The sequence below is a fragment of the Anopheles ziemanni genome, chromosome 3, assembly GCF_943734765.1.
Source record: "Anopheles ziemanni chromosome 3, idAnoZiCoDA_A2_x.2, whole genome shotgun sequence".
Lineage (NCBI taxonomy): Eukaryota > Metazoa > Arthropoda > Insecta > Diptera > Culicidae > Anopheles > Anopheles ziemanni.
The window spans coordinates 14,020,904-14,298,438 of NC_080706.1; the positions used below are offsets into that span (position 1 = coordinate 14,020,904).

General features: G+C 45.4%; 21 protein-coding genes across 22 annotated transcripts; 12 read left to right on the forward strand and 9 right to left on the reverse strand.

Annotated features, from left to right (window-relative positions):
- Positions 1-27,993: 27,993 nt before the first annotated feature.
- Positions 27,994-30,446, forward strand: LOC131284153 (uncharacterized). The gene is made up of 6 exons (XM_058313008.1): positions 27,994-28,240; positions 28,283-29,508; positions 29,568-29,634; positions 29,710-29,849; positions 29,926-30,200; positions 30,269-30,446. Exons 1-6 carry the CDS (start codon positions 27,994-27,996, stop codon positions 30,444-30,446), a joined length of 2,133 nt encoding a protein of 710 aa, XP_058168991.1.
- An 877-nt stretch (positions 30,447-31,323) lies between these two features.
- Positions 31,324-33,020, reverse strand: LOC131287238 (U3 small nucleolar RNA-associated protein 15 homolog). The gene is made up of 2 exons (XM_058316270.1): positions 32,931-33,020; positions 31,324-32,864 (listed from the first exon to the last, which is right to left on the reverse strand). The coding sequence occupies exons 1-2, from the start codon at positions 33,018-33,020 to the stop codon at positions 31,386-31,388; spliced, it is 1,569 nt and encodes a 522-aa protein (XP_058172253.1). The 3' UTR covers positions 31,324-31,385.
- A 1,211-nt stretch (positions 33,021-34,231) lies between these two features.
- On the forward strand, positions 34,232-41,442 carry LOC131288677 (bleomycin hydrolase). 2 transcript variants are annotated; one of them, XM_058317844.1, is made up of 6 exons: positions 34,232-35,171; positions 39,217-39,374; positions 39,459-39,842; positions 39,916-40,391; positions 40,459-40,579; positions 40,660-41,442. In XM_058317844.1, the coding sequence occupies exons 1-6, from the start codon at positions 34,292-34,294 to the stop codon at positions 40,876-40,878; spliced, it is 2,238 nt and encodes a 745-aa protein (XP_058173827.1). In that variant the 5' UTR covers positions 34,232-34,291; the 3' UTR covers positions 40,879-41,442. The 2 variants fall into 2 exon arrangements, with proteins under 2 accessions (XP_058173827.1, XP_058173828.1); XM_058317845.1 differs by lacking the exon at positions 34,232-35,171 and adding an exon at positions 36,233-36,795.
- Positions 41,436-42,316, reverse strand: LOC131288679 (uncharacterized protein F58A4.6). Its single transcript, XM_058317846.1, has 2 exons — positions 41,999-42,316; positions 41,436-41,929 (listed from the first exon to the last, which is right to left on the reverse strand). The coding sequence occupies exons 1-2, from the start codon at positions 42,283-42,285 to the stop codon at positions 41,536-41,538; spliced, it is 681 nt and encodes a 226-aa protein (XP_058173829.1). The 5' UTR covers positions 42,286-42,316; the 3' UTR covers positions 41,436-41,535.
- Positions 42,317-44,145: 1,829 nt separating this feature from the next.
- LOC131287632 (fatty acyl-CoA reductase 1-like) lies at positions 44,146-56,207 on the reverse strand. The gene is made up of 7 exons (XM_058316699.1): positions 56,113-56,207; positions 55,836-55,926; positions 45,859-46,107; positions 45,346-45,785; positions 45,196-45,260; positions 44,825-45,113; positions 44,146-44,374 (listed from the first exon to the last, which is right to left on the reverse strand). Exons 1-7 carry the CDS (start codon positions 56,205-56,207, stop codon positions 44,146-44,148), a joined length of 1,458 nt encoding a protein of 485 aa, XP_058172682.1.
- A 10,591-nt stretch (positions 56,208-66,798) lies between these two features.
- LOC131289514 (T-box transcription factor TBX5) lies at positions 66,799-85,450 on the reverse strand. Its single transcript, XM_058318789.1, has 8 exons — positions 85,216-85,450; positions 78,805-79,621; positions 78,214-78,370; positions 77,976-78,131; positions 76,359-76,426; positions 68,729-68,796; positions 67,080-67,691; positions 66,799-67,025 (listed from the first exon to the last, which is right to left on the reverse strand). The coding sequence occupies exons 1-8, from the start codon at positions 85,448-85,450 to the stop codon at positions 66,799-66,801; spliced, it is 2,340 nt and encodes a 779-aa protein (XP_058174772.1).
- LOC131289515 (hexamerin-1.1-like) lies at positions 71,723-73,849 on the forward strand. Its single transcript, XM_058318790.1, has one exon. It carries the CDS (start codon positions 71,723-71,725, stop codon positions 73,847-73,849), a length of 2,127 nt encoding a protein of 708 aa, XP_058174773.1.
- A 5,471-nt stretch (positions 85,451-90,921) lies between the features above and the next one.
- LOC131288860 (uncharacterized) lies at positions 90,922-92,060 on the forward strand. The gene is made up of 3 exons (XM_058318040.1): positions 90,922-90,985; positions 91,416-91,541; positions 91,612-92,060. Exons 1-3 carry the CDS (start codon positions 90,922-90,924, stop codon positions 92,058-92,060), a joined length of 639 nt encoding a protein of 212 aa, XP_058174023.1.
- A 481-nt stretch (positions 92,061-92,541) lies between these two features.
- LOC131287435 (splicing factor ESS-2 homolog) lies at positions 92,542-94,243 on the forward strand. The gene is made up of 3 exons (XM_058316482.1): positions 92,542-92,684; positions 92,759-92,915; positions 92,979-94,243. Exons 1-3 carry the CDS (start codon positions 92,550-92,552, stop codon positions 94,175-94,177), a joined length of 1,491 nt encoding a protein of 496 aa, XP_058172465.1. The 5' UTR covers positions 92,542-92,549; the 3' UTR covers positions 94,178-94,243.
- A 245-nt stretch (positions 94,244-94,488) lies between these two features.
- LOC131284154 (nuclear receptor subfamily 2 group E member 1-like) lies at positions 94,489-98,520 on the reverse strand. Its single transcript, XM_058313009.1, has 4 exons — positions 98,369-98,520; positions 98,131-98,246; positions 94,898-95,716; positions 94,489-94,832 (listed from the first exon to the last, which is right to left on the reverse strand). Exons 1-4 carry the CDS (start codon positions 98,518-98,520, stop codon positions 94,489-94,491), a joined length of 1,431 nt encoding a protein of 476 aa, XP_058168992.1.
- A 5,219-nt stretch (positions 98,521-103,739) lies between these two features.
- Positions 103,740-104,981, forward strand: LOC131284155 (uncharacterized). The gene is made up of 3 exons (XM_058313010.1): positions 103,740-103,926; positions 103,996-104,814; positions 104,897-104,981. The coding sequence occupies exons 1-3, from the start codon at positions 103,775-103,777 to the stop codon at positions 104,979-104,981; spliced, it is 1,056 nt and encodes a 351-aa protein (XP_058168993.1). The 5' UTR covers positions 103,740-103,774.
- Positions 104,982-107,682: 2,701 nt separating this feature from the next.
- LOC131284156 (uncharacterized) lies at positions 107,683-109,211 on the forward strand. Its single transcript, XM_058313011.1, has 3 exons — positions 107,683-107,782; positions 108,302-108,695; positions 108,971-109,211. The coding sequence occupies exons 1-3, from the start codon at positions 107,683-107,685 to the stop codon at positions 109,209-109,211; spliced, it is 735 nt and encodes a 244-aa protein (XP_058168994.1).
- A 2,693-nt stretch (positions 109,212-111,904) lies between these two features.
- LOC131288304 (uncharacterized) lies at positions 111,905-159,943 on the reverse strand. The gene is made up of 11 exons (XM_058317425.1): positions 158,209-159,943; positions 157,573-157,885; positions 157,173-157,492; positions 156,961-157,083; positions 146,991-147,030; positions 126,524-126,657; positions 118,733-118,781; positions 113,178-113,468; positions 112,927-113,105; positions 112,656-112,859; positions 111,905-112,586 (listed from the first exon to the last, which is right to left on the reverse strand). The coding sequence occupies exons 1-11, from the start codon at positions 159,769-159,771 to the stop codon at positions 111,915-111,917; spliced, it is 3,888 nt and encodes a 1,295-aa protein (XP_058173408.1). The 5' UTR covers positions 159,772-159,943; the 3' UTR covers positions 111,905-111,914.
- A 20,887-nt stretch (positions 159,944-180,830) lies between these two features.
- Positions 180,831-182,242, reverse strand: LOC131287111 (solute carrier family 35 member B1 homolog). The gene is made up of 2 exons (XM_058316130.1): positions 182,002-182,242; positions 180,831-181,931 (listed from the first exon to the last, which is right to left on the reverse strand). Exons 1-2 carry the CDS (start codon positions 182,198-182,200, stop codon positions 181,114-181,116), a joined length of 1,017 nt encoding a protein of 338 aa, XP_058172113.1. The 5' UTR covers positions 182,201-182,242; the 3' UTR covers positions 180,831-181,113.
- A 4,753-nt stretch (positions 182,243-186,995) lies between these two features.
- On the forward strand, positions 186,996-190,300 carry LOC131288420 (pancreas transcription factor 1 subunit alpha). Its single transcript, XM_058317551.1, has 3 exons — positions 186,996-187,420; positions 187,786-188,102; positions 190,137-190,300. Exons 1-3 carry the CDS (start codon positions 186,996-186,998, stop codon positions 190,298-190,300), a joined length of 906 nt encoding a protein of 301 aa, XP_058173534.1.
- A 2,456-nt stretch (positions 190,301-192,756) lies between these two features.
- LOC131284157 (uncharacterized) lies at positions 192,757-193,569 on the forward strand. Its single transcript, XM_058313012.1, has 2 exons — positions 192,757-193,014; positions 193,078-193,569. Exons 1-2 carry the CDS (start codon positions 192,757-192,759, stop codon positions 193,552-193,554), a joined length of 735 nt encoding a protein of 244 aa, XP_058168995.1. The 3' UTR covers positions 193,555-193,569.
- Positions 193,570-193,898: 329 nt separating this feature from the next.
- Positions 193,899-195,287, forward strand: LOC131287578 (ELMO domain-containing protein 2). Its single transcript, XM_058316641.1, has 2 exons — positions 193,899-194,598; positions 194,660-195,287. The coding sequence occupies exons 1-2, from the start codon at positions 194,053-194,055 to the stop codon at positions 195,080-195,082; spliced, it is 969 nt and encodes a 322-aa protein (XP_058172624.1). The 5' UTR covers positions 193,899-194,052; the 3' UTR covers positions 195,083-195,287.
- Positions 195,288-196,750: 1,463 nt separating this feature from the next.
- LOC131284158 (mucin-19) lies at positions 196,751-210,858 on the reverse strand. Its single transcript, XM_058313013.1, has 17 exons — positions 210,227-210,858; positions 209,953-210,149; positions 209,216-209,881; positions 208,380-209,152; positions 208,190-208,298; positions 206,638-206,859; positions 205,856-206,236; positions 205,162-205,673; positions 204,025-204,429; positions 202,401-203,907; positions 202,148-202,334; positions 201,463-201,723; positions 201,136-201,391; positions 198,451-198,877; positions 197,843-197,872; positions 197,161-197,727; positions 196,751-197,113 (listed from the first exon to the last, which is right to left on the reverse strand). The coding sequence occupies exons 1-17, from the start codon at positions 210,579-210,581 to the stop codon at positions 196,751-196,753; spliced, it is 7,218 nt and encodes a 2,405-aa protein (XP_058168996.1). The 5' UTR covers positions 210,582-210,858.
- Positions 210,859-213,038: 2,180 nt separating this feature from the next.
- Positions 213,039-214,229, forward strand: LOC131287643 (secernin-3). The gene has a single exon (XM_058316710.1). The coding sequence runs from the start codon at positions 213,040-213,042 to the stop codon at positions 214,153-214,155; it is 1,116 nt and encodes a 371-aa protein (XP_058172693.1). The 5' UTR covers position 213,039; the 3' UTR covers positions 214,156-214,229.
- Positions 214,230-231,268: 17,039 nt separating this feature from the next.
- On the reverse strand, positions 231,269-234,907 carry LOC131284159 (procathepsin L-like). Its single transcript, XM_058313014.1, has 5 exons — positions 234,497-234,907; positions 234,185-234,337; positions 232,558-232,848; positions 232,396-232,488; positions 231,269-231,283 (listed from the first exon to the last, which is right to left on the reverse strand). The coding sequence occupies exons 1-5, from the start codon at positions 234,905-234,907 to the stop codon at positions 231,269-231,271; spliced, it is 963 nt and encodes a 320-aa protein (XP_058168997.1).
- Positions 234,908-252,086: 17,179 nt separating this feature from the next.
- LOC131284161 (cardioacceleratory peptide receptor-like) lies at positions 252,087-275,948 on the forward strand. The gene is made up of 8 exons (XM_058313015.1): positions 252,087-252,236; positions 252,464-252,559; positions 272,510-272,645; positions 273,262-273,459; positions 273,620-273,715; positions 273,795-274,001; positions 275,331-275,628; positions 275,711-275,948. The coding sequence occupies exons 1-8, from the start codon at positions 252,087-252,089 to the stop codon at positions 275,946-275,948; spliced, it is 1,419 nt and encodes a 472-aa protein (XP_058168998.1).
- Positions 275,949-277,535: the final 1,587 nt, after the last annotated feature.

The window sequence follows — 277,535 nt, forward strand, 5'->3', positions numbered from 1 at the left end:
AGCCGTTATACTTGGCTTTCCGTGATTGGAACCATGTCGGGCACGGGGCGGAAAGTTGTTTTTCTATGTGCGCTTTTTTGTTCTGTTTTCGTTAGGATCAACTTTCCCCCCGACTGTTGCGGAGTCAAAAAAGTCAAAGCAAGATTGTGAAGTTAAACACATGTTTAACCCGAGCGAGGACAAAAGAAATCGTCCCGGCAGAAAGAAGAAAGCGGAGCAGTTGGAAAAAGAAACGAAGTTGCAAAAAAAAAACCGAATCCAGCCCCCGGAAAACCCGCCGGAACATTAATCTCCCGTCAGGCGCAAACCAAGAAACAGAGCAACTACAGGGGATGATGGACGCGGGGGGGCTTGGCACAAACCGTGGAAAAGTCGGAACGGCCCACCCGGTGCGTTGATCTTTTTCCTCTCGTAGGCCACGAGAAGCTGCCACGGCTTCGCGCCTCGTTAATGCGATGCGATGTGAATTGATCGATAATCAATTCCGGGAAGAAATCATTCGTTTCCATTTGCCTCCGACTCCCACTTGGATTGGTGTTCGTGTGTATGTGTGTGTTTTAACGAATGGAAAGAAATTAAAAAGCATCGACCCGCCAAAACCAAGCGCCTCATGGTGGCCTTCGTGGTGGTAGCCTCGTTTCGAGCGCTTTTGACTTGCTTCCCAAAGATAAGCCGCCTCGGGGAAGGCACATTACCATTCGCCCAACCACATGCCCCCCAAGCATCTAGATACCCTCTTCTTTCCCCCCCCCCCCCCACCGCGTGCCGACCCCCTTCGCTTCGTCTTCGAAGAGCCTTTCGGGCGAACAAATGTGTTTGCCTTTGCCACGCGCTGTCGAAACCAAAGTCTTAGTCGGGAACGGATAAATCAATTGCTCGGTAAGCGGAAACTGCGGAGTGCAAAGGGATGAATTTGCATATTCCTTCATTCAGTCACCTCCTCCTCCCAGCACGTTCATCCTGCTAAGGGGCCATGTGTTTTGCTGTCCCACGTGAATGGGAGAGAATAAAAGTGCAGCCCTAGGGCTTTGCGATACAGCTATCTACAAGAATACATCTCGAAGGCCGCGATTAAGAGTGTATTTTTGAACCCATGCGAGAATTATGGGATATTTATTTCAAAACACTCCGACCGTGACGCGTTTGATTATCACATACATGCATACATGTATTTTTGTACTTCGGAGGAGGAAAACCGTTCGGAAACGGTGCCCACAAAGATTAAAAAGGGATTCCAATATGGAAAAAGGGATGCTTGATGGAAAGGAAGCAAAATGGTTCCCTTTTTATTCGTCATATTTTAATGTAAAATTTCCAACCATTTTCCAACCCACGCCCCAAAAACCGTGGCACAACTACGTGGGGGGGAAATATTGAGCGCCACGCTGGCTGGCTGGCTCCCGAAGCCAATTTTCCATCCATTTCCCAGGCGACACTCCGAAGGGTGAAGCTTTCCATTTCGGTGCTTCCCTGTCCGCGCGCGCGCCAGGTTGCTTCCTAATCGGCGCCCCTGCCCAACCCAAACCCGGCGGTGTTATAAATATTTAAAATTGTTTCCTTTCCAATTTTCTTCATAATCTTTTTGTTTTATCGTACCGTGGCCGCTTGTCATGTCCGCTTCCCAGCTGCTTCCCGGCGAACGCTTCCATTTTTACTACATTTGATTCGTTTCGCTGTTTTGTTTTTCGATTGGGTGTGTGTGTGTATGTGTGAGTGCTTTTCGGTAGCCTTTAACGTAGCGTTTTCCCGAGCGTTTGCGTTATATCTTTTGCTGAAACGCAGGGCCTCGCGTTTTCCCCCATCACGCGCACCACAAAACCACATGCGCAAATGGGGAAACACGAGCCAGCGTTCCCCGGGCGAGTCCGTGGGATTATCAAAGAAAACGAAACAAAAAACTAGGAACCACGTTAAATGTGAAAGCAAACCAATAAGAGAAAAAAGGAGGGGAAAAGAAAAACAACATCATACACAAAACACCATCCAAATATAATCATAATCGAATCATCGTCCTTCTGCAACCATTCATAAATTCATGATGATTTTCCCGATGATTTGAAAATCCCACCGGGATTTGACCGGTCCCGGGAACGGGTGGGAGAACCTCAGGTGTGGAACTTGCCATGTAGAATAGTCGAAGCAAATATAGAGAAAAATAAAACATAAGCTGTTCGGGGGGAAGGGAAAAATCGTACCCGATCTCTGGCCATGGCTGGCAACGTCGGGGAAAACCCCGTTTTGCCGTTCGGAGGACGGTTTGTTTGGTTGGTTCACTTTTTGGCAGGCTGTTGCCCGAAAGCGTCCCAGAACGTGACTCCTGGGCCACCGTTCCAGCCTCTTTGTACCTCTAGACCGAGCTTTCATGGCAACGCGTTTGAATCTGTCGTCGTCCTCCTGCCATTCGTCTGACGTCGCTCGTTGTTACAAAATTTTCCGCAGGCACAAGAAACCCAAACCGAATCAAATAGCTGCGCTATCTGTGTGTTGGCCGGTGTTACGTTCTCTGCTATTTACTTTCTCCCCTCTCCGCGCAGGCACACCTGTTCCGCTTTGCGAGGAAAGCATGTCCTGGGAAGTGGTTGAAGGATTAGAGGTCGGTTGCTTGGCAAGCGGGAGTCCACCGAACGAAGGCACAGTGGGTCATCGGGTGGTAACTGCCTGTTTTATTTCATACGACATTTTGGACGGAGTTTTCATATACAATATCCTGCGTTTTAAATTTGCTATTATAAAAGAGCCGTGTTTTAAATGAGTTGTTTAAAAATTGAACGCTTTCCATCTCAAACGCTTTATTCAAGTGAAAACCAACCGCCATTGAAAGCCAATCGAGAAGTTACGTGTTACATTTTGTCTATATCTTCCTCGTGTTCTCGAGTACGCACCAATATTGTATAAGTCTGTATTTGTGTAAATGAAATAAAAAAATTGAAATAATTTGTAAAAATAAACGAAAGGGTACATACTTGACCTATTCCCTCTCCAACAAATAATAGTTTTGTTTATGAATGACAATGATTTTAGGGAATAGAAATAATGTCAAACAAATTGTAAACAGTATGGGGAAAGGAAACTTTATGACTTCCTTGACGCTTGATCGGTGAGCACACACATTTTGTGCAATTTTCGATCATTTTTTGCTCTTGTTTTCCAAACATTATTCGGTATAATCCCAAATGAAGCCCCCCCGTCGCCGCATCGTCGTCATTTTTTCCACATGTGCGCCTGAAAGTATGCAATAGGTGGCACATCAATTCAGTTTGAATATTTGAACAGTTGAATTTCCGTTAGAAGCTGTAATGACTTGAACTAATCAGTTAAACTGAGCAAGATGGAGATCATAAACCAATGAGTTGGACTGAAGAAATGAGTTTGAAACGGCGGCGCGCCCGCAGCGAGCGCAGCGAGCGGACTGCGCTAGGTCTACCGGAAAAGGGAGTTTGTTATAAATTTGTGAAATAAGGGGGGCCCGTGGGCCCCCCTCATACCGCACCCCTAGGTTGATGGCGTAGCCGAATTTTGATACACTCATGTAAGTAATGCATGAGGGAGTTTATGTTGTACATCCTTTCCAGTATAATCATCATGTTTAATTTAACGAGAATTCAATTCAAACGGTTCACACAACGGCATTTGTTTCACCAATTGCATACCTTTAAGGTGCATCCGCTCACAAATGGTGTAGCCACAACAGCGATTTCGGCTGGGGGGGCTTCATTTGGGATTTTACCAGAATTTCAGTTTTAAAAACTTAGGAAACTAAAAAAACATTATAATAAAAAGTTGTACAACTTTCAACTGTCAAAGGAAATACTTTTTGAGATTGTGTACTATTTTATCAACCGGTTCCCAAAATATACTCACTGTGCGCACGGCAAAAAATATACAAAGAAGTAAAATATGTGTACATGTACATACATATTTATGGTTTCGAAAAACGATTGTTCGAGTATGGAACGTGGTGATGGTTCACCGTGCTCGGATCCCCCAACCCGCAGCCTTCTGCCCAAAACGATGCAAGATTTGCATGATGTCGACAAACCGCCAATCAAATCAAAATACGCCCAACATAACTTCCGCCCTAATGTGTGGTTTCACTTCAAACGGAATCGTCGAGCGCCGAGTATTGCTGTGGGCCGGGGAGGGAGTTCCGGATACCACCAATTCCGAATCCGACACGGCGATGTAGATGTTGTTTCGCTTCTCCTCCGCCTCCTTTTCCACCGAAAACACACCACCCCTTTGGCTGTGAAGGGCCTCTTACGTCTGTTTTTCCGGCTGTTTCCATTTTGTTTCACTCCTTAACGCCCCGTCTTTCTCCGCCGGTGGTCACGAGAATCCTTGGTCTTGGCCTGGCCAACACTAATAGAGACATAAGCAGTTGCCCACATCGCCGCCCGCTCCCCGCAGTGCCCGGAGCACGGAGCGCAGGAAGAAAGAAAGAACAAAACTGGTCCGAAGTTCAAATTGTTCATAATTGTAATGGATGTTGTCGTGCGGCGCGCGGACGTGCAGAACCGGCCTCGTCCTGTTGTGGCCTTTGCTGTTGATTCTAATGCCACCGTCACCACAGCAACCCCCGCTGCTGTGCCTTCCGGCGAAAAACTCCGGCTCGGTCGTGTCGGTCGGGGTGTTAAAATATTAAAATTTGTGTACCTTTTCGCCTCGGGTGGGAGGGGGCGATGTGGTTTTTGTCGGTGTGTTTGTTCATATTTGCACACGTGCGTGCGTGGGAACGGGAGGATAAAGGGTGGCCGCGGGGAGAGACAGCGGCGAGAAAAAGTTTTCCCAGAACGCTAGAGATGGAACGGATCAGCGCTGAATGTTTTGACCAGAATTTCCCTTTATTTCCTAGGGCTCCCCACCCCCCACCGCAACTGTATGCATAGTATTAGGATGATTTTTATATGTTTATTCACCCACATCCACAACAAGAAACACCCCCACAAGATAACCTCCCGGCGCCGTGGACACGCTTCCCTTCTCCGCCCCGTGATCCGTCGTAGAGCTTTTGTCTGCTTTTCTTATCTGGTCTATGGGGATTGCCTTTTTATTTGATGCCATTTTCCTTTCGATTTATGCCTCGAGCCACCCGCTCCCACCGTGTATCTTCCCCTCGCTCCATGTATCGTGTCCATTTTCCCTCCGCAAATTGTTGCGATGGTTTTGCGCGCCTAAGTGGTTGTTGCTTTTTCGACGAATTTATTTCGATTTAGTTGGGCATCGCATTCAAGCTTCTGCACCACCGTCCGTCCGGCTGTCCAAGCTCAAAACCCAAACACATACGCACACACATACACACCACGCTTGTCGGGACGGGATTTGTGCGATGCTGCGTGAAATAAATCACGGAGGGATCGCTGTAGCATAAAAGTGCAAAATAAAAGAACGGCCAGCCCGAACACAGCGTTGTGAAGGGAGGCACTCTCAACCGCTTGCCGGCGAAAAACAGAAGTGATAATGCCTGACGCTTACACATACATACACCCACACACACACACATGTGTACATTTTTATCGCCAATCCATCACGCCATCGGTGTGTTTCAGGCCATTCGGGGGGTGTTTCTAGCCAATGTAATCCGGAGCAATATGGGTTTTCGGCTGGTGGTGGATCAGGAAACAGAAGGAAAACAAGTGGAAAAGCACGAAGGGAAAAATGAAAAAATTAAGTGAGTACAGCAACCTTCCACGAAAGGACTTTGCGGGTCGCCGAGCCAGGCAGCCGGTGGAAGGAGAGCTAACGGAATTGCTGCATGAAAAACAAAATAAAAACTTGCGGAAAAAATTAACTCTCCCATGCACGCGTACACAAACAGACACACATACACGGATATTGACTGTGAAAGAGTGATGGATCAGAACATGGGGCGAGGCTTGTATCAAATTATGCTTCGATTTTATCCGAATTCGGTGTTGATTTCAGCTCCGAAAGTCGTGCCCGGAATGTGGAACGAGTTCGATAAAAGGTGCTCAATTTTTTCTCCTAGTTATCCTTTTTGAATTTTTCTTTTTTTCCAGCAAAATGTAGCTTCACACGTGTTTAAGTTTTTTTTTCTGCCTCCCTTCCGATCTCACGTATGACGGGATGTTGTTTGGGCATGAATCATTTTTTGCTTTCTTCCTTGGTTCCGCAGCCCATGTAGCATGATCATCCGCTTACAGATACACACATACACACTAACGAATAGGTGATTCGTACGGGCGAACGAGATGAGAAATGAAATGGTGCGCAATTTTAATGAATTTATGATGAACATCGTCGATCGTTTGTTTCTTTTCATCCTTCGATTATGACGTTAATGTGTGTGTGTGTGTGTATGTTCCCTGTGTGTGCAGGGTAAGTGTCCCGCATCGGATAACTGATACACGGATGAAACATACCGCGTTGGACAATTTTTAAATTTATCTTCTTTGATGCCCTCGCAAGTCGCGTCGTTTTCGTTCATTTTCACCCGTTTACTCGCAATTTTCTTTTACATTACCTCGTTTTTTATTTTTATTTTTGGGAGGCCAAAGGGGAGCATATTTATTTGCATGTTGGTTGTTTTAATAGGCAAAGATAAAAAGAAACAAAAACGTCCGGAAATGCATTTACTTCGGCCTATCTGCGTTCGGCGTTCGCGGCGTTATTAATTATGCCTCTCAATTCGGTGCGGTTTGCGCGAATCGCTCCGGGAATTGGGCCGAAAACGATTCACGTTTCGCTTTTGGTCCTGATCGAGGGCGGTTAAAATGATAAAAAAAACACAACGAGAGTAGCTTATGTGTGACCGCAAAGTCCAGCTCACCCTCTTCGGATTCCGGCATCACTTACCCGAATGTGCCTTTTGGTTTGGGGTACTAAGAACGGGGCCCATGCGGGCAAGGAAAAAGGAAAACCAAAAAAGAAAACACGCAAGTTTAAGATTGAAATTTGTGACCTTCCGCAATTTGATCAAATTTTATTGCCCACAGTGTGTGGAAATTTATGGCACATTCTTTTGTGCGCTCCCTTCGCCCGTCAGTTCGTCTTTTTTCTTTTTGTCGAGTTTCCGAAAGCTTTGCATCTGAATTTAACCGGCGGATCGGGGAGTTCCCTCCAAAAGGGGGACGATATCCGTTCCGCTTAGCACACGGTTTATCTCGTCTGTCCGATAAAAATTTTATTACAGCCAACTTTGCTGCCCGACGGTGCGCCCAGCCTAAGAAACCCTTTCTTCTCTCAGCGCGTTTGACGACGGGAAGGTCGTGGAAAATGGCGTGCGGAGCTAGGGGGGACACAAAGAAAGGCATACAAAACATAAACCAAACCGGGAGCCGGCGCTGAGTTTGATGACGAAAGTTTGTGCAGGGTAAGTTCAGTCGCGCGCCATTTTAATGGTGCAGCAGCATAAATCGGTTAGAAACGGCTGTTTCGAGCGAGCGAAACAATAAAAAACAATCAGTTTCAATTCGACAACCGTAAAGGAAAGGATTTAGCTGTCGGCCGGAGTTTTCCGGACATTTCCTTTCAGCCGGCGGAGAAAAATGTGAACACGGAAGATTTGTATCGGCGAGATCCCTTTGCCGCACGGTGATTTCTTTTTCCCCCCTTTCGAAAGCTTGACATTAAGCTTTTTCATCTCAGTTTTCAAAGTATTACCATTTAATAATGATATATTGTTTTGATTGTTTTACAGGCAAATCAGCAGCCATTGTATTACAGGCAAATCAGCAGCCAGTTGCATTCAAAAGATTAATATCTAAGCTGTTTTGAAAGGCGAGAAATATATTTACGCTCCCGCAGAACGACAAGAACCGTGCGGAATGATTAATTATAGAACATTTGCTTTCTTGGGAGCAGAAAATCGTTATTTTATCTTTGATACCAAAGCAATGAATAAGATTCATGTTCGATGTTGTAGATTTTCAAATTTTAAAACTGACTGAAACTGCACTGAAGATACGTAGAGGGTGAAATAACGTAAACACTGTGATAAACTGTTACAGTATTTGACTAAATTTAAAAAAATAACAGCCCTTCTTAACTGAACAGTCATAACTAAGAGTCCTAATAACCAGTGGGGAAAAAGATACGCCCACAAAATCTAAGAAGTGCATGACAATAATTTATAAAAAATGAATAAGTTAATATTCATACATTGATCTCATCACAATAATCTACTAATTAAAAATGGATCATCTTTACTTTCCTCCTCACACTAATAGAAACTTATTGAGATATTATTCGCCAATCATTGCCAAAGATAATTGAGCGATAATTTTGCAACTCACATTGCGATCCCTTCGTGCAACATAAACACTCGATCGAGATTAAATTAATTAATTTTCTAAATGAATATACAGGCTGCTTCCACCGGAAAATAAAACTCCATGTTGATGACGGAACAAACAACAAGTTTAAGTTAATACAAAAACACCAAAACTCCACAAAGCCAACCAGGACATCCGTGCTGCTCCGACACCCACACCCACTTGCCTTTCTATCATCCACTTCCTCTGGGTCGGCCAAGAGTCCATTAAAATCAATTTCGTACGTAAAGTTGTGTCATGCATGTAAAAATTCAGCATACAACATAAGCCACCCCCGGGGCCACTTCCGTCCTTCCACCGTTGCTCCTCCTAATGCCCGCTTTATGCTGGCCCATAAAATTAGACTTCCCCCTACCGCCCACCGCACGGGGGTAACGATCCCAACTGAGGGCCAAAGTGCAAAAATATTGAAAAGCGGTTCCATACCGTTCAAAAGTTCCATTGTGTTGCTGCTCCCGGCTTGTCGAATTTGTTCATGCTAAGTACCTACTGGCCGACATCCGTCCCAAGCACCGGTTGCCAACCTTCCGCACTTGCCTCCTCAGCCGCTTCCCACACCCCATGGGACCCTCGGGCCAGACTCGAAGGGGAAAACTTTGATTTCATTATAGTTTCTCGGTAACTTTTTGTCATTCAAAAACAACCCCCCCTTCCCCCTTCGTTGGCCGGGGGTCAAAGCATCCTGCCGCACGGGAATCTCCACGGGAAAGCTAACGGGCCCTGCACCGAGGGGAGGTGGAAGAGGCGCAGTTGTATTCATTACCTGCGGGCTTTCTCGGGACTGTAGACTATTGACCAACCAAACCAAGCGCTCTTGGGGTAGATTTTGAGGCAAAATACGACTGAAGCTCGCTCGGCAACCGCCTTGTCTCCCCCACCCCATTAGCTTTCCATTGGGTGGGAGGAAAAAGTCGCCACCATGATTACGAATTCCCATCAAAATCAACGTCCACCGCGTGTCGCTTTCTACTGGAGCGACAGAGAGACGGCTATAGTCGAGGGAATTACCAAGCTCGTGGGCACCCAAAAATGGACTTCTCGAGCCAAACTCTTACCCCACGGCGCTTGGGAATGTTTCGTCCGGACCCAAACGTTCCTCAACCTTTGTTTGCTGGGGTATTTTTTCCCCATCTTTCCGGTTTACCTTCTCCGCCCGAGGAAATAGGTATGCCAAACAAAATCCTATCCACCCGGCGGACAGTTCTTCTTTCATCTACCGCCGCTCGCTCAAAAGGCACAAAGGGGGAAAAGAAAAGATCGAAGGAAACACAAAAAAAAAACACGTGACCAAAGAGGCATCTCGGAAAAGAGGAAATGTACATATAACAGAAGCATTTTTGAAAGAAAGAAAAAACCAAACTACGAGAAAATGTGAAACAACCGCCAAGAAATATCTTTGAATACCTCTGGGCGAAGGAGGCGCTCCCTTGAAACGGGGTCCAGACAACGAGGCAGGAGGCATCGAAGTCGCGAGATGCGGTGAAAATGATGCGGGAAAAAAGGAAAAGCCAAACAAAAATCATCAAGAAAACGAGACGCCAGCATCCAATCCTCTCGTAAAAGGACAATAAAGGAAATGGGAATAAAAATAAAATGGAACCAGCAGCATCCTTCGTCGACGCAGCTCGCAGAAGGCACTGGGGCACCGTCGGTCTTAGGAGACACACGGACACACATACACAGTCAATATCGGACAGGTGGGCCAAATGTTTCCCTCGGATTTTTTTCCCCGTTGTCCCAAAAGCGCGCTGAACTGTGTAGATTGGGAATGGGATTTAAATTTCGACTTCACTCGTACCCCGGCTACCTCCCCTCTACATCTAACCCAGACACACATACACACACACACACAACGGTTTTGCTCTGTCTTGCACCATCTTTTTCCCACCGTCAGCCACCATCGGCTTCGACAAAACACCTAATGGAGGCGCCCGGTGATCCACTCGGCGACCTCGGTGATAAGTGGAAATTTAATTCAATTCCTTTGTTGCCGTTTCGTTTCACGTTTTATCGTCCCGCAGATTCGCCCGAGCCGGCCTGGCGCTGCTCGCGTTTATCGGTCATCGGCTGCGAGGGCCCGGATCGCTCGTTTTGGGATCGCTTCCCGGGGCCCCGTTCGACGTTGAGGAATGTTTAAAGTTGAACCGGTGGGCAAAAGGTGAGTTATGAGCGCTGCGATTTGGGTGGAAGTTAAGTGTGAAGCGAAACGACCGTGGATGGGAGGCCGAAGGGCAATTGAAACGCTAAAGCATTTCCAGGTGACGGTTCAACCTGGAGACAATTCCCGTCCCATAGCAATCAGGCAAAGTATTTATGAAGTTGTAGATTATTTTTCAGGGGCGAATTCTTTCGTAATTCTCCAATGAAGCTACGAGAGGTTCAATGAAGAGTAAAAAAACTTCTCTGATGATTCTCTGTCTGTCTGGTTATGTCTTTCGAATCAGGGTGGAGATGAACAGAAAAGAAACACAAATTGTCCCCTCCATTAAGACTGACGTTTCAATTGAGAAATAAGCGAAAATGGAGTGCAAATGGTTTTGTCCCGCCGACGAGGGCAAACATTAATAAAGCTCGCGATAACAAGTCAAGCACTTTGCGTTTAGCGTCTAGACGAAGTGTAGCAAATTCGTGAACAATTATTTGTCGTCAAACAAACGGAAACGAAATTGAAGGCGAAGGTAAACAAGTTTATCGGCATGATACGTAAATCAAAGAGCAAATTTCTTATTCGCCGTACCGAAAACCGAAGCGAACGATTGTGCCAAAAAAGGGAGACACGCGTGCCAAAAACAAAATAACATATGGGGTAGGGAAACAACAGCAAAACAAAAAACACGGTAAACAAAAAACAAAAATACAAATATACATAGGTAGAGTCACGATTACTGTTCCGCAGCGTGCAGCAGAGGAAGTTGGACCGTTCGCTTAACGAACACGCAACGGACCATACCATGCCGGTGCCGTTCTGTCCGATTGAATCGACGTGAAGCCTTCCGACGACCTCGGACGACGACGACGACGACGGCGACAACGACGGCAACGATAGGGAAAATCCGTTTAGCGTTTATCCGTGTTTGTGTTTGCCTGTACCCCTCCACGTTGGTGCTGATTCGAATCGAGCCGGCACAAACTAAAACAGCAAAACACACACGGCGCACGTGTGTGTTTCTGTCTGTGCGCGCAGAAAGGGAGACGACATAGGAAAAAGTACAGATTTGGGAAACCAAAACGGATTGCTGCAGCAAAACATTGCAGCAACGCAACGGTCGACAATTAAACGGCCAACGCATACGTTTTGGGGCATGGGTTTGGGCGAACCCTGAAAGGATTGGTGAGATTCGGAAAATCAACTGAATTATTGTGTCAGCTGGTTTTGCGCGATACCGATTGAACGGCAAGCCACGTGCATTGAACACGCCAAAGATGGGACAGGAAATGCTGTTTGAATTTATTCCACACTTGTACAAGTTTTGGCAACACGAAGTGAGGGATGTTTTTTAAGTGAACCACCAGGCGTCTCCATCGGCATGCGTCTGAATCACCATGCGTCTCCATTGTAAATTCAATTGTTTGTTTCAAAATTGAACTACATTACAGGAAATAAGTGATATCGTCTGTTACGTGCACATTGAAATTTCACTTTCATGTTTTATATAAAACGAACAAATTATTATAAGCAAATAATCCTGTTTGGTTTGCTTCCTCCACGTGGCTCAATTTGTTTTTGAATTGTGTGTGCAAATTAAATGCCACAATGATTAACAATCAAATTCAATCACTGATCGCCCTTTCGCCTCGAGCATTGGCACAATGTGGCAAATAAAACCGCGTTTTAGCAAACAAATTAAACCGTGTTATGCCACGGTGATTTGATATGTTTCGATAGCCACGCAACGATGAATCCGGTAGGTTTCATTTACACCCCCCTTGACATCTCCCAATCACCACCACCACCACCACCGTCGGTCAAGGGGCAAAGTGCGGTCGGTAGCAGGCAACACCGGAAACCGCAGGATCATGCATTAGCATAGAGATGGAAAAATAAATAATAATTATGCAAAAAACGAACCCGCTGGACGAAAACAATTGTCGGCTCGCGGCAACAGGCTTGGCGGAAAGCTACGGGTGGACACGGGAGCGCAGGAAAAGTGCGAGTAGCGAGAAAAAAATGGGCGAAGTGAGAGAAATGGGACGCGCCCAACAACAGCAGCAGCACGCCGTGTGATTCGAGGGGCGGAGGGAAAATGTATGCAAACAAAACGGCTCGGGGGAAAGGTTGTAGGAAATAATGGTGGCAAGATCGTCGGCCAACAGATGTAGGCGGTGTGCGCCAGGACGTTTGCCGGCGGAAATAAATAGTCGACAACTATTCTTGAGCGATGTGAACATTCCTCCCCATTGCAATGTGCTCGTCGTTGTTGTTTCCGCTGTTTGCTGTGAGCACCGAAAGGCTCAAGACTTTTCGCAAACGGCGCGCGCGTCACCAAGCCACAAGCCAAGGGAGTGGCACAGCTTTGCAGAAAACGGACCGTACGGGAAAAAGAATAAACATAAAAATAGAAACAAAGAAAGAAAGTATAACACAAAGCGTCGGGAGAGAAAAAAAAGACTAGCAGCTGCTACCATGCGATGGCCGTGCTGAATAGCGAGACAAGCTGCTTCATTCTGCCGCTGCTAGTCCTTCGTGCTGCTGTTGCTTTTCATTAGCGCTGCACATTTATTATCTAAGCCCGTCAGCTGGAAGCCCCGGGAAATCGTGAAAAGCAGCGGAGCCCTCGATTCCGAAGCAAGGTTACACTCGGTGGGGGCTGCTTTTCCGCACCCATCCGGTATTACGCCACCCCCTCCCCTCCCCCGTATAACTCCTCCCCAGTGAGTTTCCTTCCCTTTCCTCCACCCAACACCCATGCTCGCTCGGAAGCGCTTTTATGCAAATGAACCGTGCAGAGTGCGTGTTTCGGGAGGGACGGAGGGGCGAAGTGGAAAGGTAATGGGTGTATTGTCGGAGCGGGAACAGGTTGTGCGGACACGCGGTCTGCCCAAGGTGCTGGAAGGAGGACGGAAAATTGCCGAGCCGCCGTTAGAGGAAACGTTCGAGCCGGAGCTTCCCTTGGAATGCTTCGTCAAAGTCGGCCCCGGAATCTGCGGTCGTTTCGCGCTGGGAGGATTTTCCCGAGGATTTGGGTTGTTGGAATAAAACAAAACCCAGCATCACGCCGCGCCAACCATTCCCAATGCCCGCTCTCCTCCCGGCGATCCGCGACCGTTTGATCGAGTGAAAGATAGGCGAAACGTGTGTCCATTTAGTTTTCGGGTTCGCCTTTTTTCCACCCATTCCACGCCAATTGCGTGCGTACATGTCCGTGTGTGTGTGTGTGTGTGTGTCTCTATAGCCATGAGGTAGGCTTATGTCTCTCCTGACAATCGACCGCGCATTCCAGCGCACGAAAAACGCACCCTTGGCAAAGTGGGTTTTTAAAGCCTGATCCCTTTTTTTTTCGTTGCCTCCACGCAACCACATCCTCCACCGGCGACGCTTCACGACCGAAAGGTTTCGTTTTATTTCTTTACGCACCCATTTGTAAGTGTTTCTTTGGGTAGGGTTTCTTTTCGACCGCCTTTTGTGTTGTTTTATTCTCAATTGTCGAAAAAAACAACAATGTTGCGAAAAAGGACCACTGGAGGTGCAGTAAAAAATAACAACCACTGACGGCACTTGAATCCTAAATGCCAAATTACTGTTTGATCGCTCCGGCCAAGCACGACGCAATTCTATGATTCCTGGCGTTTTCCCTTTTTTTTTATCTTGCAAAGCTATTCTTAAAAGCTTGATAAAATAACTACTAGTTTACGAAATTTTGAAACTCCCGCATTCATTGGACTGTATGTACACAACAAAGAAGCAATAACATGTCGTTTAGTGCTTTGTGGATGCTTTATTTGGTTTTATACATATTGTCGTAATGAAATCGGAAATAATGGATCATTATGAGCAAATTTCTAATACCATGGAAATGCTCAAAGTCAGAAAAATGAGAGATAAAATAACAATTAGAAATAAAAATAACGATGTATTCAAATCCATACCGTTAAGGGTGAAATGATTTGGCCATTTTTATTAGTATCAAAGATGTACTAAACATTTTTTGTTTCCCCTCGTTCAGGCATGCTGCGCATTTACGATGTGGTTAAAATTGCTAAGATAATTTTTCATGTTACGCCCGTCGTTGAGCGAAGCAATTGTAACACAAGAGTAGGGTTCTTTTTATTATCAAACATACTCTCGATGGTTTGCTAACGACACTTGGGATGACTGAGGAAGAAAGTCAACCCCGTAACGGGATCCGGGTGGGACCATATTTTATGAAAGCTCTTTGAAAAGTGTTGTGATACGGGAAACAACAACAGCCCGACCCCGCCCTCACCATCCTGCTGACAGCGAGGACTTTCGCTGGTCGGATGAAACGAAGCCGAAGCGAGTGCGTACAATGTAGAAATAATAAACATTCTGTACCAACCAAGGACACACCACGAACGTGAGTGAAATTAAATCACTCATCAGCGCAGTACGAGCAGGCAAAAGAAAAACACCACCCCGTTCGAGACAAATCTGTACTTGCAAGCGACCGGGACTAAAAGTAATTGCGTAATTCATTCACTCGGAGGCACTTTTCCTCTCGCTCTTTGCGCCTTTCTCTCTCGCTCACTCCTTTTCTCTATCTATGTTTTTCATTTACATCGACTAAACTGAACTCGATAGAGCAGTCCCTTCGGTAGTCGGTGTATTTTGATAAATGTCAAGGTGGCGGACTGCGGCGAAGCCAACCAAAGTCAACACGGGCTGGCGTCCCTGGCTGGATGCGATCATGTGGTTTTACACCAGTTTATCCAGTGTTTGCCGACTTCATGGCAACGGGTGGCGAAAAGAGAAGCGAAACCAAACGAAAGTCAGAGCGAGAGCCAGTGGTAGCGATGTCCTCCGGTATCATTCTAATTGAAAACCGGCCACCACTTGAATGAAAATTCATTTTCCCTTCTCAGGTTTCCCCTTTGCGCTTCGGTCTACGACGGTGGCTGTGGGCGGATGATGATGAAAATGCTCCGACGAAAAGCGTTGGTGTGAAAAATGGTAGTCCGAAACCGAAAAGGGATGCCTCGGAAAGGCTGTACGGTAGCGGTTTCATCGCCGGCACGCCGGAAAAGCGGATGTGTCACTAATCAGGCTCGTTCAGCATTTTCCCCATCCACCGAGTATTACTACTACTACCACTACTACTACTAATACACTAGTCCGGGCACAGCTGCTGGTCCAATCTCGTCGACACGGGACCGACGGCGGCGCTGGCCAAGCCGAATTGTACCGAAAATAACAAGCAGTCAGCGGAGAGGAAAAAAGAAAACATGCCCGCCTAAACCCCTCTCCCCGCCCGGCATTCGGCAACGCGACCTTTAAGCCACCGGATTGCTTTTAGGTTGTACCAACTGAGCTTTCGTTTTTTGTTGTAGCGTTCCCTTCTGTTGTGCTTTCTTCATTTTTCCCTTCTTTTGTATTGCTTTTTGCACCCTTGCCCTTCACTTTTGCCCACCCACTGCACCACCCTTGGCACGAGCGTGTTCGCGTGCGTGTGTGTGAGTACGTTCCCGGGGGGCGAAGAAAAATGATGATTAGATGCTGACGGGAAGATAGATGACATGTCCGGATCGTTGTGGCGTAGGTTGGTTCCGTCCAACGAGCGAGATCACCACCCTCTTGGCTTGTGGGGATATCTGTATGGTTCAGTTGTGTCGCTCTTGGCTAGCGAAGAAACAAGAAGGTGCAGAAAAAAGAAACAACAGACTGCCGGAGGGAAATTTGCGGCCCCAATCGTACAACCCGCAATACACACATCTCTCATCATGTGATCGCGAATCTCCGGCCAGCTTCAAGCTGCACGTGGGTCAGGGAGTGTGGTTGTGGGGGGGGGGGGGGGGGGGGGGAAGGGATGGGCGGTCCGTACCGTACCACTTCACCCTGGTGGAAAATTGAGTGGAGAGCACGCCACTCGAGGAAAACCCCCAAACAAAGCTCTGGTCGTGCTGTTGGGAAAGAAAGGCAAAGGCGAGTGTAGTGCAAACATTTTTCTCCCGCTCTATCCCGTTCTACCTCTCTCTCTCTCGCTATCCTTCTACCCCTTCGGTGGAGGGTTTTTTTTTGTGTCCGCTATCTCGTTAGCGCACGTTTCGGGCACATCGGAAGGCTATATGACGTTGACAGCCGGGCCCAAAACAGCACAGCAACAGCAAAAGCAATCACAATAGCCGCGTTTCATCTTGTACCGCGTTTGACGTTTACATTGACGGACACACACGCGCGCACACAAATACACACACACACACACACATATATGAGCACAAGTTTGCACCTACAGCAAATGGACGACCGTCGCGTCCTTTACGGTTCACATTCGACGTACAACGTAAGGACGTTTGCACGAACACGTACAACACGGTCGGCACGCACGCACGGCTGTACACAAATCACACATTGGCACTTACTTATCGCCCATGTTGTTCTTTTTTAATGTTTTTTTTTCCGACTCGCCCACTTTATCTCTTGCTCCTACCGTCTCGCTCATTATAACCTTTTTTTCTGCAGTGTCCTTTTTGCCCACTTTTCCATCCCCAACCCAAACGCTCCGTGGAAGGCGGTTCCAGCCGAGTGAAATGTGCACTACCGGGACTTACAGTCGTTTTAGGGTCAATTAAACCATGTTTCCCATAATTTCCACATCCGTTCTTCATTTCCGATAATGATACCCTTCTGTGGGCGTACAATACAACAGCGTTCGTGTTGAGCATAATGGACAGTTTAACGAGCTATAGGTACATTATGATGGTTTTCAAATTAATACACTTTATGTTTTTGCAAAAATATTTCGGGTGAAAAAACACAATATTTCGGGTGAAAAAACAACGCAACAGATTCCCAAATGGGATTTTGGATTCATGGAAAACTAAAATTGAATTATCAAGTGAACACGATAATTCTGAACACATATTGAATAAACTACAAAATAACTAGCCCAATTTAAATAAATACGTTATGCTGAATTATTTTTAAGCAAATCAATAGAATTTTGGTATTGTATCAACACTAAAGAGATTAAACAAGTTTTCAATATAAAATCGGGCACCATCAGCATTTGTTAAGGAAATTCGTTGTAAGACTTAAGGTCAACGTTTGCAATGATTTCACATTGTAAGCCTTACGGCAGACTAAACTCAACAAACACACATCACGCAAGACAAGATCAAGTATATGATAATACCTGTTTTACATTATTAGCTGCTAATCTGACTACAATAAACAATCAAATGAGGTGATTAGTGTGGAACAAGATGTAAAAGGTGCTTAGTGTGGAACTAGCATTTTTTTGGCTTGTGTTCTTAGTATACAGAGTGCAACGTTGGAGGACGTATTGTATTTAGTTTAACTTGAAAAAATACTTGGTACACAATTCCATTTATTTAAATAAAAGTAGTTTCCAAAGTTGATAGTTTACTAGAAATAATCTTTGATAAACATTGATAGCCTTGTGGAATTGTTGGAAATATGGTTGCATTGGCCCAATCTAAACTGTTCCACAAAAGACCAATTGAGATTCTGAAGGTTAACTGGCCAGAAGCGGAGGGCCATAGGAAAGGTCAGGCAAGGAAACGGGCATTTTTTTAGAGGTTGTCAAGAGCTGAACCATGCTTTCCGTTTTTTTATTTTCCTCCAACGTGCGATACGATATACGAAATCGAAATTATGAGGTCAAACATAGCATCTCAATTGGTTTGCGCTTATCGTGTTCACTTGTTTATGGGCCGGATCACCAGAAATGGCCCGAGATGACACATTAACTTCTCCGTCGCTCTCCGACGCATTCCCTTCTCCCTTCATCAACATCCCCAAGGATATTGATAGTCGATAAAGATAGTTCCAGCGCCCTCTCGTCGGTTGGAAAACTCGCCAAATATTCATCCCCACAACTCAAGTTAATGTCCTTGTACCTTACCGTCCTCGTTTTGTGTTTTTTCTTCTTCCCTCTTGGGGCGTTTGTTTGTTTGGACCCGAAACTGGAGCCGGAAAGATAACGAAAGATTCGCACACCCGCACCCCACCACGTGCGTGGCTGGAATTATGGCATTATGGTAGGAAAGTTTTTTCCGGAAGCCGGATCAAAGTTCCAACAGCCATCGGTTCACGACGCACATTGGGATAACGATATACCGGACCGGCGATAACCGACACGGAATACGAAATATCGCATTACCGCGAACATACTTGTCGTGTCCTGGCGCTCCTCACGTGTCGGGGAGGAATAAAAAAAAAATACAAGCTACAAAACAAAAACCAAACACAAGTCTCAATAATATTAAGCGAAGAAAAAAGATCCCAAAAACCCATTCATTCGGACCTTCCGAGTAAGGTCCTCGAACGGTATTATCGGGGAAAGGAGTGTAAATGAAGGCACCACACCAAACACCAGCGACCATCGGCAAGAAAAAGGGGCAGACAAAAAAGGAATCGACGATCTCAACATTACCAATACGAGACCATCTCATTAATGACGGGTTTTAGTGGGCGAGGTTCGGTTCGGATGGTTCGGGGCCACATTCTCTTTTATCCGCAAATGACTCACAAGTTTGTTCGGTTTATGTTTGTTTGCGCTCTCCTCGTGCCTCCGAAAAGGTTGGCCCCGTTGCTTCGTTTCTCCCGGTTCCGGTCCGGTTGGCGTTTGGCTTTTGGGGATTCGAGGAAAAGCAGCAAAGCGGTCGAGCTTTTCTTCGGCTGGGACAACAACACCCGGGCAGACGGAGATGAAACCCCCGCTCGCAAAGGGACGATCGAGTAAATCCCTTTTTCCCACGTACCGATAAAAAGACACCCAATGCAATGGGGAAAGGGAAAACTAGCTACGGAGGGACTAGGTGGAACACTGGTCGACGGAGGGGTGGGAAAAAGGTAAACAATTAATGGGCCGGCTCCGAAAAAGGCCGGTCGCTCGTGGCCGGGAGTGATGGACGATCTCAAAACCTTCCCGGGGCGTCTTCCGGGCGGTTAGGTGTTCGTCGTCAAGTACGTGAGTGAATGTGTATGTGTGTGTGTGTGTGGGGAGGGGGAGGTGAAATTGCCTAGGACCACTTGAACGCCCGCACAGTCCATTGCGAAAAGGGATCCTTTACACCGGTCCGGATCGGCGTTTGTTCGACGTATAAGTTTATTTAGTAGGGCCCTGTTCCTTGTTTGAGCTTTCTGATGACATTGCTTTATCGCTCAGTCGCCCATTGACAGCATCCCCTTCCCCGGGCCGAAAAGGAACAGCTCAACATTGGGAATGACCACAGCATTCAATTTGCTTTGCCCGTCCAGTTTGGTGCTCCGTCTCGCAGTGCGAATCTCGGCAATACCCGAACTATTGCGGCGGACCGAAAGCGAACCGACGACAAAGCGGGGAGCTGGAAAAGAAAAGACATCCTTAAACCGGATTAACGGGAACTGACTTCGGGCAGCGAAGGGGAACAAAAAAAAACCTTACCGTTCCTTCTTGGAACCTAGGACAAGTAATGGCGAGAGTCGGAAAATTGCACGCGACTACGGCGACAGCAAGAAAATGGACACTCCCAAACGCCCTCGGACTGTTTGTTTGCATAGTAATCTGTTTCTACCTATTCCTCCCTTCAGTCCCTTCATTCGCAATGGCCACAAATGTGTTAATTTTTTCCCCGGCCGCTTTTGTCCGGGGTGTTGCTTGCTTTATTTTTCGACCGATCCGATGGGTAATTTTGTCGGCCGGCTTCGTGTTGAAGGGATTTGGGCCCCGACTGTAGGCTTCTTTCTTTCCGATGGACTAGGTTCGCGCATTCGAGGCCACTTTGGGTAGAGGACAGAAAGAAAAACGCACGAAATAGATTAACACTTCATTTCCGGCGAAAAGGAAAACCGAAATCGCCACGGGCGAGCCTGAAGACGTTATCGCTTGGACCCGCGAAGCGGGGGGAGTTAATGAAAATAATGCCCAACACCCAGGCCATTTCTGCCACACTCTTACACATACACACGCACTTTAACTTGACTCTAATCTCTGCACGGCTCCGCTGGGATTGTCCGTTCTGGACAAACTTCTGACGCTCCGTCGAACGTCTGGCCGTGACGCGGCCCGTTCCTTTCCCTTGCGCCCCTCGATAAAAAAACCATAAGGCGAAAGCTTTCAGCACGGTCGCTTTCGCCAGCAACTCGTCAGCATGGCCATCGCAAAAGAGGGCCGTCACTCACGTTCCGTTACTGGCAAAGGGCCCCCGCAGGCACGCACTCACACTCGCCTGGCGGGGGGAAAACTCGAACGGATGCCTGCGTTCAATTTCATATCTGGTTCGCAAGGCATGCCGGGTCTTGTAGGAATTTTTCTCTGGAGGCACAAAACAGGGAGATGGTGGTAAACCTGGAGTGGAGAAACAGCCAGGATCGATACCTTATTTACAACACATAACGAGCTTCCGCTTCGCTTGGGACGAGAAGCCAGCATCCGCCTCTTGACGCGTAGTGGATTATGATGGAGGTGAAAACCCCTTTCTTTGGCTGAGCGGGTGGACAGGGGGGGACCTTCAACTGCATCGGAAGTGGAGCTGGCCGGAGAAGAGAGGCTTCACAAATACTTCAAGGTTCAAGGTTTCGTGGCTGAAGGGGCGCACGGGGAGCTCGGGCGAGAGGGGGGAAAAGAGAGATTTTCAGATTTTCAAACCACCATATCGAAATCCGCCTTAAAGTCGTCCGGGGCACGGAACGGAAGTGAACCTTCCCCGTCCTTCCCATCCCATGCTGAGAAGCATTCGACGCAAATCATACAGCCCAATCGACTCGATTACTCATCCATCAACGAGTGAAACCCACGTGACGTAGAGTCGCAGGACGCAAAACGACGCGAGGAAGCGGCGGAACGGTGGCGCGCCGTACGAACTCCGCTATCGATATCGAACCCGTTATGCGAATCAACGCCGCGAGTCAATCTCCGAATCGCATTATTTGACATCCCACCAACACCTCTCGACGGCGTGACGGCAAGGCAAGGCACCGAAGGGTAGACCGAACGGCGGCTGAGGTGAACATCGTACCGGAAATGAACCTTTTTATCCCTGGCGAGTGCGTGTTCCGAACGCCTGCTCCTTTCCACCGTTGCGTATCGTTGCTCTCGTCGGGTATCCTTTTGGTTTGTTTCCTTTGTTTAATCTTCTGTAATTAAACCGCAAGGGGACACACGCACAAAACTCGAGCCGCACACAAACACACACTTTTCGACACGGCAAAAGAAATCACCAAGCGGGACGGGTAACGCCACGTTTCGGACGGTTCTGACCGTGGTTCCCTAAGGTTTGGGGTAGCAGCTTTGGATGCTGGAAGTCAAGGCTTTTCATCCACTAAACACGCACGAACACATACACAAGCACATACACACACACGCGCGCGCAAGAGAGAGAAAGCTGGAGTAAAAAACGGGAAAAGCGCTGTCAACAAATGACGGACCAGCGCGATATGCGATGGGTCGACGAATCGTGTGCCCGCCAGGCCCGAGTGGACGTCCTGTGCCCGTGTGTGCCCGTGTTGCGAGTCCCCTGAACAGCACAGGCAACAGCAGCAGCAGCAGCAGTGGTGCGAGCCAAGCCGAAACTGGAGCCGGATGGTGCGCTCGCCTGCCGTTCGAGCCCGATTTCGAGTGCTTGACATTCGATAACGGACGTCCGATAGCGTGAGCGAAGTTGTGATGCTACGGATGCTGTGGATGCTGTGTGCTTGTGAGTGGTTGCAAGAGTGTCCCTTTGGTGATACGGCAGGAAATATTTGGGAGCGCTTGAACCTTCGATGGAAGAAATGGCGAGCGAGAGATAGAGCAAGTGAACGGAATGGGGATGGCCACGTTCATGAGATAACAATGAGATGAAGCCAGAAACAAATACCACAACATATATCCTTAGGCTCCCCGCTGTTGTTAATGGAGCCAAGCATCCGAAAGCTTCCCCACGGGAGCTTTCTCTCGGGGTGCTCGCGCTTTCTCCGGTCATCTCGTTGGCTGAATGCTCTCAGATCGCATGCGTTTTGGCAAACCGACGAAACCGACGAAGGGACAAGGGGGACGGTGGACAAGCTTGGCAATCGTCGTCGCGTGATGAATTGGGAATTCGTTTCGCTACGGCCTGCGGGTGACAGATGTCATGGAAACGTGCTGGTTATCCGTACAAATTGCTCGCCGACTAAAACGGATTAAATAAAGTAATGGTTGGATGGACCAATGTCTTTAACGGTCGTACGATGGAGGACTTTCAAAAATTAAGAGAAAGAGTACTTCCTAGCGACAAGAACAGCCCAAAAAATAAAAAAAGAGTGCCATTATTCTTCTACAAAAGCTAAAAGTTGAAGTACTACCACTAAGCAATACTACAGGCTAAATTAGAAATAACATTAAAAATTATTAGCTAAATTAGAAATAACTTTGCTAAGTTGTTTCAATCAATGTGCTACCTAAATGTAGCTTGACTTATGGTATGTCAGTTTCTACCAGACATGACACGTTAATAAACATTGTTCAAAAAATATTTCCTTCGTCAAAACACTGAACATCTTGATAGGGAAAATGATTTGTTAAACATATGTAGTTAGTGATTTGATTCGATTAGTTGAACTCGTTACTTACATTATTTTCTATTTGACTCCGCAAAGGACAGCACAAGGCACATTTGGCACGGAAAGGTTAGAAAAGCTGCATGTATAATGTTCCAAAACTCCTCACTCAGTCATGAATGAAAACCTTGGACCAAATGTGTCATTCCATACGCACGGCTTGGGCATCAGGAGCACGAGGAGCGGGTAGGTTTTGGACCACGAACGTCAGAATTGGCGCTCCAACGAGTTCTTCAGCGACAACAAGCTCAGGCAAGGGAAAGCTTTCGGTGGGCGACATGCGCACTGGGCCGTTCGGAAGCAAGAAGACTTGCTGCGAACCATCGGTATACGCCAACCAACCTGAACCACAGAGTCTTCGGCAGCACCACGAGTACCGCGTGGTAGGTGAGCAATTTTCTAGACGATTTTCCGTGCATAATGTGACACGGTTACGGATTTTTCCGCACAGATTGTGGTTCCTTTTTGGGGCGTGTTCCCGGTTCATCGAAGACCGAACGATCGGACGAGTTTTTTGGAAGAGAGCGGAAGATTCGGAAAGGCGGAAAGGTTGTTTGTGAGTGAAAACTTTCGGAAATCGACCCTTTGCAACTGTTGCCGGGCTGTGTGTAAAAGTCGTGTGTGTGTGTAAAATCATCGGAACAAGAAACCATTGGAGAATTCCGTGCTCAAAAGAAAAAGTTTGATGAAAACCTGTTCAAGTGACGCCGCACATCGTTCGATACCCGAGCGTGAGCAAAAGTGAACATAATTGTCCACTGATTTTCCACACTGTGGAGCTTTGCTAGAAGGTTATTGATCCGTTAATTCGGTAGATTTTTGAGAACGGCTTGCAAAACACCTGAAACTCTACAAGGGCAAACGTCTATCAGCAACTGCTAGTGCCCGTTCAGCCCACCATCGGCCAATATAACTGCCCCACAGGACAGTGGCATAGCTGGAAGAAACAACGCAACCCCCGAGGGATTAGAGGTAATGTAGAGTGTGGCATAATATATGAAGTAAGTGGGCTTTTCCACTTACCAGGGCACGCTTGAGGGAGGGGAGAGCCGGCAAAGGAAAAATGTTACCGAAACACGAGAAAACAAGAAAGATCAATTACGACAAACCAATTACGCCGAGCGGCTACAGTGTCAGGCAAAAGGTTCAATGGTGTGTTTGTGCTGCGGAATGACGCTCTCGGGCCGTTCGCGAGATGGACACCTTTCGTGTGAAGCGAGCAAAACGCGTCTATCAACACTTCCTGCCACGACAGCGGAAGCCGCGCATGGCCAGCGTACAGGAGAATTATTTTTATCACTATCATCATCATCAGTAGCACCGACATCATCGTGATCTTTCCCCCCCGCAAACACGGCACTTCCGGTAGCTGATGGCATTTTGACGATGCAATGACGAAGGCAAATTCTATTCCGAAGGCGCTTTTGCCCTACACCGACTCTCGTATCATCATGGCCTACTTCAAGGTCGCACGTAAAACCCTACATTTTGAAAAGCAACATCAAAATAAGACGTATTACAAAAAGATCGTTTGGAACAAATCATCCCACCGAATATTCCTGCCGAAGTAGCCGCTTTTTATGTCCATTCTTTCGGTCGAAAGCTAGATCAATGGCGGGCAGTTTATGCCCTTGCGTTATACCTTTGTTTCGTACGGGTGAACGAGGGCAATCCACGAAGAAGTACATGCCACAGGGTAGAAGAGGGTAAAAGGACGAAGGATAGTTTCCATTTGCGTCACCCGACGGAGCCGATTTGCGGTCGAACGCAACGCCGGTCATGACCGGTCACAATTATGGCCCATTTACATTGTTTCGTTGAAGCAACGACTCCCACACACACTCGCATAAGCAAAGGTTCCGAACGCACCAGCAAAACCTTGTCGGAAAATGGAGGCATTGATTTTCCGTTATGTTATTTCACCTTCATTTCCACCGCCCCTTCAAACACCCCGCAGGAGCCGACGGGGGTAGCATAATGCTCGCCTTGACGCAGAAGGGCGTTTTTCATTGCATGGCATGCGATATTTTTAAACTCCAACCAGCTTCGGCAATCGATAATTCCAGCACCCTTTCTCCCAAACTCGGCGTGCTCTATTTATCTCACCATGAATCAATTCAGTTCAGTGGTTGCTTTATAATCGTTTTTAATTTAATTTCATTTAATTTGTTTTTATGTTTTCTTTTTGCGCACTAACATGCTTTTGCGGCTTTTTTTCTGTCAAGGTCAGCGTAACCAAGGAGTTTCTCCACTCCTCTCTTTTTGCCACATGTTTCCTCTCTTTTTGCCGCAAAACGGCAACATAAATGGATGGAGTGAGGTGAGAGGGGGCTGGTATAGGGAGAAACCTCGAATGTTCCAATCGAAACTCCCAAACATTCGTCCCTTTTTATGTTTATTGCAGGAACAGCACGGTTTCGTTCTATTTTTACCTCCCCCGTGGAGAGTCCCACTTTCTTTTTGCCAACGTTCGAGTTCCAATTTTCTCACCGGACGCTATCGCGCCGTTTCGCTCCCTCGTGACATTGCAACGCACTTGCGAAAATGTTCTTCGGTATGGCGAGAAGAAAAACACTCGGAACTGCTTGGGGGAAAATCAAAAGCACTCGTTAGGACTTTTCATTTGCTTTTTTTTTTCTTACTCGCACTTTGGCCGAGAGAGTTGTCACTGCTGACGATGCTAGAAAAAGAAGCATGGCCCGTTCTCCCAAATTCCCCAATTTGCAATCCTTGCCGCCGAAGGTCGAGGGCACGAACTCCTATTTGCACCGAACGCATCGGCGCACAAACACAGAGAGAAACACAGAAGGAAAAGCGTGCTGATTCCGTGGGACAATATGAGTCAGCTTCAACATCTGGACGGGTTTCGGTGAGGATGTTCTGCGAAGGCTCGCAGTTTTTACATTTTATTTTTCTTATCCCCACTTTGGGTTTGTCGTGAAGGATGTTCGAAGGCAGCGAGAGCATTCTTTCTTATCGTTCCCACCGGGCGTAACGGAATTCATTCCACTTTGCGAGGGTAGAGGCAACTGGCACTCGTTGAATAATTCATTGACCCAGGATGGCACTGGTAATGGTATTATATTTCTGGTTTATTTCTTCTCCCACCTTGCCCTCCCTCCAAACCCGCGCACCTGTTCGCCGGAAAACGCAATTTGGAAGCGAAAAAAAATTGGTGCCGCCCGCTAATTTTCCGCCACCTTTAATCCCTTTAAAATGAAATGTCTTTGGCGCGGATTCGTGGAAAACACGGCACCAGGTAGGTCTGGTTGGATTTTTATATAAGTTTTCGGTACGCTTCGTCGTCGAGACGCAACCATTTATTGCCCCACACAAATCGTCCTCATGGCGGGTGAAGAAAAGCTGGAAAGTGGTTGAACCCGGCTTCTCGCTGTTACTCGCTTTTCGCAATGTGTTTCGGTCATAAAGTTTTTCCCGAATCTTTGGATTTGCATAGCATTACGGAGACACGGTCAGGAAGTTTGCTGACCAAGAAAAGCTCATGAAAAGGAAAGTAATTCGACTTGCTTCGCCACACGCCACCGATCTGCCACGAGCAGGTGTACGCAGGTCGATCTAATTAATAGCGACTCAAAAAGCACCTCCACGTACGCCACCGTATAAGAAACTCGAGTGTTCCGGGAAAAGCCCCTCCGCGCCTTCCAAGAACACGCTCACAATTCCTAGCGTCGATCGCTGGGCTTTTCCCCAGGAGAGTTCCTTTCTGCGAAGTGGTTTCCATTGCCATTGCGAAGGATAAAGCGACCGGGCACAACATATTAATTTTATGCGATGCCTTTGTCCGCCGCGATGCTTTTGTGCTGGGGCGAGATTTATGGCACGGGTCATACGTACGGGCCAGGCATTTTTCCATTATTTCACACCAGCGGCGGTTTTGTATTCTGGCGGCGACCGGAAAAAGTTACACGACAGCCCCTAGATCTCATCATTAGCATGGGTTGCGCGTGGGCAGCAATTTATGTTTTCTATGCGAAAAGTCACCGCTTTGCCAGGAAATTAAATTCTTTTACCATACGATCCAAGCCATATTTTTACCGACCGACTAATTTAAAACACTTGTCTCGTGAGACAAACGGTTGAAGTTTTGTGTTAATGGGGCCTTTCCATGCTTGATATTTACAGTAATAATGAGATTTTGCGTGAGATATGTATGATTTCAAGTGGTTGATACGAAGATACAAAATAAGGGAAGGAAATGTAACTTATCGGTCAAAGAGTAAATCTTGTTTTTATAAAGCAAAACCCTTTTGTGTTGATTATAATGCCTCACATTATTATTAGCACAAACTCTACTAATAATAAATAAAGGTAGATGATAAGATGGTACATAATGGTTTAAGAAAATTTGACTTTCGTCTACTTTCAATTTTACAAACAAATTTCGTTTCGTAAATTTGTCTCGTAAGTTTGATTTCATAAAAAAAATATTTTTATTATTTTGTATGCCTGAAATAGCCATGACAAACTCACGGAACAAAGAGAAAAGCTAGATTGTGAAAGACTCAGTAGATAGTTAGGCAATTTCCGCTTAGGCTGGTGTCATTGCTTTACCGCGTCAGGTATGGGATGTATGAGATTTAATTAAATTACTTAATTTTAAATGCATCTACCGCGTCAATACAGGCGAAAATGTATGGGATTTAATCAAATTACTTTATTTTAAATGCATTCACTTTCTGTTATATAATTTACCGTTCATATTATAAATCTTTGACCCAATCGGAGGTATTTTACCAATTCCAAAACAGATACATATATGAATTGAACCGTGAAATACTTTCTCTGAACGTTTTGCAATTAAATGCATTCCACCAGTGGTGGTCGAAGCCGCCAAGTAGCACGTGATGAAATATAATGTTTACCGAGTCACACTGTCATTCGGTTTGCGATATAGCCATTGCTTGCCATTGATTTTCCAACTCACTTGCTCTTTCGCTCTCCAAAAACGCAGGGAAAGGTTAATCGAATTCCGCCCGCATCGGGATGTGCACGAGAATTCGCAAGGGCATCATTAACCCCAACTATCCCGGCTTCCAGTCGCTGGCGTACACACTGAACGACGACCATTTCGACTACAGCTCGGAGAACCCGTCCGACGATGAGGAGGACTCGTACGTGTCGGAGTCGGACGATAACGAGATGAAGCGGCACGACCGGTGCGACGGTGTGGGCGATGAGAATGGCAATTCTTACGGCGGAAGCGACGATGGTGTGGAAAAGGAGCAACAGTGTAGGCAGCAGGCGGATGGCGTGGAAAATCCGTTCGTGGCAGTTTCAACTGGTGGGCACGAAACACCGTTCGTCTCGACACTCTACCCCGGCGCTACGACCGAGACGACAGGCGGGGAGAAAATGTTCGGAAATTTGCCCGTGCAACGGTCCCGGATGCGACTCATACCGAGCGGATGCCATTCGCCCACGTCGTTCACCACCGGCACCAGGATGATCGAGACAGAAGAAAAAATAGACTCGAGCGCAATCTACGCCTGTACACCCCCGGATATTGTCCTGCAGCATAGCTGCGAGCATCGACCGGCACCGTTCGGTACGCCGGACGAGCAGCTGATGGCATCGCTCGAGCAGTCGAACATTCAGCGACCGGATTTGATTCCGGAACAGCAGCAGCAAGAGCAGAAGAAGAATGAGCTCAACAGGCAAGAGTTCCAATTGAAACAGCTCTCCATCGAAGCGGACGATAATGTGCATGAGGAGTTGGATGTGGAGGAGGAGGAGGAGGATATGGAATGCCCCAACGTAGACGATGACATTAATGAGGAAGTGGAGGCAATCGAAAGAAATCTAACTCCGCCATCTCCAGCGATCGAGCGAGGCATCGGCACGATCTCGATCTCGAACAGCTCAAACAGCAGTAGCCATTTTCTTCGAAACGTTAGTCTCTCGCCCGATCCGATGCTGGAGGACGTGACACAATGTTACGGTTCGGCCAGTGATGCCACGCTGTCGGATGATTCGGATCACTCCGATCCGGAATCGGACGAGGGCGATGAGTTCGGTTATCGGCCATACGACGACGGTGCGACGGACGTAAGCTTCCGAAGGACACCGGACATGATTGATTCACCCGATCCGAGTGGGGGTGACAGTGCCGGTTCGAGCCCGGGAGAGGTCCAGTACCACCTGGTCGATGACTGCTCGAATCAGACCGTACAAATCACCCGATCGCGCCAGTCCAGCGAGCACTCGCCGACGAAACAATATCATGCCCTCCTGCAGCACTACTCGTCGCTCGGGCCAGCGGACTATTGCAACAATCAAGTGCACCTCGCCGAGCGTGAGATTAACTGTAACGACCGATACCCGTCGCTGGAAGAACTTGCTCAAACGTCCGAACCAACGGCACCGGTGGACTATCCGGTTTCGACCGACTACCCCAATGTTCGGGCACAAGCGTTCACAAGTAATCCCCGTAGGGAACCTGCGATGCCAACGCAAAAGCCACACACCATTCATCGGAGTGCACTAGAAGAGGCAAGAAATGTAAGTCAAGTAAAACGAGTACTCTTAAATTTTTTTCAACGCAATTATTTTATTTTTAGGTTATTGAAGAGACGATTCAGAGCAGCCCGGAGACGTTAGCCCCCGCCACAAAAATTTATCAGAAAGGTATCCCACATGATCCACTTACACCCTACGTTGTGCAGATTAATATGGAACATTTTAATGTATATTTGCCCACAGTTCCCAAAGTGAATCCTTTCTGCGAGCTGCTGCTACAAGAGAACGACACGTGCGATTTCTTCACCAAACAGGCAAAGTTGCAGATCGAGGCACGAATGGCACTGTGCCAGGCGAAGGATATGGCCCACATGCAGATGGAGGTACGTAGCAAAGGAAATTTAGTGTAAATAAAAAAAACGAATGAAGGCTGATAAACTCCGCACCTTAACTTTGCAGATCGAAAAACGCAGCCTTCCCCTGTCCCCCGTGACGCAGGTGATTCATACAGCCGTGGAAAAGGCAGGCCTTTGTCTCGCGGCAGACAAACGGCGCCTCTCCCGGTACTACCTAACCCGGTTGAATGTGGCCCAGCTACGTACGATCCTGCTCGAGCTGCAGGGCCACGCGGAAGTGCTGAACGAGGAGCTCGTGCAACTGCTGATGGAGCGGGATGACCTGCACATCAGCCAAGACGCGACGCTGGTCGACATCGAAGATCTTTCGAGATATCTGTAAGTTGAAAATCGAGAGCTTACCGTCTGTTTGAGAAGATATCACTAAACATTCCTGCTCTCCACAGTTGTGCCAAGGAACAGACGATTCTTCACGCCGAGCGGCAGCGAAAAAGCTATCACTGGAGCAGCAATAAGACCATTTATCACCCGATGCAGCACCAAATGCAGCCACATCCTCAATCGCAGCAGATGCGATCATCGTGTGGAGCGCAGTCCACAGTTCCTGCATATCGTTACCATTGAGAAAGGAAGAGAGGGAGAGTAAAAGAAACACAACCCGCAAATCAGTCCCGCATAAGCAACCCCCATCGCGCAGACAGATAGTTGTAGGATGTAAAGCTTAGCTAATACAGAGATGAAATTATACATTGAAAAAAAATTACATATAACCCAAACGAAACACTGCATACAAAACAAGTGGACCCAACAGCATGAACATTACATACAATATAACAAATAATACTCCCACACGCACCGGTGGTGGTTTATAAGTTGCACAAAACAGAAGAAACATTCCCCCTGCAAATTGCACCACACCCTTCCCTTTGCTGGACACGCATAGTTTAACATGGGTGTATGGTGGCACCTCCGGTAACCCGGAGTCTCTACCTGCAGTAGGTGTATGCATGCTGGAAAACCGCTCTAAACTCTAATCTTGAACGTCTAGAACAATCATACCATGGGGTCATTAATATGGGCATCAAACAAACTCTCAACCGTTTCCACTTTACATCACTACTAAACTTAACTAAATTAAACGAACTACAAAAAATACTAAAAAAGTTACAATCAATTCTCTGGTGATAAACGATAATACTGCAAATTGTTGTCTCTATTTTCAAAATCCAAACACAAAATCTCGTTGCTACTACAAAGAAGCAGACAACATTAACGAATTTCAACAAAGGAAAAAAACAACCAAACTATAATAAAATTTCATCCTGCATGCATGCTCTCGAATGTTGCTACTTTCTCCGTTGAACAAAAATTTGTTGCTAAAAGTGAAAGTTTAACAAAATAATAATTGACAAATTTTCGCCTTGATTGTCTTGTGTTGATGCATATTCTTTCTAGAACAGATATTTCTCTATTACTCCCTTACTCATTAGTCGATTGACCAATGGAACGTGGAGATTTTATTTAACCTTATTATTACAACTAAAATCGACTTTCCTTTGTCAATCAATCGACCGATATAGTAGTTTGATTTTTAGCTTTCATTGAAGCGTTATACGCTACGCTCGTATCGGTCGGGTCTTCCGGTTCGGTAGTATCGGCCGCAATTGAAATCATATCCAACATCCCCTGCACATTCAGGAACTCTTCGATTACGGTCTCCTCCTGCTGCAATCGGTCGACAAGCAAAACGAACCGCCTGCCCACTTCCGTATCAGCAAACTCTTTAAACTTTTCTTCGTACACGTCCAGCAGAATGTTGGCCGCATCCACCAGGGTCGGCGTGAACCTATAGTCCCCAATGTGCCGGGTGAGGAAGTGTAAGAATTTTACAAGAAAATCGTGATCACGGTCGACCACCGCGCGTTCCAGCCCATGTCGACGAATAAGCTCTTTGATGAGGGCGACCGTTTTCTCTGGCCACTTTCCTCTTACGCTGGTATGCATGACCGCATCGAGTGCCTTTTTATACTCGTACTTGCGCAACATCCGATCGTGGCCTTCATCACTCTGGTAGGTGAATTGTTTCACCTGTTCGTCGGTTGACTCGAAAATGTGACGGTAGCGGCTTTTGCGCATCTGCTTGCTCGACGGATCGTCCTTTTCCTGTGGATCAATTTCACGGCGATAGATTGCGATCAGCCCGTCCACCAATCCCGTGACCAGTGTGTCATCGTTTTTCGAAATGCCGAGGCTCAGAATTGCGTTCGAGCTGTCAATGGTGTGCACCACCTGGTAGGTGGCAATGTCGTACACCTTCACGTGCCGATCCAAGCTACCGGAGAGGAGGCGCTTCCCGTCGCTAGCCAGCTGCAAACAGGTGACCGTTTTATGATGTTGCGACAGCTGCGCCAACTTTTTGCCACCACCGAGGGCATCGTAAACGTTTACCGACGTACCACCGGCACTGATGAAAATGCCACCACTCGGAAGAAACACCAACGACTCGACCGGACTCCCATGATCGACCGACAAGACGCACTCTGCAACTCGCGTATCGTACATTCGAATTTTACGATCGTAACCTCCGGACATGATTATGTTTGGGCTGATGGGGCTTGTGCAACCGGCTCGCACATAGTCTTCATGCCCGGTGAAAGTGTGCAGATGCTTCTCGGTAGCTATGTCCCAGAAGCGCACGGTACGATCGTCTGAAAAACTTGCCACATGGTGCCCGTCCGCCGTGAAGAATGTTCTATACACGGGAGACGTATGCCCTTCGAAGAATCGGAGAATCGACTTTGTGGACACGTCGAAAAGCCTTACCTTTCCCAGGTCGTCACCCGCAACCAGCAGGTTGCCATCCTTACGAAACGACCCACCGTGAGCGCCTTCTTGGAACTTTCCTATATTTTTCACCACCAGCTTCGTGATGGGATTGTAGATCTGTACCCGAACCGAGGCAGTAACGGCGAACAGGTGCGGTTCAACCGGGCTGAAGTCAATGTAGTCTACTGCTCCGAATTCCTTCACCAATGTCGGTACCTGTTTACAAACATAACACGACCGTAAGATAACATTCACCCGGTGCAATCGTGCCTAAAGTCTTACCCCTAACCTTTTCCAATAAATTGTGTCAGGTGAGAAAACTGCAGCTGTTTTGGAATATATTTTACTTTCTGTTTTCTTAAATTGAGCCATGTTGAACCGTGTTGTTCCGCAGGACGATTGTTTTGCCGCGACTCGAACCAAAACGCACGTGTTCGTGATAGTGTTGGCAGAATCGTGAACCTGGAGATTCGAAGACTCGATCCCTAGACGGATTCTAAAGATTCCAATCCTTTTTGACGGATTCTAGAGATTTGATTCGATTGGGACTCGGAAATTTGATTTGAAATTTATTTTTTTTATTTAATTGGGATTAAATATGTATTTAATTTATTTAGGGACTCGTATTTGGGGGTTTGTTTTACCCACAACTAGAACGAAGCTACAGCGCACCAAACTGGCATTAAAAAGCTTCAAGCTTCCTTGGTCTAAACTTTAAAAATTGACTGAAATAGCTGATTTGATTTGATAACTTTTAAGTTGTAAACTCTCATAATTTGTATACAACTCTAGTATCGTTACCTTATGTAAACCATACCTTAGTTCTAAGCACCTTGAAATATGACATGTGTCAAATAAAGTCACGAGGAGGACTCTTTTCTGCAACCGACCTCCGACCAGAACGGTCAAACTTACGCTTCGGTCCGCGTTCCTTTTTGTGTGGCCGTGACTCTTTGTCTTAACCTTCTTTTAATAATTTGTCTCGGTCTACAAAGTGGCTCGGTAAATTTCAGCAACACATCCCTCAAGTGAAAGTTCTTTTGAAGACAGACAACTTTGCACAACAAAGATACTTCCGTAACTATTACTTTATGAAATACTTGAATGAGGGGCAGGTACATACACCTTGGTTGGTAGTTTCTGCTAGAATAATAGATTTGTTAATAACTCGCAAATGAAAGGTACTTTAACTCACAACTTTAACGAAAATGAGTTTTTCTAGGCCATATACTTAGTTTTTACGAATTTATACTGTATGCAAAATTGGCTGAAACAACCAATTTTTCAATAACTTTGAATTCCTGGAACCAATTTTTAAGGCAGACCCCTCAAACGAAAGGTCTTTTGTAGACCAACAACTTTATCGTGAAGATTTATCCATCGTTTCCAGTTTTAACAATATACAATACATAAATCGTTAGATTCGAATCTCTGTAGGGATTCAGTTTCCCCATCACTACTCCTGTGTTCTAAAAATTCCCTTGCACTAAAACACTTACCTGACGTAACGAAGTTGCTTTGTTTTGATGCAGTTTGTTTTCCACAGTCGCAGAAGAACAGAAGCGTAGTTTTCTATCAGCTGGACAAAGAAAAAGTTTTGTAAAAATGTGTTCCTCGTAGCGTAACTGCAAATCATAGAACGAATGTGGGACTGTATAGTAGTTGGCTGCCCTGTTGGTAGCATCAGCGCACAACGCAAAAATGGACCAGTATCTTTTCATGTGTTTCCGCACCCGTCCCGTGAGCCTCGACGCTTCCAGCAGTGGATGGCCATCATCAACAATCCGAAGCTGCATGCGATGAGCCCGATTAGTGTTTACAAAAGTATGCGCATCTGCCGAATACACTTTGCAGCAAACAGCTACAATGGCGAGTGCAAGCGATTGCAACCTGGCGCTGTTCCGACCATGTACTTGCGACCGATTGCGTTGGTCCAACCGATGGACAGCATGGGAGATGAGCTGGAGAGATTGCTCCGGGAGGAGAACAAGCATCAGCTCAAACGGCACACCTTGAGCAGTTCGATCGGAAGTGATCTGGACTGTGCGAGCAAAAGACCAAGGATCGATATTACGATGCTGTCCTCCGATGCAGAAGATGCAGAATGCTGTGCTGGTGATGAATTCGTGGATAGCATAATCGAATTCAATGAGGAGTATCTCGAAGAGGAAGATTACGAAGAGGGATCACTGGCTAGCGATTCGAGGCTTTCCTCCGTGTGCGGCGGAGAATACATGATGACCAGCTTCAGCGGGCTGATCCCGAGTGAGCTGGACACTTTAAAACAGGTGGAAATACTCAACGAACCGCCAGAAACGCTGTTGAACGAATCGGCGGCTCAAGAAACGTACAATCGGTTACCGATCGAGAAAGGATATGAGCTGCTCGTACGGGAATTCGCCAGTGAGGCTAGCAATGAGGAGGAGCAGTACGATGTGATTAATGAAACGCAGGAAAGCGCGACCAAAAATAGGAAATTAAAGCATGAAGTGATTGAAACAATCGCACAAGGATTCTCAAAAGGTTAGTATAATGCTGGATGGTTTGTGGAATTTAGATTTATTTGTGTGCCCCTTTTTACTTGTATCGAAGGTTTTTATCGTAGAAGGATTCTATACAAAAAAAACGTTAATTTTGTCAACCTGTTGCAGATTGCTCATGAAATCGTAAACAGAATATGCAAACTATCAATATCAAGTAGCTTTTCTTCTGAAATAGCCCTCCTTATACAAAACTCCTCTTTGTATTTATTAAATTATTCATATTCCACGAAAAGAAAACTCTCAAAACGCATGAGTAGATGATTTGAAATATGGACATCAGTGGAGACTTGTTTTAACCTTGCAGGCAATATCCAGTTTCAGTTCGGTAGTGCATCAGAGCGGATGTTAGCAGTGCATAAGTTTCCTGAAAGGGTTAGCGGAAAAGTAAGGTTACGGCACGACCGCGTGGTGACGCCGAGCTGGAGCTCAGGTCAGACAAATCCTAGCTGCCGCACATCTCGTTCTGTTTGAGCCAATCAAGCGGACCACGAGTTCTTGTGTCCTGACAACGGAAGGAATTATCCCTCCCGTGGCCGGCGGGTGGACATATGGCTATTATTAGCCGGTCCTAAAGGACGAGCCCCTTCATAGGAGTTCGGACAGAGTTGGTACGCCTCTGATTACGTGTAAGGGAACAAATTGTTCGACTTAGCGTAGGAGGATATACCCCGACTCGCATATCGAAAGAAGAAGAAGCAGGCAATATCAACTCGAATGCTACAAAACAATTATTTAAATTAAGATCAACAAGACGTCACCGAGTTTGGTAGATTGGTAGAAAGGCTTTTGGTAGAAAGCGAAAAAAAGTTTTTTTGTAAAGCAGTTTTCTACACTTTGTCCAACCACTGATAAAGGCAAAGGCTTTTACATTTACCCTACTTTTTTGTTTATTCGGTTTCGTTGACGGCAGTTTGACAGTTCCTTCTACCAACTGTCAAACGGCGACGGAGTCTGGTAGACCGAGATGTAGTGTTGACTAGTAAACTTGTATCCTTTCCGATTCTTCGTGGTTTAATACAAATTTAATACACCTTTAGTGCGGTTGGTTAAAGCTAGAACTTACGCGAGCTTGTAGAAAACGAATTGATATACAGTTTAATACTAGCTTTGAGTGGAGATAGCTGCAGCAATTGTCTCATCCGGGCAGTACCGCTTTCGAATCGCGGAGAAAGTGCCATCGCGAAATCGTGGCTGTTAGTGGTAGTGCGTATCGCGTTTTTATATTTATGCCTCTGAGATTCGCGCAAGAAGAAACAGGGAAGAGCTAGCAACGCGCCGAGTTTGCCTGCGTACTTCATATCGCCCATCGGTTCGGGTGCAGTAGACCACCGTTTTTGGTACAGTTCACAAGGGCACTCGAAGAAAAGTCGTGGCAACCAAGACGACGACGACGCTGCCGCCGCCCGCAGTGCACACTCCCGCCGCTACGTTTACAAAATAAAGTTACGGAAACAAAACGCAAACCGCATTTAAAATCCAGTTCCCTCGAAGTGCGGCACGAAGTGTGAAAAGACGTAGTGAAGAACGCTCGGAAAGGACACACTGAGCGAGAAAGCACGACACGCAGCAAACGAGCGAAAGCGAACCAGCAAGAATGTTGCCATGTAAGATAGATTTGTTTTGTAGAGCAGTTTCCTGTTAGTCACCATTACGGGGACTAGCCACCGACGTAGATACGTTTTTTCGCTTTTTTATTTTTGTTTGTTTGGCACCCGTATGGTGCGGGGTGTGTTTGATGCATGTAGTAGACTCGGTGGCTAATGGCTGCCAAATGGTTGGCCACCAGCCGGTGTGGTCAAAAAGAAGTAACAAATTATATAATGCGCTACTTTTTTTTACGGTAGCAGTACCGGATTTCTACAACGGGCTGTCAAAGTAGGTCTTACGGGCGCGGCTTCTTTATCCAAAACGTATCCTCATTTGGCGAATAAAAGAAGCCCGGAAGCAACGAACAAATTACAGTGAAATGGGGCGTACGGTACAGCTGTAGTAATATGATCTAATTAAAGATTGCGAAGCCATGGATTTTCGTTGCCTCCCAGAATGCCAAAATTCAGTGCAGCATGGAAAACCCACAAAACCTCTCCAACTATGCAAATCCTTCGTGTTTTTTTGCCCTAATCTCAGCTGCTACTGGTGTTAGCCGGTCATCGTTTCGACGGTGTGTCGTATGCGGTCAGCACCCATTTTTCATGGCCGCTTTGTGTTTCCCGTTATTTATTGATTCGCCCCGTAGATCGTTGCCCTTCTTTGTTACCGTTCGGGTGAGAAATTAGGACACGAGCAAGGGAAAGAGCAGGATTGGCAGGATCTAAAGGGAACGGAATCGTGTGGTATGAGGAAGGATCACCGTCAGAAGATGCCGGGAGATTTTGTTTCGCTCGGGGAGAGCGCAGTATCGGTACGTTTCGGCATATCGAAAGTGCGCCGAGACAGATCAGATGTCCTCGAGTTTGTGTGTTTGTGCATTGAGTTGTCCTCGCTGTGCCGTATCGAAATGCGTATTCATTTATGTTACAAAGACAGGTCCCTCGGGAGGCTATTTTAATACACTCGACTGGCGTACGAAGTTTTTAAAAAAGAATCCATAATTTATCGGTACTGAAGCATCGCTGGGCGTAAAATCGGTTTCATTGGCGTTCAAACGCTGCATTCTGTTTTTGTGTTAGAGCCCCGATCTGGTGCAGTGCGCGTCTGGAAATGCATTTGTTTACCTTACCCTGTAGTAAGTGCACGACGGGTAAACATGTTTACATGGATCAGTTGAACAGAACCTCATATACAGACAATACCTCGTATATATTTAAAAACCTGTATGTTTTTTAAAATTTTTAACATGTTATGGACACATTAAACGTTCAACAATATATGAGCAAAAAACTCCATATTTCATCGTCAATTCTAAGTATCGGAGGATGAAAACTGGCCTCGTCTTCGAGGAACTATTTTGCATCGGTTTAAAAAATATTTACCATTCGGGTACCTCGAGCGTCTCACAGAGAACCGTACCAAGAAAGACAGAACGTGTGTATGTAAGCCTTCTTTGATTAGCGATAAGAATGCACCGTAAAGTAACATTCAGTCAACGCCGAAAATGGCAACAACCATCCTAGGATTACGCGAGCGCGAGATAAGAAGCATGATTCGGGTGGTATATTTTTTCAAAAAATATAATTTACCGAACCATGGAACCAAGTCTTTTGAGGGATTAATCATACTGAAATAGGTACAAGTGTCTATCACGGTGGTTATTTTCTTCCTTTTTTGTGAGTTGATAAGAAACAAGAAGGTTTACACCAGATCATGGTCGCCTCATGCATATCACGAATCAATTAAAATTAGTTGCTAAAACGGTGTATTATGTTTTGCCTTCCGTAGGGTTTGGTTGCTTAGTCGTGCCGTGGCAGGAGCTTACCTTTTTCTCGCTTGATGCTTTATTTCACAACTATAACGAAGCGTTTATCACCGTCTGCTGATAAGATGAAAGGTTTTGATGGGATAGGAGTTACTTTTGTTTTGGATGCTGCGTTGAAGATTAGCCTGTTGGTTTTTCTTTCTTCATTTAATGACCTTGGTCTCGCGTAGAAATACTGTGAATCATTTGTATCAGTTGAACCTTGAAGGGGAGCCGAACCGAAATTGAGTTATTGGGAGCGGTTGTTGATCGCGTCCTGGTCGCTGCTTGGTGTGTTGCGCTTCTTATCGCCACCAGGAAGACATTGGATGGAGGTAGGGTAATGTGCTAGCCAGAGGGAAAACAAAACGAACAAGTAGGCCATGGGCGGCATTGTGGAATGGGAAAAGGGTATGGATGAAATCATCTGAGGATGATGTCTCTCCGTTGGGTTCCGATGTTTGAGAAGGAGGAGACCGTACGACAGTGCAGCGTTGGTCATGCTTTCGTTAATACTGAAAATGTGCTGTTACCGGGGTATACTTTAAATTTGTGCTCCATTTGCAGCGTTGTGAGTAAGGAGATAAATAATTTACGGTGTAATTTGTGTCTGTCCCTCTCCCATCTACAGCACCTCTGAATGAGGAGTTCTTCCAGAAGTGTCGTACCGATTTCTACGACTGCCCAAAGAATGTGCTCGCGCAGAACGTGTGCACCCGGATAGATCCGTTCGATGCGTGTCTGTCGCGGAAATCGTTGGAAAACACGCAGCATGTTTTCACGTACAAGGTGAGCATAGTAGGTGACGAACAATGGCAGTTGAAATTATGTTAATTTTCGTGTGTGTGTTTTTCCTTACGTGGCGTGTGAAAGATCGAGAACGAAGGCAAGCCGTTGACGAACCAGAAAAGCTCGGGACGCTGCTGGTTGTTCGCAGCACTGAACTGCATTCGCATTCCGTTCATCAAGCAGTACAATCTGGACGAGTTCGAGTTCTCACAGGCGTATCTGTTCTACTGGGATAAGATCGAGCGGGCAAACTACTTCCTGAACAATGTCGTCGATACGGCGAAGCGTGGCGAGGCGGTCGACGGAAGGCTTGTGTCATTCCTGCTGTCCGATCCTACGTGCGACGGTGGCCAGTGGGACATGCTGGTCAATCTGATCAACAAGCACGGTCTAATGCCGAAGAAGTGCTTCCCGGAAAGCTACAGCTGCGAGGCGAGCACGCGAATGAACTCGGTGGTAAAGAGTAAGGTATGGAATAATCACACATTAATATGTGTATGCAATAGACAGGATGGTCTTATTGATGATTGCCTATTTGCAGCTGCGTGAGTATGCTAAAGATCTGCGGAAGCTCATCGATGACGGAGCTTCCGATGACGAAGTGAAGGACCGTATCAAGAAGCAGATGAACGAGATCTACAACATTGTGGGTATCTGCCTCGGTATCCCGCCAGAGAAGTTCACCTGGGAGTACTATGACAAGTCGAAGAAGTACCTAACCATTGGCCCGATCCGGCCAATCGATTTCTACGAGAAGTACGTCAAACCGTATTTCAATGTGGACGATAAGGTGTGTCTAGTGACGGATCCGCGCTCGTCGAACCTGTACGGACGCTCGTACACAGTCGACTGCCTGGGGAACGTGGTTGGCGGAAGGCCGGTTCTGTACAACAATCAGCCTGTGGAGCTGCTGCTGGACCTTGTTACGAAGGCACTTAAGTTCGGCGAACCCGTCTGGTTTGGGTGTGAGGTGAATAAGCGCTTCGCTGGCAAGCAGGGTATCGAGGATTTGGATATGTAAGTCCATTATTGAAGCGGTAAACTTAATGAATGTTCAAGCTGAAATGGTTTTCTTTCCATGTAGCCATGATTTTAAACTAGTATTCGGTGTAGACATCCAGACCACGATGGAAAAGGCCGATCGATTGCTGTATGGCGAGTCTATGATGACGCACGCCATGGTATTTACCGGTGTTTCTGTTGATGTGAGTTGAATACCCCTTGGAGTTGCAGTAGTTTCTCACTTACGATCACGTGTCGCATCATTTAATTTTTTCTCTTCCAGCCGAATACCCAAAAACCGACCAAGTTTCGCGTGGAGAACTCCTGGGGAGAGGATCGTGGTGAGAAGGGTTACCTCATAATGACGGCCGAATGGTTCAAGGAGTTCGTGTTCGAGGTGGTTGTCGATCGCAGCATAGTCAGCCAGGACGTGCTGGATGTATTTGATCTCCCGCCCATCGTGCTGCCCGCCTGGGATCCCATGGGTACGCTGGCAAAGTAGGCGACAGAAGAATGCAGCATCCAACACACACCCTCATAAAAACAAACGATCAAACACGTGTCACGTATATGGAACTACAAACTAATCACGATAACCAGATGCGACTAGACTCTGGACCGCGTCTGGCTGTCTTGCTTTACCTTGTGTTGTTACGCTCTGGGTGCAACAGTGAATCTTTTGTTTTTCTCCAGCACAATCAGACCAGCGCCCATCAGGAATGTATTGAAACCATTTGCAAACAAAAGTGTACTACGCACGCAATCTCAGCTTATAGCGATGTTAGTTGCCGCTAAGGAGAAGATGATTTTCCCGCAGCAACTGCACGGAAACTGCTGATCTGCTGTGCCATGCCAGATTTTATTGCCCGAGCCACAGCGAGACCGCCGCGTCTTCACAAATCGAACTACCAGAATATACAATACTAACACTAAGCGAAGAAGCAAAGAAGTGAATTAAATTGCTTGCAATTGCATAGATGAAACGAACGAACAACATGTGAATATTAACAGGAATTATTACTTTTTATACGGAAGCGAGAGGAGAAATAGAACTTTGCGAAATATCTCAAAACACTAGCATTTTATTTGATCACGTGCACTGTTCAACAGTTTTTGATGGGGACCATAGTCCAAAGAAGGCACCGCACCGGTGTTCACTTTAAGTCTTCTTGCGCGCTTGCTGTCTTTGATGAAGTTCATACTCGTACCGAAGCTTCGCCCAGATTCCCTGACACATCTTTAGGAGGCGAGTGTCTGGATCGGTTTGCTTCGTTTCACTACGGTATACCCTCTGGATGATTCGCTTGGCGGCAGCAAACTCGGTTTTTTGCGTTAGCGAAATGGCAAGATACAGCTGGCAGCGTGCCACGAGCGAAGGGTCCCCCAGCCGGAAGGCAAGCTTCATCTGATGGATGGATATTTTGCCGGCGGTGTCGGCGCATGCATGCTGGTAGTCGCCAAGCGCTGAAAAGGCTCCTCCAAGTGTCGACAGCCAGGCCATCAGCTCAGTAAGCTCACGGAGCTCCCACAACATACGTATGGCACGTTCACCCCTGTTGAAAAGAAATGGGAAATATTTGAGAAAATTCTATTGGAATCGAAATAGAAATGGTCCCACTTACCAGTGGTAATCTAGAAAGTCTTTGGCAGGCGGGATGAGTTTTATGAAAACTGGGAAATTGCCCGTTCCGTAATTTGAAATTGCATTCGCAACTTGAAGCCTAAACCGTGGATAGTAGCGTAAATTGAGCAGAAAATCGATTAGCTCCACCGGATATGTGACGACAAGGGAATGTTTGCCATTTGGATTGCCGGCATCTATGTGAATGTTTCGTATCCGTGTACCATTTTTCTGTATCTTACAAGATTCCACGGATTCCAAGTAATCAATTACGAAAAAATACACCATTTTCACCTTTTTCGCGAAGTGAAAATACACACAATTTAACTCGTGATTAGCAGTGCAGGTAAATTTATTTTCTTTTACGATTTACGCACGATATACGGTGGAGACTGTTGTTTACTGTTGTTGTTATTTTCATCTGTCTTTTTAGCTGACAGTTGGTTCGAGAATCTTTGACAGCAAGGTTTCGAGTTTGTGACACTCGTTTGATTTGACGGTTGACTAAGTGTAGTAAACGATATTTTTTACGATTTTGACGATTTAATTATGCTTACCATTTTGTTTTCATTGAAGATCTTCGGCGGGAGATAGACCTCTTTAAAATCACATTTTGAATATTTTATCTCTTTCTGCTGCTGTTCATATGGCATTTACAGTATTCAAAAAACGAATTATGGAATGTTAAGAAGTGAGCACAAAAATGGATGTTATTGGTTCGTTCAGATACTCTCCCTTCTTAAGTGAGAAAGGCTTTGGACAAACACCTTGTCATGGATAAAGACATCGTTTCAACAGCATGCTATTGATTCGTTCCATGTCTCAAAAGCATGCACAATGCATAGTTCAACAAATAGAGCTTGGGAATCGCCAAGTCTACGATCAGATTATCTCGTTCGAGAGACTTTTGCTGCGTGTAAAGGTTTTGCTGTGTCATGTTTCAAGCAGGAGCTCTCGCTAAGAAAATCCACCAGTAGTATATTGTTCATCTCGTTGCGTAAGGGCGAACAATAAGTTATCACCGATCGGAGCACAACGAATCGATGAGATTGTTAATTTAAACACGAATCCGAACAATCTCCGCGGATGCAATGCCAATAAATTTGTCTAGTTTTGAAACATCAAAATCGGTTTGCATTCATCTCGTTCGCCCTTAACCTTTAAGCGCAATAGTGTTGAGCGACCCAAACTTGACGAATGCACTATTGGCGTTAGTGTATCGATGTTTTGTAAACTTTCATGATGATTCAGACGATCGTACCGGTTCACCAAACCTGCTAGCATTTTTTACACAGCGATGAAGAACTAGGGGAAACCATATCGTGGAGTAGATAATAATTTCGGATAAGTTATGACAATATACTACCGGAAAATTGAAACACAAACCATAGCTTTGAATGTTCCTTTCCACTTTATTACGGTCATATGCTATAAGGTAGTGTGCAATAACACATGGAAATCAATATAATAAATATCCATCAAATATCTCGGATTGCCTCAGTGTGGACGATTTCATTAGAAAAGGAGGCCCAGTATTGGAGGGACCGAACCCTTGAAACTGATACTTAGTTAAAGACCTTTGCAAGGCCAACGGCATCGTTCGGGTCGGCTGCCCTTTAAATCGGGGTCCACAAATTTCAGTGTCACAGGTTGGGCCAATTCCGAATGCTTAATTTGGAAGAAACGAGCTGTTACTAGGGATAGGATCGGAAAGAGGCTAGGCCCGGTTTTGTTTTTGCGGTTGCTAGTCGGGCAACTGGAATGAGAGAATATACAATATAACTATCCTAAATATGCTGTTAGGCTGCTGCGAAGGCCCCCGCCCTCCCCAAAGTGCATCCCAAACGGTGCCCTTCTACATATATTTTTGTATCGAACTATAAATCCCATTATGTTTTATTATCTAGCACGGTCAGTTGCCCACGCCTTGGGTGTGTGCCGCCCGCCTTATCTGAGCAACTAAGCTCCTAATCTCTTGATCGATCGATCTACGACGATCGAGTCGGTAACGCTTCCTTGCGCCATCGGAAGATGACGTCACCGACTCTGGCAATCGTGGGTGATCCCAAGACGAGTCGTCCCCGGAACGGTTTCTGTGGAATCCATTGCAGTAAAATGAGTGTTGTTTAAAAAGGGAAAACGGCGCGCCTAGAAGAGCAGATAGTACAGCTGCAGCAGTATAAGGCCAACAAACGCGAACAGCACCGTGTTCACGATCAGCTCCTTCTTTCGCATCGCCAGCCGGGCCTGCCGGACGTTGTTGAGGTCCTCCTTGAAGAAGTATTTCTTCAACCCGGGCACCGCCACCTCGAAGAACAGCCGCCAGGTGTAGTTTCGGTTGTCGCACGGATACAGCTGGAGGTCAACGGGGCACATTCTGTGGAGGAACGGGAATAGAGGTTTATGCATAGTTAGTAGACAAACCTAAGCCATGTTCGCGGCGCGTTGGGTAGCTGTATTAAGCTTGCTTTCTAAATTTGCCATTGAAGCAAAAGACATAAATCGTAATTAAAAGTTACTAGCATGAATTTGGAGCAATGAAACGAGTTGCTACGAAGGAAAAACTTTGGCTTTATGGGCTCTTGCCTGTAGTTCCAGCTTAGAATCATAGGCATAAAAAAGTACATAAAATTACAGCAGAGGCTATTAAGCCACAACGTTTAGGAGTTTTTTAAGCGTAAATAAAAATAAGTGAGCTATTCAAAACATGGTTCAAGTTGAATGTTTTTACTAACGTTTGCGTTAAGTCATACGCTATGGTTGCATCCAATATAGTCGCGATTGAAACAGGGAGAAATGTACTAAAATTTATCAACGAAATACTTACAGTAGATACAAATCCTTCATATTCTGATTGTCGAAGAAGTATGTTGTGTTGGAGAACTTTTTGACCGTCGCCACCACCTTGTCGATCTTGACGTAGGCATCGACTAGGCGCGGCTTCTCACCCCGAAGCCTCATGGCCGTGTCCATGATGTAGGCGGGCACATAGTGAAGCAGAATGGAGTACAGCCGGAACAAGAACTCGTTGCTGGACGTGAAGGTAATCGGTTTGTAGATGCCCGTCAGCAGGGGGTGCTTCTTGCAGGCTTTCTCGCATTCGCGCCTTCTTTCATCTGGTTGTTGGGAAATGACAATACACAGTACATGCTGGTAAGTGATGGGCGGAAATTGAGGGGTGCCTTGTGGGAAACCTACCAAAAGTCAATGGATTGTCGGTGGAGCTAACGCAATTGTATACCACTACCTCTGGTTCTTGGACTCTGATAGATAAAGGAATAAAGACAACGTTAAGGTAGTACAAACATTGCCGTAGGGGTGGCCGTACAAACATTGCCTTCAATTTACCTCTGGATGTACGTTTTCCAGCCGACGGCGATGATTGCATTGGACACGTAGTCCACCGGTACCGTGTCAATTGTCACATCCGGGTCGATGTGACTGGTGCGAATAAGCCCGTAGTACCAACCGATGAACGTTCCGTTCGTACCAAAGATCGAGTCACACCATCCCGGCATCGGTTCGTTCAGGCTGGACATCACGCAGGACGGACGTAGGATCGCGATCGGGAAGTGCTGCCGGTACTCGAGCGTCAGTGTTTCGGCGAGCGCCTTTGTGAAGGTGTACGTGTTTGGCCACTTTTGGGAGTACTTGATAACGTCCTGTATCAGCTTCTCGTCATCGAGATTGGCCAGGATCTTCTCCGGGTTGCAGTCGACCGGGTAGACGCGCTCCTGAATGTATTCGTCGTAGCTGTTCGAGTATGCCGTTGAAACGTACACGAAACTCTGTACGTGAAAGCGCATTCGGTTAGTTCATTCGGGTCGACATCTTCGAAAGCTCGTTTTAAGTTGGACGTACCTGTAGATTCTTGGCCTGACGTCCGATTTCCAAAGCGGTCCGTGTACCGCCGATGTTGATAGTGATTGCCTTGATCATCTCCTCGTCGAACTTCACGGTGGCCGCAATGTGCAGGATGACATTGGTGTGCTCCCTCAGATATTCCATGCTCTCCGGGCAGAGGTCAAAGTTGGGCTTCTCCAGATCACCCTCAATCACCTTGATCTGGTCCTGGTAGTTGGGATTCTTTTTCGCCAGTCGGTCAAAAACCTACGTCAGCCAATAAAACAGGGAGAGTGAAAAACTATCAAATTAGCAACGAAATTCTTATAAATGTTATCGTCTAACACTACGACACATAAGACTTGGACTAGACTATAAAAAAAACTTGCCAAAATGCACTGACCGACTGTTGTCGTGGTTACTGTTGTTTCAGTAGCAGCTTCGTCTTTTATTCCTACCTCATACTATCGGACTGTCGACAACTATTATCGCTAGGCAGCTCGCGTGATTACGCCATTAACACCGCTAGAAGTGCTTTTTTACGAATCGTTGGCTTTAAAGTTCATGGTTATGGGTGCCTCAGAGGCACCGGGACAACACTGGAGGGATGTAAAAAACATGTGGACACCACACCAAGCCAAAGCAAGGGGGAATGAAAACTTCGATCTTCAGCATTCATGGTAAAACAGTGTCTCTAACGACGAAATGAAAGGGAAACTGATCTCTTCTTTGGTACCATTTGGCGAGACATTTGTCTAAGTTGTACTGCCTTCTCTTTGTAGAGAAACGATATTCATATTCATACGCACAGCACCGGCTAAGTGACCTAACAACGTACCGTTGATTATTTTATCACTTCCAATTAAGGCGTGTGAGTTTGACATGTGCGATGTATTCATTGCAAACCGAAAATGCGTATCATGGACGTCAAGATACACATCACACCACCTTCACCGTACGATCGTGTAAGATGTGCTCCTATGTTGGCCAGTTCGAACTATATACATGATCTTTGATACTTACGCCTAAAACGACTGTGACTGTCGAATCAACATCACTCAACTTTTTACGGTTCATTCCTTTTGTGTTAATGTAAGTCCTAATGCCACCAATTGGCGTCGTGATCATGAACGAAGATCATTTTTCCAAATGGTTTTATAGTTCGGTGCAATTTTAAGGTAGGACGAGATGTTGGGTTTGAGATAAAATTTTCTCTTTAAAAGATGGAGGTAGACGTAGAAAAAGAATAGACAAAGTAGAAGAGGTATTTGATTGCCTCGTTTCCACTGCTATCATTTATTCGTTTTGTTTGAGTTTTTTGCTTTCGTGGGGATGAATGGGGCTTTTATAGATTTGAGAGCTTGAACGGTCCCAGTTGTAAACTTTATTGGTCGTAGTCTGTCCGTTATTGGAGCATTAAGGGGCATTGTAGATCGTAGTACATGCTTGTATTGAAATCTGCCTTGGATTTAATGCGTACCGCAAATAACAACATTTAAAGAACATTGAGACTATAGATATCATTTGCCTGTTCATTGTACATACCGAGTACTTGATCGACCATCCTTGGCCCTTAGGGTTCCAAATCGGTATCACTCACTCAAAGCTGTAGATACTATTAAATCATTTTCCGAGTCGGCATGTCGCGACAAAAAAGCAAAATGATATAACTCTCTAATGGATATCCATTAAAAAATATGTCTACCCCTAACCCAGATAAGCAGCTTGCGGCAAACACCCGCTTTTCCCGGCCGGGCGCTGACCCCATTTCGCACACTGTATTTGTCGATCGAACCCACTTTGTGCCAGTTGGTAGAGTTTGTGTGTGTGCTGTTTGTCACGCGAAATTGGCCAATCCATTGGTTTTGAATGTTTGTTTACTTGACGTTCTATCTTCGATATCTTCGACAGTTGTTGGTGGAGCAAAAGCGGCCGAGCTCCAAACCGTAGGAAAGTGTCACATTCCCCATGGCGAAGGACAACGAGGTGCCGCGAAATAGGTACATTTTGAGCTAACAAATTATGTAAATAAAGTAAAAAACTTTATTGTTGTCACTAAATTTAACATTTTGTAAGAGGGTTCCTTTTGGAACACACTCCGTTCACCGTAGACCAAACGGTGATAACGGACTTACAACGAATGGCGCGAAGAAGAAAAGTTCGGTGAGAGTGACCCTGCCAAAAGTGGGTGGCGTACACTGAAAAACCCCCCAAAAAATGTCTTATGATACACCCTAAAAATGTGCGTCCCCTTCCTTCTTTTCAAACTCTCTTTCAGGCGCAACGGATGCGCCTGTTCCGCGGAATTTCTAGGTGCCAGATATATGGACGCCGAGCGCGATACCCGTATGCTGGAGATGTGACACAATATGTTTTACGAAGTGCCCTGACGGTTTCATGCGCCGTCCCTTATGTAACCCTGCCGATGGTTGGCTGCTGGCAAACCGAATATATTTTCTCTCCGCCCGGACCAAGCGGATCAATCCGACGTAATGATGCCGTTACGTTTGGGAGTTTGTCTTAAGTACGGGAAATAGTATTTTCATGCTTTTATTTTCGCGCTCCAGTGAGTTCCTTTGGAGTAGATACATTTTGGACTTTTGGAAGTGCGTGCGTCGCTCTTCGTTGGAGCTTTGTAAGTACGGTTTTGGACTTCGCTGTAATCAACCGTATGGTTGAATCGCTAATTGGCTCTTCAATGTGTCTGACCAAAGTCTGTGGGCGCAGTATGTCAGGATCAGATACTTGATCAGACATCAGATCCTAAATTTATGCATTCCTTCGCTTCGCTGAACTCAACAAAGTATATTGAAAATGTTGGGAAACCGGCCTGGCATATGCATGCCGTAAGTGAAATGATTGCAGCCATTGCAACACCGAGGCACCCAGTTCTGCACGTTCTAAAAGACTCTGCAGTCATACGAGACATGCCAGGAGCGCATGCACGGTTAGGTTGTTGCCCGAAGTGGACCGAAACTCGACGCCGATTGAATCGTGTTCAACGATTAACACCTAAAAGCTGGCCGATTCGGGCAGGAAGAAGGGTCCGCCCGAAGGTTGACGGTCGCAGCAGGGGAGGTTGTTAGCCATACCCATGCCTCCCTCGATGCTCCCTTTTGTTTCCCTTTTAACCCGCCTGTGACCCCCGCGGAAACTGGTTTGACCGGCTACTATTTCCTCTCGAGCCAACGCAGGTGAGGTTCGAGAGTTAGCTAATATGATTGATTTTTAAGAAATGTGACTGCAGATAGCCCGGCACAGGGGTGATCTCAAACCCCCGGCGGCTGGTTCGGAACACAAACACACAAAATAATTTATCTCTCGCGGGTTATTGCAAAACTCAGCACCCGAGCCACCGGTTTGTGGTCTTTTTCAGATGTCTCTTATTTAGAAAACCGGGCTCATTAGATGTCGCAAAGTAGAACTGGCGCCTCAGGCGTCGTCGGCATGGGCTTGTGGAAGGGGTCGGTTTCTTCACGTATTCAAAGGTTCGTACACTGGTGGTTGAATATGAGTCATTTCCATCGCCGAACTTTAACATAACGGCACGCAAGTTGAACGACTCTAATGTGACCATTCAATGGCATTAACCCATTTGGACGCATTGATGGAGTTTCGGTTATCCTTGCTAAAATTTTACTTATGTCGCAAAATGGTGACAGTTGTGTACATTATGTTTTATTGGATTGGATAAACACCGGTTTGAAGATGGATTTTACTGCAGTTTTACAATCAAGAATACTACCGGTGTGTGTTCTGACATTCTTAACGAATTAATCGTTAAGATGGCGTGAAATGAAACGCGTATTTATTACTCTTTTTTAAACACATAAGGAAAGAAAGTTCATAAAGACTTATTTATGTCCTTTCATTCTCCGCATCTTCCATTTTCGTCGAAAGTTTTCAGTTACAAGCTAACTGTAAAACTTTCTTTTCTCACCTATAAGGGACACTCGTTTTGATATTAAATCCTCAAAGGTGTCGGACACAAATCATTCATACAATATTTTTTTATCTTTCAATGTCCATCGAAATATCTTAATACCAACATAAACGGCCCATCAATTAGTCTTTCGCCCAAACTTCCGAATCCGACCATTGCTGATAGAGATAAATTTTGCATTTCGGTATTCGTTTATTGTAACACACGCCAACGTTTGCGGTTCGGTAGCACAAATCGAATCGCGTCCAACAAAGGTTGATTAAATTATGTAAATTTATCCCTGGGTGCGAGACTTTTCGGAACAAAGTCGTAAAACGATACGCATATCGTGACAAACACGAGATTCATTCATGTTTGTTTGGTTTCATTAGCATGAAATATCGAGCTAGCCGCCAAACCGGAGTTGCAATCATTTTACGAGCGGCTTCTTATCGACTCCTTACATATTCTGTTGATAAAGTCATGAATATCTTCTGTTTTCAAAGTACTCAATTGCACCAAAAAAACCACCTGTTTGTAGCATTTTATTTCATCTCGCGTGATCCGTTATTAGCAAATTTAAGTTTCAAAATCTTGCTTGTTTGAAATACATTTCTTAGACTTTCTGAAGGCAAAGCATTAAAACCTGAATTTCAATTTCTTTTTTCCCCCGCTTCATGACGAAGCTCCTTCGGTCGATCGTTCCAGACTTTTCGAAACTCGCATTCTTTTTGGTCATCATCGGTTGGCGATTAGTTTTCAGGAAATGTGAAAAAATGCGTTAATATTTCTGCTATCCGGTACGAAACATAGCCTTTTCTTGTTGGATACCGTTGGAGGATTGGCAAAATTTTGCATTTTCGTGGTCAGACCGAGCGCTAACCTGTTATCATTAGCATAGCGATCGCCATAAAGCTGGTTTGACGAGTAGGTTTTTTGCTGTCGATGTATGTAAATTTTTTGCCAGAATCATCCAATCCAACACATTAATCTCGGGCTCTCACTATCAGCTGCCCGTTTGGATTGGGTAGATTTGGCATAACCTGTTTGTTCGGGAGGATTACATCTAACCATGGCTCGCGGTTCGAGCAGTGTTCGGTGTTCCTAAATTTGAAGTTCAAGTTTGCCGTGGACACTTCTAGAAATCTTTGTTTTGAATGTTTCCTCCGCTAGACAGGAAGTGCGAACTCGTTCCGAAAGTAGACTCCGGTTTGTTTTCCAATCTCATTAGAACAAATGAATCGTAGCTTATGTACGTTCAACGCGGCAACAGGTTAGGTTCGTTAGTGTACAAACACTTAAAGTATTGTTCCAGACTTCCCCCGAAGGACACAGCTCGAACCGGAGGAATCGGTTCAGACGTTGAAGACGTCATTTTTGTGGGGGAGCGTGGAGGAATTTGTATTCTCGAATGAAACGATTACGTCCGTAATTAGCATTCCGCCACTGTTTTCATCGAGTTTACGTTCGAAGCTTTATATTGGAATGACGGAAGAAGGAGTAGTTAATTTATTTCGTTACCCTACAAAGTTGTTCAGGTTTGCAAGCGACATGGGATGGCGTTGCGTAAACATTCTCATCCACAAAACTGGCTTAGAAACTACGGTGATTGATATATCTCAGATGATCACTGATTGAATTGAAGGCAATGAAGGCGCCGATATCTGCGGTAAGTTGATCTTTCTGAAATTATGCAGTTTTAGTCATGCATCTTAGTATCTGTATTAGTGAGTAGTAAAAATGGTCGTTAAAGTCGTCAGATGTAGGTGTAGAGACTCCAACTTGTTTAGTCTAGCAACGCCTAATCGACCTATATTAGGTTAAAACACTAATTCTTCACGTTCAGCATCTGAACAGTTTGACCTTCGCTTGACTTACGCTTGTCCCAAAATATCTATCGCTTCCATAAAGTGTTTCCAAAACACTCGGTGGTCCTCAGTATCGCGGTTCCGTTTCAACAAAACGATGTCACGACCGTCGTACGACAATCCACTTCCGGAGTGGCGCAAGCAAACCTCACCTGCCGTCTCACGGTGGCTCCCTTTACAGACACCGCCACCAGCGGTACGCCATTGCCGAGTCAAGGTCCAGACGCGATTACGTCCAGTTTTGGAACCAAGCCCTGCCGTAATGTTTCAAGCCACAGGTTGGTGCCGAGTAAGGAAGGGCCATATTGATGTCTGGCCAATGTGCACTAATACTAAGCTTGTGCGATTTCGTACTGTAATTCTTCGAGTCATAGAATAGTTTCATTGTGTTTGTTCGCAACCTCCTTGGATTGCTTTTTAAATATGCTTTCGAAGCCAAATTTCCCTTATAGGCACAATAAATTGAATACGTACAAAATATATGGAAGCAATCGAGACGAGGTTATATGGCATTATTTTAAAATTTTTCTTGTTTTTTTGATGAACTAACTTTCTCTCTCGCCACACCCATTTGACCTGGCTCGGTCTAAAGTTTAAGAGAAAGAGAGAGAAGTAGAAAGTATAATTTTCCGCTAGTAGCATTTGTTACATCGAGCCTTCGGAGGAGATTTGTTTTGCCAGCCGTCCACCAAATCCGGAGGATGGAAGGATGATTACCCAAGAGCTCGTTTTTTTTTCAAGCCAACAAACATACACACACAGTTTCTTTCGATAGTCACGAGAAGTGTCTTGCTCCGAAGCCCGATGAATGGTTGATTGATTTGTAAATGAGACAACAACAGTAAAATAAGTTTTCATAAAATGCATTCAACATATGGAAGTAAAACCGAATGATACGTCAAACTGATCAATAGATGAACATTTTAGAGAAACATAATTTAAATCAATGTTGTTAACTTCAGTGTACCAACAATCTTTTTCAATTTAGCTACATAAATACTATGAGTGCACTATGAATGGTCTGGTAAATGCAACCAGATGTCTAACATTCTGAACCTTTGTTCGAGCGTTCAAAACAAGTTTGACAACTTTTCTCAACAACGTTTTAACCCAATAGTTGTTCTCGTCAACGACCTGCGAGTTCGATTTAACCCAGCATCGATCGATCGATCTCATGCTGTCCTGCATCGGGTCACTAACTCATGCAACGATGACACTTTTCCACTCCGTAGATTATTTTGGCAAGTTGTTTTACTCCTTTCGACTTGTCTCAAAGTGAGGTAGGAATGCATTTGACTCACCCCCCGGCGGTGATTTATTTCTTCACACACAAACTAACTGCCTGGCACGATGCAATTATCCTCAACTTCCAGCTTGATGTGGGTGCCATATTTTAACGTTCGAAATGCCAATACCGCTGCGATATAACTGTGGTTCGAAATGGTCGTAAACGTTATAACGCACATGGCGTTCGTCGCCGAGGGTGGAGGTGGAGGGGAAACATTATAAAATTGCGTATGAGAGACGCTTCATAGCTGAAGATTTTCGTCATGTCGAGGGCTAGTTTGAACTGAAATCGCGCCACGTCAATTAATGGTGTGTTATAATTACACTTACGTCACTCTTACGCGCTGTTATAATTTGTCATCTTAAAAATGTATGATTTTATAATAAAATTTTCTTCGTTCGAAGATTGTTTTCTTTCGTAGATTGTTTACCTATTTGCGCTCATTCACAAATACCTTCCTTTATGTGGATTGAATTTTGTTTTATCTTCAGTTAACTGTTTTTTTCTTGGGTGATGAATTTGAAACAGGAAAAAAGCTCATTTACAATTTCCGGAAATTTCTGTTCAAACAATGACGAAGAGTAAACATTCGTCTGGATACCGTTTTTTTCTTTGCGCTATCGAAGTTCAATTGTGCGAAAAAGGAAAACAACGTGCGCTGATGGACTAGCGAATGTGTGCTTCGTCGGTGGCGTGCAGCAAACAAAAGACTTCGATGCCGGGGTTGACACGAACCTCTTCGTTTGCAATCGAAAATTATATTGAGAACACACTTGTTAAAGATGGTAATCTTCGAAACTTTGCGATGTCAACTGTTTGTGAGCACGTCTATGCTTTTTGCACTATCGAGGCACCCGTTCACGGGCAACGGGTTTTTATTTTGTATGTGTGTTTAATGTTGGTTCAAACCACCGACGCCATTGGTGAATGCCACATTCGTTAACCGTGCGCGTTCTCTTTATGTTGAACGATTCAATTGCTTGATTTGTTTTCCATCAGAACACGCAGCTTTAACATTCCACATTGCGTCACAACAGCGTCGAGATCGAGGTCCGATCGAGATTGTCTATGGAGTACGCTATTCGGTGGGATGCTACATGCTACTGATCTCGCGATTAGTGTCGACGTCAGGGTCTTAGAAGAGTGATTGGCCACTAGAACCAGATCTAGAGTGGCGTATGGCGTCGCACTTTTGCCACTGGCATTGCGCCGTTCGGAAAAAGAAACACACTCGCATGATCACGACGCGACTGGCGTTGAAGCCGTGTGGTCTCATTTTGCGTGTTTTTTCTAAGCGGCTTAAAATCGGTCACCATCAGCCGCAAGGTTACCTTGGTTGCTTGGGTCGGACCCCTTGGCTTGGGTCGGACCCGTTGGCAGAAGCTGTCAGACCGTTTTTGCTCGAGTGGCATTTGACGGTGGAAGACGATAAATATCATTGCGCAGGGTCAGCATGCCTAAACCTGAGTCAACCCTGCTGATGATGCTCGTAGGGTCAAGCGAACGTCTTTGAAGATGTATCAAACCGATGGAGAGGTACCGCTGTTTGAACTCCCCCGTATTTTGACCCTCAGCGGGAGTGGGACAAAACCCCTCTTCCTTTAATGACGCCTCACGTTGTCCCAATATTTGCCGTCCATCGATGTCGATTCCCCACACTGGGTGGCATGAGGGCCAACAGCGAGGTGTCAGGTCGCTTGCCCAACTGTCCCATTTTCTGTTTGACGCCCAGCTGATAGCGCCTCACGTTGATTGATGCCTTGCCTGGACCCGATGCCGATGTCAACATTTCGGTGGAACGTGAATCGATAGATGCTGCGGGCCAAGGGACAGGGTGACAGCTCTTCCCCGGGTTCATTAGTTCGCGGTGACCTCATCCTCCCCCTCGCAGCATCGCCATCATAATCGACGTTGTTGGCCGCGCATAATCAATAATTGTATAACATGTGTTAATTGTTTCGCGTTCACTTCACCTCCGGTGAAAAAGGCAGCACCTTAGAGACCGAAAGTTGCTCTCCTAACGTTGGGCTACCAAACGGCGGGGACTCAGTGCGAAACGAAAGCGAACAGCGAAGGGTGGCGTGTGTGAAAGTGTGTTTACGGTTCAAATTTGTAGGTTTCCAGAGGCGAGGATCGCGCGATCTAGCACTTCGTCGCTCGAGAGATGCCTCGAACACTGCACTACGTCTCGTTGTTGATGCGACTTGGTCGTAGCGAGACGTTATAAATATGAAACGATTTTGTCGACTAAAAAGAAAAGCTTTCAATCGCAGCCGATCGCATAGTATTTGGCCGTTTTTTTTGGCGATCCCAGCGTTCCGTAACGCTCGTATCACTTGAGGTTCCGCGCCTGCCTTTGATTGGCATTTGGATCGTTTCGTTTTCCACTCGAGAGGACTCAATCGTGGAGTAGGAGGGTTTTCCTCATTTTCCTCCTTTTCTCTTTTACTGTTCGTAAGCGTAGCGGCTCCCTTTTTCCATTTCTCCCAAATCGAGATACACTAAAGGGACATTCGAATGGTCGAGATATAAAACAAACCATCAAGCCTTTAGATGCTATCTCACACTTAAAACAGCTGAAGGTTCCCTCCCAATCTTCGGCATGGAAGATCCAAGATGTGTGTTGCATCGTTCGAACGCCAAAGGGCTTTCGCAATCCGCTTTGAGGAAGCCTAATCTCGGCCGATGCATACAAATCGGAACACACACGCACATGGTTCGTCCAAAAACCAATCACGCCACGCTTTTCCATGGACTCACTATCGTTATGCAACAATCCCTCAGATGGAATCCGAACTTCGCCTACGAAAGCTTTGCGTCGGAAGCGGCTTTAGGCTTAGGTAAAGACAAACCATGGAGGCGGGTTGTACAACCCTATTTAAAACACGATTCTTTTGGGGCAGGGTTTTCTACTCACCGGTGAAGAGCAAAGCGTTTTGATGCGCTGCTCCGGCTGCGTGTTCTTTTTCTCGCGCACCATAAGAATCACTTCCTTAACGCCGCATGAACTACAAGGTTTGGTAAGGTTTGGTCACCAGCAAAAAAAAAAAGGGTAGAGAAGAAGAAGTAGAAAAAGCATGATTATCCCATTTGGATGCGAATTCGTTGTTGGATGATGATGGACCACGTTGAGCCATGATGCCAAATGGGGGTTTGCGGATTGGCAGCACCAATGCGCGAAATCGGAAGCTTACCGCAGCAGTTTTTCCACCACAATCTTCCCGATGAACCCGGTACCACCGGTCACGAACACCACCTTGTCGCGATAGAACTCACTTATGTTCGACATCGTGTTAACCCTTTTTTTCTTGTTTCGCAAGAAGAAACACAAAAGCCAAGAAGGAATTTCCTCAGACGCACTTTATAGTTTCCCTTTTTCCCAGAACTTAGTCCGGATTCGCTATCACTGCGCTGCGTTTTCGATTCACTACAGTTGGTTCTTCTTCGATTCACCAATGAGCACACGTTTTGGACCTGAAATTCAGCCGGGGTTCGTCACTTCACACTCATTGAAGTCCACTGTTTGATTCGTTTGTTCTTTCGATTCGGAAACGTTCGAATTGGCTTCCACAAGGCCAACTGCAAACACTACCTGCCAGAGAGCAAACACCCCACACTGTAAGGAACACGACGCTGCTTTATCTCGCGGAGTTGACCACCCGTACAGGTCGACCGCTGGCACTGAACTGACGGACCCGTGGCACCGTTCGACCGTGCCCACCTTCAAGTGGACGTACCGCGTGGAGCGCACAGTATCGCCAATAGTCGCGCGCTACTTGATCGCTTATTGCTCCCCACGAAAGGCAAGCTTCTCTCGTGGGAATTTCCGACCGAGGGATGCTGGCGGTGATCTGATTGAGTTTGGAGTCTTTTTTTAAAACCGTTGAGTAGCTTATTTGGCTTGTGCTAGCTTACTGGCGCTGGTGCTAGCTCGACGTTTTCTACTATACTAGCTCCAGCACTATTGGTGAGCGTGGAAAACGACTGGTGGGAGGACCTACCACCGGCGGATGCACCGTTGATGACTTTCGGTGGCCTTGCAGGCGTGTGTAGTTTCAGGCCCCGAACCGGACACTCTAATCTACTGGGAACAGGTTTATCTTTTTTGTCCTACGAAAAATTAAACATGAACTACACCGTTTTGTCTTTCCCCAGTTTGCCAAACAGCAACAGATGATGGCAGAAATTTAAATTGAACTTAGGTGACGAAGGCTTTTTAGGTTCCCACCGTTTCAATGCAAATATGGATGCAGCAGACTTTAGTTCGCAACAGTATGAGCTTAAAATTCTATACGTATTGTTTCTTATCAGTAGTTTTACTAACTGCCGATATTAATGTATGCCAACAAGCATCAAAAGGATTTATCTATTATAAGTTGTTGTACCAGCTTTAATTCTGTTAGATGTTTCCTATCAGTCGTTTTGAAAACTGCAGAGCTCCTGCTGCTTAATCAAAAAAAGTATTAAAAATATATATCTTTCAGAACTTCTAAATTACTTAAGTATGAGGTTTAATGCGTAAGATGTTTCTTATCAGCAGTTTTGCATCGTGCAGAATTTATTTTATTGGAATAAATATCACAAGTGTTCATCTATCATAATTTATAATTTATGAAAACTTCTATCGAAAAGCATTACAAACAATGCAGCAAAGATACATAGTGAGCAATCCAAGTTGTTGGTTTTCCAGCACACGACTGTCGGGTAATTCACCACTCTAAAGTGTACTAATTGCACAAGACAAAGTCTCAAGGCCCTTGAACACCCAAAATCGGTCGTACACCTGTTCGCGATATGTTTCGCTTGCTTTTTCTCCATTACAGTGATCCACATTTGAATTTGCAAATTCTGTCGGGACGGTCGCGATGGCAACTGACCGGCCGGTGGTCGTGATGTCAAACATGTAGCCGCGACTGCCACCCGTCTCCTCCAGCGTGTGCAGTATTGTTGTTCTCAAGTGGCACCACTTTGTTTTTATAGACACGCTGTTCCTGTATTTCGTCGCGCCATCGGCCGCTTTCTCATCGTTACCAAAACATTCGCCAACAACACTGCTGTGTGCGGGGAGTTTCCCTGGCTTGCAAATTGTTTTTTTTTTTCCATTCGCTTGTGTCATCGCCATGGCTCAGGAAGTTTGTAACGGTGATTCAAAGGGCGCGACGAGTGTTAAAGGAAAATATTTTAAACACCAAAACCAGCTCGAGACGAACTGTTTCCGCGTTTCTACTGAGCTGCATTTTCTTCCACTTCATTTGCCTATAGCCTTCCGACCGGCAAACGCAATTTTCATTCCAACTGAAGATGTGTCTGAATTCGGTATGAATGATTTTTAATTCCATATGCATCATTATGCCTAGCTTTTCGTAAGCCGAAAACAAGACCTGCCTTAGGGTGGACGGTTATGCAGCGCAGATAAGTATAATAAAACATTGCAAATCCCTGTGAAAAATAAAAAAAGTGCAACATTTATGTGCGAAATTGCGGTGGTGCCAGTTTCAATGATTATTTTATTCTTCTATGTAACAGATACGGTTACGAAACTGAAGCCCCTGTGATGGCCGGCGGGCTTTTTCCGATCTTTCTTTCGCTCCGATGTGGTGGTCACAGACGTGCGACTTTCGACCGAGGGTTAGCAAAATTCACCCACATCCACCGGACCGTTACCCCGTGGATTCCGTCCCGAGACGAACTCTTCCGAGCGTATTACGGTGCACAATTAGAAATCTTTTTTCCTCGAGGCCGAATCTACGGTGATTTTGAAGGTTCGTTTGATTTCTTCTACTTCACGCCGTAGGGCCAAAAGACGAAAGGGGAGAAAATTCCGATCCGTTTTCCTCGGCAGCGTGCTAGCCTCGCACGTGCACTTTGCGTGTCATAATGTGAGTGCCGACGTGAGAAACGTGTGTTTTCCACCACGGTATGCTAATGGAAAAAATTAGCCAGTTAAAAGCGTTTGAAGGAAACTATTTATTGGTATTTAAAAAGGTCTTCAGCAAATGAAAACAGATTGGAAACATCAGGGAAGGCGAAGAGTTTTTGGTTTACCTCACAACCGCTTCTAGTTTGAGCAACAAAATGAATGGTAGATGCTTATTTTTCGTCATCCCGGTAATACGAATGGTACGTCAAAAGTTTGCTGCTCCACCATATGTTCGCTCTTTGTTCTTGGCTCGACCGATTGGCCACGGTTTTGCGATGTAGTTGTGTCTCGTACACGGTTCAACGGACAAATAGTGACGCGTACTTGCGTAGCTGCGTCACGTCCAGCGGGAGGACGAACGTCGAAGCATACCAACTAATTCCGTCCAGATATCCGATGGTGGAAAAAATCCGTCAGATAATAACGTCTACAATAGCGAACGGGGAAACACTGGTGGACATCATATTAGGTGCGTGCGACGATGGACAGGAAGAAATGGAATGTTAGAATGTTTCTCACACCACTCTGCGGTGTTAGAACTTAACCCTTATATTCAATGCGACTCCTTGCTTCTACTACTTTTAACACTTTTATTGTGAACCTATATGAGTAAGACATTATGAAGGGAATTATGATAAACGAAAAACCCTCGGTCATTTATGTTTATGTATTCCCATGTCCATAGACAAACAGGTCAATATTGGCGAAGTATGCAAGCCTTTGGAGTTCGGCAACTTCCTTCATCTCTCAGACTCATATGCACCATTTGTTCATTTTGCCATTGATTTTCGTCAATCTACAATTAGGCCAACCTGCTGATGTCCTCCTCTGGACGTTGTTGGTTCGAACAATTGTTGAATCGACTGACTTTCAAAAGTTCTCAACTTCCGTGTCGTTTAAGATTGAGAATCGAAATGCTGCGGGGAAAAAAAAGACTCCACTCAGCGTTCGATAAAAAGACGCGCAGCGCAAATAGGAAGCCCCGATCGCAAACACTGATGGAGGGACTTTGTCCTTCGGGTACCGTAACTCGCGCCTGCGTACCGCGAAATCACGTACCTAGAAAAATGTATAACCATCTTGCGCCGCTTCACCGGAGTGACGCTTTTTGGTGAGGGTTTTCGTCGGTTCACGGGCGCAACTAATGGGCAGCTTCGGGTCCAGACCGCGGTTGAAGATGGTTTTTTATCCACCAGGGTTTTTGGGCAGGTGATTTGTGGATGGCCAAGCGAATCCGTCGGTCGGTCAGTTTGGGACGTGGAGGATTAATTACTCCTCGCTGAAGCTGATTACGTAGCGCTGCCGTGGAGAGTTTTTGCTCACTTTATTTGACGTCCGTTTGTTATGTTCGTCGTATTTTCTTCGCGTTCGTAAATGCTGTCGAACGTATCGTTTCGCTCAACCCGACCTTTAATAGAAACAAAAGAGAGTGAAGGAGAGAAATAGATGAGTGTATGTAAAATTCTTCAATTTGCCGATCAAATTTATTTTGAAAAGTTGATTTGAGACGTCATGCAATGGCGTAAGTGGCCCAGGGCGCTAATTATTGAACTCAGTGTTTTTTTATGTTTATTGCTCTTTTTTCATGATGGTGTAAATTTAGCGCAGTTTGATTACAGGGATACGCTCCAATGGACCTTACAATGACATTATCGCTCGCGTGACGTTAGGAAAACCACAGAATAAGTTAAGAATGAAACCGCCATTTGACGAAATCCGGTAGAGAACGATCAGTCAAGTTCAAGAGAAGAAGAATGTTAGTTTGTAGGGTTGATTAATGGATGCGCAGATAATTGGTATATATTTTTGTCAAGTTTCACCGTGTTTTCCTTTTCCTGTTGCGTTGACGTTAGTCTAAATTGCGATCGTTTTGTTGATGACGCGCACGAGAACAAATATAATACAGTAAAGAAACATTTGTTCTTAATGGACCATATTGCCTGCCAGGCATATGAAATCAGTTCTGTTAATAGCTCAGTCTTATGTAACGCTTGATTATGATTTGAGAATTTGTGTCTATTCCGTCGACCAAAGGTTTTTTTTAAGGAAAAAGAAAAATGTTAATGTTTCTAGTCTTTAATATTTTCTTATTTTGGAATGTTTGGTCTTAATTTTAGTGTGATTAACTTAAGACTATAAGTTGTAAGTATTTGTTTAAAAGTTCAGCAATAGTTCTTAACCGTTATAGCTGTAGCTATTTTTTGGAAAGTGATTTTAAGTCATCAATATTAACTATTTTTCCGTCATTTAAACATTCCTTTTCAATTTATTTAATGATTATAACAGCGCCTGTCAGATAATAATGTAAATTGATAAAGAATGCTAATTGGTGCAATTGAACTCGTTCAACGGATGTCATCCGATGCTTCCTTTAAGTCACCTGCCAATCCTGGCGTCTTTGAAGGACAACTACTATCTCCTATCTGCACAAAAAGCATCATCCATTGCGTTCTTCCGGGCCCATGTTGAAGGGGCAACAACTTTTGGTTCATTCACCTTCTCTAAAGCTGGTACCCGTCCAATATAGTCCGGATCACTTGAATTCGCTCAGCAACTGGCGAAAAAATCGCCAATGGGAACCAAATCCCACATTATCCTAGGTTCCTATTCGATCCTAGTCTTCCTGTTCAGCGGGTAAAACCATTCGTGGTGCGGAAAAAAGAGGTTTTTCTGGTTCGGCAGCTTTTTTTTTCGACAATTTTGCGATCAAACCGTTGCCTGCCTTTTGTTTGGAAACGAGTTCTTTTTGCAATCGACAGGAATTATTTCGTAGAATGGTGTAGAAAAGATAACAAGATTTTTGCACGATCTAGTATTATCGCTTCGAAGGTGGTTTATAACATGTTGACATTTACAATCGAGCTACGCTGAAGATTTCATTTTAAGAGTCGAGAAGTAACTTCATCCGAAGTTAAGCAGCATACTCTTGCAAAGGTTTTATCCTCAAACAAAGAATCTTGGATTGCACAAAAGGTGAACAAAACGTTCGAGACTTGCATTTTGCTGGCAAAATTTTATTCTGGTTTCTGTACACATTAATTTGAATCTTTATTTGCTGCAACAGAAACTGAAACAAAGAATCAGGCAAACCTTTACAAACCTTTTACTTCAAAGATGCAACCGCCATTGGTCGAACTGATAATGGCATCGTAAAATATTCATTTTTCACTATCGATTCGTTGTGGCCAGATCTGTTTTGAACTCGAAAAACCGTTCGGTGAAGGTTGACAGGAGCTATAACGACAGCCCCAAGCGTCATTGCTCGAAGAACTGGAAATAAACATATATGGACTCCAGTGGGCCTGATTCATCATAAAGGGGCTCGAAATCTCAATACTCGAGGTGGTTTTCTTTGTTTCAAATTGAAGCCTTTTCCCAATGCAAGCCCGCAAGGCGACCTTCACCATGAAAAACGGGCTGGCCATTGAACATTGAAATCAAGTTTTCGCTTGGTGATGAAAACATAAACTTTTTCCTTCTCTCCGCCGGTTGGGTTTTAAGCTTTCCGGCCCGCTCCGCATTGATTAGTGGTCAAATTAAGTGAAGGGCTTCGGAGCCAAGGTTAGCAAGATGTTAGATGAAGTGCTCATGATGACTTCGGAGGAGGCTAGATGCGTGTTCGCCGATGCACATGCTCCTCCCGCTTTTTCACTTGCCCATTAAAAGGGCCCGCGGGCACGTTCGTTCATAAAACAATCCCCAAATCGAACGAAACCGTCCAAACCAAACGTTTAATCAAACAGGCTTTTTATTGTTTAACATCTGCGGGACCTTGCAAACCTTTTCGTATCGTAAAGTGGAACGCTCTGGAGCAGTTCGAGAGAAAGTTGATTTTACGTGGCCTTGAGTTCCATCTTGTGGTAGGAGTAACTGACCAGCAAATATTAATCGGCGGACGAGCCCAAGCGGTTTCCGTGAATGTTGGAGAAGTTTCGCGGAAACTGCTTAAAACAAATCAAAATTCAACTGCGTAGGCCGTTCGCCTCGTGACTCAGTGTGTGCAGCCAAGCGCTAGTTCAACTAGACAGGAAACAAATATGACATTGATTAGTAAAACAATGACATTGGTCGTATTTATCTGTTATTATGAACATGTCCTGTTTCCTATGATTATTATGTGGCACGACATCCTCTAGTGGGACAAGGCTTCTCTCCGAAGATAATTTCTGTGACCGAAAGATGGTATATTATACATCGGTGGTCAGCCGTTCATTATACCGGAGGTTGCCAGAGTGGAGATTCGATTCCACAACTTGTGGCGTGGTGTTTTCTCCCGCTGCCGCTGCCGCCATGGGCACCCCCAATGGGTTTCCTATGATTGGATTATGAATAATCAAAATGTTTGAAAAAACTAGAAGAAATAGAAAAATAGACGAACCAGAAGAAAAAGATCTCTTGCCTTAAGCAAATATTATTTAATGTGCACGTGATGAATTTGCCTAACAATTTTCTTCTCAATTGAAAATTTAAAAAATATCATTAACAATTTCAGCGTGTAACGGTACATTTAAAAGCTTTCAAAAAAGTGAGACTTTGAACAGCGCCATCTATAGGAATTTTTTGTAGTTTTCTGTAGGAGAAGTATGGGCAATATGTAGCCCTAGGGGCTCAAGAATATTTAAATTCACTTAAAAATATTTAAAATATTTCAAAATTCTCTATATCTATACTCTATGTTTCAGTTCTTCTAGTTCTTCCATTTCTTAATGTGAATAATTTATTTCAAAAGATTATTACAATCAGAAAATACTTACAAAAATAAATCAATTTTTTAAGTAGTTCAAGAGTGTATTCTTCCTCACCAAATTGGTTGAGTGAAAGTCCTATATGGTCAAGGCAAATAATATTTGATAAAATGTGTATTTAGTTTTTATAGTTTCTAATAAAATGGATTACAATTTTCTATTTAGTCAAATCTTAAGGCTTCGCACATCTTTGCTTAACGACGTGCAATTAAAATATTTAGAGTACTTGAAATTAACCCTTCACTTCCCATACTAACATGCTACTAATTAAAACAATACCACCATAAGCTATTGAACAAGTATAAGCCGACGAAGATCTTTAAGCCACAGCAATGACATAAAACTTGGTAGCCTGAACCTGATTGACATACGCTCCGCAGTTTGATGGACGTTGTCGCCGAAGGTTAACTCCTTCAATGTCCGCTGTCGCACGTTGTAAAGTGATACGGACGTAGAAGAATGGGAAGCCGGAGCACGCCCGTTTTCCCGGGGCGCCACAAGCTCGGTAACCTTTTCCACGTCACGTTAACGATGAATTTTCCACGGTTTCCATCCGAACCGTGCCCGCTAATTGTCGCTCGCCTTGTTTTGCGCGTATTTTCTCGTCGTTCTTTGATGAGGTTGTCTGTCAGACAAAACGGGGAAAACCTTCTCGGTGATCAAAGCCGCGTTGCGCACAGAAATAATCCTTTGCTCGTCCGTTGCAGAATCGTCGTCTTGATCAAATCTAGCTTGGTCGTTAGCTGTCGTGGGCACGTCAGTAGCATTCGATACGGGGAAAAGGAGATTTTCCACGTAAAGCCTACCACCTTGCGTCATCACTTAGGATGAGTGAAATTTCGTGTAACCTTTTTACACTGATAACGCATGTCACGAACCCTGTGAAGCTTGAAGTGCATCCATCGTAGGGTTGCCTACAGGATCAGTTCTCTAAGCTTTTCTCTATGCTTTACGATCACTTTCTCCTCCCGCCATATGTCTTCTCAAGTGGAAAGCGATCATTTTCACAAGCCCACAACCCGAAACCTCAGTCGAGCTATAAACGAACAGAAGCGAAGGCGAACGAGCAATAAACAGTTGCGTCCGAGGCCCACCTCGTCGATGGTCCTCTCGGATGTTTGTAACAATTTGTCACGGTGTGTTTGTGCATGTTCTGCTGTCGAAAAAGGGTTTCTTTCCCATTTCGGTTTTGTTTTCGAGTGGCATTTTCCCGAACCAGAAACTACTTCACTCCAACAGACCTACGTCCTGTGTGTTCTTCAGGTTGTAGCCGCAACACGACAAACATTTCCCAAAAGGGAAAAGAAAACGTGACACTCTCACGGCGGGAAACTTCCTCCAGCGTCAAGAGGCTGGGGAACAGATTCCTTTTCTACACTTCCACGCTCCGCAGGACGAGATTCGGTTGGTGTTGGTTTATGGGTGTGAGGTCGAACAAGGATCGGTGGTGTCACTTTCAACGACTTCACCGACAGCCAAGGGGAGGAAAGCGCGATGGGGAAAAAAGGGGCAGATGCAGGCACGTCCTTTCACTTCTCGTGTTTGCTCGATATTCTTTGTATCACATTTAACATTTGCATGCGATCGAGAGGCTATGATCATCGTTTTTCCGTGCGGATCGCTTTCCCAGGAAAGCGAAAACCCACTAATGGCGGGCACGAAGCGATCTGCCTTCCACATCTGCGCGGACCTTCGTGACAAATGGTCCGAATAAAAGTGTCAAAATAGAGCATAAATTATGCTGCCTTCAACGCGAGTTTTGTTTGTGTGTTTTTCCTCCGTTTCGTTTGCATCTTTATCTCTTCTTCTCGCTAGTCCTTTCCACTTTCTTCGAAACGGGATGCATTAACTTTGTAGGGCGTTAAGGGAAAACGCAGCATGTCACGACAAACGATCGTTAGGCGTTTGTGCATCTTCCGGGCATTGACGGATTGATCTTCTTTCTCCTTCTTTCCCCCCACTAGCGATTTCCATAACAAACACAGCGGCCTCGAGGTCGGGTTCGGGGATCGATTCCGGGTGACCTTTCTCCGCCACATCGGGGTCCCGCAAGGTGTCGACGGACATATCCCGGCGGCCCATCGGGGGTCCATCGTCCGGAAGCCCGCAACCGACGCAGAAGGCGTGCAGAAGAACCTTGAAATCGAACGAAAAAAAACCCCAGCTTGCTGCGACCCGCGGGAAGTGCGCCTGAATTTATTGGAAAATAAATTTCTATAATTATGACCCCGTTTTTCACACCTCCTTCATTGGGAGCGTTTTATCGGATTCCGGGTTTTAACGGTGACGATGTTGCACTTTCATGTTGTTTCGGTGTTGGGACGTTTTTCTAAAAATACTGTTGGCACTTTTCGAGGCAAACGCTGCTCAGGCAAGGCTTTTCCTCGACTCGTCCGAACGATCTTCTCTGATCATCCGTTGTTTGGGATGTCGCCTTTTTCGTTTGCGTCGAGCGAAATAAATAATACTTTTGCTTTTGGCTCGCTCGGTAATGTACTTCCCGGATGCTGGTGTAATAAATTTTAATGTGACGCTACCGGGTTTCAATGTTTTCGTTTCGCTCCTCTTTTCCTTTGAGACGATATCAGTGGAAAGTGGGACGATTTGGAAGGATATTTCTGCTTTTTATTATCATGTCAGACCGCCATGTGGTAAAATGTGTTTAAAATAAAAGACACATGTGGGACAATCATATCAACAGATATTCAGTAGTTCAATCATGTATTTTTCCTTTCGAATAAAATTTTATGATTATTGTCTGAAAACACGGAACATCTCCTTCTAAACCTTATCGTTCGGTTCATGTAGTAAGTAACATAACACACATTTCAATTGTTATGCTTTGCTGATGCTCGTTTTTAGATACTCGAACAGGTGATAACCGTGTTTTTTTAGTTAACATCCTTAATTTCATGCTGAATTTATTGGTGATATTTTCAGAATGGCTTAAAAATATTTCGTCCAGTAAATTAGATGTTTTTCGTTTGTTATATTACAGTAATGTTTATTTTCAAAATTTTTATTCGTTAATCGATGTACTTAATAAATATTCGTGACAATTTCCCCCAAACCCCTCTCGATTTCTTCCGTTTAATACCTTTTTCCTTACTTCCATCCTGTGCTTCGTCGTGTCCGCACTACAACTCCTTCCAATGACATCCTCAAAGTACAATTTATTTACAAACGGCCATCCTTTGATGGGGTGTGTGTAATTCTTACGGATACCAGGCGTGTTCCGGTCGGTCGCGGCAAGCGATGGCCCTCGCTCCGTGCGCCATGGCATGGTGGTGGCTTGTGGCGACCATTCCGGTTCCGGTGGCGTAGAATCCTTGGTAGTGGCCGGTGTAGGTTGGGGCGCCGGGAGGGGTGAGGGTGCTCGGGACAGCTGCCGGGGGAGGAGGAGGAGATCCGGAAAGTTGTTTGTACTTGTCGGCGAAAGAGGAAGCGGAGGCGGACGAAGAAGAGGTGCCCGAAGAGGAACCCGGTGGGGCCGGATGATGGCCCATGTAGGGCGCGGGGCTCGTCCCGAGCGGGTTGTGGTGGTGGTGATGGTGATGGTGGTGGTAGATTGGACCGAATCCACTCGCATCCGACGCGTACGGTTGGCCGAGCATGTTGCTTCCGGTGGTGGAACCCGAGGGGGTGGTGCCGTTGACGTGGTGGTGAGGGGAAAGACCGTACGGAGAAAGCGAGGAGGTGCCGCCGGAGGATGACGCTGGTGAGTTGAGCGGCGAATGGTGGCCCGGAACGAGTGAAGTTAATCCACTTCCGGTCAGCAGCCCCGAGGAGGGCACGCCTTGCTGGTGTTGGTGCAGATGCCCTTGCTGCTGTGCGTGAGGGTGGTGCGACGTTTGGTGGTGGTGGTGCAGGAGGTGGTGGTGTTGGCTTTCCGCCGACCCATTGCTCCCCCCGGAGGCTCCCGGAGGCTGATGGAGATGCTGCAGGTGGTGCTGGAGGTGGTGTAGCGAGGACTGGTGCGGGGGCTGGTGCAGCGACAAGACGGAGGCGGTGGTAGTGGGGGCGCTCAACGAGGACGAGGATGCGCACGATGTCCGGGGTGATGACGAAGCGGCGCCACCCGATGTCAGGGAAGTCATTTCACCATCCTCTGCAAGGGAAAAGGGGGGCAGAACAGAAGAGGGAAAGGAAGGCAGGAACGGCAAGTCGGTTAGTGTTGGTGTGAATGCAATTTGTGTTGAAAGGATCTTAAGTGGAGATGATCATGAAACCGGCGACATGAATGAATGAAACGAGAAAATGCACCAGACTGCAGCTTGCTCTCTCGGAAACCCGTTTGCCCGGTTTTAAGACTGCAATAAAAGTTGAAGCAATAAAAGTGCATCGTGGAAATGCCATTAAATGAAATGCACTACTTTTATGTGCAAGTTCAATCGAAACTGTGCAACGCAAAATGTAGAAGACAGCCCCAAGAATTCGCAACAAGCAGATTGCAAAGTTGATGTTTTTGGTTGGTTGCAAAGTCCACCATATGCAGGTTCGACTGTTCCTCAAGAGATACACGAAACCTCCGCTCTCTCGAGGCGTCAATTGGCACGTGCCCTCCCATCGCCTCCACCACCGAAAGCCGGTGACAAACGTCGTTTTGCTGCTCGGCGGCAAATTCTTAACACACCAAACCACAAAAAATAAACCCACAAGAGGTGTGAAGTAAAATGTGCACCATCTTTTCATCACTCGATGGAGTAATGGTCCGTACGAGCTGGCCGGGCTGTATTTCGTTGCATCCTTAGCTTTCTCTTCGGGGGATTTTCCTTTTTCTCCGGTGCTCTTTTGTTGTTCTCCTCCCAACCCACATGAGTTTCCCGTCTTGGAAGAAGTTGGAAGGAATAAAACCACGCCAGTTTTTACAACAACATCGCGAACGAACGAAACGAAACTGAAATAATTTTCCCCGTAGGAAACGATGCATCGACTGATGCGCATTCGGAGAGCAATAAAAATTGTCTCAAGTATGTTATGTTTGTGCGGAAATTTTTCCCTCCTGTCGACGCGCTCGCAATCGAGCCCGAGGACGAGCCGTGTATTTATAGGTAGTTCGTTCGTTCGTTTGTGAGGAAGCTGACTCGGGGAGGGATGGGAACGAAACAATAAGTATGCTTTCCATTACATTACGCGCCGACTTACTCTTGTAGCTGGAACTACGCTCATTTTTCAACCGATCGCCTATGGCCGGTGCTGATCGCTCCTGGGAGCTGCAATTGGGAAGAAAAAGATGGGAAAACAAAAGCGTAAGAAGAGCATTTTAATGCAACAGATGCACGAAGTACGATTATTATTTGTTAGGTTAGTTGGTTGCGGTTTCATAGATAATTAGTTCGGCTGATTTGGTATGATAATATTTATTTCACGGGCTTCTATTCTATAAATATTATGACTACTTCGTTTTTCAATTTTGATGTTGCTTTAAACATGATATTTTATTCCCAATTAGTAAAATAATAATTATTCTTTTCAACACCATTTCAATGGTTTCGATCGTTAATCGCAAGAATTATTATAGCAAGTAGTCTATTGATTAAAAGCGTGTTAAAGCTTCAAGCTATAGTTAGAAAAAAGCAATTAGTTGCTTAGAAACAGCCATTAGTTGCTTCATTTTATAGTTTTTGGTTCTGATGTTTACGTTAATAAAATTAGTTTGAATTTGGTGATTTAAGTGTCTTCCACTAAACTTTAGATTGACTTAAGCAAAACTTGACTATAACACAACAAAAAAGAGAACTTGGTGTTTTTAATTTTCTAGTTTCTGTCAATCTTATTTACTCATGGTTAAAATTCGGAGTCTGATCCTCTTAACATATGATGTTGCTCTTCATTCAAACTTCAAATTCATGTTTGAACGGCCTTTTTTCATGTTCTCCAATACCAAGTTAACAAACCATCTTCAAACGAACAATCACGATGAAATACGGCCAATATCGAACACGACCGGACGGATGCATCGTCTCTTTCGATTGATTGTAAAAGGCAAAACAACAAACACACATCGTCGAATGCGTCCATTTGGCGTGAAGATTTCCTCTCATGCTCACAACCCCTCTGGCGTCCATGCCGAACGCCGTTATCTCGTCTCAGACAGTCTGGCTAGCGCCGTGTGGAGCTTATCTGCCGAATGGAGCTGATTTTTGTTCGAAAAATAAATTCATCGCCCTGCCGTTGTTTACCGAAATCTTCGTCGGTCATTGCCTGGTGTAATGATGGTAGCTGTAAGTTCTTTCCTGAGGTGCCGTAGCAGCGCTTCAATTGATTCAATATGACCCGGTATCACTTCAATTCCGTTTATGCGAACGACGTGTTAGGCGAGCGCCAATCGATCGACGCTTTCCAAAACGTCCCAATGGGTCGCATGATCTTCCCGACGAACAATATGCGCCTCGTCCATGCACGCTGGATCGCAATCGAGAGCTCCGGATAGCATGGCCCTGATGTCTGACCAAAGCGAATCGAGTTCGCTCTTCTTGGGCAACCCCCGAAACGGGGCTTCGTCCATTTTTGGGGGAAAAAACGAGATCGTTGAAAATTATCTTATGGTGGTGAGTCCGCGATCGGATAGGCCATCGGTAAACAAACGATAGAACGAATTATGATTTATGGTTTGTTTAAAATGCTCACCCACGTACCGCCTACCACAGCCTGCACCGGAGTATCTTGTCTTCCATTAAAATACCTCCAATTTCGTGTGTTTTCCGAAAAGATGCTCCGATAAACCAGTAACCAAGTTCTTTTTGCTGCAGCCCACCTCTCTTATTAAACCCCTTTTTCCCGTCTCTGCCTACTGCGGTTCGTTCGGAAATGACGTTTGAAGATTGCAATATGTTTCCCACGAGAGCCTGACGAGGAATACAAAGGAGGCAAACCATTCTCTGCGCGGAGTCATTACTGGGAAAAAAGTGTAGAATTTCCCGAAAGCAGCATATTTCCCAAAACGCACGTGGTCTTTTCGGGAGGGCGCGAGATCGGAGGTTTTCCAGCGGAGGGTCGCGTGTTGACCAGCTGAGGCGAATCATAACTTATGGATTGTTTAAAATCCTCCCAACACTCGCGATGTACCTCTGCGCCCCTTGGATTCGTTCTGCCGAGCGTTCAGCGTTCCGGCGTTGTTTACTACTCCAAAACACTTCGCCTTCGCCTATAGTAGCAGGGCAAGAGGTGCGAGGTACCGGTGAATTAGGTGAAGGTATCTTGCTAATGGTTGCTGTTAATTTGTTTGAAATCTGTCAACCGCAATCAACCGTGATTAGCAACAGGCTTAGCATTCGATAGTTTCGAGATGTCTTTCGGACAAAATACGAGCCAGAGAATTTATTAGGTGCAAGTGAGGAGTTCCCTGACGGCAGGCAGGTGAGTTATAATGTTCGATTGCATGTTGTACTCTACGGTGGATGGTAAACACATCTCTGGAAGGAAGGAAAAGCAGGTATATCCTATTCCATTCTGGTGATTTCTATGCGATCAGGTGAAGTTAAACACATTATCGAAGAGAAAAAAGCAATCGAGTTTAAAATATTGCAACTTTCACATCAACATTCATGTTCTGCAAATTGCTTCGTCGATCAAACGATGCCAGACGATAATAATAAAAATGTAAAGGAAATGTCGTTGTTATTCAAGAAAATGACATATCTTGTTTGAGACGGTATATTCCAACAACATCGGAAAGTTAGATCCTCAACAGACGATCGTTTATGATACGAATGTAAGAGAACAAGCTCTAATTATTTTGAACCGTACTCTTGTGCTGATGTTTGGTCTTTTATTAATACCTGCAACGACTCGTGCATCTCCTGAAGCGATAGTAATGGTTCATTAGAGGGTATTCAACTCACCCCAACACTACTACGCGAAAGCGAACTAATCAAGACCTGGTAACACGCAACCGAAAGTACGAATGCAGCCAAAGGTGATAATGCATCCAAAAATGCAGCTGATTTGCTGAGCTACTGCTAGAGGTCATCTCTCGTGCGGGGTTCTAGAAGGCGGCGCTGGGGAGAATGCTGCGATAAACGGCGGGCCTACGTGGGAAGACCACTGGGACGTTATCAATGCAAATCCGCAGCCTTGGGTTGGCTATAAAAGAATGCACCGGGCGGAGGAGAAGGCATCAGTCTGACAGACGGAACGATGAGGACGCTAGCGGTGTTTGTTCTGGCGGCTACGTTGGCGCTCGCTTCGGCGGCGTTCGTGCCGAGCTCGAGCCAGGTGAAGTACGCCGAGAAGGATTTTCTACACAAGCAGGAGGATCTGCTGCTGCTGTTCCGCCATCTGTACGAGAAGGACTGGAACCCGCAGCTGGTGGCGTACGCCAAGAACTTCGCCTTCAAGGATAGCGCCGAGCTGTACAAGCACGAACCGACCGCACCGTTTGCAAAGAAGCTGTACGCGTACTACGAGCATGGTCTGCTTCCCAAGGGTGAAGTGTTCTCCGTGTACGACGAGGTGCACCGTGAGCAGGCCATCGCCCTGTTCAACGTGCTGTACCACGCCAAGGATTGGGAGACGTTCTACAAGGTGGCCGCCTGGGCTCGTTACCACGTCAACGAGGGTATGTTCGTGTACGCCCTGACCGTGGCTGTTACGCACCGACCTGATATGGCTGGGTATGTACTTCCGGCACCGTACGAGATCAGCCCGTACCACTTCATCAACACCGAAGTCGTGCAGAAGGCGCAGCAGTACAAGATGCAGGGCTACTTCGGCATGAAGAAGGTTGATGGCGTGTACACCGTCGTCATCCCGAGCAACTACACCGGGTGGTATGTGCATACCAACGCCGAGCAGAAGCTCTCTTACTTCACCGAGGATGTCGGACTGAACACCTACTACTACTACCTTCACACCGACTATCCGTTCTGGCTTGGAGGAGAGAAGTTTGGCCTACACAAGGACCGTCGCGGTGAGCTGTATCTGTTCGAGCACCAGCAGATCCTGGCCCGTTACTACCTGGAGCGCTTGTCGAACGAACTTGGCCACATTCCGGAGTTCTCGTATTTGGAACCGATCGCCACCGGTTACTACCCAGATCTGCAGTACTACAATGGACACAGCTTCCCGGCCCGTGACAACTACTACCATGTTGATCAGGAGGTGAACTTCCGTGCGATCCGTCAGGTTGTGGACTACGAGAAGCGTCTGCGTGACGTTATCGACCAGGGCTTCTTCGTACTGCCCGATGGCAAGACGGTGAACCTGAGCACTCCCGAGTCGGTTGATGTCCTCGGCAACCTGATCCAGGCGAACCCGGACAGCAGTGAGCACCGTTTCTACAAGTATGTCGCCATGTTTGCCCGCATCATCATGGGTGCGGCCATTGAGCCGGTGGATCCCCATCAGGCCATCCCGAGCGTACTCGAGCACTACGAATCGGCCATGCGTGATCCGGTGTTCTACCAGATCTACAAGCGCGTCGTAGGCTACTACTACCAGTTCAAGAACCACCTGCCAGCGTACACCTACGAGCAGCTGTACTTCCCGGGCGTGAAAGTCGAGGGTGTCGTTGTGGACAAACTGCAGACCTTCTTCGATCACTTCGACGTGGACATCACCAACGCCATCGACATCGAGCCGGAGCCGTACGTGGAAGGCAAGTACACCGGATTCGGCGAGATCGAGTATAAACCGGACCCGGTGGTCATCAAGGCGAGCACCGTGCGTCTCAACCACAAGCCGTTCACCTACAATATCAGTCTGACCGCGGAGAAGCCTGGTAAGTCGGTGGTTCGTGTGTTCCTTGGCCCCAAGTACGACGAGTACGGTGGACTCTACACGCTCAACGCTAACCGCGAGAACTTCTACGAGCTGGACTACTTCGTGCAGGAGTTGACCGCTGGCAAGAATGTGGTCACGCGTAGCTCGGTCAGCTTCAACGGCTACGTCAAGGATCGCACCAGCTTCTACGAGCTGTACCGCAAGGTGATGGCCGGCTACAAGGGTGACGAGAAGTTCCCGCTCGACATGTCCGAGGCGCACTGTGGCTTCCCGAACCGCCTGATGTTGCCCAAGGGCAAGAAGGGTGGCATGCCGTTCCAGCTGTTCGTGGTCGTGTCGCCGTTCGTCGAACCCAAGGTGCCACTGTTCACCGGTTTCGATCCGGTGCTGTCGTGTGGCGTTGGATCCGGCGCCCGCTATATGGACGGCTACGCCCTCGGATACCCACTGGATCGTCCGGTCGACGAGAAGGTGTTCTACACCGTGCCGAACGTGTACTTCCAGGATGTCGTCATCTACCACAAGTCGCAGGGTGACCTGTAAAGTAAGGCTCTCCCATACTCAAATGTAAATAAAACATGAGGTCGATCGCGATAACGCGAAAAACATACCAGCAACGACACACGGAAATGGGCCTCTTACACACTATTGGCTTTCCGAAATGTTCCCTCTACCCTCTGCTCGAGCGGGTGCTCGATTGTGATTGCGTGGTGTTTTTTGACCACCACGATCTTTCGATCATTTTCATTCCCTACCTCTCGACCCTGCCCTGCCGGTTTCCGCTTGTGTTCTCAAGGTTTTTCTCACTCAAAATTTGTTTACTCGATTTACCCTAAATTGGAGCAATCACCCAACGGAAAGAAAAGAGGCAAGGGATTTTTCCAACAACCTCCTCTTTTCGGGGGAAAATGATACACTTCGATACCCCTACGCACACACACCCACACTCACAAAGCGACCGCGCGTTCGATGGGCGGAAAAAAGTTTGATGCAATGATTAGGAGTGTTTATTTATGCTTCCAATAAAATATCGATGAAAGCCGCACTTGCCGTTTGCCGTTCGATCGTCTTTCTGCGGTTTCACTAACATGAGCCTTTTTCTTTTCTACCAGATCAGCCACATCTGGATGGCTGGGACGCATTTTCGTTCCCCATCATTAAAACGTGTCTGGCTTCGGGAGATCATATTGGGGGTGTGTTGATTGTTTTCGAAAAAAGCAAAACGATGTTCTTATGAATTTGGATACATTTAATCCCGGTGAAACCATCCTTCCCGAGCAGCATTAATCGAAGAGATTGGCGTTACATCATCGGTTAACTATAGTAACGTATTCTCGATCAAGAAACGTTACTATGGTTATCCCTTCGAATAATGCTTTAGGGGTATTTTTTTATAGAAAGAGTCGTAGAGTACGATTGGTTCATTTTCCAATACCAAACCAAACATTAACTTGGAAGTAATTGATTGATCCACAATTTCGTTACTCATCCGAAGTATCCAATAGGTACGGTCACACGAGACGAACCTTTGATGGCGAACCTTTCGCACACTATTACAAACGAATGCCAAAAAAAGGTTCGCCGAACCTTATAGCGTTCACACGTAACGAATCTTTGATGTAGTTTCATTGATAGTTGGTAAGAATAAATCAAAGTAAGCATTGTAAACAAATGGGGAAATCGAACGGAACGTCAAAAAGGTTCGCGGCAAAGGTTCGTGCTATCCACCAAAATCGGTGAACCTTTTCTGCTCGAAAAAGGTTCGCGAACTCTGCTCGATTCACTAACACATTCAAGAAAAGGTTCGCCGAGCGTCCAAATTCGAGCAGGGTTCGTCTCGTGTGACCGTACCTAATCGCATTCCTCAACTTCCACCAGCAAGATGGATTACCTAAACAAGTACGGGAGTTACGGAGACTGGATCATAAACCGGGAGCTCAGTGCTAGGTTGAGGTTGGGAAAATAAACATACGATAATCATTCGATTTAACGGTATCATTTGGAATAAATTTTGTTTTCCACCGTTCAGCCAGATCAGTTCGGAACGTGAAAAATGCTCTTGGACGTACTTCTTCTTTTACTTTTGGCAATAGAATTGAAGTGTAACGCCGGTTCGGTATGGTAGGAAGAGGATGGTACCATTTAGTAACCTTGTAAATGATGTAGTTTTTCGGTTGCATGGCCTTTGTGCCATCCGAATAGTAATAGTGCTGGCCTTCCGGTTTCATTCACTAAATGTATTAAGGTTCGTCACCTTGCGGAAACCCCGGTTTGCTTCAGTAAATGATCTTCGCTGAAGATCGCCCACACCGAGTGATGCAGCCCAAGTTGTTAAGGGCTATTTAAATGCTAATCAACTTAACACCCTTGGTTGCGTGCACGATTTTGCTGACAGGTTTTGGGTGTCTCGGAAAAATCGGCCCGTAACATAATGAAGTCAACAGAGACCGATAATAAACGCATCGTCCGTGATCGTCTATAATCGAGGCCACGACAGTACGGTTTTGTGGACATAAATAAATTTAATGAAATTAAGACAAATAATAAACTGCACGGCCCTTTTCGCTCCCTCCGAGGGAAAACGGGCGCAAAATTATTTTCTTCACGGAAAACACCCCCCTGGGAAGGTGCTGTAGCTAGACTTCTAGCCTTCCGAAGTAACGAACGGCTAGATTTTCCCGGGGACGTGGGAATGTGATGACGTACCGGTGGCACTTTTATTGCTCACCCAAAGAAACTTCTACCCTGCGCGTGAGGTGCAGATCGGAGTGGCTGATGTTTGTTTTCTGTTTCCCATGAAAACAATAACAGAAACTCCTAACGTCACCGTGTGGAAGTGGAGGCGTTCCGGTAGAAGAAGTGGCTGGCGTTTGCCGTAAAGGGGGACATTGTCGTGAAGTGAAGAAGATATTCTGAAGCGCGACAGTAAGCTGACATCTTTGAATACAGGTGTTAATTTATAGGCTAGTTCTTTGATGAATGATTTCGTAGGCGGGAAAAATAACAATCATTAAGTACGATCTAGTATCAATAAATTGTGTCTGTTACTTACTCTTCGTTGGTTTCATTATCCCGGAAGCCTTTGGCGAACGGATTGCTGACGATTTTGAGCTGCGTAACCTGTGTGTGGAATGCAGAAAAGAACACACGAAATTAAATAATATCCACCCGTCTTTTTCTCGTTCTCGAAATTAGTAACATACTTTTCAATCTCCACAAACCCACAACAGCTTCATTCAACCGGGTGGCACTTATTTATTTGTGCGGTTGGAAACCAATTATGACACTCCTCAGGGTACGATTTCCCCTCTCAAAAAAGAAAGAAAGGAAATTTATCGCCCTGACATGAAATTTTGACTCCCATTTCCAACGCGTTCTTGTACGCCTTCTCTCTCGACGTTTGATGCACGCACCAAACAATCCACTGCGACACTTTATAGCCCTCCTTCTCCTTCGTTTCACTTCAATATATCTTCTCTACTTTGTAATATCTGTCAAAATATTTAAACCCATTCATTACTTTTAATCGTTGAGGATTCTCGTCCGGATTGCTCCCGGCTACCGAATGCAGGTTTTAACTTTCGATTCGTTCTTCTTTCTTTCCCTCACGTTGTGACACGACGAACTCACCAAACCACAAGGGTTTGGTCTTCGCGGTTGCGCTTGTTTTCCGGCGCGATCTCTCGGCGTACAGGTTTTTATGATTTAGGCGTGTTTTAGAATTTACGATCACGATGATCACGGACCCGGTTTAACATGCCGCGGGTAGAACCGTTCCCAGTACACCCTCTGGGAACATTCGTCGGTGATTTACTGATCGTTTGCAATGCTACAAAGTTTTATAACCGAATAAACGCAGGATGATTGCGTGGCGTTCGCATGTTTTGCGCGCGAACGAGCTAATTTGAATTGTCAGGGTCTCCGTAATGAATGGGAGTAGCTATTTTTTTTCTATCTGCTGCAGAAATGGTTGCTGTATTGGTATGCAAGTAAACATCAATATTTTGCCTGGCCGTTCAAACTAAACTTAATAATAAACATCAATATTTGGATTATTTTATCTTTGAATTGACCGTTAATATAGAGTGTCTTTTTAACATTTGCATTTATTGGGATATAACTTTGATTCAATTTTTAACTTTACAAGTGAAGCCGAAGTATTTTCCTTCCAAACAAAAACAACACTATGCTTATGCTCCAGACCGAGTGACGTCCGTTCGGCCTTCGGGACCTCCTGAGCCGCCCAGTCTGTTCCGCGATGCAACAGTGTTTCACATCAATAATTACTCGATCATGCGCCACTCCGAGGCCTTCCTCTACGCAAACCTGTGGTGTTGGGAATCAACGAAAAAATGAAGGAGCACCAGGGCCAGGCGCAAAGATAAACATTAAACAGACCGATTCCCTAATCGTTTGTTTGCTCCAGCGTAATGGGAAAAGGAAGCTGGAATGCTTCCCAGTGTGCCGCACAGTGCCCTGGAATCTCCGCACGGTTGGAGCGTAAACATTCGCGCATGGCCATATGAATATACTACCGAGGGTCTTCGCTCCGCTGAGGCTGCACCCATATGAGCCCCTTTGGCACGCTGCGACATACTGAGACAAACCCGCGTGTTTATGCGCTAGAACGAGTACCCTGTCGGTGATCCTGCCGACTTGGAGTACCTACCCGCTGGTTCTGGTAGGCCGTGACGGCCGTGAAGGAGGTCTCCGGGAAGACGAACGTCCGGTGCGTTTGGCTATCCTTTTCGTCCTTAACACCGTTACGCGTGTAGTAGCAGACGTGCAGCCGTGGTTGATAGCGATGCATCGAGTTGAGGATGATCTGTTGGAGTTGGAGTAAACAACGTGCGCGTCACTTATCCACCGGCGGGTTTTATGTCCACACAAATATTCGCGTCACTTACGTGTCCGTTATCGTCTAGCTGGTTGTTGGTGAGCTTGAGCTTATCGAACGAAATTGTCTGCTTCATCCAGGTAGCGCCGGTGGCCGGAGAGTCGGGATGGACGCTGATGCGCGGCGGTGAGATGGGATCGGCTTTACCAGCTACGACCCAGCTCGAGCTGCAACATGGAAACGTTATCATTGATAAAGCAGGATAAATTTAACTCTGATCTATACTGAGTAAGATTACACAACATGCTGGTTATATTTGAATATCCAAAATTTTGAGGTTAGTCATCTCAGATATTTGTAACCCCTATATTTCAATCAAGCTCTTGCTGTTCGTTAGTTTTGTGGTTACTTCCAAATTAAATCTGATATACTTTGGCTTATATTCTAGCCTACAGTCAATGACCCAGTCGAAATGTTAACAGTTTCATGATGAAACCTATCCAGAACCGATATGTAATGAGGCACCGCCCAGCGATTATATCATAGCATCATGTGGTGATTAAAGGCGGGGTTAGTAATCCATGCCACATGCTCCCAACAACGAAGTGCATCCAGGGGGTGACGTTCGTTCCCAGTCCCCCTCCCCCAAGCGGCGCCTTACGTGTGGAACGCGTATCGATAGCGCTTATCGTCCAGCGGCACAAAGTCCATGATCATGAGGTACTCCGCCGCCAGGTCCAGTCCGACCACCTTCACCTGAAAGGTCGGAAACATGCGGCGGCCCGCCTTGGTGACTATCATCTCCGTGCCCTGCTCGTGGAACTTGTCCCACAAGTGCTTGCCCTCGAGGGTAACCACGGCCGATGCCAGCGACGCATGATAAGGCTTATCCGCCTCGGGCTGTCCCTTCTTGTTGTTGTTTCCGAGCGCCGCCGATGAGGGCGCCACGAGCGAGTGCTTCGTGGACGTCCTATGTCCGTTGCTACCATTTTGTATGATTGACTCTCTTCTACCACCACCGACACCACCACCACCACCACCACCGGTATCTTCATCACTTCCACCGACGTCCTCTTCGTCGGTCCTGGTGCACTCATCCTGATCCGTACCTGTCCGCTCATCGTTATCTTCCTCCGCAGGCGAACACTCATCCGCAGCATTACTGGTTACGACAGCCGTCCTCCTGGATCTGGTCACTCTGGATCTCGACTCGCCGGAGGCTCGTTGCTGTCCCTTCGCCTGGTTGCGCGATTCCAGCAGGTTTTTGTTGCTGCTGATCGTGTTGTTGTTGTTCAGTACGCCCAGATTGAGCCCGTTCAGTCCGTTGAGGGTCGCCGAACCCTGGACCGAGGCCTGCAGGCAGTGGTTACCGTTCTGCAATGGCGAGGCATTCTGGGACTCGCTGTCACAGCTGATACTGAGCTGTTCGACCTGCTCCAGCGGGTTGTACTGGCCCTTGTTGGCATTCTGGAGGCAAGCTGTACGAACGGCGAGAAAGAAACAAGAATTTAGGTGCTGTTGGTTAGTCGTCACTATTCTTAGAGGGCAAGTACATTCATGGGGGCAGGAATTTCTTGTGAGGCAAGCGATTCTTATCTTCTCGAGGTCGAGGCCAGTTGACGCTCGGATCAGTGGGGAATTAGATAAATAAAATGTTGGGGTAAAGTGTTCCATCCAACCGAAACCTTTTTGCGAAACGATTTTACGCATTCGGCCTGACTCAACCGCACACGGTTTAAAAATAACGATACCCACCTCCAGGAACTGCACATTACCCATTTATGACCCGACAAACATTTTCCGGATAAATCATAACGTTTTTTCGAAAGAGGTGGGGGACAAAGTGTTGCCGAAAAATCTCCTCAGCAATGTGCACGTGAGCACCTTTTACCAGGGGCCGTAAATTGTGCGCAAATCGAACAACGCGTCGGAACGGGTCTAGACGCAACCCCAAAAAGGCCCCCGCCGACGGAGGAAAAAAAGGGCAGGAATCGGGGGTCTGGTGGGAAACTTAAATAAAAGTGGAAAGAAAGCATGAGTCCCTCGTTGACGGAAAAGAACCCTCCCTCGACGTTTGGGTACGCGAAGGCGAAAAACTGCGCTCCAACATTAAGCAATCATCGAACATTTTTCACAGATCATAAAATTTTGACTCTTGAAAGCCATAAGTCGGCTTCCGCGATACGCGTCAAAAAAGCCGGTAGGAAAGAGCTGAACAGGGGCAGCGGGAAAAAATAAACCCACGAAAATCCCGTAATAGCTGGCCCGGTAATAATTTCTGCTTTGGCACACGAGGTAGCGGCTGAAGATGATCTTTCCGAGTATCGGGCTCGGAACCGGCGGAGACCTCAACGGCTCTACGGCGGCGAGGCAATTTTCGGCGCAATAGTTTATGGGTTTTCCCGGAATGTCGCTGCGCGCTTTTCGTGGGTCTTAAATTATTCTAAGAGTCTTGCACTTTTGCGGAAACATCGCGGAACACGGAACCATTCGGGAGCTTATGTAGGCGGCGTCTTTATTGTTTGGTTTGCAGAATTGTACAGCCGAAACATGTAGTGGGTTATTTTTGGAAGACAAAACAGACCACGAAATGCTAGTTAAAAAGTCAGAAAAATAAAATGATCTCATGTTAAATAACTAATCTGAGCTGTTGAACGAAGAAAATGTGTAAATTAAGATATTATAAAAATGGTTAAGTTGAAAACTGCTAATCTTTTATTGGTAGGTTCAAAATGCTGATTATTTTCTTTTCTTCTTTCTTTTTTTTCAAAGATTGGACACTAGATATAGATAAGATAAATTATGATTCGATTTCTAAGTTATGATTTCCCTTTACAAAATCATTATCACCCATCATTCGTTATATCTGAATCGTACTTCACACAGCTGACACAGATTTTCTTCGAATTATTTGATTTATTTCTGAAGAAATTATCATCATTAGAAAAGATAATATTTCAGTATTGAACATTCGCTTTTCCCTGACGATATTCTTGGTTTTCTTCAGTAAGTTTCCCACCCCGTCCAAAACACATGTTCTTATGCTGGGTTCAAACCAGCTTCTCCGTTCCTTTCAAAAGGTCTGGAACATAATACTGGAATGCAAACAATTTCATCGAATTAGTTGGGTACTGGCGCAGGGCGATCATCAATCAAACTGTTCGGGAAAGAATAGACCTCGTGACAAAGAAATGCTGGGTGCCTTTGAAGCTGTAGTTGGAAATGTCTTCAATTTCCATGCTCTTTTTCCCTGCTGTGTCAATGGTACCGATCGCAGCAGGTCTCGGAAGTGTTGCCTAGTAACCAAGCATCAAAGCAAGCACGCATCGCTTTGCGAATCGACCCAAAACACACACTCATAAATCTCGACGACGACGACGATGGTGACGGGTTGGCTTTTCCTTTTATTTTCATTGCTTTTTGTTGCCCCTTCCCAACGAGTGTCATGCACGGTGCAGTTTGCATCACGCCTCGATCGAAGTGTGAATGAAATGCGAACTCGTGCAACTCGATCGTGAATGACAACCCGCGCGCATGCAACCGATCCTCGGCCCCCTCCCCGGCCCTTTCACGTGCTCCCTGACTTGTGGCGGGTTTTCACTTTGAGTTTTCCAAATTGACAATTAGTTCTGCACGATTTATGTTCAAGTGTCGTTCGGTCGAGCGAATGCAATCATTTAAAATTAACAAGATATAAATCTCTTCCTCTTTCCATCCTGGGGATTGGTTTGCTGTTGATTGTTGAATATTATATAGGACTTATAAGTGAAACAATTAAGAACTAGTTAGAGCAAAACAGTATTACAAATTACGATTAGTACAGGTACCTGTAAACCGTTGAAAATAATTGAGCACTCGCTTGCAAAAGACTTATACTAAAAGAAGTATCTATAATTCTAGACTTATACTAAAAGAAGTATCTTCTTCTTCTTCTTGGCGTAACGACCTCTTGGTCATGCCTGCCTGTTAAGGGCTTACGAGACTTGTTTCCCTGTTGTACGTGGATAGTCAGTCCTCTCGTACAGGGGAGGGTCCGGTCTCGGTTGGGATTCGAACCAACGTCGTCGAGGTGGTGAGCCCCGGCGCTCATGGGCAGATTTTTCTAACCGGCGCTACCGCTCGGCTGTCGCGGACCCCCTAGAAGAAGCGGAGACTAAAAGAAGTATCTATCTTCTATTATAAAACATTTCCAACTATTCTTCCATTTTAGCCGAATATTCAATCTTTATAATGCACTATAAAGTCTCATAATATACAAGTAGTTTTTGTGGTTGAAAATGAAAGTGATAGCTACAAAGTGATACTCCATTGCTTCCTAAAATGGTGTATGAACTGCTGTAATAGGTTCCGGCTTCTTCATAATAACTATCGTCCAGACCTCTTACGATTTGTTGATTATTCTCTTAGCCAAAGGTTTCATCGCGGCGAGCAAATAAACGTGCAGTTTGTAGGTTTGGTGCGGAATTGAAACCTTCCGAGCGGAACACTCCTGAGCGCCAGGAGGACAGGTCGGCTTGGTTGATTATTTTCCTTGGTCTGCCTGGATCAATATTGATGCGCCCCCGGGGGTGGCAAGAAAAACGCTCCACATCATTCGGGCTACATTGTTTTCCCCCCAACTGCCGAAGATGATGACGTACACAGGCCCTCCAGGCCTTCCCTGGACGGATGGTGCGAGGCGCGTGCCTTGTGCCAAAAGATGTCAGCGTACCGATGATGGCGCAATTCAACCATCCCGTCCACCACCCCCGTGCCGGTGTTGATGATGTCCGAGGGCGAGTAAATGTTGTGTGTTATGGACACCTTTCAACACCGCGTCGTCCGGCGCAACCGGGAGCGCAACAAACGAGCGTGTAACGATTGCAATGCTCATCTTCGAGTCTGATTTGTGGCCAGAAACTCAGCAAAACGGTCATCCCTCGGTGGTCGACCGCCTGCCAAAGGTGGATGACCCTGCCTCAATGATCCGGCAGCGTTGAGCTGATCTCCACAGAAATCGCATCAAAATTGTTGCACTAAAGAACGAAGAACTTTTCTTCATTTTATTCAATTTTTTTTACATTTTGATTCTTTCTTTTGAAAATCGCTTCTGGATTCGGCTCTTGCAGATTCCAACTGTTTCGAAAACATAATTAAACGATTTTCCCGATCATCCAGCGATCTTCCAAGTTCGCAGCAAATTTCTTTTCCAGAACAACCCGATGCTGCGTTTTCACTTCGTTCTCCCGCGCGCTCTGGTTCGGGTTTTGGTAGGTCGAACCGGGGTCGTGTCGGGTCGCCTCATAATTTACAGTGTCATGTCCAAAGCAAATATTTATGTTGTAATTAGTTGTGTTGTTCCGTTGCCTCCGCGGGCTGCCCCGGGACTTTGTTATCGCCCTTTCTCTGTTCGTCTGCCGTCTGGAAGACGTTACTTCGATTCTTCGGTTCTGCTCTCCGGCGATCGTATTTCGTGCCGTGTCTTGCTAGCATAAGTACAGCATTGGTCGGACATTACTCTTTTTGGCTTTGTCGGGGATGAAAAGTAATGTACTCTTGGTACGTTTTTGTGTTTTAGGTTTATCTATTTCTCATAGAATGAGATGAAATGCCCTTTATGAGATTTTAGTATTAATTTTATTAATATTTCCATTAATGAACTCTTGAAAAAATTTCAAAGAAGGTTGCAGCAAAAAACTTTTCCCCCTTATGGGGTCTTTCTTGATCTCGATTGTTGAATTTTTGTTTTCACACGACGATACTGTTGGAAAACGGTAAACAAAGGCAAAGCAGGCTATAAGAACCCCTTGTCCAGTACATAGGTTAAATCCAAAGTCTCGATAAGCCAGTTATCATAAAAAAGTTATCAAAAAATTAATCAATTTCCCCGAAATTATGGATCGGACGGTCATCAATTCAGAGTTCTGGAAAATTTTAGCCAAACGTTTTTCAACAGTATTCAACAACGAAAAGGTAATCCCACCCGAAAAGTTGTTTTCCAATGGTCCAGTCTCTCTGAAGGAAATGGAAATGGAATATGGAAACAGACACATTTTATCCTGAAGTCACAACAGGATCTCTGGATATAAAGTTTGTAAACATGACCGATCGAGCGCGACGGAACAGGCCGAGACAACAAGGGTCAAATAAAACCGAAAAAAGGCAACCCTTTCGGACCCCCGGCATTCCGGCGCATACCCAAAGTTGACATCATAATTAATTCATACGCTAAATCATCGCCAACCGTCACCGCAGGGTTTTCCCGTGGCCGTTTTTCACCGCCGGCTTGATAAATCGTTCGCTTCTCGGGTGAGTTTTTCATTGGCATTCGTCTTCTCTTTTTTTCTGCGTTTTTTTAAATACGCTCTTGCTCTAATTAAGGAGATTATTAGATGTTAAGGGAACTAAACGCCGTGGGGAAATGTGGAAAAGGCACCCCACTCTGGCCCAAATGATGACTCTATTAATTAAATGCTGCAGCAAACGATGTTGCGCTGCTCGAAAGGAGAAAGAATCCTGATCGCTTCTGACGGTGGAATGTTGTGTTGGTCCTTTTCGCAATCCAACACGGTAGTGCGGTGTTACACGTCCATCATTTTTGCATATTTACATGACACTGTTGCATCACGGCTCAAGTTGGTGTATGGAACGGTGGTGTATAAACGATCTAATTAAAACCACTTAATCACAGCGTGACTTTGATTGGACTAGTTTGAACGTTTTTTGTTTTATAAAAGTGGTTTGAGAAAGTTGGGTGAAGACTAAATAATAAATGCTAGTATTGATATAGTTAACAGCAATTGGAATTATGGGATTTGTTATTACATTTGATAACTCATATCAACAATCAAATTTATCTAATTTTATTTTGTTCTTCTCTCTTTGGTTAACATAGTTCACAAAAGTTTGGGGAATCAATTATTTTCTCGTACTTCAACTCGGTAACTCAATTTTGAATGTGTCAATTGCGGTTTTATCGAAAATAAATTTAGATTAACTAAATGTTTCTTAGACACAATGGGGTGATACGCTCTTTACTAAAAATGAAACTATGTATAACATAGAAATGAATTCAATATATCCCTTTTATTACCTTCCATCGCCTTCATCGGGTTGGTGCCGTTCTTGTACGCCACCGGGTTCCAATAGTCGACCGTCGGCCCGTAGTGGTGCAGAAAGTCCGCCCCGTTCAGGTCGGCCGTCGTCGGAACCGTCCCGACCAGGCTCGAGAACGACTCGTGCAGCATCGCACCCGGCGGCCCACCGGACATGCCGACCATGCCGTCGCCGTGCCGGTGACCGTTGGAAAAATCCAGATGGTGCATCATGGTTCGATCGATGGAAAACGCACTTTCACTTCAGTTATTCAGCATCAACACATGCGCACACTTTCGTTAACACTATGCTCGTCAATTCGGCTTGCAGGATTCAAATGAAGGAAACACCACTTGAATATGAAACACTCAAAAATCATGTAAATTACTTAGACAAACTTGGTATTCGATCAACGAGACTCAGTTGTGGTACGGCTTTTCCGTTTGCTTGCTACGAAACAGCGTTTCCACAGACAATTTTCACACCTTCCACCATTTTCACTAATCGGCACCGTTCGCTGATAATTCACACCCCTTCATATCGCACTTCTTCTGTCACCAGCCGGCTCGCGACCAACGACAGACAAAGGTCGAGTGAAGCTTTATTCACACTCCCGCGGGGAGGAACCGGTTTCCTCTTTATTTTATTGCTTCGAGGACGTGCGCCTAAACAACAGTTTTCCCACCGGCAGAACGCCGTTGGCACTTGCGAAAAATTAGGAGATCTCGTGGTAGAAATAATCTCTTTTTCCAAAGAGCAAACGCTAGCTTTGTTTGTGCTTCGTCGTTTGACTCCAAAAACTACCTCCCAGGGTGCGTTATCCGGGCAAAGGTTTTTCCTTGTTTTTCCACTCCACCAGCAACCTCACCTCACCTAAAGAGCACAAGACACTGGCACGCAATACACAGCCGTCGTGGTGCGGCGCGATGGAAAATAATAATAATTAAACTTTCAACTGGCCGGGAAGATTTTCCGGCCGCGAAACGGTAGGGATCGTTCGGGAAATTGGCCGCAGCGCCGCGGGAAAGCGCCCGCCTGATGATGATCGCACAATAAAATTATAATAACCACCACTCGAGGCCCCGGGGAAAAATCGTCGGCTACCGTCGCGGAAAACTGGCCTCGGGAACTGGCGTGTTCGCGTGTGCGCGCGTTCGGGGGTTTTTCCTCGCGTTCGTACGGCGTCGAACTGCCGATCGGGATGCTGAAGCGATCGACTGCTAGCGCTTCTGTGGCATACCGTGTGTATGTAGGGGTAAGTGTGTGTGTGTGTGTGTGTGCTTCTTCGCTTGCTTCACTTGTGGACTCTTTCGCGCACGTCTTTAAAGAACATCCCTTTCGGGCACCAACCGAGCCGCGATCGTGCGAGGAAAACAGGCCGCTGTTGATTGGGAAAGATGCTGCGAGTTTTCTTCTCTTCACGATGCACTACGCAGATGCTAGAAGAAAGAAGATGGCATTTCCAAACATTGGTGCCTTTCTTCTTCATTCGCACACACACACGCGATAGATGAGAGATCGTCTCGATGCCACCGAGGAATCAGTGGAAAAGGATTGTGGTGGAGCTGGGAAAAGTCGATCGTAGGAACAGCGAAAGAGAGCTGTTTACGCCTCTAGTTTGATTATAGTTTACCTCAAAGGAGAATTGCAGATTCAAAAGTCGTTACGCCACCGGTTGGTGAAAGTGAAACTTTCTTATTTATCGGAACAAAACATTCTTGACCAACTGGAAACCGACATTGGTGGATATTTTTGTAAATAAATATTCTCTGCACAATGGTAATTAAAAATTTAACTTCAGATAAATCTGAAGAACTCTGTTTGATCAAAAAGGAAATAATGGTTTGGACATGATGTGGGGAATCTTTTATTTATCTACACTAGCCGAGCCAGATATTCCCTAAGTCTTTTCCTCAACGAATTCGAATTGAGAATCAATTCCCAAAACACGCTAAAGTGGGTGGAAATTTTAGTCCTGTTAAAGACTTTTTCCATGAAACGCTTAGGGTAAATTTGACCCTAGAGACCGGTTCTTTTATTTCAACTAAGAAAATCAGATTAGTCTAGGCCGATAACTGAACTATTATAACTATTTTCGCTCGGTTTTCCGTAATGCAGTGCCCGCAGAGAAAAATAAAAAAATGATTGGGGTTTTCCTACCAAGTAATAAAAATAAGGCTTTCGAATCGTAAAATAAAAAAGTGTATTTTTATTTATTTGAACAATGATTAGTTTTTAAATAATATTAAATAAACTGTAAGTAAAATAAAATCTCTGTACGAAAGAACACTACTTCAAGTGTCAGGTTGGTGCTTCCTTAGCTTTGGGCACCATTTTCCTTTCTCTCAGGGAGATCTTTTTGGCGACTCGTTAGCGTTCCGCCAGCCAAAGGTCGCCCGTCGAGGCCCGTCGGGTATCTCTAGATAAAATTAGTATACACTTCGCTTGCCACCGTATGACCCGAGGTTGAAATGACTGACTGATTGATTGATTGATTGATCGAACCCTGCCGCAGCTTTCCTTCGTGTTTGGTTTTGGTGGTTGATGGGAAAATTCTAAGGTCATATCTGATGGGTTTTTTGAAACTATTTTTTCTCGCATCCACCGGACGATCATCATCAATTTTGAGTGAAGTTCAGATAAATCATAAACGCACTGGCACTGGCTTTACCTTGCCCGACGTTAGCTAGCAAAAGTGTAAACGAAGGAAGATCTCAATTTCACTAATTACTTAACTTCCAGGGGAATCAAGTCAAGATGTGGGTCTTGGAAGGATAACTACAAAACCATAAAAATTAAGAAACCAGTAGTAGCAATGTATTTTAATTTGGTTGAGTTCGATCTTTAACCTGAACAAAATGCAATATTTTCCGAGATAAAAAGACTCCTTAATTAGAGAAATTTTTTTACTATGTACTTTATTTATTTGCCAGTTTTCCTTTAAATATTATAAATATTATAAACTACTTATAATATTTATATAAAATGTGGTTAAGTAAGTTCTCCTTTGCTTAGAAACCTTAAACCTTTTCTACGAACCTCTAGAGGAGGGTTGGAAAATTGTTTATCAGTCCTCCGATGGAACCTCTTTCTGGCATAAATAAACCGACACCGATCAAGCAGTGTCCACATCCGGAACTGTAGTACCACATGCTGGAACCTAAACGGTCAGAGTACTGCCCTCTGCTATATCTGGTGCTCGTTGAGTAGTTTTCAGAAAGTCCCCTTGAGAGCATCACGGAGTCATCACAGAAATTCCCTTAACATGAACATATTGGGCAGCTTCCAATGATTTAGCCTCTGAACTCTTAAATTACTAGGACAATCTGGACAAAAAGTGCAAGACTTATCTCGGGGAGTTGAACTCGTAGCTTAATACGACTAATTACATCACATTACTTACACCGGCTGCATTACATGCAGCTGCCTTCGTAAAGGTCGAAAAGTGGAGACTATTGGACGTCTGGCGTCCAAACCAAACCGGGATCGGTGGAAACTACGGCGTAGGCAAGCGATACGAAAATACATGCACCGAAAAGCGGCGGGTTTCTTGCATTCCCGCCAGCCACCGGTTCCCCGGGAACGGTCCGAGCTCGGGCCGGGTTTGCGTCGTGGCGTGGAAATGAAAAGTGTGAAAATACGCCATCTTTCGTCAGCTCGCACACTCGAAGGCAGTTCCTGTGACGTAGCCGAAGAGCTGTGCGCTTGTTCTTCGGGCCGAAACTCGGGGCTGCCTTTGGAGTCGTCGCTTTGGAGTGATGTCGAAAGACGGGCAGACGGGCCGTAGAAAAAGGGCACATCAGAAATGTAAACTTCTCCCCGCTCCGCACCGTTTGGCCTCCGTCCGCCAACTAACCAAACGGGGTCCGCTGAGCTCACTGAAGTTCACCGGTATTCGGATCGAAAGTTACGATACGGTAGCACCGATTTTCGATGTGTCACAGTGATAAACAACGCGGCCGTTACCAAAACTGGCTCGTTTTCCGGCCTGCTCGCGTACAGCCAAGTGCCCGCGGGTTAGTTAGTTTATCGTTTGATTTGTGAAGTGTTTTCCCGGGCTGGTTTATCTTAAGACAGAGTGCCGCTTCTGGTGGTCGGCGGCTTTTTTGGGAAACGCGTCCTCTGGAAACCAACCTGAGACCGAAGATTTACGGTACACCGTTTGGAGCGGGTTCTTTTTCCCAAAACGATGAATAATAAAAAGAGGTACCGAAAAGGTAGTTAAAGGTTGTAGTAGGAAATTTAACAAAAATCAGTGACCGAATTCGTGGATCAACCACTCCCAGAGTGTGTCTTGAGTGTATGTGAGTTTATTTGAACACGACTTTAATTTCCTTGCGAAAAAAGTGCTCAAAAATCCCCTCAATTGATCAACATTGCTTTTGACCTGATGAGAGTCTTTCGTAATGGTTGTTTTCGAATTGTTGGATAATTGCATGCTGCATGGACGTTTCCTCAGCCCTTCGTCTTTGTAGTTTTTCCCTCGCACATTTTTTCCTCGGTCCGGTATGACAAATCGGCGGTGCCAAACCCTTACCCAACCAAACCAAACCGTTCGACCGTCCGTCGGGGACTATTTTTATCCTCGGCACATTCACCATTCACACACGCGGCCAAGACGAATTCAATCTCCGCCGATCAGCCGCTTGCTTCGAAAACGGAAGCAAAACGAAACGGGATCTCGAGAAGGCGGAGTCCCATCGTGACAAACCCATCGCTCCGTGCCCTTGTGCCTTCTTTCGTGCGTGCACGGGCACGATCCGGCGTGGTCGGGATTTTTTCTCTTCTCGCTCACGCCGCTAGTATTTGTTTCGTCAGCATTTCTCGGCGTAGATGATGTACGAGCAGCCAATGAAGGCCTTGGTTCGATCCGGCTCCGCCGAGGAAACAATAAGTCTATGAGGAACACAGGAAAACTCCTCACACCAACAGAACAGCGTCTATTCTTGACGGTGGAAAATGGGATTGTGATAATATCTTCCAATTTGAGATATGGTTATCGAAAGCGGAGTGTGCATTCGTATCATTATGAAGTGAATCAGATGTACAACAAGATGCCTTGAATGGGGGTATAAATTAAATGACAAACTGAGAAGGAACACGCTTTTTTCTTATTTCAATGAAAGCAAAAAACATGGTGAAAAAAAATATCAAACGGGTTGTGTAATCCTCCCTAGATTAACCGTCACTACTTCCTGGGAAAAATACTTGAAATGAAAAATAAACTGTTGCTTATTCCAACTAACCGCCACAGGGAACAACAACAGCGATTGTTGGCTGAGTTTAAGCGACCGGAAAGCGTCTCGCACCACAAACATCCGCCAGCTTTATTTGCTTCTGATTTATCAACCTCGAATATGTAGATTCGATAACGTTCTGCAAAGTGTTGCCAAAAAAGATATGAAATTTCGGAGAACTCAACGGAAGCAAGTATCGCTTTCGCATACAAAGTATTCTACGCTGCGTGTGTTGAAAATGGCATATGTGTATAGGTGCAACTAATCTTATCTTATCAACAACAACTGCAGCCAACATCGACGCAACCCGGAATCGGGGTTCGATAAGGGGAACGTTTGAAAATCAGTTTATTTTCATCAGCGCATCGCAAAGGGTCTTTCCACGAGCCGTTCGGGAGAAGCCGTTTGGTTTAAAAGTTATAAGTTCCATTCCTCGAAGTACTGGCCGGTTTTCGGTTTTGCCAACAATGTACAAAAGTATTGCGATCGCAGCCGTGTTGTTGGCCTGCAGTGCCGGTAGCACATCGGCATGTAAGTGATCTGCATGCGAATGTTAGATGAATCAGAATCAGCCAAGGTGTCCGTTATCTTCGCATCACCACATGATTTTTAGGCGTGGCAAAGGCATTAAGGCTGTATGCTTGAAGAAGTGTCCTTCGCGTTTGCAAGTACATTAAAATAGTATCCTCCAGAAAGTGATCTATAACACAATAGTGATTTTCTTAAGTTTACATAACATTTACCTTAAAAGCTATACGCGATCTATTCGAAGCTTCCGAAATGTACTCCGGTGCCAGTGTGACATCACCCCGGTTTACACATTCCATGTGGGACCAGACCCTATGCAACTTTCGCTGCCAACCTTATCTTATCGTCATCTAACGATGTTACCAAATCCCACATACATTACATGCTCTAACCAACCTCTATGCTTTCCATGCCGAACGCTAATCTATTCTAGTGTCGTGCTTTACTTGCACTACATTCAACGCCACCAACTGCCTGCTGCCCATCGAGAGGCAACTAATTGTCCCGTGTCCACCAAGTCCTCAGGTGTCCGATGTATCGTGCTACACTCGAATCATCGGTAAGTGGTTGGTCGGTTGGAGAACTGAGCACCGGATGCACTTAACGGGACCATCGTTCTTTACCCTTAGGCCAGGATGTCGACCGAGGTTGTGCTAGCGAGCTGACGCAAGAGGAACGGAACAACTGTAACCTCGTGAACAACTGTCAGCTGTGCGTGAACGACGAAAACGCAACGTCCTGCAATGGGGAGGTGTTCCCGCGCGGTCGTCTGCACTGCCACCAGTGCACCGGAACCACCAACTCGACCTGCTCGGACGAGATCCAGAGCGAAGCCACCTCCTGCCTGCGCTTCGTGGCCGATGACCGGTGCTTCGTACAGGTGCGCGACAACGGCGTTACGCGAGGCTGTTTGTCGGAGAACCCGGGCTGCAACGATAGCCGCGATTGCCACGTGTGCTCCGGAAATGGATGCAACTTCAGACACTTCGAGCATAGCGCGGCCGGAAGCTTGGTTGCCCAGCTCCAGGTTCTTCTCGGCGCGGTGCTACTGAGTACCTTCGTTGCCAACAAGCTGTAGAATATTGGTGTCGAATTTGGAGCGGTTTGTAGCTCTCAGATTTGCACGCGTTTCGAAGATTGTAGTTTTTAATAAAATGTTTTCTTATCGAAACGGTTGTAATCGAAATTTGAATAAAATAAAACAATAGACACCCTAATTTCTGGAGTTAATTTATGACGATTGATTATGGAATTTAGTTATATGAATGAAATATTCTACCAGGTTATGAACTTGATCTGCATAGTTAAGAAATGTTAGAAAGTTTAGTTTTAATGTTCAACGGTTACATAAAAAGTTTTAAAATTTAGTTAGAGCTTGCTCAAAAACCCTCTAGGTGGCGCTTGTAGCAGTAATCGATCTTGTCGGAGAACTGTCGGAATTGATTGTCGGAGAACTGTCAAAGTCGGTTGTTTGACTCATTTGTTTACATTTTCCGACTGCGTAAAATTGCTTCAAGCATTTCTCAGCTTTAATTTGAACAAAACCAGTGTTTCAAAGTGAATAAAAATGTCGAAACCAGGAGAAAGAGCGCTTCAGGCAATCAAGGAACAAGACAAAACCGTTGCAGTATTCAAAACACCCGTTGTTACGAAGGCTAAGACCAAGGACAAAATCATCCTAACCGAGGAGGAATATCTACAGGTAGGTGTTGATAGTTCTCAAAAACAAATGGAACTCGTTTAATACTTCCTCTTTCTTCGTTCCCCCCGGTTTAGGAAATGGGTAAAATCATTCAGCGCGATTTCTTTCCGGATCTGCAAAAGCTGAAAGCACAGAATGAATACCTGGATGCCTTGGCGAGCAACGACGTTTTTAGGCTCAGACAGATCTTCTCCAAATACAGCTCAAAGAGGCCAAATTCGTCCAGAATTGGTAGGTATTCCGGCAGTAACTGTGTTGTGTGCATTTTTTCACAATGTAATCGTCTCTTTATAGCAAGTCCCGCTACGTTCGAAACACCTCTCCCGGATACCACACCAGCTTCGGAACTGCCCCCTTCGGTCCGATCCACATCGACCGTAAGCTCGAGCAAATCCACCAAATCCATCGGAGACAAGCACTCGTTGGACAGCTTCCTGCAGACGTACACAAGCGAAGACAATGATAGTTTTCAGGAGATTATCGAAACGGCGGATCGTAAGCTCCGGCAAAAGTTCGCCGTTCTCTACCAAGCGGAGGGATCTTCGGCGATTGAGATGAACAAATGTTTGGCCCTGCCGTCCATCGAGCAACAGTTCGATCAGCGAGAAAAGCCGAAGCAGCTGGACATGTGGACCTACACCAACAAAAACTTCATCATGTACACACCCGAAGGTGTGGAGCTGACCAAAGAGGAACAGCTGGAGATGGCCAAGCGGAAGCAAGAGATAAGCCACTCCTGTACGCGCCTTCACCGGAATCCGTTCAACGATCAGGACAGCAAACAGGCGATCGTGGAAGCGGCCAAAACGCAGGCGAAACATTTGCCTGAAAAGATCGGAGTCGATGGCAAAGTGGTGGACACGTCGAGCGACACGCCGAAGGTGCGTGGGTTTGGCTTCGTCAAGAGTCCCTCACCGTGCCCTGGTGTTACCGACAGTCCGCTTTTTACATGGGGCGAAATCGAGGGAACCCCCTTTCGTCTGGACGGTGGTGACACCCCGCTACACCCATCATCCGCCGGACCCTCTTTTCGCATAGTGGAGACATCAAAGCGCGAAAACTTGGCCCTCCAGCTGGCCGAAAAGGCGGCGGAAAAGTCACGCGAAAAGAAAGCAAAGGCAATCGAGGCAGCCCGGCGGAACATGGCGTCCCCGATGGTGCGCAGCTCGTTCGAGCGATTGGCCAGCATGTCCCCAGCGGCACGTCGATTAGCCACGAACAAGATAGGCTTTCTAAGCACACCGAGTCCTCTTCGGTCTCCGGCGCGATCGGTAGGTCTTAAAACACCTACCATGCGGGGACCGGGAAGTGCCAAAGCGCGCCATATCGTTGCTTCCCCGGTGGGAATGGTTCGCCGGAAGACACCGCTCGTGTCGGGAAGTGACCGACCGAACGTCATTTCGAAGGGTGCGGGTGCGGGTGCGGATCTCACTGACGATTTACTGGACATTCCCACCGGAGGGAAACGTCCGAAGGCCGCTGATTTCTTCTGAAAGTTTTACGCTTTCGTTGTTAAATTTAAAGTAAGAATATATAATTAAGACGAGTCTCATAACATACGTTTGTTTTGCGTTTGTTTCATCCTAAAAATAACGAAATTTTAAGAAAATTCAAATCCTATTTTAATACAGCCTTCTTGTACCTTTTCCTTATCATATGTTTTATTGCGTTTCAAACCGTTTCTACTTTACTAAACTAAAACCTACAGCGTTGAATGTTGGACGATACATTTAATGACGAAAGATTGATGTATTGACTAGAGAACAGGGGGTTTTAAATGTATAGATCGTGTTCATGATCCCCTCTATGTTTTCATCAGATCGAGCAGCAATCGCTCGATGGCCACCTCGCCGACCGTCTTCCGGAAAAGCATCTCCTGCAGCACCTTAGGGTTAGCCGCGGCCTTTATGGCCGGGAGGAGTAATAGAAGGTGACCTAGCCGGACTCCACCGCACTTTTCGTGCAACAGGGCGACGGTTTGATCCTGCAGCAGCAGCACCTCGTGGGCCGCATACAGCCGGGGTTGATCGGGCCGGAAAAGGACGAGTGCTTTCAGGCAGGCCGCCTCTCGGTAATCGATACGGGCGGCACCGAACTGTTGGATGGCACTCTGCAGCTTGACCGCCAATGGATTGCGTGCGATGAAATCTGCATTGTGGGGGAAGGAAAGTATTAGAAGAAAGGCTTTTTACCCTCATGGACTCAACACCTACCGCTGTCGATGGGAAGTCCCCATTGCGCGGCGGTGATGACAAACAACTCCGCCCAGGCCTCCTCCAAGAGGACCTTCTGATCGCTAGCAGGCAGTTGAAGAAACGAGGGTACCGTTTTGGCCCACTTGACCGCCAGGAAGAGTAGCTTGGCGGCCGATTCCAGCAGCATGTCGGTTTCACTTTTCACGAAGGCCTGCGTCGTCGGTTCCGTTCCCGCGCGAGCTCTGCCCGTCGGACTTCCACCCGGTTCCTCGCCGGTACTGCTGACTTCGTTCTCTTTGGCCGAACTGAGACTCAGGATTGAACTGATAGAGTGCATCGGAGGTGGTGCCGGTAGGACCAGCGAGTCCCCGGTGATACTGTTGAACATGGACTCGGACATGGACGTCGGTTTGCCGATGTGGTGCGACGTGGACTTCGGTGCCAGCGTGCCCGACGAGGTCGGTTGAAGTGGAACCGGAACCTGAATCGAGCCGGAAAGTGGCTGTGGCAAACTGATCGGTTGAAATGCGGTCGATGGCGGTGGGGAGAAGTGATCGAACACGTTGTTCGTTCCACCGCCGGAACTGGCGGCGGCAGCATTGGTAAGCGCCGCCGCTGATTGGGCCGCATATGGGGAAAAGAAACGGCCAGATTCGCCGAGTGGAGCGAAGCCTCCCGCTGCGGACGCCGTAATGTGCAGTGGAAGCGGAAAGAACAGATTCGTCTGGGGCAGCGAAAAGGATGCCCTCGATGCGTAGTAGTCACCGTGGGCGGACAGCGCATTGACCGCCGCCAGTGGGCCGGCGCAGTTCCGGGGAGCTCGCTCGTGTTGGACGGCTGGGTGAAGCAAAAGAATGAAAAAAGAGGAAGCCATGAAGCGAGAATGAAAAGAAACATCCATTAGAGTGTGGAAGGACCGAGGAGGGAAGAACACTAAAAGAAAGGACAAACAAGCGACACCAAGGACCAGCCGGTACGGTTCCCAGCAAGCTGATTATTACCGACGGAACGTGTCGGGTCGGGGTGAAGAGACGCTGGAGACCCTTTTGACCACTGTCTCGGTTCGATGGGTCAATGTTGTTTTGGCACGACGGGGGATGATTGTACCACAATAAGGGCCGTGGAAAGTCAACTAACTACTGATTGATTGCTAGGTTGGAAGCGGAAGTGTGGAAGCACCCTGAATGAAAAGAGAGAAATGATAACCAACACAAACCGTCTTCTGCGGAAGATTCTTGATTTACGGAAGAAACAATTTATGTGTTTAGTTTAGAGGAAATACGCTGTGAAGAATTATGTAAAAAAAGTTTTTGTATACTCGGCAAAATAATTCTAGAATGCAGCAAGATCAACTAACAATTGATATAATTTGGCATTCTATCAGAATATGCTAAGCGATGAAGATAAGCGCAATGTGTGTCAGAGTTAAGCACATTTTCTGAACTGGATAAAACACGTTTTTCTGCATTATCTACTTTCCATAAAAGCTAAAACAAATCAGTGTTAAACGTACTCGATAATATTATTTCAAGAATATTGCCCACTTTTACCATGAATATTGAGATGGAAAGTATAGCTTAAATCGACAAACTGGCCACCAACAATTGAAATTATCTTTTATTTCAAACATACCAATAAAGAACATTAAATATTTGGGATTTATTCGTATGTTAATCTTTTGATCGAACCAAGAAAAATGGTACACAACACACAAACAACAAAAATATTTCAACCAAGGATTTTAGGAGTCGTGTCGACTACATTAAAAAGTTACAAACCTCAAACTGTTAACTAAATGAATTTAATATCCATTATTTTGGTGAATAATCGATCGCCTTATGAAACATGTCAAAACCCATCATTTCCACCCGGGAAAAGTTTACCATCAGTTTGTTATCGTTAACCATCATCGTGCGTTGAGAGTGGAAACGAAATCAATTTTTACGATGTGAAGCAACCAACTGGCCAAACAGACCACGCGGATCAGAATATCCACTAACATACCGGGGGACAACTTAACAGCTTTTCGGAATGGGGTTGACAGAACTTTTTTTTCTGGTTGTGGAAAATTTGAAACCAGTCCGGGAAACCGAAACTTCCGCAGCAGAAAGTGAACACTCAAGAATTCCTTTCTGGGAGCTAACTTTCGATGCGTTCACCTTCTCAAGTAGCTTGCTTTTAAACAAATATCTCCCACTCGCCAGTAGAACCATTTTGAACCGGAGGAGGGGACAGTATTTCCGGGAAAATTGAAGAGGGTCGATTTTGGGTGAAAATTGATTGGTGAGGAAAATATGTCCTGTGTAATGTCGTTTAATTGATCACGTGAAGGGGAGTTTGTGAAATGGACATTATCTTTTTCAGTCTTTTTGTAATTATCAAGGATGACCGAAATGTGTGTCTCTTTTTCAACGTCTTTATTATTAATTCATAAATTTGCATTTGAAATGAAGATAAAATGAGACAGTAACATATGTATTATGGGAAATCTCAGCTTACTCTCTATTATCTCATCTTTTTCAGTGTCTCGCTATCGATAGCTTCGGGGATAAGATTACTTTTTGCGCTGATAAACGTTTTAAAAGCACTAACAAGGTTGTTTGTGTATATTATAAAAAACAAAATTCATTTTTGGTAATCGATAGTGGCGTTTTTCCTTGGTCGCCGGAAAGTTAAAGTTCTCTGGAGAAAGGAAAACCCATCGGACGGGTTTGTTGATTTAGCAATTAGACGAGTGTCTTATGGTAAATATTATTCCATCCACCGATGCTCTTCCCCCTGTTCCTCTCGGTGTCAATCACAGTCGGCCCGGCCAAAGAACAAAATCCTTTTTCAATTCCATCCCCCATCCGGCCGTCGGTTTCGGGGATCAGTTAGCGATCACCAGGCGGAAAACCGGAAGCGACGACAAAAGTTGTGACTCAAACAAACTGAACCTTCACCCCTACGGTGACCCTCTCCGTTTTTCCCTCCCTCGTGCGGTCGAGTGTAAACATATTTTTTCACTTCCATCCCGGAACACAGCCGCCCGCGGGGTCGTGTTTTCCCCCTTCGTGGTGGAAAAGCGGGCGCGTTCGATTTGGCGCTAATTGCGACCAGCGAACTGACGCCGGGCGGCGAGTGACAATAGAAAGAGAGAAAGGGAGAGGGGGAAAAGGAGAGATTTGTTCAAGTGATACGACAAGTGTTTGATTTCCGAGGCCACAATCGGCGCTAGGGGGAAAATCCCTTTCCCAGTTCCCTTTTCTTACCTTCCCGACGCATGTTCGCCTGGAGACACTTGGCGAAGCGACACGCCTGGCACTGGTTCCGCCGGGACACGTCCACCACACACTTGCCGCCCTCCTTGCACACGTACTCCAGGTTCCTGTGCGGGAAAGGAAGGAAGGAAGAAAGGAAAAGAATTGCCGAAACTGTTTCGAAACATCGGTAAACATCGGACACATCGGAGCGCTCCTTGATGTTCGCTGCAGAAGTTCACTTTCTCACCTTCGGATGCTGCGTTTGAAGAATCCACGGCAACCGTCGCAGGACGGAACGCCGTAGTGTTTGCCCGAAGCCCGATCTCCGCACACCTTGCACAGGACACCGGGGCCACCGCCGCCACCACCCATCTTCTGCATGCTGGAGATGTCGTTCATGTTCGAACGTTGCCACCAAGGGAAAAAGGGCTGAACGCAGGGAACGCTGTGAAAGACCGAGTTACTAATAGCTTTTCTCGATGCGTAAAATGTTTCTAGAGAGTTTTCTAAACTATACAACACTTTGCGAGTAGGAAAACCTGTCCATAAGGGGTAAGAAATCTGGGGCAAGAAAATCGAAGAACATATTAAAGATGATCACATCGTCGAGAAACTTCTTTATATTACACCAATTTTATTTTTACGAGTGGTTGGTGCACCTTTGTCACAAGACAAAACTAAGAAGTTAAGGATACCTTCAATTTCAAGAACAGTCTGATTCAGTTAGGAACCAATAAGATTGAATGATAATTTAGAAAAATTTAGCCTAAATATCTATCTTATCGAATTTTTCTAACACGTGGACATAGACTTAAAGTTTCTTCTAACAACGAAACTATTTTCATTTCAAACTCTTTAATTAGATGGGCTGTAATATGAACTCAAATTGAATATCTTCTTGTATTCATAGAAAAATTTAATTAGCTCCATTTATTTACATTTCCCACTGTTGAATCATTTCCGTTTTCATTTGTTTTTATTTGATTAGTTCCACATTATTGGAAACAATGATGTTGCGATTTATGTACATGTTTTTACATGTTCCCTGTAAAAGCGTTCTGTATGGAAAATCATGCTTTTGTTTTCTTGTCCAACATGTAAAATTGTTAAATAGAACGTGAGGAAAAACTGTTGTACAAGCGTAAATAAATACCGTTTTATAATAAAAAAATTTGTCGCAATACGTGATCAAATTCAATTTAAGCTTGCATTCATTGATGTTTTACGTTGAACTTGGGGAATAAAAGATTCTATGCACATATTTCTCTCTAAATTAGATAACCTTTGTCATTTACATGAATTGAATCCTATATTCCAATATCTATCAGTAAACAAGTCGTACCCGCAATTAACCACTTGTTTTAAATCGGAAGCGTTCCAACACACTTTTATCAGGGAATCGAAATTCGTATCACGCGATGTATAGATTTTGCTTTCATTGAAACCAGATGAAGATATCTAATCCGAACATACCATCACATTAGTCTCCGATTAATGGCACGTGGTTCATTTAACCTTCTATACCCTGAAATGTTACCTCATTATACGGCAATACACGACTCGGTTCCCTTATAAATATCATGGCCAAACAAAAAAAAAATAGACAGCTGTTGATAGTTACGAAACCAAAAACAAAAAAAATCCCTTTAACATAACCACATGCACTCATACCCGACCCTTGCCCCTGAGGGTCGTGAGGATAAAAATTCGACCCCATCCCGCACCGATTGCTTTCGCTCAATTCTTGTTTCCGGTAGATCCTTCCCGTATCGCTTGTGTGAAAGTGTCATTACCGGAGGCTAACACTTTCCCAGAGTATGAAAGGGAGAGAGAAGGAGAGAGAGGGGATAACCAATGGACAACACACAATCTAGCCGGGGACAAAAAGGGGTTGCCGTTTTCGTCGCCTTCGGACAAATCACTGGAAATTCAATAATAATGAACCGTGTTTAAATCGAACCGCCACGTGACCGAGGGAAGTACGGTTTCCCAACGGGGAAAGTTTTCCTGGAGCAACATATGTGACGAAATTTGTTGAACATTTTTTAAGCAGAAACAAAACACCATACATGAAGAATGTTGTTCTGGTTGGCCGATTCCGTGTGCAATGTGTGTGATGATGGATGAGAGATGGAAAATGCTTTTTTGATTAATTTTATAACCACATATTTTGGTAAAAGAAAAGTGGTTATAAAAAGCGAATGATGATTGATTTTCGATAGGACATTTAGAAAAATATATTCTCCAGAAATATTCAACGGAAAGGATTCACTTTTCTGAAAAGCTTTTCCTCAACTCACGGTAAAAGTCAAATTTCATATCCTTGCTTCCATCGACTCTAATTACGGAGGTGAATAATTGATATCTTCCTCAGGCGGAAGATATTAATTTCCCATCATTGCTCAGGTGCACGGACCGAGGTTGTTGGTCACCACCGGAACCAGGAAAATCCACCCCCTAACGTGCGGGGGTTGAAAATCGACAGCACACATGCCACGAACACGGACAATTATGATTACCTTCCGAGAATTCTTGTTTGGGGTCGAGTGGCACTGGACTGAACAGAAAACAAAAGGTTTTCCTCCCGCCCAGAAAGGGGAAAAACAATGGCGCGTGCGGGAAATTATTCGGTAAACGGTTTGACTTTTCACTTTCCGTGTCCTCCTAAAAGGTCTCCAGGTCTCAGCCCTTAGGGTGAAATGTGAGTAACTTTTAACCGCCGGAAGGAAGGACTTTCCATCGGTTTGTTGGAAAAACAGGGTGTAATCACGCACCGGGAACGTTATTTTTGACGGGCAAATTAAACGTTACGATTTGTGGTTAGAAGTGACTTTCAATATTTGTGCAAATATATAATTGAATATGAAATAATTGAAATTATCTTTAGCCGGCACACACGCAGGTGCAAAGAGACAGTAAAATTGAAAATTATTTTTCTCCTACTACATAAACCACTCCCGTTATCGAATAGCATAATGGATGAAAACCTTTGTACCCGATTTTTCGTTCAATTGTTATTCCTTTACGCCCAAGTAATCCCGGAATAGCGTCACCATTGAACCGGGATGACTTGTCGGAATAATATGGAAAACCATCGGCACTCGACGATACACGACGACGCGAAATCAATTGACTTTCCCTATTGAGCCTGATTGATGTTCATTGATGAGAGCGAGGAAAATTGAGAGTGTTAAAAAAATTAGCATTTTATCAACTCATGGAGAATTCCGGCAGCTGCTACCAAACTTTCGTCGGTTAAAAATCGTCGGAAGGATTTTGTGCACGATTGAATCAATATTAAAAATGAAATTCGAACAAACAGGAGAAATTTTACTGTCAGCCTCTTTACCAATAGATATCCTAGTTCAATTTTTAAATAGTTAAGACATAATACGCAAGTAATTGGAATTAACGTCGAATGGAAATTGGTTTTATTAGGCTTATGCCTGGATCCAAAGGCTAAAGGAAATCCTATCTTTTATACGATTTCTTTGTTTATAGTTAAAATTATACTTTTATTTATACACAGACACTTTTAAAATTTGCACAATCAGCGACAAATTTTGAAATAACTTTAGTTTCGACAACTTACCGGCGGCTTTTTTTTATGTTCCTTTCTGTTCCCGTATCCTTTTTTACTTGTTCTCTCACTTTTAGAATAAATTCCACTGAGAAAGTTAAAGTAATTCACATAACACACATCATGCACGAACAAAATACTGCTTTGAGGCCAATGGATGTCCTTTAAACTTCTGATGAACGGACGGACAGAACCAAGAAGACACTTGTCCAGAATGACGTCCCGTTTGCGATTGATTGTCGAACGTGTGTTTTGCGATGCTTGTTGCGAGCGATGGTGGCCTGGTTTTTGGGGTTTGACCTCCGACCTGCCCCGATCTGGCTGTGATCGGAATTCATCCTGCTGCCACTTGCATGTCCTTTTCCCGCTACGCTCCGGAACATGAATGTATTTCGCTTCCCTCCCGGGGATTGATTCCGTTGCCGCGCGGAAAAAGTAGGTGTGGTTTACAGTTCCACAGAGCGCATGAGTCCTGGACAAGGATAGCTTTCCCCTAAAGGACGAATGGAGGAAAGGGGTTGACTGAACGCGGACTGACTTTATGCCCGAACCGGTGTTGACCGGCAGCCACCATCTTCGCCGTCGTCCTCGTCGTCGAGGACATGCCAAACGGCCAAAAGGACACGGAACGGTCAGATCGCGTCAGTTGCCGGCACAAAAGGACAGCGATTGCTCATCCAAACAGTTTCCAAGGGGAGTTCGGTTGTGCCGTGTCCTGGAGGAACTGTGCGCCATCATGGAGGTGGATGACTCCTCCCACCGGGGATCCTTATTGTGGGGATGCATAATTTATCGCAGACCTTCCGCTCACCGGGATTAAGCGTGCACAGGACACTTATTGCGTGGAATATAAATAAGAATGAAAGAACTGTTTATTGCCGGATCGATCGATTGTCATTCAAGAGAATGAAGTTAATTATCATTAAAGAAAACTAATTGACTTTCAATAGCTATTGCTCGGTTGGGTCGGTATAGATGACAAAAGCAAAGATTGTGTGTTAAGATATATAAAAATAGATTACAAAATGTTGTTGACGCTATTTAAATTGTATATTATGAATGATATACGTAGGGGTACTGTAGAATGAATGAAACCTAGTTTGCTTTGTGAGGTTTCAATTTTTATTTTTACCTAAATTTTAGAACTTTTATGGATAGTCTTATACCTTTAACGAGGCTATTTCTTCTTTTCCACATATTTTCTTAAGCAAACAATGTGCGCATTTCATGATTACGTTTTCGTCGCTACGTACGCTACGTTTTGGTAATTATTACTATTTTTATCCAGGTCGTGTACCTTACTTTCAATGTTACCACCCTCCCATCGGTTTCATCTGCCCAAGAGTGGATCAATCGTCATTTAAAAACGTTTCGGCATGGTTCCGCGAAACAATTGATCCCAGGTCCAGCATGTGCGAGTGAAGGTCTGCGACTTCTTTTATGTTAACCACATCCTCCGACACTCTTTGGCGATTTTTAACTAAGTAATTAATGAATGGCTTATTATGACATATTTCAACAATTTCCATCCTTTTCACATTCACTAATTTTATATTTTTGTTTTTGATGATTTACAATCAATTGTTTTATTTGTATGATTTGTAGAATTGCACAATAAACATTTCCATGATTTAAAAAATATGGAAATCGATGACAAATTAACTGAAAACAACTGTAAAGAGGTTTGACATTCGCTGTCGACTGAAAAAGACTGTAACAGCTGATAGCGTCAAAGCAAGTGGTAAACAAAACAGGTGAGGAACAACTTGTGTAGCCATGGTTACGGGTCTTTAAACTAACATGGTCTATTTCCGATATTTAAAAGTATTTCGAAAAACATATTGGTTAGATTTATTTAAAAGCAAAACAAATAACTGATTATAATGTTTAGTTCAACTACTTGTGTGGTGTTTCTCAAGTGTTCACAAATACGTCTCCGCACCATTATCATTCGCAAGCAGACTGATAAGCGATGATGTTTACCATATGCCCATCAATTGCAACCGAATGAAGTGTTTTGCAATTCCGTTCTAGTTTTCTTCCTATCGTTGCTGCCAACGGATCGTTCAGAAAATGTCTTCTACCAACGCGCTTCCGGATACCTTCGTTGAAGGCTTTCACGATGAGCAGTTTGTGAAACGTATGGAATATGTTCCGTTCGGTCGAACGGGACTGAAAGTGTCGAAGATATCCCTTGGTACTGGAACACTTAGTCAACTGTACGGGTAAGTATATTTTCCTTTCACTCGAAGTTCTGTTTCATCTACTATGTTAATTTTGTTTTCGTTATTTAGGGATCTGGATGAAACGGAAGGTATAGCAGCGGTTCAGCTGGCGGTACGACGCGGTATAAACTACATCGATACGGCACCCTTCTACGGCCAGGGTCGCTCGGAAGAGGTTCTTGGCAAGGCGCTGAGAACGATTCCTCGTGGTGCTTACTACGTGGCCACGAAAGTCGCACGCTACGAACGGGACTTTGAGCGGATGTTTGATTATTCTGCGAAGAAAACCCGGGAAAGCGTTGACAAAAGTCTCAAGCTACTTGGAGTGGACTACATCGATGTAGTCCAAATCCACGACATCGAGTTTGCGCCCAACCTGGAGGTGGTACTGCAGGAAACGCTACCCACACTAGAAGCGCTACGCAAAGAGGGAAAAATAAAATACATCGGTGTGTCCGCCTATCCGATGGACATCCTGAAGCAGGCCATCTCGGAAGTACCCGGACGGTTCGACACCGTTCTATGCTATTCCCGAAACACTCTGTTCGATGATTCGTTGAAAGATTTTCTGCCTTTCTTTTTGGAAAATCGACTAGCTGTCATTTGTGCCTCCGGACATGCCATGGGTCTGCTGACGAACGCTGGCCCTCAACCGTGGCATCCGGCGCACGAGCAAACGAAAGTCGTCTGCCGGGAAGCGGCAGAGTACTGCCGACAGAATGGTGTAGAACTTGGTAAGCTGGCGATGCATCACTTCATCCAACTGGCTGGACCTTCGACATTCCTCAGTGGAATGCAAACGCAACAGCTAGTGACCATTAATCTGGACGCTTTCTTCTCCGGCCTAACGGTAAAGGAGGCGGAAGTGATAGCCTATCTGAAGGAAAGGTCAGTAAGAACTCACGTTAGGTTTCGGATGCAATTTACTAATTTCGTTTACTTTTTTCATCCTTGATTGTTGCGTCTTTAGCGTGTTTACGAAGATAGAGAAAACTCACTGGGAAGGCGTTGAGGTGGAAATTGTCCGAGCGGCTTTAAAAGGCGTCACAAAATGATCCAACTGTTCGTGTTTGATAATAAAAATACATTCATCAAAAACCACTCCCAAAGAAAAGTTTATCTGTAAAGACATGATGTACAAATGATTACTCCCTGTTACGGCCTTACTGGAACTGAAAGCATTACCCGGAAAGCATTACCATGGGAACACATTTTCCGAGCTCCACAACATCGTACAATCTGAACCAACGTCCGCGTGTTGCTTGGATGCTGCTTGACTTACTGACTTACTGGTCCGGTTGGCGAAAAGCTTTCCTATTTTTCCTCCCGAGAGAGAAAAACCGGTTATCCTGCCCTGATGTAACGACAAGTAATGTTGTTCACGTGCACAATCTTCCTGATCGGAGACCAGTTCCACGCCAAGTGCAGGGCTTGTTAAGCGGGGGACCACTTACGCACTAGTAGCCTACATCCGATGATCGGTTGCCCGTAGTAACCGGTCATTACATTTATCGTCCATGATCGATGGGAAACACCGGTTGCTGAGTATCGGGGGATCAGGGCGTACCATAATAAACCATTTCTTTATGATAGATGGTTAAGTTGATTGATTAATTTGTACGAAAATAACATACAATTTTTTAGGCCAGAGATGGATAGCTTAATTGAAAACTATTAATTTCTAAATTATACAGGTTAACACGTTTTCTTCACTCCAATGAATTTTTTTACAGGAAGTACAAATAAAAATGTTTCCGATCGGATCAGCTACTCCAAGTTGCCGACAAGTACGTCAAGCCCGAGTGTGACATAATCAACTCCAAAGAACCCCCCAAGGCTTGGCCCGTCGGGGGGCACATGTTGCGCAATCGAGGAAGATGTCCGCAGTACGGTCGCGTGTGGAGTACGGAATCCATTAGAGCGGCAATGAAACATAAATTATGGTTTGGTTTTATTTTCCCTTTCTACACAAACAAACTACTACATGCTGCTGAATGAGTCCATGAGAAGGTCCCATTATTCCTCCCGAACCTCCTCGATTGCTGGTACTTTGATCTTCGATGGGCCATTTCGTTTAGGAAAAACCATTTTTCGTTTAGGGAAACGGCATCAAGTGCTTCCTTGCCCTTCGTATTTGGACCTTTTTTATGAAAACCTGTTACATTGGAGCACCTGAGTGCCAAGGGCTTGCGCTTGGCCATGCTTTCGTTCTCACTTCACGATAAAAACGAACGAAGCGAGACGGAACCGTCGCTTGAAAAGCTCTTCATGTTTAGTGATCCGCGCTGAGGTTGCATGCGACAGGAATATTATATTGAAAAGTATATAAAACTATTGAAATGATAAGTTGTCCATTTTAAAAGCCATCGTTGTAGAAAATTAAAATTGATGCCTAAAATAAAACCGATCAGGAAATGGAACCAATCTTACCTTCACTTGAAAAAGCGACAAAACACACAAACACGTGTCGGCCCTTTGACTGATCGACGCTAACGTGGAGTGTAACAACCGCACGGGCCACATTGTGTGCCGCATTTGGTATGCACCATGCACCACTGAATCACTCACGGCAGGGTGTTGGAGATGATTGTTTAGCAGACAAATTATGCACCTCGACAGGTGTCCGCTTGGATGGCGGTGTTTGCGGTTTACCACTGTTTACAATTAGGAAATCATTATTGCAGGTCCCGGTGGCAGGAAATGGGTGGGTCAGGGCGGAAATCCGAAGGCTTCAGCGAGTTGGATCCAGTTTTTAGATAATGGAAAACGATAAGGGATTCAATCAAAATGGGCCATTTACGGAGAGGATTCGGGTGGTAAGAGTTGGATCAAAGAAGGTAGGAGACTTTTAAATATTATTTAAGTATAGTTAAACTTAAGTTTAAACGTGCCTAAGTGTGCCTACTCCTAAAAGGCACAGTTCCTGAAATTGGCGCCTTCCTTTGATTATACATTTTATGTCGATCGAATTTGACGGCCAGAAAATAAAGACGGAATCAAATTTGAACTATTCCAATTAAGGAATGGCCGTTGGGAAACGGTAAACATATCCTGACGCCGCGGCGTTACGTAAACCCGAATGCAATGTGGTTTATCATTTGGGCGAGTCAGTAAACCGATTCCGCAACTCCCACCGGATGACACGCGAAAGCCCTAGCGCGAAACGCCCAACGTACGGAAGTGTACGCATTTTCCGAAAGGGCCGACCGCACAGTTTCGCACAATCGCTATCACTTTTCTTTTTTTTTTTTTTAATCAAATGACGCTTCGATTGCGCCGATCGGCAACGCGAGCGAATGCATTTTCCTGCCAATTTTCCGCAAATAAAAAAAGGAAAGGACGTCGCTCACCGCGTGCCATCGATCGCCGATCGTGGTTTACCACTTTCCACGCTGGTCCGCACGTGGAGAGATGGAACATTTTGGCGCGCGCTCGTGTTTTGGAATCTGCGTGTTTCTCGCGGGAGCTCAACTCGGCCAACCGAGGGGGGATACCACGATCGTGGACTGATCGCGAGCCCTCTCCACTCCGCGCGTACACCACTACCATCACGCGGATATATAATATTGGCCGCGCCGGTCACGATCATGCTCAGTCAGCGGTACGCCGTGGAACTGCGAACATCAAACGGGTTTTTCGATCGTTAAACTTTTCTTCTCCACCGGAAACCCGTTATCGCATCGTGGTCTGTCCGTCGTGTCTGTGCTATACTCGATAGTGTTTTCAATCAGAAGAAATATTACATTCCAACCAACGATGGCCATCGAGAAGAGTGCCGTAGCTGCCGTCTGTTGCTGTCTTTTGCTGCTTCCGGCGTACAGTGTTCTTGCTAAAAGCTCGGAGGAAAAATCGGAAGGTTAGTTGTGTGCTTTCACCGGACAACAAGTGCGTTCTACATCGAACTCTTTACCGAGTCAAGTGAACGATTCCGCTATGACTCACCTGTGAAGGAAAGTGGTAATCTGATGGTTCACTGTGTTGTCCATGAGTAACGGATCCACCTCAACCATCATCAACGCACTACGTCATCGCGGTGTGTCTTCTTGTTGTTCCGCTTCGTCTCAGACGTCTCAGGCGTTCTGGTCAGATGGTTTCTTTTGCCATCTCCACAAGGGAACCGGTTTTTGGATGTACTCGTTTGCTTCACGCCGCGTGCTGTGTTGTGAACCCTTGCGGTTTGCTTTAAAGGCGGTGAAAAATTACCAAAAACAAACTGATTCTTTGTAGGATGAAAAACGTTTTCATTTTTGAAAACATTCATTGGTTTACAACTCCTATTACCTGCATTTATTCTTACACTTTCAAACCTTTTAGTGTACAGTTCAGAACCCAATCTCAATGATTTATTTTCCGTCTCCAACTGTTCACCGTTTAGAGAGCCTTTTCGAGCAGGACTTAGGCGACCAGTTCAAGATCGATGCGTCGACGCAGGGTCTGCAGAAGGTGAACCTTCGATGCGGGGCCGATTCGATGCGCATCGAGCTGAAGACGGAGGAAGACTTCCAGGGCGTCATGTACACACGGGGTAGCTACTACAAGCAGACGAAGCCGTGCTTCGTGAAACCGGAACGAGCCGGCCGGACGCTCGAGATGAAGTTTAACCTCGACCAATGCCAGACGGTAAACAACGGCGAGGTGTACTCGAACATTGTGGTCGTCCAGCACGATCCGGACATCGTTACGCCCGGGGATGCTGCGTTCGCCGTCGAGTGCGATTTCCGCAAGCCGCGCGGAGTGACGGTCAGCTCGGAGATTCAGGCACGCGATAGGTAAGGACGACAAGGAGGACGGCGTGGTAGATAGGAGGAGGGGTGGGAGATGGGCGTAGTGTGAAGGTATCTTTCGAAGATCCTCTAGGCTGTAGGCTTTCGTATCCTGTAAGGTTTACTTGCAAGTAGGCTATGAAGTATTCACACAACAACTCTATTCATCTTTTCACGCAAAACCTAAAACAAACAACAACAAACGATGCACAAATCGAACCGGAAAATGCAACACCAACGCACCAACACCAAACACGTATACGCCACACACGCGGACACAGCGATCAGACACCAGCGTCACGCATCACACTAACCAGTCCGGACCCGTCAGCGAACGCACACGCGCCGAACGAGCACAATTCGGTCCACAGCACTTCCGGTTCGGTCACGTTCGTACCGAGCCGCTTCCGGAACGGCACACAGTCGCTTCCGGAGCAGCGCGTCCGGGGGACGGTCGAAACGGTCGAAATTCACACAACACAACAGCCACCAACAACACAGGATCATCGTGACGAGTTGTGAGAACTGCCAAGATGTGTGTGCATGAGTCCCAAAGTATGAAAGGGAATTCGTGAGATAATTTATTAAAAAAAGATAAACCAACGCCTGCGTGGATGCACAGCGACAAACATAGACTTCCCAGTAACATCCCGGAAGAATGTTCAGTCATCGAACGATGCTCACCTTTGCGACTACTAATCCTTCTTTTTGTTCAAACCGATGTGTGTTTCCACAGCCTTGAAACAGCGAAAGCAAACGCAACCGCCACCTATCCTCCTACCGACTGAAAAGCAACCGACCCTTCTCCCCCCCAATTACTACTAACCCCAACGGTGCTACGGTTACACATTGGCAGTAAAGTTCCTTCCGGATACGGAATCCTCCCCAAATCCCAACGAACTAACCAACACCCACCGCAGAAGAATGTGAAAATGACGATTTTCCTTCCACCGAAAAAGTAGTAGGGTGAAAAAGAATGAATGTTCTCTTGGCTGTTACCACTTTCGTTAGTCACTGTTGTAAGTGACAAAGTAGAGTAAAAAGAAGTTGTTTCCTATAAATAAAAAAACGTTATAAAAGGATTATACAACCCTTGTGGTGATATTTATCAGTTGAAAGAACATATTGTTTAATAGACGCTGTTTAATGAGAGTGTGGCAGAATAGAGAAATTGAATTCGATGGAATCGATAGTTATTAAACTTGAGCCTAATTCTTGTGCTGTATTGAAAATTTGTAGGCCATGGAAACGTTTACCAAATTGCATAGAAAAGTTCGGAATTACACAAGCACGATATCACATGAATCCGTTCAGTATGAGCTAGATTTGTTTTACTTTTTATCGCGGTTTAACTGTTTCATTAGTTCTTATTCATTGTAGCGGAACAACATAACTTGCTTTAGTTTTATACACAATCTTCTCTCCACGCCCCAGCATAACGATGGGCCTTCACTTCCCTCGCTTCGTTCCGGAGTCATCATCAGTGTAAATATGTTGATGGCATCCTTCCCTTTCCATTTGTTCCTTACTTCCATCCTATAATGCTGCGTGCCCTCCTGCTGCTGGTTTGTGTTTTTGTTATTATTTCGCTATTCAACCGTCCGCTTCCGTATCTCATCCTTTGCGTCGCGACACTGGAAACAAAAGCTGTTTTTAAGGTACACAAGCGGAGTTATCTGACCTACCTTTCCTTCTTCGTATCTCAATCACGAGAACAGCTTTACACAAAGCTTAGTACGACTCGTTGATTTTTGTTTTGTTTCAGTAATCCTACACTATCCCTCTTTTCATTTCCTCTATCGTCTGTTCAATCCGGCATCTTTAACTCTTTGTGACCACCATTCGTTTCTGCTGTAAATAGAGCCCAAAGATTACAAAAAAAAACACATTTCAAACTAAATGAAACGATATTCGAATTGGATCTTTGTAATAGTACAATCCTACTCTTCTCCACTGCACACTTTCACTTGCATTTTCTTTTAGTGCTTCCCTATCTATACACAAATTTTACTCTGTTGTCCTTTGTTGTCCAATAAATCTCCTCAACCAGTCTGGGGTTGTTTGCCAAGTTTTATTTCATATCATTTTCGCTAATATGTTTCTCTTTACTTTTTACACTATATCATTTTTAAATTATTATCAAATAAGTTTGGTTTCCTTTTCAAATCCCCTCCGTCATACACAGAGCTTCTTTCCTATCGTGTTTCTTTTTCTGTTCGTCCCATCGCTTACATTTCCTTCGCGCCATGTGCCTCTTCTGTTGGTAATCCGACAGTATTATTAAAGTTTAACGTTAAAATCCTTTAAGTTTAAGTCACGCATACGGTTCCTGCTTCCTCATTCTTTTCTCCTTTTGCCATTCGGTTTCGTCCGTGCACTGTGGATTGCCCTCATGTTATTGCAGCAGTGCACCGACACGTATGCCAATCAGTTCACATCACAACTTCCCAATGTTTAGTTCTGTTTCTTTACCAAAGCGAAACGAAGAGTACAATAACAGATACACTGTCCAAATTAAAAATAACTACCATTGAGTGCTGGGGGAGACTGGGGTGGAAAACGATGAGTGGAAACGAACGAAAACCATAAGGATGGAGATAGACTTCGCGACACATGTTCATATCTTTAACTGTTTTGCAGTTTTTCTTATCTGCCTATATTCTTGTTAGTTTTTGGTATCTTCGACGATATACTCTACTAGATGAGAGAAGAGATATTGTAAAACCGGAAAAAGGGTAAAACTGTCACACTAGCCGAAGCAGGGCAGATATTTTCTTTTGTTACAAGTGGCTTTTGTAGGCGAATTCGCGTGTTTTCCATTCCTACTACTCAATGAAGCGGCTGGTTGGTAATTAGTTCTGCTGGCTATTGGTTTGTACTTACATCCTACAGGTAATGTGCCTTCGTTACCCTTTCCTCCTCTTTCATCGATTTTCATATGCTGCCATCGCTTACCGTCTTCGTTTTACATTGAAAATTAATGTTCCCTAGCGGTTCCCCTTCCTTCTTCATGCTTTGCTCTGGGTCGCCAAAAAAGAAACGAACCCAAACCCATCCACGTGTAGCTTCGCTTGTTGCTTTAACTTTTTTTCCACCATAACTTTGGAAACCAAACTCGGCGGCTTTTATATATCACACACGCAACAAAAGAATCGTAGCAACACCATGCCTTTCCCCCCGCCGTACCTGACCGTTGGGCGACTATCTGAGCTACGATTCCTTCCTTTACTCACTAACCAAACCGACCTCCCGCTGGACGGTTTGCAAAGGAACGTCGGTGGCGAGGAGAGTGGCCGCAACCGGAGAATCGTTTGCACTGCTTCGATCGACCGGCGTAGATGGTTCGTCTTCCTTCGCTTCTTCGGCCAACTCTTCGGCCGCCTCCAGCGTGGCATCTTCGGCTTCCTTTTCCGGTTCCTCCAGGGTAGCGGCAGCGTCTTCAGTCTTGTGAGCTTCATCCTCAGCCACCGTCGTCGTCACCGCTGCCGCCACTGTCGGCTCGTCCTCGGTGGTTTCCTCTTCCTCGATGCTTTCGTTGCTACTGTCTCGCTTGGTCGCGTGCAGTTTGCCCGTGCTGCTCCCTGCAGATCCGGATCCGCCTTTCAGTAGCTTCGGGTCAGTCGCACGAAGTGACTCCGAGTCGCCGATTCCATCGCCGCTCGGGCGCAGCACCAGGTACAGCAGGATGTCCGACAGCGAGATGATGCCGATCACCTTCTTCTCGTCGTCCACCACCACCAACCGGTGCACCTCGACCCGCACGATGCGCTCCATGATGGTGAAGAGCGTCTCGTCCAGCTTGCAGCTGTGTACGCCCTCGAACCACGCGTTTCGATGTTCGTTTGCCTTGTGCAGCGACACGTCCAGATCGTTGTACGTTTTCTCGGCGGCCAAATTCTACAAAAAAAAAAAAATCGCACTTCGTCAAAAAGTGGTCACTCGAAAGACGAGCGATTGTTTACTCACGATGACATCAAACTTGGCATAGATATCCTTCAGATGGCCCTCACTGTCCACCAGCGGAAGTGCGGAGACACGCCGGTCCACAAACTTGTGCAGCGCCGTAATTATGCTAGTGTCCTCTGTGGCCGTCTCGATGTTGTCGTAACTGCCGATGCGTATCTCTCGTAGGGTTTTCTGCATATAGGATGGCTTTGGTAGTTCTTTTATCTGCGCGGTGATAGAAAAAGGGATTAGTACCACGTTGAAGAACCGAATGCCGATGTGTTTTACTTACATATAAAAATAGGAATCTAAGTATCCTTTTGTGGGTCAATATATACAAAACGTTGCCGGTGTTCGGGTCGATCACGGGCAGCCGATGGATCCGGTTGTGCACCAGCATTTTGATGGCATCGTACAACGACGCGTCTGGGCCGATGCTGACGAGCTTTTTCACGTCATCCTGAAGCACTTCTGTAGAAACAAAAAAAAGAGCAAAACATTAGTTTGTACGTTCCGGGAGGTTTTCTGCGCGACCGAACTTACTCCTCCAAGTGTCCAGCTTATGCTCCTCGAGCTCGTCCATCGACGCGTTCGGTGATTTGTAATACATTTTTAGAATCTTGATGAAGTCGGTGATCGTCAGCATGCCGACAAACTCCTGGCGCTGCGAGTCCCAGAGCGGAGCCGCCCGGACACCGTTGTAGACGAGCGCGTAGAAGGCCTTCTTCACCAGCAGCTGCGTGTCAAACACGACCAGCTTGGCCGAGGTCGGCACTAGATCGTAGCACTTATGAAATCGGAAGAACTTGACGAATATCTGTGACTCATCTTCCTCTGTAAGAATCGAAACGAAATGTCGGATGGTGAGTAGATGAAATAGCGTAACGGGATCGAAAGGATGCAACGAATTAAAGCTCCACGTGTCGCCACCTGCCCCCCAGCCCCGCACGCCAACCTTTCTTAAGCAACTCGGCCAGGTGCTGCTTCCAGGCGGACGAAACCGCCTCGAACTCCTTTATGCTCTCCAGCGGGTACGTTTCGGTGTCGAAGAAATCGTGGTAGCCGGCCCCCAGAACCAGCCGGCCGGCGTAGTTCGAGTAGAAATGCAGTACGGGCCATGGCTCCCGGCTGGCAAACCAGCGCCGCCTGCAGCCATAGTTGGAGCGTTTCTTATGGTTACTAATTTTCTTAAAGTTTGGATTCACATAACACACTGCACCGAGCGACGGGGACCAGCAGATCGGCGGAAAGGTAAACATAAAACTATTAAGCAACGAGATCGAGAACCGGGTGTGCCCATTTGGTGGACGGTACGCTTGACTGAAGATGTGTGTTTGTGTATGAGGAGAGCCTTTTAGTTTGGTGGTTCTGTGAGAAACGAGGCAACACCTGGAAGGGTTTTGGCGATTACTTTTAAATTTCAGTTAGTCTACTGGAGACAGGAGTATGAATACAAGTGCAACGTGTTTTGTACATGCGTTAAGGGCTAACATACAGCAGAGCGAACCGGAGATTTAATTACCGACGTGTGGAAAACATTGAGTCGCATAAAAGAAAGGTCATTCACACGATTCACAGGTTTTCCGTCAGTCGCTAATCCACACCGCAGGATCGCTCTCTTCTTGGGGTTATGGAATACTTTCAGATTTTGTTTTTAAAGCCACCAAAACTACTGCTACTGCCGCTGTCATCGTGCCCGGGTACGGCATCCGGAGCGTGGCCACTGCAGGTTATGCAGCAGCTGCTACACTGACTGATGCTGCTGGCACTAGAGCACGCGGAACTGGTGAACGTCGTCCGGCTGGCAGCGCTGTCTATTCGGTCGATTACGTCGCTCCCGATGCTGATGCCACTTCCGAAGCGACTCAAGCTGTCCCAGGTCCCTATACCAGGGTCCATTCTTGCGCACTACAAACTCTAGCTAACCAGCTTTTGTTTAGTTTAATTCTCTAGTTGGGTTGTTGGGTTAACTGCATGGTGTATACCAGGGATCTCCAAACTACGGCCCGCGGGACCCTCTCCTCCTTGGGTAAATGTGGCCTAACGCTACGGTTATTCCACCCAATGCGGCCCGCGTTAAAAAAAGTTTGGAGACGCCTGGTGTATACTGTTAGACCATTGGATTTAGTTAGACATTCAAACAACGACTGGGACGAGGGATTTACAAGAGACACATCACAAAGATTGATTTAAGCGCCACCTAAACTTCTTGAGTACTGATGATCTGATGTTGCCAAACAAAGTGGGTTTATAACGAGCTTCTACAACAATCAACAACTACTGAGCTAAAATGAAAGTGATGGTGACCAAAGCTATCCGAAAGCTATACTACAATTGTCCCTGACCGATCTACGCCATGCAACTGGCGTCCAAATGCTACTCGACCTGTAAGCAGGTTTATTTTCGATTCCACAAACACAGTGCCACCGTCTGCTTGAAGCATCGTCCCTGTGTCAGAGGTGGTCACACTCTGCCATTCTTCCCTTCGGCCCAGACGATGATGATCGGAGCCCCGTATTGTTGGCATCAGTGTACCACCACCCGCCCCTTAGGTACTGCCACCACGAACCGGGCCCGACACTAATTGATGGCATCTAATGAATGTCAGATTCGTTTTCAATTTACATCCATATTGCGTTGCCAAGAACATGTACCCAGTTTGTCCTCTCACTTAGAAAGCGCAGAAGTATAGAAGCTTGGGGACAAATGGCGTTCTTGAGAACAATGTTGGACGAAATGGTGTGATCGTGATTGAGTGATTCCCCGCTGTCAGCGGGATTGCTCGAGCAAGGATGTACCATTTTATTACCTCACTCAACACTCATTTTTCATCTGCAAAACAAGCTGGCTGAATTGAGCACTGGGAGGCAGAAAAGATAATTATAGCAACGAAGGGAAGCACCATAGTGCCGTTTGAGTTTACTATAACGACGTAACACTAGCATCAAACAGTGTTATCCTCAATGGACATTGTTCATCATCATAAAAATGTCGTCAAGCACAATGACCGCACTCTCACGTATGCATGGTGATGTCTAGGACGCACATCATTCCACGGCAATATTCACATACGGTTCGTAAATCACCGAGAGAGGGTTCGAAGTCTCTAGTGCACAAAATTCGAATCCTAAGGTCATCGGTATACAACGGTCTGCAAATTCTTGTATCTTCACAGCACGGCCACTAATTAGCCACGGCATGCGCCACACGCCACACCTGCGCCAAATTCTGAGCAGTGAACTGTGCCGAGCCCTGCAGTCGTCCGTTGTGTCTAGACGCTCGAGATCTGATCGACGCTTTGAGTTGAATTGGAAGGGAGTATAAATTCCGTAGTACCTTCCGACCGTTTGTGGCAGTGGCCTACGAATGCAATTAGAACAGCTGATTCTAGGAACCATCCCGACCGGTTCGCAGCATTCGTGGAATTCCTTTGTAATCCTCACTTCAGTTCAGCTGTTTTTAGAGGCTAACCTAAGGCGATGACTCAGACGATAGTGGATCCCTCGTCCTTGCCTCCCCTCCGCTGACACGGCCGCCCATGCCATAGTGCCCGATCGCGGAATAATCTCACTGCTTATCAAACGAGCTTGCGTTTCATCGGTCGTCTAAACATGGCGCGCCCTAAAAATAACATTTCACTGCCACTGTCAATGCTAAGGGAACAAAGTGCGAGGACGTGCCCCTAAGCTCGCGTTGTTAGTGAGTGTGTAGGCCTGGTGCTTTTTCATTCCCGTGTATTGGCGCTGTGTCTTATTTCCTGCAGACGCACTTGCCCAAATATCACTTCCTCATAGGTCTACGTCTGGGGAAAAAGATCTTCTGACGTCACGCGGCGATCGAGGAGGCTCGTGAGGAAGGATGAGAGAAACGGTTTCCTTCCATGGTTAAATGGCTGGCCCCAACAGACTCGACATTAGCGCCAATGTCGATACAAGCATTTTTTGCCCATCGAAAAACACACACCACACTCCTGCCCTCCCTCCCCTTCCCTTTCCTGGGGCGGCAAGCAGAAGCACATCTACAAACATGCCCGCTGCGAGAGAACAGCGCGAAAATGGTTTTCAATATTTTTGTACGAGCTATTTTTAACATCAATCATGCGGTAGAGGAGCGCGCGGCGACTGTAGAAACCACAACCTCTAGAACCTAGACACCGTTTTCGGTAGACCATGTGCCGCGAAACGGTGGAACTTCCTACTTTTGCGACGGAACAATTGGCTCCAAACTCTGGATGCATAGACGGGCCAACAAATAGACCCCGGTACACTTCGTGACTTAGTATTGCTCTACGCTACATCGGTTAGACAGAGCGGGGTGGCACGAACACGAAAACACGCAAAACAAACGTGCAAACAAACGCGTTGGGATGTACTGTCTGTGTGTGTGTGTGTTTATATGTCCTTGGGAAAATCCGATCAGATGGAAGCTGGGAGCACTTTGAACCGGGAACGAGAGTTTGCACAACGGACTCCGGCTAGAGGATGCGAATATTTACACGACAATCAGACAACTTCGCAATGGCTAATGAGGTTCGCCGACGGAACCCGTGTGGGCACTGGGAGTTACAGTTGGCGTTAACGAGAACGTTCCAAGCACTATTTCTATAACTTTTGACTGTACGGTATTCCTCTCTCCGCCAGGAGTTGATTGTAAGAATTTTTCGTTCCCCACGAAGAAGCCGCAATCATATATCGCCGTTTCGTGGGATAATCACTATCAGCAGCGGAATCTCATTCGGAACAGGGTAAAGATCGAACCCACACGATCGCGATTAGAGAAATGGTACGCAGAATACACGGATCGAACGTTAGGTTGGTTAGAGTCTTCTTTTTCTTTTCTCAGCGTTCGCCAACGACACTCCTTCCAACATCAAGCGAGCAACTGATCCGAGTGACTGCCGCATCCGTTCCGGGGTTCGACAAAGTACCCTGCCTTTGACAACAGAACCGAGTGGGAACGAAAGGAGAGTAGCAGACGGGGGGTGGGTATGCTATGCGCAGCTTCCTTGGCCGCGTGTGGCAATTGGACTTTTGCGCACCTCGTAAAGGGTGATTTCTACTCTACCTATCCCTTGTTGCCAGTGGCCAGTCGAAAAGGGGTTGGCGGGGCGCCGAGCTTGACCGATCTTGACCGAACTTGACCGAGCCGCATGGTCCCGATATTACAGCAGAGAAGCGCAGACTTTCAAGGTATCCCTCCGAACGATCGTAGTGTTTGAAGACCGGTGCGCATGATCATCGTTGAAGCTTCATCCGTGGTCAAACCGTAGCTCTCGTCGGAATAGCAGAGAGAACTTGGTTCGACTGCAGGCGAACCGAGAGTGTAAAATTATATGTGCCAAAACGTCATATACTTGTTTAGCTGTTGGACGCAAATGACGGCTTCATTTTTAAAATAGGGCCGCCAAAGTCGTCATGTTTGAATACTTCCGGTTTGAATCAACACAATTTCGAGATATGAAGACCTGAGAATTTTCACTCCTTGTGTGACAAAAATATAAGCAATTGTTATTACATCGTTCTCAGTCTCTTCCGACATTCGTCAACGGCCCATTCTATCCTCTCCTTAGCCCCACAAAACCGCGCACAAAACAAAATCTTGATCATAAATCTTCCTACTGTCAAAATCTATTTGACATTTATGAGCACTCAGTGCTCGACTCGTACTGCGTCAAGAATGAATGCAACCAGTTCGCCCCACTTTCCTTCCTGCTTCGTTAGGTTGTTCTTCTAAGATGAGTGCAGCTTTGGCAATCTATCAAAATTTCAAGTGAAAATAAGCAAACGCGAAAACGAGCAAACGAGCAAACGAGCGCCACTCGTTTCCTAATGTACGTAAACATTCGGCGAGCATGTAATAATAACCCGTGGAATATTGATCACGTAAGGTCTATAAATACGGGTGGTGGAAGCAGGCGAAAATTAAAGAAAAGGATGGACTCGAGTTCCATTTTACAGCTTTCCGATGAGGAAAGAATCGACAAACCAAACGACGCTCGGGGGCAGGGTAGGCACGGCGACGGATGGGCGAGCGGATAATCTCGAGTGGATAAATGCAAATATTATCTCATAAAACAACAACAACGAAAACACACTCACCTAGATCCGACAGTGGAACCTTCTCCAGGAATGGATCTGCAACGGGTAGCTGGCAATGGGAGAGAAAAGGGGAAAATCCATTAGTAAATCTAACATTTAGAGATCGATATGCAGCGACGATTGACACATGAGATTGTAATCGAGTATGGAGCGACGGTGGTGGTGGTTTTAAGTGGGGAAATTTTCTAGAAAAATTAGGAAGAACGATTGGATTCTGGCATTACATTTTGGCTGTTGTGGGCACTGGTCGAGCGACGCAGTACGTTCTTGCGCAGCGAGTGGCTAAACTTGGAGTACCAGGTCGGTGAGTTGTAGTAGTACTTGATACTGGAAGGTACCGACGAGGACAGGGGACACGGTCCGAACTGACTCGGCGAAACCGGACTGCTGATCGATCGTCGCGAGCTGTAACGTTCACGAGCCGCTCCGGCGGTAGTGGTACAAGGCGACTCCTGTCCCGGAGGAACATTGTTAATGTGGACATGGCTATGTCCGGTACCGTTGGTAGACGAAGGGTGAGTATTATGATTGCTCTGGTATGCGCAACTGTTGCGGTTCGAGTTGAGGTACAGTTGGGCAACATGAATCTGCTGCTGGAGCGCACTGTTTGGGTTCGCAGGGGCCGATCCGATCGACTGTTGCCGATGGAAGTGAGCCGGTGAGGTCGATAGTAGCTTTATGCCTGCGGTAGGACCACGGACCAGCGGAATGGCACTCGCGGAAGAACCGGATCCAACCGAGCCGGGAGAATGCTCCGGCGTCGGTAGGTGCAACAGATCCGAGCTCACACTAGACCCGACCCGGGGCAGCCGGGGACATCCACCATCTCCATTGCTAACGGTAAGACTAGCAGCGGCACCACCGGCACCGGCTATGTTAATCGGATCGGTGCGAGGAGGAACACGGAACTCTGGAACGGTTGCCACCGAAGCCGCCTCAGATGATGGGTTGGCGGGCTGGATTTTCGGTATGGGCGGCTTGGGGCGCGATATGGACACCGTGCTGGCCGGTGGAGCTGCATCGAATAGCGAAAACCGACGGAACATGTTTACCGTCTGTTAAAAATGACTCGTTCACTCACGATCATCTGATCACTCCCCTGGCATGTTTCGCACTGATCGGCCACCGGCAGAATCTTCTCTTCAACACACTTGACACACACGAGCTCCGTTCTGACAGTAGTGTACACAGTAAAACACGTGTAGAGAGAAGGAGGTCACCGAAGGTTTACGACTAAGTGGAAATGTCCACCAGAGGTGGTGGATTAACACGGCCGCGGACTTTTCAACTGCACCTGCCGTCGTCTGGAATACCTCTGGAGCGGCGCAGTTGGTAACACAACGTTCACGAGGTGACCACCATTCGACGACCACTGTGCACTGTGTGTATCGTCCACCGAGCAGTTTCGGTACTACCACAACCTGTCACGATTGTGCGCGTTGGCTCCGGACTAACCTTTGCTATTTGTTCGCTGAATTCACGGAACCTAGCGAATGAAAAAATGCAACATGTATCACCATCTTTCGTCTATCCGAACCCCGCGCCACACGTCTATAGCCGGCAGAAGGAGGAGGTGATTGGGATCAATCTTGTCTTCTTCTCGCGATGATGCCAAACCGACCGATCCATCACCAAAACCCCATCACTTATTAGCACCAATTCTGTACACGGAGGCAAACTTTGGTTGCCAGAGATGAGGCAACGGGGACACATTTGCGCAGTTCTACATTCATCGCGGGACGTGAGGTTCCTTGGACTTCGTTAATAACTAAAATACAAGTGAGAGGGGGGAGTGAACTAATTTCATTTCTCCGTTAGTTAGTATACTGCCGGAAACTATCACATTTGTATGCCAAGAGCGACTTTCGAAACAAACCACCTTCACTCACTCTCGCTTGTACCACGTGGTGTTGCTAATCAAAGTCACGCCATTAAGTCGATGTTTACGATTTTACTTAAATGATTTATTTTTAACTATTTCCTGTTCGCTCTTTGCCACTTGATGACTAATAGAAGAATTCTGGTACACGTTCATACGCGAATCCGCTTTATGTGCTGGAGGAACGTGAAGTTAAGAAAAGAAATTAAAGATACCCAGGAAAGCGTTCAGTATGGAAACAGTCCAAACCTAGTTATCACCCAACCATCATGTTTTGAACGAATCCAGAACCATGTTATCGCATAGCACATAGTATCACTTGACTCCTTCCAAAATCCGCTCAGAATAAAGTCAGCTGATTATGCCGGCTAAGTATAGATGGTGCTGTGCAACCCAAGGCTCTTTATATTCACGGTCAACGCGAACAAGGGAGGCAGCGGGGCAAGGACTACATTCGTAGTTTTCTTTTCTTCCCGAACGAACCGGCTACAATCGATCGAAATCCGGGGGGTTATGGGGTCTTTCATTGGCCAGCTTTTTTTTGGCGAGCCAATAAAATTTTGGCCGACTGATAAGATATGGCAAACGAACGAAACTCGCCGCCAGTTAATGTTAAACACATAGAGACGCAAAAACGAAGGTATAAATAAGATCCCCCCAATCTGGCCCACACTTCATCCCGTGAGGCGCCTTTGCTCAATGTCCTTTGCTTTGACCAACGTAGTATGGTGGATCAGACAGACTTCATTTCTCTTTCTTCAGCAGCAAATAATCACATCATCAACCGGCAAAAGGCCGGATTTATGCGGTTCATCAAATTATGTGTGTGTGCATGTCTCCGCTCCGGATCTTCCGAACACGTTCACCTGATAATTTCCTTCGTCCCGGTAACTTTTTTTTTGGGAAGCTCCATCAATAAAGAAAAACGATCACGACGACGACGCCGTGGTTGTGGGCGCAAATATTTGGCCGACACTCATTATCACCGCCCCGTGGGCCTCCTTCCCTGCTGCTCCAGGGTGGTTGGTCTCCCGTATCTGGGCGATACCCCTAATGGCCCCAGCAGACCTGATCCTCAAACTCCTCCAAACTCTGGGCCATGCGATAACCGCAGCACGCTCGATTATGGCCGAGAGTTGGCGAACGCAAATGACAAGCAAAAAAAAGTTCACAAACCCCACACGACCCCCCTGTAGCAAGATTCGACCGGTATCTGCTAAACAACAAGTCCGAGAGTCAACAGAGTGGGTATGCATGGTTGGAAGTTAATCCACAAATCAGTGCGATACGACGATGACGTGCGAGTATCAATCATTTCGTGGTTCGCAATAGACACGTGTACGATGGTACAAACAGTGGGTAAGCGGAGAACGTGGTTTATTAATCGCTGGATTTTTGGGTTTGTGGTTCCAAAATTAAGTACGCACTACGTTCTACGTAACATATTGAGCGCAGAATCGGTTCCATTCTAAGTAACGAACTGCGGAACATTAGTTCCGGTGTTCTTCAAGAGAAGTTAAAAAAACAGAGAGAATCTTGTGAAGTATACTGAGTTGCTGATGTTAATCCTTTTATCGGTACTTATAACACAATAGATTATGGAGCCAAAGAAGAAAAAGAGTGCCATAAGATTTTCGCGAACTACTTACTTGTAAGCCCTCACTCTTATACCAGCCATAATAAACCAGTTACTCTCATTGGTCCTATCTCCTTGAACTAGTATTTTTCTTGAGGTATCTTAATGCCTTTATGACGTAGGAAAAAACCCTGGAATCGCATTCGGAAGACGATACTCTGATAGGTGAACAGGATTGTTCTCTTTTGACCTTGATACCTTGATGGCTACAATTGCTATTGCAAGTCTGCGAACTTCATTCCAACTGGGCCCAAAACAAGGAATTTTCGTGAGTCCTAGGTCAACAACAGCAAGATTTGAACAGGTATGTGATTGAGAAAAATAATTTGAAACAAAAAAAAACACCAATCCACGACCTCATTCCATGAACTGGTTTTGACCAATTTCAAGGACCCTTTCAAAAACTCCAACCGCCATGTGCTGCGTATCGATCCCTAACTCCGCGACTCTCCGGCGTAGCATCCGCAGTACGAAAGGTGTGGGCTTTGCCCTTTGGCGCTGCTGCAAAAGTGATCGCGGGGCAGTAAAAAAAAAATAAAGTTAAATCCCATCTCAACGAATGCCGAGCGGCCACGATCCAACGAATATCCGGCGTGATCGGAGGTCAGCCGGTGGCTCGACGCAACGTCGACGATGACGGCAAACAACGGCGGCGGCCACGACGACGACGGCAGAGACAACTTCCTGGGAGCAAATGTGTTGATCCATTTGTTGTCCCTCCCCCTTCCCGTTCTCTGGCTGGAAGCTTGCACATCCAATTCATATCTCCTCCTCCGCTCAACCTGCCAATTGTAACTTATTGACATTTTATTAGAAGCTTGCAGCGAGGAGAAGCCGATCTCTTTCTAGCTAGCGTCTACTAAGAGCGTTGCTAGTGCAAAGTCGACCACTTTGCTGCGCTGGGAAGAGACGCGGTAAAGCTTAACCAGCTCTCCGCGACAACCGCTGCTGGTTGGCGATACCGGTGGTGATTTTCTTATATACAGCTATTTTTATCTCCGCCGAGATATTGTACGGTTTTTTTTTTGCGCGCATGACGTGAGATGCGGATGATAAAAACCGATACGTCGACACCCACTTTAACGTCGTAGATAAAATTTACAAAATAGCAAAAATGGTTATCGCCCCCCGCCCGACGATTAAAGTCGGCTTTTATATCCTTCCGTGAAAAACTGCTGCCTCCGTAAAGGTACTATCGAATATGGTCCTACTTTAGTAGGCAAATTGCACAACGATCGGATAAGAGCAGACGAGGGCACGAGAGTGAGTTGGTCGAATTAACTGGCCCCCACACTCACACAAGCGGCGGCTATGGTCGTAATTTTCACACACTTTTTACACACTTTTCCCACGCACCCAAAGTTTCTTAAGATTGAATTGTTGCGGTTCGGCACGCGAAGACGATTAGAAAAACAGCGTCGCGATGGGAGCTTCGATCACACGCACCTAAGCTTCTTCAGTGTCGTACACAACGCGATCGCGAACTGGGTGCGATCTTGTTTTTCTTAGAACCAAAAACAAAAAGAAGTGCACGAAGAGTGATAGCACAACACGGGTGGTGAGGCGGTTTCAGCGGCCCGAGTGTGATTCGCGATCGAATTTCGATTAGTTCGCGACCCGCGAAAGAGGGCGAAAGTAACCAGAGACACACAACGTGGCCGGGGGTTCTTACAACCGGACAACACACCGTCACCAGTAGTGTGGGGCCCTCAAGAAGGCGACCTAAACACGCGCGAATTTTTCGATGCCTGCGTCTCCGTTCCCTAGTGGTCATATACACACACTGTGTGGCACTGTTGGACACTCGCTGGTAGGCAGCAACGTGTAGGGATCACCGGGCGCGCGTCTTGTTTCGCGAACGAATGAACTCCAACTGGCGCACGCGGGGCCGGTACGCGATTCCGAGGTCGTAAAACAACACCACCAACCCCCCCCCCAACACGTCACCTCGCACCGTCCATGTTCACAACCACCACCACCACCCGGCCAAGAGCATCATCTTGGGGCGATCAAGCACACACACGTTACGGTCGCTGCTGCTTCCCTTCTCTGCTCGATCGGTTGTCCTTTGTACTCTCCGTTGGGCCATGTTCTCTCTATCATGTGCTGCCGCTCAGTTGGCTCCTAACTGGGATGTTGATCTAGAGACGGATGCACTAACCTACCCACGATTGGCAGTTGTTGCGTGAGATGATTTTTTAAGTAGAACAACAACCATTTTTCTTGCTTTTTCCCTAGTGTGTCGTTACACCCAGCAGGTATTTTATTATGCTGTACGAGTTACCGGTAGTGTAGAGAACACTACCACCTTAACGTGACGTCACGAAGGCATCGTCGTCATCAACATGTAAGAATTAGTGGAGCCGGCTATCATATCTCAAACGCCACAAGCATGCAATTGGAGGCAGACGAATCATGACTCTGCTACTTTGGCGTATCGGAACAATATCTTATCGTACGAGATGGCTAGTACTGGTTGAGCCTCCCAAGAGGAAAGAGGGCCGTGGCACATGGGATAGAATACACGTACACGTAGAGACACAACTCAACTAACGAGCCTGCCCATACCATACGGTAACACCCTCACACTCCGGGTGGTTGTTTATCGCAAAACCAGGAAGGGGTTAATAATTGCCGACACCTTTTCGCGACACAGCGTACACACGCCGTACGTACACGCCAACCGGGAAGATAAGAATGCCAGGGTACGCCGGGGGTCGTGATTGTGTGAATGTTACAGATTGTTCTGAGCGTCGCAGCACCTCGTGCCCTTTTCGCGATTGCTCTCATTGCGGCAGCACTCGCTACGCACAGATAATAAAGCGCGCCGGGAAGATATATCACGATCCGCGATGATGAGCTTCCCACTTGGGCAGCTACTACGCAGTCTAGTTAATCGCACCGTCACCAAAGCGTTCGTCTGTGAGCACTCCTACCGAGCGATATTTATTTGCTTTACCATCGCATCACCCAGCGCATCTCGAAATCGAGTTTTGTCGCGTGAGCGTTACTGATCATCACCACTGACCATTGCCTTTTCCTCTGACGCCGGCCTGATCTGCTAGGGGAGTTCGGCTTTGTTTAACTTTTCATCGGTAGGAGAAACTGTCATTCTAGTTATGCCATCTCCGTAACGGCAAACGATCTGCTCGAAGTGGGGTGCACAGTGTTTATCGTTGCGCATACGCGTAAACAGTACTGTGAAAGTGCTCGCAGCGCTGGGAAAACGTATGGCGACGTAAAAAAGTAATCTTCCCTCTTTCGTTTGCTCCTCGATTTGTTCACCGGTGTTGACCTCGAAGAACCTGCAAAACTTCTCCACCTATTGCAGGGGCCGACCGGGGTAAACAACAATTTTATTGCCAATTAGTCACGATCTCGCTCCTTGGCTGTTCTTTCCCAAAGCCAGCGCGCTGGCGGTAGTAACAACGTATATCGTCTTGTTGTTTGTTGATCAGATCATCTTCATGGGTATTTGGTCATCAAAAGCTTACCTACTACAAGACTAGTAGACCAATCGGCACCACAAACAACTGGATTGGAATACTCTACAACAGCAAATCCGGTAAAGTAATGTTAATGCTGTCTTGAAGCTATTTTGTGTTAGGTTGTCACACATCAACCATGCATAACCAACGATTAGAATAACAGTAAAGGTGTTGATGTATACCATTCATGAAATGAAACACCTCCCTTCATCAATAAACAGATTTTTACGACTCAACCATCTGGAAGTGTTGGGAATCGCAGATTACATTAAAGTTCATTGATGACTCGTTACTCTGGCACCAACGAGAAAGTGTAGGTTGCAGTGTAGGAACAACTATTAACGTAACTCATTCGTCGCAACCGGATCCAATCACTGGCGCCAGTGAAGTTTTGCCAGTTTTTGTTCACCGTATTATTCAATTTGAATTCCGAGTCTCCACCCTTACGTTTGACACGATGCAGTATTAAAGTAACGTTGAAAAATTATTCTTTTTATAGAAAAAAGGTCAAGGTGGGCAATTTCTTTATTTGACTAAAAAGTGTTCAAGAATATACACGGTTTCAAATTGAAGCATTTGAAAATCATTTGACAACCGTTTCGAGCGCTGATTCGCGCCTGAAAGGTATGCAACGCGTAGAGCACCACGTTAAAAATGGCACGGAATGCTACTTATCTTCCGCTGGGTCGGGACGATTTACAACATATTATCGATAAAGAGTATGGAATGGATTGATGAGAAAAAATGATGTTGCAATACCACACACAATCGCAGTTTAAACTACTTACCCCTCTAGAATCACGAAACAGGATCGCGGCGTGGTACGGGTCGAGAGTTCCGTCCGATCGAAGTCCTCGCGTCGTGCCAAACGATGCCCGACGGCGTTCCGCAAGCTCGGCCGAGGCTCGTCGCATATGAGCCGCTACAGATGAAGAATGTTTCAAAGGTTAATAACGATACATTGTGCAGGTTAGAACAAATCAGAATAGGAAAGTTAGATTGCATTTCTCTGCTTCGTTTGACGCCTAGGAAATAAACAAACAGGACATGGTATTTAGTTAGGTACTATTGAACCCGGACAAACGTGTCCATCAATGCGGAAACAAGTGAATTACAAAACAGAACAGAAACAAAACTCATCAGCTCCGATGCGTCACCGTGACTGGATTTCGCCGTCCGCGTTTAACCTGTTGGCCATTCTGACGTGGTGTGTTTTGGTCTGCTGCCGCATGCCTTCGCGGGGGTCACCACGGTGGTGACACACAGAAACACATCCGGGGACTCACGCGCCGCTCGTCGGTGTAGTTCGCGTGGTGAATGTTCTCGACGGGGAACTGGATTGGATGAGGCAACAAGAAGCGACCGTTTGATTTGCTAATTGCGCCACCAATGCAGTGCGCCGTCGTTCGAAGGGTCGCCACTGACGACAGCGTGTCATACGAAGGTCGAAAACGATGCCGGGAACCAATACCGGTTGCACCGGTATTGCATATCGCCATTTTCCAATCGATATGGAATGACAAGTAAACAACTGAACCGGGAAGGGGAGTGTGTTGATTAGTATCAGGTGGAACTCCTGGTACGTCACACACCGGATCCCACAGTGTGGACTATATATCCCATGGGGCAGGTCAGGGAGCGCGCGAAGGCGAGCGAGTGTGTTCAAAGTGCGCACCTAGCGCTTGAAACATGTCCTCCGGATAGGTAGGTCCGGAAGCGAAGGAACGACGAGGAAGAAAGGAAAAATATAGGAACAGCAATGATAATCCCTCTAGAAAACACTATCCAGTACAGCGAACGCGAAACACAAATGCTCGTGCTTCATTCTGTTGATTTATCGTCGTTTCAGACCATCGCAAGATCATATCGTACTCTCTTAGCGTATTAAAAGGTGGGGCGGTAAATTAATCCAATTATAGTATCAACTTCTGATATGGACAAAACATCCCAACCCCGCAATTATTTTCACTCGCAGTGGAATAAACCAATCCACCAACGAGTGTCAGTGATCGTTTTATCTGCCTTGTCAAGAAACTGGAGTAGCTCGTGGATAAACGATGGATTAGTTAGCGTAAATTTCGAAACGTGGAGCATTTGTGGCAATTTTAAGGTGTGTGCCGTGTCGCTATTACCCGGGTTGATGGAAGATAGAACCGGCTTAATTTACTCCTTCCGCCCAGGGAGAGGGAGGACAACGACGTAGAAGCGGGAACTTAAATTTGCATAATGGTATGTATTTTGCTGACGCCATCGTCAAGAACGTAGGCTTGCAGCACGGACGTGCCTCCACTTCGCAAAATCGTTTTGCCGGTTCTATTTCTTAGTTTTGCTCCGCTTCCCAACCAACCCCCCCATCCCCACCACCCTTTCTTCTCGCTTATTTGCGTAGTTTCAAATCGATTTGAAACCGGCCTCCCGAAGCGTTTTGTTTTTTTCTTATTCAACAGCAAAACAAGCTTCTCTTCTATTCTCGCTGCTAGGTGCAAGCCGGTATCAACTGCAACGGAACATGTTATGCACGTTTTTATCCCATCTAATGGGATGGTTCGAACAACCGATGCCAGATAGTTTTGAGAGCGAAATGTGCGAGAAAGAAATATTTTAAATAGCAGACAATTGATGCTTAAAATATGCGAGGCGTGATGTCGAAAATAAATTTAACAGAACGATCGAGTGGAAGTGTTCACTTTGCATTGACTATTGGAATGTATTGTTCAAACGAATTATGCACCCTTCCAATTTGTCAAACACAAAAATCAAATACAACATCTGAGAAGAATTGCACACTGTTCCAGGATAAACAAAAATCATCATTCCTTCGTATCTCCCCTTTTTAATGCGCGGCACTGTGTGCAAACACATACACTTCACACTTCGATTTGAAATGCCGCCATTCGTCCATCGGCATTTTCAGCAGCAAATGATCCTCGCTGAAGATCTCTGCTGTTTACCGAACGCGAATGTAAACAGTCGGTTCGCGTGACCAGTGAAAACATTAGGTTTTCGGAATGGGTTTACGTGGTGCTTTGGTGCTAAACCCCCGTTGTCGTCGAATTGGCAGCACGCCAACACGCCAAAGAGTCCGAACAACGAACAAAAAGAAATAAAAATTAATGTAATACTGCTCCACCGGGAGGAGAGATCAACATGAACACCACCCCCTTACGTAAGCGTTGGTGTCAAACGAGACGGAAGGAACACGAAAGCACCGCAAAGTGGTTGCAGTGGACAAAACACTACACCGTGGCTTATTTATATACACATCAATAAAACAAGCACACAGTGCGGCAGAAAATATCTTAACGAGGCACAAGATTGCTGGCATTGGCCCGGCAGATAGTACGCTCTAGAGCTAATTGGTAGATCAGGCGTCAATTCATGGTCGCTTTTATGCGTTGATTTCTGTCCAGCAGTTTCTAGTTGGGGCCGCACAGACAGGAAAGGGTGGCGCTGGCTATTGAAACGCACTCGAGAATCATGAAGCCAATCTGTGCACACTGCACATCCTTCTTATTCAAAGAATGGTGTAGCTTAATAAAATTATTTACACATTTATACAACAGTTTAATCAAGAAACATTGATCAACATTGTTGCGTCTGTCAATGTCTTTCGAGAAGCTTTACGTCCTAGCCTAGCGTTTTCACCACCAAGGCTATTTTTCTCTTTGATAATTCTACGGATAGTATCAAATACCCTAAGCATCTACTTCTTCAGCGATAGTAGATCCAGATCTATCTAATCTATCGATAGCAAATTGTCTACCTGTTCAGGTGGAACAACACTTTTTCGGAAGTCCGTCAAAACCTACAATCGCACTCAAGACTTTGGTGAATTACCTTCGCGCAAGATTTTGTTATAGATCTTGTACGTCGATTCGCAATCGTCCAAGATGCGGCGCGTCTGATCGACATCTAGCGATCGGGACCGCGTCCGGAAGTCTTCCCGTGGGCGTGGAATCTGCCCATCTCCATCGCCGGCTCGCTCATCGGCACCGTGCGTCTCTCCCACGTGCTGCGAATCTTCACTGATCGACGAATGGCGCGTACGGCCACCGGGCCAAATGTGCGCCTTCTTGCCGAGATGCTTGATCATCTCCGTGATCGAGTGGTGATGGTGGTCGCCCTTTTCGCGCTGCTGATTGTTGCGCTTCTCGTGCTTCGCCGACGACTTGGACGCCGACGAGTGTCCGCTGTCGATGCTGCTCTGCGAGATGCTCTGCGTGAGCTTGCGCGCGAAGCTACTGTTGTCGAAGCGGTGCTTATACCCGAACAGCCGGTGGTTCGAGCTGTTCGAGCTCGAAATGCCCGACGAACCACCGCCGGCGTACTCGTCGAGCGAATGGAACCCGTGGTTGCGCTGGAACAGCAGATTGCGCTGCTGGTCCGAGCTGAGCGGGTACGGGTGCTGGTGGTACGCGCCGGTGTGCGTAAAATACTGATGGTCCGTCTTGTACTCGTAGATGTCGTCCAGATCGTGCGGGAAGTACCCGGCAGTGTGATGATGGGTCGGCGGTGAGCACGCACTTTCAAGCGATCCCCGTCGGCCGGCCGTCTGGAAAGCGAAAGGTGGAAGTGAAAGTGTCACCGGAAGAGCGGAAATACATTGCGCGTTGCACTTCACCCACCGCCTACTTACCGGGTTGTATCCAGGCGGACGCTGATCGGCGCTGCCTGGGACAGGAGTGCGCTTTGACATACGCTTGACGCCACTCGAACAACCGGCACTCGCAGCGCTCATCTCGGAACACTGACTTCCGCGGCTGTCCGGCGACTTGCGACCGCGAGGTATCGAAATGCCGAGATTGTAGTATTCCTGGGCCGACGTCGGGGATCGGATCGAACCCGTGCCGGAAGGGACGTGAAGTGGACTCGAAGCTAGCCGATAGTCTGCAGGAATATATTAAGCGAAGCATTGAAAACCCATTCAGCCGCATGATGACGTGAACCAGTGACCGGCACGGAGTGTGTCTAGCCGGCTGTAGACTGAACCGTTCTTCCGACCTTCCACCATGGTTCGATCAAATCAAATCGAACTTGTGTGATCAGCCGTGCGAAACTTCTCAAAGGCAAAACGCGCCATTAATCTAAGCTAATTGACTTTGGCTAATTGATGGTTCACGAAAAACAAAGCTATCCGCTTCAAAGACGGAGAAGCTCTGCCGAAACCACGATCGATTCTCGTAGGGAAGGCACGTACATGAAAATTTGAGTCGTCACAACTTGTTCCAATACAGCCAGGATACTTCCAACACACCCGGCCCGGTCACTGATCCTCTCGACATCGCCTATACTAACCTTCGCTAGCTAGTGACACCTGCGACTCGTCGATGCTGCGTGATCGCTCGTTTGGTGGACGCATCTGACTCGAGCTGCCACCAACACTGCCGTTCGCCGAATGCCAGCTGTCGGCGCTCGCCTGCTTCTCGAGCGCATGCTGCCGGAACAAGTGCTGTATGCCGTGCATTCTTCGAAACGATGGCTCACGATAAGCTGTACCGAATTACTGTCACTTTCAGCGCTATCTTCGGTCCAATGCGTTTCATAGATTACGGCTCCGATCGGGCTTGACACGAGACGTCGCCACTTCGTACAACAAACACGTTCGTCACCACTGATTCACTTGCTTCACTATTGATGCCACTCTGGCGGGGTGATTTTGTTGTCTATATGGACACTTTGTAAAACCCTTTTGCTAGACACTGAAACAGTCACATTATGCAGCTCCCAAAATGAACCAACTGTAGTTGATGACATTCGACACATTAGTAAAATAGTTCTTGAGAAAAGGGTAAAGGACACTGTTGATTTAGGTACAACTTGGTGTGTGATTTATAAACTATCTACCCAACCTAATCTCGTGTACCTAACGAAAACAGATTCCACCTCCCTAGCTCGCAATTCACAACGGACAAATGAATTTCACATCCCTTTGCTGCAATAAGGGTAGATAAACTCGAATGTAGGCACCTCGTGCGTAAAGCACCGCACACTGCACTGGCAATAAAGCGAGAGTGCCATAAACTCGCGTGAAGGTTTGAATTGCTTCCAAACGGCCGTAGAGGAGTCTCTCTATGAAATCACCTTTAATGGTGGTTATGGGACTGAAGCTAACCTGCCCAGGCTCTAACCCTCTGTGTGTCCATCGCGGTTCGCGTACGATCGCTGACTGATTCCACGGTGGTTTCGCGTTCGCGAACGGAAACCGACACACACCAACGTCGTCGCGGTGGTTGGTGTGTGCCCGTCGTTAAAGGTGCCACATTCCTGGGCCAGGAGGAGAGTTAGAGGAAACAAAAAAATCAACAGCAACAACAACGACTGTTGCTGCTGAAAGGTTGATGATAGTGTGTGGGTAGGTCTCTGTTGCTCCTCGAGCAAACACACTTGTCGGCCACCGCGTACCCCCGCAGCATCCAGAAACAACACGAAAAAAAACGTCGTCAGTCTCCTGGTGGGATAATTTATGGAGGAATCATGTTGGCTGCAAACCCGGCAGGGTTCGGGTACACATTCTGCAGCATACAAACCGTAACCAAAAGGGAACCGACCATATCCACCCCGGGTCCCGGTGGCATTTTATCCCGGGATAATCTAATATGGCGACGGATGGCACAAAGAGTCGAAGCAAGTGCGAAACATTGTCCACTGCAACCATGCAAAGTTTCGCGGGGACAAAACAGCAAACGGGAGGGATCGGTAGCCCATTCCTTGGCCCAGTAAGTGGTTGCCACTGTGACGGAATACCCTTTATTTTTTATTGCCGGCTGTCATTTTTTTCATTTCCTCTTATTATCGTGGACGGCGTGGAAAGGATGGTTACAAAAGGGGAAAAGAACTCCCCCCAAATGCCATCTACGTATCCTTCGAGTGCTGGCAAGTGTGCTGCATTTCCCGGTGGGAGTTGCAATGCTAAAAGCACCCGCGAGAAAAGAAGAATAAAATCTAATTGAAAAGTCACAACAATATGGACGAGATGAACACGTACCAAATGTGCACCATGCGAACTTTGTTCAGTCTGGTAAACATTTTGTGCACAAAAGAAGGTCGCCAACGGGAATTTGCCGGCTACTAACAATACTTCAAATATTAACTTCCAATTAAAGTTGTTTTTCTTATCGAAATCAGACTGATTCAACAGCTGCTTATGACATAATCAAAACGATAATAAATTCGTAAACAAACACTTGGTTGAAGGTAAACAGTCCTTATCAATCGAGAGATGTCCGATTCTTGAGTGTAGTTTTGTTTGTTGATAAAAAAAACCAAGGTGAGACCCATATCGAATCTTTCCATCAGTAGACTCAACTCGAAAAACATCTAGCAAGAGGGAAACACCACACCAAAACAATCGACCGAACCTTCCGGATTCGGTCGACAGCTGGAACGAATGTCAAGGTCTGACGATCTGAGGATGAACAATCAATAATCTCGTATTGCAGGTGACTTTTTGCATATCGCCATTGGGATTCGGTATGGGTGCTGTCTGCTTCATTCTTTTCCGAGCAACGAAATTTGGAACCTCAACCAAAACCTTAATTGTTATACCCCTGAAAAGGCAACAGTGAGCAAGCGAAATCTGCAAAAGATGGTAACTCTTTTCCAACAACGAGACCAGAGTTCAGACTTGATTTGGATCCATATTGATTATAATTCCTTCGACGCACACACATCCCCTTCTTTCTTCTCCTGAGCGCAACTCTTTCCCTTGGCGTGCCTTGCCCAACTTGTGTTATAGTAGACATAGGAATAAGTAATTCACGATTACTATGGCAACGATAATACTATATATAAGCAGTGCATCTGCTAATAAAGATCATTCGGTTAAGGAACCATTCTGCAATAGGTTATGGGCCCAGAAGAGTAAAAGCAAAAGTCGAAAATGAGTACTGGAAGTTCCGTTGAACAAAACGCTACGGAGGGAAGAGGAGCAGGATTGCCGACGGCTGGCGTAGGACGGCTCAACGGAATCAATCTTCCCATGGTAGAAAGGTTACGTGGACGTGAAAATTACTCAACATGGGCGTTTGCAATGCGGATGATCTTGATCCGCGAAGGAACTTGGAGTGCCGTGGAACCTGATGAAGGCGAAGTAGTGGACAAAGAGACAAAATTGCGTGCATTGGCAACAATCTGTCTGAGTCTGGAGAGTTACAACTACAGTCTGGTTCAGGACGCAACGGATGCAGCTTCAGCATGGAAGAAATTGGCCGCAGCATTTCAAGACACCGGATTGACCAGGAAGATCGGCTTGCTTCGGAAGTTGACGAACATAAGGTTAACCTCTAGCATGAGCGTAGAAGAGTATGTTAACGAGCTGATGTCGACTAGCCACAAGCTTGCTGCGATCGGATTTCAAGTAGACGATTCCTGGATGGTAGCATTGCTTTTAATGGGATTACCGGATCATTACGAACCAATGATCATGGGGCTGGAAGCATCAGGAGCGAAACTTACGTCGGATGCGGTAAAGGCAAAAATTCTGCAGGACGTGAAGTGTGATAGGAATCTTGATGGCAGCATGAATAACGAAGCATTGTACATAAGAAGAGAGTATAAACCAAAGGCGCAGTATAAGAAAAGGAGCGAAAAGACGTGCTATAATTGTAAAAAGCCTGGACATTTTGCAGCCAAGTGTCCAATGTCTGGAGAAAAAGGAAAATCAAGTTCACTATGGAGTTCGTTTGCTAGTGGCGATGCAAACAGTGAATCTTGGTATTTTGATTCCGGAGCAACTTGTCACATGGCAAAACCGAATCAACATTTTAGTGATGAGACAACGTTGCAGCAAGCGATATGGACAGCGAATAATGGCAGCATGATGGCTATAGCACGAGGTACAGTAAAATTAGAAGAGAATAACGCTAACGTATATGAAGTTCTGAAGGTACCTAATTTGGTTACGAATCTATTGTCTGTGAGTGCAATATGTAAAAAAGGGCACACTGTGATTTTTACAGCAGACAAATGTAAAGTTATAGATACAAATGGAGAAGTTATTGTATCTGGGAAACAGGAAAAAGGGCTTTATAGATTGCTACAACCGAAACAGACCGGAACACCGCATGCTACAGGACAAAGCAAAGAAACTCAGCCAGTTTTGAGACGAAGTAATCGCCAGCGTAATTGTCCAAATAGATACAATGAGTTTGTAAGTTACAACACCATTTCAAACCATCCACCGGAAGAAGATATTCCGCAGAGTTACGATGAAGCTATGAGGAGACCTGATCGTGAAAAATGGATCGAGGCAATGAAGCAGGAGATGGTATCCCTGAATGAGAACCAGACGTGGATGATCACCGATTTACCAAAGGGTCGAAAAACCATTCGAAACAAGTGGGTTTTCTCCATCAAGCGAGGATCTGATGGAAATGTGGACCGGTACAAGGCGAGACTAGTTGTTAAAGGATGTTCGCAGAAACCGGGAATCGACTATGAAGAAGTGTATGCTCCTGTAGTGCGATATTCAACTGTCCGATACCTGATGGCACTTGCTACGAAGTTTGATATGGATGTGGACCAGATGGATGTGGTTACCGCATTTTTGCATGGAGAACTAGGTGATGAGCAAATTTTCATGGAGCAACCCGAGGGGTTTGCAATTCCAAATGGAAAAGTATGTAAACTAAAGAAAGCGTTATACGGTTTGAAGCAATCGAGCCGGGTATGGAATGCAAAGTTGAATGAAGTACTGCTAGAATTTGGCCTACAACGATCGAAAGTTGATACTTGTTTATATTGGAAGATGAATGAAGATAAAATGCTGTTCGTAACAATATATGTTGACGATCTGTTAATTTTCACGAATGATAATCCTTTGAAGAAAAGACTAAAACAATTTCTAATGCAGAAATTCAAAATGAAGGATTTAGGCACAGCATCACATTGTCTTGGCATTCGAATCAAGAGAGATCGAAGTGCAGGAATATTATCACTAGATCAACAGTTATATATCGAAGAGATTGTTAGGCGATTTAGAATGGTCGACGCAAAACCTGCAACAACTCCCATGAATCCTGATCTTAAATTGGAAAAGTCAATGTCACCAAAGAATGACGCTGAAGTTGAGGAAATGAGAAGTGTACCGTTTAAAGAAGCAATTGGATGTTTATCCTTTGTAGCGCAAATAACTCGACCTGATATTGCCTTTGCTGTGAATACTGTTAGCCAATTTTCTTCAAATCCCGGAAGACAACATTGGGAGGCTGTGAAGAATATAATAAGATATCTGAAAGGTACAGCGAGCAGGAAATTGCAGTACAGAAAGGATGAAAGCGGAGAATTGGCAGGATATACCGATGCTGATTGGGGAGGAGATCCTGACAGTCGCAGATCAATGAGTGGATACGTGTTTATGTTGCAAGGTGCAGCAATAGCATGGGGCGTAAAGAAGCAACCAACAGTAGCCCTTTCATCTTGCGAAGCAGAATACATGGCTCTCTCTCGAAGCATTCAAGAGGCAATATGGTGGAAAAACCTTTGTTCGGAATTCAGCGATGTAGGAACAGTTCTGATTTATTGCGACAATCAGTCTGCAATCATCATCGCTAAAAACGGATCGTATAACCCTCGGACGAAGCATATAAGCATACGCTACCATTTTGTGAATGAAAGCTTAGAAAATCAAGTGGTGAAACTCGAATATGTATCGAGTAAATTACAACTGGCCGATGGATTCACTAAGCCTTTGCAACGGATGAACCAGGCTAGGTTTTGTAATAGTATAGGAATCGTGAATTAGGGAGGAGTGTTATAGTAGACATAGGAATAAGTAATTCACGATTACTATGGCAACGATAATACTATATATAAGCAGTGCATCTGCTAATAAAGATCATTCGGTTAAGGAACCATTCTGCAATAACTTGAACCTCCCAATCTATTCCAAGACTCGTTCGCTTGATTGCTTCATTCTCCCAGCGGGTTGTATCGTGGCAGTTTTCGACGCACGGGCTTCGTCGTACACGCCATGCAGGAGATTGAAATGGCAGAAAACGATCTCATGGCGCGCGCCGGGATATTGTTGATGGTAGTTTGGTTAAATTAATTCAATCACACCTAATTAAAACATCCCAACGGTTTGATAGGAAACCCACGGAAGTTGGCGCTCTGTGAGTTATTAAGCAACAAACGCCATCTAATGAAGAAGTGTCGCGCAAGATTTTACGAGCTTCGTCACGTGTTTCCCAATGCAGCGAAGGGAAAAGACTGAAACACGAGGCTAAAAGAGCACAGAAAAAACTCGAGTTCGTTTGTTCACGATTCGGGCAAGCATATCACATGCTTGCAAATGGCTCCAATACGGTGGAATGTAAAAAGAATGCCCTTCTTTTTCTACGCTGGTGGAGTATTTCCTCTGAAGAATCCGAAACCCAACATCCTTTCGCGAGTTCAGCGAACCACCAAAGGAAACCTCTGCGGTAAAGAGGACCCCAAACACTCAACGCTAAAAATCAGTAAACAACTGAAGGGCAACCATTAAAAAAGAAGAACCACACAAGAACTTACAACAGGGGGGAAAAAATCATGTTTAAGTGACGATTGCTCGAATTCAACACCGGATCGGTTCTCACGTATCACTCGTAGATATGTTTGCCGGTAACACGAAATCCCAAATCCGCTGGGCATCCACCGGCAGGCGGAAAGAAGCGCCGATGTTGCATTTAGCAGTTGGACCATGCGCACGCTGCAAATTCGGAATCAAACAAGGCGCGATACACTTCAAGCAATGTGGACAGACAATGTGACGACCTTCTTATGGTGGCGTAGGGCAGACGCAATGACGCGTCATTTAAAAATACGATGGGCAGAAAGACATGTTGGACGACGGAAAGGAACAACGGATCTTATTGGTATCAACAACTTTGTGTGACAGTTGAGACGTGGAATGATATTCCAGATTCGAAAGTAACATTAGACCACTTTGTTTCTTTTCACAAAAGTCACACAATGTCAGCAATCTGTTGGTGAAGCAATAAAGGTGAATGACCGACTTTGGCGCACATACGAAGAGTGGTAGAAAAAATATATGAAAATAATCTTTGTACAATAAATTGTATCACGTTGTCCAGAGTTATGTTGAAGGAAGGTCACACCCCAATCTCATAAATCTACCGTAAAATATTATAGGTTTGTATGAAAACATGCTGACACAATTTAAGGATCACTTTGAGCTCCTAACTTGTCTACGCATCAGGAAAAAATGTAGAGCCATAATTCAGACTCCAACATTTTCAAACAATGTATATCTCGTGAAGGTTTGCCCCAAGCGATATATTTTATGATATAATGATGTATGTTTCTTTCGCACAGCTTGCTGTGCGTCAGAAACAAGCTACTCGACCACCCGAGAGGGTTAGAGGCCATCCAAACGAGCGCGTCCAAAACTGGAGATGATTGGAAAATCAATAAACTGTCCTATCATAATATTCCACGGGTGTCAGGAGCAAAAGCTGAACAAGCTTTCGTCGCCACTAGCCAAGCATAAAGAAGATTTATGATGCTTTTCGCAAACGATCCCAGCATTTAATTATAGCGTAATGAAGAAGAATGGTAAATAAAGTCGCTGGGTTTGCATATCTGCTGAATGTGCTTATTGTAAACTAATATAATGCTGAGGAAAAGAAATTCATTTTAACGTCCTTCTACCCTCCGTTTCGCATCTGATACAAATAGTTCCTTCTTTCTTTTAATATTAAGATGGATGGGCGTATCTTTCTTTTATCGCCAGCAAATATTTCAATCGTCTTCGGCGAATTTTCTTCATTCAATTTAATACATCCCTAATTTTTCTCGCCAAGCGAAATGCCAAAAAGCGGCTCAGACATCCCGAAAACCGATTGAAGTTCATGCCAATCAGCATCAGAACGGTTTGTTCTCTTCCTCGTGCAACCGTGACCGTGGCCGTGCCGGTGGATCGCCCGCTGTGAAAGCTCGGTGAGGGAGGGAGAAAATCGATACATGCTTTCTGTTCACCCTCTTCCCCCCTCACCTCTTTGTGCCGGCGCCAAAAAACAAAAAAAAAATGGCGAAGATGAGCAAAATGAGCGCCAAAATTACTGAATTGCCGTGAATTGCCCAACCACGCGCCATTGTCCTGCTATCTATTTTTCTCCGTATTTTCCGGTCCTGACTCATCTCACAGTGCTGCTGCTCTAATGCACGCTGACAGCTGTGAATTGCGGGGAGAAATGTGAAACGCTGCTCAGGAAGTAAGAGAGAAGGAGAGAAACCGACTTTCTTGTTCCATTCCGTATCCTGCTTGATCCTTCGAGTGCGATTTCTTGAACCGAAATCGAGGAGGTTAATTATGCGAAAAGAACTGTGTTTTCCTCTCAAATTGCATCGCAAGTGTTGTGTCCGAGTGGTGTTTACTTGAAAGGCGTTTCGTTTGCTACGACTTGATGCAGGCGCGTTTCAACATTTATCGCTGTTTGAAGCCTGTGTTATCAGCCATCGTCCCGGGGTGTATTTTAAGATACTCCAAGAAACACAACAACGAGTCTAACGCGTCCCTTGGCCGGGTTGGTTATCAGCTTCAACTAGATAAAACCTTCCTATAGTTGAATCTACATTTTGTTGGTGTGAAGAACGAGCAAACGAAACTAACTGTATCCAGTTATGTGGAGGCAAAGTCTAGCCAGAGTGCCACACGATTTCCATTGCTCCACTCAAAGGCAAAAAGGGCAGCAAACAATCTCTCTCGGTGCAGAGCCCCCCAAAAGTCACATGGTCCGTCATTTGTTTCATGAGGCAATAGGCATGCAAACGTGCGTGAGTACGTGCATGCTCGTATTCCAAACGTTCGTTTATTTAGGTCATGGAGTGGAAGGGCTACCAGCAAATGTCATTCCTACTCCACCTCCACAACACACCCTTGAACACATTGCTTTTTAATTTGATTTTGAGGTTTAGATCGAAGGTGATATGATTGCTGGACAGGAACATCTGTACAACATCGGATATAGGGATTTTACCACTGCGAGCTAGAACATTTCGGTGTTCTTGCATCAACCTACAACGCGAGTTATATAACACGGTTTATTTTGAGGACAGCCAAAAACTTCACTGCACAGCGACATTCACCCTCACTTCACTACTAAATAATGCGACTAGCACTTCCACCGTGACAACACTTGCTCGGGAAAAGTCTTCCCAACCGGAAACCCGGAACCTCCCCGTTTACCCCTTCCTGCTCGAGAAAAGGGTTTATATCCCGTCGTGGATTTTTCGCGTCCGATTCGTGTGAGCTCCGGTGATCAACTGATGGGAGATAAAGGCAATTTTCATCGGCCATCCTCCCACCGTCGACACTCAGAATACGCGCGCGCCCTTCCAGGTGGTGGCCACTCACATCCGCGTGGCGGTTTGCAGTGGGAAAATGAGTTGCTAAAAGTACCAATTTTCTCGTGTGAAGAAAACAACAACGCCACCACGCGTATTTTCTGTCGGAGGCTAGTAACTTCCACACCACTACTTACGAGTAGTTGTTTTTTCCGATTGGCGATTATCCAACGATTCTTATTCCTTTTTGCTTCCAATTCTCCTTCTTTGCCACGTGATTGGACCCTCCCTGCCAGCCCCAAGGGGGGAAAAGCCGGTTTTGCTGCCCAACCGTAGGTTGTTTTTAGTGAATGAAAAACTGCGGAGGCTCGTTGCCCGTGGCACGTGATGTAATACTACGACGCCACAGCCTAGGACGAGTCGAAAAGGACGTTCGCACGCTACCGGCGCAACAAATGGATTTAGTAAGTTGCGTAGTAAAAACGCCGGCTGGGCAGTACAACGAAAAACGAGTAATCGATAGGACACCCTTCGAACTACTACGAATCAAAGAAATGGCGTTGTTTTTGTTTCCTATCGTGTCAAGTGGGGTTTTCCCCCGGGAGAGTTTTCCGTCAAATTTTGTTTCTTCAGATCATGATCAAGGGATTCAAATTTTAACCAAATTCTATCCATGTCTTTTTGTCAACAACAAGAAGTTACATGGTTCAGGCGTAAAAGTTCCAGAGACTCTTTTTTTGTCGTTCCAGCCAATCTCCGATTATGAGATAATAAACCTGCAAAGATCCATGATGGTCACGTCATTTTCAGAAGATATACCTTTTAAAACAACGCACAGGAGAACCACAATAAAACCACGTAAACATTGTACGGTTGAATGCCCATGAAAAAGGTTTCGAGGGAAATATGCTGCTGCTTTCGGGTGGAAAATCGAAAATTCCGCTGCTGCTTTCCTCTGCCCTCGCGACATTTCCGACCGAAAGGAAAGCTTTTTTCCCAAAACCAAACACAGTGCCGCTTCAGGCACAAAAGGCACCCTTGGCCTACGTGACATTCTCAGTGTAGAGAACGTGGTTCAATTTCGTTTTTCTATAGGAAAGGAAACTCTGCCTCACCAACCGAAAAACCCCGCGTAAACGAAACCTAACAGGATCGAAGTGCGCCGGCGCTATGAAAACAGCCTTTAGTTTGTGACATAAAATGAGAAGGAACTAACGAGGCGAAAAGGGAAAGAGCGCCAACGCCGGAAGGAATGTAAACAGAGTCTCGCCGAGGAGTGCATTTTCCGAGTTCCGCCAGGTTGGGCCAGTTGCCAGCCAGTTCTATCTAGCGGAGTGTGTGAGCGTCCGAATGAGTAACCCGCCCTGGATGATGAGAGGCCCGTTACTAAGCAAACACGCTCGCTTTGTCCTTTTTTTCGTGGTAGGAAAAAAAACTAGTGAAAGTGAAAAGCGTCCTTGAGCGAACCACGCGTGACGCTGATGATGGACGACCTGGCGTCTCCACCGTTTCTACGTAGTGACACACGTGTTACTACCGTTGCCTACCGATAAGTGGACGCGGATCAAACACCCTTGTTACAATCTAGGGCACGGAATAATTTGATTTTCTCCTTCTGGAGATGTTCCTGGAGTTTCTAGAACGACACAAAAATAAACATATGACCTTCCAAACATCTGCCGGTAACATTCAAAGGTACGTAGGCATTTCGTATGCCATGAATGTAAACGTTATGTTCAATGTCTGATTATGTAATATATGATTGATTATAATTCGATTGATAAACGACATTAACTTGCGGTAAGGTTTCCAATTTCCTTAAACATAATTATCTGAATATTACGGATTTTTCCATAACTTAACTCAATAACTTTCGAATTTCCTACATGTTCCCAACATTTTCGCTATTATTTACCATATGCCTGGCATTTAATTTCTCTAGTCTTCGAGTTTCCCTTCGGAAAAAGGCAATCATATTCTTTTGTTCGGGATTTCGTTTCAAGACATTGCAGACATTAATTTGCCCCTCTTCGTGCGCTGTTTCCGACAGGGTCAGGAAGCTGGCGTCGGTGGTCTGGTAAAGAAATGAGGTCATTCTAGAGCCCAGCAGGACAAATCAGGACACATGCCTTCATCTGCTGTCAGACGCTCGTTTGCACATTTTGCGAGGAGTTCGCAAGGATCGACAAATTAATACAACCCGGGTGTTTATGGGGCATCTTTGCGGAGACAGTGTTTGTCCGCTACTCGGAACGGAAAGAATTAGTCCCGCCCATTCCTTTGTCCGATTTCTGAGAAAGCATAGCGTATCTTTTATGTTCTTCGACAAAGCTTGCATTGTTGTTTCATGTCGGCGAAGCCAGATTTTTATGCGAGCTCACAAACAAGGATGCTTGGAACGTTTTCGGCGAAAGTCATTACCACGTTTGCGTAGGTTTTATTTTGGGATTGTGATTCATGGCGTTTCCGGGGAATAATTTCAGAAAAAGGACTTGCAAGTAATTGGAAAAGGAAAAATTAGCCAGTGTGAATTAGTAAGTGAAGTATGAAGTAAACTGTGAGAATCTGCGTTACTCAAAAAAAACACAATTAATTTCCCATTAGGATGTAGGAAGGTAAGCATGGCAAGCAAAATGCAACGAATGCAAAAACGCTATCTGTAGTTTAATTTCCTTAATCTCTTCTTCTGATCAATGCGGAAAACTTTTTCCATTATATACAAGTTCAGATAAGTAGCAGAAGTTTCCATGGCATGATTTGCAATCTAGATTGAGTTTTTCGTAAATCGAAAAACAAAAGCGGTCCCCTTTTCTAAACAATTCTACGCTGTGAATGTTTTCAAGCTGGATTAATCTCCATTAAAATATTAAAGAACGAAATAAAGAAACCAAAAAGTAGGAAACACATGTGACCTACAAGAAATATTCGTGTAAACAAATAAAGCCATCAAAATAAGCGTTCCATCCGGCGGATGACTTTCGCAAAAATAACCATAAAACGATGGAATGCTTTCATCCTCGCTATTTTCCTGTCACGGATGGAAGGAAAGGAAATTAAATTGTTGATGTTCCTTTTTTATTGACCTCCGGGTTGGATGTTATCGGTTTAATTTCCCTGTTACCGGAGGTCACGTCGAAGGAAGAAAGAATATTTTTCGTCGAATCGAAAAAACAACGGTTTATTTTTACTTCTTATTCGTTCGGTCTGTGATTGCTAAATCTTGGACCGCGTGTTACGTCACGGCACGCACGTGTCTTCTTTCGCTCCCTTTCCCGCATCCGCAGCTTCCCGTTGTTTCGTCGATTTCGGTCAATTATTATTGGAGGTGAAATTCATTAATTGCCCAACTACAGAACGGCGAGTTTCAAAACAACAGCAGCCGCGAGATAAAATTTAAAAAAAAACAACTCTGCACACCAGCACACAACATAGTAGTGTGCCGGTCGCGATCTAACAACGATCGGTGGTTTGTCAAAAAAACACACGTTGTAACACACGCACACAAGTGATGGTTTGAGAAAATAAACATGTAATAAACACCGTTAGATCGTACACTACGCTGCGGGGGGAAAGAGAAATCCCATCGTGACGAGTGATCCCCCTTTCAAACCTTCCTCACCCGTTGCACTCCTTGCCCGAAATGGTGGTAAAGGTTGTCCGATATTAAACCGTGGTTGGGTGGAGGGGTGTAAACCATGGAGGTTACTACGCTCGAGAGACGCGCAGACCCTTCGGAACTATCGGAAGTCACGTAGACACAGCACAACCACTAGAGTTACAGACTATATAAAATTGTGTAAGGTAACCATTGCCGAGATGCAATTGTTTGTCAAGTGTTCGAAAAATCGTAACTGTCTTTACAATTTTTGTCTATCCTCAATTTTATCATTGACACCTGTCAGATGACATCATCACAGAGACCGGAGAATTGAACTCCAAACACCTAACACACCCTCTGCTAACGCCATTTGCCGACACGTCTTCAAAGTCTCGCCCTTCTCCAATGTTCCACAAACGCACTGGAACAATCTTCTCGAGAAGCTATAAGTCACCTTTGTCGCCTCATCGAAAGATCAGCCGAACAAAACGCACACGTGTATGCAACCAACTCGGCGGCGGCGGTGACGACAAAGGCCGAAATGCAACGCAATGCAGCAATGGCATACACAGCGTGTTTACGGTCACGACGGAGCAGCGTTTTCTTTCACTTTCGTTCACTTCAGATGCCAACCGAAGACTCCCGTCTCGCGGTTCAGCGAATCGCTACGAGAATGCTATTTTATGTTGACGATCATGGGATCGACTGCACGCACACGCACATACCCAAAATGGGCGCCGTCGCACTATGGGATAACGCTCGACATTATATCAACATGGTATGCTAATAAAGATTCAAAAAGTTAACCAACAGTCGATTTGAGTAAATAATTTTTGGGAACTGTTGTTTCAAACTCAGCAGTGAGCACCTAGTCCACAACCTTTACCTTCTGTTTTGTTTAATTATCGTATGGTCGCGTGTATAAACCTACCCCATTATTTTCGATATGTTTTACCAAAACTGTTCTTTTTACATTTTATGTATGTAAAATATGAATTGATTGATCAAATTGCTTTGATTTAAAATGCATGATTTTATGCCTGCTACATGCACAATGCACGCATTCTGTTACTCTCCACACAACTTTCTCAGAATTCAATGACGTTCAGTCAGCGAGTGAAAACATATGTATTCCAATATGTAAACATTTTGTAAAATTTACGTTTGACCACCTCTCTGATTCCAATCCCATAGTCGATCGGTGTGGCGTGTGTGTGTACGCATAAAAAACCACCGATACGCACACCAAACGCGTGTGATGGCTGTTTTCCGAAGAAGAAAACAAATGCCATGCATCAACCTGAGTCTTGTTAGGTAAAAGAAAAAAAAATTCCTCGCTACGTGGCCGATTTCTAGAACGAAAGAAAGAGACAAGACACCGGAACAGGAAAGATTTTCTGCTCTATTCCACTGTAGCATATTTGGCGAGCCCCAATTTCCATGAAACATTTTGCCCCACCGGAAGCATCCGTCATCGGTGTGAGTTTTGCAGCGAAGGCACGAGGCTGGAGAGACCAAAGCAAAACAACAACAAACCAAAATGCCGGTAGTTCTGGTCTCTTCCCGGTTTGCAAATGCATGCTGCTGCGCAATTGCCATCTCCAACCACTCCAACTCGCCACCAACCCACGAGGCACGTTCCGGTTAAAGTGGATCGATTTCTCTTCTCCGAGCCGGTCGAGGTGCTCGATGGTTGTTTTTCTCCACTACGCACGTGTATGTGTCGAATTATGGCATAATATCGAGGGGCATGGTAGGTTCGTGGTGACCCTGAAAAGTGGTTAAAAACAGAACCACCAACCAAACGATAACAGTCCCACGTGTAAGTCCGTGTGGAGGGGGAAACACAACCCACGTTTTGTTTTGGTTTGTAATATTACTCATCCGAGGTCAGCCAAATGTCGGTGGACTTTACAACTAGTTAAAAATCCTTCAAAGCAACAAGACAAAGACAATCATTTAAACTACACTCCACATACTACGGTAAAACCATGTATCCAAGAACGAGGAAAAAACAGGGAGTCAGTTCCATCTCTACGCGAAGAAAACAAAAACGAATTCCCATCGATTGGGTAATGGACGAACCGACAGCAGCTTCAGTTTTGTTTACCGGCAAAACATGCGAACTGAAAACAGCAAAACAAGCCAACCCCTTCACTGGAACGCGAATCATTTTCCAAACAACAGAGACGTTGCTTGCACCTCGTCTGATACCGGCGTTCGTTCATTTGGCAGGAAATCCATCAAATCGAATTTTAAGAAGGGGTGCAAACGAAGGGAAATGCTCGAGGGAACGCCTGGATGAAAGTAAGACGTAGTCGGTGGCCAGAGAACGATAAACCAAAACAACATTCACACATACACAACCAACAAGCCGGCGCGTACCGGTTTCAAGGTTATCCGAAAAAAACATAACATCAACAAGCAGCAAAACCTGCTCGATGATGTTTTTAATTCCCCTTTATTCCACGTTGCCCAGCCCTCGGATATCTGCTTCACTGCTGGTTGTCAGTAGTTTTCCACGACGCCGTCCGTTCGTTTCGTAATATGCTGCTTTTCTTTTCACCCCATTACAGCATAACTTCTTCACGTTGCTCTGTACCATCTTTCTATCTTTCCGATGGTAAACAAGGGGTTGACGTGCTATACAACTGTGTTTGTGTGTGTGTACTCATCGGCTCCACTTGCATATACACACACTATAAAATAAAAATAATCCTCTGGAAAAGGACGACGAAAACAGAACCATAATACCGGTTCTCGGTGTGTTGGTGCTACCAAATTTAAGGATTAAAAAATACACCAACTGTACCAGACACAAGTATTGTTCATTCCAAAATATTTCGATTGTTTCGAACGAAATTAAATGAAACTTTTACCTTATAGAATTTGTTGCTTCGCACGTTTTTTCAAACTTCTCGCACGGAAGTTTTTGCTTCGCAACCCCTGTTTTTAGACAAACATTTTCAACGAGGAGTAGGCAGTGAGACACGCCTTCAGCGAAGGCCGGTCCATGACGTCATCGCTCATATGGTTGCATGAAGCGAGACGCAACCCTTGGCGTGAGGTGCACACTCCGTGCACAGGAAACTACCAATTGTGATGGTACATGCTTCATATGGAAAGCAGTAAGTTGGTCGTCGAAACTAATGACGTATTTGTGTTGTGCAAGATAAATTGACAGTGCTAATATGCATATAGAATACAAAGTTCACGGAAGCAGAATGTTTTAGTAATAAAATCACCGCCAACTATTGTCGCCTGTGTAGCGTGTATTGCATACCCTACGGCGCCAACGGGCAGAGAAATGCATATTTCAAACCGATCTAGATCAAACGGAACAAAGGATAAGAAATAAAAATCGTTGTACTCACATTGGGCAGCCAACTGTTGTTGATGCTGTGCAGCAGCTTTCTGTAAAGAGACAAAGGAAACACAATCACGATAAGTTGATTTGGCTCAGGTAAAAGGTAAGTTAATAAAACATGTTGCCTGGCAAGATGCCCAGTAAGTTAGGGATGCATATTTCATGTGGAACGGTGTGTTGCTTACAATCATGAGTGCCTGTACGCCGGACCGCTGGAGGGCTTCAACGTCGAGCGAACGGCTTCGGTGCTGGCGGCCGGGAAAATCCATTCCACCCGACTGCCGGCGCAGCAGCTTATTCTTCAGGTAGGTCGACATTGCGACTTCACCACCGGAAAACGGTGGTCAACACCGTGCGCGTACCAATTCAAACAACACGAAACACAACTCGTAACTGACCACACCGAAATACGCCGTCTTGGTCGATCGTAGGATTAAGAATAAAATCAGGTCCGGAAGAAAGGAAAAAAGCCCACTACTTTTCACTGAAACCCTAAACACTTCGCTAGCAGGGCACAAACGCACACAAAGACAAGAGGTAGGCAGAGGCAAATAAATTGAGCTGTAATTTAAATATATCTGCTACCTTCACAATTGCGACAATGTAAACTACCGCTTTCCTTCCTCGCCCTTTCCTTCATTTGATACTCTTTCTGGACAACTTGGCAAAGACGTTCCAATATTTCTTGCGCAGGAAAGCACACATGAACGATGAGGAGCGAACGAAGGGTAAGGAAATATTCTACGAACTCCGGGAGCGATTAGTCGTCACTTGGCACGTTGCTCTATTGGGGATTTATCTCCATCCTGGCGGCAGCAAAATGTGCATGCAAAATTGCCACTTACGCCAGTGCAAGTGCAAGTCTCGGTGGGATAAACAAAACAATTGCGTTAAAGGGGTTTTAGACGAATGCAACTTTCTTCTCAACAGCAACCATCAAATACTCTTAACTTTGCTCGGACAGAAATTTATTTCACACCAAAGAAATTTATATGACAACCTGGCCAACTAACAACTTTAGAAGGAGTAAACAGTATAAAACCATTTAAAACGATCGTTAAACGAAATGAACAGCGTCGTTTTATGCGATTTAAGTTCACTCGCATGATACACAACTCTAATTGAGTATTATTATTAATTTTAGCGATGAAATAATATAGCTCATTAATAATTCTCTGAAGTTTGTTTACTTGCTCATCATTGCCAGTTGACAGTTAACGCTAATTTATTGTGAGTCGTGTGCTGAGTTCGTAACAACTGAAATGAAGACGAATGAAAGTTGCCGAAGAATGAAAGTTGCTGTCATCTATCTGTACCTTAACGAGGGAAACCAAATGTAAGGCGGGTGAGGTCCCTGGGTGAGGTGGATGTGGAGAGGGGTTGGATTTGCGTCAAGAGACAGTACGTTGATGGATTGATAGGAGTTTCGAACTTTTGCCAACCGTATTGAAAGATTTAGGTTTATATTTAATACAAGGATTCATGATGCAACGAGGAATGATTAAAGTCTTCGGACATTAAATGTTATTGCTCCAGAAATGAGATCACAAAAAAGAGAACAGAACACAACAAGAAATGCCCTTTTCCTATCACCAAACGAGCTCGAAAACTGACCTCAATTGCGCTGAAGGTAGGACAGTTTAGTGTAATGGCAAAACAACATATCAATTGATGTTGTTGGTGATGGTGCCGGCCGACAATCAACAGGAAAGGTTGTACAGCTCCTCCCCCCTCCTCGTGTTGTTCCTCTCTTCCCCCATCTGCTCCATAAAAGTCTATCCTAAATGAAACACGACCACGTCCCGATGTCTGGAATGGAAAGCACGTTGACTGTTTCGTCAACGAAGGTCTCGCTCGCTGCGGTGTTCTGCGAATGTATACATGTTCATAAACGCACCGCGGATGGGCCGCCAGCAGCGTGAGCATCAAGTGGAACCCGGCTGCACTTTACCACCCACCACTCAGAAATAAGATACAATCTAAAGCATGAATGTATGAAACGGATGGAACGAGCGACGATTCAAAGACAAGACCGTTCCTTTTACACAACGTACTATCGGACTTATTTTTAGAATGGACGACAGATAAAGGGACGACATTTTGTCAAGTGCAGATCCAGTGATAAAATGGTTCCATTATTTCAATTCATTACCGAAAATCTAATGAGAAAGTTTACTAATTAAAATTCATCCCGACCGACGACAAGAGTGTGCAGTTTCAAGCGAGTTGCTGCTTTTTTCGCTGTCTGGAGAAAACATCATATAACTGGTTTATCTTTGTAAACAGATTTGTCTTATCGCATTCCATGATAACGTAGGTAAAAAAAGTGAGCGATTCGTAGGACAGTTTGTTGTACCTTTTTAGCTTGTTTTTTTTTCATTTCAGATCTCACGTGCTTTCGCAGTACGATGGAAGCAGTAATGAAGTTCAGATAACCAAATTCATCACTTCCTCAAGTCAGGTATGGCTGCCTGTTGCGGAGCGAAGAAAACACCCTTAGCTTGTATCGATTATGATAGATTGGCCAATCTAAAAGTGAAGTGTCTTATCAAAGGTAGACGTATTTGTCTTTGTTTTGTTTCTGTTACCTTCCAAACGACGTTGGAGACATTTTAAACATGAACCTACGTCCCATTTTCCTGGTGGTTCAGGTTTCCCCAACCATCGAGGGTAGCTACTAATCGATGTCAGTTATATTCCGCTTATGTCTGACACCGAGACCTGGCTTTACGTCCGCAGGGTTGCTTCTGAAATTACATCCCGCCCCGGCAATGGACAAACAAGTGTTCCGAGTGCACTGACAAACATATCAGTATATCATCCCATCTCATCGCGAAAATAACAAAAACCTAAACGGGACGCACACCGTTCGACGTTGTCGAGGGGGGAACAAAAATAGAAAATGCACCTGAAAGGCCAAACACTGAAACCACAGTGACACGTGCAAGCTGGCTCATGAGCCGGGAAAAAGCTGGAGGCAGCGCGCGACAAATGCAAATCGGAATAATTGGCAGCGCCTCGGTACTTAGTGGAGGTTTTCCAAGTTCTGTAAATGCCTGACAGGTGTCGTAGATGCCATATTATTACACGGTTCCGGTTAAACGTCCGGTGAGGAGGATCTTGTTAGAGGTTTTGTAGTTCCGAGTCCGTACACCAACATAAGATGTACATAAAATCGAATTGAAGTTAAAGTTAAAAAGGTTGATTTAAAAAACGACTTCTTGCTGAAAATGATTTCCTTTTGTGGCGAATAGTTATGACGAATAAAAAAATGACTTGCATAAATGTCTAAAGTCCTTCAACCTTCCTTTGTTTCTTCAATGAACCCTTCAACATCCTGCAACGCAAACTTGTGAAGTTTACGGTGACCTCCGTTCTCATCACTTTTTACTCGCAAAAATACAGTTGGACTTTGACTCCAAATGACACGAAGGTGGGAAAATATTTACTCGAAACATATCGGGGACAAACATGACGAATCGGTTCGATCTTTTTACAGCATAGAGTGATAACGATGTCCATAGGTCAGTATTCGTTTATTTTTGCCGGACATCACGCGATGCTTTACCAAATGACGTATGAACAAGCACGTCCTCAGGAGATACTTTTTTTGTGAGTATACACCGGGGTGTTAATAACTCTTATTTATCGAACTTTTTCTCCTTTCCTTCGGTACTCGCTTACTCGATGTTGATCAGACATGATGCTGGATAATGCTAACTAATAGACTTTAACAAAGCTTGATAGATGTTTGACCCGCGGCGATCGAACGAGGTGTCAATTGAACGTGACTGTTATACCCAATCGAAGGGAAAAAAAAAGATATATTTGCTTCGGAAAACAATGTCAGTAGGGCAAAATTATACCAGAGAAATACAACCATGTGGACCAATGGAAGATGAGTTATATTTAAAAAAACACACAATACTGACATATGCTTACAAACTAGTTCGCTTGGTGAAGGGCATTCCCGATCGTTCGAGGTTCGTTCATGTTATCGCCAGGTAAACAGGGAATCTCTACTACAGAGCATTCCCATTATCACCTAAACGTGCAAACAAAGGAAAAACCTAGCAACACCACGGAAGCACAATATTTGAACTGTATACTATGGAATAAATATTTTACCGGTCAATCGTTATCGCCAGGCTGGAGGAGGATGCGGCCTATTCCGGTGGCTGTGAAATATTGCAATCGAGGGGGGCAAAAAACTGGGTAAACATTTTACTTTCAAGGGCTCGAGTGCACTTTGTGCAAGGGCGCGAAAAGATGTTCAAATAAAATATGACGGGCAATCGTCGAATCTACTAAATTTTCTAAAACTTGCAGTTGCTATGAGGGAGGGCATTCATTCAGCTGCACAAATTCAATTTCAACGCAATATTCTATTTAAAGACAAGTGCTGAAATTTAATTTTATTATTTCAAACCGGATTGATCAACACTTGCTATTGCTCTTCAAAATGACATCCGGGACCATGATAGGATCGTATCACGGATGAAAATTAAATAATCCACCCTACTACAGGGTATGTTGAAAACTACTTTTAACCCGCTATTCTGGTTTGTTGACAACAAGAGCGGAAGAAGGGGAAAAAACACGAAACAATCTAAATCAAACACCCTTCTAGAAGCTACTCATCCGGGTGGAAAGGAACCGATAGGTGATAACATTTTGCGAAACTTTCCACCAATCAATTGACTCCGGGAAGCTTAATCAGAGCCACTATCTGGCTCGTTTCACTCTGTGGAAGGTGTGTAGGTGGTGTTGCCTTTGGCGATAAGAGAATTGTTTACCACCGAGACGAGACCTAGAAGGTGGCCAGAGATGGAGTAGCAGATCCCAGGAGGGAGGCACCCAACACACACTCCAACTTTCAGCGGCCCCTTGATTGCTTCCCTCTGGGCGCCAAGACTTTGATTGCAGTAGGCAAGCATTGGCAAATCGGAAGGAGAAGCCAACAGAGCCGGGTAGGACTTTTCGCCAAATGGGACCGTCCTCCTAATCCGGAGAGGTCTGCATGTCTACGTCGCGTTTGCACTTGCTATCTGCCTCGTCAGTTCCGGTGGCAGCCACTTAATCTTTGTGTGTGACCAGCCGATACCAAGCAGTGCTCGGGTTGTGTTTGCGCGCAAGCTCTAGAGAACCCACTTCGCCATGAATCAACGGTGAGGCGTTGATTAAAATGATGAAATACTCGTGCCCGTTTATTCCATTTATCAACCGACCATCCAATCGATGCGGATTTGTTGGCGAGCAAATCGGTAGCTAAGAATAGAGAAGTTGTAAAACTATACCATGCACTTTCACGAACAACGGATCTGGCAGATCAACAACTCGCTTGGAAAGTTGAAAAACAATTCCTCGCTCCGTAGAATACTGATAAAACACGTACGGAATCGTGATAAGAATAATGTTCGTGCGCCAATTCGTCACGAGGTTGGCGTCTCCAATCTATAATGCCGATATTGTTTTGTAAATCTCTACAATATTCTTAGCTCGGGGTTCACAAATATCAATTTCTTTAATCAAAATTCTCATGTCGCATCATGAACTTTTAATGAAAAATATAAAAAAAACATGTCGCAGTCGAGTCTGACTTAATAGAAATGCTCCATTGGGTACGGATTTCATTCCGGCATATCAACGTTTCTCGTTTATTTGACTTCGTTGGACGTTTGGTAAGCTGAAACAAATTCTATTCAAGATGGCAATCAACGAAAGCCGTCAAATTTCATACGCATTTTGAACACTCTTGCTTCTAAAAATGACTGTTATGTCCTGCTCATGACCCTATTAAAAGTCAGATAACCCCGGTGGAACAGGTTGTGTTTTCAGCTTCGTATAGCAATTAAACGCAATGCTATTTGATTACAACCGTTGTGGCTTCAAATAGGTGTGTTCCTTTGATTAATGGTGGTTTTGATCACCGCCGAACAACTCCGTCTTGTTTTGAACAAATTCGGTTTATAGCACAAACTGTCCTCCGTATGATAGAACACTTAAAAAGAGAGGAAACAACATTTAAGTTTCAATGATCTCTTCTTGGATGGATGCATGTGTTGCCCAGGTATTCGTGTCCACCGTATCCAAGTTCGGCTGTATTTATTTGCGCATTCCTTGGTGGGTCGTTTTTTGTGTGCTTTGCTCTCTTGCGTAACAAGAGGTTGTGTGGTGTCTCAGACAGTTGCAGCGCGCCGTTCCGGTTTCCGTTGCGAAGCGAATCAACATCATCATTGCTCAATTGGCGTTCAAAAGTCCAACTCCCGCTAGATACGGCCTGCAGACTTTATCCTCTCGGATGCACGGCGGAAGGAAAGGAAGCTGCACTTGCGTACCCCGAGCCGTAAGTGGCGTAGTAAACCCGAGAGTGTGCCTAAACTAGACAAAATCAAAATAAAAACTCCGCTCGCTCCCCGTTCGTTCTGCCTCTTAGTCGCGAACATAACACATGACGGTCACTTCACTTGGATGCACCCACCGAATGGTTTCACTTTTGGAAACTACTTTTCCGTTTTCTTCGCTAACTCGCAGATCTCGGATCAGGCGCACAATCTTTTCGCACAACTACGCAATCGTAAATCACCGCAAACCTTCCCCGCACAGACACAAAGGCACTACCTATTTGACCCTGACGGGGGCACAAACTGTGCAAACCACCTTGCTTTATATTATTGCCGCATTTTCCGATCCATCACTGCACGATCGCCAAATGAAAACACTTTGACACAACCTCCCAGCGAGTGAACCCAGCCTCACCATTGGGTCGGAGGGATGTCGAACGACTGCGCGATTGCATCGGAAGCTACAATGGTGGTTGCGTACAGGCACCTACAGACACACACGCACACATACACAAACGGTGCAGCGATCCCGTTCCATCGATCTATTGATCACGGTAGCCACCATTGCACCGCGTCGATCCGTTTGGTTTCGTTTACGGTCGTCTTCGTGTCTCGTGGCTCGTGGCTCATGGCCTTAGATTAGTGCATTCACACCACAGCTTCCAGCGTGTGCACGTGTGTGCTTCAGATGTGGGAAGGGGGAGGGGGCCGAGCTTAGTACAAACTGGGTCACCCTCGAAACGGTGTCGGTGTTCCGTGTTCCGATAAGCGATAATCATATCCAGATCGGAATCAAACAAACACAATTAAAAAAATCTAACAGGACCGAGGATTCGCTTCGAACCGGGGATCGCTGCTAAGCAATGATCACTTACAAACCCCCTGGGGAACGTTGTCGTCGCCAAACGCACACGTCCTATTCCGATCGAATCCACACGGAGACTGAGACGAGACACCAAACCCGACGAGAGTGAACACGGTCCGTTTCGTTGGAACACAAAAGGCACCTTCATCTCCAGAACCTAAGCGGCAACGACACACGGCTGTTCACTGATGGCAAATGAACCGCTGGTGTGTGGTATCGGTCAAGTGAAGTACCCGGTCCCCGTGCCCGGGTACGTCATCGTCGTGTCGGTTTTGTGATACTACCACTCCCCTTAGCCCACCATCGTACCGCGCACACCCTTTTTCCCTTTTGATAAAACCCTCGAGTGTCGGTAGGCAACAGACACGCATACATACTCGACAGAGCTGTTGCCTTTCGGAATGCGTTCACAAAATCTACAAACAAAATAAACATCATCACCGATGCACTTTGGTCCCGCACATGGCTGTCGAGGAGGTCGCCACTACAGGTGGTGTAGTGAAGAGCACTTTGCGGTTCGTTAAAGGACACACATGGATACCACCTGCCCTCCGGCATTCTACGTCATTAGAATGAACCGCTGACAATCGCTTGAGTCGGCTTAGCGGAAAAGATTACATTACGTAGAGCCACAACAACAACGCTGGAAGCTGCGCGCGGATGAAACGTTCTTGCGCACGCTCTCTCGTTCCTGCCCATACGATCGAAGTGATATTCATTATCGCCCCACCTGGTGTGCCCATCAGCAGATCAGCAGGGCAAGTAATAGGACCCCCGCGAATGCTACTGGTCTTGCGAGTCGATCGATCGATCAAAGCCCGCGAGATCACATAAAGCACGTAGACACTATATACACTTTGGCCGGCGTTGCTCCGCTTGACCTTGGCTGTATGTCAGCGGTGACGGCGGTTGTGTGGACATTTTTCCACACCGCATCTCATCTCATCGCCAGCAGGCACAACACAGCACAGCAGCTAATGGTGCGTGTGACGTCGAGTGGTGGCTCTCTATGAGTAGTGGCAAACAAATTAGTGGTGAACCAAAACCTGATGAGCAGCAGTCGCAGCAACAGCAGAAGCAACCACACTTCACTTTTTTTTTGCCATCCTCTACGGAAGAACGAACCTTACCGGACGAAAACGTCGGGCGTACCTTTGCTGACGCAATTTACAGCCGCAACCGTGTGGCCCTATGTCTACAGAGTAGACCAAAGTTTTTGCCGCTGATCGTGTTGAAGAGATAATTGCGTATCGATTGCTTATCGCCTAACGTGTTTATGGAGTATGTAATGGCTGATAATTCTCTCTTGCAGTCTATTTAGAGAAGGCTGTTGGTGTTGCCGTTTACCCGGCAAAACAAAAAAAAGCGTTGATCACTATCACCCCCGTTTACGTAATGTAGCAAATATTTACGGAATTCGCAAAATAACACCAAATCGGCCTCAAGAGATACTAAAAACGAGATTTGTTTTATCAACATACGTCCAACCTGCCTTCATGGCAATGGCAAACAGTGTTTTTCTGTGTGTACAAACATAATGTCATAGCCCCACACTATTGCTTTTCGAAATTGAGATAATTCTTGGGAGCAGGCAAAGAAGATGATGATGGTGGCAAACGAAAAATAGAAAAAAACACTCACATCTTCCACCATTGGTTGGCAGGTGTAGAGGCAGGAGAGCACTTTGTTTACCATTTGTTTAGAGCTGTGCAAATACGTTCGGAATACGATTGCTTAATTTTACACCGAACGTAACACTCGGCAACACTTCTCGGCTTTTCATTACCTCAGGCGAGCTATGAGTATTTAGTCCCGGAAAGAGGGATTCTAGTAGCACTGACTAAGGGAATAGCATGCACAATTGACGGTTTGTGGATGCAATTGGATGGAAACAACCATATTTACACACAAACGATCGGGCGGGTTAGGAGGTTACCATTTAGGATGCCCTTTAAATAACGGTTGAACGTATCATCGATGAACCGTACTTTCAGATTATCGTCCGAAGCTGCAACCAGATTACGCAATAAAGATTCTAACCACATCGACTACCTTAAGACTACTAGAACATAACACAATCGTATAAAATACGATTAATTATTTAATTTTTTTAAATTTGAAATGCAACACATCTGGATTTTAACTACCTTTCGGAACAAAGCATCAACCGTATACATCTTGGTTATCTGTTCCTGGATAGTCCGCTAGGTGGCGTTACTACGCCAGAAAGTATGCAATTGAACCGGTTCAACCCTTTACAATCGGTTCACTCTGTTCAAAATAATTATTATATATTTTGTTTGTGGTTTTATACATATTTTGACTATTTCGTAAGCGTGGAGTGAATTAATAATAGCTGAATTAATGTGCATATTTGGGAGAGTAACACCATCACATGTTTGAGAAAGCTATCCCAAGAAGTGTATCAATCGTTTGGATTGAACGATTGGCAACACAAATACTCGATGTAATAGTGTCCAAAGACACAACAAGACCATCTTGACTTTTTTAAACACATTTTTGCTCCGTGTTCTGTACGTAAAACACACAATAAAAGTGAATCATTGCTCCTCGCCGCCATGTGGACGTAACGGGTGTGCATTTGTACGTCGCATGGCTGCGCTCTACTACCCATGCGAATGAATTTTGCTTTTCTTTTGCCTTACTACTGCGGTGATTACAATCGCTTGCGGCTCGCCGACATTCAGCCCCTGAGCGAGTCCGATGACTACAAGAGGAAAAAGAAGCACGTAGTATTTTCCACTTACCGCTTTGCGTTTGTCGGCTTCGGATACGGCCGAATTGGAACGGTGCCTGAATATGTCCATCATCTTCGTCATCGGAGACTTGCCGGCGTCTGCCCGGCGTACAGCCGTTACCGTGTGGTAGTACTAAAACCGGTCAAAAGAAGGGGCGAATTCGTTAGTTGTCGTTTGGCTGGACGGGCGTAGAACCTACGCTTACACTCCCTTCGTCCTACCTGTGCGTCGCTGCCTGCGTGAGGATGTGCGGAACCGTCGCGCACTTTCGAACTCGCACCGGAACCAGTCGTGGTACTTGCGCCTCCCGATGGTTGCTGATTGTGATGGCTGTGTCGTCCACCGACGTGCAAAGCGGCCTTCATGCTACTCATAATACCGCCCGCACCGGACGACGTGCTGATCGGACCACTTCCCATCCCCGTGCTATCCTTGTCCGAGCCCGACCGGCTGCCATCATCTTTCTTCTTCTTCGAATCCGAGCCCTTTCGCGGACGGAACACGTCGAAGATCGTTGGCCGTCGATTTGGACTGGCAATACCTACGGTTGAACAAGAAAGGGAAGTCAATTAAGGACTTTATATTTATCTATCTCTCATACCAGGTGCGCTGGTCGCTTACCATGGACCGTCGATTGATTCAACACCGGCGCCTCCTCGCCACTGCGACGCCTTTCGAGCGAACCGGAACGTGCTCCGGAACCGACCCGCTCCGAGCTGCGCGATATGCTCTCGTGCTTCCGGTTCAGCTTCTCCAGCTTGGCCGCCTCTTTCTCCAGCCGTCGTGCCTCCTCTCGCTTCAGCTTCATCACTTCCTTCTCCTGGCGCTTGGCTTCCTTTTCGCTCTTCTTCTGTTTCTTGGAGGCTCGCGTGGACTCGCCGGAAGCAGCAGGAGCCGTCGAGGGACGTTGGAAGTTCCCCCCATCGGTTGCATCCTGGGGAAAAGGTGAAAGGAAAACCGAGTGAAATGTTAATACCAAGGAGTTGTAAGTGTTTCCTCCCAACTCGATTTAATTGCCTCGATAGGCGTCATACTATGTTGTTATCGCCCTATAGTGACAACCTCAAAAAGATGTTCGTTCGCTGTTATCTTTTTAGGTTAGGTTACGCTACTGCCACTACTATCTGCCCCTTCACCCTTCCGCGGGGAATGGGAAGATCCATTCTTATCACTTCCAGCATGACCGTCCCTCCCACCTTCACCAACATTCCCAATAAAATACAGATATTAGAGGTGCCGATCTGCCACCAAACTTACACTTTGTGCTTTCGTCGGGGACTTTTTGCTATCGGTCAGTATCGACGAATAGTCTGGTTTCGCGTTGGCCGGAAGAGTCGCCGCCTTTGCTCCACCGACTGCGCCACCTCCGCCGACGCCCGTTGCCAGCGGATCAGGTCGCTTAACCCACACCTCGTCGAGCTCGAACGGAATGTTATTTGTATGCAGAGGCTCCTGGAGCTGTGATGTCGATGGTGTTATTGCCGATGCCTCACTGCCACTGAGTGACCCACGGCTGCTGGCGAGCGGTCGGATTTCCACCAGCGAGGTGTCGAAGAAGCGTCGATCAAGGTGGGGTGTGTTGAGGTGCGGCGTTTCCGGGGGAAACATCGACTGAATGGTGCGAACCGGGACGCTACAGGGAAAGTGGATCGTTTGCGAGTTCTGTTTGGCCGTAAGTGGGAGCAGATGGATCGCTTCCGGTCGAACACGTGGAACAGTCGTACGCGGAGGATCGTCCTGCTCTTGGGTTTGCGCTTTAGTGACCATAAACCGGGACTTGCGGGGAACGGCAGCGGACTCACTTTCTTCCTGCTGGGAAGTACTGGAAAGGGGTGGACTGAGCCGCGTCTGGTTACCACTTGTTGAGGCGACGACGATCGTTGGAATGGGTGTACGAACGGAGGAGGGTCCGGCCGGCGATGCCGGTGGTGGTGGTGGCTGTTTTTCATCCTCTTCGTCTTCCTCGCGACACTCGGACAACCTTCGGCGTACGTGAAACGGAAGGATCATCGGAAGCGATGATTGGCCGAAGATGATACTGCTGTCCGACCGACGTCCCGGACTCATCGGAGGTATCATCATGCGAAACGGTACACCGGACGATTCCAGTGAGTGCTGTGCCGCCGGGTATAGTTTCATTTGATGATTAAGCGCTTCTACTGCCCCCCTACCCTTGTCATCCACTTCAACCACTTCCTCCTCGACGTCGCTAACGTTGCTACTTCCTCCATCACTCCAGGAAGAGGTGGATGCGTGTGCCTTTCCACCAGCCCCAATACCATCGGCTAGCTTCCGGTGCTGTCGAACCTCCTTCCCTTTTTTCCGCACCTCCATCCCTCGCTGCGGAGGGAGTCCATGATCATCGCCAAAGTCGGAGTCCGAGTCCGACCGGATCGTCTCCAGATCCTGCATCGATCGTTCGATCAGCAGCTCAAACTCATCGTCCGCTCCAGGACTCCCGACAAACACGTGACCCGAGGCGGGGAAAGCCTTCAGGTAGGGCGAGGAGGACATGTCCACCACTCCCGAACCCAGCGGGTTTATTTTTATCGCATCCGAGCTCTCCCGAGTGCCAGCATCCGAGTTGTGATGGTTGTTGTTCTGGTGCAGATGTTCCTCCATGAAATCGACCCGCTTCTTCATCCGCCGCTTGACCTCCTCGATTACCTCGCGCTCCCCGTCCCGCTCCGAGCCATCGTCCGAGGTCGGCGTGGAGGTGCCGTTCTTCGGCGATGGAGCCATCAGCAGTGAGCGGCGTGTTTGCTCCTGCTGAGCATCCAGAATCGTCGTCAAACCCGCTCCACCGTTCGATGATTCCATTTAATTAATCTAAATTTGCTCCTACTCGCGGGGGGTGCGCGCTCTGGGTAGCGTTTTGTGCCACCACCGAGAGCGTGTGTACCGTTCGTCCCCTCTGCGCCGCTGCTTATCTGCTTCTCCACTCCGCTTGCAATTAATTAGGGTTAATTTATTTGTACTTTCAGGGGATTCTTCCGAGCGGCTCCGTTTGGTGTTGGATGGCTGATGCTCAACCGTTAGTATATCCACCGGTTTTTTTCTGCAGTTTGTCGTTTTGGTAATGTAAAAACAGTGTTTGCTACACGGAATGCACTTCCTGGGCATGCAACAGACCGTCTGTTCTTTGCTACTACATTTCTGCCATGTAACGGTACGTAGGCCTGAAGAAATTGGAAATGGAAGAATATTTAGCAAGCTGCTGCCAGGTAAACCAACTAAAGCGAGACTTTTAAAGATTTACACGAGCCTTTGACGGAGTGGCATATTGAATTCTCGAACTAAAGATAGCAGACATCTGGTAAAGGAGCCTTACATACGTTCAGATTGATCGAACTATCAGTTTCGCCAAAAATATGGACGGGAATTTTTTAAATAGAATAATTATGAACAAAAAGGACATGCCGGTAAATGTTTAACTAAACTTGTGTATTTTATAAATAACCGTGTGCAGCCCTTGCTGTAGTTACATCACGAAAAATTCCACATTAAACCACAGGCATAAATAAAGTCAAACACAAGTCCAGAAAGCAAACTGAACTCGATCATCGCCCGTTGGTGGAAACAGCATCCAAAAGGGCAAACAGAACCAACCCCCTGATAACGCGATGCAATTGCAAACAAGCACACAAACCAGCTTTCCCTGCCAACTGGGGCTCCTTCCCTCTTTCCTCATTGTTCCCTCGGCAGCTCAGCTCCGACGGAATAATCATGTTTACGATAAACGGCTGTCATTCTATTAGCCGCAACGCTGTTAGTAACAATCTATTTGCGTGTGAAACTATCACACTTCGAGGAAAAGCTTGACTGCGGTGATAAAGAATGTGCCCAATGTTGGTTGTTTGCTGCAGGTTACTGAAGTCAGTATGTTTCCATTTCAGGGGCGATGGGCAAGGAGCGATTTACTAAATTAATGGTCGATGAAACCGCCTTATCATTTACTGACATGAGTTGAGTTTGTGTGAAGTCAAATAAACCTACAGTAAATAAAATGGTTTAAAATCGACTCTCTTTTTCCTCTATTGCTGCTCATTTTCTGTAAGTAACTGCAGCGTACAACTGCATTCACTCGAAAAATGACTGCAGTGTGCCATCCCCATGGTGGGCATTCTCTTCTAGGTGCAACCCCACCAACTCACCCTGCACGTCACACAGACCTTCACCCCACTAACAAACTCGACGAAAGAAGGGTTTTGTCATGTGCGGCAGGCAAGCAGGCGGTGTGGTGTGAAAAACGAACCAAATGTTTGCAAACGATAAGGCCGGAACAGCGCACTAAGGGGAGTTCACCGAAAGGGAGACCCTGTGTACGTACATTGAAATGATTTCATGTCTGAGCCCTTTCTGGTTGTGGCACACACATCACGATCGCACGTTGACGGCGGCCACATTTGGCGGAGATCGCTGTAACGATTTTAGTGTGTGCGCGCACGCTACCCGCCATTTACTTTGGTCGCCATTTTGTCTCCCCATCGGCCGGACGAGCAGCAGCGGCCGGTTTGTGTGTTTGCAATCAGCTGTCAATCGTCTGGGGCGGGCTGCGTTAGAAAGTACTCGAAAATGGCCACCCCGTAAAATGGCTGACGAATGCCGACGAAAGGCAACCCCCGATTGATACCCGTCAATCAATCTCAATTGAGCTGAGTCGTAAGTGACCCAATGCCCAGAATGCAAAGGAAACATCAAATCCGATGTGGTAGAAACGAGCAAGTTCCACCAACAAACGCCGAACAGCTGAGCGGAGAAGGTCAATAAACTTTATGCTTCCCATTTTTGCTATTCATCTCTCTTTCTTTCGCGTTCGTCACGTACGTTGTTTGCGACGAGAAAAGCAACAATCAAAACAATCCCCCAGCAGCACAGCTGGTTGTGGTTCAAAAACACAGTTTTGTTCTGTATAAAGTTATGAAAAGTGTTTGCAATGTGTTAAATAAACTACACCACCTTTTCATATAGGGATTATCAAGAAGAGCGAATACGGTGTGTGATAGGGGTCTAGTAGGAATTGAACTTATACCACGTTCGAATTGTCATACTCATTACTGTCATCTGCAGGTTCTGTTACTTTTTTGAAAATCGCTTCAAAAGTTTCAAGGTGCTGCTCTCCTCAAATGATCCGATCTTATTTACAATTTAAGTGCAACCGGGCGTGTTTGCAGTAAAACTTTTAATCACAACGGCTCCGCCCTCGTCTTCTCCTTTTCCGATTCTGCAATCGAAAACGTGATCGTGCCCGGCGGCACACTAACACCGTACAACCGTTTCAGCGGCCTCCTATCTCGCCGGCCTTATTTACTTTTCTCCCGTCACGGATATTTGTTACACCCATCGGGAAGTAAATAAAGTGTTCGAGTTCTAAATTCACGTGCCCCATCTTGTATGTGAAATGCTGGCTGTTGTTGTTGTTGTTGTTGATGCCACCAGACGAAATCCATTGGGTTTGACACAAACAAACGTCCGCCCAACCGGGCAAACGTCAAACGACTTTGTGCGATACTTGCGGCTTCATTTGCATGTTGCTTCACCGAAGCGAATCGTTTCGTGGCCGGAATACCCAATGAGAGTCCCAAACCCAGCGCCCCAAACCCGGCGATCCACTCCGATGCCACGTGGTGAAGCGGGAAGTGTTTGCCTGCCGCGAACGATTACTCAAACGCGACACAAGACGAGCCACAAGAAAGGCCTTCGCTTGGTTGGCGAAAAAAGAAACATCACGAAAGCAAGTCTTAAAGGGCACTCGAAGTGATAAGACAACGTTGGCAAGTACTCCAATGGAGTGAATTTCATTTTACGACCTTGAAGCGACCACTCGGCCGGACGTTAGAGAGTGTGTCCTCAGAGGTAGATTCGGCCGCAAAATGGACCGTCCCAATGGACGATCCAGACTAATCGGGCACACATGGGGCATGCCAAACGGGCGATGATTATCTCGCTCCAAACGGCCTGTAACCTCGCCCGTTTGAGTGCGTTCAAAAATACGGCGGCCAGACAATGGACAGAAATAAATCACGGGTGTTTACGATGGCTCGCCGAGCCCGAACAGTGATTAACTAAATATACCGGCCAGTTTCCTGGCCACAATTAAACCAGATAACAGGTTACTCACACTCCCGAGGGTTACGAAGATGACATTTGGGCCAAATATTTGTCGACAGATAACGGAAAAAGGACACAAAACTAGAAGTTTCATCAACATTCTGACTCAGCAGTTCTTGAGAAACCGAACCGAGGTTCATTTCGAGCATTTGCATGATGTGTACCGGGCGTTATTCTACATATAAAAATGGTTACGTAAAGTGTAAACTCAAAATTGGTAACGCAGGGACAAAGAGCACACCTCGTTCTGCTTCGGCGAAGGTGTGTTCGTCTTTGCATCTAAGGGTGTTTCAATGCCGACATGCGTGATGAATGATAAGTATGTTTTTTTGACAACCGACGTCGGGTTTGTTTGTTTACATCGCTATTTTTAGCCATGAACGAACCAAAACCAGGAGATGATGGGAATAGGAAGTGGATTTTATAGCGGACGCAATCTCCTTACCGTTGTACTGTGCCCTGAATTCAACACCGTGTTGAAGCTGGGGTTACGAACACTGGAAACTGGAAGTTCTATTGTAACGTGATGGTTACATAAAGCTCTTCCAACGTGTCACACATTCTCCGTAGAACGTTGAAACAAATATTCACAAAAATGAATGCCTTCGATTATCGCCATTAATTGGCCCTCCATCGGGTATTGGAACTTTTTAACTACCGAGATCACTCTCCTGCTTGTTGCTCCTAATCGCGATCGATCGTCGTTACCGTCTATCTCCTCGAGGTTTGACGTCTACGAGGACAAATTCTCGATCGTCTAACGGTTGCGACGAGACGCAAAACGTTGGGATGGGCTCGGTGTTCGTGGCCTCCCTTATGGCTCGGGCAATTCATCCACAACGATCGCACAATCATCGAACAATTACGAACCTGCACATGCCGCATGTCTCCGTGCCCGAGGTAGATTTGCTACATCGGTTACTGAGTGCCGGTAATCGAACGAAAAGCACAGTTTGCACAGGCGCGGAACACAGGCACTTTTGTTGCACATTTGTAGCCGCCGCGAGTGGTGCCAATTTGAATTTTAATAAATCCCACGCACGACGCTCTGACGAAGACGACCGATCGCACGCGCAACGGTTCGCGTGTTCCAAGTGGGTTTGCAAAATTGTGAGGTGGGGAAAGGTTGAAACTATGTCAAGGCAGAAACCCCCAAGCAAAGAGTGATAAGCTCATGAGGTTTTGCATAAGAAAATCAATCAACATTCAAATGTTTGGGAAATGAGTTTAATCCAGAACTTAATTTTTTTCAACTAATATAAATTTAGATAAAGTACAATTTTACTTGCTTTCTTCAACAGTATTCATATCTCATGGCTCAATAAACGGGGCGGTAACTTCTATTTAAAACCCACCGTTGTGTTGTTAAGTGCGAGCCCGTTATCGTTTTTCAGCCATCGACATGCAACGTTCCGAGACGTGAAGAAACAAAAGGAGACTTAAATAGAGACCGCCTATCGCAGAAACTATCTGTCACTCGTGTGCGAATTTTCCAACCGCGTCGTTAATATGTCATCTGTTAATCGAACCCGAGGCGCAGGAATGACAACCCGCTCAAGGAGATGGTATTCAAGTGGTGCAGGAATCTTATCGCGATCTGCGCATCGACAGAATGGAGAGTAAATGGCGTGACGATTAACATTCCTCCCGTCGGAGGAGACGCAAAGAGGGAGAGTGAACGACTTCAATTAGAACGGCGGGCGCCCCGAAAGATCAATTGTTTCAAACGAGATGGTGAGTTAAATTGATGTTAATGTTTTATGTAAAACAGAGGACTCGCGATTAGATTACGTGAGGGCAAGTGGAACTTATTGGAAGCTAAGCAAGAGAAAAGGATATAAACGATGTTCCATTAGGCGTGAGTTGAAAAGTGAAGATCAATCATCAACAACTACAAAACTACAATGTACTCGTGGCGTAGGAGTAACGTGAGGACACATTACGGTAGAAAATGTGGGTCCGAATTCCAAAATGTGGGTTTGATACTTCAAAATTGTTAATGGAAGGTGCGTCTGCTGTTTTTTTTTTTAAATACTGTTCTACTTCGTACACAGTAACAGTCAGTAAAAGGAAATAGGAAAAAGGAAACAACTTGCTCATCAGTTAGCAAGAACTTCGGATTATAGCCATCATCATCAAAAGGTCTACAAAATTGTCCTGCTTCTGCTCATCAACCCTGTAGAACCAATGATGTTCCGTTCTGTCGTAACGATGTTGGATGTGTCGATAAGTTCCATGCCAATGGAGGCCACCCCATCATTGTGGCATCACTCACAGACTCGAGGCTAATCGCACACGGTGCTTCGCGTGAGGATAATTTGTATCGCGTGCGACCTGCTTGGATCACGTTTGCAGGCGGAAGGTCCCATGGTAAACTTTAGTTGGCACTCCTCAAACGCCTGGCCGAAGAGTAAAGCTTGGTTCCGCGTGTTGGAGCGGTTTCTGGTCGATGGAATTGGCCTGTTTATGACGTGATCGCAGCTACGATTAAAACCGAACGATTACCGCGAGCTCGCCAATCGCCCCTGTACCTTCGCCAAATGCCGATAAATCTAGACCCCGGGTTTGCATGATAAATGGTGCAACTGGATCGAATACGGGCGATACTGATTTACGGAAGCCCTGCTGATACGGATCGGTACCAATAAATTCAGCTTATTGGCCGAGTGATTGGCAAATTTGTCCATAACGTGTAATACGGACCCGGGTGATTGAAAATTACACGTATTGTGCGGGATTATTAATGTACACGATACTACACTGTTGAAGGTATCGTTTACCGTGCATTTAGTTCGAAAATGGTTTCTTTTCCAACGCATTACAAAATACAATATACCACTAATTTTACTTTCCATCACTAGAATCGTAACGGTTTATCAAACCTTTTAAAAGTTCATAGTCATTGCCTCATTTTATAAAGTGTATCGAACAGGACAGGGTGGACAAAGGTGACCATTCGTCTGCTGCGTAATCATTGACCGAGCAAATCCTCTAAATCCCCTAAGGTTAGACCAACCGTAGACGGTTCACAGTTTGTGCTGTTGTTTCCAGCTGACATCGGGTTGCAAAATAACGGCAACGTAAAGTGATTCATGCGGCTTGGGCACGTTCTTACGTCACTTGACGAATTCTTCCGTCGAATGCCGGATACAAAGAGGAAGCATCGATTTAAGGAAACCATATCTTCTTTCACTTCTTCAAGATTTGCTTTTGACTCCACAAACAACTTATGACGCAGCGGTACTCAATGGATGGGTTTGAGCGAAAACGATTTGAATCATTCGCGCAAATGCGAAACCCAAACAGATGTATTATCACCTTCAACGATGCCATCAAATACCAACGGCCAACATGCCATGGTGTGCAAACGCCGTGCATCGGTCAACGATATATGAAATGAAAATTTTCTCTCAACGTTGAACGTTGAATGTACGACGATCATGAACCAAACGTTTCATTTGATGGCTTGTTCAACTGTGCAATGGCAAATCGGTAACTCATCGCAAACGTCAGCAGCACGCGGCGTCTTGCAAGACAATTGGAAACAAAACAAGCATCGAACAGTCTCATCAATAATGACCTCTTATCAGCCAGTGGACATTATTGTCTCTCGAAGGGGGGCTCGCGCTTTATTTACCGCGAGTGTATGTACTTCAACCCCTCCACTTTAGCGACCTTCAAAGAGTGTGCCTGCGAACAAAGAATTCGCGGCGATAACGACCAATGACCGGAAAATATATTAAACGACACTTTGGAATATTAATGAGATCGTTGGTTGAGATTGAAGTGAGATAAGAGATTTGATTCCCCCCACTGAAATTCGGCACGTAACGGATTTCAGAAGAGTTTAAAGTCCAACCTCTTAAAGTCAGTCCGTGATTGTTCTATTTTTGAACCGATAGAAGATATCACTTCCGGTCATTACTGTGGAGTAAATTTCAATTTTAATGATGCAGCATGGGAGAGGATTAAAAACGTTACTAATCCAACCATAACATCAATCACATTCAGACGAGTTTAAATGATATTCAAAGATAGAGACATCAAGGTTAGTATTATAATAACTCAGATCCGATAAAGTATTCCAATAAAATCGCAAGAATGTGTATGGTCGTAATAAGTCGGAAACCTCCAGGAAATCAATGTAATGCAACAAGTCCTCCCAAGTTGTGTGTAGGCTCATCTACTCATTCTCCATGTCAATGATAATGCTGATTTGCAAACTTGGTCTCATATTTTCGTCATTAGAAATAACGATGCTTCATAAACTAATAATATACTGCGGGGCTTAAGCGATGTCTAGAGCTTACGGTTGTCGTTTGTTGATGCATAAATGATTACTAATTCGATACACCTTTCTCTCCGCTAAATGCATTCTGTTGTTGTTGCCATCTTATGAACTCAATAATTAACCGGCGACTTTACATACGACGTACGTCTTACCATTTAATAGTTTATACAGAACAAAGACATAAGCAAGAAAGATCATTTCATTTTGTCTCTGACAAATACTGAAGTCAAAGAAAGGCAACTGCTTTACCAGTTGCGTTTTTATAAGATAAATTCCACTACGTCGCCAGACGGAAAACCACGAACCGCGGTACGTTTCCATTCGTCAACGTCTATGTTAGACGACGATACTCATAAAAATGGACAGCATTTCCACAGACAACTGCAGTGACTGTTATTAATGTCAACCGTCTCTTGTCCAACTGTGTGTGTTTTTTTTTATTGTTTTCACATTTTCCTCCATTTGCTGGCTGGCGTGTGTTCGATTGTGAAAATAATAGCAGTTATTTGTCGCGACAAAGTATTGATGCACGCTGCAGCGCATGATGATCGTCGTAACTATTCGCCTGATGGAAAGGGTTTATTGCCGAGACGGTGACATCATCGCAATTAATCACCGGGAACATTTGTAAAGCAAACACATTGGCAATCTCATTACGTTCTCAATACACACAATATTTCAGGTGTGAAGAGTTCGTTTCGAGAACCGATTTCAAACATGTCATACTTTTTCAATCTGATTGTTAAGGTTCCCGTGTAGGGAGTCGCGTAAACGGAAAACATACGTCAACTTTCAAATAATGTATAGCAACTTTTCCCGCTTGGATAGATTATCATTCATCTTAAAAAATAAATCGTCCATTCGGATCACCAACCAAATGAAAAACAACAGTGATCTCGTTTTCATCTCGGCAAATTACAGCATAAAACATCGCCGGCGGACATCCTACTCCCACGAACGACCACCGGCTATGCTAAATGTAGCTACAAACAAACAACAAGATAATCTGGTAAACATTTCCAAGATACCTTCAGGTTTGTTTTTGAAGACAAATTTAAAATGCTTGCCAACCAAAAAACTCCCCCGTGTTCAAACAAATGTAACCAGATTTAGGTTAGAGTAGAGGAAGGATACTGAACTGCTTTAAATCGGATGGACATAATTGAAACGATTCGCTTCAGCAACTTTTTTTTGTGTTTTTGAACGATAAACAGGTTTCAATACCAGGTGTTCAAATGTGTATTCATTCGAAATTCTGGTCGGTTTTTTAGGTACCCGGTAGAAGGATTTCAAGTTGAACCCTAATTAGCACATCTATCTTTAGTGCCTTGGGCGCGTGTTTTGGAAAGAGCTAATCATTTCAGATTCAGCCGTTAATTGCTTGGGGAAATATGGCTTCGATTACTATTCTCAATAAGACAATTCGGAGAATCAATGAATCAATGTATAAAACCAAAACCATGAAAGAAAGATTTCGTAAATCTTGATGATGGGTATGTCTCAACAAACAAATAGGTAAATAGGGCTCTTCAATGGAAAACTTCATTCATAAATTTATTTGTTCTGCTCCTGCCAAGCCGTCATCTATCGATCCAGTTCGATCAGCCACTCCGTTTAACGATCGCATAAAATGCCGCTTCACGACGTTCTGTTGATGTTTTCCGTGTTTTGCTTTCTCTTACATGTTCGCTCGTTTCTCCGAGCAGTGAATCACCATCCAAACGCCGCTTCCGTTTGGCAATCGGATGAAAAACAAACCGTGTCTCGGCGGAAAAACTCACGACCCTCGGGGTTACAGTTGTAGGAGCGCGTCTCGACGAACGTTCGCTGCTTTTTGTGCTGGTGTTGGTGATCTTTCGCAATGCAAAAACTGCCTGATCAAGTTGTTCCTCGAGCACGCTTGCGTCAGCTGTAACATTTCTCCACTCTCCTCTTCTCCTACACCCGCGGCTCTTTGTGCATCAGCTGATTCGCATTAAATGCCTTCGCTTTTGCACTCTTTCTCCCTCTTTTTCTAATTCTGCCACCCCTTCGTAGATCCGGTTTTCACTGGTTTTTTCTATACACAACTCTCTCGCTCCACTCCTCTCCCTTGCACCATTAGACTTTCACACACAAACACACACAAACATTCACAGACGATTTATTTTTCTAACACGGACGACTAGATTAAGCAAGCGTCGAGCAACCGTTCGCGGAATGTACGGGAAATGATGTTAAATCCACAGGAGAATCGATACGTTATGACAAATTTGGCCACGACGTATGACGTCACTACGAGGGGGGAACAGGTTAATCCACTTAGCACGGCGGTACGGCACACACTACGAAATAGGCGTGCCCTTCACTGCGAAGCCCTTTTTCCCCGTACGATATGAACCTGTTTTCCACCAACGCACTCGTTTACCGTTTGCTGTTATTTTGCGATCGATCGGGAAACTATTATTGCACTACGCGTACGGGAACGCAAGGCCAGCTGTGGACTCGTTTAGACTTTTACTTGTTTACACACGTTTCACACGGTTTCACCTATTCCACCTTTCGTGGCAGACATTTAAAACACAACTTGCTGGTCAGCTGATGGAGTACACACTAATGATGGTCGGGTCGGGAAGAAAAGGAAACATTTAATCATACGACAAGACTATGACTAGTTGAGATTGCAACGACTGCAACATCCGATGATGATTAGCGGATTACAATCTATGGAACCGACAGTAAGCAAAGATCGAAGGACAAGCGCCAAGCAGGCGGTGGAATGGTCAAAGGTGAATGTGATTTTCCCTCTCAAGCTGCGTGTGTGCATCTTTGTGTTAAGCGGCCGGAACTTTCTTTGTCGCGAAAAAGGTCGCCAGGTTCGTCACCTACACACTTTCGAACCGGCAGATATGGACGGCATCAGTGCGCATGTTTATGTATACGCCACGAACATGGTTGAACAACAACGCGATGGAACATCGAACACAGCCCCAGCAGCCTGGGTAACGCGCCTGCTAGCGGGAGTTGTTGATCGTGACCGAAAAAAAGAGCTGCAATGAACCTGTTTCGTTCGTCGAGTGGAATTTTCCACCCAGACCTTCTAGGGACGCGCAATGAGGAGCGTTACTTGGACGCTGATTTTTGTTTTCGCAATTTCTAAACCAAATTGTTTCTGAACTACCAATAACCATGGTCAAGAATAGCAATTTTTGGAGGAGAAAGTAGCTGGACAAACCAAACCGTTGTTCCTTTAAGTACAAGGAGACTAACGATCGATCGAAAGCGAGTCGTACGCGCACAAACACACGCAAACCGAACTACACACTACGCTTTGCACAATAGCATTTTCTGCTTCATTGAACAACGAACTGTAAAAACGAAATGGTTGTATTTCCAGACTTGTCGCTGAGCTGTGTGTCAACTGTTATGCTTACAATTTGCCTTCCAATTCGCAACTGTTTATTCGTATTTAAAGATGCGTTACATTAGATGAAATGTTTAGCTAAATGTGTACTCTGTTTCCAACAAAAATGAAAGCTTCGCTCGTTCGTTCGTTCTTTCTTTTTCGTATCCACCATGCATCATCGCTTCCAGCAGTTTTGACTTGCAGCTGACTCGGAGAACGGCAGCAGCAGAAGTAGGCCAAGCAAAGCCATTTTTGCGGTGCTCTTAATCGCACCAACTCAACTGACCGCTCGTTGTTGCTAGGACAGCATTACAAACTGGCTTAAGCAATCGTGTCGCTGGTGACGCGCCGTGCACTATCGATTACGGCGAATATCGCTTCACCACATCACGGATAGGTGCTGGACAGCAGATACGAGAAACGGTGAAAAGCACAGCACGTTCGCTTCTGATAATGTAACCATTTTTCACGACAAGAAAACATACTTTTCACACAATGAAGAGGCGAAATGAAAAGAAAAAACACACGGTCACGGATTTACATATTGGGAAATCCACAGGATTCGATAGCTTCGTCACCAACTGTTTACATATTTCAATGGCACCAGACAAAACACCATCGCATCGCCATTGCTTTCCGCACGACGTCTAACGATCAACTGACAACAAGCTGTTCAACGATCCGTTTCGAGTTGACGGACGCTCGACGTTTAACGGAACTGTCTAGTGTTATGTCTTATGAGTCTTTTGGCGAGATTGATTCATATGAATCCTTCGTCCAAGATTCATTCCGATTGATTCAACAATATTTAAGGACTGGAATCTTAAGACATTGATGAATTTTCATGAATCTTTCACACAATCTTCCTGGTTCTTTCATTGGCGTGGATCAGGTAACCAAACAAAAGAAGGGGATCCCGCTTTCCGTTTTTTTGCATTTTTGGACTTTATTTTTCTATTCTTCTAGCATAAAGGATTCTTTGGGATTCATAAATCTCTCATTGAAAGATTCAAGAATCTCAAAAACGAAGCAAAGAGTCATTCAGATTCTATGAATCTGAATCCGAATTACACAACTCTAGAACTGACAGCAGCGCTAGCTGAGATCGAAATATTTACCTCACGACCAAGGTTCGTCAAACTAGCTGCTTTGAAAACCTTGGTCTCAATTTGAAATAGCCAGTTTGTTAGTAACTTTTTCAATCCTGGACCGATTTGAACAACAGACCCTTCATGAGAGATCTTATTAAGACAAACAGCTTTCGCTCTGCATATTTTGTTCCGTAGTTTGCATGGAATTAAAAAACAAGGGGACAATCAAAAGTTGTGCAAAAAAATACCGTTGGTTTTCGCATCAATGGTATGCGCCTTGGTTTGAACCGTTATTTGGAACGATTGGTATTATATGAACACGGAACCTGTATTTTAAAATGAAACAAATTAGGTCATGCGTACTACGCTTATCGTGACCCATTAATCAAAATTAATGTAAATACTGTAGCCATTTCAGTAGCGTAACCCAACAGATAGTAACTAAATTGTAAGTACTTTTTCTCTGAAGTCTTTGCACTTACTGATTTGTCGTCGTCAAAGTCCCAATCGGGTGATGCTTGCCGATCGGCGGCGGTTGTCGTGATTATGGGCGGCATGCTCGCCGTTGCTCCGGGCGAATTCTGCGGCTCCTCCGGAATGACGGAGAATCGCCCACGCTGAAGAAACGGTGAAGTCGGACCATAGTTTCCTGTATCAGAGTGAGAGAAAGGTAAAAGATAAATTGGACAAATTGATCAGCTCTAGAGCTCCGTGCGCGTAGCATACCTGTTTGTGGGATGAGCCGGAAACGGCCAACGGTGGTTTCCGGTGGGCCGGGCGATGGTGCCGACACACGGAACCGGCCGCGTCGCGTGGTCGCACCATCGTCGTAGCTACCGGACGCTCCTTCATCGCTTACATCTGCAACAAAAAAGACACAACACATTCAAAACAATTCCATATCTATCAAAGCATATTTATCTACTGTAGTCGTTTATCAACACGTCGACTAAGTCAACATGTCTTCGAGAATGATTGGAAACATCCACGTTCCACATTTATCGATGGCTGACTGTGTTGTAGATGGACTGGCGGTAGAATAAATACCGATAAATTTAACGAAGCCGTGATATTGCGTTTCACACTAGGTCAGTGATTAAAATAGATAAAAAAGAATGCGGAAACCTTTTATGATTAGGCATTCTTCGAACACTCACCTTCCTGGGGCACCTTGCTGCTTGCTCGCCAACCGCTGCTCGATGCCGTTTTGGAAGCTATGGTGGTAGCTAACCCTGCCTTACACACGAAATCGAACTAAACGTGCCACGAACCGACGCCGAAGATAAGATTTTCACACCGCACCAAACAAGAAAGCGTAAAATGCGGACGCAAGATCAATACGTAGATCCGATCAAAAACATCTATATGATCGTATAATTAGAAAGCACTTGTTATCCCGGGACTATTGCATTGCCCGTGGGTACCGATGGGTACAATCACCAATTTGATTACACTAAATTGACTAAATTGACCAGATAAGTAAATGCACTATTTTTTTACAATTAATGTACACTTAAGAACGCACGTCAAGAACAGAAACTATATCTTTTTTGAAGGATGCTTCACAATGATTTACTATTTCTCACAATACACTTGCTATCTTACTCCGACGAGAAATAAACTTTATTTAAACACATACTATGTTGATCTATGAAAATAAGGAAAGATAAGAAAATATTAAAAAGCGTGTAAAAAAGAATTTCAGTTATTTTATAAGATTTTTTTTATCTCATAGTCACAATATCACTTCGGGTGTCTTCACGGTGGATACATTTTCTTCACATTGGTCATTAAACACAGGGAGCAATGACGTCAACACTGCGCAATCTCGCCAGCAAGTCTCGTCGTTCAAGAAACAGCTGTCCCGGCAAGAATCGAGGCCTGCACTAGCACGTTGCCGTATACTAATTTTTCCTATCGTATCGAAACACTACTTGTGGGTGGTGTTTCTGCCACAAGTCGACCGAGTAGGAGGTGTGTTGTAACGATGCCAAAAATTTTCGCTACACTTGTACCACTTCTTTGACACGAACCACATACCACGTACTACTAAGAGAAACCCGCTCGGTACATCCGTTGTTTTCTGCCAAGAGTCGATGCCTACTCTTTACTGTCGCCTGATCGAGAAATCACGTGCGCTATGGAAGCGTTACGATACGTTACATGTACACCGTCGGTTTGCACAGCACTCGAACAGGATGACGCACTGCGAATAGAAACAACTGGCCACTAGACACCACCAACCTCTGCAGGGAAGGTGTCCGACGTGGGGTAGCAGGGGGTACAACAGGGAGAGTCCTTTGCAATATTTCTCACAGTCCCACCAACCGTAGGGAGGTCTCTGTAATTGGAGCGGAAAAAAGGGTATCGAATGAGCACAGTGCGTCAAATGATTAAAATTTAAAAAAGGAAAACATAATTTAAAACATTAGATATAAGGTCACCTATTTTCGAGATTAATGCACTATCCTTATAATAATCCAAAGAAGTAATTGTTTAAAAAAATTTAAACTTAAACGAATAGTACCATAAAGACGATGCACACTGTAGTGTGCGTTGACGATGAAACATTGCAATTTGCAATGCTGACACTCGCTTCCGGCAGGCGCTTATGCTTCATGCCATCGGGGTTGGCAAGGGGACAGGATATGAATTTCTATTATCATCTAATGAGTGTCATCTGACGCATCCATTTCAGTTGGTTACCGTACACTGCGGTGGGTTTTAGCAACGGAGCGCACTATGAATTTGTGGAGCAGCACAATAATGTTGGCAGAATGTCGATTGCAAAATTGTCCCATTAAACATTGGCGAGAAGGACAATCTGTAGTGTGTGCTGTTCTTGTCTCAGACAAGAGTACAGTATTAGACTTATAATTATACACGAGCATTCTCTATTGTTGAAAGTCTCTTGAAACTTTCCCTCGGTAATAAACGGTTACGTGAATGATATTCAGCGCCATTTTGCAGGTGCCACACCGAGTCGTAAAGCTGCCTCCATAATTCGCCCACCAACGATTATTACGATGATGTTTGCACTTCGCTGTTTGGGACACTCCTTGTCCCGTGATGGCCCCGACAAAATCTTGCCACTTTGCAAATTAACCTGCTCGGCTCGGAAGAAATGGTTGCTTATCCAGCCCTCCAGGTCGACGCAGCAGAGGCGAAGGCGAAGAAAAATAAACTTTTGTTGCCAGCGAACTCGAGCCGATGCCACACTTTTGTTTGTCTTATTTTCTTCTGCAGCAAAGTAAATCGATATCCTGCGTCGTCAAGACACGCGACAAGCGAACGTTGCGAACCACCGACTTTCCGTGGCGCTCGGTCCGCTTCCGGTGTTGTTTCGAAGGTGAAACGGTTGGTTTAAGTTTTCCACACCGACGACGAGAAACTGGCCCTCCACCTTTTCGGCCCTGGTTCTCTGACCCGAAACACCCCGTGTTGGAGCACGTTGGCCAGCACGTGTGCGTTTGGCGCCCGAGAGTGGCATGTGACACGCGAATAATTGGCCATCGGTTGGTATGTTTTTGGAGCAAAAACTGGGAGCATACCTGTTTTACACTGCAACATCATAAACACACCGACCGCGTGCGTTTTGGGTTGAGTGTTGGTAAAATATTCAACGCTAAGGTGGCCACCTTTTTCCCTATGCGGCTAGGCCAAGGGGTTTGAAAATTTAAAGAGCACGGTGATGTAAAATTCAACAATCGATCGCCAAGACGATGTTTCGAGTATAAAAGCAATGCAACGAGATTCGTATTGAAAGAACGATTTTATAGAAGCTTTAAGAAAAACATGCTCATGAGAAAGGGGAGTTGGTGCCTTTACATGCAAAAACCGTTCAATTTCCCACTCAAATTGGATAGTCTTCCTCTACAATACTTTCCTACAGAACTAAATCCAACTCAACCGGTAGCAAAATAAGCAAACGTTAATCTACAACCGATGGTACGAGACGTAAATCTTTCGGCACGTGTCCGGCACAAGATGGCCCCGCGAGTGCGATTATTTATGTTAAAATCCCTCTTCCGCTGTTACCTCTCTTCACGTTTGTGCGCGCTTCATGCTATTCTAATTCTAAAAATATTTCACACTATTGCTAACTCGTTGGAAATCTGGTTCGTTCGTTTGTTTAAACTGTTAATTAAATTAGTGGAGCTCGGACACGCTGCGAAGTGCTATTTTACTTTCGAAAATAATTAACACAAAAAAACAGCCAGCTGAGCTATACGGTTGGATAGCGCGTTGGAAACAGATGATTTCTCTTGTTCCCGCAGTTTTCGATCAATTGAGGGGTGTGACGTGCGCGTGTCAAGCAGTTGTTGGATTCAATTGGTTCGCATCGCCAACAACACATGAACTAATCGACAGCCCTCGTCTCCGTCGTTCCGGAATCAAATTGCAGCAGCCGACTGGAGAAGCCACTTTGGATGATTTCCGCCCCATGCAAGGGACGCTTGGCCGGTGCTGTAATTTGTATGACCTTCGTGTCAAATCTGGGAAGCCGTGGAGAGGCCGCCATAAGGTAGAGCTCTGAGCCAATGCATAAGTCGGATGCTTTGCATGCCACCCGGGTGGGTCATTTAAGGTTGAGAGGATACCGAAGGCTGTATGTAGTGCAGGAGCTATAAAGTACTCTAAATTTTCGACCAACTCAAACATGCTAACGATTCAATTAAAAGGCATTCATTAAACTCTATTTGCCGTTCTTTAAAAAGGTCGATACTATCGATCAAGAGGAAGATCCTGCACCAAAACTATGGGACATTTTTTATCGTTTAGCTATAGTAACGTTTTTTGATGGAATCTAATCGATTATTGTTGCTCGGTAATAGTTGTCAAACTTTAGTTAAAGAGGCTTTAAAATATTTGTTTTAAAATGTTTATATCTTATTTCGTATTTCTTAATAACCAGAAGTCACGTAATAAATTTCCATCTATTTTAAAATGAAAGCAACCGCACGCACACGCTTAGGGCATTGAAATTTGATCCTTTGCTAATGGCGTCAAACGCGAAAAATCATTATTCTCGAATACAAGTACCTCTTGTCTAAGTGCAATAAAAAACAACTCTACAACAATGCTTCCTTCACATCCAATCAAACACGAAGAGCCACGACAAAGGCAAATCGTGTTTTCCTTCGGCGTCAGGACATGAGTCAGCTCCAGCGCTTTCCCATCGTCTCTCACAGCTACGGCGCGTGTCTCCAACCGACAGCTGGTTTTGTTGTTGGCGCCAGAATTAACGACGGCGGTGTGGAGTTGACGCGACTAGAAATGATGCTTCTTGTGCTTATGCTACGGACCGGCGACCCCCAGTGGGGTGAGGAACGCAAGGGTGTTACTATATAGCTTGCTGACCAACACACGACCCCACCTTTGAAGCACTTTAGCTGAGGCAGCACACAAAAAAAAGAACGGCAAAAACGGCCCGATAATAATTATATTACAGTCAACACAAATTCATTTCGCTCGAGCAAGCATCAAGCAGACCAAAACGGACCAATATGGGCGGCGCATCGAACCAGAAGAAGAGATGGAACCGCCGGCACAATCTGTGCTCCTCGAGCTGGCGAGAGGGCAGCGAAAAAATGTCTAACTAATTGTCCTTTCCCTTTTCTTCGAACAGTCGGCGAGTGGAGCTTTTTTTTAAATCGGGGCTGGATGGTGATTTATGCCCTTTAAACAACTAATAAATCTCAAACCTCACAACTCCGGAGATCGTCGAAAATCTTTCGTCTTCGGCTCGCTCGGTTTCATGTCGCTGGCCAAATACTAAACATTATACTTCTACTGCATAAATCCCGTAATTTATAGCCGATTGCGTTTCAGGAAGTAGGAAACGGACGGAGGAAAACAATGGCCACGAACGTCATTTGGCCACGTGTGACTCATTCCTGGCCCAATGCAACAGACCGTAAACCCGAGTGTTCGTTAAAGCCGCTACCCCCGGAGAGTGAGTCTTAATCTCGACGGAATGAAGATGAAGTCAGAAGCGAATAGTGTGGCCATTAAACGCGTCCAAGGTTGGGGTCGCTTCCTTCGGTATTGGCGTTCACGAACACGCATTCGTGTAGCCAGGTTGGGCGATCACATGTGGGGGTAGGTCCACCCCACAGTTGAAAACAAACCGAAAGAAATTCATTGAATACGTGCCGGTTGAGAAAATTCTTTGTGTTTCAAATTCTTCCCAAATATAGCACACTTCAGTGGTTTTAACCGGAGTGTTCAAACTGTTTTAATAAAGCAACTCTCCATCCCTTGGCGCAGTACTGCAGCAGCCGTTTAAAAAAAATTCTCCTACCCATCCTCACTGTCCCTTTCCTCGACCCCCAAAGTCTAAAGACTTTCTTTTCGTGTCCCGCTTGACTTGAGCAAACAAATAAAGAAAATGATAGGTACGGTTCCCTCCCCTCGCCCAAACCAATTCCTTTGTTTACCAAGCAAGCTAGCACTTTATTTTCGTACTCGAAATTCGAATGCAGTTTTAATGTGCACAACCAGAGCGAGACGGGATCGGTAGTATTACGACGATTGCGTGGTAAAGAAAGACAGAACATAGCCCTGCGGCTCCTCGGATGTTTATTCTGACATCATCAGCCAGTCCTTTGATTTGTGCATCATGCAAGTGTTGATGTTACCGTGCACTTGTGGGACGGGATGCAACCACACATGCACATCTTCGTCGGAGGGTTTCGAAAAAAAAAATGCATCATGAGGAAGGAACACATTCGTAGGTGGCCTCGAACGGTTGCATTATTCTGAGGTGACTGGCTGTCTGGGGTGGTTGGGCTGAGAAGAACAAGTGCATACACACCCTCCCCCATTCTCTCCCACGATTAGGGTGGGGTTTTGGCGGGCGGTTGGTTGCATCTCGGGCTAAAATTGGATCACGTTCGGTCTTTTACTTTTTCACTTATCCAGGGAGGGGAGAATGTTCTCGACCAAAATAAAACACCAAATAAACCTACTAATGATACATGGTGGTAGGTAACGGAAAAGAAAGCAGAACCGCCATTAAGTAATAAAGTGGAAATACCGCTCCCCTCCACCCCTAGGGAAAGGAGGAAAACGGTAATGATTTAAAGGAAATCGATCGGGTTACATAAATCTGAGACAAACAAAGCAAGCCATGACGACATTAGAAACGGAAACAGTACGTCGTACTGTGAGACAAATAATGGTAGCTATTTCATTGATGTAGATTTGATTTACCTTTTCGTTTTGCTTTTTTAAGGACGATCAGGAAGTTCCAAGTGCTACTGATAGTATTTTGTAGAATGGTTTTCCTTAAGAGATTGAATTGAACTCTGTGCTTAACAACACAAAGGAAAAGTGGTGCTGCGTTTATTTTACGTCTCGATGGTACACTTGCACCTGCACAAAATCGCGTGTATACGGATTAAAATCACACCTGCAGGCACTTTTGAACGCTGATTTTACGCTAAAATTATGACTGTAGATTTGACACGGAATCAATAGAATCACGAGAAAACCCGGGCAACGTTGCACACAAACACACGCTCAGGAAGGAAAATGCCGCAAAACAACAGTTTTCACAATGGTACCAAATTTCGTCCACGCATCGGCAGGCAGGAGCAAGGAAAACTCGCCAATCCCGGCTTTGAGGCACGCTCGGTGTCGCGCAAAATGCTCCTCCTGTTTGACAGCCGCTTGGAAAATTCCAATTCGCTCGCGTTTGCCGCTCTCGTTTCATCGAAAACACCCCGGTGTGTGTTGGAAAATGGGAGATTTTTGGCAACACCACCCAACAACACTTGGCGTGATAAACATTCACACACACTCACACACACACACACGTGCACTCCAAGTGCCAGGCATTTCGATTTCGTCAACACGTTTAACTTTTTTTATTTATAATTTTCGCACTTTTCCCTCCCGGTCATCGTCAACGTCGTCGGGACGGTACGCTTTTCGGCAACAAGGAAACCCGACGCCGAAGAAAAGATGGCCGAAATGCGGGTGTGAAGTAGCAGGTGGGGCGGAGTGAGATATCGTTACGAAATAACGTTGGAAGCCGGTAAAAAGGTTGAGAAATTTGCACGACACAAATCATATGTGAGAGTGTACAGATAGATATTTAAATTAATAATTTTGTCAAAACTTTCATTTCTCATTTTCCTAAATTAAAACCACACGCAATTCAATCCACCGTAAGACACTTTCACTCACCGAAAAAGCACAACGATGACTTTGTGCGAGGAAACAAAACGCACTGTTTTATAAAATCAATTTGTTCCTGCAAGAATTGGCACTTTCTTGCGGTGTCAGACACACAACCGAACCGAACCGAATCGTAACACAGACTGCGATGATGGCGAAGCTATTTTTCAATTAGGACACAACACCCGCGTTACTGCGCTGCACACAAACACGTTCTTCGCGGTTCCTTGCGCTTGCCAACATACACATAACCCTCGTGCTGTGGAGCGGACGCCTGGTCGTTTGATGATGATTTCGTTTGATAAGTTCTTGGTAAAAAAAATGAGAATCCAGTCGCTTTCCGTCCGAAGCAAGAAAATACTAATTTGGAGCGGCCTTTGAAGAGCAGGCTTCTAGAAATCAGCTGTCACAACATTGGGCACTAATGGCGTACACAAATACTTCCTCATCGGCATCCGCAGCGCACGCCAGTTTGAACTTCGTGCGTGCGCATGCTCCCGGACGAAGGAAAACTCGCTTTTCCCGATTTTCCCCGGCATCGCGTGACGTTTGGTGCGTGAACTGTCACTTTAAGATACTTGAATTTGTGATGAATAAAACCGTTAAAAAATGGTAAACAAGAATACAATGAGTATAGTTAACTGTAAAAGAAGGATGCATGTATGGGTAAGTGATAATATTCATTATAAAAAGCGCTAAAACTCTGTTGACAATATCAAAAGATGTATATTTGCACTATTTGTGAAGCACAATTAACACGTTTGAAGTGCTAAAGTGAAATTGGACCGTTTTTGAACTTGGTTCAAAGCAGATCGTTTTAATTTAATCAATTTGAGCGCGTAAGTTAGACATTGTTACAAACGTGGACTGTTTATTTTACAACTTTTTCCGCTTAACTACACTAATGAAGGACACAGGTATCGCTAATGCTTGCTACTACAGGTAGCAATATGTTTTTCTCTTTTTTATGTTTGCTTAGATAAACTCGATGTGCGCTCCTTTGGGTTAAGTGAGTCTCTATCGTGGGACAGGATGGAATAGTTCGAATTCAATCGATTGAAAATGCTTTGCAATACGAAGCAACGCCTCCGATCGTGCATTTAACGAGCTGCTAACTCTTCTGGTTCAGTTTTGCTCTTCCCTTTAGCAGCCGGAGATTTGCCAGGGGCTGGGCCTTTCTTACCGAAGAACATATCCGCGAACAGACCACTGAATACCAGTACCGTACCGAACCACTGGCGACCAGAGAGCACGTTTCCGAAGAAAATCACCGAGAAGAGTACGGTGAAGAACTTTCGCGTGGTCGTTACGACCGAGCAGGCCAGTGCCCCAAACGAGGACACCATCGTGAATATGAACAGCTGACCGAGAGCGCCGGTTAGAGCGAACAGGGTCAGATGAGTGAACAGCTCCGGATGCCTGCTGGCGAAATGGACGAACTCTTTTCCTTCACCGGTTACCAGCAAACCAAAGCCAACCATCATAGCGCTCCAACCGTTCATAGCCAGCATCATGTGCTGTGCCGAGGGGGCACTGTGGGCTCTCATCCGTTCCTGGATCGCCCCGGTCAGCCCGTCCATCGATAGGCTCAAGATGAGTAACACTTGTCCCAGCGTTTCGTGCTCCAATACCGCACCGCTGTTTGCTTTTCCATCTTTGTACATGAAAAGCATCACACCGATAACGATGAGCACGACAAAGAGGTACTTCTGCAGAGTGTAGCTCTTCCGACCGATCAGCACTCCGAGTAACATCACTGGAATGGGCTTGGCGGCCTTCGCGACAACCTGCATCGGGTAAGCGATCCACCGAAGTGCCATGCTGGAGCTTATCATCGCCAGTAGGTACGTTAGAGCACTGCTGGCGTAGTAGACCTTCGGTGTGCCATCGGTCGGCTGCGGTGTGATCGTGAGTAGTGCTAAAATGCAGGAAAAGGAAACCAGTAAGAATGGGCAACTATTGGGATGATATTATCCAAGAATACATACCTTTCGCGAAAACCCAATTGCAAACGCACTGCACACAAACCAGGGCTAACATATACGTGAACCGCTCACCACGTGAACCATCTTCCTGCGGTTCATCTCCATACCGGCCACGCGTTATTTTCTCCTGTAGAACCGCGAAGTAAAAGTAACACACCAGGATACCTACACAGCAGATCGCTAGCTTCTTTTTATCCGACATCGCTGGACTGCGGCTAAGCGATTCCAGGCGATATTCAACCGTACGAACTGGACCGACGAAGCAAGGGCTAAAAAGTGGTGTTGCGGACGCTAGCAATAAAATTCATGGCACATTTGCAGACGAATGCCGTTGCGAGCGGGTTGCAATTGGAGACCGATGTAAAAGAACACGTCAAGCTTTCTGTTTTGCTGACAATAACAAACGTGTACGATACAATGAAACTGACAGCGCTGCTTGACACAAAAAAAACATTTTGCATTTCCAAAACAGTAAGCTTTAAGCACCTTGGACACAATTGGAATGAACGATTAAAATAGTAAATTTGTTGATAAATTCCTGAACCGATTTAAGCAATAAGCTTATGAGACGAAGGGTTTTGTTTTTCGATAAACAAGTTTATTCGAGTAAGGTTGCGAAAATGTATTGTATTTTAAGGAGGCATAGAAACCTTGGTCAGTGCTTAACTAGATGTCACACTAGTCACCACATGGCGCAATCGCAGCGCCACCTTGTTGTCAAAACAGAATGACATGTTGGTGTCCTGTCTTTCATTGTGTGAGATATTTGTTTGTAACTTTTATAAATTTTGAGCCCCTGTGTGCGTTCTGTTGTCAAAGTTGGTCAATATAAATGAGAAAGACCTTAGTTTCAATAGTGATAAGTGCCTTATGTATTCCTATTTTCTAGAAGCGAACCTTGCGGTTTAGGAACATCGTTTATAATACACTGAAAGGTTATAGATACTTCTAACAACGGTACAGAATGTTGGAACATAGTCGCAGAAGGTGGGTGTTATAGAAAAACCCCGATCAGCAGTACTTAACACTATAGACTGTCCTTGTTAATGAATTGTTAATTAAAACAAATATTGAAATACAGTTAAAAGGTATATAAGGAGATCAGATAGGAGAATTGAATGTGCAAGCATTACACATTTAAATTTACCCCCGCTTTTCCACCGCGCGGTAATGTCCTAACGTCACAACAGATTACGATTAGATCATGTCCCGGAGAAACTCCCATTCATGCATCACTATCACAATATTCATATCACCATGCCTGCGACTGCTTCATCCTAGAAAAGAAGCACAACAATGCGCAAACTAGGGCCTTCCACTCGGGGCAGCTGCGGACAAACCGTCACGGACTACGGATCCACCAAACCTGACCCCGGCCGTTGCTGCGTAAAATTAAGTTATTATTGTTTTCCGATGCAACCCGCGGTTGGCGGTTAAATGATGCACGGAGCCGGAAGCGCACGATGAGTTTTGCAGGGAATCCTTACCACGCGCGTTTCCGGGATGGTAACAGAAGCGCCCGGGTGAAAATGGAACGCACCCCTCCCGAAGGTTGGTTTCCCTTTAAGCGGAGGGCACGGGAAGGGTCGGAGATAATAATGAAAAGCATAAGCGATACGGACTGCACCGGCAACTAACTCTCCCTCGCCCTTTTCCAGTGGTGGTGGTGGTAGTGTAGCGATAATTATCAGGCGATTAGTTGTTTATTCAGTTGTAAAAATTGTTTCCCTTCCCTTCCGTGGCTGAATCTGCCGCGCGGGCGAACAGATTTCAATCGGAAAATGTGTCCGTGTAGTGCTGTATTGATTTTGATACTATCTGCAAACCTCTCGAGTGGGATTTTCCTTTCTCCACCTGGGATCTGGCCAAGGGAAATGATACTGCAAAAAAACAGGATCACCAACCTGATAGCAAACCCTTATTTTCTCTCATTCAACAACTTTCCATCCGCTCATCAACAAAAGAAGAACGATGAATATTGAATTCTCTTCGATTTTTCCTTTCGAAAATGCTATGACCCCCGATTACCAAGTGCTCACCCCTCCGGTCTGGTGGGCGAGGGTGGGTGATATTATGATATATTATCATCATTTGGTATTCACGGTTTGCTCCTTCGGACCCTCTCGGGGCCGACGCCGGTGTTGTTGCGCCGTTCAGCCGTGTCGGTGGCTATCGACTGTAATAAATGGTTGTGCATATGCTGCATGCAATCGATTTTCCCACGGCGCGTCAGTTGGCCATCGCGAGAGATCGGGAATCGAAAGGATTCACAGCAGTATTGACTGATGTGAAGCGATCTACACCGGTTTGAAAGTTCATACTAATCATTTATTATAATTCAGTTCCATCTACAAAGAGAAAACAATTGATTTATATGAAAAACTGTTTAAACTCGAACTGGTTAAAAACGATAATGAAAGACATTGTTATATTTTTTTCCACACTATCATTACCACCCTCCCTTTCCGTGGTTTATACTTATGTTGTTTCATTTCACCTCTTTTAACCCTTACAAAAAATAACACGTGCACACGCGCTGGCCGGAACACATTCAAACACCTACCGCCGTGTGTAACTGTTTCCAGTTGGTAAAACGCTTCATTACTGGGTTGTGGAACTTTGACATCGATTATCGAGAGTTGCCACTTTACTTCGGCACCCAAAATAGAAAAAGAACCTTGCTTTAATGTGTGTACACGCATATGACGGTGGTAAAACTGGATTTTGCTAGTCGGAACCCATAATATGTGGCTATTAGGGAAACATAACGGGGGTACAATATGATTGAAAGGACATTTGAATGTTTAATAATTGTCCGTTCTAACCAAGTTCTTCCGGTGGGGAAGCAGATCCTTGTTTTTTTTTCTAAGACCCTCCATAGGTTCGAGAGTTCTAAAACAGGACTTATTCCTATAATTATGTTGAAAAGATTTGGGGCCAAAATAAAAATTGCTTATATGTTCAACGCTTTTTTTCAGGAAAGCCGGTAAACTTATAATGTTCAAATAACACCCCACACACATTTCCGGAGCAGGTGTCATCAACATATTTCCCTACCGAAATGGGGGACTGTTAGGTTACCACCTTGCCTACCAGCCTAATTGTAGACCGGATGGAAGGGTTATGGCATTCCTTCCACCCTTGATTGTTCCCCTGTGACGACGATGCCCGTGTCATCCTTCCGCAAACATCCCAAAAATGAACATCCAGACATTCTTCTCGCAGAGTCAAATATAGTTCACCTGAATTCCATACGAAGAATTCGTCTTTCGTTGGGAAAATGGCTCTTATAACATGCTGCAGTGAAAGAATGGAAAACGAATGGAAATTCCACCGGGCAAGCTCCGCCCCGAACGAAACGAAAGAGTGGCTGGAAAAGGATCACAGTTTTCCAGTACACAGGAAGGAAAATGGGTGAAATATTCACCGTCCACTGATGATACGGAATACCAAAACCAAAACCAGCTGTATTTACCCACAAGTCGGAACGCATGGGGGTTGATGATGATGAAGATGGGTCGCCAATTGATTCCCTGGGCAGGGGTGCTATAGTTGTTTGTTCTGAACCTTGAAAGGCCCACTAATAGAGAGAAAAGAGCAATCGATGGCAAACAAATCCAGCTCTCGAAGGGTTTTCAATCAGGCGGTATGCAATTTGCACGGAGGTGGGAAGGAATTTTAAACCCACAAAAATGCGTTCCATAAATTTCTTGATTTGCTTGGTCAAGTGAGTTCTCTTACCATATTTAGAGAAAGGACGTAAAACACATCTTATGATAGCTCAATTTTAGCAAACAATTAAGGGAAAATTAAATTATTAAAATCCACATACGTGAGAACGAATTGAAAGAGTAAAGTGATAAAATAAAGTTTTGGATAAAATGTGATATAAAATAATCGAACGAAATAACCGAAGGAATGAACGAAGCTTAAAATATAGGCAACATAACCAACCTTAAATAACACCTGAATCTTACTAAACGAAAATTGTTATAAAATGTTTAAGAAAGGTTAATAAGAATTTCAATCATAGTAAACATTAATAAAATAGTACGGAAAACTAAAAACCCCAGCAGTACAAAAATCAGGTGAATAGAATTTGGCCAAAATTTGTGGAACCTAAGTTTCAAACAGCTTCCAATGCGCATGGAGCACACGTCGAACGCTCCTTGTACAATGGGCGTGGTTTAGAGGGTTTTCCAGGGCAAACTAGATCCCTTCAATTTCCCCCTGTTTTGGTGCGCAATCCTTATCGGCCCGTTTTTCCACGTGCAGCAGGCACAATGCAAATACCCCTATTTGTTTTCCCGCAACCGTGTTGCCCTTCGTATATCTCCTCTTTTGCGTTCTAGCCTTTTCTCCCACTTGGTGAGTTTTTCCTCGATCGTCCTCTCCCATTCGCGCGTACGAAGGGCTGGTTTCCCATCTTTGAAACCACATTTCGAACCGTTAGTCCTTTGCCGGCTCTTCTGGGGTTAGCATCGGAAAACTTTTAGCTCCAGCCCAACCCGATAGCGATAGATCCTTGAGCAAGTTCAGTTCAACTTTTTCCCCGGTTTTCCATCGTTACTTTTTCCCACCGACGCAGGTGGCGACACGTGACCGCACGGACGCCGGTTGTTGAAAGTGTTGTCGATCGGTGATCAGTGATTTGTATGCAAACCGTCGTTCCGCCTACTGTTCCGGTGCTAATAGTTGTTGGTGTTAGAATGGGTGTATTAGCAGCACACCCGCCGTGTTTACCCGCCGGCGCGTGGCAGGGCTGGGAATTCCGGGCGTTTCCGGTGTCGGTATGAAGTTATACAGGGTGGGTGGAGGAAAGTAAAGTGTTTAATCCACTTACGAGGAACGTGTTGAAAAGAAACATAATTTGGGGAGGGAAAAATGTAACCAAAGTGCAGTAATTATCTAATTAGGATCGACACCAAAGTCATCGACGAATCTAGTCCGCGTTAGGAGTTAAGTGTTAGCAGTAAGATTTACCCCAACATTCCATCATGTTCTCGATGGACTCGTTCGACTTCGAGGCGGTGATGAGCCGGCATCTGTTTGAAGGGCCGTCGGCACACCAGCACCAGGGTCAGCAGCCACTACATCATCTGCAGCAGCACTCGTGTCAGCAGCAGCATCATCAGTCGCAGCATCAGCACCAGCAGCAACAGCAGCAACAGCATCAGCTGCCTCACCTGGACTCCGATCATCACTACAATTCGCACCATCACCATCACCACCATCATCATCACCATCAGGTTCCGGAGCTTCAGGGAGATCAGCAGCACCACAACCTACATCAGGCCAACAATGTCGACTCCACCACCTCGAATAGCTCGGACTTCTTTCTGGCGGATGATGAAAACACGACCGACAGCGAATCGTACTGTGGCTTCAACAGTGATCAGGAGAACACCGATTCCATGAAAGAGTAAGATAATTTATCCTTGCCAAATATGTAATTTTTAAGATATGGCGGAAAATGAGACAGTAGAAAAGATTCGCTCTTCTGTCATAGCTAGAAGCTCGGCAGTTAATTTTGGGACGTTAAGAATACATCTGTACGCAATTAATGCAGGTATCTTGGTACCACGAACATTAGAGATAGAAGTTAGATAAATTAAAGCATTCTGGCATAAACTACCAGATTAGGTAATCAATTTGCATTGTCAAGTATCAGAAATGATTGCTTATGCTACCGTTGCTTTCCTGAACATTTTTTAAAATCATGCGCTAGAAGTAGAAGCAACTAGACACAACTGTTAACAACATCTTTCCATTCGTAATTCTTGGCAGGATTTATAGCAACAGAAGTTCGAAGTATCGCCGACCAAAATGCGCCTCCCAGCAGGCCCAACAACGCCAGGCGGCCAACTTACGCGAACGGCGCCGTATGCAGAGCATCAACGAAGCATTCGAGGGCCTTCGGACGCACATTCCAACGCTGCCGTACGAGAAACGGCTCAGCAAGGTGGACACGCTGAAGCTGGCCATCAGCTACATCTCGTTCCTGGGCGAGATGCTGCGCAAGGATAAGAACGGCAACGAGACCGGCACGACCGGGGTCAAGCGCCATCCGGTGAAGGAACCGCCGAAGAAGTTCATCGTTCGTGGTAAGGACACAATGTCGTTTGTGTTAGGGATTTATTATTACTCAAACATCTTCGAAATTGGTTTCTATCGACCCACAACATTTTGAGTTTTTTGAAAAAGAAGTTCATAGAAGGATAACTAGGAATTAGGTAAATTGTGAACCATTTGTGATTCTGGAACTCAATTCGCTCACACCCCGCGTGCCAACTGGCATCGCTCGGTGACCCCTGCAGCAAATATGGCCCTTCCAACGGCTGTGTTTTGGTAGACTTCAAATGTTCCGTGACTAATGGATCTATTTCCCGACGATCACGACATCCCGGCGATTGCGTTCGTATTGCCCGTTCGTTCGTACGGCTGCCGGGGCTCTAGTCCTGATGCGCATCCTGAATTCGTAGGAAAATCTACTCCGGGCAAGTCCTCCCAATGATCGAGCAACGGGTGAACCCGAGGCCCCATAATTTACCGGAAACCGTGACTGATTCAGTTATTGTGTTACGGTGTTCCGATCAAAGAGGGAATCCCTTACCCTTGCCTCCGGAGGACTGGGATTCTCCGGACGAACTGGAAGCATCATTCTCCGGCGGTAGTGTGACGTGGCATGAATAAATGAAATGCACTTTCGGTCGTTTGTCGGTTACCGGTTGAAAATTTAATTCTCTCCACGGTTCCATGGTGGTTTGGACAGACAAGGGCGGACGTTCCGTGGTGGAAGGTCCCGTTTGTGTACCAGGTGATGGTGTAAAGTCTCTGAATGATGAGGTGAAAGCTGGATACAGTGATAGATTTGATAAAGGCACTGGCTTCAATAGAATAAAATTAGTAAACGGGTATGTCAATGCTAGAAAAAAACGGGCTTTTAAAAGTTGTGTCAAACGAAAGTTTTCAGTGACAGTTCCGCTAAAAAAATGTTTGTTTCTGATAACAGTTAAGAAAAAATACTCAGAAAGAACAGTAAGAAATCAAGTAGTTCTAATTCCAAACACTTTTCTAATGAGATTTGAAAAATTATAAACTTTCATTTTACAAAGTAGATAGCAACAAAATATATAAACAAAATCTATCCCTCTATAAAACCTCTTATAACCTAAACTGTCCAATGAGGTGAATGAAACAGACAGTTCGATCGATAGAAAGTCCTTGCTTCTAGAACATGGCGCTTCTGCCACGAATAAAACAGACAAAGAAAAACAAGCCCAGCTCCCAGTCTGAGCCTGCACTAATTCCCCGCAAATCTTCTCCACTCGAGTGTGAGGCGACCACCTGAACGAAAAGCATGAAATTCTCACGCCTTCCAACACGAACACGAACGATTTTCCACCATTCGGTCTGCCCGGTGCGAACGTTTATTTGCCCTGAATGCGTTGGATTTTCCATTCGATTCCTTGGGGTCTCGCTTTGCTGCCGTGGGGGAAAATGAAGGAACGAACGAGAAAAGACTATGAATGTGTTTTGGGGGCCGTCCAGTCCATTCGTTGCGTGTCGAAGGACGATTTTGCGCAAACGTCATCATCATTCCACCTCCACCCCCCAACAACGGCCTGCAAAAGTGGCACCATTTTTTGGTTTCGTTGCCACAACCGACGGTTCCGTTCGGTTTCCAGTGTCTGCACACCCAAAGGGCAGCAGTAATGCATTGGCCCGGAAAAGATCCCTGGGAAATGCGAGCACATGCTTTCTGATCTCTTCGCAGCGTCCAGGGTTCGGTGTTGTCTTTGTAAACAGTTTCGTGCCCGGGGAAGCCCTGGGGGAGGGTTTTCCCGGGGAGAGCGCATCGAATTGAAGAGAAATAAAGCGGGAAACATTTTAAGAAACACTTAGGCGGGGGATTTGTAAACATTCACCATTCCCCAGTCCATTTTGCTCCTTCCCTTCCCGGAGAGTGTTGTTAAACAAAGTGCGGAAATTTGTACTCAAATAGTGGTTCCTATTATCCTTCCATTCCCATTCGTCCGTTCTAAGGACGGCTTCCACCCCCTCCGATGTTTTGACAGCTTCCTTGGTTTAATTGATTGTTATTGCCTGTTGTTCTTCCACACGGCTTTTTTCCGCAGGTGGTAGCGGGCAGGCGCATTCGCTTTCCTGGCACCGGAAGGGAGATCGGAATGCAAATGGACGCTACTTTGCGCGCATTTGGCGGCCGGAGGATCCTCGCAGCAACCATCGCAATATCGCCGCCGGTCCCTCGACGTACGCCACCAACGGAGCGCTCTGTTAAAGGACGATAAACCCTGCTAACCAAAGAAAATTATCTACCGACACTAGTCTACCAAATGTGCAACACAACTCTAGTCTTTGCTCTCTTCGGTGTAATGTTAACCAATATGCTACTGTAAATAAATTTATCATTATTAAAAAATATTATCAATTTGATGATGTCCCAGAACGGTGGTGTTAGCAGATATTTAAATCCTCTTACGGACTGCGTAAAAACATGTCCCCGCTTCGATGTTCCAGTCAGGTCCCGAGCGTTGGTTCACACTCTCAGCCTCACTCAAGGACCCGTAATCCTTTCCGTCACCGTTTTGACGAAACTGTCAAACGGTCGAGGGATGCTTCCGGGCAATGGTACGGGGGTTTTAAACTTCCCAAAAATGCCTGTCTCTTCCGTTAAATCATATACACTATGGTTGTGCTTGCGCTTCGAAGGGGTTTCAAAGTTTGTTGTTTTAATGCGCTCGCCCTTCCTGTTTTCCCTTCTCGCTGGGTACGTTTTTTCCTCCCCGTGCTATGCACTTTAAGGCCCCATCAGGATGGTGTTATTTTACTTTTTAATACTGTAGACCTGGCTGTCCCCGGAACCGAGTTTACACCTGAATAAACAAACCGATCGAAGGGAAATTTTGTTTGCATCAAAAACGGTTCAGGTGATTTGTTAGCGATATGTTATGGCTTATGGAGTAAAAAAAAAGTATGCGGCAAGAAAACTGCGTTCGCGATCACGAAAAGGTAAAAACGAGGGAATAGATTCGTTTGGAATTAAGGTACATTAAAACAACATTAATTATTACACCGATGAAAGCCAAACGGTAGCTCATATAACTATATAATCAACCCTGATAGGAACTACCTTAAAAATAATGATTATTAGCTTACAATACAATTTATCTGAATATAGTAAACTACATTTAAAGATAGAAAGATAGATTTGGTGAACTTTAATTCAAATTTTGAAATCTTCCCGATCTCTTCCGCCTCTTTGATTACGTACGGTGATAAGGGTCCAGATTATCGAAGAAAAGGAGACTTTTCAATTACATTGCCAACGGATTAAAGCCGACACTTGATGGAGGGAAGGATTTAAAATCCGAGCTCATGAAAGTATCGCTTGGAATCCGATTTTTGTGGGGTTATTTAAAATAGTAGAACTGTTATTCCAAGAAAGAGAAGGACAAAAAATGATTTAAAAACTGTTTTGCAAAGAAAACAGAGGGGATAAAAGGAAATGGGCGTTGTGATGGAGTAAAATAGCTAATCACACCGCTATGGATCTCAAAATGGATCGTTCGCTAAAAAAATACTCGGAACTTGCGAACATGATGTGCTTTTGAAGATAAATTAGGGGTCGTCGTCTCGATGTACCCACAAACTCACGGCGTATAGGGACATCAGCAGCGATCTGCAGGACCTTTTGGTGCAACCGAGCGCAACCGGTTGCGGGACTTAATTGCATTTGAATCGGAGGGTGCTAAAATCCGCCCCGGGGTGATTAAAAATGGTCCTCCGGGAAGTGAAGGGTCCTTCAGGGGAAGATCCGTTTCGCGGCTATGACGAACGTGCGCACCAGGAGAAAGAGGAAAACTGGGCAGAGAGAAGGTTAAAATTTAATAAAACCACCAATTGAGATTAATATCACCACTTCAAAGAGGAAAGCATGGTTGAATGCTGATTTTTTCACTCTTCAACATACCAATGACCACGAATGAGGAAGGTATTTTTCGCTTTAAATTGGAAGATTCCCAGTCTCAGAAAAAGATCTGCGATATCAAACCGTATTTGCTGTTATGACAACCGGAAAACGAAAAATAATAAACAACGGAATCATGGAGCAATCACCATCCGTTGGAGTTTGCTATCTTTAACGAAACTATTTTTTGCGAATTTATATACCACACAAACGACGAAACGATGCGTGCAGTAAATTTAAAGCACGTGTATCGAGACTTTACTAGCAAATAACACAAGTCACTATGACCTTAATAGACCGATTATAGAAAAATACATTGAGATGTCTTTAAAACGTTCGAGGCATAATGCTAACGCAAATCATTACAACTCGTTTTATGGCCATATCACGAAAATATCCCGACATCGTCCAATGGCTGTCACATAAGACAACCTAAATACATCAAACCGAAAACACATGTGTGCAAAAAACGCGTGTTAATTTGAAAAACCAGTTCTATTTGGGTTGGTACTTTTCAATTGACTCACTGTGTGTATGGTCGTGAGATCTGACCATTTCGCATGTGATCATCTATTGCTGTTCATTATCGGACTGTGTCGGACGCGATTTAGAAGCGGCACAGACGGCGCTTCACTTCCCCGAGTGCGGCTCAGTATCGACGCGAACGTTATCGCTGGCGCACGCATTATCGCCTCCTAACAAATCACGAAAGCTGTACAGGTTTGTGTTCATCGAAAACATTCCATCAGCATCCCAGAGTGAAGAATATGACGGCTCGACCATCGGTAAACGACATCGAAATCTTACGCTATGAAGATCGCTACCGGGAACCATCGATGGAGGTGCTTAGGAAGTCGTTTTTTGTCAACGAAAACGTGTGCATCGGAGCGGAAGTGAACCGCTCGCCACAAGCACAAAAAGATCTAGAACAGCTCTGTCTGGATGTGGCCATCGGTGGAGTGTCATTGATCGCCCGGCACAAACCCACCGGCACGATCGTGGGTGTTTCCTTCAATGTGCTGCAGGTGGGACGTCAAATTACCTTCAACCGGAGCGACGCGTTAATGCATTTACCTTTACTTCCGTAGACCCCGAGCGGACCGGATGATTCCAACTACTTCGAGCAATTCCGTGACACCAAGTGCACGGTCGACAGCTCACGGGCACTGATGCAGTACATGATCACCATGGACGCTAAGGTGAACCTGTTTGAGCGCTTCAACGTTACTTGCCTGCTGGAGATTATGTTCCTGGCCACGTTACCCGCTTTCACAGGGTGCGGTATTGCCACGCAACTTGTCGAGCAGTCGGTCCGGTTGGCGAAGCAGCTGAAGAGCGGAGATGCCGTCCCGTTGGTTGAGGCGGGCGCAGTGGTTACTTCCAATCGTCCTCAGCTCGTGTCGGCCTTGTGGACGTCTAGAATCTCGCAAAGAGTAGGAGAGAAGGCGGGTTTTACGGTGATCAATACGGTTCCGTATACGGAGTTTGTGTTCGAAGGAAAACCGTTTACCGAACGAATTGGCCCGGAGCATCCATTTTCAACGCTCGTTGTGAAACATATTTAAATTGGAAAGTGTAGCGTCCCATGCAGAAAGAAGGTTAAAGTAAATGGAGGCACAATAAATTCTTAAACTGATTATAAACAAAAATAGTTAATTTGCTGGTAGTATTGATTCGTAAGAATTTATATAAAATGATCGATAGTAATCTTTTGAAATTACCACGTTTTGTCATCCACGCGATCTGTCAATTTTCGAGTCAAAACAATAATCTTCCGTCTCTCTCACTATCTCTCTTTTTTCCACTTTGTGGAGAGATTTCTCTACAAACTGCTGCAGTTCGTAAACATTGCATGGTAAGTAAACATATCTGATATGTGCTTGCCAAGTCCACTTGAAGTAGTAAAAATGTGTTTCGGATGTTATTCCTGACGTTTCCGCATCCCAGAAACAACGGCTCGCTGAGCATGCGCTTACCTTCTTCGTAATCACCATGGAGAACCAGCTGTAATCAACGTTTCCTGCACCTGTCGACCTGTGTTTGCGAATCCAGCGAATAACACGATGTATCCTGCCGTCGCTGAACCGAAGATGATCTTTCGCGTGGTAAGCTTTTTCTACTTCCTCACCAGACCACTGTTGAAATGGTTCCTACATCGGTTCACCAACCTGTGCGAGCTGCAACGGATCTGCTACGGTTGTCCACCGGGGGCGTCCCGTACGAAAAAGGTGCAGCTATCGTTGGAGCTCTCGAAACGGATACCCATCAAGAAACTGTTGCACATCCTAAACGAGCTAGTCAGCAACGATGTGGATGAGCTGTTCCTGCGGCGGGAAATACAGACCCGTGCCGTCGGAACGGTACTGCAGGTGAAGAAAATAAACCCAAAGGTGCACGTGGATTTTCCCCGCACGTTCGGTTCGTGTGCGGAGAAAATATGGGGCTACAAGCGACTGTTTTTCACGGTGGAAAGGTTGCGGGCAACTCAGTACGATAGTGAGGAACCGGAACACGAGGCCAAGTTGCTTTCACTGTGGAAGGCTTTGGTGGGTGACGAGATGCAGCTAACCGGACGTATCTCCGATCAGTGGCAACATATAGGATTTCAGGTAAGGTTCGATCAGTCACCAGACGGACCTTGTTGGCTATTACGTTTTCTATTATTTTTAGGGCGACGATCCAATGACGGACTTCCGCGGTATGGGCATTTTGGGGTTGGACAATTTGCTTTACCTTGCACAAAATTATAACGGAACCGCAAGGCACCTACTGTCCCACTCGCATCATCCAACGCACGGTTATTTCTTTGCCATCGTAGGCATCAACCTTACCTCGATGGCGTACCATCTGCTGAAAAATGGTCTCGCCCGAACACACTTCTACAACCATCCGGCCCACCACTTGACGGTGGACACGTTCCACCAGTTCTACTGCTACCTCTTCTACGAGTTCGACCGGTACTGGGTTGAATGTAAACCAAAGAGCATCATGGATTTCAACCTGATTCAGCGACGGTTCGAGGATAACGTCCTGAAGCTGCTGTCCCACGACGGGTGCTACTTCAAAATGAACCTCTCGGTCGAGGACATTTAACAGCGCTTTCCCGTTTTTTCTCCATTTCCCAAAACCGATGGGTTTTCGCTTTGCTCGCTTCGGTCATCCGAGTAATTTCGTACCTTCGTTTTCATTTGTGTGCGTGTTCTGGTTTTTCCGAATGTGATACATGAAGTGTGCAGCACCACAAAACTCACAACACGTGCACTACACACAGCAGTTAAGGGACGGGGAAAGGAATTCGGTGGGGTCTTGCCACAGGTTTTCGAAACACATACACCGCAAGTGCAATCTAGTGAAAAGAAATCAATAAACAAATGCTTTTTAGTCATACTTATTAACTTATCAAAGAAACTGTTTCGAAAGAGCAATTGATTCGTCACGAACCGAAACTTTCTTTAGTAACACATGTACCCCAATGCCAAGCGATTGAATTCGTCAACTAGTTTTAATTTATTATTCAGTAATATTCCCATTCGTTGGCGGATGCACTGTAAAGGGTAGGTTTGTATGCGGTTTTTGCAGTTACGTTATGCTAATGTTCTCGGATTGCTTTGATCTGTTTGCTTGCCGTTTCGTCTGAGGGCTCTGAGTGAGTTGCGAATGCGCGAGACTATAGGTACTGGATACGTGGATACTGTGTTCCAATTATGCTTTATAAGTTATGCATTGTTTTAATGGATTTTCTTTAATATCGTAGCTAAGGATGCAGGTCTCGCAATGTATATTTTTTGTTTTCCATTCCGTCTCCCTCCCAGAAAACTACTACCTATATGTTTACCGTTACCGGCTCCCTACAGGTTACGCCACCACGAAATAGACATCGCGTCGAAAAACCAAAATCAGTCTAGTTAAGGAAAACTGGTGTTAAAAGAGTTTTTGTTCGTAAAAAGGGCGCTACACAAATAGCGAAACGCATCACACGGAATCCTATCGAAGAATGGAATAAATATAACCTTCACTTACGTTATAGAAAATTGAGGCGGAAAAAGAAAAACAATATAAATACAATTCGATCCACTAACCACATGCGAAATATCGCCGGCACTGGTAAAATCGTTACTGATACTGATTAGAAAGTCTTGTCTTTACTACACCACACACTATTCACCTTTTTTTTTCTGTGTTTTTAATCGTACCTTTCTAAATTTGTCTATGCAGATATATATATATTAATATATGAATTTATTTTAGAGCTTCTGTTGTGTTATATACCTGAGTGATTTTTCTTTTACCATCTCATAATTGTGTTTTTGCTTCCTCAAGAGGGGGTCGTTTATTTCTTCTCCCAAGCAAGGGGGTGCTGCGCATTTTGGAGCATTTTGTGAAAGCAAAAGGGAAGGGGGGCAGCGATCATGTTTAAAATATAGGTTAACTTTTATATTCTCTCATTAAAATTTGATCCAATAACTTATCTGCAATCTGCACAAAAGTGTCGTCTGTGAGTGGGTGTGTTTGTTTTTTTGTTTGTAAAAGATGAACTGCCTTCATCCTTCCTTCCCCCTAATGTGTGCGCGTTTCTTTGAGATTTGAACACAGCTATGTACAACTCGGAACGACGGTTAATATTGCCTTGTATTAATTTAATCTGGGGCTTGTAATCTACTCGTCAAGCGACACGATGGAGACTGAAAATGGTTCCACAGTCCGGGTTTTATGTTCGTTTTCCGCGCAAGCTGCAATGTTAGACAGAGAATAACACCTTTTCTAACCCCCGTTACCACTTCCGTCCGTTTCGTCCGACTCATCATCACCATCGTTATCGTACTCGTCGTCATCATCGTCATCAGCATCATCATCATCGTCATCCTCATCACTCGTGCTCGTGTCCGTCGGATTAATCGCATTGCGATACTGCGTTAGCGAGGAGAAAGGATCTGTTCTGCTCCACGACGGGAGCCTTCTAGCGGGGGGCTGGATCGGTAGTTGTATGCCTCGACCACCCGCCCCAAGGATCCGATCGATCGAGAAATCTTTGTACTTCTGACCGGTGCCATTCCGATGGCGGTGCTCGATGGTCGATGGCCCGGAAGAGGACTGCTGAACAAACCGATCGATAAAGCTAACGACCTGCGCGCAGCGTCTCAGTGAGTTGGCGGCCGGTGAGAGTGGGACACTGGCGGTAGCGGCGGTGGTGGGGTTGTGGGTCCCCGGGAGTTCGTGCTCTCGATCGAGTTCAGTGGCCCGCCGTGGTGGCCGACCGTCGAATGCGGTGGCATAGTTCCGCTTGCGCCCATCAGTGGCGGTGTTGTCCCGTGGTGCTGCAGATGGTTCCCATGCGATGGAAGATGGTGGGCCAGATGGTGGTGGTTTGTAGCAGCGCCCGGTCGTGCCACTGGACGACCCGAAGGTTGAACAATCGCCCTGTTCAAGCTGCCGGCCATATGATGGGGATGGGCGGCGTGCGACATCAGATGTTGTTGCGATTGTTGATGATGATGCAGAACATTGTTGCTGTTGATGGTGGTGGTGGTGCTGCTTATGGTCGGATGGTGATTCGGTGGACCCGCTCCGGACACCCCCTGCCCTGGATGATGGTTGTTCTGGTGCGAATGATTGCCGCCTCCCTGCTGCTGTGGTGGTGGTGGAGGTGCCGCTGCCACTTGCGGATGTAGAAGATGATGAGGATGATGATGATGATGCAAATGATGTTCCTGCTGATGGTGCTCTAGCAAGAGGGGTATCTATTCGGTTGGAAACAAAATGGCTTTCATTAATGGTGGCCGGCGGTCGGCTTGCGAGGCTTCGGGGTAGCGCAGCGGTATTATTATTTCAGCTACTTCTAACATGACTACTAACATCGGCGTCACGGCGTAATTGGTGTGTAGGCTGTTTGGGTTTTTGTTTTTGGTTGGGCATAATCGTTTATGGGGCACAATACAATATATTCCATTTGAGAAAATTCGACAAACGAAAGGAGAGAGAGAGAGAAAGAAAGATAGGCACATATTATTGCGCATCGTATGCGGTTAGTGGGCGGAAGGAAACACTGTTAAATGATGTAGTAGATCGACGTTCGGGGACGATCCTGTGTGATGGAATGGAATATTGTCCCCGCGACAAACTCGACCAACGATGATGATGATGATGATGATGAAGATAATGATGAGAGTGACGATGGTGACGATGAGCGAAGGACGAATTCACGAATGAGATAAAAATGTTAAAACCATAACACAAGGACCTTTTTGTTCGCGCCAAAAATTTTGAACACCAATCACAAACCATACACCCGAATTGCGGCCGTTAACGGACGTTTGCTTCATGCCAATTGTGTTTCCGAAGGATGAACGAGTTCGATTGAGCGAATGAAATGGTGATCAATAAGGTGAAATCGATGGTAAGAGCATATCTCGATGGATTTGTCATCGTGAGCCTTGACCAGGTTGTCGTCGGAGTTACTCTACCTGGTGTGCGGTGTTGTAAATCGTCTGCTGCTGCTGTTGTTGTTGCTCGCGAGATGCCCCGGTGTAAGCCCCACCGGAAGCACCGGAACTGTTGGAGCTTCCCGGTGCCATCGGGTTCGATCCGGCGGGTCCGTTTCCGGCAGTAGATGAACCAACGATTGCGGTGCTATTGCGGTCCCCACCACTATTACTGTTGCTGGAAGTGCTACTACTGTTGGAAGTGATGGATAGACTACCCGACGTCCCCGACGATGAGCGCATCGCCGTGTTGGTTCGTACCGATCCTGACGACGACGCCGCCGGTAGGGGTGGTTCGCTAGAACCGGCCGTAACGGAAGTTCCCGATGGTACCGCCCTGGAAGCTCCACTACCCGGAGCTGCCGCAGGTGCCGGGTACGGGGGTTGGGTTGAAGGAGGAGAGTGGCGCCTTCAAAAAGGAAGCAAAAACGTGTACAACCATACACACAGAGAAAATATTGTAGAGCGTGTGTATGTGTGTGTGTCGTATGTGGTGCAGGAACTGGGTGCCAGGATCTTCTATCACCAGGATTCACTTCGAATGAAAGCCGGCGCACAGTATTTTTGTGAATGTATGTACATATATAAACAAGGAACTATATTAAATTTGATACCCATCGATCATCGTTTGTGCGCCACCAAAAAGCAAATACTTTCACAGAAACTTTAACAAAAATCTGTTTCCGGTGCTGCTGCAATGATGAACCCCCCAACCCAACAAGCGAACCAAATTGTACAACTTACGGGAAAATAAAAACATTCTAATAATCAATCCTAAACCCCGCATAATGAACCGTGTGAAGCATGGATGACATTCCTTGGAAGGAAGAGTTCGGCGGCGAAAAGAATTATTTACAAAAGTACTCCCTGAGACTAGATGATGGAAGTACGCAGCAAACCATAATATAAAACAAAAATCATACATAATAAGGCATCGATGAGCGAGTCTGTGTTACAAAAAATTATTTATATTTTTTTTTGTTATACTTCTTTCAATAATTGTTCAATCCATTGCAATAACCTTACTGAGAGGATATAGAAACGGTTCGTACTTTTATGTTTCTTTTCCGACTTCACTATCCCATCTCTTCTGGGAGGTTTTTTGTTTTGTGTTTTTGTTCTATAACATCTTCTCTCCAGATATAATGCATACCTCACCTCCTCGGGAACAGATGCGGTAGGAAGCCGGAAAAATATCGAGAGGTATTGAAGTTCATGTTTTATATATTACGATATTTGTTTTTTTTTTCTCTTCTTCTATCGGCAATCATCGACCACGCGGTTCCATTTTCTGTTACTTTTTTTTACTGTTTTTTTGTTGTTGTTTTTGCTACACTTTCACACCTAGTACGGAGAGGGACGATAATTAATATTTTAGCTAGATTCCTTCCGTATCGTGTCTTATTACTTTACGTTTACGTTGACAGTAAACCACAGTTAATTGGCTTAAGCTAATTTTTCGCTAAGGAAAATACACATAAATAAACTTTATGTTGCATTCGGGAGTGCACGAATTTCGGAGGACGAAGGAACAGGAACGAAAAAAGGGAGGGGGCGCACTTATAAAACAAACAGAACTAAGACGTAAAATAATATTACTAAAAAGATTGAGTTTATGTTTGCTTGGCATGTTGGTAAAATATTTACCAAATCATTTTTCTTGTTTTTGGAAACAACAGAAGAAATAAAACACGCAAATTCACAATTTTATCGAAACCGGTTAGATCGAAGCGATCACTATTATAAAACCACAATAAACTAGAAGATTCAAAGCATGGTGCGAACGGTGGATAAAAGGATTTATATATTGGTTCATAAATAAATCAATAAGAAAACGCAAAGGAAAGGTTATAGACCTAACAACGTCCAAGTGTTGTTCCATTCTCACTTAAGGTACGCATCTTAAAACCTACCCGGAGGGGCATTTGGCAGTCCACTTATAAAACGTATTTCAAGTAAAAAGTTCGCGGCGAGAGCGAACGAGAAGGGCTCGTCCGTGTCTTTATTTTGCTCGGTGCGAAAACACGGCTAAAATACGCCCCGCATGCATCGGAATCTACCGATTTGAATTTGTGGCTTCGTAATTCGAATTAAATCTGTCTCCCTAGCGGCCCTAGATCCTTATGGTGCTAGTATATTACGTCCTTTAACTCTACATATAGCTAAGTTTGTATCTGTGAAACGCGGTTGTCTACGAGGTCTTTTGTTAAATAAAAGAAAACAAAAACTAATCGTAATTGCACATCTCGACATCTTCTCGCTGTGAAATCGGTTTTAATGTGAAAGTTACACCTCAAAAATTCACATAGATCGTGTTGGGTTTTTCGCTACACCGCCATTATGATTCAATAGAGAGAAAGAAATAAAGAAAGAAAAGGGAGGAAAGAGAGGAAAAATAAAGATAAAAATTATAAATATTTATAAAAGATATAGGATGAAGGAAACAAACAACCAGAACTAGAGAATGCGAAAGAAAAACAATATACAGCCCAGATGTGATGTTGATGACGAAAAAGGATGAATTGAATTGAAGCTAGCTGGAAATCATATCGACATAAAATTGTTATCAATGAACTATTGTGCTCGTTTTGTTGTTTTGTTTCGCTTGTATGCCGTCGTGCTGTGACGATTCCCCATCAACCGGAAGGAGGGTGGATGGAGGCTTACCTTATCGAAGCACTGTTGGTGGCAGAGTGGGACGAGTTGGTGTGCCGAAAATCGATACCATTCTCTAACGGTACTCCACCGCCAGGGTTGTTGCCGGCCCCGGGTCCGTAATGGCCGGCCCCTTGCTGCTGCTGTTGTTGGGAGGATGGTGGTTGATTTTGATCAGCACGACCACGACCAGAGCGGCCAGAGATCGATGATACGTTGGCCACGGTGACATCTATTGGTCCGTTACCGTGCACGCTGTTGAACTGTCCTGAATAGTTGAGAGAGGCAAATGGGGGTGGGTACAGTGAGTGCGGCTTTTCTAGTTGCGGCAAACACTACCTTGAGACGGAGGGCCACCACTAGCACCGATAGCTGCTACTCCTCCTCCACTGCCACCACCGGCGCTGCCGCCTCCAGATCCGCCACTTGCCGCTCCGATAATTCCGACTCCGCCGAGGGCCGCCGTTGGATTGAGCGGAATCGCTAACCGTGCGTTCACTGCCAGCAGATGATCCCGCCGGGCAACCAGATTGTTGACGTGCTCTTCCAGTCGGACATTTTCACTCCGCAGCTGATGGAGACAGGACAGCAGGGAGGCAACTGTGGAAATGTACGAAAAAAAAAATTCAATTATAAAACAAATACACTCCAATTAGTTTTACGAAGATTCAATCGTAGCTGGGACTCGTTCCAACTTGTTCGGATTGGGTTTGGAAGCGATCCTCTGAATCCCATCCGAATCCCTGCTGTCCAATGCGAAAGATTGCTATTGATCCTTTGATATGATTGATTGATCCGCTAAGAGTTGATGTCCAGATATCAAAGAATTCCAATCGCAGATTCCAAACAAGAAAGATACAGATCCCGTATTTGACTCAGGATTCTGAATGTGAATCCCAAAGAATCGAGCACGAGAATCGAAGGATCTGAATCCGGATCATGGATGTGGGACCAAAAGGATTGCTAGACCCTATTCTGTTGCCAAATTTGGATCGATCCTAGCGGATCCTATCCAGACACGTACTGTCGAAGTGCTGCGCTTGTTCCATAAGAAACTGAGATCCTTGTTCCCATTGACGCTCCAGGAGCTGCTCCAAGCTCTGCGGTGTGTTGCCGTTCGCCGTCGCAGTAGCGCCTCCCGTCAGCATCGAGCTAAGGGATGCACCACCGCCACCACCGGATGGCACAGGTTGGGGGTTGTTAGTGCGATTCTACAAAAAAGAAACAAACTCACATGAATTACAGTTCCCTCACGTTTTACTGTATCGGATGCGTACCTTTCCCGGAAACTGTGGTCCCATCAACGGCGGTCCGGGTTCCATCGGTCCCGGAACGTAGGTGTGCGCTTCGATTTCCATGCTCAACTGATCGGACATCTTTTGCGCAACGCTACTGCTCGTGTTCAGCTGATTACCCAACATATGCGTTGCCGAAACGATGTTACCTCCGGCGGCGCTGGCTGCTCCGCCGCCGTTCTGAAACAGTTTGCCTTCCTTCGCGTCACTGACCATCGATCCACCACCAGCCGAGGCCACAACCGATGCCGGAACAATCGATGCCGTTCCAATATTTGAAACATTCACCGACGACGACGATGCCGCCGCCGCCGCTGCTGCTGCCGCCGCTGATGCCACCGACGAAACGGTGGCCGTATTGGACGACATTTTCCGATTACGTTTCGTTCCTCGGCCACCGAGGGCACCAACCGTTGGTCCGCCATCCGATCCGGGAGAACTCGGCGGAGAGTCTTTCACCTGCGGGGCAGCTATGACCGAGTTGATGGTGTTGTTGATGCTGTTGCTCATGGAGGCGGCCGCCGACGACGCTATCGGGTTCGTAGGTTGCGCTTCGTACGAAAACTTCAACCCACCTCCGCCACCTCCCGAAGAGCCTCCACCGTAGAGGGAGGAAGTGACGCCGTACGCCCCGCCGGCCGTCGCTAGTGCGGTCATTTCGGGCGTTCTGGAAGTAGACGGCGATGGCGAAAGTTCAACGATTGTTTGATGGTGCGAGGACGACGCACGGTGCTTTTTGTTCGTGTGGGTAACCGTCGATACGATGGTACTACTATTATTGTTAGACTGGTTAAGGTTGCTGTTGCTGCTACCCGAGCTGGCGCCAGCTGTAGAGCCAGGGTTTGTGCTTCCAGCGGCGGGCTGGTTGTGGTTGGAAGCTTTAGCGCCGCCACTTCCACTATGGTTAGTACTACTACTGGTGGTGTTGATGGTGTTATTATTGCTACTGAGGATGCTGTTGTTATTATTACTATTGCTAATAGCATTACTACTGTTGGCACTGTTGCTGACGCCACCGGTATTGTTGACCTGTTCGCTACTACTGGTGGTGAGAACGCTGGAACCGCCACTCTGGCCCTGATATGGGTGATGGTGCTGGAAGCCATCTACACCTCTGCCGCCCGTGCTGTTGGAGGATTTGTTCGGTGGTGGTGCGTATCCGGTTATGATAGATCCACCACCACCACCTGCGTGATAGTTCCCTGATCCGGCCATTTCGATGACATGTGCGCCACCGGACGACGGGACTCCGACATCCGAAGCTCGCGCGGAAGCAGTGACGGAGGAGTTTGTGTTAGCAGAAGAGGACAGTGAAGCGTTGGAAGAAGCTACAGTGGAGCTGGAAGTCGAGGTGGAAGCATGGCTACTAGCGTTTGCGGCGGATGAACTCTGAGACTGTGACTGGGCGGTAGAGTGCGAGCCACCCGAGTTGTAGGGAAGTGAGGCGGTGGGCCCATGAGATCCTCCTGATCCCATTGCCGATTGATGGTGATGCTGATGTTGCTGTTGCTGTTGTTGCTGCTGTTGCTGATGTATGTGATGATGCTGGTGGTGATGGTGATGATGTTGCTGCTGCTGTTGCTGCTGCTGGTGATGCTGGTGGGACCCAACGACAACGGATGCAATCGCGGATCCGGTCCCTGCGGCCATCGAAAGTACGCTCCCATTGTTACTAGCATTGTTTCCACCACCCGCCGGTGCGTTGCTACCTCCCGAACCTGGATACTGCGAGTGATGATGATCCTCGTTACTTCCATACTGGTACTGTTGCTGAGATGAGCCACCGCGGGAAGTTGGAGGAGGCGATGTTAGGCTGCGACTTCCAGAACTGTCCACGTTCAGGGGGGATCCACGATCATGATGTTGTTGTTGTTGCTGCTGCTGTTGTGAACGCTTCTTCGATGTACGAGTTTTACCGGCACCACTCCCGGTAGCGACATTCCCATTGTTGCCAGCGCCACCAGCACCACCAGCACCACCGCTGCCACTGTTTCGTTCTCTTGAATGCGATCTGAGAGTGGGGGGTTTGGGGGGGGTAGGACGAGTCGGATTGTAGGAGGAGCCGTTGTGTTACATTATCAAACCAATCAACATTGAAAAACCAACAAGAAAACTTTGCAAACAGCGACAACGACAAACGGAACTTATGGCAACAAAAAAGCTAGTATAAGTGATTAACGGGGGTGCAATCGGAGCTCATCTGTTGCCCTTAAACTTTAAAGCCAAATGTAATTATTGAGCAACATTTAGCAGGCAGCAAACAAACTGAAACAAACCATAACCTTGTAACAATAAGGAAGTACCATCGTAGTAGACTGACGAAAAAAATAATCTGGAACATGGAACGAAGCAGGCGTCTGGCGTAATAAACTAATACAGAAATAGGTAGCCACATTTAAACTATAACAAGAAGACTTCGTACTAGCAAAGATTTTAATGCTATCCATCCATCAACTCGGGTCGATGATCAACATTTTTAAAACAGTTTTACACAGGCTATTTTTTTAATAAAACTAAACTGCTTGGCTCTACTAGTGAGTGAGAAACAAAAATCAAAAGCATGATCTTTTCTCGTACGAAGAGTTTAATGAGTAATTGTATCTTTCACCGATAAACCGTTTCTAGAGAAGTTCCCATGTCCAAAACGATTGCGAAAACTAACCGACACGAAAGCGAACAGTCAGGCTGGCAAATAAAGATTAACTAGTCTAAAAAAAAGAAAGAAAACATCATGTGTCCTCACCCGTACCTGGACCTCCTGCCACCACCCGAGGAGGATTCTTCTTCTTGTAGGGCCGCTATCCGGGCGTTCGTCGTCGGTGGTTGCTTTTCGTAGGAAAACTTGAGCCCACCACCACCACCACCACTGCTGTTACTGTTGTCTCCTCCGCCGATGATGGGCGATGGTGAAGAGGTGGCACTCTGGATAGCGCTCATCGGCACGGGTGAGATACTCTGGAGCACCGTTCCGGGCGGTCCGGTGGCGGCGGACAGCAACAGCCCGTGCTCCTGACCGTGATGGCCCACGGACGTTATGACATTGCCTCCGGTGGCCGTCGCAGGGGAGGCTCGCATCGAGGGCGACTGCCGTTGATCGAGATGATGGTGGTGTGTGATCGTGCTCGATGAGGCGGAGGTGGACGACGACGACGACGTCGAGGCAATCGAGGACGTGGAGGTTTGGATGATGTTCTGCGTCAAGCCCTGTATCGATTGATGTTGGATCACGGGACTAGACCGGTTCGTGCTGGCATTCTACAACGAAGAACAAATTGACAGGTAAATGGACGAGCAGAGAGAAAGAGAGAAAGAGGAGAGTGTTAGTAAAGACAGCATTGAAGCATAGGTACATTCCTCCCTCCTTCCGATGCAATTCCTTTCGAGCAATCCAACCTTTCCCACAGTATCTTCCCGCCCCGTCTGTTCCACCCACTTACCATCAACTGATCACCCGCTCGATGCGAAATCTGTTGATACAAACCGGTGCCCGCATTCCCAACACCACTGTTGACGCTGGTCCCTCCCAGCTGACCAGGTGCTATGATGTTCGGCGTGCTGCTATTGCTACTGCTATTACCACTGCTGTTGTTGCCACCGGTGCTAAGACTAGCGCTATGGTTTACGTTGCTACTACTGTTGGCGGAGCTTATGCTGCCGCTGTTGCTGCTATTACCACTGTTACTACTGTTACTAGCGGGTAGGTTAACTCCAGGTACGGTAGCCGTCGACAGGGGAACGGACACCACCAGACTCGGCGTGTGCGGCGGAGGCTGCGGTGCTGCGGACTGCTGAGGTGAGTGTGGTGTGGTGTGTTGTTGCTGGAAGAAAATGATGACGAGATGGTCGGAGGAGATGGGAGATTATCAGAGAGCGGCCCGGTTTCTTCTTTTTTCGGGGGTTTTGGGTGCAAAATCAAAAGTGCGCTCTGTTTTTCCTGCCAGCCAAACTGAAAATAACGTACATACCCAAGGCCCCTAAAATGAAACCATATTTACCGACCCCGAAACTACCCTCTAACTACCCACCCCGTTGGACAAAAGGACAGGTATTGCTCGATTATGATTGCTCGCAAGGACAGTGTATGCAGTGTGAGTGTGTGTGTTGGTGTGTATTCGCGCGTGTGTGTGTGTGTATGTGGATTAGAATTCCCCGAAATAAGACCGGCGTGATACACTGAGACACCCGGGTGAAAACTATTCCACGTTCAACGGAATCTTACCTGATGTTGTTTGCCAGCGGAAGCCGACGAGCTGGCGGACGTTGAGGAAGCCGACGAGGACGACGAAATAATGCTCGATGCATGTGACGACTGTTGTATCAGGTTCGGACTGACATTCTGCAGATTCGGTTCCGGCATCAATGCCGGCGCTCCTGCCGCCGCCGACGTCACTGCGGCCGGCGCCGACGGATGGTGCAGCGGGGAGCTGGTGTCGGTTTTGGCCTGTAAGCAAGAGCCAGAGCACAACGAGCCAGTTAGACAGCGTCGCAGGACATATTCGCCGTCGAAGCGCAGCTTCAGCCAGACACGGACATCGTCGCCACTTTCGCGGCTGCTGCGTTCCCGGTGTTTTTTCTTCTTTTCGCGCCGCTCTTTCTTGTGACTCTTGTGCTTCATCGTTCTCGCTAGTTCTTTTCACTTATATTGTAAGCTTTCGTATGATCGTTTCAATCACCACTAGAATATCACTCGTCAAGGGCACAGCAAATGATCGCTTCATAAGCGAACATTCTGGTACACCGGATTTGTCATCGCTTCATCGGAATACGGTTGGATCGCGCCGCGAACACGACCGGGTTAACCACACCGTACAGATCGGCTCGAACGAATGCCGACCGTTGTATGCCAGTAGGCCCTCCGGTATTGCCACCGGTACACAGATGGCTTTCTTCTTCGCAACCTCATGTTGTTCCGCCGCTCGTGAAGGAATGCTTTTTTATTACATCCAATCCGATTCGATGCTGTACCTTTCGTCCCTGCGCGATCCTCTACACCCCAATAAAAAAATATATTCTCCAAGCGTAAAGCACACTTCGCCGTACGGATGCGGCGTTTCATAATGTTTGCTGCTAGAGGATTTACTCTCGGTGAAAAGAGGGTTCTCTACCGTGATTGAATCTATAAAAAAAATGCTATTTGCTTTTTGCACCAGTCCTTCTTTCGTTTAGCCTACCTTTGCGCCAATCGGCGTATCATCCTGTATCCTGTGTGTATGCGTAATTAAGCACAGTCGTGCTCTTTTCCTCTGATTACCTATTCAAACCTGCGTGCGTACGTGCGGACAAGCAGGCAGGCAACGAGGAAATGCGTATAAAGGGGATGTAATTCCCCTACCGGCGCACCGGATTTGCAAAGGACCTCTTCTGCTACCCAACACTAACACCATGAAGAGTAATCGAAGGGTCTTGTTGTTCGTTGCATTCCCTCATGCGGGATCTACGCGGTGTCCAATTTATTTTCATACACTTTTTAAGACACCGCGTCATCATGCTGATCGCGAACAACTTTACCATCGGATTCACATGATCCTTTGCATTAAAATATCCTTTCTCTCATTGTATTGGTTTCTTCTGTTTTCGATGTTTTCTCTTTACACATCGTTTCTACACCTGGATGTAAAATAATACGGCCCTCCTTCGTCAATGTGATAGTTCCGGGAACCACCGTGTCACAAACACATTTGCAAGGAAGTGTGGAATTAAAAGGATAATTCCAAAAGAGATGTGTGTCATGGCCTGGATAATAAACAGGAAGGAAAACAACAAGCACCTACCTTTTTCACACCCTTTTCGTGTCCTCCTCCGATTGACGAAGAATCGATGTGATCGTTTTTGCTCAGTGATAATGGCACGATCGAAACGGCGACGTCCTTAATCAGGTCACTAAACCTCAAAGAGAAAGATATGAAAGCAAGTATAAGGATTGAACGATTGAGCTGATTTTTGTGTTTAAGCAAGACTCACCGGTTGATATCCATATCGTTGGACACGACAGCGGATGTTGGTGTCGAACGGGCGTCCGCTTTTCGCTTCTTACCCCCACCACTGCCGCTCGTAGATCCACCACCGGAGTTGCCAGACGAACCGCTGCCGTACGAACCGGCAATAGATCCGGCACCCTGTTGGCCCATGGACATTTTTCCACCACTCTCGATCACAGACGTCGATCCGAGGCCCCCTGTCGAGCCACCGCTCCCACCGTGGCTGTACACCGAGTCCGAGTTGACCACGATCGTTTCGGTGAAGTTGCTGGAAGTGCTCATCTTCGCAATCGCTTCCTTTGATAGTTGTTCCTTGCCTCCGCCCGTTGAATGATCCAGCGGTGGTTTGATGATCAGGGTGGTTGGAATAGCGGCCGGCGAAAGTGACGCCGCACGTGATGTGCCCGCTGTTCCAGAAAGTGCCGCCAGTGATCCACCCTGATTGCTTCCGCTTCCTGCTTTGTCCGACTTGTCTGAGTGATGCTTGCCACTGCCGGAAGTGCCGAGGGATGATGATGAATAGCCCTGCGCGGAGGACGATGATCCAAGCGCTCCCATCGCGGTCGACCCCGTACCGAGTGCAGAGCCCATTTCAACGTCCTTCGAAGATTGGCTGGTGCTTCCACCGATAAGGCTACTACTGCCACTACCGGAACTTGTACTGCTGTTGAAACTTCCTCCCCCGCTATTGCTGCTATTATTGTTAGCACTGCTACTACTACTGGAGGATTTCGACGATTTGGAGCTTTTATCTCGCTGTAGAAAAGGGGTTGTAGATTAGTTATCTGTAAATCTCCATGTGATGTTGGGAATACTTACACTTTTGCTATATTTATCCTTCTCCTTGGAGCTACCACTACCACCACCGCTTCCACCCGCACCCCCAGACGAGCCCGAGCTGCCCTTGCTTGATCCGCTACTGCTAACACTTCCAGAGATTCCAGAACTGCCCATTCCGCCACCACTGCCGGTACCACCGCTTCCACTACCACTTCCAGACAAACTCGAGATGCCCGAAGACGATGACGACGACGATGAGGACAACATGGAGGAAGATCCGCCCGCCATCGCTGCGCCGCTCCCCGATGCACCCCCCGAGGATGCCAACACCGAGGAAGACGCAGAGGACGATGAGGACGAAGTGTTGGAGCTGGAACCACCACTTGAACTCTTCGAAGCGCTCGAGGATTTGCGCTGCTTGGAGGAGGACGACGAGGAAGACGAGGTCGACGACGAACCTCCGATGGTCGGCTCACCGGAAAGCCGGCTGGTCGATTTAAGCCCACCGGTACCGCTACTGCTGCCACTCCCGCCACCACCTCCACTAGTTCCACTGCCGCCAGACGCTCCTCCACCACTCCCACTGTGCTGCTGCGCAGGCGGAGGTTCCATTTCCTTTTCGGGCGAAGAAGGCCCATCGCTTGAGTTTGCCTCATGGCTGATGGGTTTGTACGGAGGGATCGTTTTCACGTTGCCGCCCTTTTTCTACGAAACAAAAGTAGAAAAAACAATGAATGTTTATCATCTGGAATTGGCTTTCTTATTCGGGCACTTACCAACTTGCTGTAGTGATGCTGACAGTAGCCGCAGTACTTGACGTTGTCTAAGTAGTTGCCGGCTTCTTCGCAAAGCAGGCCAAGCTGTTGGGCGCAAGTTACATGAAACTGCTGCTTGCAACCTGATTTGTTACACTGCATACAAGCGCCTACTGTGGCGCGCGAACCTTTTCCCGCCTCTTGACAAATGTAGCATGCTGCAAATGGATGGAAGATGGTATGACAACAAAAACTGCTAGCTAGGGCAACCTTCGTTCACAACTGGAAAACTCACTCTTGTTGTACCGCTCCTGGGGTATCAACTGCAAAATGATCGGTTCCATCGTCGTCACGTTCCCGAAGCGCACCTCGGGAATGTACAGGGCGCACACGACGTGCGCCCATCCCTGATTGTCCGTGCGCTTGAGGGCACCGTCCCGCGAGGGGCATAGTTCGCAGCGGACCCGGGCCGACCGCTCCTGACTCTCACACTTCCGGCAGTACCAGGGACCGCTCGGGACCGTCACTATTCCGTAGCACGCCTGATGCACCGCCACGGCGCAACTTTGACCATCGCAGTACACTAGCGGATTTTCCGACCAGCCGCGATCGTCTGAACAGACACAACATCCACCGACCATCTCCTTCATTCTGGTCCGTGGATTAAAGTTGACCCTTTGCCCATCCACTGAACGAAATCAGTGCGCGCAGTGTTTTGGCCGCAGCCGGAAATGAAACAAAAAACTGGGAACCTTCCGCTGCGCTGTGGAATGCGAATTCTGGGGGTCGTTAAAGGGGTTTTGTGAAATATCTGGAGGGTTGCCGCTGAAAGATCCCACCAGATTCTGGGAGGAACACTTGCACAGCACGCACGAATTGTATTTTCACGTCTCTATTCAACAGACCGTCTCCGTTTTATCTACTTTAATTCAAACACACAATCCACACCGCACCCGCATTCGCCACGGGAAAACCGCATCCTGAACACCACACGCCCTCACGATTGTTTAAAATCGGGCTTCCAACGCGCCATATCGCGTCCCACACTGCGGACGGTGGCGCCTTATTACACCGCGAAGAACGCCGACTCCTGCACGCATGTACGCACGCACTCACGCACGCACCGCCACCAGCGATGCACCGACACAGATTTTCATCAAACTTTTCCTCCACTCCCGATTGCACCTAGCGGTAGAAGGCGTGCAATGCAGCAGCTATCATGGTTCTGCTGGAAGAACGTGTTGTATGTTTGTGTGCCACTTCTTACACTTTCCCTTGCTCTTCTTGTGTGGTTGCTGCTCCGCCACCGCACACTACGCGGTAACAAACATTTCTGCCATCTCCCGGAAACCGGATCTGGAGCGTCGTCGCGCACCTCGCGATTCGGGGCAGAAAAACCACACAGAACCACCGATTCACCGTGGATGTTCACTGATCCCACCTCGGATTATCCTTAAAATCGACCTGTTTTGTAGGTACCACTTGCACAAGGCGAACCACCCGCGACATGCAACGCGTTTTCCGATGCGTTTCCCCGTACGAAGGGGGTAGCGTTTCCAGGGCGACACGTCGCGTGCACTTTTCCGCGAATGGCCAACGTAGGCACGGCACGGGAAACGTTCCGGCACCCGTTTACGGCAGAGAAAACGTTTGCAAAATACAATGATTTGCGTTGGAAAACAGCTCTCTGACAAACGCGACGAAGTGCTGTTGTGCAAAATCAACAATCACACAAAATTCTCCATTTTATTTCTCCGCTTGACAAGGTGTGCAGTGTTGCTAGTTGAGCTGAACTAGAATCCCACTTTTAAATTATAACACCCATCGGGTATAAAATCGTCCTATCCGGTTGTATCTAAAGGATAATTGAAAGTTCTTTTACATGAAACTGTTGTTAAATCAAATTATTTTGTTAGTTTGTTGGTAAGAAATGTATGTTTTTACCCCGGCACAGAATCGTAAACACTGCAAGGCCGATGTTTGGCAACACTCTCCCCAATGCGTGGAAAAAACCAAGGCTACATCACTACTAGGTTCTACCAAAAGCATGTTGCCTGAAATCTGGTTTTTGGTAAACTTTATTTGAAATTTCTGCTGAATTTGGATCTCGATATTTCAGTGTTAATTTTTTGTGTTCAGTTTTATTTTTTAATACGTACATTGTATTACAAATTTTCTTCTTCTTCTTCGTCGAGGATTTACACCAGTAGGGCTATTGAATCCAGCTTCCTGGGCGTTCGCAAGCTAATCTGGTGACATAGACCTCTATTAATGTTAAAGGACCGGCTGCTAAGGCCATATATCCTTTTTTCTGTGTGGGTATTACAAATCAATCTTAAATTAAGTGTACATACCAGGTTGACGCTGGCATTGCTTTGCTTTTCTGCGCTCGCAGCGACCCAATTTTTACTCTTCAAATTTTCTCTCGAATTCGCGTGAGCAATTTGCTGGAATGGAATGACATTTCAAGTCAGTCTGATCTCATTCCCCGCTAGGCAGCGAACAAACGTTCTACTTTTTTGTATCTGGATGAAACAAATGTAGGACGTTTTTCGAGCAATCTCACCATACAAAACAAACAAACAAAATACAAAAATACTCACCATACAAAACTGCTCGATGTTTGTGTCACGTAGGACGTTTTTTAGGACGATTTGCTCGAAATCGCCTAGCGGGTCGTTTGTTCGAATCTTTGGAATCCGTCTAGGGATCGAATCTTCGAATCTTCCGAATTCCGATTCTGCCAACACTAGTCTGATCTCACTCGTTCGTAAGTCGTTCGTCTGCATTTTCCAGTCGTAGAAATCGAAAAATCGTGCGCGTTGTGAAGGTGTTTTCCAGTTGCTGGCAAAAAGGCTTGTACCGATTTGTAAGTAGTTGCACTCTATTCACTTTTTCCCTTTAGGAAAATGTATTAACTGGGCTGTAAATTGTCCACGCAGAAGAATATCAAAGACTTTCACAATTTTCCTTTTTTATTGATTGGTTGGCAGGAGTGAAAGCAGTCTCGCACAGTGAGACGAGAGCGAGTCAAACGCTAATCGACCGTAGCGAGTGAGAAAGAAAAAGCAAAACCCAACTTCCAGACCAGACGGCAATCAGTGAAAAATGTCTGCTTACGGTGGCGAAACGTTCGTCGTGCTTCCGCCCTGCACGGAATCCAACCGGAAGCAGATTATTTTCGGACGCAACGGTACGGGCTCGGCCGAGCAGGTGTCGGAGGTCATTTACGTGCCGGCGACGACTGACGGTGAGGCAGTTTCACTTCCAAGCGGCTGTGAAATCGAGGGAGTGGCGTCAAGCTATGCCGTCATCCTGAACAAGCCGGCCGGCACCTGGGGCGCCGAGAGCGGCTCCAACGAGAAGGCCCTCACCATTGCCCTATCCTACAGCGAAGGATCGGTTATGGATGGAAAAGTGTCCGCTGTGGATCTGGTGCGCCTAGGTCTAGAGCGCAGCGATAGTGCGTCGGCAGCGATCGATACGCTGGTGGGGCTCGTGGAAAAACACGCACCGGAAGAGAAAAACGCACTGAAGGCGGCCTTTGTAGTTTGTGATCCGGCGGCCGTTTGGCTGCTCAATGTGGCCGGCCAGCTTTGGGCGGCGAAGCAGGTCCAGGAAAGTAGCCTAGCGTTGGCCGCAACGGGATTCACGATTGGAAGTGCTTTCGATCGCAGCACCGAGGGGTTGGCATCGAAGGCACAAGAGGCCGGAGCGTGGGATGGCGCGGGAGAGTTTAGCTTTAGTGATGCACTTGGAGGCAGTCCGGCGTCTGCGGCCACCCGTTCCTGGCCTATGCACGAACCGGGAGCCGAAGGAGCCTTCGGTTTGAAGCAAATGTTTGAATGTTTACGTGCGGTCGGTTCGGATCCACCGACCGGCCCGAGCCAGGTGTCGGTGCTGAGTGCGGAAGGTGTGCTGGCTTGCCACTGGTTCACGGCGACTCCGCAGGTGGAGGAATCCGTCTTCAAACCGTTTATTTTCACTGCCGGAGCAAAGATTTCGCCCTTAACCCGAGTGCCGGAGGGCGAATCGCAAACGCTGCTCCATCGACTGCACAGCAACCGGAAGTGGGGGTTGGTCGGTAGCTTGCTGAGCTCCCTCGAGGCCACCTGCATGGATGAGGTCAATCGTTTCCTTAGCGAACACTCTGGCGAAGCGTGCCAGGAGCTTGATGAGCTTATGAAAGACTGCGTAGAGGCGGAAGTTAAGTTCTACCGCTAAGCTTGGGGTGAGGATTCGGTTGACCACACTCGCACAAAACATGGCAATGGAGCGAACTCGTTTGATGGACCGTGTTGGGTAAACCCCACTTCAGCCGACCGGTGGTATGTTGGGAGAGGTATTTTTTAAATCTCTAACCTTTCAGATCAGATTTCATGTGCGCCAGTTTTCGTCAACAATTCTCCCTAGCAACCATCCGGCCTGAACTGTCGGGAACCCAGCCCGGTCACAACTCTACTCTAGGACTACTACACTGCTGCGATATATTAACATTTAACTGTAGGAAAAACAAAATGTCCCGAATCATCCTTGTGGGACTAGAGGACGACGTCCTCTCCATCTCGTTATGTTGTGATTTTTCGTTCTGTGTGTGTGCGCGTGTCTCGTTTGTGTTTATTTGTTTATTTTGTAGGTTTTATTACGCTTTTTTCGCGAATTCCGTTACAGATCTCGCTACGGCAAATGATTTCCTATTTTTCTTAGCATTAAGATCTCAATGAAGCAAGCCTTTTTCTCGAAAATTCACAATCGACGCATAGCCAGTTCTATTTTTTGGGTGGCTTTTTTTTTAAAGGATTCCAAATACGTGTGATAATGTATTTCCTCTCACAAACGATAATTACTGGGCATGTATTTCAAAACAGCTTTTTGTGTGGAATGCCTGCAAACAGAATCGATAAGCATTCAAGCGATACGCATACGATTTTTTCAAATACCCAGTATTGATTTGCATTCTATATTACTTAAAACGTCAGTCGTAAGCTTAAAAATGTTATTATTTGCGTTTGTTATTTTTGTACACCAATCCTACAAGGATGTATTCACAAATGAAGATCGTTTCCGAGCGAAATAAATGATAGGTAGAAAAGAACCAAAAACAAAAACAGCAAAGAAACAAAGGCAAACATTAAAAAGCGAAGCTATGCCTTTGAAGCATGTACACATCAGGTCTTCAACTAACGAGATCGTGTGTTAAGATACATTCCATGTATGCATTCAGTGTATGAATTTAGCTTAAACTTCCGGTAAATGGACAGCGCTCCTGCCACTTATCAGGTGGCGTAATGCAACCAGACACACATACTTTCTCATACATTCTCATCATTAGTAACCGAAGTGACATTCTAGTTATCCCATATATGATATTATTCAGTATCAAAATCATGTAACACGGCTTTCCAAAAGAGATGAAATCGAAAGTAAACATGTAAGGAAGATTGTCTTCGAAACGAATCGTAAAACCATGTGAAGAAAAAAAATCAAGAACAATAATGAATGTAACGTTACCGGCATATGCTTCTTTTTCGAACGTTCGTATGAACACAAGCAAAAAAAAAAAAAAATGAAAAGCTGAAAAGAACACTAGATAACGCCCACATTTAGCCTCCCCTCACATTATTTAAGCTGACTGTAAACGCGGAAGATAATGCGCTGATTTGTGATCGTGTGAAACAACAAGATCGTCTTCATAATAATGAACCAAATAAATATAAAAAAAAAAAACAAAAATATGTTTACCACAATGGAAAATGGACGTTTTGCGATTTTATCGAATGTTACCGGTGGAAGGCATATCACATTGGGTAAATACCTTGAGGAATCCGGTTCGAGCAGCAACGCAGATGTGAACAAATTAATCATCTTTTTTGGAAACAGTTCTACGCGAAACACAACTCTTCCACCCTCCGTGTCGTACTGGCATTGGGGGAAACTTTTTTCCGTGATCATTCATCATGCGGATCAGAGGGCAGCCAAAAACCGAAAGTCCCTCACCACACCACGTGCCGCTTCTGCCGGGTTTGTATGATGCCTCGAGATTATATGGAACGTTAAACGTGAGCTTAAAAACTCATAAATTTCCTTCGTTCTTTGTAGACACCATTCAAAAAGACACGTGGAGGATGATGTCACGTTTTGATTTAGTTTGCCGATCGACCCTTTGGCGCCCGGTACCAGGATGTTTGTTTGCATTGGCTTCTCAAGATGATTAAACACACGCACCCTTCACCCGCTGTCGAAGCGAATGGGAGTCTCCGTCCGGGTGTTGTGAAGAACCACTGTTTCCCGTGAAGGTGGGTATGTTTATCTTAAAGTTCGCATAAATATAGTTGCACTTAATCGGGCACGGTCATTGACTCAGGCGCGGAAATCTAATACCGGCCGAAGATCAGCCGAAGATGAAACAAGAAACATAAGCACGCAACACACTATGTGAAGATGGTATCCGCTTGCCGGTGGTGTTGAAAGCGAATAAGCAAGCATTCCAAAACAGAAGCGGATTACATTTCGCGAGAATGCAGTGGGCAGTAAAACCCGCTGCCCGGTGGAATGGATTCTCCTAAAATTCATCACGCATGAGATTTGCTGCATGCGTGACGACCTGCTGTGCGAGCTTGTGTAAACCCGGTAGCAAATGGAAAACGATATCGTTTCCCACGCCAAAAGATCCGCGCGAAGACACACGTCCACGATCCATCATGTGTGGGTTACTCGAACCAGGATGTGGACGAGCGAAGGGAACCTTTTGGTAGCAGGTGTGTTTCGTGAGAACAAATCATCTAAAAATAATAAAAATAAACTTTCAGACCGGACAGAAACAGTCAACTTTCGGCGCTGCCTGACTGATCTTTGCCACTCGTGGCGAGGAGGTGTTGTTGGTGGTCATTCGCTTGCGCCTGGTCGGAAAGTGTTGCGTCTGGCAATTGAGGGTAGCCGTAAATTTTCACACACACACACGCGCTGGGGTGTCCCACGAGGGATCGCGATCTGGTTGCAGACAAGCTAAATAATTTATTTGAATTTAACAAAATGATCTTATTCCCGATCATGTTAACAACGTGCGGCACAATTCAGAGGAGTGTTACAAATTAGTGGCCCTTTACACGGTGACCGGGTACTTTCCTTCTTTCCGCCTACTGCTTTCGAAAGTGCCTTAGGGTTGAATTTTCACCTATCGTTTCACTACATGCAAATCGACGATTAGTAGTGGACAGTTGTTTCGTGGGGGTATGGGACTTTATTATGGTGTTTACATTCATTGGACAAGGTGAAATAAAACAACGACACGAGCGATTTAGATAACAACGTAAACAATCGATAAATGTCCGAATGGATGATAAACAAAGTTCCGCCGTTAGTAGCTTTCGGAGTACGATTAGCTGTTAGTTTATTTGAACCACGTGGTGGGCAACATTTCACGGGACTTTCCACAAGGGGAATGCTTTGGGGATGTAATTAATATTGTCGCTCTAAGAAGTGACAATTTGGCACAGTATTTTATTTGAAAATACTGGCATGAGCTTACTAGCCACAAGAGGATCATCTGGTCCCGACTCTGCTATCTTCATCGTTGGCCAGTTTTATCTCTCACCGAGCGGTGCGTTTAATGTCAAGCGAAACTTTACAGCACCATAAAGTAAGTAAACTCACTGGTACCACCGTACGCGCGTTTCGATATCCGCTTTGGTTGTGCAGATTTGAAAAAGGCGACATAAAAATACGATCCGCCGAATACCCAAATCGATCGTTAAAACCGCACGACGTGTCGTCGCGCCAGGGAAAGGCAATCAAGTTCAGCCAAAACAAATCCCAAAACTCTGCAATTCGTGGAAATTAATATCTTTCAACGCCGTGTCCTAATTGGAGCGGCGGTGCCGTGTCGGTCAGTGTTGAATCCAAGAAACAATATCGCATCGATCGGCGTGTTCCGAAATCCGGATCGTTTTACACACGTGGAGCCTCGCAAAAGAACCGCTGGAACACACAAAGTTTTGGGACACGCGTGGTCATATGCATACGAGGCGAGTAAAAACAAAATGATACTCATAAAACCACAAACTGGAACGAAATGCCTTCATCAAAGGTGTTTAATTTAATGCGTACCGAGCAACGGACAGGTTCAGTTAACTTTACGACCAATTCGCCGATAATGATTCCGTCTTTCGGCCCACAGGTGGGGGCCAACGGTTGAAATCGGTTTTTTGGTGTGCTTTCCTTTCGGCCTTTTTTTGTGGTGCTAAATTAAATTTGTTCCCCTTTTGGTTTGGTTCCCTTTTTTTTTGCTTTAAATGCCCAAGGACGCACTGCACTTCGCAACCTGTTAAAAAGTGCAATAGTGGGGCCATCTTCAATATTTCCCCCCAATGACTTCCTGCCGGCAGCCGCAAGAGGGGCAACGGATATCTTTTAAAATATTACCGTATGCTACCCGAAATTTGGAACCGCGGGTCGCCGATTTGTTGTTGGCACATTTTTGCCTTTTCCCTCCCGGTTTCCCACGAGTTCCGCAGTAAATTCCAATTTGCATACAATAGGGGCCGTTTATGGGCATGCTTTCACACCGATTCCGTGAATTTGGTGCTGAAGGATCGATTGCGGGACTTCCTTCTTTTTTTTTTTTTTAGGGGTTTGTTCATCGCTCTGTGCAATTAATCGCACTTTTTCGTAGGGAAATAAATTACACAATTTCATGCGTCGAGTTCTTTGCGAAGCTGTTTTAATTTTATTTGAAATTGCAACGGTTTTCTGTAAAACGGGAATTTACTTGCCCTCGGAGATAGTGAAGCAAGAATATCACGCAATACTTTCACGGTACTTTGCATAGTTTATATGATAAGCGCAAATTGATTTGATACTACAACTTCCAGCAACCGTTATTGAAATGAAATCGTCAAGAAAGAGTATGTTGCAATTAAAACGTCCAACGCACTACTAATGAAAGCATTTGTTGAATATTACCCCAAAAAGCAATCGTCCCACATCGAACGAGTTTATTGAATGTTTCAGCCAGCGACACATTAGCGCTCAGGATCCCGAATGCAAATGAGAACACACTTTATTTTTACTAAATAGCAATGTTTTTCTCGCTCGGCCACCACCATCCCTTGCCGTGTAACCGGATCCGTTCCCACCTCTGACTGATTAAGTGATAGCAATCTTGTCGTAAGCCGCGAAAAACAACGACAAATCCTTCGAAGTTACGATAACACTCCATGGTGGTGGTTTCCAAAATTGAAAACCTTCGGACCCGCACCGTGCGACCTTGCGTCGCGTGGAGAGGCTCGGTTTCGGTATCTTAATTATCCAAATTCAGCCTCCTTCCACCTGCGTTGGTACGCAGTTACTTCTTCTTAAAACCGCGAACTTCGAACGGCGAGCGAGAGGTTCACTGGCTTTGATCCTGCCTCGGGAGTTGCTTACTTTCACGCTGTCCCTTTGGCCGCAGCCTCTCGTCGGCCCGCGAAATGGCTTTCTTAACTTCTTTATCCAATCAACTTCACAACAATCAATTCGAACGGTCCATGATTCAATCCGCAACAGAGCGAAGTAAAGTGAACGAGAAAATATGCCCAAATGGAAACGGGGCGTGGTGGACCGCGAAGGGAGGGATTAAAATTTTTATTTGCTGAAATATAACAATCACAAACTAATAATAATTTTGATTATCCCGTTGCTCGTCACGGTTCGCTTCTGGGAATGAGGGGCCATAAGTGCGGCGTCAACCTGCTTCGTTTGCGAGCGATTCATGTGTCTCCGGGTAGTTTGTCTGGAATCAGAATCGGTCGGTGAATTGCAGTTCCGTACAGTGAAGTACAGTTTTTTATTCCGAAAATGAATTTTTCTATTTTTAAAATTATCTAAAGTGAATCTGTAACGTTTTTTTTCTGGTGTTTGGATCATTCGTTATAAAGTGACCACTTTGATTCTTTTTGGATTGATTATTTTATTCAAAGGAACAGGTATAATTTAACTGTTTCATTCCTTTTTCCTTCGCAGCAATAGGTAAAATATTTTTAACTAAAATTTAATGATTTTGTGGAGAAATAAATAATTTAATTTTCAAACTATAAATAAGAACATTCAAAAATAATTTTAAACACAAAAAAATATAGCTGGTTGCACATAACACAAGTAACGTATCGTATACCCTTTCAATGGTAAAAACGGCCATTGCACTTTAGACCGGAATCGGTAGTGGAGACGGCGACGTCTCTTTTTCCGATCGATTGAAAGGTTTTCCTTGCAGCAGCAGCAGAAACGAAGATTGATTAAGCACCAGCCAGTTCGGTAAAAATGTAAATTTCTGTCAGTCATTTGCATAAAATAGTGTACTTTACGATTATGGGTTCCTCCTTCCCCTGTTCCAGGTGGCTTGCGATAGAGCGATACCTGAACCTTTCCTTGGTTTGTTGGTTTTTTTTCCCTCCTTGTTCTTGTCTCGACTGGTCCATATCGATGGACAAACGATGGCAACATTGGCCTGTTTGTATTTATCTTTTTCCCCTCTGTAGTAGTCGTTGTTGATGTTTCGCTTCCAAAGTTTGTCCTCCGAGCCTGGACGACAGTGGTTTTGGCACGCAATCGACAATAATCGTCGGGCGAGAAACCCGATCTCGACGCAGTTTGAATCCAGCTTTGGGGGTGGGATTTGTGGCCGCCGGGGCGGGGGTGGAGAAATGGTAGCGAAAAAAAACCGGGTGAAATCGGGAAAAAAGGCTCGGTGCGTAATAAAACATTTTACGACGTTTTAATTACGGATCAATTGAGTCGCGGAATGGGCAGCCTTCAGATGATCTACGGAACGGCCGTTAAGTGATACGGTTGCAGTTTCGGTTGCCATTTCGCGTTAGTATCTGCCACTAAGCTGCCTGTTTTCTTCGCCTTTCTAGATCACAAGGCGAGGATCAGATCGGCAGTGGGTTGACTTTTGTTGTCATTTATTTTTTCGACATAAAAAGAGCACAAGGCAGGTGTTGGCAAGGATTTTTGAAGAGTTCTTTTCCTCAATATTGTTTATAACAAAACATTATTGTGTAATAAATTGTAACACATATTCCTTATATTAATATTACGTTATTTAGCAAAACTTTATCAATTGTTGCAACTGACTTTGCCTATGTTGTTTTCCCATTGTCCACGCAAAGAGAGGTAATTTACGATGATCGATAATCTCGTTTGAATGTTTTCGAAGCGTCTCCGTGATCCAGTGATACCTCGTGGTCCGTAAAGTGGTCTTCGCTGTGAGGGCGTAGAGTTACGGATTCACTTTGTACTACTACAAGAAGTAGCTCGATCGGCCAACAGATTTACAGGCGCCTGAAGGTGCGTGAAGCTGCCGAAGATCGCCGATACCGAAATGAGATCACTTCCCCCGGACGTTGCACGCCGTGCCGTGAGGTGTTTCGTTCCGGATACGTAGGACTGGCCGGTTGGTTGTTTGCGCCTGACATAAGTAGAATATATGCAGAACATAAACGATTCAAAGGCACCCACACGCAATCGTGGAGACTGTTTTTGAAACAATCTTTTTTTTTACCTCTTGCGAATCGGATCGAATGGAGTCGAATTCGTCGTGCGGTTTGAGTTGCCTGCGGATCGATCGGAATCGAATGAGATGGACTAATTTTGTAACCCATTTCGAGTGAGAGGTCAAATTTAAAGTAAAATGTTTCCTTTCTCGTTTACTGCTTTACCTTCATGTGGTCAGGCATATTTTTTCGAAGCGAAAGTAGGAAATAATGCAAATGGGTGACATTGAGCTTTATTGAATGAACTCTGCCGTTATCCCTTAAGTATGAAGGGGATTTTAAAAATAGCATGTATGATTATTATTGTTGCAAACAAATCAAGTACGTTCTAAAACATTTTTGACGACTTGTTTAAATTGTCTGTAAAATTTTCAATTTCCATGTAAATGTTTCTAAATTTTCTGGGAACCGTATTTTGCTTGATCGAGAAGAACAGAAAGAACAGAGAAAAACAATGTTGTAGATCTCCGAGAGTCGATCGATTGCTATTAATTCCCTCCACGATCCGCGATGCACCGGTGCGAATGATCCACTCTCGAGGGCACAAATTAATTAACTCTCCTTGCTCGGTGGCCATTTTCTCGTTCGTCATCGGAAAAACTCCAGGGTCTCCAGGGTGCTGTTCGACAGTTGTGTTATGTCAACCCGGTTCGTGTGCGGACCACGCAAGCTGCGTGCACCTTCTTCAAGCAGGACATGACAGCGTGCACGTTTCCATAAATTTTTCGCCTCTTCCTTTCCTGTCCTCCGAAGGCATACTCCATTGCGGTAGTTAGCACCTGCAAATGTATCTTCGAGCGGTACACGGGCTTCAACCTACACTAATAGAAACTAATGCCGCTCAATTTGCTGCATTAAGGGAACAGTTGTTGGGTGCATTTCATACTATGCCCCCTCTCCCTCCCTCATCCCATCCACCTTTCCAGCTCCCTTGTTGATGCTGTGAGCAAACGTCGGCCCTTCTTGAGCACTAGGAAACACCGGCTCCGCACGATCAACTTCCAAATACGTCTCAAACGCGAGCGCACGCACGCACTAACTGGCGTAACGAAGAAGCGTGTCATTTCCCCCACCACCACAGCCCCCTTTACTCTTTCTCCGTTTCCGTGGACGTTCGGGACGAGTTTCCAAATTTGTAGCGCGCTCAGCTGATAATTGCCCGTCGGGGTTCGAGACTCTTGAAGCCGACAGGAATTTAGCACTGATGCGGGCACTCTGGTGGAGGGGGGTTGAGGGAAAACAGCCGGGGAATACTACCCGCTTAAAAAAGGCAAATTAATGAACCCCCATCCAATTGGCGTCCTGCCCGGGAGCCCGTTTGGCGCCCCGTTTTGGGTAAACAATGTCGTGACTATTAATTTGACGCTCAAGTGTTTGTTATGCATATTATGTGCGTTCCGGTCCGATACCTTCGATTTTATTTTTTTTCTACCGTATTTCCTTTCAACCGTACCACACCCAAGTGGGGCGGTTCGAGACGGGGGGTCTCCCGAAGGGAGGCGCGCGAACGAAAATCATAAATCAGCGAGTGGATGACACGTTGTTTTCCGATGCCGGTGGCTTCTTCTTGATACGCGCGCGACCCGTTCGGTTCAGAGGTGTCAAGAAATGCAGCTGATTGGAGCATAACGTCTTGGCCTTGCGGCGGTCACGCTGCATAAAGCATGATTGATAGGCTATATAGCGTCGGTTGATTCTTTCCCCTTCGTGCCTCGAATGTGGAAAAACACTCGAGCGGATTTGTACGCGAGCGTGCAAATGACAAATTTATTCCACATCGATAATTAATGTTAGCTCTATTGAGGCTGGGTTCGATTTAGTGGTTGGGGTTTTCAATTGGATCATTTAAACGCATGTGCGTGTTGGGGAACATGAACGTAAACAACAACATTTAGTATCGCACGTGTTCGTTGGGATTAGGCTTATACTTTGTTAGCATAATCATTAGTAATCTGTTCATTTTAAATAAAGGGAAGCTTAAACGACGTGTAGTTTAATTACAAATATTTTAAATTTAAATTTAATTTTTCCACAATTCAAATAACTACTCACCTTTAGTGCATCTGTTTGCAGTCCACTTTAAAAGACGTTGAACAATGAAGTATTAAAGATCAGATGAACTATTCCGTCCGTCCACGTTGGACTGAGTTGTCTTCCTCGGAAAGTAATTTCATTTGATCTTTTGCTCTGCGTTAAAATCCCTGTTCCCCGCATTTCACAGCGTGAGACAACATCGCTACGGCCGGCTTCGACAAAAAAAAAGGTCCCCAGGTCCGGGTTCTGGCTCTCCAGTTACAGGTTTTACACTAATCAAGTGCCCAGAGCAAGTGCCTCTAATCCGGATTATCTGAAATTTATGTTCCTGTCAGAGCAACCCAGGAGGAGCTTTTTTTCATTCCCTCTTTTGGTTTGCCTCCGTGTTAAGCTTCCGTCCGTTTCGCGGAGTCAAAGTGTCCTCGACGCTATCGGGTGTTTTTTTTCTTCTATCAGAAGACTTGTTTTACCTTCTTCCAGATATTATTTCCGTTCGCACTCTGAGAGTACTGAAAGTGTTTGTACGAATTGTTAGGAGCTTAAAGCAAGGGGGGGAAAGCGTAACACTTGCGCTGGCATCGAATTAAAGAAATAAATATTTCACTCCACAAACGACACCATCTCCAACAGCAGGTGGTAAATCCCGTTTTCAGAGTGGAAAACCAATAGTTGTTGTGATTCTGTTTCGCATAAGCGGCGTTCGAATCTTTTGCCTACACACACGTGGTGTTGTTTATATAAACTTCATCAACAGCAACAACAAGCGTGTCTCATCTGCCGCTTTGGGATGTTCCTTTGGTACTCCAATCGTTCAGATGAAGCACCAATTCACCCTGTTGAAAGAATCCACCCCCTTGCGAGGCATGGGTTACATTGGGAGGGTGCGTTGAAAGAAGCAACAGGTGTGGAACGAAATAATAGGATCGAAAGGCGGAAATAACACTCGGTGCTTCGGAAGCGCCAGAGAATCTCGGCTGACTCGGCGATGTTGCATAGAGATTTACTCTCTCTCGTGTTCGAATTTCTGTGATATTTTTCATCATCGTCACGCAACACGGATCCGAATGTCGCACAGACTGTAGCCGATTGTCACGACGTAAACGAGGAGGTTGAATTCGGCAGAGTTAACCGTTTTAGGACGACGCGGGAGCGGTGTTAAATTGATGACCGGTGGAAATTACTCCACCGGGAAGCGTGTGGGCGAGGGATGAAACAAGTTTTAATTTGAAGACCATATAAGAAAGGTCATATTTTTAGAAACTATTACGAATAAGGCGAGTGAGTCTGTGCGATTGATCCGTGAGTCTATTAGATGCTCGTGATGGCAACGAATCGAATGAGGTCAATACAAATTCAATACTAAACGCTTACAGTAGCAAATAAGATATTGTAAAGTACAATGTTTTGAGAATCTGTTTTGTTTGAATCATTATTTTATTTGGATGTGAAACATTCCCAACAAGTATTAAGTATAGTTTCTTAATAATCTTGAACGGATTTCAAATCCATCGTTTTTTCGAAAACCTAATTCACAATTAACCTTAAACTACTGCTTGTTATTACTAAAATTTCGAACATTATTATTGATTTAAAACTATCTCTGGCATTTAAAAAAATAATAATTAAAAAGAATAATTTCATTAACTGTGGTTTAGAAAACTCCCCAACAATCAACTACATCGTATCTTGTAATGTAAGCTTTACACATTATAAGCTTCAAACAAGATTTTTAAACGCTGCTTAAATTGTTTATGAAAACCAAAACTTCACTTTCATTGTAGCTAACTACGTCGTATCTACAAACTTTACACATTATTCTTTTCAAACATGAATCAACCTCTTCTTTATCTACGTCCCTCCATTTTCTTCTCATCGTGTTGGGAAAACTTTTACCCAAGATAGCAATGGTTGTGAGCCACTCGTAAGTATATTTTTTGTCACCACTGCCGCCCGCACAACACCAAAAGAGTAGTAGAAGCCAGGTCAACGGACCCTGTTTTTAAATCCCGCCAACGTAAACGGAATTCTAACGCTTGAAACGTGGGGAGCCGGTCGCGTCAAAGTGCATCGAAGACGTTGCACCTCGCGAAGTGCATTCAGTGCACGACCTGCTGTAGCAGGTGATGCAACTAACGCCAGATTCAAAACATCCGACGACGTCGAGCGGCTCGCAACAGTTCGCAACTCTCGAGAGCGTGTCGCGTGTTTGGTTTGGAGGAGAAAGCTAACGGTCTAACTCGCGAACTCCTCCGGGAGCGAAACGAGACGCGCGCGTGTGTGTCTCGAGCGGCAATCTCTATCTGATCGTCGGCCGGCCGGCCAGTTTCGTCGGTCTCGCGGCATTCCGGAATCCGCCGGTTCCGCCACAGCACGCGCGCGTCCGTTGCGTCGATTTTCGGTTGCGTATCGCTCGAAACGAAACGCCAGCGCCAACAACGCTCGAGTCAGTTGGAAGCCGCCAGTCGAAGGTGTCGGTTCGCTTGGGCACAAACCGCTTGGGCCAGCGCCAGAGTTATCGTGTGGATGTCGGAGGACCGTCGGAGTCCAAGCATGTCGCGCTCGTCGTAGAACAACGTGTTTCGCGGGTGGCACAGATTTGTCGTAAAGTTGTTTCTTTCGGTCAGTGAAACATAGGCTGGGAGCACTAATTTTTTATTTCTTTGCGAAAATATGCTCAGCTTTGTGGCGGATCATTTTTACGGTCACCCAAAATCCTCCGGTTGGAGGGTTTATCTTTCCCCAAGAGACCATTCCAACGTCGCGACATCCGCCAAAGGATCCCATTCGGGACTCGTGTTACTTTCTGACCAACGACGAAAAACAAAACAAAAAAAAGATGGACAATGTAATTTAATAAGCTGTGCAGAATGCCGTGTGACAAATCAGGAAAAGTACCTCAACTCAAAATGGTGGAGAAAGCAAAAAGAAAAAGAAAAGTGGAGTGTTCCAATGCAAAAGAAAAACTACGCACCGAAACATGAAAACAGTACACCGTGAAAATGTCAACCAACCCGTGGCGTGATTTGTTTTAGTCAAGCTTCGGATAATTTATGTTTTTAAAAAATGATTCTCTTTAAGTTGTCTCGGGCACCTATTTTGGAGTTCAGCTCCGTCCTCGGAAGATTCAAGCGGAAAAACAAATGAATGACAAAAAAGGGGCAGCGGAACGCCAAGTGAAACTCTCGAGAAATGTTACTTAGTGGACAGAAAAACGAAAAAAAGTACAACCCCCAAAAAGACTCCTAATGCGCTAATCCTAATGGTCGAACATTGTGCTCTCTGAGCCGGTCTTTATTTTTCTCCAACTTTTGTTTCCCACTGCCGAGCATCGATGTGTTCGACGGTGGTGGTGTGGTTGGTCGGTGGTTTCTGTTCAATTTTCTCCAATTTTCCACCGACCCATAGTTGATCACTTTTGATTACATCTAGCTGTGTTTTAGGATGTGTTGTTGATGTTTCTGTCATTTTTTCCGATCTGTTTCTTGTTCCCTGTTCGAGTGACGCGTGGGAGTCCGAAAAGGAATCGCTGACGTCCGGATTCGTCTGTTTCGCGATTCGGTCCGCGGTTTCGTGGGAAAATGGTTCGCCCGAGGACCGAAGATGAAAGCGCAAGTGAAATGAAGGCGAACTTTACTTTACTTTATTGGTGCCGCACAGTTTTATTGCATGCTAGTGGCTTTCTTCTTCTGTCCTGGTCTCGCACGGAAAGGTTGAGAGTGAACTGATGTTGGAAGAAGAATTTGGACCGGCTCTCCGTCATTTACGGTGTTTCGTTGCATTACATTGGATATTTGATCCGGACTGTTTCCTTCTCCGCCGTGGGACCGGACAACCGGAGTGTTGCCGATGAGAAAGAATTATTTTTAAAAAGTGAACAACATAAGTTCCGTTTGTTTGTTTCTTTCTCCGAGGCGCCCTGCCACAGTTGGAGGCAGCTTCGTCAGTCGGCTTTTACAGATTGTTTATTTTTATTCCATCCCTCAATCAACACCTTGCGGCGCAGGATGAGAGGGCGGGGGAACGGGGAAAAGTCACATTCTTCGGGGGTCACCCAACATTCCTGTTCGACTGCGCGGCTTCTCTGCCGGATGGTCAAAGTGCAAATACGCCGTTTTCTTACGTGCGAACGAGGGCGACACGTCAGGTTGTGTGTGTGTTTTTTTATTGTTCCCTTTTGACGTGTTCTACATCGGTCAGGAACATTGGGGAAAACTGGGCGAACGCTAACGATAATCGATGATAAATGTGAGATGAGGTGAGCCCTCGCGTGTTTCGAAAGTCCAAACGACATTTTTGTCCGAAGAAAAGTTGAAAAAAAGCAGTAAGTGCTCGAGAAAGGAGTATGAGATTGTCGAATGAAGATGGAAGGTATGAATATTGATATTTTCTGAACCTTTTTACTTTGTGTGGGACTGTGCAAGTCCAAGGAGAATTCTTTTAAGAAAAGGAAAAAAAGGCATGCTGCAAACAGTAAAGCAAGCGTTGATAATGGAGGCGCCCAGTGAAACATAATTTTATTTGACAACCATTGCAGCAAAAAAAAGGGGAAAACGGGTTTTGCATTTTTCATCACCGATTCGCCGATGGTGTCCATTTAATTTACGGCCTTTATAAACGCTTCAACCGAATTTTAAACACATCTTAATTATACCAACACAATCGGGCCAATAACAAATTCATGTCCTGAGCGGGAAAACATCTCCAACGTGCACACATTTTTGTTCCTCCGCTTTATTGTTTTATTCCGCTCGGCCAATCTATTTATAATGTGCTCCATATAGGAGAAAAGGTGCAGTTAATTTGGTGCTTCTTTTCAACGTTTCTCCTTCTTCGACTTCGGGTTCGCTTCCTTCCTTCCTTTGCTCTAAGGTTTTCGTTTGTTTGCAATTCCTATCAGCAACCCGTCAGTGCGGTATACAATGAGGAGAACAGCAGCGCCGAGAATATGATATTTATATTCAAAAGGTCCCCTCAGCCGTGCGTGGAGTGAGTAAACATAGCGAGTGCAGTGCAGATGAGTGCATCTTCAACGCCACGTTGTGGGCGCCTTCGGTCAGTGATTTGCTTTCCCTGTTAGCATTATTTATAAACACATACAAGAGTGGATGCTGGGGGGGGGATGTGAAAAGGAGAACAAGGGTGTGGGAAAGTTCGGATGCTGGACAACGTGAGTAGCAGTTTGCGACGATCTGTGAGCTGTGACTTCCAGAAGTTGCGGCGTAGACTCGGTTTTGTGTGGGAAGAAGGCTGGTAAAAAGGTGAGTTGATAACGACAACGATCGATTGGAAAACAAAATGTGTTCAAACTGAACATTTGATAGTAGATTGTCGCTTCCGACAAGGATGTCCACATGTGCGCCCACTCACGTGTTCAGATTCAAACAATATTGGTCCGAAGTCTTTGACGGATGTTTGCCATAAAGTCGACTGTTTGTTTCGAAACTTTTGTGTGTTTGAGTTTTGCTTCCCTCGCTTCTGGGTAAAACCCTCCTAACGAGTTTCATCATCCTGAGCGACCTTGCGTCGAGGACGATAACGTCCATTTCCAGGAACCTAAGACATCCTCTTACAACGCAAACATCGAAACGGTTTGAAGGTAAACGTAGACTTTTCCTGTTCCGTCTGCCTTTCTGCTGACAATGGAATCGTAGATTCTGTCTTCACTCGAGTGTTGGAATAATAAACGTCCCATTCTTCAAGCCTAAGTTCTTGGTACTGAACATAAAAGCAAGCTTTACGAACAAGGACTGATTGATACATTCAGCATAGACGCTGGTCTTTCATTGATCAACACTCGTTTAAATAGCTTAATAAACGACCTAAGGGAAAACGCTCCCGTAACCTTCTAACAAGGATGCAGAAGGAAAGTTCTTTAAAGGCAGGGGAAAACTTTAACCTGCATCGATCAGATGAATTTCCTTTTACTCTTTCCACAAAATCTCGTTCGAGGGTACTTTGGAGCAAGTTTTAATATCTGTTTCTTGAGCAACGCTGTACTCTTCTCTTGCCGGCGGCAAAACTGCTCAAGGAACGCACGGGAAAGTCGCTGCCGGGCGTGAAATTGAAGTTTTGATCCGTTCTACGTGTACACGCTCTTGCTAACAACCAGTTGATGTTGAAGCACTTTTTGGCACTTTATAGAACTTGATGTCGGAGTGTTAGAAACAAAGCTAGACGATACGCGGGAGTAGATAGAAAATTCGGGAAAGGCTTTAAAAACAATAATGTACATTTAATGTTTGAATTTATTCAAACTGTGAAGTAAATTCCAGTAGACGTGCCTAATGATCGTGGGAAAATTTCTACTGCCTTTAAAATGAGGTAAACATAACGATATAATGATAAGGAAACATTTCCTTTTTATGTTTGCACTAGAATATATTGTGCTTTCCCCTACATAATCAACATTCCAACGTCCTATCGTCACTGGAATGTCGTTGGAAAAACATTGCAAAATAAAAACATCTTGTTTACGATCCATTAGCGGAACAAGCTTTCCATTCTGGTAATTCATTAGCACCCGTAGTGTTTTTCTTTTTGCACTGTTTTGTCCTAAAAATTTCGTAAAAATTCTCTTCATGCCACGTGTTTTTTTCTCGCTTTGATGGTGCGATTGCTTGCTTACATCTACTAACCTCCCAGGGAAATGTTTTCACTCACCGCGTTGACAACGAGTTGGGCTTTATTTCCCTTTTTACATTCCCGTTTGATTGCCTTTCGTATAATAAACCCTGCATCGTCGACATTTCGGGAGATTTGCACTTTTTTCTTTACTTACGAAAAACCTCTTTTCACCGAACCAGGGCTCTAATGTCGCTGATTTTCTGGGCACATTTTATTTAGAGCTTTCTTTGCACCTTCGTTGCTATGCCTCATCATTGATATGCCTACGATCAAGCGGTACGATAAAGGCCGCCTTTTTCCTCCCACCAGTTTGTATGCCATCCTTTGTTGTGGAACCTTTTTTTTCCATTCCAGTTCCGTTCCGTATAACGCAAAGGCGCGCTATATTTTTATTTCATTCACCAGTATGTATTTGTTTGCTTTGCAAAAATATGAATGGATCGGCCCATTGCTGGGAACCTAAACATTTGTTTATCACATCGAGCCCGGGTCACCAAAGCGCGCTTTTCCGGCAATGGCTGTTGATTTCATACTCTATTTACTTTTCATACTCTATTTGCACCCATGATTGGCGGATTACTTGGTCATCAAGGCTTGGAAGCTGCTCAGCATCGGAAGTGGCTAGGATTGGGGTGACACTACGCCGTTCCGATGCTGAGCGGCGTGTAAGAGCATCTGCCACCAAGGATGGGCGGGTTTTCCTTGCTATTAGGCTTCATTGCTAGCAATAAACTATTAATTTGGTTCAAAAGCGAACAGTGGAAAATATAGAGAAAATATTTTCTGCGTTCAGTGGCTTTTCTTGCCGTTGGGAGATTAAAGTGGTTCAGGGATAGGGTAAAATAAAATGATTTTGAAAGGTTAAGAAAAAATGTTTCAAACGCTTTGACATTTTGTTAACTTGTAATCTCCCTTTAAGTTGGCTTGGAAGGATTTATTTGTTGAACAACAAACTTGTTTGTGAAGCTGGGAAGATTATCGACCAAACGAAAGTGAACTCATTAGGCAGAATGGAACCAGGATTTTGTTGACAAGATCCACTGCACCCACGTCACTCCAAACCGAACCACCAGGATCAAATCAAAACCCTAAGCTCATTAGGGCACAAAATTAAACTGATTCCGTTCCCTTCTACACAAACAGAATCTTTATTTCCCCGATGTCTAAAGGTAAAAGGAATGGAAAAAGAACGGATTTAAATCTTTTCCCCCTTCGGTTCTGGCAATGATAGAATTTGCTACTGTTTTCACCCGCTGATAAGGATCAACGTGTGTTGTGATTTACGTCAGCCGCTTCCGGGAAGCTTCTCTCGGGCCAGGAAAGGTTGTCATCCGGCGGTCAGCCGGTTCACCACGGGGTGCACCAATCAGCCAGCCAACACGCGCACCAAACAAGGCCGCTTTTCGTCACAATATTTATAGCCTAGCCACACGAACGGACCTGCTGATAGCAGTGAGTCAGGTGCCCTTTAAATTGCGCGCGACATACGGTCGTCCATCGTTTGTGTGTGTTTATCAAGAGGGGATTTCTGTCTGCGAAAGTGGGTGAAAACATAGGAAATTAATAAATTCATCTAAAATGGCAGGGCGATGCATAAAGAGAGGCCTCTCGTGCAGCTCCGGCGCGTAACCGTTTTCATAACTCTTTCTCGCCCGAAACTGCGCACGAGGAATGTCGAGTTCATAATTTAACCCTCCGACGACGGGTCCCGTCTCTTGTTTCGTCGAACTTTCCTGTCGTTTCTGGTCCATTCCTTTAGCGTTGGAGGGAAGGAGATATATTCAAAATACTTACGAATATCATCAATTACGATAAGCGGCACACACGATGCAATTCGCAGGTCTGCAAAGTCACAGCCATCGGTTAATTTTTTCGTGCTTGTTGGATTTAATTTTTTCTTCCTTACCTTCCTTGTTGACACGCCACAAATTCATCTGTTGTTGCCGATCCTGACTCCTCCACATCGTCGAGTGCAATTAGCACTCGAAAAGTGCAGTAAATAAATGATGCCCATTTATTAGCCACTTGCAGGTTTGATGGATCTTGAAGTCGTGAGGTGAGGTGTAGATGCGGAGGTCCGACACAGGTCCAAATTAGCAGTAATGTGCTAATTTTTTTTCCAGTCCACTCGTCGAGTTGCAACCGGAGACGTCCCACACAATATAGTTTCCGCACAAAAAAATGCCCAATCTTCTGATTCCACCAATGCATTCGAGGCGACTTACCACGCAAGTGTCAAATTTAATGTAATACCTACCGACCTTCAGCTACTTACCGAGGACGTGTACGGATAATCGGACGCTCGCATCACTCCACCGGTTTGCTCCAGGTACTTCAGGGTGTTTCTCAGAGATCCTCCTCCGCAGCCCTAAGAGGGACAAGACGGAGCTGGTTTAGTATCGTAGGAAGGACCTAAGAAGAAGCTGGTGGTACTTACCAAGTTCCCGGTGGCGGTGGAGCAGTCCACCATCTGCTGCTCGCTCACCAGCTCCACCCGCCCGATGTGCTTCATCAGCTGGGCCGACACGGCGTACGCCACGCTGAAGGCGTAGCAGGAACCGCACGACTTCTGGTTTGCCTGCGGCGTCTTGAAGCCCTTCTCTCGCCAATCGAGCGACTCCGGCAGGTCGTTGCTAGAGCTGACGATCTCGTCCGAGATGCTTGGACTCAGCTTACGGTGTGGGTCCATCTTTAGCCGTATCAGTCGCTTCCGGTACTCGCTGTTTTGCTGTGGAGGAGTAGAAGGACTTTAAATCATATTTCCAAATCTATCTGTGTTCTTGCCTTTTAAAAGGACCTACTGTAGTTCAGAAATGAGTGCTACAGTAAAATTAATAGAATTAAATGAATTCGTCTATGCATTTGTTCCAACTGCTAATAGCTCTCCAACAGGCGTAACATCGCGAGCACCATTGCGAAAGTTACTTCCATTCGAATGCAAAGTGTGAAGCCATTACACCGGCGAGAAGTGATACCCAAGCCACGCGATGGGAAAACCCACAGAAACTTAATGAACTGAGGCTCCCGACGAGTGTGAATCAGAACACCTTCATCCTTCCGCAAAATGGTATGCTAACCTACCAAGCTCTAGTCTAGGGTGCATGTGATGGAAGCCCTAAACATTTCCCAGAACACAGAGAATGTGGAATGTGTCTTTTGGCATGCACGGGTAACCATCCCCGTTGCCCTGGTGCGGCAAAACGACCTTTATGTAGATCATTGGAAAAAGCTACCAGTCGTTTCGTGGAACGAAGCTGAATACTGTCGGTTGTTGGGCTGCGAAATGTAGCTGCCAATGGCGTTTGTCCTTACGTGCTATCCAAACGTTTAATAAACTATTTTTCAATATTTGTTTCTTTGTCACTCTTCAAACTAATAACAGGACATAATGTTTAGAAACTCCTAATACTTGCCTTTAACAAATGCAAAACCTCGTTATAACGTAAAATAGAGTAAATCACATTATGGTCTTACTTGTTATCGGCTCATATCATAATCGGCTTAATTGAATTTGTTTGTTTTGCTATCAGCCAAAATCCGCTCTATCCACGGCAGCCGACTGTCTGCTTCCGATAGTCAGTGTTAGAAAGCTGGGTTAGGTGCAGCCGGCGCTTACACAATTTAAATTATCTTCTCCAAATAACCACCAAGCAGCGGGAGATCATTAATATTGATTACCTTTCACGTTTGGTCGCTTTTGTGTACGGATCATGTCGGTAAGCCTGTTGGTTATCCGTTTTTGCCTGCACTCTGCAATGGCAGGATTTTTAGTACCTCCGTCAGCTCTGGAGTTCCGATGGGATAGAGTTCCAATGGTAGCTGTTGAACGAAAGCTTTCCTTTTTTTCCCTACTCGTACGCTCCAGGCACTACCTCAATGTAGTCGGCATCATGAGGCTTAATATTCGCGCGCGTGTGCCACGTGGAGATGTGCGCCCCGAACCGTGCACATAAATTGCCCTGGGTGAATGTTGAAGCCCCACATCAAATCAACCCTTTCCGAAAATTGGGTTCTACGGTAAGCCTCCCGAAGCGAGCGGAATGGAACCCTTCCGATATACTTACCATGTCGGCGAACGCGTTCGGTGCCAGCCGGAATCGGTTCTTGCCCGCCGCAAACTCCTTGTTGTGCTCGTTGATCTCCTCCAGGTTGTCCATGTAGGCGGACCGCCGGCGCTGAGCCCGGTACTGGGCGTAATACTTTTTGCGGTGCGTTTCCTGGATGGGAGCAGAGAGCGGTTTTTGAAGGACTTAAGTGGCTCCCTTTTTAACTTCACAAAATGTTATTTTTGGAGGCAAATTATGTATATTCTCGGAAAATCTGGTCTTGGCAAAAAGCGAAAAGGGCAAGTTCGGTAATGTCTCTCTCGTTCTTACCATGTACGAACGGAAGGAGTCACTTTTCTCGTTAGGAGTTGACGTGGCATTGACGGATGGAACACCCGGTGCTGGAGTTACAGGTGCTTTCTTGCCGACGGCTGCCACCAGCTCCTGAACTTCAGACTCGGCGCCCACGACAGGTTCGAGTTCCTCCGAGAGCGAAATCACTTTCCAGTCTGGGAACGATCTCTTGCCAGCCGATTGAAGGATCGGCGTTTTCGTTCTCGTTAAGTTCATATCCGGATGTGGTAAACCTCGTGCTGGATTGGTTTGCGAAGGCGGAACGGCAGTGGTGCCGTAGTTGTAGTCACCTTTCGGTCGTTGCTTCCGTTGCGCGGTGACGCTTCCAATCAGTGCCAAACTGCCTACGGAAAACCACAAGATTAACCAAACGGTGGCAAGCTTCATGGCGTCTCTATTGAGGACGTTTACGAGCGGCTATTAAACGCGAAACAAGACAAGACTTGGCAAAACGTTGGCGTGTCACTCTTTGGGGCGAGTTAATTATCGACTGACCGGCACGAAGGCGAAGTGCGTCTTCAATTCGAGCGCGCGTGAAGTGCGATCTTTGCAAAAATGAATATTATGTGTTTGGGGAAAATGTTTCCTTTTCTTTTCCATAAACATTCGTATTTGGTGGTCTGTTTTTTTGTCCGATCGATTCTTGAGTGGTGTTTGTCAATGATTTAAATTATTTATTTGTTTTCGTTGACGTCAACATCGACAAGTGGTATTGTCATAAAACCAACCGCAGTTGTTTTTGTTTACTGCACACTCGTTTAATGATTTCATTCGAATTGTTTTTTCTGTGGTCGAGTAAAATATATTTCTAGACAGGTCAAGCGAGACAGTTGAATTTTTACGACAACCGGTCCGTAACGGCCTGCTTTGTCTCTTAACCTACATAGTTCTACTCGTGTTTTTACTTTTTGGTTTTCTTCGGCCGCTTAAGGTTTTTCCAATGGCTTTGCCGTCATGTTCGATGGAAAAGTGTGTTAATCATCAATTTGTCAGGGAAATCAGCTTTCGAACAAAGTAGAGAATTGTTTAACCCCCCAGCTTAACCGGGCAAACGTGATACAAACTGGTCGGTCTGGTAAAATGACGCACTTTGGGGGTTCCTAGAAAATACATTTATCCAAGGTGACAGTTCATGCCATGACGAGGGTTTGAAAAAGAGTTCCGTTCTGGGTTAGAAAAAAATAATACAACATTGAAAAACACGTGTTTCAATCATGAGTGTGCATAGAGAAGGTTCTATAAATAAATTTGAATCTTTTTTCCGGATCTAACCCGAGTCCCTTTTGGATCGCATTTGGAAGTAGAAATGTTTCAACCAGAAACCATGAGTTGGCTCTTCCTAGGAAATAAAAACTAGGAAAGTATGAGATATTATTCATAATGAGAGAATTTTGTAGAATAAAAATGCACCAAACGGTAACATAACAGGCGTGGGAGATGCTTTACGCCCAACAAAACATAAAATTCATCGAGCACCAGCGAAGCATAATTAGACGGCGTCAACGGTGAGTGATGCGTTGGAAGTGGTGCGAGGAAAAATTTTCATCCAATAATAATAACTCTGTTTGACAGTTCCCTTACTTTTTTCCCCTCGTTCATCCTTGTGGTTATTCCCGGATCTGTCCATTCATCTGTCACATAGAGGAAAAAATGCGTGCGGTCACGGGGCGCGTGGGGTTTTCCAAAAAACATTGATGATCTGCAGCTTCCGTGCGTGAAGGTATAAAAGCAAAGCTAAACAAACATAAAAGATGCACAGAGGGTGGAGGGGGAAAAACAACGAAACGATGCTCCCAATAGGATTCCATTCATCTATGTGTGTGCGAGGCGCGCGAGCAAAAATGAAAAACCACCTCCCGGGAAACAATTGGGCGCTGTCGAAACCTCGCGAACGGTTCTGAACGTTTGCGAAAGGAGTAATACGCTCCCAAAAGGGAGCAGAAACGTTATCTAGGTCGATCACGACCTGTGGAGGACGGAAAGGAAAGTGGAATTGGTGCCGAGTTTCCGTGAACCGAAATATGACTGAAGCCTTTTCGAAAACATTAAACATCCTGTTCAGACGAAACCCGTTTGACACGATTCCCTGATGTCGTGGTGCTCCGTGGGCATACTTCATACATTGTTGGGGTGGTTTATGGCCGGGCAAAATGTTCGTTTACTTGATGAACTCGTCAGGTTTCAATCATGCTCCAATTTTGCTCATCGCTTGTACGCGCCAAGCGCTAGAAGAAATAATTTTCACTTTGTCCCTGCACAAGTCCTAACCATTGGGATGTAATATATTTACCCATGGCGCTAGAAAATTAGGGAAAATATTTTGTCGTCAAAAAGCAATCAGTTTGCACATCATAAATATCCATCGATTGCAACACGAGAAGCAATAACGAACGAGCCGAGACGTTGGGCAATATTTTTTCAAATATCCTATTCCACTCACGCCTAGTGTCGGTCGTGAAAAAAAAAATGGGAAGACCGTTTGTGATTTGTGCATCGGTAGCATTATTAAAAGAAGATTTATGAAGTGCTATTTTCACGCTGCGACTATGAAGAGTGTTTCACATTTTATTTACTAAAGGATGAAAAATAGAATCGATGACATTTTTTATGGTTATTATCACAAAATACTTTCTATTTGAATTATTACCGACATAAATTTGTTTTTGATGTACTCCAATAATTGCCTTTATATTTCTATTTGGAAACACCGCAGAAAAGCGTGCCTCGTAAACCAGTTGACAAGAATTTAAATAAAATAAACGCTGTTCCTCGGACCACCACCATTTCTCTGTATGTGTTTGCTCTTTGGTGGGAAAATAAATAATACAATATTTATTTCTTGTGCGATTCCGATCGTTTGCATGCGTGTCGTTGCGGTTTGCACGGTGGTTTCTCACCACCCCATCTGGTTGGGCACGAAATTGCCACCAACGCCAGCCATGGAGGGAGGATAATAAATTCCCTTAATGATCAATCGATCAATCGAAACAAGTGCGCGCGTTCGCATTTCAGCTTTCGGGATTTTCTGCACCCATTTCTGCTCATAGAAAGCTGGCCGGTAGGGAAGGAGAGAGGGGTTGTGCAACCGGGTGGTTGTGCGTTAAAAATTCAATCTTGGTAATTGAAATCACCCGCCACAATTTATTTCGCCTCATCCAATGAATACAAACATGGCCGGCGCAAATGATCGAGCATTTCATTTCAGAGCGACGACAAACAAAACAAACTAAAAAGCAACCACGGTTTATCGAAATGAAGGCCACGAACGGTGGCAAACCGGTGTGCGTGTCGTCACCCCGAAACCGCGGGTGACAAGTTTAAAAGGCATCGTGGTGAGGATAAGTAAACACCGAACAAATTCACTGCACGTCCCGGCGGTCGATCGCTAATTGAGTTTAATTTATGACCACTCGGAGGTACATTTGTACGCAATTTGGGCGCCAGCTGGAATGAGATCAGGCATTTTTTAAAATACCGACCCAACGGCTTTGGGACTCTTGTTCTCGCGAGCGGACGTACTTCCATTTGCATTCGCTTTATGGTGCGTTAACTCTCCGCGGGTTTGTGGGTTATTTATGAAGTCGATATATTTTGGCATGCTTTTCACCGTTTACTAAGAGTTCAAAGAATTTTTCGCAATTTCGCAGCGTGGGTCTTGTCACGTTAATGGAGAAATTATGAACTTTGAATTTTAGAATGGAAACGAAATCAAAAGACAAAACCGGTATTCCACTTCATTATACCACTTAATAGACGGAACCCCCGGCTTCCGGTTTGTAAAGATAAAAGGAATGCGGGACAAATATTTACCTTCTATTTAACGATCAAACATCCTGGGGAAGATCGCTCGATTGGATCAGCAATCGATGAATTGGGTCGTAGATATATTTCATCTCGATGGGAGAACCTGTCAATAGCTGAACGCACATCCATCACGTGTAACGAACAGTTCTGTTTCGAGTTTACAGCTTCCGCTACTTGAAAGCAAAAGTGGAGTGGACTTTGCATTACGTCCGGCACGTTGGCTTACACGCGCGCCCTGTGGAAATGGAAAAGTCCGACGGTCCAAGATGTGTTTCGTTTCCTTTTTTCTATTGGCCTGAAAAGTGTGGAAAGATTATGTCACCAAGCTCGTTTACATCGTACGAGCCACTTCAAATAACCGCAAACACCAACGGGGCTTCCGGTGTGTGGGAAGTTTCCGTAAAGCAAAGTGAGAAGTTGTTGTTCTTTGGGAAGTTTTCTTTCGTCCGCCAAGACGCCCGGATTCGCGGAACTGGGGATCGATCGGGTCGAATGGTAAGGTAAATAAACGTGAAAATTATTCAATGTTGGTGAAATCGCGTCCGTTCGTGGGATGCTGCTTCCGATGAACTTATGTTAACGGTTCAGGTCCGACCGATCCGTTAGCAAGAAACGATACTTATGCTTCACTGAGCCCGAACACCGACTGCCGTTAATTTGGAGAATATTATCAATCTTTTTAGGAGGTACATTAAGCAGAATGGACTAGTCAGCATTCCATTGAAATACTATAGTTTCTTCTAATCAATTAGGAGCTAAGTTTTGTGGGCTTTGTTAGAATTTTTCATAGAATAAATTTCATATTTCTGTGTTAATAAGAAGGAATGATGTCTAGATTGTTTTTTGTTCAATTTTCCCGAACAACTTATTTAATCATCTGCTCATTTCTCTAGAATAGCTTTTCATTAGTTCCAACGCTCCTAAAGTGCAGATATTTACACCGGTATTATAGCGAGAAATTCTATGAATGTTACAAAACTCGAACGAAAAGTTTCTCAAATTTACATGGAATCCAGAGTTCATAAATATGTTTTAATATTCGGTATCTACTTCTCATGATCAAACATACAATTTCTTGCGAAAATTTTTATTTTAATTAGCTAGTTTAAGGTGGCAGTTTCATGAGTGACTGATTTTTGTACCAAATGATATTCTGTGAAATTCGTTATCTCTAAATGTCTAAAATTTGTTTGCCAGGTAATTAAACGGAAGGCACCGGCATTATGGAAAAACATAACGCTTCAGAAAAGAGTGTGACATTTTTCCACTGAACAACTGGTAGAAGAAGAAAGAGCTAGCTTAACATATGAGAGATATAGAGTTATAACTGGTATAACGGGTAGTGTCAGGTGTGACCCGAGTATACGTATGTCATCTACTCTCCGTCAGCACCTGTCACTAGAGATCAGGAAGAACGGTCTCTTCGAACTGAACCGTCTAGGAGAACGGACGAAATATATCGATCGGTCGATCATCGAGTACACGACACATTATTGGCTCAGCCGGTAGGATGTGAGTATAGTGAACAGGTTAAAACAGTGCAAATTAGTGATTCATTTTTTTTGTGATCCTTTGTGTAAGAGTACCCGAAACTCGTTTTTTTATTAAGCGTAGTTTCATCTCCGATCGATCGTCAAAGATCGGGTGATTTGTGGTGCCGCCGTCCTGTAACGTGCTCACATCAATTTTATTTGTCCCATCTTTTGTCTCCTTTGACCCAGTTTTTTTCAAAGAGCATCGAACTTGGCGTTCGAAAGATAGTGCGCACTACAAGATAGACGCGCTATCTAAATACAAAACCGCACTACCAGATAGACGGCTTTTGTGATCTATTGTAGTTTTTTTCTACCTCTTCTGTTTTTTTTTTGCAATTGTATGAGTGACCTGGATAAGCTATTATTTACCAGACGCGAACACGTGAGTGATAGTGAATATAGTGAAAGTGCTGATTCAATAGATTCTGGAAGTTTAGCTCACATTCCAATTGCTAACTTAAACATTGAGCTAGGAGCGATGTCGCTCGAACAATCGCAATCCCAAATGGGAACGACAGAAAATGTGTTAACGCAAGTGATTTCACAGTTAAACATTTTAAATGATAAAATAGAACAAATAACTGCAAAGCAGGAAGCGTATGAAGCCACGGTACAAAGGCCATCGAACTTTGGAAACACGTGTTCATCAAACACGATTGCAGAGCCTGTTTCATTGCCTCTTGTTACTAGTGATGTTTTTCGGATCCCCGATCCAATAAAATCAATACCGCCTTATGATGGAAATCGAAAACAGCTACAGTCTTGGTTAACAGTAGTAGAAAACACTCTGAAAATTTTCAAAGACTTAGTAAGCTCCCAGGTGTACGCTATTTACGTACAATCTATTTTAAATAAAATTTGTGGAAATGCTAAGGACGTGCTGTGTTTAGCTGGTAACCCGATAAATTTTGAAGAAGTAAAAATAGTACTAATAGAAGCTTTTGGTGATCGTCAAGAGCTGGCCACATATAAAGCCCAGCTTTGGTCGAATAAACAAAGTGATGACATGAGTATTTATGCATATTATAAGAAAACAAAAGAATTGATGCTTAACATTAAAACAATTGCTAAGCAGAACAGTGTGTACAGTGAAAGTTGGACAGCCATCTCCAAGTTTATAGAAGACGATGTACTTGCCGCATTCATTGCCGGGCTAAAGCACCCTTATTTCGGTTATGTACAAGCATCTAAGCCTGATAGTATTGAAACTGCTTATGCGTTTCTTTGCAAGTTCACTGCAAATGAAAAAATATCCTCTCAATTGACACAAACAAAATATCAAAAATCCGGTGCAGTTAACAAGACATTTGGTACTAATACAAACGCAAAAACATCTTTTGTGCATACCCAAGGGCCAAGTCAAACATATTCACAGGTCAACCCAGTTCAACAAAACCATTTTAAAACTCATACAGAAAAAATGGAAGTAGATTCCTCCACGAATAGTCGGTTTACAGCCAATAGAAACATTATTAACAATAATGGAATTCCTTCACATAATACTGAAAATTTCGGCGGTGAAGAAGATGAAATTTTGACAAATTTTTGGCAGGTCAAAGAGAAAATAAATTCAAAAATACTTAACTGGCGATTAGAGTCAGAAGATTACGATTACGAAGTGAAGTATAAGCAAGGAAAGACAAACATAGTCGCTGACGCTCTTAGTCAAATACCACCAGAAATTCATGCAAATGAAACAATAACAAAAAACTCTTCGAGTCCTAAGAAACACCTCTTAGATACTACCAACTCCGAAACCTCAAGTTTAGAAACCATTTATTCTGCCGAAAGATCTGGCGATTATAACGGAAAACAAACTGCTATATTTGCAAAAGAAACTGTAATGCAAACCCAACAAGAAACACTATGTAATAACAATTTCACAAAAGAGTGTTATGTTAGTACACTACCAGAAACACATAGCAATAACAATTTCACAAAAGAACGTTATGTTAGTACAACGACAATAGGAGATGATGTGAAACAACCAAACGAACAAAACAACCTTATAATAACAGAACACCCTAGTTGTATCCATAGCTGTGCGATTTGTACATTTTATGCAGAATCAAACGAACAGATTAGAAACACACAATGTGCAATAACGGATATTCTGAATACGAACATGCACAAATACGAATGATCGGATACTAGATTATTACAAAAACAAGCAGTCACGCAATATAACAATACAAATCATCCAACTACAGAATTAGTAAGCAACACCGACTATAGAACACCAGAGATTTTGTTCTTTAAGGCAAACAATAACATGCCAAAGGCAATTAAATCAAATAGACGGATGGGAGAAAATATTGTAAAGCGGGCTTCACCAATATTTAGCGAGTGCCAGAAACTTTTTGGATTACCTGAAATAAGAACAAAATTGCAACCGCGAGCAAAGAAAATTGTGCCAAAGCGCGTAAAAGAAAAACCGTTCGAAAACGGAAAAGGTGTGATAAGACACAAGGCCAAAATCAAAAGACATCGTGCTAGATATTTTTGACCACCTTCTTTTTCATGATATAAGACATCTCGTTTAATTTTTCATTTAATCACTCATTAACTATTACAAATTATGGTATCCATACAAATTTAAAAGTGAACCATCCTATGTAAATAAGATAATTGTGAATGGACCTATAATTTGTTTAGATCAGCTTCATTTAGGGCTAGTATTAAGAAACAAGAACTATTATAACGAATTCTGAAAAAATGTATTACTTCGAACTTCTTCGGACGAGGACGACCGACTTTCACCCCCCGGAGAAGTTATAACTGGTATAACGGGTAGTGTCAGGTGTGACCCGAGTATACGTATGTCATCTACTCTCCGTCAGCACCTGTCACTAGAGATCAGGAAGAACGGTCTCTTCGAACTGAACCGTCTAGGAGAACGGACGAAATATATCGATCGGTCGATCATCGAGTACACGACACATTATTATAGGTTTACCGGAAATTTTTCCCCAGAACGCCAATCAAGAAGCTGTCAGTTTTTATCGCACATAATTTCGTTCGTTCCGGCCTCTAGAGCCCAACCGGAAAACCCGTCCGGAGAGGATGTTCTATGATGTCCAGGCGGAAATTCGCTGCGTTCCACGGTAGCGCACGAAAAGCAATTTGCTTCTTTCCCATCTCCCGCCGCATTTGGAATTGCATTTTCTCACGATGTGATTCAGAAAAATACCGTTATGAGTGAGTGTGATGGAAAATCTGCACACGAAAGTGAGCGCGAAAACTTGTTGCAGATGGGGAAAAAAGTCAATACAGCTCCAAAAACACTCCTCCCAAAAGTTGCGGCCGCAAAGGAGGGAAGGTCGAAGTTGAGGCGCCAGCTGCATTCATCATGGAACGTTGACATTTGAATAGCTGTTAAACGTACACAAACCTACCGCTTGGTGGGGTCGATGCGAGGCGGATTGCAACAAGCGGTCCATCACCACCTCCCCCCCGCCCACACCCACAGCCCAGGGCTGCCCTCGTTTGGAGGCTGAATGGAAAATAAATCACTGTCGACCGACGCGGGTTTCGCTCCGCAAGAGAAGGTGGAATTTGTGTCGCGTTGCTTCCGTCGCGTTTTCCGTTTCCTCCCCCACGCTGGCCGCTGGATCTACCGTGTGCGTTTCCTTTTTTGGGGAGACAGGAGGGGGAGGATGCTCATCGCTCCGATCATCGGACGGAGATTGCCGGAACTGTATGGACAGCTTCATTGACTGCCGGGTGTTGGGGTTTTCCCTCGCCCGTCGTTGCGGTGCAGCAAACGCATCGGTAAATTAAATAAACACGTCGCCGTACATTGTGATGTCATTTGGAGTTTAATTTGTTATCCTTCAACTGCAGAGCGCACCATCATCATTCGCTGAACACGTAGCCGCTTAATTAACACTTCGTTTTGGGGGACCTCGATCCGGATTGTTGTCTACCTTAAGCCCCCTAATGGATTGCAATTGAGAGGTCCGTCTTGTCTTTCGATAAATCATACCGAAAACGGACGGCGATCGGTTTGATTTCTTCATCCCATTGCATTTGCGCTCGGTGGCGAAAGCCGGTACGATGTCATTTCCGACGATATTCCATTTGTCTTGACCCAGTCTGACCATAACCATATTTCACAATCCGCCTCCTCCGCCCGACGAACATCGGGTGCAATATTGCTGGCCACGTATTTTTATTTTCCATGTCATCTATTGGATCGCCACAAACTCCAGCTTCGCAAGGCAGTCAACGTACCAAACTTATTGGGTTTTGTGATTCGATGGCAAATACGGAGTTTTGCAATCTGTGTTCCATCGATCCCCCCCCCCCCGGTCGGAGGCAAACTTGGTCCAATATTTCGTTATGTATTGAATACAATTAAACTAAAAGCACAAACAAATAGTTAAGGAAAAGAAAAACCTTTCTCAATTGATTGGCTCGAATCTCTGTGCTTTTCCTTCGCAATGTGAAATTGAAATATTCGTTTCCTTTTCTATATATTAAGCAACCGCCTTAGCATCCAATTCAACCGCCTTATCCAAGCAGGATAGTTTGTTTGATTTATTCGACTAGAAATGTTTGAATAGTTGTGCAATAGTTGTGAAGGAAGAATTGTCTTTGATTGGATGGAAAGTTCTTCAGCACACTGATAGCTTTGCTGTGCGAACTCTACGGACTGCATAGTGTAAATGGAATAAATCAAGTATTTTTATAACGATTCGTCATCCAGTATCAAAGGTATATTTTGTTGAAATTTCAAGAATTTTCACATTGAAAATACCTATAAAAAGATCTGAGATGTATTAGTATATTGATTCGGTAAGTATATTGATTCATGGCGAAAATGTGTTCGTAGAAAATTGAAGTAATTTTTCCCGATAAACTCCGTCTTTCATAATTATTTTATCTAAGAACAAGGAAGACAATTTTTTGTTAAGACGAAAGCGTAGGTAATGAAAGTTAGTATACCCATCGTTAGAGCGATACTCTGTTGTATGTACAGTTTTAGCAGGCACATAACATCACAGAAATTTCACCCTCGAGCGATCGGTAAACACAAGGCTCTTCGGGAGGCGTTTGATCCTGAGCTACATTTCCCGGTAATCGGGAACACGTTTTCACGCTACCCGAGATCATCTTGGCGAGAGCGAGAGTTTGGACAAAAATCATCGGAATTATTGCGAGTTAAAGACAACAGATTTATACCATGACGTAGTTTCTAGGTAATCACGGGATATTATGTTGGTTTGCTTGCTTTTTACCGTTCACGCGACGTTGTCAAACAATGCACGTGCCGTCAGAGGAAATGAACGGAAAAACAAGGAAACATGTTTCTTCCTAGGGCTTTACTTTTACAAGTTTGGAAAAAATGTGTGAAGGAAAATAGGACGAGGAAAAATCCGCTTCCTATACAAGCCTTTCGTGAATGGCAGCAGGCCATCTTCGTTAATCGTACAACAACAAAGAATAGTACTTAGGAAAAATGTTCACCAACTTCTAGAATAGAAAAAATGAAAGCAGAATAGAAAAATGAAACAAAATGGAGGTCACGTTGCGATGAGTTGGGAAAACGTTTGAATCGCATGAAGAAATATGATTAATGGGAGTCGTTGTAATTGAAGCCATGATCCCGGTACTGGGAAGTAACCGACGTCTGAAAGTCCGATTTCTTCTGGCGATCAAACACACTCCCCTGACCAGCTTCCTTCCCGGGGGATTCCAGAAAACAATGGCCGGCTTTCTGCAGGCGAACTGAAACTAGAGCGACTGCTTTCATCGCGATGCGGTTCGGAGAATCCCTAGAGGTGATGAGGTTCTGGTGATTTCGAGAAATTCTGCCCCATGGGTTTCGTGTGGCGCACACAAGCATGCTGCCAGTGCATGCCGGAAGTGGCGCGGAATTACCTTAATAGGAAAATTGATTGTAAGTATCAATCAATTCTCGTGTTCCACGCCGCGTGCTGACAGCTGCAAGCCCAACTCGTCACGCTTGTCGTGTCGTCGTAGATCGTCCGTTTGGTCTCTTGGTCGTGGTCACGTGTTTTACTGCACTCCGCCAAACCGTGCCACAAAACTGTTGCAGTCCGCGAGCGCGAGGTTTTCTGCCCGAGACGTATGACATATTGCGTATGAATTATTCAATCTCCGAAGCAAATCTGTCACGCGCCCATCGGGTCGGCCCTCGAGGCGCGTCGGCCCCTTACCAGACCGTATAATCTATGTCCGCTGATCAGCATTTTGGGTGTTGAGGTTACAACGCCGACCATGAATTCAACCAAGACGAGACGGGACTGTCCAAAAGGGCCGAGGCCAGTCTGTGGTGTGTCATGATGCGTGGAAAGGGTTGAGAAGGCGTAGAGAAGATACTTTCTTCGCTCGTGTTGTTGTTTCAAGACCTTACTGCCCCGCATTGGGTTATAAGCTTCCATCCGAGGGCAGATGGAACTGCATTAGCATTCCCACACTGTGCATCTCAGATGGGCGTCCGGGGGAAAATGGGGCGGGAAAAAGATGGCGCGCAGGCGACAAATAAAGAAATAGCTGCCCCTACGCTTTGACACGGAGAAAACATGGAAACATCGTTTAAATTGTGCCTCGATTTGGTGCTGAGCGAAGCATCTGGCACTGGTGGTGAGTTATTTGTGCCGCCTGTACTCGCATACAAAGTTACCACCCACCCTTTTCCACTTTTCCACCCCATGCATCCCCGGGCGTGACCGACCTTGAGGTGACCAACAACAAAAGGGTGACGAAGGGATTTTTCTTCTTGCAGTACGTTTTTACTTTTTCTCACACACACGCACACACTGGTCAAATCGATGACCGTGACGACAGCCACAGCTGGTCCGGGCTTGGGAAAGTTCTGCCGAAAGGGCTCGCGGTTCTTTTGTGCTCCTATCGTGATCAATTTATCACGAACAGCGGCCGTGCCGGTCCTTTTTGCCGACAATGGCCACGCAAAGTTTCGGGGTCGGGATTTCAGTACGGAATTGAGGCACTTTCGTTACGATTTTGGTGATTTTCTCTTACTTTGTACTGGTTTGGTTTACTTACGGATCAATCATCTCAACCCCTTCGAGGTGGAGCAATATCCTTTTGCAAGAAAAATATCTTTCTCGTTATGCTCCCATTCAAACGACCCATTCGAAACATCAGTTATATTATTTGCACTTTTAGCAAGTCCCAAGACTGTTATCCTTATACTGTAAGGCTTATACGCTTTGTAAAATTATGAGACTCCTACTTGTATTCAACACTTCATTAATTTTGTTCTCAAACATCATAATTTAAATCGGATCCTCACACATCTTGCTGGATTTTATTTCCTCTCATTTCTCAACGCATTTATTTAGCATTGTTTCACCATAAAATTTGAACTTTATTGTATCGGGTTTTGTTTGCGTTCGAAGCACGTGAGTAACACTGCACTAAGTAGAACAAATTGTCACGTTGACATTTCGTATTGTTTATTTATTCGCTTGTGACATTTCACATGCTGTCCAAGAGGAATGTTAAAAGTGTCTTTTGGTGAATAAAGAATGTAGAAAAGCAATCTTCACGAGGGCATTGCATTGGAATTACCTACCCAAAGGGTTATTGCGGGTAAATTATTTCCTTTATTCGTTACATTCTTGCCAAAAGGCGTGCCAGATGTGTGATGAGGAAAAAAAACCTGTGAGATAAAAAGGCATCTCCAAAAATGCCTTTTCAATGGGAAAAAGTTAAATAACTGGCAACACTTGGCAATTTCCAGTCGGTGGAAGAGATGTGACTGATTTGAACAGCTTTTGTGTCCAGCTGCAGTTTTAATTGATGTTGGTTATTCCTCAAGGCAGCTCCTTCCGTAGATCGGAAGGTATTTGTGGTTTCTCGGCGGTCTTTTTGACTGCAGCAATTTACCAATAAGTAAAAAGCCAGTTCGGAATGTAAAACTAACCGTGACAGGCTTCACCAGATCGCAAACGGCTTCGAGAATTCAGGCAAAGGGATAGTTCAGCGATTCTCAACCTTGCACAAAACGATTGACTAACAAATAAAACAAGTACCGGACGTCTCTAATGCATGAAGAAAATTATATAACTCTGGATTCCATGTTTCGGATTAACCTTTTGTAAAAGAAATATTTTTTCTTGGTTTTGAAATATTATTATTTAGCATTATAACTATAATGTTGAATACACATGAGTACAAAGCCTTAAGATTTTTCAATTATCTAAAACTTGAACAACAACAAACTGAGAATATTTTAAATCATTCTTTATACCATGCAAATAAGATTATCTTGTTAATCAGAAACAGTTAATTCTAATTTTGCTTTGAGTACTACTAATGTTAGTTATTATAGTTTCTTGAAATCAAATAAAAATTCAGCTGCTACGTTTTCCGACCGTGCCTTCAATCTGATTTAGACAAGGTACAGAAAGTTGAGAACCTCTGGATAAGACGGATGCTGGAATGACACAACTTTTCCTACCCTTTTCCTCTCTTTCTCTATAATGTGTGAAAGCTATTCTTCTCCCTCATTCTCTTCCCCACTCTTGGTCATCACCGATAAGTGTCAAGATCGTGAAGGTGACGATAATTGCTTTATTGGCGGAACAAGCCGCCAGTCCGGCTGTGAGGCAAGTCCAACCGGCCTAGGGGAGAGGAAACTGGTTGAGGCCGGCAGGAATGGTTGGAGTTAGTTTGCCGAAAACAGCATAAGATATCGGTTCCGATCGTGGAATTCGGCATTCGCGACTTATTCCGACAGGAATTATGTGCTTGTGTTACGTTTTCGCTTGTTCATGTTCGCGTTCCGCTTTTCCGTTTTCCGCCCCAAGCCAAAGTTTGTCCCAGCCAATGGCCATATGCCATCGTTTCCTCTTCCGCAGCATTCGCTAAGATGCCCCTCACCTACCTTTCCCACCGCACTCATAAACATAACACAACAGTTCACCAAATACGGGTTCGATTCGATTTTGGCCTTTTGCTTCCCCGCATTTCCTGGTGGGTGCCCTTTTTTTATGGTTGATGAATTTGTTTCATTTTTACGATTGCTTTTCCGCCTCCGATCCCGCTTGACTGAAGCGGTCGAGGGGAGGATGCTGGGCGATGTGGCGAGATGTGTGTACCGAAGCCGGAATGCCGTCGTCGAAAGGGCCCGGCATCGTGACACGCCGTTTCTGCGACACGCCGGGAGGACACCGGGGGCATCGTAAATCTTTATTCAGTTAACCCGCCCTCGAAGCCCGGCCCGAAGGCGGCAGAAGGGGGGCAAGAAGCAAGAAATAGCAAGTGGAGAGAAACATTAAATTAATGTACGAATTATGTAAACGGTGTCGATCACCTCCGGCTCGAAACGAAAGAGCATAGTACGATCCAACGCGGTTTCTTCCGGTTTATGTTGTTTGGGGTTTTTTTTTGAGTTGTTTGCATTTTTCCTGGAGCCTTTTTTTATCGCCTCAAACCACCGACACCTCTTGGTGGGTCAAGGGCCAGCGAGGTCAGCAGGCGAAAACCGGCACCCGGCGTCACCATCTCGGGGAAAAGGAGGTGTTTTCCAGCGATCGAAACTTGTCGCGAGCATAAAAGTGGTAGCCCGTTAAAAAGAAAACCCCCACGACAAACAAACAAATGGCATCCAAAAACTCTTCGAAATGCGTTCGATCCTGAGTTCCCACGCTTTATCTCAACTTCTTCCCCGGCGAGCTCCACCCTTTACTTCTGGGAGGGACTTTTCTTCTTTTCCTATATGCCCCACTCGAGGTTTCTACGATGTGTCAAAGTGTTTGCTTAATCCTACCGCCACGATACGGGAACGATTACCTTCCCATTGCCACCGGGTTCGGGCCTGCCCGGTGATTAATCTCGCTGACAGCTGAATGGGGCCCGAGAATGTATTGATTTATGGACGGCGTTAAACAAAATGCCTTCAGGCCGGGGCCCGAGACGACTTCCCCAAGCTGTCCCCGTGACGAGGGATATGGAGGAGTGGATGAAAACTGGATTTGGGAAGATAATATGCATGTCGTTGAGACGGGGGGCGAGTTTATGCTCGCCGTTTGGGGTTGGGATGGGAAATAATCAATCGCACCCATCGATATTTCGACATTAATATCAATTTGTTGCCCGGTGTCGGAACGGGGCGAGGGAAATTCAATTAAAATCGATGTTTAAACTGTCTTTTAATGAAAACTTACGACAAACATTCGAGATGAAAAGAAACAAAATTAATCAATTTCATAATGGGGTCGTAATCAGAAAGAAATTTAATATGGTTATGCTTACCATAAACGTACAAAATGCAGAGGAAGACCGATGGAAAAAGCACTTTACCACTGATGGAGCTTACCAGATTGTTTTGCTTATCAACATTAAATTGGATAGTGAATGAAGAGACTGCAACAATAATGAGACCTTTTTTCAATTAAAATGTACCAAGGAAAAGCTTCCTTGCGACATTTTTCATCGCGATGATCGTTAATATTTGTAAAGCTTTTTATTGAATCATTTGCTGATTACTTTTTCTTTCACTACGTTCAACATCGTGCACCATTTTTCGTTGAGGGAGGTTGTAAAACCATTTTCGATCCATTTTATTAACAACCGCGTAAGAGCGTGCTGCCCGGGCGAGTAATTAAGCACTTACTCTAATGAGCCATAATGCTCGACGTAATTTGTTTATAAAGCCTTCTGTTCCAGACCACCTACCCCCGGCACAAGTACCGTCCACAATTCTCCTCTTCCTGTACCTTTTTCACAATTGCTCCTAGTAGTGACCTTGTTTTTACCGATTAACCACACTCGTCGACGGGGCAGGGTACAACGTTTATGGGCCGTTAAAATTTACAGTCCTCATAAACCGGAAATCTGGATCATCGCTAATCCTGGCGAGGGGCCCGAATTTCCGTGCCACGGTAATTACCACCAACTAAATCCTACCGGCGGTCAACTTCCCAGCTGTGGCGCGCGTATCGGCCATCGTGACGTGGGAGATTGTTTATATTTTTATTTAATTTATTTAATGTTTCACGAGATACGCATCATATTCAGCATTTTCTAGCTCCCGGTTTCATGCTTGTTTTATTTTTTTCTATTACCATTGTTTATACTATCGGTTTCACTCAATCGTGACATACGATCAATCTTTTTCCAGCCATCGAATCGATTGGGCTGTTTACATATTCTCCTCCCCACTTTAATGTTGTCTGCCTCATCGTATGCTTTCTCAAGCGGGGCGTTAGTTTTGGTTTCGGACAATAGTGAAATTAACTTAAAGATTTGCATGAAGATTTGAGAGTGAAAGTGTGCGAGTGAAGCGAAACGGAAGCAAAATGATTGATCACCCCGTTTGGCGGGGATTGATTGTCGGATCAAGCGAATAATTTTCCTGTAGATAACCTTAGCCAAGGTTTATGTTTATGTTTATGATAGAGACGATTGTGGTTCTCTGTGAAAAGAAGGATACAGATTTAGTCGGAAGACTGTGACATGGAGAGTAAGGTTTAGTGGTCAGTTCAAAATGTTTACAATTAATTTATTTTAAATAGAAAATATGAGATTCATGTTAGTTGACTAAAAAGAAAACATGGTTCGTTTTATTCCTTTTATACATAGATCGCCCATTCTCCTTTCATCCACAGAACAACACATCACAACGTCGGGGTTGAGACAAGTTCACGGTGGCAATTTGTGGACACACACACACGCGCTCGGCCACTGATTGCATCTATGTGGTGGATGTGGGAAAAATAGTAATTTTCCTCCCATCGATCTGGTACGCTCGTGGCGTGATCCATTTTCCGGTAGTTCTTTTTTCCAACGCCAAACAGGACACCGACGCGTGTGTGTAAAACGTGCTGTGCAGTGTAGTGAAAGTGCAGTGGCAGAAAATTGCATCGCGGCAGAAAGGACATCGCGATGCAACGATGGCCCCGCCAGCTCGTGCGGCGGCGAACGATGCAAAATGTGCGAACGACGAGACAAAAAGTGCGATTGCCAGCGCAGGCGATGAAGATGATGACGATCCGTTGATTCCGAAGCGTTGAGCGAAACTGCGCGAGCGTTAAATTAAACTGAAGTGTGACCGTCCCAAAGGGGATGATAGTAAAGAGTAAAGAATCAAAGTGGGCAAAGTGAAAAAGGAATAACACATAGGGAGAAAGAGAGAAAAAAGAAGGATAAAAACAAGTGGAAACTAAAAGAACTACAAACCCTACCCAATCTCGATCCGTGGTGCGGATTGCAAATCAAAGCGTGCCATCGCCATGGAGGACAGGCAGGATCCGGAAGGGGACGTTAAGGAAGCGTTGACATCCAGTCACGGGCAGCCCGACTTCCACAGTTCCAGCGACGAGGACATTGGTCTGAAGTGGTTGGCACTCAACGGAAGCGAGCTGGGCGCGGAGTATCAGCAAGTAAGTACGCTGGACAGCACGAATTCGGACGTCGTCGTCCCGCAGTTTGCTGGAAATATCGTGGAAAACTCCAGCAACTCGTTCGAAAACGTTTGAAAACGGAGAACAATTCGATCCGCGTGTGATTGATTGAGTTTCATACGCTCGGTGCGGGTCGAACTGTTTCCGTTTAAACCAGAATAAATATGATTTTAATTCCCATTTCAACCATTTCCGTACCTTCGTAGCACTTGGGCGCCCTCGAGCAAACGGAATTGCTGGCCAACATGTCGAACGGGACGTCCGCTTCGATCGAAGAAATCAACACCTATTACTTCTACGAGGTGAGTGTCCGACGTTCCTTGTTTGTTCCTGCTCCCAAAAGTTCTAGAACTTCGACTGCATTGCAAGGTATGATTAAATTAAAGTCAAATTTTCCTTCGATGCCTTGCGCGGGGAGAAGCAATATGCTTCAGGGGAGACAACCGTTGCCAACAACATATTTCGATCGAAAACAAGTGGAAGCGCAGTGTCGTAAAAATCTCGCGAAAGTTATCGCGAAAACACAGCACGTCCAATACCTGGGTTGGTTTGCATGTGCTTTTGTGTGTGACAGTAATTGGTAGCAGGAAAAGCACCAACCGTGGGGACGTAGGAACGCTTTAGAACCCCTTTACATTACACTTGGCGAAAAACCTGTTGGCCGTTAAACGGGCGGCTGAAATTTATCGCACCAACCGTCTAGACCGGTTGATGTGATTTTTATTGAGCTTTTCCACGCCCCAGCCGTTTCTTTGGGGCCCGACCGAGGGAAAGCGTTTTTGATCAGCATCCGGGCGTGCTTTCACGCGAGCTGCGCCCTCGTTAGTTGCAGCGAAATATTGTCGATTGAAGTCAAGCTCTCAAGAGTATCGGGTAGTGCGTTGCGGGAAAACACTCGGCGGGTTGTAGATTGTGTCGAATGTCAAGAAAAGTTGCCAGAACAGTATGGAGCACCACGTTCGGGTCTTGACAAAGAAACACCTGAGTACCTGCGCTTTATGCTTTATAGCGATCGTTTACTGCGAAGCGTCTAATGAGGGTTGGTAACTGCAATTTTCTAAGTGGTAGCGAAAAAGGGCGATGCAATTAAAGTGAGCTCGCGAAAGATTAATTGCACAAAAGCAATCTTAACAATGTGTGAGCTTCCCTGCGGTAAGAAAACCACAAACAATTAATGTCTAATTCCATTGCCAAAGAACAAGTGGAATTAATATATTTTGAAACTAAATTACAGCTTTGATGACTTGAATTAAGCAACTTGGGAAAGTAGCTGAAGTGAAGAATATTATTTGCAATCAAATGTATTTGTACAGAAATAGTTAAAGTACGGTTTTCTATCTTAAAGAGTGTTTTATGTTATTTCGTTGATGCTTACCGAATTTTTACCTCTACTTCTTACTTCCCTCAGTTTTCTAAAAAGGAATCTCTATTAAAAATGTAATAACTTAATACGCAATGGATTAACAATCCTATTTAGTTAATTTAGAATGTGCAAAATCTAATTTGTTCTTTTAAATTGTTTGCAGCACTTTCGTATCTCGCTAGAACTGCACATAAGTAATATTCAATATCTCTTTACAAATGATTTCTCTTCAAAACATACCCTGGAAAAGACTCTCTCGTCGTTCACATTAAAAAATAAGTTTTAACTGTCCTAAAATTTGAAAACTCGTTCAGAAAATAGCAATAATAAGGTTTATTTCCATGTTCAATACCCTTTCATCACTAATTTAGGAACTTGCCTCATATAAAATGTAACAGTAAACAAATGATGAGACAACACGAACGAAATTATGGAAAAACAATGTTGTTTGCGTTGACAGGTACAATATTACTTGAAAATACAAATTATAGCTGTTCAGAGATCTCAAAACAGAAGTTAGTTTTTAGGTGGATAATTCAAGACATCAACATAAATAGGTTAACAGTAAACATGTAAAAGTAAAAAAGAGTTTTATATTTCCTGGATGAAATCTAACCGTGTATATTGAAATAAAACTCATGTCATCTCAGTAAATAGTAATGTTTCATTAGCTTGCTTTCTCCATTAAGAAGAAACGTTTGGAAGTTTCGGTTTCCATTCCGGCAGCTGTTTTACATTTTCTTTATTTCTGATGATGTTCCCAACGCGTGGGATGGAAAGTGTAATAGAATTCTTCCGTTCTGTTCAGCTCATTACGGTCTTTTCTGTTCATCATTAATGGCTGGATGTTTTCGAGTAACGCAAGAATGGATAACGAGTAGCAGTTAATTTTCCTCGCACAATCCTACCAATGGTTTGACGACGACGATGACGAAGGGATGCATGCAACCATGGCCGTGTTCGAAAACTCTTCAGCGGTGTTAAATTGGCAGCTTGAGAGAAACTTTTACCCCTGTGCAACGTTCTTCCGAGTCCGAGGGCGGAAGCGGAAATGACACGAACATGAGAAAAGGACGTTTTTTCTCGTCGCCATTCCATTGACATTCGTCGCAGGATATTGAATATTTGAGAGGAGCATGTTGGAAAACTTTTCCCTCCTCATCGTTGCAGCTTTCCTCAAACTCAACAAACTCTTCCATATCTTTTTGAAAACAAAAATGCAAAAAGGAGAATAAACCTTGGAAATCAATTCGCCAACATAAAGAAACTGTCGAAAGGCCAAAAGAAAGCGCCAACTGGAGCGCGAAATGAAAATAAAAAGTCGTCAAAACGGGTAGGGTTTGTTGAGGGGCAAGTGCGAGTACCGCTTCCTTTCGTTCCCTTTCTTTGCCTTCGTCCTGGTTTAATGCGAGACACCGTCTGTCGAATTAAAGCGTGGCCGGATCCGGCTTACGAAAGAGTTAGGTGCGTCTGGCGTCGCCTCCGGAAGGGAAGTTAGCACAGCAGTTATCTTATCCGTTTCGATGAGGTCGTGTTTCCTTCTGTCTTTTTTGTTTGTTTTGCTTCTAACATCACAACTGAAAAGGAGCCTAAAATTGAGCTCACGAGTAGCATTGCTAAGAGGTTCTGTTAAAAGAAAAACACCAAGTAAGGAACCGAAAAACCGACGAAGGACAGACAGACTCGTTGGTGAATGAAAACGTTGGCACGTTGGCAGTGTTGAGCAACATTTTTATTCCACATCCGGTTTTTTTCACTTCGCAGTAATCGAATATGGATGAACGGGAAAGGAAATTCGCACGCCGAATACCGGAAGGAAGTTGTGGTGGCCCCAATGATGACGGTTCGTGTCGTGGAAAAATTGGGGTTGGCGAAGTTTTCTTCTTCAAACTTCAACCACCCTTGGCGGTGTGAGAATTGTCCTTCCGGTTCGTGTCCGTGCGTGTGCTTGAACTTATTTCGTTGAGACTTTTGGCTGAGAGCGCTTGCTTCTCCTTTTGTGTGTGTGCTTTGAACCATTCCAAAGAACCATACTGTAAAGGGTGACACGGCCAGTAACGGCGACTAATTTATGAACATCGATTCGATCGCGAAATGGAGAACGCCATCGAATGCAGCCAGCAACGCTGCTAATTTTTCCCCTTTTCATGTCGTTCGGTGTGAAATTGTTTCCTAATTTGTAGCCAACCGTGCGTTCCGTTTGGTGGAAAAGAAAGAAAGCTGCTGTTACTGTGTCTTTTGAGTGGCTTTCGAAAGCGCTTCAAGGATAAAAAATCCATAGTGTTTCACTGGAGCGTTTTCTTAGATTGTAGAAAAGAAAACTAGAACAAAAATTTTCGCCGTCGCCAAAAGCCAAAGATTGTTTCGGTTCGCCGATCGTCAAAAGGGTGCAAATAGTCGATCGCGCCAAAGTGCTAAGAATGGTAATTTGAAATCGTCCGAGCGAAGCGATATGATGCCCGTATCGCAAAGCAAAAGAAAGGAAAAGTCAACGGTCTCATGATGGTCGATTTCGGGGGTTCGGAATCCAGCTCCTCGATATCGTGCAATCGTGCGACACCAGAAACAACCAAGTACTTGAAAAAGCTATCAACTGCTGGCGAACGATGTCACTTTCAGGAGAAGAAAGAACAGGATTCGTAATGCAATCTAATACGGTTGAGGAAACGAATATTTTTGCGTTCTGTCACGGCCTGATGATTTGGGGTCACTTCCTGCTTTACTTGCCTCAATCCGATGAAATCGATCGGACGTGGATGTGAAGTACAATTACCGAAAGCACACGAATCTTCGATTGATGGAGGGGGCGATCGATCACAAATCAATATTTATTCGCCGTGGAATCTATTATTTGATTTTGAACTGCCTTAGTTCTCTAGATTTGTCAAATTTTCCAAAAGAATAAAAATGATCTGTATGAATGAAGAATGACATTGAAGCGATGGGTATGATCGGTGGCCATTTCCACATTAATTGGATTCAAAACAGTCCAACTCCACAATGGAGCTCCATAGTTAGTCTCGCAATAAATCACATGAAATTGATTTACAAACTGAAGCAACCTTGCTAGTCGAATGGTGCAATAGAATGGGAGAAAGTGAATTCATTTTCGTTCCCGACTTAAAGAGGCAGACACACACACCGTGGTCGTGTTGCACCGGCGATAAAGATATAAATTATTTTCTGGGCAAAGTTCCAAACGTTCTCAGCTGGAAACTGTTGGGCGGACTCGAACGTGGTGGTCCAATGACCCAGAGAAAAAGGCACTACGAGACTGTCTATGGCCGGGGCGGTGTTCTGTCCCGTCATTTAAATGTGCATTTGGAGGAGCGGGAGTACATTATTCGTCTGAAACCGTGCAACCCACGCACGCATTGGCTTGGAAGGACACGATAGTGGATGATCGATGTCGATAAAATGGTAGCGATTCCTTTAAGACCGCTTTCTCTTTAAGAAGATACGTCCAACGTATCGTGTTGGTTTTGTGCTGAGTTCGGCGAAAAACAGAACTCTATTTAAAGTGCTGTACTATTGCGCAAAACTTTTGCAATATTGCTACTCCGTTTGTTTTTCCTTCGCTCGCTCTTTTCAATCACGATCACGTATCGCGGTTTGCACATCTTGATTTATGTCCATTTCTTGACCATAAGCAATCGGTTCAAAGCGTCGCAATGTCGTCTGGAAAGTACGCCGGGGAAAAAAAACTCTTCCTCGGCAAACGGGAAATCGAAACGAACCCTCAAGAAGCCATGTGAACCCACACGTTCCGTGCCGAACATGGTTTGAACGTTAAGAGCTTAAAACTATCGCCCGGCGAACGCACGGAATGGTCACTTCCACATGGCGTTTTACGTGGTATAAATCATGAAAATCTTCTAAAAGAAACAAGTTTGAAGGAAGGAAAAAAGAGTAGAAAACACTTCCGATGATACGCGACACACTAGCTGTAAATCATCCACCAACACGTGCACTTAACGGATCTCTGGCAATGTCTGGCCCGAGGGTGTGCGTAAGAAATACTAATTCACGCGTTGCATTCCTCGTAATGCCGGTAGGAGCGACAAGTGTCCAGTCTTGCTGTCTGTCTGCCTTTTTCCTTATCGGTTTGCTTATCTGATGCAGTTGGTATGCCTTCCTACCCCGTTGATTATGTTTGAATCATTGTCTCCAACGGCCGAGACATTTCGGTGAAGCAACAGTTGGATTGCGGTTGCATTCAATCGGGCGACGTCCAACGTCCATTCGGACATAAATGTCGGACAGTGGGAGGAGCAGAGTTTATGTTAATGCTTATGTTAATGCCGCTAATGCTAGCCTATGTAAATTTACATTTCATGCAACCATCGCAGCACTTCTTTTCTCACCGAGCGCAACAGAGAAATGAAAAACCCAGAAAACCTCACTTTGGCCAGTCGCACAACTTAGTATTCCGTCCGTGTTTAATTGACATTAAGAATCGTCGTCGCTTGAAGCGGGTTGCTGGAACCAAATGGTAATTGAATTTGAACACACCAAACGCAACGGAGTCCCGCCAACCCCGAGAGGCCAACGGTTTTAAACGTCGCATAATTAGTATTCGATTCGATTCGATGCAAATTCGGAACGGCACTGGGAGATGTTGCATGTTGTGTCTCGGGGAACTCTACTAAAAACCGGCATCGTCTGCCATTGCACCGGGATGCGGCACGGATCGAACCGAAACGATTCCCAGTAATTGCAGTCTGTAGATAATTGAATTCATTTGCTCGATCGTTGCTTTTCGATTAATCGGCTGTCCGTCGGTGGTTGGTATTTACCCATTTTGCAATGTTTACCAACGGGTTGGGAGAAGAAGACTTCTGGAACCCGAACCAGGTGACCGGAGTTGGGCGTCACGTTCCGTTCTGCAAGCCTTTTACCAAATGGGTTCGTTCCTACGGAGAATAACCATTTGGCGCGATTTCGATAATATTCCAAAAAGTCAGGGACGCTCGTGTTTGTGTCGCTTAATGTGTTGCCAACACGCCAGTCAATGTTGCTGATGGTTGCCATCCTTGTATTTCGTTTTCAGCTGTTCTTGCTTTACTTAATGCTCCTGTCAGGATCATTTTGCGCAGATAAATGGGTACCCGATGCAGGCACTGTTTGTTTGATGGTGGGAAAATTGTGATTTTGTTTTGCTTTTTCCTCCAGGTAATTTCCGTCAGTTGATGGCTTCATTTTGTCCGGCGCAAACCTGCGTGGGGAAAGAAAAATGTGTCACGAAATGACGCGGGACGCGGTGTAAAGTGTTGAACGGAATCGATTGTACCGAACGGTGGCAAAAAAGGACCTAAGGTACCCCATCATTAGCCCGGGCGGGAGTGGAAAGGTCGAAAATTTAATTTTTCTGTCCACATCGCGTTTCGCTTGCAGACGATGATGACGTCCTTGACAGATGTGCCAACGGCCAACCGTCTGTAGTGACTTCATGTCTTCTGGCGCACGTTTTATGGTTCGATCAAAAGCGGGGGATCCATTTCGGAGGATCGATTCGAACGGAACATTTGAGCAAAGGTTGACGAATGGTACGGCATCTGGTCCTGTCTGGACGTTTGCATACTTAAAACTTTGCATGCCACAGATGTTTTAGGTTTTATGGTCCTTCAGATACGTACGTCCTGCAACTTCTGTCTGATTGAAATCCCATTTCTATTGCATAACTACAGGCGCGCCGGCGGTTGTCAAACGGGAATATAATAAATCGGAATGCTCCCTGACGCGCCGATTAACCGAAACATGACACCGATTCGGTGAAACAAATCATTAACAACTTAATATCCCGATAAGACAGTTCAATAACTCCTTTATGGTTGGACAATATTTTACCACCCGCCCCCGGCTCCATCCCGGGCAGCGGAAGATTGATTTCGCCGCTCGATTGTCATATTTTATGGTACGGGAACAATTTATTAGTTTTCCCTACCCCCACGGTCGATGTGGTATCGCTTTCTCTCCGCCGTGGGAGAACCTCCGGGATCACTAAAAATCGCACTCGGAATTGAAATGTGGCGTGCCGCGGTATCATAAATTGGAACCGAAATCTAAATCACAGATCGTGACGCCCAATGTTGTGTTTATTGTGCCACCGAAAATGATGGTAGCTTGTGCCGATGTCCCCAGCGGGGGCTTGCGAAAACATTGCGAAGCATTTGGAAAATTGCTTGGTCGTAAACTTTTATGATGGACTGGCCTACAAAGAGAGATTAATTTTATTTTGTTATTCATTAGCAATCATCAGCGTGCATAATGGCCCTGGAAAAGGTGATTAGATTAGTTTGAATAATTAAATGGATGACCCGAAAGGTTTGCGTGTTAGTATTGTTGAAGTGGTCTAATGGTAGAAAGCAAGTATAGGCCTTAGAAGACCGAATGAATCTAATAATAACACTTGACCGGAATGCATCGAGCAAAAGGGTACAACCGTGTTTTACTCTGTAATTTTCTCCTCTTGCTATCTAATGGAATAACCATCAAGCTCGTCCAGCGTCATCGACGCCTAGATCTAACCCGCTCTTCGGCGATGTGCCCATTTCTTTAACCTAATCGTTCGCTCTATCGCAGAAGAAGATAGCTTAGTCTTAGACGATTGCTGTGTGCATCCCTCGATCGCCGATAAATAATGCTCATAAAACTGCCAGCTTAGAAACGAACCGGCCAACGAACAGAGCCGTGTTGGATCCCGGAGTCGTTCGTGTGTGCGCTTTTTCGCTGTATCGAGAAACAACCGTAGCCCTTTGCAATTAAATCAACCGCCTAACGATGGCCGGGTCTTCAGGCGGCCGGAATTTTTATTCGCAAACGATTCGGCGTCGAACCAGTCGATGGCCAACGCGGATCGATTTCGCGCACTAGTGTTTAAGTATTATTTAGTGGTCGTAAATCGATTTGTTTAGCCGTAAACTCACCACCCTGGGGGCGCAAACAGAAACCCGAGGGAAAATGCCGGCCAGTTTTTGGCCCGGTTGGCACCGCACAGTTTGGTTCGCGCGAAAGCAATGGTAGCGCACGAAAACGAACGCAAATGAAGTGGTTGGTTTTATTCGAAACTCGGTAGGGTCAGTTGGAGGAGATGGTCAGAGGCACGCCAGAGGACTTCGGCAACCCACTTGCCCAACACTTATCTGAAAGGAAACGGTTCGGACACAAAACCGTCTATGAGCGCTCACCGCTCGTCGATTGCGTCAGAGATTGACGATTTATCATCTCGGAGCCGGCGTTAATTAACGCAGAAAACCATAATCATTTCCGTCGATCTTTAACCCGAGCCGTCGACGGTGCGGTGTAAAATGCCCGAACCGGATGGCTTCGAGGCCCACCGAGAGTTGCATTTCGAAGGCTTTACGAGGACTTCTCCGAATGGCCAGCAGAACTTGCTTCCGTTGGCAGCCGTCATAAATATACGATGACAGATGGCGGCAGGCGGCAAGATTAAAGCTAGTAACGTCATAATTATCCACGAGGATTACTGGTTTAGGGCATAAAGCAATTTGGGAGCTTTGAAAGGGGATACTAAGAGTAACTAACCCTTAGTAAGATAGGATCATCTCGTTGAACTTTCTTGATAACTTTCGAACTCCAATTTCTTAGCCTTTTTACAATCGCTTATCGTTCTGAGTAGCTCCTCTGTGCGTTAACGTTTTGCGACAAGCTTTACTTTTGCTGAAACAGATAAAGAACTCCCCTCCCTGCCAGAAGAAGTGGCAAACACATTTGTGTACAACTATCACAGTAACTTCATCGGCGCCGGCTAAAGATCCATCCGTCAGCGCTGGTTCAAAGACCTCGGGAGACAGAATACCGACGCCGTCGCATAATCTAAGCATCCACAACCGCAACCGTTTAACAGAGCATCACCGACTCCCTGAATGTGGTCGATAGAAAATGATAATTATGATCATCATCGTTGCTTATTCTGAGAAGCCGAGAGCCTGAGGAGGGGTTGGTGGAATGTCCAGCGGGGATCTGACCTACTATACACCATCAGTGATCTCACGGAGCGTGGCCATATGTTTGGTGGCCAATGTCTCAACCCATTATTCCGTAAGCACACACTTTTGCTGAGCTTCGCCAAAAACACATACACACACACACGCACCCGCACAACAAGAGCGTACAGTACAGTAACGACCAGTGGAACCAGGAATTATGGACATCGCCAACATCGTCCCGCCGACTCAGCTCCTTTTCCCACCGGTGAATGGCGATAATCGGTCGCGTCGTAACTCGGCACTGGCAATGTGGGCGAGCATGACCTTCGGTGTGGGAAAGTCCGCAAGACCGGGCGGCAAACCGGGGGGGTTGTATGGGATAAAGTTTTGCTTTTCAACTAAAGACGCCAACTGTTACGCGGCTGAAGAGACCGCTGAGGGCCGGTTCACACAGGGAGCTCAACAACTAATTACCGATTTGTTCGACGATGAATGGGTTTCCCTTTCCGGGGAACGGTTATGTCTGCTCTGCAACCCGACATCAATTGAGTTGCCACTCGAAACCCAACCCCGTAATGGAGCAACTTTTCCGAATGTCCAACACTTAGTCTTCGTTGCGTTGCATTTCGTTATGGTTTAATTTGAACGCAACAGCGTGTGTAAAATGTGATTGGAAATGTAAAACATATACCTTCTGGTTGTAGTGGAAGGACTTTCCCGTGGAGAGTTCGTGGAAACTACATGGTCGCGTGCGCGAAAAACCCTTTCCTACCTTCCACAACCACCGAAAGGAATCTCGAGTTCATCTCGCCGGTCGTGGACATTACTTTGTTGCATCCAACAGCACGAGGCAAAAGCCCGAAAGCCCCACGGCGACACGTGCCGTCCATCCTAGGAGCGTGGCCTGTTATCTGCTAAAGTATTCATTTTGCGCTTCAACAAGCACGAAATTAAACGCTGCTCCAACCGCGTTTCCAGGGTCCACCGTCCCTAACACCGTCGGAACGAATTCCAAATCCGATCCGATATGAGCAATGTGTGAGCTTTCTCTTACGGCCATTAGTTTTATCCTTTTAAAGTGCGTCCTGGCTGCGCACGTCCAAGGCTCGCTTCCTACTTCCGATAATTCGTTTAGATAGTGCTTTATTTAGGATGCCATTAAATTAAATGACCTTTTCCGCTTTTATATGTTTCTATCCTTCCTGCCCATCGTTTTCCACGGCGCACTCGCATGCACTACGCTTTTTTTTTAAAAAAAGCTGTTCACTTTCTTGGACAGCTCTTTGTCCACTCGGTTGTACGTTGCCGTACTGATTTTCCACGACGTCTTACTAACATCGAGAAGGAACAATAAAATAGCTAGAGTTTTCTAGTCTTTGCCTCTACTTTGAGTAGAATAGATATTGTTTAAAACGTCTTGCGAGCAGTTTCCTTTCTATCTCCTTCGGTCGAGTACTTTTTCCACGAACCACGAAACTAGATGTTGAACATACATATTTGTATCACTCTCTATCGCACTTACTCGTCGAACTTTTTTTCCATTCCATTTCTATTTTTTTTCATCGAAGAAATTGGATTGCGTTGAAGCGTGCAACAGGTTTTTTCGCCTTTCCTCCCACTTTCCCCAACCCGCCTGTCACTTGCGGATGGTGGTTGTTTCATTATTTATGATAGTTTTTCCCGCCCCATCGTCACCGATGCAATGCAACCGTCGCCAGCAACGTACTTGACATTGGAACGTGCGCGAATTCCACGTGTGTACATGGGTTGTGTCTGTGTGTGCCGGTGGGCCATGCCCGCACGAGACCCGCACGGGGTGCAAGCTGATCGCCACATAATCGCTACATTAAGAGCAACACCCCGTGGATTACAAGTAAATCAAGCTGATTATCGCATAATAACTCAATAAACCCGGCAGCCCCGAGGGCCATGTTTGGGCCACAGCAGCGCGTTTTCCAAATCGAACACACTCCTCGCCATGCCGGACGCGTGCAGTTGCAGTACTGTTGCAATCTCCCCCCCCGAAGGGGAAACCCCAGGGGTTTCGACGGAGAGATCTATGGCCGTTGGTTGGTAAGTTGAAATGACTCAATTATAAGAAAAGCCCAAAGCTCGATTGAATCATCTTTGAACCAAAGTAGGGAGATAACAACATTATAAGATTTATAAATAAAAAAACTAAATAACATTTTAAAAAACACTTAGATAAAAACTTATACAAGAGTAAATATTTGAGTGAGACATAGGAAACTTATCAATGCGTGCTTAGAGCGAAGAACCGTTGATATCGATTTGCTAATGGAAATAACGCTACCATTGCCATTGACCATTGGCCACGTATGGCAAATGGTTCGTAACAAGCCATACTGAAAAGCGTGAGCTCCTCGTGCAGCGTAAGTCAGGCGACGGCAGCACGGAAAAGGCAACGCCAAACCTGTCCTTATCTGATATCTAGTCAATCAATTTGTCATAACGTTGCTGCACACGACGACACTGCACACAACTGGCCACCCTTCTGCCCTGCCGAAGGGGCTCGAGCACGGCTGGTGTGGCAAAAGTCGTGTGCATCATCGATCGGTGTCGTCGTGAAGAAGCGATGGAAAATGCAGACCGGACAACGGGGGGAAGGTATCATGTAGACATCTTTCCCTTTTTGTGTTTTATCGACATGTATGTGCTGAGGAATGAATTCCTTCACCAAGGCCATTTCCACTCCTCTGCGAGGGCTATGGAAAAGCACTCGACGGGCGATGATTGTGCGGTTCGGTTTATTTTCTCACTTCCCACGGAGTCTCGCTTTTCCATCCACAAGGAACATTGCAACAGAAGAAGAGCGGGTTTAAGATATTTCCTCGGAAGCTACTGATAGCCTTCTCCGCGATGCTTCAGACATTGTGCTCGGCTGCAAAGAAAGCCGTGAAGAGGAAAAGTACGGGAAACAGTCGCTTCAGCTAGAAGGATATTGAAGTGGTATAAGAGCATCTACCATTCTTTTATTCGTAGAAAGTTAGGGACGGTATTGGTTCTTAGTATATTTTATTTCATTTTGGGTTGATAGGAGTTTTAAAGATTGTTAAAAACTAAATTTATGTAAGAACATCTTTTGAAGTATATTACAAACAAACAACTCTAGTGTTTGTTATGTTTGTTTTGGAAAGTCCTCCACCGTGACATCGTTGTTCGCTCGAGCGGAAAGTAGTTGGTAATAAAATTTAACGTTTATTATTCAAATACTCTACCATTCCGTTTTCTACGGAAATAGGATAAAAAAGTACCAAAGATGTAAAAAACACGTGGAAACTCCCGAGACAAGATGTAGTTTCTTTCGTTTTCCACAAACAGGAAAAGAGGCCAATGCCTGAACTAATCCAATCAAACGAATAAAGGCTTGACGATCGGGAGGAAGTTTTGTATCGCAACGTCGTTTTCGATGCGTTTGTTTCACGAGCGTGTTGGTTCCGACGCACTTTTAGCCCATCCGAAAGGACCAAGTTCCAATTCGTTTGACCTACATTTCGCTTTTATTTTGTCTAACAGTTTTTATGGGCCAGCGGGTTTTTCTTTTTGTTTTGCTCGTTTTGGTTTTCGTTTGCCATCTTTTTCGTCATCTTCGTGCGTCAGCATCCGTCTATTTGAATTTCGAGAGACGACATTAAATTTATTATTGTATTTACGCAGTTTAGGCTGATGCAAGTCGAACTTCCTTCCGAGGCAGGCTTTTATTTTGCTTTCCCTATCCCTATCTGCCCATCAACCACTCCCTGTTTTTGGGTGTTTGGAAGTGGAGGAGTTGTTGTCATGTGTTGCTGTTTTCTTCCCCTACGTCGTACATCGGTTTCCTTCCCGACTTAGCGGCGTTCCATTTTCCGGGAGTTGACTTCCGGGAAGAGTCTTTTGAGGGTGAGTTTTTGCGAGACGTCATAGGGCTAGGTCTTCCCGCCCCAGCCTAGTTTGTCATCTGGTGCCCATTTCCGGGTGTAGATGCTCTTTTTTTTGCCCTGTCACTTCCCTGTAGGACCTTCATTGCCCAACTTCATGTACGCCTTCTGCACCGGGCAGGAATAGGCAGGACCCGTTCCCGCTCCGGATCCTGATGAATCGTATCAGTACCGGTGACAAATGGGTCGCAGTTAAGGACATCCCGAGTTCCGTACCCCTGTTGATACTCCAGTTTTTTTTTCTTTCACACACACACACAAAATTACTCCGCTTACTGGGAAAGCTCGCTAATGAAGAAGGAAAAAACCAACCCAAAAACGAGACGCATCGGGTGATTGCTGGTGGCGCCGGATGTTATTACCGGATGCGGTTCGCAGGGTGGTGGCGTGGAGGTCTCCCCAAGCTCAATATCGAACCCTATTGGACGCAACAAACCGTAACGTACCCACTCTAGGGCGGACAAGACCCTTCGGCGTTTCGACGAGGAGCTTAAGTTGACGTGAAAAATTAGAGGAAAACGGACGGACACGACCCCCGTTTTCGGAGCACGAGTTGGCAATGAAGTTGAAATAGGCCATTTTGGGGGTGAGTGTAACCGACTCATTTTGACTTTCTTTGAAGGGTAAAAGTACAGTGCTGGTCGTGTGGAAGTGAGCAATCCATTTTCGTTTATATTGATGGAATGGATTTACTTGGGTTCGAAAATTAAAAATGCGTGGTTCCGACTTGAATGATTGGATTATCGTTTCCGTCCTTCGGTCGTTTCTGGTTGCGGGAAATGTAAATATTTCTTTTTCGTCAAAACTTTCGGGTATTATGAAGTAGATTTCCAAAAGGTTGTTTTTTTCAATACCTTTCCTGAATATCCTTTGCTTGTTTTCAATAAATAACAACAGCTTACGGGGTTCTCGGAAAGCTTAAGCTTGTTATTTCCGAATGCCTCTTTTGAACGGCAAACTCGAGGAAAGTCAATAAGAACGGTTCGCCACCAGACCCACCTTTCGGTCCGCACTGTTGGATTGGAATTTCGGGATATTGCCTTACCAGTCAGTCAGGCTGGTATCCAGGTCAGGTCAGGAAAATGATCTTCCACAGAATTCTCTTCCCTTTTTCCCCCAAGGCTCCTCTCGTTGGATTCTCCTTTGTCGAGCCATATACAACGGAAGGGCTATAGTTCATCAAAAGGTTCTTGCCTTCCCGGAGGTGAGGGTGGCAGAATCTTCCAATTTTACTCTCATTACATGCCCAGGATCCAGCATTGGAGTGAACTTTTGGCTTAGGCGTCTACACGAACAGGCACTGCCTTGCTTGGACTGCAAAACGACAGCGAAGCAACAAGCAAACTTCCGGTCTCTGGCTTTTGGGCACTCCCGGGTTCTTCCGAAATTGAGAGTATTCCTGGCCCGCTGCGGAATCTCATCTGGGTCAGCGAGGACAGCGGATGGAGGGATCAAATATTTGTCTTGGCGGTGGTTCGGGAGGAGGGCAGAACGTGAGCTCAATGTTCCTCCAGAGCATCATCATCATGGAGTCTGGAATAGAACGTGGATGCGAGATTGCTTTCACTTACCCTCGCAAAACGGCATCCGAATTTCGGGAAATGCCTATGTTAATGCATGGCGAAAATGACCGGAAGTTGGTAGTTGATGGAATTATCGCTTCCGATTGGAATCGGTTTGATTTATGACCCTGCGATGAAACTGGGTTGAGCGCATAAAAAGTGGAACAAGTGTAAGGAATTGACTTCGTTGGCGCAGCCAAACTCCATTCATTTATTTGCTTATTTATTTTTATCCTTATTGACATATCCATACTGAGGGAATGGAGCGCGAACGAAACAGCCCGTTTTTAGGATGCTATTTTGAGTGCCTGTAATCTTCCGGAAAGCAAAAACATGTTGTCGCTTGATTTTGCTGAACGGAATAAAAGTTGATTGTATACGAGGAGAAAATACAATTACGATTCCCTTTCTTCTCGTTTGACAACGAATATAAGGTTATGTCGCGGGGCCGCTCGTAAATTACCGCAGGCGGAAGGGTAGGCTATCCTGTCCGGAAGTGGTGATTGGATCTAATCGATAACCGATGTACCGGAGAGATTGATGGTAATGGATGGCGTGATTGGTGGTGAAGTGTGTGCTTTTAAAAGGTAAATAAATAAACTCCATCCTCCATCATGTTGCGACTCATGTTGCCAGCTTGTCACCGCATCAATTTGTCCACGGGGGCCAGTACCGCCCGGACATCACCCAACATTGTGGTCTATTAGGGCGTCTAATTGCATCCCTTCTACAGCACGCAGGTGTGTAGCACGCGCACGCGAGCTATGGTTAATATTTTATGGTCAGCAAATCAACCCAGGCAAGGTCCTTCAGACGTCAAATGTCAAAACACTGGATGCGTGCACACGACCACGTAGCGACAAAAATTCGTTTAAAGCGAACTCACCCCAAAACAAGTGCGCGTTGCCCACGGTGACGCCTAACGAGGCCCAACATTCATCGCCGTGGATTACGCAAACCAGTAGTTGTGGTGTAGGGTCCAGTCCCTCTTCGCAGCTCCGCCTGCTTCCCTACAAGTGCACGGAGTGACAGATAAACAACGCTCCGCAGTCGTGTAAATCGTGTCAAACCGACATTTGTAAATTCTGTCGAATCTCCTAATTGGTAGATTGGTTGGTTTTGGGTTGGCTCGAAACGATTGGGACGTTGGAGGTCGCACGTGCCACACAGCCTTGCCCCGCGTTTTCTCTCGCCTCCACAACCGACAGAATGGAAGCTAGTGGTTCGTTTTAAACGCATTATTTCCCCCAGTTATTTGGAGAAGTGGGGAAAGATGCACCGGTATGTTTTCTGATCAATTCTACAATTTTAAAATATATAAACTAGTGAAATAAGTTTATAACTATGTCTTATACATCGCACGGCTCTAAATCTGCAAATAAAGCCAACAATCATTTAAGATCTCTCTGGCAAACAGACCTTCATCGAGTAATTTGTTATTTAACGAATCCTTGCCTTCTGGTCGAGAAAAAAAGTAAACATCTTCCTCCGTAGGATGGTTCATGTGAGCCAGCAAAACACCCAAGCTTTCTATGCTAATTAAATTTATTAGTATCTAAACCACATATACTTCAGGATGTACATATGCTCCATTTACGGATGTACATCTTTCAAATGATTACCTTTAGATAATTTATAGTGAATCATACGGTGCAATGGTATTGGGAACAAATTTAATTAATTTGTCCACTTTAGTTTCAGAAACCATACATACTAAGTATATAAATGTATCATAGCTCTATAATACTACCCATGGTTTAGGCCTTTTTACCTCACAATTTCCTGCCTCAAGTTAGAAGTCAACTTTTGCTATTTTTCATGTAGTTTTGATATTTGCTCCTAAAGCGAAAAACATCAATTTCTTGTAATATATTCTAGAAAAATACTCTAATTAAGTAATCACGGATCAATTTTCTATCCTCTCTTCTACTGTCAAAAATTGATTAAATGGCATTAAAACTCTCAGGTTACGATTAAAACAAAGCGCCATTTTAAATTGTGGGGTTTGGCCCAGATTAGGGGGTAAATAATAAAATAAAATAAAAATATATAACAGGGGGGGCAAATATAAAAGGGTAATACATGTTAAAAAGTCGAATTTATGTTGTTAGCTTTAAGGGTGCATCTTGCCCCATTTCACCTTACTATGCACGTGCTTTATGGCCAGAGCTCGGACCGACAGTTGCAACCGTGGCGGATCGGATCAGCTCTCCGCACAACGCCCCAAACGACGAAAATAAACATGTGCCACAAAACGCTTGGAGTTGGTGGCTGATTCGCTTCGGTTCATGTTTGTCTAACTCGCGTTTGCACCTCAGCGTGTTCGCAACCTTTTCACCGTCCGCCCAGGGTAAATTGTATAATTGTTGCCAATTAATTGATAAACTCTGGGCTCATTAGTGCCCGTTTTGGATGGATTGGAAGGAACCGAGTGCCCGGTTGGGTGGAGCGCGACTCAGCAAGTGGATCAAAAGTGGTCCACCAGTGGTTTGCATCCTTTGGCGGACCGCAGCGGGTGGAATTTCGATTGATCATCATTAATTTGATGCACTTTTGGCCAGCGGCGGCGTCGGCGACGGTGGTCTCACGCACGCCAAGGAAAAGCGATATACTTATCGGTCGGCTAGAAATGGGGAGGTCCAAATGCTGGGGCGAGTGCTCAACCCCGGGCAACCAGCCGGCAACGAGCAGGTATGTTGATTCGATTAATTATTTATGAGAATGCGAAGTCGCCATTTACGGAACTGGGCAGCGACGGTGTCGGCACAGTTGCAGTACAGTTACAGCCACCCATTTGCCCAACTCTGGTCACTCCCGGGTTGGGTCTTCTGCATCATCTCTCGCCGCAAGGCACGCACAAACCGTTTGCCATAACGACCCAGCAGGAGCCGGTAGTCGACGTTCCTTTCCACCCCTCGCGGGGCAACTGGTCCGTGAGCTGGTGATGCTTGGGTGTTGATAAATTCGCGCACTCCGAATGCTGCTTCACCTTCGCCTCACCGGCTTTGATTTGTAATGTATATTTATGCTCGCATAAACCAGTCGACCATAAAGTGTCGAGTGCGGTGACTAATGAAAAGTTGAGCTGTCTTTCGTGTTTGAAATCACTCCGGCCGAGGTGTGAGCCGTTCCGTTTTGGCAGCACGCAACACGCAAAGGTGAGAAAAGTGGACAACATATCGTAAAAACATTGAATTATTAATACAGTTGTGCGGGTAGAGATGTTCACACAATATAAAAGCAAAGTTATTTCAGTATTATCCAATTTGTTTATCCTTACCTTATCGTTTGCTCTTTAAAACAAGGTAATACGAATGGATTATCAACAAGAATAATTAATTATATTATCGATAGAACAAAACATTAGAACATTAGTTTCTCCAATCAACTAAAATTCTATAATATTCATGATTTTATTTTTTTAAGCTGTTGGTAAAAGATTTTCAAACATAATAAATAGAATTAAACCGTAGCAGTCTTCCAAGGAAAGCTAAACATAAAAACATTAAAAGAAAAACATTCAAAACTACCCAAAAAACGTTTCTCTAAAACTGAATTATTGTGTCTGCAAACAGATGCCAACTTCTTTGTTCAATTAATATTCTTTAAACACTATTTAAATATACTTTCTAAAACTGTTTTGCCAGCTTCGTGCGCTGAGATCAATCAAATCAGTATGGCTCATTAAAGCTCACCAGGTTTGATTGTAAATGACTCTTCAATTTTCTGTGCGCGGCAAAGCGATGCTTCACGGAACGATTGTGCCGTCGTGGTGCTAAATGAGATTGACCTTTCGCATTCGCCATTTTAAAAGGCATCACACCGGCCTACCGATGGTTAGCTAAATTTTAGTCCGAGATCTCTAATGAGAAGCGCCTCCCTCTCTCTCGGGGATTATTATAATGATGATTACTTCACCCTTTCCCGAGGGTCCGGGCTAGGAATATCATGCGTATATGTGTATCATGGTATGTATGTGGTATTTGAGTGCATTGGTGGTTTTGTGAGGCAATAATCAACCACGTGTCGGGTGTTTAATGAGGCGTATAATTTCGTTCCATCGAGTTGAGCAGCGTTTATTGCATACACCAAACGATGGTTTCGCGGTTCCCGAACCCGAACAGGAGCCGTATAATCAATCGATTAGAATGCAATTCCCTTCGATTAGTGGAGATTGCAGGCGCTCGCAAACAATTAACGGCGATTGCGAAGGATAGAACAGGATGTGCAGGTTGTGAAGTGCTTCGGAGTGAAATTTAATTACTGCAAAGCTTTTATCGCCAACCCGAACGACACGCCCGGAGAGGGTGTTTGAGCATTAATTGAATCGATTTGATGTACTTCAGCAAATCGATCAACTGTCCATAAATTGCTGCACTCCATTATTGATCTACCTGATGATTGCAGAGGCGTTTTTAAAGACGATTTCAGAATTAAAACGCTCAATAGAAATCCAAAGAGATACCCTTTCCAGTTGCTCTATAAAAAGTACTTTTTTTATATTGTAACCGGTTTTTCTCGCCTCCGTGATTTTCCGAAACAGTTTTCAATCGACCTTCAACAGACTTCGTCGACCATTTCAAGGGTTTTCGTTTTTGTCCCACAAATCTTTCTATTATTTACTCCACTTCAGACAAACTGCCCTTAAGTGCATGCCACCGTCGGATGGATGGAAGACGACCGTTTGTCAGTATGGCCGATACTTGCCACCTTTCAGTCTGCGCTCGTTTCGACCCCTTCCCTTCTCCCCTCTCATCCTACACTTTCGCTACGTGGGTCACATTTGATGTGCTCCGCCGGAATGACGGCGGATTCCAACATTTACACTTAAACACCCAAAAAGTAAAATAGAATCATGGTACGAAAGGAAAAAAAAAAACTCATGTTTCAAGCACGTCAAAATCGTCGAACAGATCGTGCCCCCCCCGCACGTTCTACCGTGGGAAACCTACGAGTTTGGAGAAAGTCTCGATTATCGACTGTCACGAGGGAGTCGGCGACGACGAAATGGGGGCCATTTGGAAGGTTGCTGCCAGCGCCAGAAGTCGTAGTCGTCCGGTATTTTCTCGGCCACCAGCAGCTCCCAGTAGGATCATTAGGTTTCGTTTTCTACCAAGAAAATCGCACCGTCGAAAGCAAGTCCCTCACACACACACACACACACACACACACACACACACATGTGTTTGGAAGGCCAAGACAGTTTTACCGACGTGATCACGTTTGTTCGCATGTTCGACAGGAGCATGCTTTTCATGGTTTTGATGGATGATGTTCGACTGAGTGTGGAATACCTGATGACGAGGGCATTGTACTACCGGTTTGCGTTGGAGAACCACAGAAGAGAATAAACCACAGCGAATATCATTCCTTTATAACCACAAAAATTCCGTCCGTTCTTATCGTTCCGTGTGTTTTTCCTCATTTGTTTTCTTTTCAGACTGAACAATTTGCAGTATTATGGATATTATTTGTAGTGATCGTGCTCGGCAATACGGCCGTACTGGTGACACTGTTTCTCAACAAGAACCGCAAGTCCCGGATGAACTTTTTCATCAAACAGCTTGCCATCGCAGGTAAGTTCGAGGAATGCACTGGGGAATTTGTTAAACCGATGGAAACATGTTAGATCTGAAAAGTTGTTAGAGTCATTGCCAGTGAATTTTGTTTCGAAACCAATTAAATTAATTTCTATAAGGCACCAACAGGTATTTGACCGAGCGTATCAAAATTGTTGGCTTTAATTCTTGAAGCCTCGAAGTCATCAATTATTTTCGTTAGCCGAAAGCAAGATAATGTAAAATGTAATTATAATCATGATTACCAGGCTTTAACAAAGGTAAACGTAGATAAATTTAATCTTCAAAACTAAGTTGTGCCTGTTATCATTTGGTTGTAAACGATTTCTCGAGGACATTTTTGATTACGTATTTCGAAATCAGCGCTGTACTTTGACGTGAGATTCCTTTGAACTTTGTCTCGTATAATGTTAGTGGCAACCCACATCTAAGGAAATATTATTAGCTTAACGCCAGTGGTCCGCTTGTGGGCAGTGTACCTGGAATGCACCGCAAAAGTGGTTTAAATTACCGGATGCTTTCGGAACCAAACCGCAAATAGGGTGGGAAGTTGGGAGGGTGAAAATTGCGACCAAAAACGCCCACTGAATGCCCGCACTTTTGACCGTTTCAGATCTCAGCGTCGGGCTGCTGAGCGTGCTGACGGACATCGTGCAGAAGATAACGATCTCGTGGCTGGCCGGAAACGTCGCCTGCAAACTGATCCGCTTCATCCAGGTGTGGGTGACGTACGCCTCCACCTATGTCCTGGTGGCGCTCAGCATCGACCGCTACGACGCCATCACCCATCCGATGAACTTCTCCGGCTGCTGTAAGTGTCCCGCGAATCGCACCAAATTTAACCGCCCGTTTTGATTAGAGCATCATTTTACCACATTCTTGTCTCGTTCTCTGCTCCCGCGGGGCCGTCAAACCCACGTGCGCGACTGGGCGCCTCCATCGACGGTGCTTTTTGTTCCATTGCTGAACAGGGAAAAGGGCCCGACGGTTGGTGGCGGCCGCGTGGGGCTTCAGCGCTGCTTTCGCGTCTCCGATGCTCTATCTCTACGAGGAACGCGTCATCCAGGGTGAGTGATGAACTAATGCCACCGTGTCCTGGACATGTGTCCCTACTTTTAATTTGTTTTCGCCAACCCCCGCAAACAGACCAACTGCAGTGCTGGATCGAGCTCGGCAGTGCGTTCCGGTGGCAGGTTTACATGTGTCTGGTCGCCGCCTCGCTGTTCGTCATTCCGGCGTTCATCATTTCCGCGTGCTACGTCATCATCATCCGCACCATCTGGAGCAAGGGCTCGATGCTGGGACCGGCGGCCGTCGGCGGCACGGGAGGGGCTGGCGTCAACGGGGGAAAGCGTAAGTACCGGGGCTCGTAGCTGTAGGTGGCATTTTCCTACATCAGAGTAGGGTTAGCGATTAAATTGCAAAAGCGGTCCCGCAAGCCCACGTAAGAACATTGAAAATTGAAATCGACGCTACCCACCATCATATCGGTCGTGTTTCTTTGTTGCTATAAACCTTCATTCAATTTGAGATGCCCCATTGCTATTTTTGTCATAATTTTTACATAAAAATGAATAAAAATTCAGGGATCTCAAGCAGTTCTGTCGCATTTTAAAAATTGTTCAATCTTGGATCGTTTCGCTCGTTGACGTTAATCAAAATCATGTGCTTAATCAAAGGTGGTTAATGCAAAGTAAACAAAATTTCTGATTCATGGAATCTGGGATCTCCGTATTGCCGGCATTTGTTTCCACGCTACAGATCTCTTTTACACTTTCATTCATCAATTTTTCTTCCGAAGAATATTGATCTGATTACGAATAATGTTTTCTTCGAAACGAATCAGATTTGCATGCGTACGTCATTGCCGGGTGACGAAAGTTTTCATTTTCATTTTCATTCATTTTCCCAACTGAAGGGAAGCGTCGGTAGTCTAGGCAATTTTGGAATTAGCATCGACAGACGAGCAGACATGACAAAATAAAAAATAATCTCAGACCTATGCGATTTGATGTTAATTTAATCACATTGATTCGCGAGAACCATGTTTTGGGGAAGAATGAAAAACGACCACGAAATGGCACAAAGTTGCTTATGAAAAGATTATACATTTGATCTTCCACGAACGAAAGGACAGCTTGTTAAATAGATACGACTTATCTAACAAAAAGGTGGTCGTAAAGAAAAAAATTACGTTCATAAAAATACTTGGGGTTATTTTCAAACAGAAGTCCATGTCAAATTGATTAAATTATCAAAAAGATCATTAACCATTATTTGCCATGTGAGCCAGCAATAGAACAAATTTCTTAGAAGGAGGGTTCACTGAGGTTTTTTTCCGTTTTGAATCGCGTGACAATCTTTTTATCTGAATATTAAAAAAGTTGGATATGAAAATTGATCACTTTTCTTTATCCTTCGTTAATAAGATAATTAAATTTTGGCTTTTGATAAAAACAGCAACGAACTTTGAAGTAAAAAAAAAATACAATATAAGTAACAAATCCAAGCTTGTCCCCTCTTTTAAGAGGAGATCAAATGCTGTCTAAAAAGCTTTTGACCTGTCTTCTCATCAGAAGAAACCAATACCAATCGTTTGTTTTTTTATAAACCTCTCAAGTTCTTGCTAAATTTTAGGAAACATTTATTTACAATTTAATCTATATTGTTTTTTTTTTACAGATCGACCGTTGAGAAACGGAGGCTGCGCGGAGCTGGCCAGTAGGAGGGCCAGCTCGCGTGGTATCATTCCCCGTGCCAAGGTGAAGACGGTCAAGATGACGATCGTGATCGTGATCGTGTTCGTGGTGTGCTGGTCACCGTACATCATCTTCGATCTGCTGCAGGTTTTCCAGCAGATTCCGAAGACGCAAACGAACCTGGCGATCGCCACCTTCATCCAGAGTCTGGCCCCGCTCAACTCGGCCGCCAACCCGCTCATCTACTGTCTCTTTTCCACGCACTTTGTGCGCACGCTGAAGTAAGTAACGGCGAGATGCAAGGTCCTTTCCAACCCGCAGGAGCACTCAGTTTAATGCATTGTTTTACCTTCGTCTTTGCAGAAGACTTCCACCATTCCGCTGGCTTCTGTCGTCGCCGCTCTGCTGCCCGAGCGAGGAGGACCGCTCGGAGCGGGCCCGTTGCGGGACGGCCTCGAACGGGACGCGCAATCTGCGCAACCAACACAGCAGCAGCTCGATGCGTACGCTCACCACGTCGCTCACCATCTCCACCCGGCGCTCGACGGCGACGGTTTCGACGCGCGGCACGCCGGGTGGTGCCGGCCGACTGCTGGTGTAGCGAGGGGCGGTGGGTGGTGGGCTGGCGAGCGCCCCACCGCCCGGTGCCACCCAGGTCTATCTCGACACCGAGGGCAAGATATTCCTCGTGCACAAGACCGCCCTCCGAAGTCGGCTTGCGTGAATATAACCAACAAGGGACAAAAGGAAAAATCAAGGAGACGCGCGGGAAAACCAAACCTCCCCAAGGACTTCCATCCCAGCGGTGGGCTAGGATGTTTCCAGCAACGAAAGTTTATCTAGTCAAGAACGGCGCCTGCTTGTACAACGCAAAACGCAACGAACCACCCTGGTTTCTTTTTAGCACCGCAAATGGGAAACGGATTTTCGGCGAAAAATTTCCCGCATCGGATCGCGAACCTTTCGCCACTCATTATCGGTGCCGGAGACGGCGCGTGGGAAGCCCATAGTAAAAGCCAAAGAAAGTCTGAGCGCTAAGAGGATGGAAGGATTTCGTCCTTCGGCGCACCCCCCTAATGGAGGAGTAATGCGGGTTGGCAGCATAATTTGTAATTTGTTCACCCATGCTTATGCAGTCGGGTCGGGTCGTTCATGTTTCCATGCAGCCCCATCAGCAGCAGAAGCAACAACAGTGTTAACCCACGCTCCACCGTAGATCAACAGCTTTGGCGAGTGTTTAGAATCCGCAAACCGTGAGCATAACTCGAACCCTGTAGGCGGCACTAGTTGTTTTATGTAGCTTTGGAGCATCGTTCGTAGAACGTCACAGTCGTTAGCAAATCCCATTCTTTTAAGGCCAGGTCACTGATCGGCCCAGTTTTGGTAAACTTTTATCGAAAAGGAACGGGATCGTTCAGAAACCCAACGCGCACAAAGCAAGAGATTATGCCTGTTAATGGTCTACCACTGCCTTAAGCTCGTTTGTTACCCTCTTCGATATTTATGGTTTTTCCAAACGGCACTCAGTCAATATTAATTATAAAAAAGGTACGGAAATCCTTTGCTTTAGTCACCCCGCTTAAATAATTCAATCCACATCCATTCCGTTCAGTTTGCTCAACCCCACCATCTTGCAAATAAAACCGAACCTTACGTTCAAAAGGCCATGATCCTGCAAATAAAACCAAAAAACCAAACACAAACATGCTTTTTTCGAGGGGTTATGCGAGGATTGCTAATTAGTTGTGCGTGCACAAAGGAAACAAATCCGGTTTTCCACCGAAAAGTCGCTCGTTTCGAGTCAAACATGAGGTCAGAGGTAGAGTCGGTCGCCAGCCGGTATTTATACACGTTTACCCATTTTTAACGCATTCTCCGTTAGACTGATGTTGTTTACTTGCTTTTACTACTCTTGTACAAAAGGAAAAGAAAAAGAAAAATGGGAAGATTTAAATGTGAAAGAAAAAAGGTGTAAATTTGTATGACAAACATTCTGTATACCTGTTGATGATATGTATAAATATACGAATATATATAAAAGCTCTTATGTTTCTATGCTGAAAAATTCATGGAAGGCATTTTAATGAAGGTTCGAGGTTTGTATGGTGAAAAAAGTTTACTTTAAAAAAAAAATTTCAATTTTAGAAACCTTGTTCATCAGAAAACCAGAAACTTGGTTTTATTTCGT

Coding starts and splice junctions, on each gene's coding strand:
- LOC131284153 (XM_058313008.1), top strand. CDS start 27,994: ATGTGCACGAGAATTCGCAAGGGCATCATTAACCCCAACTATCCCGGC. Junction 29,509..29,567: donor CACTAGAAGAGGCAAGAAAT/GTAAGTCAAGTA, acceptor TTTTATTTTTAG/GTTATTGAAGAGACGATTCA. Junction 29,850..29,925: donor TGGCCCACATGCAGATGGAG/GTACGTAGCAAA, acceptor TTAACTTTGCAG/ATCGAAAAACGCAGCCTTCC.
- LOC131287238 (XM_058316270.1), bottom strand. CDS start 33,020: ATGGCTCAATTTAAGAAAACAGAAAGTAAAATATATTCCAAAACAGCT. Junction 32,865..32,930: donor TTTATTGGAAAAGGTTAGGG/GTAAGACTTTAG, acceptor GTTTGTAAACAG/GTACCGACATTGGTGAAGGA.
- LOC131288677 (XM_058317844.1), top strand. CDS start 34,292: ATGTGGGACTGTATAGTAGTTGGCTGCCCTGTTGGTAGCATCAGCGCA. Junction 35,172..39,216: donor CGCACAAGGATTCTCAAAAG/GTTAGTATAATG, acceptor TCCCATCTACAG/CACCTCTGAATGAGGAGTTC. Junction 39,843..39,915: donor ACTCGGTGGTAAAGAGTAAG/GTATGGAATAAT, acceptor GCCTATTTGCAG/CTGCGTGAGTATGCTAAAGA.
- LOC131288679 (XM_058317846.1), bottom strand. CDS start 42,285: ATGGTGTATTTTTTCGTAATTGATTACTTGGAATCCGTGGAATCTTGT. Junction 41,930..41,998: donor GACTTTCTAGATTACCACTG/GTAAGTGGGACC, acceptor TCTTTTCAACAG/GGGTGAACGTGCCATACGTA.
- LOC131287632 (XM_058316699.1), bottom strand. CDS start 56,207: ATGTCGAACATAAGTGAGTTCTATCGCGACAAGGTGGTGTTCGTGACC. Junction 45,786..45,858: donor GTCAGGCCAAGAATCTACAG/GTACGTCCAACT, acceptor TTTCACGTACAG/AGTTTCGTGTACGTTTCAAC. Junction 44,375..44,824: donor ATGAAGGATTTGTATCTACT/GTAAGTATTTCG, acceptor GTTCCTCCACAG/AATGTGCCCCGTTGACCTCC.
- LOC131289515 (XM_058318790.1), top strand. CDS start 71,723: ATGAGGACGCTAGCGGTGTTTGTTCTGGCGGCTACGTTGGCGCTCGCT.
- LOC131289514 (XM_058318789.1), bottom strand. CDS start 85,450: ATGATGCACCATCTGGATTTTTCCAACGGTCACCGGCACGGCGACGGC. Junction 76,427..77,975: donor CGGCCTACCAGAACCAGCGG/GTAGGTACTCCA, acceptor TTCCACACACAG/GTTACGCAGCTCAAAATCGT. Junction 68,797..76,358: donor GATAATGAAACCAACGAAGA/GTAAGTAACAGA, acceptor TCCCAATTGCAG/CTCCCAGGAGCGATCAGCAC.
- LOC131288860 (XM_058318040.1), top strand. CDS start 90,922: ATGTACAAAAGTATTGCGATCGCAGCCGTGTTGTTGGCCTGCAGTGCC. Junction 90,986..91,415: donor TGCCGGTAGCACATCGGCAT/GTAAGTGATCTG, acceptor AATCTATTCTAG/TGTCGTGCTTTACTTGCACT. Junction 91,542..91,611: donor GTGCTACACTCGAATCATCG/GTAAGTGGTTGG, acceptor CTTTACCCTTAG/GCCAGGATGTCGACCGAGGT.
- LOC131287435 (XM_058316482.1), top strand. CDS start 92,550: ATGTCGAAACCAGGAGAAAGAGCGCTTCAGGCAATCAAGGAACAAGAC. Junction 92,685..92,758: donor CCGAGGAGGAATATCTACAG/GTAGGTGTTGAT, acceptor CCCCCGGTTTAG/GAAATGGGTAAAATCATTCA. Junction 92,916..92,978: donor GCCAAATTCGTCCAGAATTG/GTAGGTATTCCG, acceptor GTCTCTTTATAG/CAAGTCCCGCTACGTTCGAA.
- LOC131284154 (XM_058313009.1), bottom strand. CDS start 98,520: ATGAACGACATCTCCAGCATGCAGAAGATGGGTGGTGGCGGCGGTGGC. Junction 98,247..98,368: donor TTCAAACGCAGCATCCGAAG/GTGAGAAAGTGA, acceptor TTTCCCGCACAG/GAACCTGGAGTACGTGTGCA. Junction 94,833..94,897: donor GGGACTTCCCATCGACAGCG/GTAGGTGTTGAG, acceptor CCCACAATGCAG/ATTTCATCGCACGCAATCCA.
- LOC131284155 (XM_058313010.1), top strand. CDS start 103,775: ATGTCTTCTACCAACGCGCTTCCGGATACCTTCGTTGAAGGCTTTCAC. Junction 103,927..103,995: donor ACACTTAGTCAACTGTACGG/GTAAGTATATTT, acceptor TTCGTTATTTAG/GGATCTGGATGAAACGGAAG. Junction 104,815..104,896: donor ATAGCCTATCTGAAGGAAAG/GTCAGTAAGAAC, acceptor TTGCGTCTTTAG/CGTGTTTACGAAGATAGAGA.
- LOC131284156 (XM_058313011.1), top strand. CDS start 107,683: ATGGCCATCGAGAAGAGTGCCGTAGCTGCCGTCTGTTGCTGTCTTTTG. Junction 107,783..108,301: donor CTCGGAGGAAAAATCGGAAG/GTTAGTTGTGTG, acceptor TTCACCGTTTAG/AGAGCCTTTTCGAGCAGGAC. Junction 108,696..108,970: donor GAGATTCAGGCACGCGATAG/GTAAGGACGACA, acceptor ACGCGGACACAG/CGATCAGACACCAGCGTCAC.
- LOC131288304 (XM_058317425.1), bottom strand. CDS start 159,771: ATGGAATCATCGAACGGTGGAGCGGGTTTGACGACGATTCTGGATGCT. Junction 157,493..157,572: donor GAATCAATCGACGGTCCATG/GTAAGCGACCAG, acceptor GTTCAACCGTAG/GTATTGCCAGTCCAAATCGA. Junction 113,106..113,177: donor TAAGCTGGACACTTGGAGGA/GTAAGTTCGGTC, acceptor TTGTTTCTACAG/AAGTGCTTCAGGATGACGTG.
- LOC131287111 (XM_058316130.1), bottom strand. CDS start 182,200: ATGTCGGATAAAAAGAAGCTAGCGATCTGCTGTGTAGGTATCCTGGTG. Junction 181,932..182,001: donor CAATTGGGTTTTCGCGAAAG/GTATGTATTCTT, acceptor CCTGCATTTTAG/CACTACTCACGATCACACCG.
- LOC131288420 (XM_058317551.1), top strand. CDS start 186,996: ATGTTCTCGATGGACTCGTTCGACTTCGAGGCGGTGATGAGCCGGCAT. Junction 187,421..187,785: donor AACACCGATTCCATGAAAGA/GTAAGATAATTT, acceptor AATTCTTGGCAG/GATTTATAGCAACAGAAGTT. Junction 188,103..190,136: donor GAAGAAGTTCATCGTTCGTG/GTAAGGACACAA, acceptor TTTTTTCCGCAG/GTGGTAGCGGGCAGGCGCAT.
- LOC131284157 (XM_058313012.1), top strand. CDS start 192,757: ATGACGGCTCGACCATCGGTAAACGACATCGAAATCTTACGCTATGAA. Junction 193,015..193,077: donor TTTCCTTCAATGTGCTGCAG/GTGGGACGTCAA, acceptor TTACTTCCGTAG/ACCCCGAGCGGACCGGATGA.
- LOC131287578 (XM_058316641.1), top strand. CDS start 194,053: ATGTATCCTGCCGTCGCTGAACCGAAGATGATCTTTCGCGTGGTAAGC. Junction 194,599..194,659: donor GGCAACATATAGGATTTCAG/GTAAGGTTCGAT, acceptor TATTATTTTTAG/GGCGACGATCCAATGACGGA.
- LOC131284158 (XM_058313013.1), bottom strand. CDS start 210,581: ATGAAGGAGATGGTCGGTGGATGTTGTGTCTGTTCAGACGATCGCGGC. Junction 210,150..210,226: donor CCAGGAGCGGTACAACAAGA/GTGAGTTTTCCA, acceptor ATCCATTTGCAG/CATGCTACATTTGTCAAGAG. Junction 197,728..197,842: donor AATTACGCCGTGACGCCGAT/GTTAGTAGTCAT, acceptor CCAACCGAATAG/ATACCCCTCTTGCTAGAGCA.
- LOC131287643 (XM_058316710.1), top strand. CDS start 213,040: ATGTCTGCTTACGGTGGCGAAACGTTCGTCGTGCTTCCGCCCTGCACG.
- LOC131284159 (XM_058313014.1), bottom strand. CDS start 234,907: ATGAAGCTTGCCACCGTTTGGTTAATCTTGTGGTTTTCCGTAGGCAGT. Junction 234,338..234,496: donor ACTCCTTCCGTTCGTACATG/GTAAGAACGAGA, acceptor GCTCCCATCCAG/GAAACGCACCGCAAAAAGTA. Junction 232,849..234,184: donor CGAACGCGTTCGCCGACATG/GTAAGTATATCG, acceptor ACTCCTCCACAG/CAAAACAGCGAGTACCGGAA.
- LOC131284161 (XM_058313015.1), top strand. CDS start 252,087: ATGGAGGACAGGCAGGATCCGGAAGGGGACGTTAAGGAAGCGTTGACA. Junction 252,237..252,463: donor TGGGCGCGGAGTATCAGCAA/GTAAGTACGCTG, acceptor GTACCTTCGTAG/CACTTGGGCGCCCTCGAGCA. Junction 274,002..275,330: donor TGGCGTCAACGGGGGAAAGC/GTAAGTACCGGG, acceptor TTTTTTTTACAG/ATCGACCGTTGAGAAACGGA.